The sequence below is a fragment of the Ovis canadensis genome, chromosome 3 (assembly GCF_042477335.2).
Source record: "Ovis canadensis isolate MfBH-ARS-UI-01 breed Bighorn chromosome 3, ARS-UI_OviCan_v2, whole genome shotgun sequence".
In the NCBI taxonomy this organism is placed as follows: Eukaryota; Metazoa; Chordata; class Mammalia; order Artiodactyla; family Bovidae; genus Ovis; species Ovis canadensis.
The window spans coordinates 92882206-93133937 of NC_091247.1; the positions used below are offsets into that span (position 1 = coordinate 92882206).

The following is a 251732-nucleotide window of genomic DNA, read 5'->3' on the forward strand; positions in this document are numbered from 1 at the left end:
GTTCCAAGAACCAGGTGATATTAAACAAGGAGCATCTATTCTCTCATATTTCCAGAGGCTAGAAGGACAATAATGAAAGTGCGGTCATGACCACATTCCCTCCAAAGACTTTAGGGAGAATCCTTCCTTACCCCTTCCAGCTTCTGCTGGTAGCTCCAGCAGTTTCTCAGCTTGACTCCAATCTCTGCCTCTGCCTTCACATGGCTATCTTCTCTCTGTGTCTGGGGGTCTTCATGTCCTCATATGGCACTCTCCCCTTTTTATCTTCCCATCTTCTTTTTAAAAGGACACCAATCCTATTTGATTAAAGGGCCATCCAACTCCAATATGGAGTATAGCTTCATCTGCAATGAATCTATTTCCAAATATTCCAAGGTAGCCAGGGTTACAATTTGAACACACTTCTGCAGGGTATGTTCAATATATAACAGCATAGAAAACAGATATACTATCCCTGGCCTAGCAGACTTATCACTAGGTCATAAGGCTGCCCCTCTATCGGGACTGGACAGCCTAACTGCCCCATAAAGTCAGCTCATCCAGCTCGCTGATAGGAATATTTTAATATCACCACTGACAGGTGAGTTTGCATTGTAAAAGAGTCTCTTAAAAATCAAAGATTCTTGGGAACGCATGTAAGAATTAAAGATTTTAAAATTAAAAAAAATTTAAAAAAATCAAAGATTCTTTTGACAGATAAATAAATGGCATCAGTAAAAACAGAGACAGAGCTTCAAATTCAGTGAAAGACCGTAGAGGAGATATTTGAGAATGTGTCCTTCCTGGAATCCCCCATCACACTTCCTGAATTTCCACCCTCCACTCAAAGTTTAGAGGTGAAGGTGGGCCTTCAGGGGATAGAAACCCTCATCTGCATCCAACAGGATGGACATTCCTTCTGCTTCCCACGCCTCTGTATCCCGTGTCCAGGGTATGAGCTTCGGCTGAGAGGTTAGAGAAAGCAGATGGCAACAACAGTCCCAGAAGGCTGGACTTCGTCCTGCGCTGCGGGGCTGCCTGCACCCAATGCCCACCCCCTCCAGTCACCACAATGACCCGACAAGGCCCACAGTGACACAGAGCGCAGGTTCATGGGTTTCCTTCTCGCTGTGGAAGAGCAAGAACGATGGTTTTACCCTTTCAGGATGACACAATCTTTGGGGCTGGGTCATGATGTCTTCTCTTTTTTTCATTGAGACCGCAGGCTCTGAGGACAAGAACAGGCTGTCAGGTCATGCCGGCCCTGTGGTGTTTATTTTAAAAGCCATGAGAATAAATCTGATTCATGTCCTTCATGATTCAGTCTTCCCCTTAATTGTGAAGGAGGAGGTTTGTCTTGAGACCTCCACTTCCCCCTCTTCTCCCCTTAGTCGTCAGGAGTTACACGGCCTTTGTGTTGAGTGACATCATCCTCCACCTCCCCACCACCATCCCCTGGGGAGGCTTCACACTGTTCAGAGCAAAGCAGTGAGAGTCCGCGGAAGGACAAAGCCTTTTATGTGAAGAAGGCCATTTGGGCGTGGGGGGGAGGACTTCCAGCCAGCCACTAACTCTGAACCACTGACTGCCCTGAGCTGATGTGGACAGTGGGCTTTCATGTTAGGAGCCACAACTGCCAACTGCAGGAGATCTGGCAGGGGAGGCCCAGGGGCTGGCAAGCGTGATGGTGAGTCCAGGGCCTCAGGGGGACTAGCCAAAACGACCATACCCAGGGAAAACATCAGGTTCTTCCTCCAAAACAAACTTCAAAGACAGCAAGCGATAAGACAGAAACACTGGGTAATGACATGCCTGTGCTTCTTTTCATCTAGGCATCTGGAATCTCTTGAAAGCATTAATTACGCCTTCCGCTCTTTGCACGGAGGAGGACCCGTGTGGTCGTCACCATGGCAGGACATCTCAGCTCTCTGGGAAAGAGCACTGGACCAGAGCCAGGCGATGGGGTGCCAGCTTCAGCTCTTGCCTATACAGCGGTTCTTGGGCAAATGCCCTAACCAGAGTCTTGGTTTTCTTATGTTACAATTTGGAGAAACAATAATAATGAAATTGTAGACCTTGTGAAGTACTTGCTGGTGTCAGATATTGAGGACTACATCTGCTTTATCTCAGGAAGCCAGCATGATACCTCAGGGGGCAGGTACAAAAGGGGGTCCATTTTGTAGATGAGAAAACTAAGTCCTGGAGCAAATGATTGACTGCTGATAAGCAGAGATGCTAGTTACAAAGCTATGGTTTTTCCAGTAGTCACGTATAGATGTGAGAGTTGGACTATAAAGAAAACTGAGCGCTGAAGAATTGATGCTTTTGAACTGGGATGTTGGAGAAGGCTCTTGAGAGTCCCTTGGACAGCAAGGAGCTTCAACCAGTCCATCCTAAAGGAAATCAGTGCTGAATATTCATTGGAAGGACTGATGCTGAAGCTGAAATTCCAATACTTTGGCCACTTGATGCGAAGAACTAACTCACTGGAAAAGACCCTGATGCTGGGAAAGGTTGAAGGCAGAAGGAGAGGGGGACGACAGAGGATGAGATGGTTGGATGGCATCACCGACTCAATGGACATGAGTTTGAGTAAACTCCGGGAGTTGGTGATGGACAGAGTGGCCTGGTGTGCTGCAGTCCATGGGGTCACGACGAGTCGGATGTGACTGAGCGACTGAACTGACTGACTGAAGTAGAGATGCTGGTGTGTGAATGCAAGTCTTCTGGCTGGAAAACCAAGGCTGATACGCTGATAAGAAAATTTAGCGAGGCATGGTATGTGGATTCTTGGGAAAGTTCCATGTTACACAAGAGTAAGAGAGAGTTTCTGAGCAGGTTCCAGCCGAGCCACCGTCTTCCTTCCACCCCGGGCTGCGGGCTCTTCTCCCTCTGGTCCAACTTCCCCGGTGCTGGTGCTTGGGCAAGATTTAGTCAGTTCTCCAGTGGCTTGTGTGGGAGAAACAGCATAGAATGTCCTAGATTAAAATGTTATTTTGTTCCTTTCAAAACCCCCACATGCTTCTGAATCCTTCAGTCTAGGAAAGCCAAACCCTTAATCAGTTCTGAGAAAGCACTCCTCAAAGATAACTCAAACATAATATTCTGTGTGTTGTTTTCGACCAGTGCCCAGGGCATGAGAAACATCTGAAGGAGGGAAAAAGAAAACTGAGGGTGGGCTGAGCCGTGTCTTTTCTCCTTTTGCTGCTGAAAAGATGATTGATCTTGTAATTAAGGGTGGTGCACATCAGGATTCCACAGCCTCAGTGGCTGTAAATAACCAGCCAGGAGAAAACTCTCCTGGGCCCGTCACACCCCCTGCATTGAGAAAGGCGGCCCCTTCAAGCGCCCGTTGTTTGAGTCTCCCCACCTCTGCCGGGGTTCCCGACACCAGGCTGGATGCAGGTGTTACCAGAGGTGGAGGATGGGGAGACCTCTGCTGCATGGCGAGGAAAGATAAGGTGAAGGGTAGGAGGCAGGCATAGGAACGCAGCATAGTTGGACCCAGGATGGTGTCCCGGAGTCCAGCTGGTGGGGCTGGCTGCGCTCTGGGGGCCATGAGGCCTGGGCAGTCCTTGAAGGACCTGAAGCAAGCGCGAGAACCTCGCTTCACAAGGGAGTGGATTCGTGTGGGGGAGGGCGCCCCCTGGAGGCCTCGGGAGGCGCAGCGAGCCCAAGAAAGCCGTTTCTTGCCCAAAGCTGAGTGACAGGTCACAACCAAGTCACTAGGGGACGGTGAGGCACACGTTATTTTTAACTTTCCTGCAAGAGAAACTGCTGCCCGTTGAATATTCTATGTAGTTAGTGAGAACTGAAGATATGAAGCAAGATTGCCTCAAAAATAATTGTCTGTGTGATCGTTATAAGAATCAAATGCAAACTTAAATAGATAAAATCAAACATTTATCGTGAGATTTTACAACCTTTTTCTTAAAAAAATATTTTTGCAGACTTTTTTCTTCATTTAAGGGATCACTTGGTGATACAGCTACAACAGTGAACACACACGCCCTATGACACGTCCAGCTGTGTTCTAGGAGCTTTCAACAGATCGACTTGCTCAATGTTTACAACAGCCCAATGTGGCAGCACCATTATGTGCCTCAGTTTACAGGTGACTGCATGAAGTAATCACATAGCTGGTAAATGGTAGAGCTGGGACTTGAATCCAAGCATTCTGGACCAGAACCCCCTCTGGGGCCCTTACCGGCATCTTGTCACGTGACACGTCCAACACAGGCCGGCGTTTAGTAGCAGCGTGAATCTGGGCAAGCTGCGTCACCCCTGTGCCTCCATTTCTTCATCTGTAGAGTGAGGGAGGGGCAGTAAATTATGTGATCTCAGTGATCACTTCCTCCCGCTGTGATATTCTACTGCTCTGAGTCAGTTTAATAAATATCTGAGCACCTGCATGGCCCACGCATGGGCCAGGCACTTTGCTAGGCCCTGAGCTACAGAGCAAAGGCAGATCGGCCTGTTCCTCCAAAAAGCTTGTGTTCCTCCGTGGGAAAACAGCCACGAAGTCTGGTCTCCCTCACTGGCAACTGGGGGCTGGGAGAGGAAAGTCTGATGGGAGAACTTTGGGAGGCAGAGTCCCTCTTGAACAATGGTGACCATAGAGCCCTTAACAGCTGGAGACCTCTGGCCAGGCTGCCCTTTTCATGAGGCCAGTAGCCCCCTACTTAAGCCCTTAGGACCTGATCCAGCCATCTCAGTGGGTGTCACCATCCAGCCAGCCCCGTCCCGTCACTATGCCTCTCAGCTCCTTTACCCTAGGGCCTCTCTTCCTTTCTACACCCAGCAAGCTCATACTCTCCCTACCTCTTCTGTGAGTGTCCCCTCACCTCCCCCGAGGTCCCTGCTTCCTGGGCAGCCCTCTCTGGAGTTGAGCTGATGCTTTGCCCGCTCCCCGCTGATGTTCCTCAAGGCCAGGAGCCTGGGTTGACCTCCTTGGGCCCGATTTCCACCTTCAGACAATTGCCCTTCCTGCCTTGTGAAGGCCTGGAAAACCGAAGTCCTCTCTTCGCGGTTCCTGCTATCCTGTCCCCCTGCTGGCGTCAGCTCTGGGCCTCCGGGTCCCCATCAGTCAGGGGCACCCCCCACTGGCTCTGCACTGCCTCACCTCCTGCTGTCAGGACATCAGTGTTAGCTGTTCCTCCAGACCTGTCGTTTTAGGGTCTCCTTGTCCACCAGCCTGAGTCAGTCCCTCCCCCCAGGCTCATGCCCAGGCTTGTCACCACCCCGGGTCCAGCCTCTGTCCTTCACATGCCCACCTCGAGCCATCCAGCTGCTTGTCCACGGGCCTCCACTGGCCCTCCTTCACTGTCACCAGGGCCATCAGTCGCTGACCCCTCTGCTTTCTTCCCTGTCCACATTCCTCTCACCTTCACTTCCCCATGCTCCAACTCTGTCCACAGCCGCTCATGTCAACACTCTCCATAACAAAGCAAACTCCCGTGACCTTCCATCTTTTCAGCTCCCTACCAGGCAGACTTTCATCATGGTTCACCCAGCTCTGCTTGTTCTGGGCCTGCAGGCAGCAGCTGAGAGTTGGCAGCAACAGCGCTCTCAGCACAGATTTCAAAGCCCACAAATTAATGTCCATCATGCTGCCACTGCCAGGCAATCCTCCAGGGTTTCTCCAGTGAGTACATTTTCCCACTTATCACTCAGTGGTGTCAGCATTCTTTGTTCTTTCCTCATCTCTCATGTTCATTTTCTCTCTTCCCTGACTCCCAGCAGATGGCCTTGCCTCCTGATTCAGAGGGAACAGCAAGTTACCAGATAGGAACTCACTCACCTTCTGCAACAACCCTGTTCACCCACCTCACCTTTCGTTCATCCCTGCCTGACCTGGGCTCTAGCTGCTGTTGCTCTTAACTTGATGAATTAACTTTATATATGTATATAGATAGATAGATAGATATAGATATATAGAAAGGATAGCATACTATAGGCTACCTCTGGGGCTTAATTTTTTCATTTAATAAACAGTGTATGATTTATCTATATTGTTGCATATATCGTAGTTCATTTGTTTTAACTAATTGTTCCCTGTGTGAAAATACCACAAGAGAATGATAAACTGGGATTTGGGTTGCTGGTACCTCCAATGGCGGAAGCCAAGGGCAATGGAGGGAAGGAGTACATAGTAAGTTATTGTCAATAGTCCTGTTCTTATCGTAGGTGTTTCTTATAATATTCATTCTATGCAAGAATTCTGGAGTGGGTTGCATGCCCTCCTCCAGGGGATCTTCCCAACCCAGGTATCAAACCCAGGTCTCCCACATTGCAGGCAGATCCTTCACTATGTGAGCCACCAGGGATGCTCGATAAATAAATATCTCTGACATGCATCTAAGATGAGACTGTGTCATGAACTAAGACATGTGATTAATAATATTGCTTAGGGACTTCCTTAGCGGCTCGGTGGTTAAGACTCTGCACTCTCAGTGCAGGGGGCATGGGTTTGGCTCCTGGCTGGAACACTAAGATCCTGCTCATGCCACAGAGCCAAGAAAAAAAATTGCATAATTATTGTTACATAATCTTGTCATAAAATATATTAATTATAATCCTTATACATTATGTGTTATATGTGATATACATTACGTTACATCTTATACATTATGTAGGTATGTGTATTATATGCTATGTATATGTGTGCATGCATGCTATTTCAGTCATGTCCATCTCTTGAGATCCCATGGACTGTAGCTTGCCAGGCTCCTTTGTCCACGGAATTCTCCAGGCAAGAATACTAGAGTGGGTAGCCATTCCCTTCTCCAGGGGATCTTCCTGACCAAGGGATTGAACCTGCTTCTCTTATGTCTCCTGCATTGGTAGGAGGGTTCTCTACCGCTAGCACCACCTGGGAAGCCCATTATGTATATACATATATATTAATAATATGTATTATATACTATATGCTGCTGCTGCTGCTGCTGCTGCTGCTAAATCACTTGTCATGTCTGACTCTGTGCAACCCCATAGACGGCAGCCCACCAGGCTCCCCCGTCCCTGGGATTCTCCAGGCAAGAACCCTGGAGTTGGTTATATACTATATACTAATAAGTAAAAAGGACATGTTAGTATATACACTATTTGCCGGGAGCCAGCATGAGGAATCCCACCCATGGCAAAGGTCATGAGGAAGGAAGCCCGACAAAATGCAAAGGCGTGATCTGGCTTCAGGGGTTCCCCCTGGGTTTTCCTGAACATCTACCCCCAAAAACCAGAGTCTGCCTGTCTTATTGTACTGTGCTTTCCACTCTTCTGCCTCTAAAAGGAATTAACTTAGGGCTCCAGTTAACAGTCTCCTGCATATAAAAAAAAAAAATGTCTCGGCTTAAACCCCTTTGATGGCTCTCTAACTTGCCTGACAGGTTCCCCCAGACTTTTACAATTTGTGAATTGCTTACAGCCCCCCAACTGCAAGAGGCACAAAGTTTAAACATCTTAAAGATTTAGAGCCTTTTAGAGTTAAGAATTAGTTTGGTGAAGAGTTTGTTGAGTTAATGTTTGCCACCAGGCTTCCATATCCTTTATCTTTTAGGCACCTGGGAGGATATTAATCAATGTAATCGGGATGCAGAAATAGGAATATAGTAGTTTTGATGTTAGCAACACTAGACTTTTGAGTTAACTTTCTCTTTCTTATAAATCACTATACTTCTTTCATTGTTATAAATTGTTGTGTCTTTGCTATATAAGAATGTAACTTTATTTAGTGCTTTCTGAGAGTGGCACCAGACTTTGGGAAAAACAACATTTTTAAGACAAATAAGTCTTCTGGTTGACAAACCCTTATCAGAAAAGGGCCGTAAAATGTTAATTGGCCTGGCCAGAAGATGATGTAAATCACCTAAGACTTGTGTATATGACTAAGTATGCAGAGAGAAAGCCTGGTCTCGATAAGAGTCAGGGCTGCTGATGCTGCATAATTTTGTATTATCCATTGATCTCTATGTAAAATCAAAAGGTACATAAGGCCTTTCCGGACAATAGAGGAGGGGCCAGTCACTGGAAAGACTGGTTTCCCCTGTGTGGTCTATTCTCCTTCTCTCCTTTTCTGGCTGAATTCCCGTCTGGGGTGTGGAGGCTCGCCATGCCTACTTACTTGCCCCGGCTTCTAAGATCCACGTGAGAGGGAGCCCAAGGCGGGGCACCCCCTGCTATTCAAGAGGACACCAGTGGCCTAACGTAGATGGTGCAAGTTCCTTGTCTTGGAACTTTATTGGTTTTCCACGTAAACCAAGTTATTCAGCCTCTTTTCTCCACTAAATTTTCCTACTACACTATTTCTTCCTAATCTCTCTTTATATTTCTAATTAAATAAATAAGTTTTCCTTGCCTACGCCATCTCCCCTTCGAATTACCCTGGATCCACCAGGCTGGACCCTGGCAACTATTATTATCTATTATTTAATAAATGGCTTACTATGTTATTTTATATATAATACATAATCTTTGATAAAATATATTATTATATATCCCTTGGGGGAAGGCATGGCAACCCACTCCAGTATTCTTGCCTGGAGAATCCCATGGACAAAGAGCCACAGTCTATAGCGTTGCAAAGAGTAAGATATGAAAGTGAAAGAGGAGAGTGAAAAAGTTGGCTTAAAGCTCAACATTCAGAAAATGAAGATCATGGCATCCGGTCCCATCACTTCATGGGAAATAGATGGGGAAACAGTGGAAACAGTGACAGACTTTATTTTTGTGGGCTCCAAAATCACTGCAGATGGTGACTGCAGCCATGAAATTTAAAGACGCTTACTCCTTGGAAGGAAAGTTATGACCAACCTAGATAGCATATTCAAAAGCAGAGACATTACTTTGCCAACTAGGGTCCGTCTAGTCAAGGCTATGGTTTTTCCTGTGGTCATGTATGGATGTGAGAGTTGGACTGTGAAGAAGGCTGAGCGCTGAAGAATTGACAGTTTTGAACTGTGGTGTTGGAGAAGACTCTTGAGAGTCCCTTGGACTGCAAGGAGATCCAACCAGTCCATTCTGAAGGAGATCAGCCCTGGGATTTCTTTGGAAGGAATGATGCTAAAGCTGAAGCTCCAGTACTTTGGCCACCTCATGCAAAGAGTTGACTCATTGGAAAAGACCCTGATGCTGGGAAGGATTGGGGGCAGGAGGAGAAGGGGACGACAGAGGATGAGATGGCTGGATGGCATCACGGACTTGATGGACATGAGTCTGAGTGAACTCTGGGAGTTGGTGATGAACAGGGAGGCCTGGCGTGCTGCGATTCATGGGGTCACAAAGAGTCAGACACGACTGAGTGACTGAACTGAACTGAACTGAAGTGACTTAGCACATTTATAATGATAAGTAATAAAATTAAGTAAAAACACCAGCACTTTTTAACCCTCACAATGCTCCAGCTGCCACTGTTCTTTTCTCTTCACTTTCATAGTCAAAGTTCTTCCCAGCGTCGTCCATCCTCCCCATCTTCATTTCCTCATCTTGAACATTCGTCCTCCTCCCATCCCATCCTGGCTTCTGCCCCATTAAATCCCTCCAGAGGTCACCAGTCACCTCCAGGTCGTTGAGTTCACTGGGCAGTCTCGGGTCTCAACTCGCTCAGCTCTGCCACTGCTGAGACGCCCTCTTTCTTGGCCTCATGCCCTGGTCTCCACGAGCCACACCATTTTGTTTCCCAGACTTCTCAGGCTGTCTTTTCCTCAGCCTCCTTTACCAGACCATCTCCTCTGCCATGGCCTGGGGTTTCCTTGAAATCCCATCCAGGGTTCTCTTCGTGCTTTCTGAATCCATCTCCTTGGCCTCATCGGTTCCCTAAGCTGGGTCACCAGTTACTAATGGCAGCTCCAGCCCAACCTCTCCTTGGAGCTCTAGATTCATCCCCCTGACTGCTCTGCTTGGATGTCAGCAACTCCAAGCTAAACTTCTGACATTCTCTAGGTCAATCCTCCTCCAGGGCTCCCCATCTCTAGATAGGTTAACGACCCTGCTGGGTCCATCCCAGTTGCCCCCCCACATCTGGTAATTGGCCCTGGAATGGGCTTGGTTCTCAGCCAGGACCATCGGAGGCTTCCCCCCAGGTTTTTCTAAATGGAACTAACGGAGAAAATTCCTGACCTCTTGGGTTGTGAAGGGCTTCTTTGGTGGCTCAGACAGTAAAGCATCTGCCCACAGTGCGGGAGACCTGGGTTCGATCCCTGGATTGGGAAGATCCCCTGGAGAAGGAAATGGCAACCCACTCCAGTACTCTTGCCTAGAAAATTCCATGGGTGGAGGAGCCTGGTGGGCTACAGTCCCTGGGTCGCAAAGAGTTGGACACGACTGAGCAAGAAGTCTGTTAAGTCTTGGGTTGTGAAAGATGCAGGGGTATGAGATAGAGAAGGTCCTAGAGAAAACCTGTCTTCAACAAAGAAAATGGTGAGTCCAGGGGAGATGGAGCCTTGGGGAACAAGCAGAAAGCCCAAAGATGAGTGGCCTGGGGCTATGAGTTGATTCCAGTCCCCCAGACCCCTACCTGCCTTTCTGCACTGCTGTCCTTGGTTTGTTGAGCGCCTACGTATCCACCTAGTGAATCCCCCTTTTGGCTCAAGCTAGTTTGGGTTAGGTGCTGGTCACTGGCTGCTAAGGGGAGTACTGAGCACTGTGGCTCTCTCCTGCCCAGTGCAGCCACTGCCCATCAGGCTCCCGCCCAGCCCTTGACCACCCTCCTCTCCACCCTAGTGCACTGTCATCTCTCACCAAGACCCCTGTACCGGCCACCTTTGGTAACCACAGTCACTCTCTCCCACTCCAGTCTGTTTACCACATAACAGCCCAGCTGGGATAAGAAGGAGCATGGTGCGCCCTTGCCACCTTGGAGGCAAGTCATAGTGGGGCCGACTTTTGTTATTTAAGGGACACTCCCTTGCCAGCGGTCCTTACAACTGCATACATGGGTGGCAGGGTGCATCTCTTGCCCTGGGAAGAGAATACAGCACACACACACAGTGATCGGCAGGTGTGGCCCACAATGTGCAGCAGTGGGGGGGAGAGCCAGGGGCTGTTGGCATCAAGACCCAGGGCACGGGGAGAGCAAAGAAGCCGACACAGACCAGTTCTCCCAGCCTCTCAAAGTGAAGAAAGCACCCTTGGGTGGTGGATTAAAGTGTCTTTGACCTAGGTCTGCTGGCCAAAAACGACTAGCAGGGTGTGTAGATACTAGCGGGAGGATGTGGCTGGCATCCCAGGGACTGGTGGGGGCTGAGGCTGGATGCTCCACAGCACCCATCTCCCCAGCCTGGGGTGGTGCCTTGGCGAACAAGCAGAAAGCCCCTGTGTGGGATGGTGGGAACTGGGCCAGTGTGGGAGTATCACTGCAGGTGATGTCAGCTGACAGAGCACAAGGGACCCATTTTCACAGCCATGTCAAGCTTCAGCAAAAGTCACAGCAGCAGAGTGGATTCACGTCTCCCCAGTGGTCTTCCTCTGGTGTGAGTGCTGGACTTCAGACCCAACCCCACCTGGTTGCTCTAGAAACTCTAGAGAGAGGCGGCTGGGGATGGCCTCAAGGGGGCAATGCTGGCCTGTCTGCTCACATGAGTATAAGTAGACAGAACAGCCAAAGGGAAGAAAATGAGAGACTTGGTCACATCTGTACCCCAAGTTTAGTTATGAATCTTGGGTGACATTTATAGACAATCCAGTGAGCTACAGCCCAGAACTAGAGGCCAGGGGGCAAACGTTGCTGTCAGTAGTGGTGCTAACAAGCCTCCTCCCGCGGAGGCTGGGATTAGAGGCCTCTGGTCTCCTCCCAGAAGGAGCCTGGGTGTTCGGGAGATGGTGAAAGGAAAAGATAAAGGTGCCTCCCTAAGTGTCACCAGGAAGGAGCCATCTGAAAATGCCACCTGTGGAAAATAAGCTATAGTCCTGGGCCGGATCACCCCTGGATGATCTGATAAAGGCTGTGTCCTGACCACACGAGCGGGAGCGCCAGATGGGCAGTGAACCAACCCCCAGGCCAGCCTGGTTTCCTGTCTGTATTTATCATGCTTCAGTAGCCACGAGATAAAGAGAGAGAAATGAAATGCTCACCATTAAGATTTCAACGCTGAGAGGCTTCAGTGTCTTACTGTATTTCAGTATCATCTACAGAAACCCAGGCGGTGTTTAGACCCCAGGGAAAGCGAACGTCCCTTGGTCCCTATAAAACCTGGCAAATCCAGCAGCCGCCTTAGAGCAGACCTTGGCAAGTGTCTGCCATCCCTGTTATAGCAGAACGCTTCCCATCAAGCCCGTGGCGAGCTTTTGCTTTGCTAATTAATGGAACCTGTTCAGCCTTCTCAGCAGCTTCTCAGAGGGTAGCACTGCTTACTCTTCCCTCCTTAGGATTTCTGCCCTTAAACCCCAACAAGCGGGCCGCTGCCCTGTGTCCCGCACTGATACTTTCTCTGGCCACGCCCTCCATGGGGGTGGAGTCAGCATGACCAAGGGGACACAGCCCCGGAAATCCAGGGCTCCGAATTTCCTGCCCCAACAGCCGCTGACCCACTTTTGGTGTCCGCACAGTTTCTTCCCAGAGCTCATCTTCCCAAGGACTTAGAGGACGGCTGGAGGGCAGCTGTTTGCCCAGAGGGTGTGTACAGAGCCTGGACGTGAGGTCTAGGTATCCCTCCATGTACACACAATGGCATGAGCTGGACCCCACATTGGGACGAAAAGACTCAGACTAGTGCTTAGAGACTGGGAGTCAGTGCCCCCCTCTCCGCCCCCTGCCAGTGTCATTTTTGTGTGTGTCCCACTGGGGACTCCAGTGAGTCTAAGAATTCTAAATTTGAACTTGGCCTTCCATCCTATTATGAATGTATATTTATAAAAGCAGGAATTTAGAATCAATTTAACTTAAAATGTTTAGCTATATAGGATGTGAGCTTCCAATATACTCTCGCCTTGTACTCGCAAATGTCCAGAGCAGTTACGGTAGTCAGGGAGACCCCTTGTTGGCTCTGCAGAGATTGTAGGAGGCAAAGACCACTTCTAGAAGGGAGGGGCTTCTGCTTCATTCTCTGGATTTAGGGTCTTCTGAATGGATAAAACAATGGAAACTGAGAACATCAAGTTTATTTAGCATGATCCCAGAGGTATGTGAGTATGATGTGTGTGTGTGTGTGTGTGTGTGTGTGTGTGTGTGGTTGCTTTATGTGTGAAGGGTTATGTGGGGTTGAGTGTATTTCTGTGTTTGTGAGTGTGTCTCCATGCATTCGTTTGAAGAATAGTAGAAAGTGTCCTTTAGAAGTCTGAGGTAGTGAAAATTTTATGGTGTCCCTCACTGTATGATTCAAAATCACAAATCACCCCAAATTAGTCCCCCCAAACTTTCTCACTTTACAGATGAAGAAACTGTACTTGGAGATGATGAGTGACTTGCCCAAGGCACAGAGCTCATGAGCCCAGAGCCAGGATTCAGTCCAAGCAGTGTGGTTCCAGAGCTCTGGGGTCCTGCTCACTATTGTGTGTGGCCTCCTGGCCAGGAGAACAGGTTCTGATGAGTTGGACCAACGTGCAGACTGCCCAAAAGGTGTGGACTCTGGAAACCAGGCAGTGAGTACTAGATATTAGATAAGTGTTAAGGGCTGCTCAGAAATCACTATCTTAGGTCTTTGATGAGTAAGGAGGCTCACTGCTCATCCCTGATCCCTTTGCTGTTGACTAAAGGGTACTAAAGCCCGTGACAGCACTGCTGGAGGCTGCCTGGCAAAACACGGAACAGTGCTGCTTGGAGCTGTTTCTTCATGGGAAGCCGAGAAAGGAAATGTCGCCAACTAGTGGACATCTTTGGTAGTGGGCGTAGGCGACCCAGCAGACTGCAGGTGTGGGGCAGGAGGAAAGGCAAGAAAGCATCCTTGTTTTAGTAAATGGCCATTTTCAACTGTCTTAAAAATTCCTGTTTCATATATTTTATTCATTTCTTTTGGGTTTTTTTAAGAAAGATAATTGTCTCTGTTACTCCATCTTAGCTGGATTCCTAATGATTCACTTTCTATTGTTATTTTTCTATTTAATAATTGGGAAGCTTATATGGCCTTTTAATGAAAACTATTTCTAAAATTTTATAAATCATCTCTAAGTTCATAAACTTAAATGTAATTGAACCAGTTATTTCCATAACGGTCTTAAAAATGAAATAACCTATTAGATCCCTTTCGTCAATAATGATTAATTTAGCATATTGTACTTCTCTGCTGTTCCAAGTGTGTGTTTGTGTGTGTGTGTGTATTCCAATAACTACTTTTTTAAACAATTGCTTCCAGTTTGTTAAAATGACAATGAAATATTAGACTTAGGTATAAATTTATTTAATTGCTCACGACCATTTTTTAATCCCATGTCCTTCTATTCTTGAGTTGTTTACTTGTACTGATTTCCCAATCAACTGGACATATGATTGGCTAATTTTTTCTAATGCTGGACTGGGGATCCTCACCTATCTGAACACTATGCCCTCCTCATTCATCGATGATATTCAACCTTTGTTGACTGCCCATGCCTCGTTTTAGAATATGGCATTGTTTTTTATCATCAAATTTTATTTTTCTTGATTTAAAGTGCTTCCTTTTCATGACTGGCTGGTCTTTTCTAATAAGTGGATATTAATAAAGATTTTCTTAACCTCTTCCTGCTTTTTGTAGTAATCCAGCTTCACTGAGGAGTACGTCTTCCCATTTCTCAGACTGGTTCCTGCATTTGAACTGCTAAATCACTACCACACTGTTATTCTCCCTGTTTATTCCTGGAAGAGTGAGATCTTTATCTGATTAAAGACAGTCCCATCAGAGGTGCGTGGCTCTCTGTCCAAAGATCCAAAGGAAGAGAAAAGGAAAGATTTTTGCATCTAAAGGTTACATTTTGTCAGATTAGTGGTCTAGTTATCTGTGTGGCACAGTGGACCATGCAATAACCTGACTGAAAACTCCCTTTTTCATACTCATTAGGGCGGCCGGCACTAGCTGGGGTCCCAGCACTCTGACCCTTGTCAGGATCCTGGTGCGAGGCATCTCTTCTTCCCCTTGTTACTGAGACCTTGCAAACAGGGTTCCAGCCGTGTGAACCCTGGACCTGGCTCTCTGCCTTGAGGCCAGATCCCCCGTCCCCCATCCCCTGCCCCCAGCCACATCTCCTCCTCCTGTGTCCTGGGCATCCCTCACTGCTGTTATCTGGCTTCCACTGTGGGTTTCTTCCCTCTCCTCAGCAGGCCGGCTCACCTTTCACACATGGTTGGTTAACCTTAAATCTTCCTTCTTGCACTTTATTTCTTGTTCAGTCGCCAAGTCGTGTCTCTTTCCAGTCGCATGGACTGCAGCATGACAGGTTCCTCTGTCTTCCACTACCTCCCAGAGTCCACTGAAATTCATGTCGACTGAGTTGGTGATGCCATCCAACCATCTCATCCTCTGCCGCCCCCTTCTCCTTTTGCCCTCTATCTTTCCCAGCATCAGGGTCTTTTCCAGCGAGCTGGCTTTTAGCATCAAGTGGCCAGAGTCTTGGAACTTCTGCATCAGTCCTTCCAGTGAATATTCAGGGTTGATATCCTTTAGGATTGACTGGTTCGATCTCCTTGCAGTCCAAGGGACTCTCAAGAGTCTTCTGTAGTACCACAATTTGAAAGCATCAATTCTTTGACCTTCAGCCTTCTTTATGGTCCGACTCTCACATCCATACATGACTACTGGAAAAACTATAGCTTTGACTGTATGGGTCTTTGTTGGCAAAGTGATGTCTCTGCTTTTTGATATGCTGTTTAGGTTTGTTACAGCTTTCCTTCAAAGGAGCAAGTGTGTTTTCATTTCATGGTTGAAGTCACCATCCGCAGTGATTTTGGAGCCCAGGGAAATAAAATCTGTCACTGCTTTCACTTTTTCCCTATTTGCCATGAAGTGATGGGACCGGATGCTGGATCTTAATTTTTTGAATGTTGAGTTTTAAGTCAGCATTTTCACTCTCCTTTTTCACCCTCATAATTAGTTCCTCTTTGTTTTCTACCATTAGAGTGGCATCATCTGCATATCTGAGGTTGAGGTTGTTGATATTTGAAGAAAATCCTCAGCGTTTCTAGCTGGTGGAGGGCACTCGGCCCCCATGCTTGGATGCCTTTAGTCACCACAGTGGAAATTTAGGAGGAGGAGGAGGCGCTCATGGCTTTGGGCCAGGGGAGAGCCTCAGCTCCTGAGGGAAGCCCATGGGGACTTTGGGGACACCTGGATATGAAAATAAGCTGCATTGTGGAAACAGTGGGCCTGGGAGTGGTGATCAAGTCTGTCTCCGTGGAGGTCTCTTTGCTCAGGACACTGGGTAGTGGGCAGGGGGGAAGAACTTGGTTACCTAGAAGAACTTGGTTTGCATTTGAGCTTTACATATTTACCTATGGCCCAAGACAATTTCCTTATTTCTGAGGCTGTTTCCTCATCTGTGTAATGGGTAATATTAATAGGATCGTGCTCTTAGTTTATGGGGATTAAATGAGGTGCTATAAGTTGCTTAAACAGAGCCTGACTGATGTGTGTGGATCTTGAACAAACACCGGGCCCCTTATTTGAGTAAAGATGAGCTGGGAGGGGCAAAGCAGTTCTTCCCTCCTCTTCTTCCTCCCCTAGTATCTCTGTTCCCCTTTCACCCTTCAAGGTAACATCTTAGCTTCCTCCCACCCCCACTGTCCTCTGATTCCGGAACCTCTTTGTGTTCCAGCCTGTGGATTTGTTCCCTGCTTCCCTGTGGGGCCCACCCACAGGTTTGTTTCTGCAACTCCCTCCCATTCAATCCATCTGAATGGACTGTCCTCCACGGAGACGTTCACAAATCCATACGGCCTTTCCCTTCTCAGAAGACTGTAGCATTTTATCACCTCCCTCCCTAGTCAGGACTCAGTGATTCATACATCCAGCTTTCCACGCAAGAGGTCTCTGGGATAAAAGTTCCCATGTAGGGAGCACCCCTCTGGCTTCTGGAGCCCCACAGAGCCAGAAAAACTGGGTAGCCGACAGAGAGGGGTCACACACTGGGAAGCCAAGCATGGTAGATTTACTAGGGTAATATCTGCAGGTGAGAAAACAGCACATACATACAGAAATCCATGGGCAAAGATATCACCCGGCACCACAAACACCAAAGCAGCGGGGGCTCAGCAAGTGGCTTTGGAAAGTTCTCTTGAAAATCCAAGGGCAGCTTTGGTGCTCAGAGATTCAAACAGAAAACTGTACAAAACCAACCCATAAATATATATATATTATATTATATATGTGTGTATATATATATAAAATTGCAAAATAAAAGCCCAAGAAACTAGTCAATCTGCACACCAGTGGCTCAAAAAGTGTTAGCGTAAAGGCAAAACCCTTTGTGGGGAAGATGCACAATCCGGGGGCTGGCATTTCAGTAGCAGAAAGAGTATTTACATGGAACCCCTATTTGAAACCTCACAATACTAGGCAAAGCTAAACACAGACCAGGTATGTACAAGGGGAAGACGATTGTCAGACACAGACGTATCACCAAAACCATCCACAGCTTTAGAGAACACTGCGCTCCACCAGGCCCCCTGCGCCCTGCCAGGCCAGCCAGGCTCAGGACTAGTTCTGCACCCCTTCTCCCCCCACCAGGAGAGGGCTGGGACTCAGCTGTGTAGTGTAGTTTACAGAAGTTTAAAGGTGGAGCAGCCTGTGGAGATCAATCACCCACAAAGTAGGACTGATAGGCATGGGGTAGAGTTGAAATGAAGGGGTTGGGGTCCCCAAAATATATTCCCATTTTATGAATGCGTTGATGTATGTAATGCAGCCCCTGTCCTTGGTCCACTTATCATCCTCCTTCTGGTTCACTCTCAAAGAGAAGATCTGGCCTTTGCATGTCTCAGAATTATACAAGATTCTGGGGAAAAGAGGTTAGGGCTTTTCTTGCTATTCTCCTACCAACCCCCTGAAGGCCTCAAAACATTTTCTTCACATTGCTAAGAGAGAGGGGGTGTACCCATCACTGCTGCTTGGGAACAGTGGGTGAGAAATGTCGGGGGCTGACTATCTGGAGGCAGCCACTGGTGCTTCCCCATGCCCGCTGCGCCCAAGTCCCTCCTCATGGCAGTAACAGTGAGCACTCCTCCTCTGTCTTCAGGCCCCAATGTCTCATAGTGATGACTCAACTTTGGGGGCAATCTTGAAGGCAAAGGTCACCAAATATCAGTTTGGCAAAACTTCATACCACCTAAGTACAAACCAACACAAACCACAACTTCTACACTTCTAAGAAAACCCTAACCGAAGATTCTTTCTCATTTCTGAAAGGAGAAGCCTGTCTACACGAAAATAATGCAAGGTGCTTTCTCAGGTCGAGAGGACACCCTGCCTGAAACCCTCACGCCGAGTCCTGTGTAAGGTGGCCTCTCACTGTGGGAGGCTGAAGGGGGATCGGTGCGCACGGGTAACAGGCCGCTACCCGTGCACTCAGTTCTGGTAAAAAGGAGGTGACGCCCATGCTTAGGGCGTCTGGAGCCCGTCACTCTACTGTGTGCTGTACACATTTTTTCATATTTCGGCGCCAGTGGGCCTGCCCACAGATAAACAACCAACAAGCACATTTCGTCAGTCAGTTCAGGCCCCTGACACTCTAAAGCGCCCCTCTCAGAACGGATGTGGAGCTGTGGTGACATAACGTCCCTTCAGGTTTTGAACGGTGAGGATCCGTGTCCTTTCTGAGGAGGTGGAGAGCACAGATTCGTCCCCTCCTTCATTCCTTCTCGGACTCTTTGAATGTTATCATCTTAGGCTTGAGCTCATGTGGTAGAGAAGACGTAAAAGGACCTGCTTCCTCTGCGTTCAGAGAGATAACTGCCAAGTACAGCCACCTCGAGGGTTGCCACTGACCCATGCGAGTATCCTGGGGAAAGGCAGTAACTTTTTTCATTTGTTCAACAGACAAAAACTGCATACTCCTGCCTGGAGCTACAGCATAAAATTTATACTCATGCAAAAGATGGCACAGAGGCCGAGGGTAGGCTATGTGTCTATCTGACCCTCTGCCTACCTCCGTGGAAAAATCCACCCTTCCTTTCCATCTTCTAGGCTTTCAGAAGTAAACTGTGCTGTTGGGTGAATGGTTCTCTCCAACCCACAGCAACCGGAGAAGTGGCCTCATGGCACTTCTCCCCGTGTTGACGGTAGAAGCCCTCTGTGATGACAGCCCCGAGCAACATGCGTGAGTGTCTTGCCCCATCCAGGAGTGACTGGCACACCCACTGGGCAGGGGGCAGAGACTGAGCTCCATGGACAATCAGTGGTATAAGGGTGATGCTCCCCAGGGGGATTCTTACTGGACCAGGTTTCTTATCCAGCTCCCTCCCACCAAGTCCTTTAAAAAAAATTCATCTGTCTACAGAAGAAGAACCCCATCTTCTTTACAGGAGTGTTGAGGGAGGTTACTTTTATCTGTATAACCTGGCCAAAGTCGGACAGTGACTTGGGTCATGTCTGGAGGCTCTTATGGAGCACAGATCTGAGCTGGTCTCTCGGCAGCACTTTTGCAAAGTTTTGGGAAAGTTTGTGCACGCTGTCACACATCACTGCTGGGTACCAGCCTGTGCACAGAGAGCCACTGGTGCCAAGCTTGCTTCTCTATAAGCATCTCTCCCTCTGCCTCCTCACTCCCACACCTGCCCGTCTTCCCAAGGAAACAGGCTCAGAAACTGCTCCACTTCCCAGTTCAGCATCCAGACCACAGCTTGTTTGTCTACACTTTCTCATCCTTTTCCATGGTCTATCTACACTTTCCTGGAAACTATCCTATGGCCTAACAATTCTGAGCTTCCCATATGTACATTTTCTCCAGATAGATAACTGGTCAAAGTGTTCAGCCAAACTTATTCAGAGCCAAAGAACATGTCCCTTCTCCTCACCCTAAGAGCCTGTGGTCTTGTTTGGACCCCACGCCTGCTTCTGTAGCACTCAGAGCACGGCCTCTGAGTCCCACCAGGCATTTCCTACACATGCAAGGGGAGGACTGGGGGACTCAACGGCTCTCCTAGCAACTCTAGCTCGAGACAAAACAGAACCCCAAACTGCAGTGAGCATTAGCTCTTTGACGATCCCTTCTCCTCACTGTAGAGCTCTCATCAGATGCCTTCTCCAGACAATTCCATGGGAATGAATTCTGCACTGCAGGCTCACTGTTTGCTATAAAGGTAGAGGCAGTGTAAGGCAGCTCACCACACCTGTTTTGGTGCTGCTGTTTCAGAAAGGCCTCCTCATGGAGCCGCCCATTCCTCCAGCACTGTCCCCTCCCCTGCACTCCGTTCTCCACTCAGCTACCAAAGCAATTTTTCTAAAATGCAGCCTGCTCTTGATCTACCATGACCACAGCCCTCAGTGGCTCCAGATGCCGTACATGAGGAAGTCTAGCTCCGCCACACCTTCTACCAGTTTCTTTACAATCCACCCTGCCCACCCACAAAGTGAAGCCCACCACCCACCTCACACTGCCTGTCCCAGCAACACTGAATCACTCCATGGATGCACCTGGCGCTCCAAACTTCCAGGCCTTTACACACAAACACTTAAGTGATCACCAATGTCCTGCTTATCCTCTTGTCCTCCTGGAAAGTTTCTCTTTGTTCTGAAAACCTAACTCAAGCATCACTCCTTGCAGGAAGGTTTCTCTGGCCTGGAAGACAGTAAGTAAATTGATGCCTCCTTATGCCACCTCTACATCCTTGCCTATTCCGTAACACGCCTCCTAGACTTGGAGACCTCCTCTGGGTAGGGACAGTCCTCAGGCCTGGCCCATGACCCAAGCTCATGCATGGTTTTTGAACACATGAAGAAAGAACAGATGGATGGGTATGAGGTGGCCCCATGGCATAAACTCCTGCAAGGCACGTTCATCTAAATGAGGCCTCCCTGTTGTAAAGAGAATAGAGAGAATTTGTTGAAAGCAAAGAGTCAGTCAAGATTATTTCTGAGCTAGTCACTCAAACACAGAAAGCTGCACCAGTGGCTGTTTCCATCCTACCTTGCTCTTAACACCACCTGCCACTGACTATTCTAGTCGCAACGATTGTTTTCTTTTAACGTCAGCAGAGTGCCCACCACTGAGTGGATCCTTAACAAATATCAGGATGAATGGATGGCTGTGAAATAGTTTTCTTTAAAAGGCATCAAAGGATTGGCTTTGAAGGCATTTCCCACATCACAGACTTTACTGACCTGGGTCATCCATCACAAGACTTGACTCAGAAGCAAAACAGAGAGAGGAGTCTGGGCAGCAGTTAGGAATCTGCTCTAGGGACACCCGTATAGGGCTTTCTTTAGTAATGTGTCAGTTTCATTTCTTCACCCCATCCTTACCAACTATGGATGGTACTCCTGGCCGCAACCAGAAGGCTCTGGCCTCTCCTTTGTCAGAAGTCCACACTGGCCCAGTCACAGCCCACAATCACCAGGAACTCACTTTGCACTGATGGGGGAAAAGGTGGGTGGTCTCCCACCTTCACTTATGCAGTGGACAACCAGTTGCAGAAACAAAACAGTCCTGGACCAAAATAACCACTCTTGGGAATTAAAGTTTTCTGATCATCACAGCTGCTAAGTGCAAAGGTTCTGACTCTGACAGACCTGGATTCAATCCAGGCTCTGGATCTTTCTAGCCAAGTCACTGGAACAAGTCAATTATTTTTGGGGGGGGCTCAGTTTTCATACCCATAAAATGGGAATAATCTGACCCACATCACAGTACTGTCTCAAGAGTTAAAGGATATAGTGTATGTGAAGCCTACATGGTGTGTGTGTATGTGTGTGAGTGTGTGTGTGTGTAGGAAGTGCTCAAAAGCAGAAAACTATGATTAAGAACTTTCAAAAATACTTTGACGATATTCAGGACAGAAAGGGAAAATATTCTTTGAAGACACTGTGCTTAAAAGAGAATGGATTGTCTAGTTTTTAGGAGCCAACAATGCTCATAGATCAGTGTCCCACAGAAAGGTATGAAAAGATAGTGATGGCATTTAAAAAACAGCTGTGGCTCTTACAGGCCCTAGGATGGATGGACAGAGAGTAACAAGGCCAGGGACACCCAAGCCTTTCTCTGAAAGCTGATCCAAGAGGATTAATTCTGAAGAGCTCACCTCATTCTCCTCTGCTGGACCCATAACCCAGAGGAGCCAAGGTCAAGGGGCCAAGGGTAAGATGCCAGTTCCAGGCTATGAGCCAGGGTTTCTAGGTTTGAGGGAAAGTCAGGGGACCCCTAATGTTGGACAGGAGGCAAACCAGACAAGTAGCGTTGCTCAAGTGTCAGGAATGCTGGAAAGGCGTCATATATCCACACTGTCCCGATCCTCCTGGTACAACCCAAAGCTAACAGAGGATCAAAATTTCCGCAAATTTCAGCCCTGAGCATGAGATGAGTTTTTTTCTAAGCTAAATTTGGTTTTAGTTTTCAAGCGCCTGAGATGCACAATTCGAATGTGTTAAGTCCCTGGCTTCTTATATTGATCAAACCATCCCCTGCTTTGGGGTTGACCTGGCTGCCCTCATGCCTGCCCACTCTTACAACTGTTCCGGCCATCATTCCAGAGGTTCCATGAAGAAAGCTCAAGGTTAGTGGTTGGGGAAGCACAAGCTAAGCCATCAGCCCTTGGGAACAGGGATTAACTTCTGGTGGAGGGGACAGGTCCATTTGTCTGGGTACTGTGAGCAGCAGGGCCATTACCCTACAGGAAAGAGAAGAGAGATTTCTAAATATAGTGATAGCTCCATCGGCAAGAGACTGGGTTCCCGCAAGGACAAGGACCTTGCTCAGGGAAGCCTCAGCCTGTCTGAATGGGGCCTGGTTGGTGGGAGCTGGCGGCCGGCTTTGGCCCCTTGCCCTGGGCTCAGATCAGGGGCAGCATCCTTGTGAGCGTGGCCCACAACTAGGCAGTGTTGTGTCTGGAAGGAGCACAGGACCGCGAGCCAGGAGACGTGAATTCTAGTGCGAGCTCTGCCTTGAACTAGCTGAGTGACCTTGGGAAAGTCACCTCATTTCTGTGGGGCAGAGGGACAATGAGGGGCTGGGGGGACAATCTCTAAGCTTCCCATCGGAGTGTGACCCAGGGCCTATTCGACCCCTCCTCGGCCCCACGCTTCCAGGGTCAGAGACGGGAGAAGGCGGGGCAGGGGTAGGGGAGACACAAACGGGAGCCGCAGGGGACTGCGAATCAGGACTCCACTTTCTCCTTCTTTTTGCTCTTCTTCAGGAAGGATGGGGTGCGGAATTTCTTCTTCTTCTTCGAGGGAGACTTGGAAGGCGAGCCCTCTGGGGACATGGGGCCGCTGGTGACAGACTCGGTTTTGTCCTTGGAGGTGTCGACATCCGTGTCAGCACTGGTGGTCATCTGGCTGAGGCCTTTGCTGAGGGTGTCCTCCACCGTCTGCCCGTCCTCTCTCCCGTTGACCACCACTCCTTCTGGCTGCGTCACGTCCGGCTCTGTGGTGTCTTTGCTTGTTTCCGTCAGCTTAGCCTCTTCTAGAAAAAGATCCAAACACATGACCCATTAGATTTCATTCAGACCAGAGCTTCTGTCTGGGGCTACAGAACCATTTCCAGGCAATTCTATATGGGAAATCTAGAGCCGTGGGAGTGGCAGGCCCGCGTTGTCAAGGGAGGGCTCTCTCCCAGACAGTAGAGAACAGGCCTTTGGCGGGCTAGGGGCTCTGGGCTCTTGTCTACAAATGTAAATGGGTCATGATGTCCAAATGTGGCAGCAACCCAGCAAGGGCCCGGGTGGGAGCTTTCCTTGGTATGGACAGAATGAGGAAAAGACACGGGCAACAGAGAGGCTGGACAGCTCAGGGCAGGTGTCTAAGAACTGTCCCTGGTTCAGTTTCACCAATAAAAATATGAAAATGACATGCTTTCATACCCATTTCATTTCCCACACCAGTGAGGAACTTTAAAAAATGGGCAGTATCTTCCCAGTAGGCAGAGCAGGGGCAGGCAGAGCGAGGCTGGGGTTCCCTGAGTGGCCCAGACCCTACAGACTGCCACCCGTTCAAGGCCAGAAACAGAACCCTCCAACCGCCCCTCCTCCTCCTTCCCACTCTCACCCCACCCTCCTTCCCACTCAAGTTCTGAAACGCATGGACGGGGAGGGAGGAAGGAAAACTATAACTGTGGACTTGGAAAAGTAGAAGGGAATGTGAGGATCATCTCGCTCCTCCCCATTTTACCGATGGGAAAATTGAGTGAAACAGTAAAAGGGGACAGACTTCAGCCTCCTGCTGTCCCAGCTTAGTGCTCTTTACACTGTGTGAGACTGAGACGTGTGAGTGTTATCTGTGTGTGAGAGTGCATGTGTGTGAGTGCACACCTGTGTATGTGTGCACGCGCGCACATGTGTGATGGTGACTGGATGTTGATGTGCATGTGCGTGCGTGTGCGTGCATGTACACTTCTGTAAGTGTGCGAGTGTGTGTGAGAGTGCGCGTGTGGATGTGCATTATGCATGTGTGCACATGTGTCAGTACGTGAGTACATGAGTACTTGGTGTGCATAAGTGTGCATGCATGAGTATACACGTGTGTGAATGTGTATGTATGAGTGAACATGTGTGTCTGTGTCAGGGTGCACATGCATGTGTGTGAGTGCACACCTGTATGTATGAGTGTGTACACGAGTGCACATCTGTGACTGTGACTGGGTGTTAGTATGCATGTGTGTGTCTGCACTTCTGTGAGTGTGCAAGTGTGTGCATTATGCATGTGTGTGCACATGTGTCTATATGTAAGTGCACACGAGTGATTGTATATGTGCGAAAGTGCATGTGTGTGCATGTGTGTGAGTATGCACATATAAGTGAGCATGTGTATCTAAGTGTGTGAGTCTGCACATGGTATGCACATGTGATTGCACATGAGTGTGCGTGTGATTGCACACACGTGTGAGTGTGCGTGTGTTGAACACACACGTGTACATGTTCATGTGTATGAGTGTGTGTGTGTGAATGTGCACGTGAGTATGCATGCGTGTAAGTGGGAGGGATAGTTAGGGAAGGTGGGGCTGGTCATTTACAGAGTGGGACAAAACAGACATCTTGGGAAAGGGCTAGGGTTCTTAACAGGGTAAAGACTGAACAAAATATCTGGTTACATGGAAGAGGGCGTTAAATTTGGGAACAGTTAGAATGGGCTAGTTTAACCCTCTGGGCAAACCAAGGTCTTCTCCAATGACTCCTGAGGACTGTCCTCTCTTAGTACTGAGGGCCTTGGCTCTGGCTCCCATCTTCCTACTGTCTGGCCCGCATCCTGCCATCATCCACCTACCAAAGCCCTTGACTCCTATGGCCCTTGCGGTCTGCTCTCCCACTATGCATGCCCATGGTCATCACTGGCCATTCTCTTAAACACAGGAAAGCGGTCCAGACACAACCTTCCCCCGAACGCTCTCCTCTCCTCATCTGCTTTTGGCCTCATCAACCCTCTGTCCCTGGACCCCTCTCTGCCATCACAGCCTGTTTCCCTCTGCCTGGACCGCCCTTCTCTATCTTCTCCATGTCCCCAACCTTCACCCACGCAATGAATCAGCTTGAGTCTTACCCTCCCCTTGAACTCTTTCCTGATCCCATCCTTGCTTCCAGGTAGAAGGTGTCACTCCTTTTGGCCCCTACTATACAAATTCCCATCACAGCAATATAAAACAATCACTTCTTTTAAATGTCTATCCCCTCCCTCAAAACTGAAATAAATTAGATAAGACTGTGTTTAATTATTTATGTAACTAGCTCATACGAGGTACTCAAAAAGTGACTGTGGAACCCATGAATGGTTGAATGCATCAGCAAACAAATGAACATGTGAACAGTTTTTTCCAACCAAGCCAACACCGCACATTGTCATCTTTCTTACTTGTCACAGCCTGAGCCAACCATGTAAACAAAGAGCAGCCTGTGTGCTGGCCTTTACCTTCTGAACCTCCTCCCCTGTCCCCACTCTCAATCTCCCGGACTTTCTTTGTTCCTTTCATGGCCCCTCACTTAGATGACCGATGAGGTCATATTTCTCAAGTCTCCCCCTCTCCGAGGACTTTGTTACCTGTTTTCTAGCTCCATGAACACAACTGCGGATTAGAGGGCTCCCCCTCTCTGTCCATGTGCCTCTTCCTGTCCTGGTGGTAACAGGCATCCTTACTCCAACAGCACCATTCACCCATGCCCACCCCAGCAGCCTCATCCACAGCCACAGCTTCTGCCATGTCTTGCTTTAGAGGCATACACCCAGGTTCTTCTTCCCCATCCAGAAAATGAGACCATGCTGAGTATACTGTCAGCATCTCTCACGCTGGCAGTATACAGAGCTTTCTCATGATGAATTGTTCGGGGAGCAGCAGAAACACAAAGTGGGGCTGGGAGGCAATAGGCCTTGGAGAAGTCAGGTTCCAAATTAAGGTCATCACTCCCTTAACTGGAAGAAACCAAAAACATGGAAGGGTGTGGCTGGCCAAGAGAAGGGGAAGCAGGACAGGGCTCTAGAAATACTTATTGGGCCCCAGTAAGAAAAGCATCAAGGACCAGCTCTGAGAGTCCAGATCCCTCCTCTGCTAAAAGCCCAAAACAAGTAAGATCAGAATTTGATGGGTCTTCAGCTATTTGAAGACCAGGCTGGGAAGAGGCCCAGCAACTAGAAGCAGTTGGAAACTCACCTTCTCACATCCCCTAAGGAAAAACACTGGCTTTCTCTCCTAGATGGGGCACTTGGAGCTCTGGGAGTAGGAGTCAGATGTGGGAGTGGGTGGAATGAAAGAGAGGCTAGAAAATGGGGGTGTCTATCCAAGGATGATGGTCAGGAAGCAGAAAGAAGAGGAAAGGGAGTAGGGAGAGTGCCCTTTCTCTTTCAGAGAAAGACTGGGCTTGGCAGTCAGGGACAATATCTACACCCTCATGGGTTGGAAAGAGCTGAAAGGCTTGCAGAGGCTGGAGGAGGAAGAGAGGTGCTTTGGGAGGGAGATGCCAAGCTTGTTTGGGTACTTACCTCTCAGAGTGTATTTCTCACTTTCCCTCAGCATCCAAACACTTGTCTCTCAGTCCTCCAGTGTCCCCTCCCAGAAATGCCCACTCCCTGGAAAGCTTACTCTACTCTTGTCTGCCAGTCCAAGCATATATCTCCCCATGGTCTGGTTCAAGCCTCTCTCGACATTTGACAATGATCTTGCCCTTTTCTAAACCTACTACCAATATATTAATTTTACACTTGAGTGTGGCCCCCTCCCACACTGAGTATGGGATGGCCCTGTGACTTGGAGGAAGCAACAGAATGCAGAGGAAGCGCCACTAGAGGAAATGCCATTAAAGGAAGTGCTTTCTAACCAGCCTTAGGCTAAAGAATTAAGAAAGCCTAGCAGCTTCTGCTAGCTTCTGTTTGGGGAGCCCTGAGGCACCATGTATAAAGTCCAACAACCTTGATGGGAACATAGATGGAGAAGCCACATGAAGAGTACCTACAATCATGTGGAGAGAGACAGAGACAGACAGACAAAGAGGCCCAGCCATTCCACTGTCCCAGCTGAGTCCAGCCTTCCAGCCACTCCTACCAAGGCACCTGACATGTGAGTGCATTATCTTGGAAATCCTAGTTCAGTCAGGCACCCAGATGACTGCAGCTCCAGCTGACATCAGTGGAGCATAAGAACCATCCCGCTGAGCCTAGTCAACCCACAGAAGAACTAATTTCCATAAACCGGTTCTCATTAAGTGCTATGATTTAATAATTATCTACTGCTACATAACAAACCACCCCAAAACTTAGTGACTTAAAACAGCAAGCAGTATAGTATCTCTCACAACCCTGGGGACACAGTACACAGTGAGAGCTCATTTATGAAAACACAGCACTGGATCCTTTTATATTTAGGAGCTCCTTTTATCCTGATAACGATGCTGTGAATTAGGAAAGGCAAGGATTCATGTTAGTTCCCTATTCTTTAGTGTTTTTTAAGCAACTTATTTGAGATGGCTAAATTAGTCAGTGACAGGGCTGATCTTCTAATGTCAAACGCAGGGCTATTTCTTTGCGGGAATAGCCAGCGCTCCTGGGGGGATGGAGTTTTCAGGGGCAGGGACAGTCAGGAGCTGGTCAAAGAGAAGGTGATGAGAGAGATGGCAGAGGTGAAGGAGGAGGACTTGAAAGCCTCTTTCAGAGAGGCTGGGTGGTAGGAGACAGAGGAAGAGTGATGGTGAGGTGATTTAGCACAAGAGGATTTGAGAATATGGTGACAGATGGAGAAAAAGCCATTCTTGACCCATAGGTGAGCTACATGTGAAAGTGCAGATGCTACTTGGAGTGTTAGCCCTGAGGAGCTGGGCAAGACATCGGGTAACATGGCCAAGCCACCCAGCTCCACCTCACATCAGTCACCCTAGACAGCTCCAACTGGGCCTCAGCACATGAGGTCGGCTCCAAAGAGGTCCACATTCCCCAACTCTGTCTATTTCAGGAAGTCTCTTTTCTAACAACTCAACTGGGGTGTGCCTCTCCATGGAGCACGGATTTGGGTCAGAGAAAAGCAGGAATTCAGCCAGTGGGAAAGCAGTGATCCCACCCCTTACATCCTCCTCCTCCTGCTCCCTGTCCCACTGGACAGCAGAAAGTGCTCTAAGGGGCTCCCAAGAGCTGAAATGGAAGCCTCTTCTCAGTGGTATCACCTTCCTGCAGTTGGCTGCAGGGATGCTGCAGACAGCAGTCAGGCTGGGTGCTCTCTGCATCCAGATCTGGCAGTTGTGCCCCAAAGTCATTCAGGCTGTGGCCTCCAGCCCTAGAAGACACCATGGGCTCCTTAGATGGGCCCATGCATTAGGAATGGGCTGCAGATGTGCTCCTGAGGCGACAGGAACTGCCAGAGGGGAGCACCGAGCAGCTGGTCCCACCGTGCATTCACTGTGGGGGCTTGCTGCTTCTGGGAGGTGTGCCCTGCATGAATACAAGAGTGTGCATGAGTGCATCTCTCTTAGAGGAAGCCTAGGCCATGCACAGCACATGTGGAATTGGTCATGGCATTTACAGTCAGGAAACCTCCCAAAGGCAAGGCTGTAAACTGCAAATTAAAAATTGAGGAGAAATCTATTTCCTTTGAAATACTCCTCCCTCCCCACATTGCGAGTGTTGGAGTAAGTTAGTAAACAGCATCTCTGTACTTCTGACAGAGACAGGTATTCAGAATCAGAGGAAACTCCTTTGATGAAGGCACAAATGGGAAGAGGAAGGAAAACACTGGTGCAGACAGGCCGACAACACTGTGATGAGACAGATGGACACAGTCACGGGACACCCACCCAGGCTCTGGCCCCAAGCAGATGGGTTTCCTCTGGCAGTGCTAGGCCTGCGGTCAAGGCAGCAACTCACTTACAGAAGGAGCTCAGGATTGTGGTATGCAAGCAGCATCCACATGTCTGGCCATTCTACCCAGGAAGGGGAAGGGTCCATCAGGCCACCCAGCTGGTACCATCTGCATGGGGTCCAGCCCTCCCTAGTGAGGGCCCCGGGGAACCCAGGAAAGGAGCATTCATTCCCCACAGTGATTCCAGAAGCTCATTAAAGCCACTTTCATGATCTGGGAGGTGTGGATGATATTATGCAGTTCAGTTCAGTCGCTCAGTCATGTCTGACTCTTTGAGACCCCATGAATTGCAGCACGCCAGGCCTCCCTGTCTATTGCTAACTCCCGGAGTTCATCCAAACTCATGTCCATTGAGTCAGTGATGTCATCCAACCATCTCATCCTCTGTCGTCCCCTTCTCCTCCTGCCCTCAATCTTTTCCAGCATCAGGGTCTTTTCAAATGAGTCAGCTCTTTGCATCAGGTGGCCAAAGTATAGGAGTTTCAGCTTCAGCATCAGTCCTTCCAATGAAAATTCAGGACTGATTTCCTTTAGAATGGACTGGTTGGGTCTCCTTGCAGTCCAAGGGACCCTCAAGAGTCTTCTCCAACACCACAGTTCAAAAGCATCAATTCTGCACTCAGCTTTCTTTATAGTCCAACTCTCACATCCATACATAACCACAGGAAAAACCATAGCCTTGACTAGACGGAACTTTGTTGACAAAGTAATGTCTCTGCTTTTCCATATGCTGTCTAGGCTGGTCATAACTTTCCTTCCAAGGAGTAAGTGTCTTTTAATTTCATGGCTGCAATCATCATCTGCAGTGATTTTGGAGCCCAGAAAAATAAAGTCTGACACTGTTTCCACTGTTTCCCCATCTATTTGCCATGAAGTGATGGGACCGGATGCCATGATCTTAGTTTCTGAATGTTGAGCTTTAAGTCAACTTTTTCACTCTCCTCTTTCACTTTCATCAAGAGGCTCTTTAGTTCTTCTTCACTTTCTGCCATAAGGGTGGTGTCATCTGCATATCTGAATATCTGAGGTTATTGATATTTCTCCCAGCATTCTTGATTCCAGCCTGTTCTTCCTCCAGCCCAGCATTTCTCATGATGTACTCTGCATATAAGGTAAATAAGCAGGGTGACAATATGCAGCCTTGACGTACTCCTTTTCGTATTTGGAACCAGTCTGTTGTTCCATGTCCAGTTCTAACTGTTGCTTCCTGACCTGCATACAGATTTCTCAAGAGGCAGGTCAAGTGGTCTGGTATTCCCATCTCTTTCAGAATTGTCCACAGTTTATTGGGATCCACACAGTCAAAGGCTTTGGCATAGTCAATCAAACAGAAATAGATGTTTTTCTGGAACTCTCTTGCTTTTTCAATGATCCAGCGGATGTTGGAATTTGATTTCTGGTTCCTCTGCCTTTTCTAAATCCGGCTTGAACATCTGGAAGTTCACAGTTCACATATTGCTGAAGCCTGGCTTGGAGAATTTTGAGCATTACTTTACTAGCGTGTGAGATGAGTGCAGTTGTGCAGTAGTTTGAACATTCTTTGGCACGGTCTTTCTTTAGGATTGGAATGAAAACTGACCTTTTCCAGTCCTGTGGCCACTGCTGAGTTTTCCACATTTGCTGGCATATTGAGTGCAGCACTTTCACAGCATCATCTTTCAGGATTTGAAATAGCTCAACTGCAACTCCATCACCTCCACTAGCTTTGTTTGTAGTGATGCTTCCTAAGGCCCATTTGACTTCACATTCCAGGATGTCTGGCTCTAGGTGAGTGATCACACCATCGTGATTATCCGGGTTGTGAGGATCTTTTTTGTACAGTTTTTCTGTGTATTCTTGCCACCTCTTCTTAATATCTTCTGCTTCTGTTAGGTCCCTACCATTTCTGTCCTTTATTGAGCCCATCTTTACGTGAAATGTTTCCTTGGTATCTCTAATTTTCTTGAAGAGATCTCCAGTCTTTCCCATTCTATTGTTTTCTTCTATTTCTTTGCATTGATCACTGAGGAAGGCTTTCTTATCTCTCCTTGATATTCTTTGGAACTCTGCCTTCAAATGGGTATATCTTTCCTTTTCTCCTTTGGGTTTTTAGGGTTAGGGTTAGGATGATATTATTATTATTATCTACCAAACCTATATTATTAATCATAACCACAATTGGATCTTATATTTAAATCATGCTTTTACTCTTTCCAAGTATGTTTTTATCTATACCTTCCCTTATATATAAAAGAACCTTCAAAAGGGAAAATAGTAATATTAGTAGCCCCATTTGAGAGTCAAGGAAACTGAGGCATGAAGACTGATCTTCTAAAATCAGCAGTTGAGTTCTTATTAGTTACCAGTTGAGTTGGGCCTAGAGCTCTGTTCTATAAACTAGCATCTAATGATGTGGTTTTCAACCTGGGCTATGTATTAGACTCACCTGGAGAGAGATCTTACTTTAGGCTGCACTCCTCCACCCCTACTCCTAGACCACTGAACTCGGAATCACTGGGGTAGGACCTTGGCAGGTGTCAGGAACTGTAATGCACAGTCAAGGTTGACAAGGACATCATGAGCCTTACCTGGGAGCTTGCTGGACATGCAGGGTCTCAGGTCCCACCCCAGACTTGCTGCATCTTAATTTTAACATTTTAATCTTCACTTTAACCAGATGCCTAGGTGATCCCTGTGCACAGTAGAGTCTAAGCACTGGGCTGCTGCATCTAGAAAGGCCCACCAGCAGTCTGGCCTGAGTTGAAGACGAGGAGGCTATTGGCCAGTCATTAACGTACTCAGCATTGCTTAGACCGGGCTATACCCGCAAGGTGTATTGTCACAGCCTGTGAATGGAACAAGCTTAAAACTGGCAACCTCTATTTCAGGATCCCTAGAAATAGCAGAGGGGAAGGAGTTTCTGGTAGGAGGGCAGCATGTGTCAAAAGGCGGGGGTGCTGCAGTGCACAACTCCATGCAGACCCCTTTCTGGGTCTGTGCCTCCTCCCTGCCAGCGAGCACTTCAGCTCAACTCACCATCCACAGATTTGGAGGGAGAGCCCACGGGGCTCTTCGGCTCGGACTTGGCTGGGCTCTGAGCTGGAGAAGCAGGTGCAGACTTCGCAGGGGAGCCAGGTTCCTCTGGGGCAGGCTCCTTCTCTCCTGAAAACACAGAAAACCAACTCAGGACAGAGGTCAGGCAGAAGAGAGATGGGCAGACAGAGTGCTTTGAGGCAATGCTTTCTTCTACTTGGTCCTCATTTCCCCTAACTGGAATTAGCTGCTTCCCCATCCCCCCCACCCCCACCCCCACCCCCACCCCCGCCCACACACTTTTTTAAATGTCTGCTACACTTTGGGCGAGGCAAATGGGAGGAGTCAGAGTCTAGGTCTGTTTCCTCTATCAAATCACAACCTTGGATGGATTATATTACCCCTGATGTGGATGCAAGACTGCAGGGGAATTCCCACCCAACGTTTGTATGCAGCTCACATACTATTTACGTAATTTACATGTTCAGTCCAAACAATCTCTAGAGACAAAAAGCACTGTATTTTTCTATCTACTTCTTTGACTGGCACGTGAGAACTCCAAGCAAGCTGGCAAGGGTTCTTCTAGTGCCTTTGTGCCCAGGAAGATGGCTGACTTTGGGTGGGGAGGGAGGACGTGGAAAAAGGTCCTTCCCTGAGGGAATAAAAGCCTTTGATACCATGCAGGGGCCTGTGGGACTCCTGGGCACAAGGCCTCTCTGTCCCTCATCACTTTGATTATAGAAAGCTACTTTCATTCAACCTCCATGATCTTCCCTGAGTTCCAATGGGGAGATTCAAGCTGTTGTTAATTATCAAAGGGACAGGAGGTGAGACAAGGGAGAAACAAACAGCAAGAGCAGCCTTGGGGCAAGGCCCATCAGAGGATGCACACAACCATATCTTTGAGCTATTTTGCAGATACTGAAATGCCCTCCAAGTGGAAGAAGGTAATGATTAATAATGACATGCTGCCCACAAGCATGCAGACCCCAGATCAGTTGGAACTGAAGGCTAACGATGCTGACTCCAACTAACCACACCACCAACCCATCCAAAGAATGTCCATGAGCTGATCACGCCCTCTTTGGACAATTAATACTAAATTTCTCACTATCTTCCCTAAGTTGGAACACATGGTTGTGACGGCATAAGCCCACCATTGCCCCCTTGGCCTGGCAAAACAGTAAAGCTATTCCTATCTACTTCACCCAAAACTCTGTCTCTGAGATTTGATTCTGCAACTGGTACAGAGAGAGGCTGAGCTTTCAGCATCATCTTGTCTGGTGGACAAAATCAAGAGCTAAGTCCAGTGTCGCAGACCCCAAGTGCATCTAGAGCAAAGAGAAGGGACAGTTCATGAGGGGAAGAGAGAGGGCTTCCTAGGTGGAGAGAAGTTTGCTGCAGAGCCTGAAGTGTAGACGATATTGAATAAGGTAGCCAAGAAGGGAAACTCTGCCAGGAAGGGACAAAGGCATGAACAAGCTCTCAAGAGTCAGCGTGGAGAGATGGGCTTGACTGAGATTCTGACATAAAGGCCTTGGCTGCTGACAGTTCTGATTTCCAGGTTTATACCAAAACCAGATAGATCCACCAACAACAGTGATCACTATAATAATGATCATATTATTATAACTAACATTTGTCTGGTGCTTACTGACCTAGGCCATATTTATATGGTGCTACTCTAAGTAAGCACCACATGGATTAACTCCTTCTTCCCAGGTGAGAGCGTCAATGGGATCATGGGAGCACCATGTAACCACTGCCAGGTAGGAGCCATGAGGGGCATTATTGGGGATAACAGTATTATGCTCCTAAGAATATTGTTTGGTGATGAGGCAGGAAGGTCAAATGGAAGACATAGGAGAGAAGAGGCACAGAGAAGCAAATGAAGATTGAAAACAAAGCAAAGAAGCCTGGATGGAGCCCTGGGGCTCTGGTGGGCAGGAAGGAGTGGGTCTGGCTGCTTGGGGGTGGGTAGCAGGGGGTAGTGATGGCCTCAGTTTCTCTGCTGCCTCCCTGGTGCCCCAAGCTCTCCCCTCCCTCCGGCAGGTCCTGAAGCACTGGCCCCCCACCAGGGTTATTTACCCTCCAGTTCTAGCTTCTTCCTCTCCACCTCCTTCTTGTACTCCTCCAGCTCCTGGTCCGTGAGTTGGCTGAAGGGGTTGGGTGCCGTCTCCTCGGATTCGTCTTTGGCATCCGCCTGGCCCTGGGACATCAGCTGGCTGTCTGTGGACTGAAAGTTAACCACAGAGCGTGTTGCCCTCTGAACGCCGTGCTCGGGGCCCAGGCCCCAGCTTCCTTTCAGACTCATGTGGCTGCCCATGGCCTTGCTAGGGACAGCGTGGCAAGTAGCTCCTTGGGAATAGCTCAGGGCCTTGGGGTGGGGTTGCTCACTCCTTCCCACGGCTATCTCACCCCAAGACCTGGATTCTCTGCAACTGCCTGGATGAATGCAGGGGCACCTCCCTCTGCCCCGGAAATAAAATCAAAGGATGCTCCCAAGGAGAAGGAAGATGCACCTTTATTGCAATCTCTCCTGTGGACACTTGCAAGCTGTCACTATGCAAATACAGTCAGCAGCCCACAGTCAGCCAGCCAAAACCCAGCAAGCAAAGCGTTGGCTCAACCAGCTTCAAGCCAGCCACTCCCCACCCACCACCCCTCCTCCCCCAGCAGCAGGACAAGCCGCACAGCACACAGCAGTAAGTCATATGCAAAAAACACACAGTGACTCCAGCATTCTCAGTCCAAACTGTTAGTTCTGTTGTGCACACAGTCATAAATTCAAGGAAGTCAAGGTCTTGAATCTTGGATCTTCAACCTGCCTGTTTTGCAGGTCCCCACAGGGACACTGGCAAAATCACTGTGTTTCAACACCTCTGGGGAGCCCCTGGCTCTGGAGAGCTCACCACTGGGCCTTGTGTGAGCTCCGGGAATCCTTTGACCCCTCTCACCCAGGACAGGGACTGATATTCAGATCCCAAAGCCCTTTATCCCTTTATCCTAACTCAGCATCCTCCTCTTGGCCTTTGAGGATACAGTGCTCTGGAGCTGAAGAGCCAAAGAAAGTGAAGCCCAAGGGAGGTGAGCCAGAGCAACTGGCCCACATCACGCACTCTCAGGCCATCCGTTTCTGGCCCATCAGGTATTCTGATGATGGACCCTGGGCTCCTACCAAAAGAAGGGCAGCACTGGGCCTATCAATTATGGGGTTCACAGGAGAGTCCAACACCAAGATCCCAAGAAGAGGGACTCCAAGGAGAGCACTCAGTATAAATGGCAGTGTTTTCAATAATTTTGCTCATTGTATTGAATTCTCACCTCCCCCCAATATTATGGGCGGGTATGTCTATCCTTGACCCTGTAGCACATTTGATGTCCCTTCTCTTGGTTGAGCTGGGGTGGGGCGGAAGGGATGGCATGACCTTCACACTTCCCTTGCCAATGGGCACCCATCTTGTGAGTTGCAGCCCCATCTGCAATCATGACATCAGTTTGCTCTGCAGAGAGGAATGGTCCCTGAATCCTCCACACACCCGGCCCCAGCCCTTACTGCTAAGGAAGATGCCACTGTGACTTTGCAATAAGCAGCAATGATTTCCAACACAAGCCAGAACTCTGACCTTTACCCCTTTTGCTAAGCACTACACACACACTGTTCTATCTCAAGCATGGAAACAACTTTGTATTTTCTAACTCCATGTGGGTTTTGCAGGCAACTCACTGGCCCTCCCCTTCCTGCAGAGCACCTGTCCTTATATTCATGTCTTCCCTCTGAGAGCACATGGGCATCCTCTCAGAGGTATGGCCTGACGATGCCATATTCAAGCACAGAGGTCAGAACAATTTGGAGCAGGCAGCTGTAGAGCCGCTGGGAGCGGCCAGCCGCTTCTCCTGCGAGCCCACCCTGCGGAGCACTGGCAGAGGGCAGACGGGAGTTCCACAGGGAAGCCATATCACTCCGTATCACTCCGGCGGGTGGGTGGATAGGGCTGCTCCCCACCCCTTCTCCCGGCCCTCCTGGCGCCCACAGCGTGCAATAAGACACTGTCCTCAGTCCTCACAGCATCCATTTTGCAGCAAGAGCACCAGCGCCCAAGAGCACAGGGAAAGGTGGGCATATGTGGGCTCAGGGGTCCTGCCGCCCAGCCCCAGGCACTGCAGACCCAGAAGGCAAACTCGTTTCCCCTGCAGGCGGGGGCAGCATCTGCTGTACCGGGCTTCGGCTCTTCTCTGCGATGACGCTCGCCAGCAGCTGGGACTGGGGCCCTGCCGACTTCACATCCTGTCGGTTTTGTTCTCGAATCTGTATGGAAAGGCGGGGGGGAACAGTGAGCTAGCAGTCCAGAAGCAAGGGTACTTAATAGGCCGCCCAGTGTGGTGTGAACATAACACAGTAACACGTCACGTCCAGGGAATGAGCAGTTGATGTGAAACACCAGATTCTCATGAACTCTAAGAAGGTCATTGTAAGAGATGAAAAGTGAAACGAGGCATGGGAGATCCTTGAGGGGGATTCTCAATTTTCAATATTCCTATAAAGTCCCCGAGGAATTGGTTTAAACTACAGATTTCTGGGGAAGGGGGACACCTCCTACATGTTAAATCTCAAACCCGTGGGAGGAGGGTTGAGGGTAAGCCAGAAACCTGCATTTCAGAGGCGCACACATTGAAACGCTGCTCCGAGAGCATGCCTGACCTATTGGAGGTGGTTCTGTTCCAACTTAGGTATTTAAAGTAACATGAAGAAAATAAGTGAGTGAGCTACAAAGCCAAGGTAGAGAAATAAATATAAAGGATTTTGCAATTTTGAAAATGAGCCAAAGGGAAACAGCATGAAATTTGTAAAAATTCAGTTTGGGGGCCTCATTGGACAATCCCAGGGACGGGGGAGCCGGGTGGGCTGCCATCTATGGGGTCGCACAGAGTTGGACACGACTGGAGCGACGCAGCAGCAGCAGCAGACACACTGTCTGAAGCTAGCACCCCAGTCTTAGGTATTTACACGTGATGGAAACAGCACAGCACTTAGCACCGTGCCTGGAATATGGCCAATAAATGATACCTTCTTTCCCGTGTGGGCTTCCCTGGTGGCTCAGACGGTAAAGAATATGCCTGCAATGCAGGAGACCTACGTTCAATCCCTGGGTCTGGAAGATCCCTTGGAGAAGGGAGTGGATTGCTATCCCACTCCAGGATTCTTACCTGGAGAATTCCATAAATAGAGGAACCTGGTGGGCTACAGTCCATGGGGTCATAAAGAATTGGACATGACTTGAGCAACTAACGCTTTCTTTTTTTCTTTCCCATAAGAGGCACCTGGGGTAAGTCGGGCACATCCTGCGGACACCCCTTCCTTATACCCTTGTGGGAGAAGAGATGGGAGGCAGTTAGCTACACCTTACCTTGTTGCGCATGTCCAGCACTTCTTGGGGGTCAGTATAGAGAGGCACAAATTGGTTTGGGTTTTCGATCCGTATGGGCATGCCACTGCTGGATTTCTCCACCTCGTCAGCCTTCATCCACTGAACACACACAAGGCCCAATGGGTAAGACAAAGGCACACAGCTCACCAGCCACCCCAATGGTCCACCCCAGGAGAGCTGGGCTGACCAGCCTGCATGGAAGGTCAGCAAGCCTAGACAAACACATTCCCTCCTGTTGGGGCACTTGGGTGTCTGCCTCGCAGAGAAGAGATGGGCAGCAGATGACCCAGCAACCAAACTAAGGCCCCTGATCAAAGGCCATAAATAACACTTCAGAGGAGGGACAGAGCTTTGGTGACCAGTTTCGACAGACAGGCGGCCACTCGCGTTTTAAGAGGACTTGTGGATAGCTTCATTTTTTTAATGAAGAGCTATTCGATTTGGCTGTCAGCTACTTACAAAGTAAGTAGTGAAAATCAAATTAAGGGTCAGAGGTATTTATGTGAGGGAGAGAGAGGGAAAGAGCATAAAATTTGTAAAAATTCAACCTCTGGGCAGGTCTCTTCAACACATCTAATGCCTAAAGCAAGTCCACAGAAGAGGGTATAATGGGAGAGGACAGTGTGATGGAAGCAAGTACCCACCTCCCTCCTGGTTTTGCATCAGATGGTCAATTCAAATGTTGGATACCCATCCCCCAAACTTCCAAGAAGCCCCTTCTGTATGTGGCAGCAAAAAGCTTTCATACGGCTGAGAGTGACCTGGTTCAGCCACCCTCTGGACCCAGAAACTCAGCACAGAGGTACAAGAAACAGGCGATCTGCTCTGTGGGCATGAGCAGCTGCTCCCAGAGGCCCAGTAGGAAGCCCTAAGGGGAGACAGGACTAGCCCAGGCCTGAGGGAGGTTTGCTCTGTTCCTCTTTTAAAGTGGTTTAGCCTGCACAGGGGGTCAGGCGCTCTCCTCTGACCCCAATCTCCCCAGCGGAGCCCCCTCTGCCCTCCTTACTGTGGTCTTGGGCCGAGGGCTGCCCATGCTCCTCTGGACCTCGTCGGCCACGTTGACCCGCAGGTAGGTGTTGGGCGTGTTGAGCCAGCGGGTCTTCTCCTTCTGCTGCTTCTGGGCATGCTGCCGCAGGGCAGGCACTGGGGTGCCGTCCTCCTCAAACACGAAGGCAGTGACCGTGGCTGGAATCTCCACCTCACTTTTGTGTTTGGTTTTCTCTTGAACGAAGGGATAGCGGTAGGTATAGCCTGTTCTGTAACCCTGAAAAGAACAAAAATAGAACCACTTAAGGTAGGGAAAACGGTCAATAACATGCCAGCTGGCCGGCCCACATACTTCACCCCCTTCCATCTAAAGGACTCAGTTTAACCCAAAGTCTCCATAATAAAATACAATCCAGGCCTTGCCACACCTCTGGAAGAAAGTGAAATTGTCAGTTGCTCAGTCATGTCTGACTCTTTGTGACCCCCATGGACTGCAGCCCACCAGGTTCCTCAGTCCGTGGGATTCTGCAGGCAAGAATACTGGAGTGGGTTGCTCTTTCTGCAGGGGAGATTCCCCACCCAGGGACTGAACCCAGGTCTCCCACATTGCAGGCAGATTCTCTACTTGCTCCCTGTCTTAGTCCCCTTCCTTTCCTCCACTCCAACAAGCCCTTTGATCAGGGGTGAGAAAGTCACCAAAATCTTGTGGACCAGACAGAGCTCCAGCTTTGGGTCTGGTCCAGTAGTTATCAACACACTGGAATCACAAAGGAGCTTTGAAAATATAGATATCCGGGCTCACCTCAGGGTTGCCATTTCACTGGACATTGGTACAATCTGGGCTACAGGACTTTAAAAAGCTTCCCAGCTGATTTGAACAGTAGCCCTCCCTTTCTCAACTCTGAAGTTTCTTGACTATTTCTCTCTTGGGACCTCTGAATTTGACTCGAGAACATCCCTATCTCCTAAGAAGGACCATATTCCTCAAAGGTGGGCTGTTACTTAGAATGAACATTCAGGAATCTTAGCAGCTGCTGGAATAATTCTTAGCACTACCAGTCATCATTTTTTAAGTTAAAGTGGCATTAAAAATTAGGTGGATTACAAAAAAATACACAGCCATGTAGAAAAATTAAGCAATATGAAAGAAAGTAAGGAAAATATGGGTTTTATGCAAAATCTCATCCTGAGAGACAACCACTAGAAATCCTTTCAGTCATCTCTCTAAGCATACATATACATATGCACATTTGTAAATATACAGAGAGAAGGCGATGGCACCCCACTCCAGTGCTCCTGCCTGGAAAATCTCATGGACAGAGGGGCCTGGTGGGCTGCAGTCCATGGGGTCACTAGGAGTCGGACACAACTGAGCGACTTCACTTTCACTTTTCACTTTCATGCATTGGAGAAGGAAATGGCAACCCACTCGAGTGTTCTTGCCTGGAGAATCCCAGGGACGGGGGAGCCTGGCGGGCTGCTGTCTATGGGGTCGCACAGAGTCGGACACGACTGAAGCGACTTGGCATGGCGTAGCATATAATTAATATATAATATATATATAATATATAAAACACTATATAAATGGGACTGCACCACATAAGCAGCCTTCTAAAAAAACCAAGATATAATTGACATGTAACATTACATTAGTTTCAGGTGTACAGCACAGTGATTCAATATTCGTATGTATTCTATGCATAACTGAATCACTTTGCTATACACCTGGAACTAACACAGCATTGTAAATCAACTATGTCATGTTTTAGTCACTAAACTGTGTCTGGTCTTTTGTGACCCCATGGACTGTAGCCCGCCAGGCTCCTCTGTCCATGGGATTTCCTAGGCAAGAATACTGGAGTGGCTACTATACTTTAGTTAAAAAGAAATTGTATGCATTGCGAAATGATCACCCTGAATCTAGTTGACATCTAGATTCAACTAGATGTCACCTTACTTAGTTACAATTTTTTTCTTGTGATGAGAACTTTTAAGATCTACTTACTCTTTTAGCAACTTTTAAATATATAACACAGTATTAATAACCACGGTCACCATGCTATACATTACACCCAGGATTACTTATTTTATATATGGAAGCTTTTAGCTTTGACCCTTTACCCGTTTCTCTCTGCCCCACACCTCGCAGCTACCAATCTGTTCTCTGCATCTAAGAGTTTGAACTTTTTAGTTTTTTTTTTTCAATTCCATATATAAATGAGATCATACAGTATTTGTCTTTTTCTGTATGACTTATTTCACTTAGCATAATTCCCTCAAGTTCCACATTGTTTCAAATGGTTAGACTTCTTTCTTTTCATGGCTGAATAATATTCTACCATATACATATGGTATACATATGGTATATATATTATATATATATATATAAGCACCACTTTTTCTTTATCCATTCTTCCATCAGTGGATACTTAGGTTGCTTCCATATCTTGGCTATTGTAAGTATTACTACATAATCAGCTTTATAAGTTGCTTCTCTAGTTCATCTATGTGTCTTAGAGATTTCTTCATGTTATTGAACATGGACACACAGCAGCCTTTAAACAACTGCATAATATGCCAGTGAATGCACATATCACAGTTTATCTAACCAACACTGGAAGAACTTTTGTTAATTTCAAAACATTATAAACAACCCTGAAATAAGCAATTTTATACATTTTTCTTTAGGCAGTTAACATAAATGCCTAGTAATGAAAATGACTGAGTCAAAGGATGCACAGTTTTTACATATTTATTTTAAAGGTTTTTATATATTTATCATGTCCATCTTCCCAAGACAATGAGCCAGTTTGCACTTCTGCCAATAGTGCTGGAGTTCCCAGTTCTCATCTCCTTTCCCCACACTGAATATTGTTGAGGTTTTTAAAAAAATCATTGGCAGTCAGATGGGTTAAAAGTAAAACCTACTTTTGTTTTGTTCTTTTTTAGGTTACTAGTAAGATTGGATATTAATTACATTTAATGGCCTCGAATATCTTCCCTTGTAAACTGTGTCCTCAGTTCCTTTTCCTATTGTGATGTTTATCTTTTCATATTATTTCTTTTATAGTAAAGATGGATCTTTTGACTGTCACAGATGTTGCAAATATTTTCCCCATACTTTGTCTTTAGTTTTGTTTATGGTGGGTGAGGTGGGTTTTAAAAATGTAAAATTTGAATTTTAATGTAATCATAACTGTCAATATTTGTCATCATGATTTCAGGCTTTCCTGCCATGCTTGACAAGGCCTTTCCCAACACAAGAGCGTCAAAAATATTAATCTATGTTTTTAAATATCTAGATGAATTTCCTTTTCATGTTTAAATTTTTGGCAAATGAGGGATCTATCTTGTGGAAAGGATAAAGCAACAAGCCACCCTAGGTTCATTTCCCACAGGGCTAGAAGTCTATCTTTCCCCACAGATTTATAAGATGGCTGTTTCTCCTGTTAAATTTTCATGTATCTGGGATCTATTTCTGGACTCTCTAAGCTGTAGCTCTGATTGGCCTGTCCCTTCTGGACTAATGCCCCTCCCTTCAATGACTAAAGCCTTATCGCACTTTACCATGTGGTGGTAATCACTATAGGATTTTCCAAGCCATTCTGAATTTCATCTGAAAGAACATTTTGCTAAGTCCTTATATCTTGCTCCACTTTTGAGGAAATTACATTGAGTTTATTGATTAACTTGGAAGCCTCTTTACCCTATTGAAGCTTTTAACCAAGAATAAATTATAGCTCTTCACTGATTTAAGGTTTTCTCTGATGTCTATTGGTAAAATTTTACAGCTGTCTTTAAAGGGCTTCTGCTTAAAACTTTATGATGTTGCTGCATTTACAAATAGGATTATTTCCTCTCATATTTTCACATACATTATTATATGTTAAAATACAAAAAAGCTACTAATTTTTACACATATTTTCACAATTGACCACTTTAAATACACTCATTTTTTAAAAATTGGAGGATAATTGCTTTACAATGCTGTGTTGGTTTTTACTATACAGCAACACGAATCTATAAACATATACTTACATCCCCTACCTCTTGAACCTCCCTCCTGGCCCCCACCCCATCCCACCACACTAGGTTGTCCCAGAGCATGGAGTTGAGCTCCCCATGTTACACGCAACTTCCCATTAGCTATCTATTTTACATGCGGTAAAGTATATGCTTCCGTGTCACTCTCTCAATTCGTCTCACTCTCCTTCCCCTACTGTGTCCATAAGTCTATTCTCTGTGTCTCTATTTCTGTCCTGCAAATAGGTACATCAGTGCCATTTTTCTAGATTCCATATATATGCATTCATATATGATATTTTCTGACTTACTAACTTTCTTTCTGACTTACTTTCCTTTATAGAACAGGCTCTAGGTTCGTTCACCTCACTAGAACTGACTCAAATTTGTTTCTTTTTATAGCTGAGTAATATTTCCTTGTATGTATGTACAGGGCTTTACAGGTGGAGCTAGTGGTAAAGAACCCGCTTGCCAATACAGGAGACATAGAGATGCGGGTTGGATCCCTGGGTCGGGAAGAGCCCTTGGAGGAGGACACGGCAACCCACTCCAGTATTCTTGCTTATTGTCTTGTTTATATCTGTTGATGGACATCTAGGCTGCTTTCATGTCCTAGCTGTTGTAAACAGTGCTGCAGTGAACACTGGGGTACATGTGTCTTTTTCAATTATGATTTTCTCAGGGTATATGCCCAGTAGTGGGATTGCTGGGTCATATAGTAGTTTTATTCCTTTTTTTTTTTTTTAAGAAATCTCTGTACTATTCTTCATAGTGGCTGTATCAATTTACATTCCCATCAACTGTGCAAGAATGTCTCCTTTTTTCCACATCCTCTCCAGCATTTATTATTTGTAGATTTTTTGATGATGGCCATTCTGACTGGTGTCAGGTGATTCCTCATTGTAGTTTTTATTTGCATTTCTCTAATAATGAGCAATTTTGAGCAATTTTTCATGTTCTACTGGCCATTCATATGTCTTCTTTAGAGAAATGTCTATTTAGGTCTTCTGCCCATTTTTTGATTGTTTTTTGTGTTTGTTTGTTTTTCTGATATTGAGCTGCATAAGCTGCTTGTATATTTTGGAGGTTAATCCTTTGTCAGTTGCTTCATTTGCAATTATTTTCTCCCATTCTAAAGGTTGCCTTTTCATCTTGTAAATGGTTTCTTTTGCTGTGCAAAAGCTTTTAATTTTAATTAGGTCTCATTTGTTTGTTTTCATTTTTTATTTCCATTACTTTAGGAGGTGGATCATAGAGGATCTTGCTGCAATTTATGTCCAAAAATGTTCTGCCTATGTTTTTTACTCTAAGAGTTTTATAGTTTCTGGTCTTAAATGGTCTTTAATCCATTTTGAGTTTATTTGTATTTATGGTGTCAGGACAAGTTCTAATTTCATTCTTTTACATGGAGCTGTCGGTTTTCCTAGCACCAATTATTGAAGAGACTATCTTTTCTCCATTGCATATTTTTGCCTCCTTAGTCAAAAATAAAGTGCCCACAGGTGCGTGGATTTATGGGCTTTCTCTCTTGTTCCATTCGTCTATATTTCTGTTTTGTGCCAGTACCATATTGTCTTGATGACTATAGCTTTGTAGTATAGTCTGAAGTCAAGAAGGTTGATTCCTCCAGCTCCATTTTTCTTTCTCAAGATTGCTTTAGCTATTTGGGGTCTTTTGTGTTTCCATACAAATTGTGAAATTTTCTGTTCCAGTTCTCTGAAAAATGCCATGGAAATTTGATAGGTATTGCACTGAATCTGTAGATAGCTTTGGATAGTATAGTCATTTTCACAATATTGAGTCTTCTAAGAACATAATATATCTCTCCATCTGTTTGTGTTATCTTTGATTTCTTTCATGAGTGTCTTATAGTTTTTGGTATACAGGTCTTTTGTCTCTTTAGGTAGGTTTATTCTTAGGTGTTTTATTCTCTCTCTCTCTCTCTTTTTTTTTGCAATGGTGAATATGATTGATTCCTTAATTTCTCTTTCTGATTTTTCATTGTTCATATGTAGGAATGCAAGGTACTTCTGTGTATTGATTTTTTACCCTGTGACTTTACTAAATTCATTGATTAGCTCTAGTAACTTTCTGATAGTATCTTATAGGGTTTTCTATGTATAGTATCATGCCATCTGCAAACAGTGAGAGTTTTACTTCTTCTTTTCCAATCTGGATTCCTTTCATTTCTCTTTCTTCTCTGATTGCCATGGCTAGGACTTCCAAAACTATGCTGAATAAAAGTGATGAGAGTGGGCATCCTTGTCTTGTTCCTGATGTTAAAGAAAATGTTTTCAGTTTTCCACCATTGAAAATAATATTTGCTGTGGGTCTGTCATATATGGCCCTTATTAAGTTGAAGCAGGTTCCTCCCAAGCCCATGTTCTGAAGAGTTTTTGTCATAAGTGGATGCTGAATTTTGTTGAAAGTTTTTTCTGTATCCATTGAGATTATCAAATGATTTTCATCTTTAAATTTATCAACGTGGTGTATCACACTGATGGATTGGTATACACTGAAGAATCCTTGCATCGCTGGGATAAAGTTGATTTGATCATGGTATAGGATCCTTTTAATGTGTTGTTGGATTCTGTTTGCTAGAATTTTGTTGAGGATTTTTGCATCTATGTAATTTTCTTTTTGTGTGTGAAGTCTGGTTTTGGTATCAGGGTGATGTGGTTTCATAGAACGAGTTTGGAAATGTTCCTTCCTCTGCCATTTCTTGGAAAAGCTTGAGAAGGCTAGACATTAGCTCTTCTCTAAATATTTGATAGAATTAACCTGTGAAGCCGTCTGGCCCTGGGCTTTTGTTTTTTGGGAGATTTTTAACACCGTTTCTACTACAGTGCTTGTAGTTTATCTGTTCATAATTTCTATTTCTTCCTGTTCAGTCCTGGAAGGTTTAACTTTTCTAAGAATTTGTCCATTTCTTCCAGGTTGTCCATTTCTTCTAGGTTGTCCATTTTATCGGCATATATTGCTCATAGTAGGTCTCTTATTATCCTTTGTATTTCTGCATTGTCTGTTGAAACCTCTCCTTTTTCATTTCTAATTTTGTTGATTTGAGTCTTTTCCCTTTTTTTTTCTTGACATGCACTCATTATTTCTAACTTTTCTCAGTTGATTCTTTTGAACCTTAGAGGTAGGTAGATGTACTAACTATAAATAAGAGTAATTTTGTTTTCTTTACAATATGTACACCTCTTATTTTTAGATCTCACTGCCTTGAATTGATTTCCAGTATTATTCTTGAACAACATTAAATAATAGTGCTGAGAACAGAATCACTGTTTAGTTTTGAAATTTAATGGAAATTCTTCTAGTGTTTCACCATGATACTGGTATTTGTTTTGACCCAAAAAAAAGGTAATTTTAATCATATTAAATAAATGACTTTCTATCCTACTTAACACCTATTATTTTTATAAATCGAGATTACATTTTTATCAAATACCTTTTGATCTCAAAGTGATCCATAGGTTTTTATCCTTTGACTCATTGATATCATGAAATATATTTAGATTTATAGCATTAAACCGTCCTTCAATACAAGGAATGAACCCTCACTTGGTTATCATGTATTATTATTCTAATATTATGCCAGATACTATTTTCATGCAGCATTTTTCATCAACTCAAAGTGAGATTTGTCTGAATGTGTTATAACTGTTATGACTTGGTTTCCTTCTTTCACTCTTCTCTGCCACAGTTTAAACAGCATAGGAATAGTCTGTTTCTTAAAGGTTGGAGGGAATTTCTGCATGAAACCATTTGGTCCTGGTGTTTTATTCAGCCACAGATTACTCGACACACAAACGTTAATAGGAGTTGTATTTTCATTGTGGATCATGCTCAGCCCTGTAATAAACTGGTGATGCTTTGAAGGAACTGGAAGCAAAAAGGAAAGGATTAATTATTGCAATGACCCAGACATAATAATGAAAGGGTCCAAATTATAGCAGTGAGGAGGAGGGGAAATAATACAGGAATGTTACAAAAATAATAGGGCTCATCTTCACTCTTCTGAGCAATCTGGGAAGTCATAGCTTCTTCTTGCAGTTAGTTCCTCACTGTACAAGCTTTCCTCTTATTCTTGAATTGTTTCCTGTTTATGTCATATGTCATCAATTAAACTGTTAGTTCCAGAAGGAAGGATGTCTTATAATGCTTTTGGACCCTATAAAGCCCACGCTAGTCACATATCAGTTAATTTTTTACATGATTGTTTGATTGATTCATCACAATAGGAATAGTGTTGTAATGCTGTTTATTGGGAATAGGGAAATCAAAGCTATTATGTTTTCTGCGTTAAAATCATGAGATTAGAAGGAAACACAGAGCTAAGTGCAAAAGAGGAGTAAACCAAGCCACAATATGAGAGAGGCTCTGTGGTCCTGCTTTTTGCTGGATTACCAGTAGCTTCCTACCCCTTCTCCAAAGGGCACCCAGCAGGTGTGGCATCCACAGCCCTTGGAAAGGGAGTGGCAAAGGCCATTGTTTGAGAAGACTTAAGTACTATTACCATGACCACAAACTCTTAGTCAAGTTGCCAGTCAAGGGGCTTTAACAACTGAATTGTGATGCTGGCAGTTCTCACATCTACTGAGTGCTTCATACTGACTGGTTCTGGGGGGCTAAGCTGCAAAGGACTGGTCTGGAAGGACAATGGCAGGAGACTCACCAGATTGTCCAGCATCCTCATGAGGGCCTCGAACTCGTGCTCCCCGAGCCGGCTCTTCCGCATGGGCCCGAAGGTGCCCCCTGCCCACTGCACAGAGCCCACCTCATGAGGCCGCTGCTTCTCCTGTTCCAGCAGGATGAGGTTCTCCACGCCCCCCGCACTGGACAGAGCAGACACCTGTGGCAACAAGCAGAAAGCCATCAGCTCACACACGTGCGTGTGTGTGTACACCCACAACCCTGTACACATTCTGTGCTCCTGTGCGTAACAGAGAATGGGGATCAGGGAAGGTTAGAAACAGAAATCTCTGGAAAACTGAGTTGTATTTGGCTTTTTCCTCCCAGAGGAAAGCTGCTCCAAACTTGTAGGGCATGTGCCCATTCCCAAGGACAAAGGTATTAGTATTTCTTTCCTAATGTCAGTTTTTAGGGAGACAAAGCAAGTGTTAGGAGAAAGCAATGGCACCCCACTCCAGTACTCTTGCCTGGAAAATCCCATGGGCGGAGGAGCCTGGTAGGCTGCAGTCCATGGGGTCGCTAAGAGTAGGGCACAACTAAGCGACTTCACTTTCACTTTTCACTTTCATGCATTGGAGAAGGAAATAGCAACCCACTCCAGTATTCTTGCCTGGAGAATCCCAGGGACAGGGGAGCCTGGTGGGCTGCCGTCTATGGGGTCGCACAGAGTGGGACACAACTGAAGCGACTTAGCAGCAGCAGCAGCAGCAGCAAATGTTAAATCTTGAGAATAAAACAGCGCAGGGAACTGAAAAGTTACCTGGCACAGTGGCCCACTTCAAGCTGTGATTATTTCCAGGGAACAAAGGAATTTGAGAAAAAGACTTCAATTCTTGTCTATAATATTTTACTTCTCCAAGAAGAGAAAAGCTGTTGATATTTGTTAAGTCTGGTGGGTGGAGAGTGGGTATTATATTATTCCCTGTATTTTTCTGTTTCTGAAATATCTCCCCTTAAAAAACAAGTCACTTGAAAGAAATAAGCTGGCTTCTAGGCCAACAAAATATCATTGTGGCCTGTTGGGATGAATTAACAGGTCTAAAGGAAGAATATCCTCCATAATGGGTTTAGTCACTCAAGGAAGCCCAGGAAAAGGAGACAGAGGAACAGCTGACAGGCACAGTCAGGCTCTGTATAGGGCTCAGAAAACTTTTACCAACAGACTTAGAGTGTTTGCTCCACTGTCAAGGCGCCATGGGGAGGCAACCATACAGGTAACCAGAAGCAATGGACTTTGGGTTTTAGCACAAGAGTTGTGTGTATAAAACAGGCAGTTTTAGAATGATCCTAAAAACATTCATGAATCCAACTAATCTTATTTTCTAATTCCATGCTCATCTGAAAGTACATTCTATTTACACCCCGTATCTGCCACCCAGATACAATTGGCTATGATGTGGTTTCCTGGCTAAGTCCAGACACAGAGAGAAATGGTGGATCCCAAGTATTGTAAGTATTGAAGCTGAAGTTTTGTACTGCACATCAAGACCCTTTCCCAGTAGCTCAGCTGGTAAAAAATCCGCCTGCAATGCAGGAGATTCTAGTTCGATTCCTGGGTCAGGAAGATCCCCTGGAGAAGGGACAGGATACCCACGCCAGTATTCTCGGGCTTCCCTGGTGACTCAGATGGTAAAGAATCCGCCTGCAATGCGGGAGACCTGGGTTTGAGTCCTGGGTTGGGAAGAGCCCTGGAGGAGGGCATGGAAACTCTCTCCAGTATTCTTGTTTGGAGAATCCCCATGGATAGAGGAGCCTGGGAGGCTACAGTCCATAGCGTTGCAAAGAGTCAGACCCAGCATCAAGACCCTAGTGTTCTGATTAATATTTGTTACTCCCTGTAAACCTGCTTGTTATGGGGGAACAGCTCTGATTATTTAAACTTTCAGTGTTCCAGTTTTTATGTCAGTTATTGTTTTACTGAAGATGAAAGAAATCGATGTAGCCTGATGAGAAACCCAGGCCGATGAAGCCCTCAGGATCTTGGACATACTCCAGAGAGTATTAGAGTCACCAGGGTAACATACAGCCCCATGAGACTTCCTGGAGGTCAGCCAGGCAACCTTTTCAGTGACCCCCAACACTCTGTGAAGAGGAAGAAGTAAGAACAAGCATTTTCCACACCCTCTTCATCCAAGGCATGTGTCCCATAGAAGCCTCCATTGCAAATATAGACACCTAGAGGCCATTTATTCCATACTCTCACAAAAAATAAGAGTTCTTATCTAATATTCCTAGAAGGTGTCAGCTCCATGCTTGAAGAGGCAGCCTAAAGTATTATTGTCCAAATGTTAGAAGGGTTACAATGAGATGATAGAGATTACATTGAGTTGAAATCTACCTTTTTATCATGTTCATTCACTGGTCCCAGTTCTGCCCTCTGCTGCCCTGTTCTCTAATTCTGAAGTCCCTCACACCCGGCACTGAGCCTGAGCATGTGGAAATACACTCTCAAAGATAGCGAATCCTAGCTGGTTGATCAATTACCACATTCATCCTGGACTCCTACCTGGTCAAGGCAGGCTTTAGCCCTGGGACCCTGAAACCTTGACTTGAAGTGCCAGCTCCCTGGGGAGAGGCCCCAGCCTGTCAGCTGACCTTTCCCACCAGCCTTTACTGCCCTGAGAGGCAGTGTTTAAGACATAGAACTTGGGTACCAGGCTACCTGTGTTTGGATCCTGGCTCTGCAGTGTAAACCTACTTGCTGTGTAACTTTAAGCAGCTATTTTACCCTCCCTATAAAATGAAAATAGTATATTGGCTTCATGAGGTTTATTTAAGGTATTCCTAAAACTCTTAGAACAGCACCTGGTGCATAAAGACTGCCACAGAAACACTTATGAAAAACAAATTCTGAGGCTTTACCATGGAACGCTGAGAAGCAGTGCCCCGGGGACTGGTCATTTGTGGAGGAGGAGAGAACTGCCCACTTCCTTGCATGAGCTGCCTCCTCCCACCTCCCTCTTCCCCTATGTGTTTCCATGGCGATGGGAAGCACATGGAGAGTTGCCTGAGCTTCTTCTCATCTGCCTGTAAGCAGAGCAGGTAGCCACCTCTCTGCAGAGGATGACCCAGTTTCCTGGAACCCCAAATGGATGGAAAGCAAAGAGAATGCTGTCCCCAGGAGAGAGGAACAGGCTCTTAGCCTTGAACCACTGAAATGACCACAGACACATCTGCTTACTTGCCAAGGTCACTGAGAGAGAAAATTAGTCCCACGATGCAAGCAGAACTCCAGTGCAGGTCATCCATCTGGAAATGTCCCTTGCAGGGGCTGCAGTCCCAACAGCTCTACAGGCTGCAGGCACCTGGTCTCTTCTGAGCCTTAATCCACCCACACCCTTCATCTATCTCTCCTGTTTTTCTTCTACTCCTTCCAGTTCATTTCTCCCTGTAGAAGCCTTCCTGCTCCACTCACTGAAAAAAGACACTGGAGCCTTTCTTGGGGTTATCTGCCCCCACTGCCTGATGTACTTTATAAAAGTCTCATCGAACCAGTCCCAGCTGAAAAGAACGCGACAGCAGGCAGGGCCAAGAGGAGCAGCAGGGGCCGTCCAGGAGAGTGGCGGGCAGCTCGGCCCTTCATCTAGCCGAAGGCCCAGCTAGATGGACTTCCTCCCTTTGGTTAAATAGCACAGGGGTGCTTTCTGGGGATCTAGAGCCTACGGAGGCGTACTCTATCCATTCATTTTTAGGGCTGGGCTATCTTTGCAAGGAGGTAAGGCTTTATCGTGAGCTATTTTCTCACAGAAGCCTCCTTCTACAGAAAAATGGGAAACTCTTCAGAGTTCAGATGTGGAGAAGAGAAAGTGGGCTTATCAAAGCTCTGCCAGGTTCTAACATCATCCAGGGGTCAGAGTTCAAGGCCAGCATCATTGGATGGGGGGAGGGGTCACCTCTTCATCACTGTCCTCTCAACTTATCCTTTAAAAACCACTGAGAAAGGTCCCACCTGTACAGCCTTCACTAGTGATGCTTTTGGGATTACTCTCATTCTTCCTGCATAGCGACCAAGAGAAGGGTGAGCCGTCTTCCTGGGACACTGCTCTGCCCAGACCTGCCAGGAGAGGGCAGACGGGACACCACGAGGGCTGCTAAGAGCTGACTCACCCTGGAGCAGCTGGCCTCCCCTGTCAACTGAGTCCTGAAAATACCATCAGCAACACCTCTCCTTGTCTGAAAGGCCATCCTCAGAAGGTCTCTACAGACCCAGTTCTATAGCTGAGGAAACAGGAAATGGAGGCTTGCAGGGGGAAAGTCCCTGACCCAAGGGCACAGAACCCAGGATGGAGCCCAGTCAGTTGTGCAAGACCCCCCTACTCACCCCTGATGGCTTGCTGCACTGGAAGGAGCACGTGCTTGGCTTAACCAAAACCACCTTGTTACTTGATAAAACTGCAGGATGTGTGTTTTCCTATTGCGTCTCCACCCACCCTCTATCTCGTCCTTTACCAGCTCGGAGGACCACACCACAGGCTCCCTGGACTTCACCCTGGAGCTTCCCTGGTGCCAGGCCTGTCATGCCAACACTCCACCTGGGCCTTCTCTCCATTTCTGTTTCTGAACTTGACCACATTCAGGGTCGTGGCAAGTTAGCCTCCGCCAAGCAAAGAAAAGCAGACCTGCCTGGGTGGTGTTTGTGAGGGGACACCCCAGGTAACACAGGAGCACGGGACAGTCCTCCCACTGTCCTACTGGTGAGCCCAGGCATCTTCCTGCCCTCAACACTGACCCCCAAGAGTTGGGTGCTGGTTGTTGGGCAAGGGTGATAAAAAATTTCAAAGCTGTAAAACTAAGTGTGAAACTTTAGAAGGATAAGGCAGAGAAACAGGGTGAGGCTCCCTTAAAGGTCTCCTTAAATCACAGCGCATGGGGCCACCACCATTACCCCTTGGCCCCAATTGGGGCCCCTCCTGGGCCCGCTGTCCAGAGGAACATGCTTACCTGTATCTCACACGCAGCCTGTAGGTGGAAGATCTTATAAAATGCCTCCTCCACAGTATCACCCAGAGCAACCACTCCATGGTTTCTTAGCACCAGGATCTGTACAGGAGCAAACAGCCAATTGACACTTTCAGCCTTCTAAACTTCAGTTAAGAGGGAGAGATTTTTCATTTTATTCAGATCAATTTCCATATCTCATCCTGGAACACCTGCCCCCTAGTTCCTCACTCACTCTCCCTATGAAAAACCCAATGCAACCCCCATGAGTTTTAATATCCACCCAAAAGAATGCTTACGGCATATACCCGAAGAAATGGAAGACGCTTTTTAAAACTGAGACTGAATAGCTTTGTGGATTTCTTTGGGCAAGGCTTGGTTTTTTTAGGCCCTGAGAGCTTAGAAGTCTGAAAAATGAATGGTATGTCAAAGTGAATAAATGTATTTGCTGTTAAATACAAGGGTCCAACTTGTCCCCTGTGACTAGGTTGACTTGTGAATCAAATCCAAGGGAGTGATCCCCGAGAGATGATCCTGCATACACAGGTGAGTCGGGTCACCTCTGGCCCCCAGGCTTTCTCCCCATGAACTCTGTGGAGCCTGGCAGCTCTAAGATCCTACAGTTCTGTGAAAGAGGCCATAGCAACCTTTTATTCTATCTCATTAGAGGAAATAGAAGCCTAAAGAAATTGAAAGTCCCCCAGCTAATTAGGGGCAGAGTTAGAACCCAGGCCATCACTGATGGTGCAGTGTTTTTGACTCAGCCAGGGGCAGGCAGATCTAAAAGGGGGAAAAACAGGAATCAATTTACACCAAGGTCCAGGTGCACCCTCCCTTCTTGGTTGGTTTCATCCTTAAGGATGCTCTGAGTAATACCCAGGTGACACCCACCTGGGGGCTGGGACACAGACCCAAGCATCAGATCCGTCCTTCCAGTACCTGGGCTGAGACCCAGTGGCCTAGTCCTCATATCTGTTCTTGCTGAAAACAGCTGGAGTTTTTTTCCTCTTAAGAGCCACAGAGATGGGAAGAGACTATGACTCTTGCTCACAAAAGATTTTACAGATAGTGAACGCCCCTTGTCTTTTTGTAGCATTTCAGGGTTGTGAACATCACCCCTCTCCTGGCTCTGCTCATGAGGTTTCAGAGGAAGGCAGGAGAGGGTAGCAGGGATTTCTGCTCCATGTTAGAGATGGGAAGACAGGGACTCTCAAATGGGAGATGACTCCAGCAGCAGCAAGGAAGGGGGCAAAGTGCCCATCAAGCCAGGCTTGGCTCTGAAACGTCCCCCTCGAAGCTCACCAGCCCTGATTATGTGCTGTTATAAAAATAGGTCTTCAGACTTAAATCAAGCAATAAAAATGAGATTCTGTTCTGTCAAGTTAGCAAAAGAATAAAAACTAAGGGAGAACACTCAAGTTTGAGGAGACTATAGAAAAATGGCATTCTCATACATACTAGCCTCGTCCGGAGGAGAGGGCAGTTTGTTACTATGCGGTAATAAGTTAAACTATGCATCCTTTAGGAAGCAAACACAAAGATGTAGCAGAAGGAATTTTCATCATGGATTGTTTATATTAAAAGAAAATTCGAGGAGAAAAATCTTCTCAGTGTCCAACCATAGAGGACTGTTCAGGTAAATGACGGCACAGCCATTCATAGTGACATATAATTTAAAATAGTGATTAGAAAGTATTTTAATAACTTACAGAGGAGTTGACTCTATATTGCTAAGGGGAAAGAAGAGTTTTACAATCCTAGTTTTGTAAATCTACGTGAATAGATATGGGAGTGTGCATCAAAATCAAAGGGTAGGGTGAAAGATTATTTCCTTTCTTCTGTTGCTCTTGTTTATCTGCAACTTATAAACATTTTCCAATGAATAGTTATCCCTTTTGTGATGTGGGTTTTTGACAACCCCTCCCAGAGCATCTTCCTAGAATAGCTGAGCCAAACCTTGCAGGTGGGTCCAAGGCACTTCTGCAGGTTGATCCGATCAGCTTCCTGCTCCATCTCGCCATTGAAGTCATAATATGCCATGTCCCCCACCAGCAGGGCATTGTGGGACACAGGCAGGAGGCCCCACTTCATGGCTGACACCTTCGGTGAGATGAGGAATGGTTAGCTCACCCCCACCCTCCCCACCCCCTGCCCCTCTGTCCCAGTGGCCCTCTCCTCAGATGGCCCAGTCAAGCTCTGTCTGGGGACAGGCAGTGGTGAAGCAGGGTCCAGGGTCCAGGGGGTGGGTTGGTAGAGACCCTCAGCCTTGGCTGCAGAAACAGCCACGACTCTTCACTGACAGGGAGGCCCATTGAGAAGCTCCCATTTTTCTAGCAATGGGGCAATGCAAGTGCTAGGAGAGACGATTAAAACCCAGGCTGTAACCACCATGTGCCAACCCTTGGTCTTTGTTAAAAGCAAGGAACATGGAGAGATTGGAGAGCCTCTCACTTTCCTTCAGTCATCTTGCCCCTCACATCAGCCCCAGCTCTGCAGAAATGCACACTTGGCACAAATACATCACATAGCCTTAGTCTAACTTTTGGAAGGTCTGAGTGCTTGTAAACCAGTGTGATTTTGCAGAGAAAAATCACAAGTCAGTGGCAGGTCTGCTCTGCCCCTGTAGGTGCACGGCCAGGGGATTGGTAAGTTGGGGTCTGGGTGTCTGCTGTGTTTCCAGGTACACTGCAGCACCTCAGGTAGACAGAGAAAGGTCCAGAGACCCTCAGGGGACAGCCTGCTCCTTGATGGCCTTCCCTCTGTTCTCTCCCAGTTCTCTTTGCTCCTGCCCCAGCTCTCAGCCCCCCACCCCAACCCCAGACATTGTGAAAAGTGGACACAGATCTCACCATCTGATCTCATAACAAGACCTGTCCATGCCAGAGTCTGGGCTAGGGAGCAGGTGCCAGCCTGACCTAAGCAGAGGCTCAGAAGGTGCCATCACCCAGACAAGTAGGGCCGGTTTGCGTATGCAGCAGTTGGGGGACACAGAGGGGCCGACAGTACACACCTTCACCTTATCTCCCCTCACTGAGACTTCCACAGTCGGAAAAATGGAGAGGAGTTTCCCACATCGGGTGTCCCTCCTCACCTTGGCCTGAGTTCTAGGGAATCTTTCCCGAACTGCATTAAATGGTGAGTTTGCTCCTAGCTTGAAGGGAGACTGTCAGAGAGACAGGTGCCATGGGGCTGCTGCCATGGGGGCTGAAATGCTGGCTGAAGAGGGGACACTCACCGCCGCTGTGGCCGGAGTGTGCAGGTGGATGATGCAACGCACGTCGGGTCTGGCAGCGTAGATGGCCGAGTGCAGGCAGAAGCCCGAGGTGTCCACGGGGAAGCAGCTACTGCCCTTCTCCACCACCTCTCCCAGGATGTTTACCTTGATCTGGGCCGGGGTGGGGGTGAGGAGGAAGACAGACTTCTGACCACCAGAAGGCAGAGGCCCCTCACTCCCCTCCCTGCAGGTGGGCCAGGCATATGCCCACCCACCAACGTCCACTCTCTACCACACCACGGGCAATGGAGGTGCTTGGTGGTGGCGTGGGGGGAAGAGTTCCTGCCTGCAAGGTAAGCACACAGGCTACTGGGAAACAAAGGCAAGTTTAATTCAGCACAAAAAATGCGAGAGTTTTGCAAACTTTACTGTGCATGAGGATCACCTGGAGATCCTATCAAAATGCAGACTCAAATTTGGTAGGCCAAGAACTCAGCCTGGGAGTCTGCATTTCCAAAAAGAATCCAGTGATACCCCTGCTGTTGGTCCATGGACCACAGTTTGAGTATCAAGGTGCAGGGAGAGAGTCATTCACAGAATTCTCTAGAAGCAGATAGGATGAGTCTTTAATCCCAGTGGAAATAGGAGAGCAGAGAAGCCTTCCCAGAGGAAGCAGCATCTAACTGAGCCTTTTTCTTTTTTTCCAGCTTATTATTTTGAAAAAATTTAATCACACGCAAAGGCAAAGAGGATAATATAATGAACATCCATTTACCAGTCACCCAAAAGCTAGGTCTTAAAAGACAAATGAGAGAGCAGTCCCTGGTCTCATAATCTGCTTTTGACTCCAAGGGGTTGTGGGTGTTACAGTGAAAACACATGCATGCCCATGCATGTGTGCGCACACACACACACACACACACACACACACATAACTTCTGGTGGCTGTTGCTGGCCCGGCACACAGCTAAGCCACAGCACTTCCTGCTTAACATAAACAATCTCACAGAACATCATCATCAGAGAAGACCACTTTTGACTGTGACACAGAAGACAGAAGCCACTCCTTAATCATGTCTAAGGAAAGGCAAAAACAAGTTTGTACAAATGCAAACATGACCAACACAAAGGATCATAAGAGACTACTACAAGCAGCTGTTAACATATGCCAATAAAATGGACAACCTTGGAGATGGACAAATTCATTGAGATGAACAACCTTCTAAGACTGTACCAGGAAGAAACAGGAAATATGAACAGGTCAATCACATGATTGACCTATGATTAAAAGCTTCCAGCAAACAAAAGTCCAAGAACAGGTGGCTTCAGGTGTGAATTGTATCAAACAGTTAGAGAAGAGTTAATACCTATCTTTCTGAAACTCTTCCAAAATAACTGCAGAGGAACAAACACTCCCAAATTCATTCCATGAGGCCACCAATATCATGATACCAAAACCAGAAAAATATCTCACACAAAAAAGAAAATCGCAGATTAATATCACTGATGAATATGAATATAGATGGAAGAATCCTCAACAAAATACTAGCAAACTGAATCCAATAACACATTAAAAGGACTATACAGAGGATGAGAGGGTTGGAGGTATCACCAGTGAAATGGACATGAATTTGGGCAAACTGGGAGATAGTGAGGGACAGGCAAGTCTGGTGTGCTGTAGTCCAGGGGGTTGCAAAGAGTTGGATATGACTTGGTGATGAACAACAACACACCATGATCAAGTGGGATTTATCCCAGGAATACAAGGATGGTTCAATATATGCAAATTAATCAGTACGATACACATCAACAAAGTGAAGAATGAAAACCATAAGATCATCTCAGTAGATGACTGACACTTCCTCCCAGTTAACAGGAGACATTCATCCTACCTGCACCAATAGCAGCTTTGGTCTCATTCTGTGCCCCCCCCCCACCCACCCCAGAACTGCCCCTGGCCAGACACTGCTAGTGGCTCAGTCGTGTCTGACTCTTTGTGACGCCATAAACTGTAGCCTGCCAGGCTTCTCCGTCCATGGGATTCTCCAGGCAAGAATACTGGAATGGATTGACAGTCCCTTCTCCACAGGATCTTCCCAACCCAGGGATCGAACCATAGGTTCCTGCACTGCAGGCAGATTCTTTACCGCTTGAGCTATAGGGAAGTCCCCATCACCTCCTTCTTAGGTTCCAAATCACTCAACACAACCCTAATCCTGAAACACCCTTAGGCTGAAAACACCTCCTGCTCCACGAGCCGTCTCCCAGAAGCTGGTAGGTAGTTAATTTAGCCTAACTTATTGACTAGAAGTGTTTGCTGGACATTAGCAGGCTAGATTTTTCCTTTCTAAAAATCATGTCAGCTTTGGCTCTTAAAATTCCAGCACAGGGACACGCCCCTGAATGCAGCACACAGGGCAGTTCCACAACACACCTACCACACCCAGCCCAGAGGCCCAGGCAGACAAGTGGTACCAAAGCAAGGAACACGCTTCTGACAACACCAGTTCCAGCAGAAGCACAAGATGGTCAACAGCCCTCTCTTACTAAATCCTATTTTAAGTGAATTTTACAGGATGAACATTACTTTCAAGTGGCCTGACCCATGAACATGGCAGCCACCCTGCCATCTCAGGAACTTAAACCTGCAAGGGTCTGATGCAGACCCTGGTTTCCATTCAGCTCAGCTCCCCAGCCTCCTCGGCTGGGTGGCCCACTCAGACTTCCCTCTCTGGGAAGAGCTCTCTCTGCCCTCGTGTGTTCCTTATCTCAGCCGTGGATATGTGACCTGTTGTCACGCCAGAATCTCTACAGCATAACAGGACAGTTACTGTCGCACGCAGTGTGCCTTTGTCCCGTGAGAAGACAGTCTCCCCTCTTGAGGAGAGCTCCAGGGCCATAGGGTGTGTGGGTACTGCCATTGCGCAAATTTGAAAACTCAGCCCAGAAAGAGGACCCAGAAGCTCTCTCTCATAGCACTAGAAGAACCTTGCATTCTTTGGGACAAAGCACTGGCTGTTGTTCTAATGTACCCCTGAGCCAGGAAGGCTTCCTGACTCCCAGCCTTTGAAGTCCAATCCTGGGCTCAGAGGCCTCTAGGCTCATCTTTCCTTCCCTTTCCCTCCTAGTGTTTTTGCTGCCTTCACTTCCCATTTGGTCTCTTGGTCACATCATGCTCTCTGCACAGTTTGTTTTGGTGTCCATGTGACTTCTCTCTCCCACCAGATTGCAAACTGCTTGAAGGACAAGATGGCAGTGGCTAGTGTGGAGCAACAGAGAAGGCAATGGCACCCTACTCCAGTACTCTTACCTGGAAAATCCCATGGACGGAGGAGCCTGGTAGGCTACAGTCCATGGGGTCGCTAAGAGTTGGACACGACTGAGCGACTTCACTTTCACTTTTCACTTTCATGCATTGGAGAAGGAAATGGCAACCTACTCCAGTGTTCCTGCCTTGAGAATCCCAGGGACAGGGGAGCCTGGTGGGCTGCCGTCTATGGGGTCGCACAGAGTCAGACATGACTGAAGCGACGTAGCAGCAGCAGTAGCAGCAGCGTGGAGCAAAGATGGTACTGTCATTTCAACAAGAAATTGGTAGTGAGATGTCACACTGTACTTACCAGGCTGGATGCTGTGACTTCGCTGCAAGAGACTCCCTTAGGGCTGATCAGGAAGTGGTCCTGCTCCTTGCTGACTCTCAGCTGGAGGAAAGACATATGTTCCCAGTGGTGAGAAGGGAGAGGGGCCATTTCCAATGATACTGTGCTTGAATCACCTTTACCCCTGAATCCACTGCATACAAATCCCCCCCCACCCCAAGAACACTTACTTCCTCCTGACCCATGAGAGATGAAGACTCAGCCTTTATTTGGAGCCAGGGAAATGGAGCTATAAGAGGAATCTCCGAATGGTCAAGGGTAGCCCTAGAAATAGGATGCAGAAATTCCTGGCTCCTCATCCAGAGACGTGCCCGCTAGGCAGGTTGTCTATTTCAGGTAGCCACAGTGGCTAGAAACCTTGGAAGAGCTCACGGCCAGCAGTGTCACAGCCACACCAAGGCTCAGGAAGTCTCCCTCTGGGGGAGGCCACAGGCAGAGCCCCACCCAGCCCCGGATGCTGTCCTCACCGTCACGTAGGTGTCGCTCAGCTGGGCCCAGCCGTACAGGTCCAGGAGGCGGTAGACACTACTGATCTTGCACCGCATGAGCCGCTCCCCCTTGGCCAGGTTCAAGGAGTCGGCTGTGTGGAGGTCATTGATGGGCGTCATCATGGAGAAGCCTGAAGGGGCACAGGGCAGCTTTCAGGTCAGGAACTCACGTCCACACTCTCCTGCCTTGCCCCCACCCTCTCCCAATTCTCCTGGGTGCTACATCCATACACGAGACTCCTGTGGGCAGGGAATTCAACATCCTTTGACCCTGACTTCAGAGGAGAAAACCCTCCACAGAATGGATAGTTGTGCCCAATAAAGTCCTCTGCCTCTTAAGGGAAGAAAGGCATTGCTTTGGGTCAAAACCCATGGCCAGACTCAAGGCCACAAATGCAAGGATCTCAGCTCAAGCTGACTATAAACCCTAGAGACAGACATTGAATAAATGCAAAAATAAATTTCTGAGTGGAAATATGGGTACATTTTATCAGTTAGCTTTAATGAAGAAGTAACTAAGTATTATTCTATTGTTTTAACTAACTTTTTCTCTGATTTGGAAAAGGGCAAACAGAAAGCCAAGTCAACCAGGAGGTAAATTCCTCGACTTTTTCTGACAAGTCATAAACCTCCAGAAGTCAGTGTGGCTGTGGTGGGCTGAAGGGCGGGAGGCTGAGGGTGGACTACTTCTGACTGCCTCCAGACATGCAGGCGCTTGGCTTTTTATGGCTCTTTCTGGGAATCTGGTAATATGGAAATGAACCTAGAGAGTCTGATAGTCTTCTACTCAGGGCACCCAAAGGGTCTAGTCAGTCCCATGAACCATGCTGACCACTGCCTGCATACCTCCGGAAGCCAGAAGAGGGCATCTGAGCCCCAGCCCTCCAATTAATCAGTGTCTAGGAAACAATAAGAGAATCAATAGGAAAGGGTTCTGGCTTAAAATGATGTCTGGCTGGGAGCCTCCTGATGCTGCCTTCCTCAGCATCCCTCTAAAAACTTTAATGGATGAAAATGCTCTTCGGAAGCTTCCACCATCACTGCAAACCTCACGGCCACACCACATGATGTAAGTCCTGTATCAGGTCTGCCATTAGTTGAAATGATAAGGTCTGTGATATGAAGGTGGACTGGGAGCACAAAGCAAGCAGAGCAAGCCTCAAACACCCCATGTCAGGAAGATGCCCCCAAAAGGCTTGTGCCCACCAGCGGTGGTATGCCTCTAGGGCATGGGTCCAGTATAGGAAGTTGACAGGGATACAAGTGGTCCAAAGACCTGGCTGAACTGGCAAGAAAAACAGCAACAAAATCTCAAAATTAAGGATTTCTATTCCAAGCTGACTAGTCAAGGCTCCTTGCCTCCTTTCTAGTTCCCCAGACAAGTATTTGCCCCTGGCAGCAAGAAGGGAAGCACATCAAAAGCATAAGGCCCCCAAGCAAAGCCGGAGATAGGGAGAGGCTGTTGTTGGGAAAGGTCTTTGAACCTTCTTTTAGAAATAACTGTGGAGTCCCCAGAGACGATCAGGAGGCCAGAAGAGGTCTGAAAACACTCACTATCATATCCTCTGTGTCCTGTATCCCCTAAGAGTCCCCCTCCCCAACCCTATGGAGCTTCCCGTAAGGACTACCCACTCACAGGCCCAGAAGAGGCCAGAGGGCTCCACAGGAGTCCCCGGTCCTCTGTCCTCAGAGGCTTCTTGCAAAGGATGCTTATTCTGATCAGCCTCACCAAGTGAAGGTCTAACTGGGCCATTATTTCAAAGTACCTAAGAAAACACAGAGATGAAAATCCACCAAACCTCCCAGAAAGATACCAACATGCTCTACAACAGGAAAAAAAAAAAAAAACTCCAGGAAACACAATCCTAAGGCGAATGGAGCTAGACAAAGAACAACCTCTCTGGGCTTTGACTCATGGCACCTGGAATTTTCCTTCTCCACATTCCCTGACTCAGTTACCCTGGCATGCACCAACCAGATTTCCAGGCATCCAACTGTTTTCCTGGCAGATGCTGATCAGTAAAGCAATGGAAAGCCCTATTTCTCTTTCAAGAGGAAGAGTGTAAGATCAGAGACATGAAAATGATGAGCAAGAATTTGATAGACATGGGACAAAGACAAGAAGCCCTGGCATCTAAGCATATTAGTAGATCACTCACCTAGAGCCACACATCCTGGAATAAGAAGTCAAGGGGGCCGTAGAAAGAATCACTACGAACAAAGCTAGTGGAGGTGATGGAATTCCAGTGGAGCTATTTCAAATCCTGAAAGATGATGCTGTGAAAGTGCTGCACTCAATGTGCCAGCAAATGTGGAAAACTCAGCACTGGCCCCAGGACTGGAAAAGGTCAGTTTTCATTCCAATCCCAAAGAAAGGCAATGCCAAAGAATGCTCCAACTACTGCACAATTTTGCTTATCTCACACACTAGTAAAGTAATGCTCAAAATTCTCCAAGCCAGACTTTAGCAATACATGAACCATGAACTTCCAGATGTCCAAGCTGGTTTTAGAAAAGGCAGAGGAACCAGAGATCAAATTGCCAACATCCGCTGGATCATGGGAAAAGCAAGAGAGTTCCAGAAAAACATCTATTTCTGCTTGATTGACTATGCCAAAGCCTTTGACTGTGTGGATCACAATAAACTGTGGAAAATTCTGAAAGAGATGGGAATACCAGACCATCTGACCTGCCTCTTGAGAAATCTGTATGCAGGTCAGGAAGCAACAGTTAGAACTGGACATGGAACAACAGACTGGTTCCAAATAGGAAAAAGAGTACGTCAAGGCTGTATATTGTCACCCTGCTTATTTAACTTCTATGCAGAGTACCTCATGAGACATGCTGGGCTGGAAGAAGCACAAGCTAGAATCAAGATTGCCAGGAGAAATATCAATAACCTCAGATATGTAGATGACACCACTCTTATGGCAGAAAGTGAAGAGGAACTAAAAAGCCTCTTGATGAAAGTGAAAGAGGAGAGTGAAAAAGTTGGCTTAAAGCTCAACATTCAGAAAACAAATATCATGGCATCCGGTCCCATCACTTCATGGGAAATAGATGGAGAAACAATGGAAACAGTGTCAGACTTTATTTTTGGGGTCTCCAGAATCACTGCAGATGGTGATTGCAGCCATGAATTTAAAAGACGCTTACTCCTTGGAAGGAAAGTTATGACCAACCTAGATAGCATATTAAAAAGCAGAGACATTACTTTGCCAATTAAGGTCCGTCTAATCAAGGCGATGGTTTTTCCTGTGGTCATGTATGGATGTGAGAGTTGGACTGTGAAGAAAGATGAGCACCGAAGAATTGATGCTTTTGAACTGTGGTGTTGGAGAAGACTCTCGAGAGTCCCTTGGACTGCAAGGAGATCCAACCAGTCCATTCTAGAGGTGATCAGTCCTGGGTGTTCTTTGGAAGGACTGATGCTAAAGCTGAAACTCCAATACTTTGGCCACCTCATGCAAAGAGTTGACTCATTGGAAAAGACTCGGATGCAGAAGGAGAAGGGGACGACAGAGGATGAGATGGCTGGATGGCATCACTGACTTGATGGACGTGAGTTTGAGTGAACTCCGGGAGCTGGTGATGGACAGGGAGGCCTGGCGTGCTGCGATTCATGGGGTCGCAAAGAGTCGGACACGACTGAGTGACTGAACTGAACTGTACTGATATAATAGAAGAAAAAAATTTGAGTTCAAGACGTGAGTGTGTGTGTGTGTGTGTGTGTGTGTGTGTATAAAGTATAAGGACTTACTGCATTCCATTAAAAGAAAATAACCCACAATTTGATGCTTTCTGACAATATTTCTGAAATGTGAGGGTAAGGAGGAAATTCCACAAGCATCTAGGAGAAAACAAAAGGTTACCAACAAAGGAACCAATAATAGACTGTTTTAGATTTCTCTGTTATAACAACAGATGCCAAAAGACAATACTATAGGAGATTTATAAAAACAAACATTAAAATAAAGTGACACAAAGCAGGTAAAAATAAAGAGACCATCAAAAGTAGCCCAGCCAACTATAAACAAAAAATAAACAGAGGTCATAATATGACCAAAATAGAAGCCAAGGAAAATAATGCTCTTTTGAACAAAAAGAGCCATTTTGTAGGTCATTTTATAAGGAATAAAAGCATAATCCATAATGGAGCTATAGCTATAAAAACATTTATGCTTTGAAAAGCATTTTATCAAGATATACAAAGCAAAAGCTGTCATAAATACAGAGAAATTAACAGAAATCAAATACAGTGGGAGACAACACAACATTAATTTTTTATGAAATAAAAAATGATAAATGAATACATTTGACAAATGAAATACTATGCCCCAGGGATAGAGTCTATATCCATGTATCATTTAAATATGATATTATTAGGCCACAAAAAAAATCTCAATAAATCCCCAACACAGACAATAAGTAGGCTGCATTTTCTAAACATAATGCAATAAAACTAGACATTATCAATAAACCTTTAAAAGAATACAAATTCTACCACTAACAAATGAGAAAGCACACTCCCAGAGGGTACTTATTTTATTTCAGAATAAAAATGAAGCCAAAACAGCAACTGCAAGCTACCTAGAAATTAACAATAAAGAAAATTCTGCATGTCAAAATTTATGGAACAAGATCAAATTTATACTCAGAGAAAAAACTTCATAGCCTTACATGTCTTTATTATTGTATTAAATATGAAAATAGATCAAATCCATTTTATTCTATTATAGAAAAATATAAAGACTAAAATACACCAAAGAAAAGTTATGGAAAAGAATTGATGAGTATAAAAACAAAATCAATGAATCAGAATACAAGGAAATTAGGAGAATCAATATGTAAATCCAAGAACTGGCTTATGTGAGAAGATCTATGAATAAACCAGTCTCTGGATTTGCCGGTAAGGAGGAAGCAGGAACACACAGCATCAGGAGTGAGAATGGGATGTCATATCCACAGCAGAAAGTTTAAATGATAAAAATAATATTGTAAATCACACTAGTAATTTTTAAAGCCATGTGAAATGAATTATTTTATATAAATATGACCAAAATTTACTCAAGAAGCAGCAAAACAAAATTTTAAAGAACTTTAGATGAAACAGAAAAAAAGATGTTATCCAAGTATTTCAGATCTGGACAGCTTCAAAAGTGAATAATAAGTCTTCAAAGAGCAGAGACTTCCTACCTAATTTTTTTGCTCTGTTAGGTCAAAGAAGTGGAGAAGGAAGTGGCAACCCACTTCAGTATTCTTGCCTGGAGAATCCCATGGACAGGGGAGCCTGGCGGGCTACAGTCCACAGGGTCACAAACAGTTGGACACGACTGAGTGACTGAGCGGCAGCAGGGCAAAGAAGTGGGTGGGGCTCCCCCTGATTCATCTCAGGAGATGATAGCCTTAATGTCAGTGCTAAACAAAGGCTTCCCGAAAGTTAGCTGCTTTTCATCACGTGCAACTATGGATGTAAAAATTAATAAAATTCCAGCAAATCAAAGCCAGAAGAGTATTTTTCAAAGACTGCATCAAAATCACAAATGATTTATTTCAGGAATGAAAAGAGTTCAACATTCAGAAATCTGTTAATACAATTCACCCACATCAAGGAAAGAAACATCAATAAATACCAAAAATGCATTTTATAAAATTCAACATCCATTTCTGAGAAAAACCCATATTGTACTAGAATACAAAGATATTTCCTCAACATGATAAAGAATAATTATCTCAAACTCTTGTGGTAAAAGAATAACCATTAAAGTCAGAAACAAAACAAAGATGATTCCTCTCTGATCTATTATTAAACATTGTTCTTCGAGTTCTAATGGATGCAGTGAGAAAACTGGAAAAATAAACCAAAGGGTAAAATCTTGAAGAATGCAAAATGACTATGTGATTTCTTTCTATATACAAAACCCAAAAGAATTCATTGAGAAGATATAGAATTTAGGAGCTCAATAGGGGTTAGTATATATGTGTGTGTGTGTGTGTGTATATATATATATATATATATAACTCCAATGATGTATAATATATATATAACTCCAATGACAGATATATATATGTATATAATATATATAAACATAATATACATAAATACACACACATTTATATATGTATAACTCCAGTGATTTCCCTAGGTGACAGCTATAACCAGAAAAAGATCTGAATGGAGAATCACTCAAAATGACAAATTACATAAAATTTTCAGAATAAATTTAACAAGAAATTAGTAAGTGCCAATGTATGTCAAAAACCACCACAATATTATAATTATCCTCCAATTAAAATAATTAATTTTTTAAAGAAATTAGCAAGCACTACATAAAATTGCGAAAGGAGTATATCAAGGCTGTATATTGTCACCCTGCTTATTTAACTTATATACAGAGTACATCATGAGAAATGCTGGACTAGATGAAGCACAAGTGGGAATCAAGATTGCCAGGAGAAATATCAATAACCTCAGATATGCAGATGACACCACCTTTATGGCAGAAAGTGAAAAAGAACTAAAGAACCTCTTGATGAAAGTGAAAGAGAGTGAAAAAGTTGGCTTAAAGCTCAACATTCAGAAAACTAAGATCATGGCATCCAGTCTCATCACTTCATGGCAAATAGATAGGGAAACAATGGAAATAGTGAGAGACTTTATTTTGGGGGGCTCCAAAATCACCGCAGATGGTGATTGCAGCCATGAAATTAAAAGACGCTTGCTCCTTGGAGGAAAAGCTATGATCAACCTAGACAGCATATTAAAAAGCAGAGACATTACTTTGCCAACAAAGGTCCATCTAGTCAAAGCTATGGTTTTTCCAGTGGTCATGTATGGATGTGAGAGTTGGACTATAAAGAAAGCTGAGCGCTGAAGAATTGATGCTTTTGAACTGTGGTGTTGGAGAAGACTCTTGAGGGTCCCTTGGACTGCAAGGAGATCCAACCAGTCCATCCGAAAGGAAATCAGTCCTGAATATTCATTGGAAGGACTGATGCTGAAGCTGAAGCTCCACTCCTTTGGCCACCTAATGTGAAGAACTGACTCATTTGAAAAGATCCTGATGCTAGGAAAGATTAAAGGCGGGAGGAGAAGGGGACGACAGAGAATGAGATGGCTGGATGGCATCACCCGCTCAATGGACATGAGTTTGAGAGTTGGTGATGGACAGGGAAGCCTAGTGTGCTTCAATCCATGGGGTCGCAAAGAGTTGGACACAACTGAACGACTGAACTGGACTGAATATAAAAATAGCTACTATCTTTTCTGACAGACATTAAAGAATTAAATAATCGAAGACATATCATTTCCAAAAAGATTTAAAATTCATTCATGCAGGTGTTTTGTAAGCACCTGTTACATGCCAGCTACTTTTCTAACTTCAGGATACTACTCTAACAGTGAACAAAACATACAAATATCCTTTCCCCAATGGAGCTTACATTCTAATATAAAACTGAACATTTATAAAGTCTCCACCAAATTAATCTATTCATTTAATGCAACCTCATTCAAAATCCCAGAAGGAACTTTTTTGAGGTGAATAAAGAGATTGACAAAATACTTCTAAAGTTATTTTAAAGAATCAACTTGTATGATGGCTGAGAAAAATTGCAAATGAATAATTAAAAGTATTTTATTGGATGATAAAACCTAAGGAAGGTGTTTCTAGCATACAATCAAAAGCAGACAACACAAAAGAAAACAGAAACAGATTCAGCTCCATGGAAATTATTCTACGACACAAAAATATCATGAAAAAATTAAAAAGCAAAGGAGACACTGGGGAAAATCTGCAGTGTATTTGATAGGGAGTAGAGAACTAGCCTTACGTTATAAAGATTTTTAAACCTGTAAAAAAGAATATGCATGCTCAGTTGTGTCTGACTCTTTGCCACCCCACAAACTATAGTCCATGAGGCTCCTCCGCCCACAGGATAGTCCAGGCCAGAATACTGGAGTGGGTTGCCATTTCCTCCTCCAGGGGATCTTCCCAACCCAGGGATCGAACCCCCATCTGCTATGTCTCCTGTATTGCAGGCAGATGCTTTACTGCTGAGTCACCAGAAAAGCCCAAGAAAAGAATGTGCAAGTGAAAACCTGGCAAAGGGTATGACAGGCAATTTACTATTGACCTGCAGCCTGTTACCATTATGATAGGTGATAAATGGTACTTTGTGTTTTAGTGTGCTTTTATTTGATTACTAATAAGATTGAATATTTTCATATACATATTGGGCATATTGGGTTTTCTCTTTGTCATGCCCAATATGTATATGAAAATATTCAATCTCATTAGTAATCAAATAAAAGCACTCTAAAACACAAAGTACCATTTATCTCCTATCATATCATCAGGATGAAACATGGTAACAGACTACAGATCAGGGTGGAGGAAATGGGCACCCCTGCATTTCTGGTAGCAATGTAAATTCATTCCATCTTTCTCCAGGGTAATTCGGCATTATGCATGACAATCTTTAAAAGATGCATATAATTCAATCTAACAATTCTACTTCTAGCAATTTATCTTAAGAAAATAGTCATGGATTTAATCGCAGATTTATTGACAAGGATGTTTCTTGAATTGTCATTCATAACAGCAAAAAGTTGGGAATGACTTAAAAGTCCAAAAATGGGAAACTGATTAAAATAAACTATGGCATATTCAACCATGCATAGAATAGCATACATCTACCAAAATGTATGTTATATAACCATATTTCTTCTGTGAAGAATTAGTCAAGATACGGTAAGGATATAAATTTGTGTGTATAATGTGATTGCATTTTTTGCATAGTCTCCGTGTATTAAGAAAAAAAGGCTGGAAGGACACACACCAAAACATTGATAATAAGAATGTCTTGGTTGTAAGGACACAGTTCAGTGATTTTTAATTCCCTTTCTTGATTATTTTCCTAATTTTCAACCATAATCCTGTATTTATTTTATTGAGGAAAGTATTTTCCAATGTTTGTTTCTTAAAGATTGTGGGCAGAGCTTCAGAGCCAAGGAAGATGGGTTTGTACCTAGCCTTGGCTGCTCTTGGCCCTTGTCTATGGAGTCACGTTGACCTGTCCAGTGGAGCATGGAGACACCAGCTCCAAAGGCCTCCTGGTGTCCCCTTCCAACTCCATCTCCAAAGGAGTGACTCCAGGGGACTGAGGAAAGAGCCGCCTGAGAGCTGGATGCTAGGAGGATTTTCTCAGGTTCTGTACCCAAAGCTAGAGTGGCGGGGAGCCAAATTCTCACTCTCCAGTGTCCACTCCCGGGCCTCAGGGAGAGGCCACGTAAGGGGTCTTGGGTTGCAAAGCTCTTCCCTTTACGCTAATCCCCTTATGAGGGGTAAAGGTGGTGGGGTCATACCTAGGCTGCCCTGCCTCTCTGCAATGACACTACCCCCTCCCCCAGCAGAACCACCCCCGCCCTCCTAGTTCTGGGCATCAGGGATCATTCTCCACGGGCCTTTACGTCACAGCAGCATTAGAAGCAGAGCCAGGTACTTCTTTCCCTGCTGCCCAGATCCCCCAGTTCTGCTAAGGCAGCTGTACCACTCACTCCGTAGCCTGGCAACCGAGCTGCTTATTACTGTGCCTTCCCCCCACCCCACCCCCCACTTCCTCCACCTCTGCTCCTGGCAGCTCCCCAGTTCCCCACGTACTCATGGAAGATGTTGGGAAGACTGCGTGGGAGGTGCTGGCCATGAAGTCCGCGATCTGCCGCAGGGCCCAGATGTTGGAGGAGTTGTTTCCCTTCTTCATCTGCTCCTGGATAAGGCCTTCCAGCTCCTCCCTGAAAGACTGAAGCAAGCCCCCGAGGCTTCCTCACAGTGCGTCTCAAGTAGGAGGGATACTGATGGCCCCTCTTCCAAGTGCCCAACCGTGGCCCCTGGGTCAGCTAGATCAGAGCCACATATCTGAGACCTCAGGAGCCTCCCCAAACTGCTGCGTGGGAAGCAATAAGGAGATGCTGGGAATGGATCCTATTCCCTTTGCCCTGGGGGAAAACTCCAGGCAATATATTCTCTAGAATCCAGGTCCTTCTGATGTCTAGTGATAGCCTAGACCCCTCCCCCCCATCAGACATAACAGGACTTCACTTTAGTAATTAAAAGACATTTTAAAAAACAGAATTGAATGAAAAAGTATTCCATCTTTCCTGTCATTAGTCAGGCTGATGGCTCTTCTGGGCCTCAGTTTCCTTATGAGGGGTGGGGATGGTGGGTCCTATACAGAAGGAGTTGATGACCTCAGAGGTCATTTCTGATATCCTGCTACTCTAAGCCTGGCTTTTCAGACCATCAGTCCATAGATAGGGCATGGCAGCCCATCAGGTGACACTCAGGAGGAAATAGGGAGCCACTTAGGTGTTGAGGAATCTACAAAAATGGACAGAAGCAGCATGACTGCCTCTTGGCCCCGTCTCCTGCCTGAGAATAGTCCCATCCTTCAGGTTCCCAAACTTGGGTTAGTACTAACTCTGCCTCCGCTCCTACCACACAACAGCCAACCGTTCTGGTCTCACGCAGAGATTCTGTCATCCCGATGCATTCTCCTCCAGACCCCCAGCTCACTGTCACCTGTCACCAAGACCTGGGGCCCGTCCTCCTTAGCGTTTACTGTGTGCTCTCAGTTGGGTCACACACGGCCCACTGCACGCCCTGGCTCTCCAATACCTTGGCAGGGACTGGGGCAGAGCCCATCCTGGCCAGTACCTGGAGATGCCACTCCTCCCTGGGCTTACCAACACTTAGGATCGCCCAGCTCTACTCCCTGAGAGACCTATTGCCTCTGTTCCCACCGCTCTTCCCCCCGCTGGGAGGGCCTGCATCATGGTCCTGCTTCATTGGTCCAGGAGACCCACCCTCCATCTTTCCCAACACACCACCTGGGGCACTGTGTCTACGCCAGGCAGGTGCCAACTGACCTCAAGACTCTGGCCAGGGCTCGGTGACCCGGACTTGCCCCTCTGCTCTCTATTGCCCGCCTCCTGGGGCTTTCAGGCCCACTTCACTCCTGCCTTGGTATGTCAAAGCCTTATTTGCCAGGACAGAGTTCTCGGCGGTGTGCAGAAAAAGGAGCCCCAGACCTCCCACGTGGCACCTCTCGCTGGCCCCTGGTTTACCCGAATTGTTAAGAGTTTTTGATGAAGAGGGAGAGGAAGACTGGAAAGTGAGGCTCAGAAGGGGCACGAGGAACTGAAGTAGGGCTCCTGCTTCTCAGATCCACCTTCCCCAACCAGGGAATCAAACACAAGCCATAAGCTGCACATAAGCCAGGTTTTGCCATCCGCCAGCGACTAGGGAGATACTCAAATACCCACGCAGCCAGAGCATCTTGCTCAGAGCTGAAAACTGCTCCGTCTCTGAGCAAGCGGAAGAGAAGCAATTTCTCTTTCGGGTTCAGCGGGTGCGTCAGCGTCCTCTGCACCCCTTCCCCGCCCTCCTCTGGCCTCCTTCCTCCTCCCCTGCCCGCGGGGGTCAGACCCCCACTCACCGGGCTCTGCAGGATCATGGTGACGCGCTTCTTCTGCTCCATCAGGTTGAAGTCCTGCCGCAGGTCGGCCGCGCGGCTGCGAAGGCGCAGGTACTCGGGGTCGTCCTCAGAGAAGCGGTCGAAGTACTGCTGCCCCTGCGCGGGCGGCGGGGAGGCGGCCTCGGGGACGGTCTCTTCACTCATCGTCCTAGTGGGTTTGCAGTCCACTCCTGGACCCCTGCCGAGAAGAAAGGAGGGTGCTCCCAGTCGGGGTGCACGCTTCCTAGGCCGGAGGGCTTGCATTGGGGGTGGGGAGTGGGATGAGGCTATTCCCAGGAGAGTGTGAGCCCGGAGGCGGGTTGGCAGGCAGGGCGCCGCGGCTGCCGGCCTGTAGGGGGCGCTGGTGCATCGTCCGACTAGGTGAAGGTCTGTCACTGGCTCTGGCTCCCAGCCCTTCCCTGCCTGACCCGCTAGGCTCCGGGGCCCCGCACTCAGGTTCAAGTAGACTGGTCCCCCAGGGCGAGCGCGACCTGCAAAGCTTTGGGGGCATTTTGTGATGCTTATCCACACAGTGTAAAGCTATTCACTTGATCTAAAATGTAAACCCTCTAAGAAGCCTCCTAAAAAATATGCGGTGGGAAATCCACGAAACTGAAAAAAGAACGGGGAACTTCTAACAGACTAAGCGGTGCTTTTTTTCCCCCTACAACTTTGACTTTACTCCCGCCTCAGGAAAAGAATTATTGGTGAATCTGTTTCTGCAAAATGTGTCTCACTGGAGAATCATTTCTTATCATGAATTTAAAAGAGGTGTGCAGTTTTTATTAGTGGAAAATGAGTTTCTCTAAACCCCAGTAAATGCATATTGAGAAATAGTGAAACAATGAACACTGATTGAAGGGCACCATATGCCGGGCTGCCCAGAGGCCTGCGTATCTAGACCTGGAGTGAGAACTAGGGCCGTCCTTGGAAGGTTGGGCTGGGGACGAGTCACTTATTTTTTCCACTCAAGCAGGCTTTTAAAAATGCCTGAATGATGAGGGAATGAATGTCCTTATGGCCATACTGGAGTCCTGCTGAAGAAGCAGGCTGCTACTCAGCCTTGGCTTCCCAGCTGTGGGACTGTGGCCACCAGTCTCGCTCTGTGTCAGCCCTGCTAGGCCCTCAAGCCTGAGTTATCATGCTCCTTCAACATCCAGAGGGTGTGGGGGCTTACAGAGCTTCAGCCTTCTCCCAAAAGAAGGAGCCCTTTCTCAGCAAAAGAAGGCAAGTGCCTTGACTGAATAATAACTAGTTTTTGAAGGCAAATAGGAAGATACCAACAAAAGAGCTTTACCTGCGCTCAAGGTACCTGGCTTTCATCCTTAATCTGCCCCTCCCCAACTTTGCCTCTGGGGGCTCCCTTCCAGAAGGAGGTGGAGCTGCCATTGTTCTCTCAAAGCAGCTCCTGGCCTCCCCAGACCTGATCTGCTCTGCCCTCTAGGCTCATCCTGTTAGCCCACGCCTTAGCCTTCTATCAGTCAGCAGCTCATTATGGAGCAGGCCTTGTTGACAACCAGATAGCATATGCTTGTTGTCTATGAGATGTCTGCGACTTCTTCTTCCATCTTCTGTCAGCACTTTACCCTCTACCTTACAGTTCTTCCAAGTAGGGTAGGCAGGGGCATACTAGGCAAGAGAAGTAAGTGGGAGCCCATCCCATCAGCCCAGAACACTCGGGTGATTGACTGATATTATTGTTGTTTGCATTCTTGTTCTTTGGGGAAGGCAAATAGCAAGTCCAAGGGAAGACACACGGACAAGGTCCTTCAAGGGTCAGCTGAAGCTCCGAACCCTTGGGGTTCTCAAGCTTGGGTGAACATTGGAATCTCCTGGAGAACTTTGAAAAATACCAATATCAGAGATTTTAATATTATTAATCTTGGGTGTGACCTGGATATCAGGATTTTTTTAAAGTTCTCTGGGTGATTCTAATGGGCAGCCATGGTTGAAATGCCACAGATAAATGTTTGTGGTTATGGCGTATAAGAGAAGGCATTCATTCCAGGGCTTCCCTGGTGGCTCAGCTTGCAAAGAATCCATCTGCAATGTGGGAGACCTGAGTTCGATCCCTGGGTTAGGAAGACTCCCTGGAGAAGGGAACAATCACCCACTCCAGTATTCTGGCCTGGAGAATTCCATGGACTATATAGTCCTTGGGTTGCAGAGTCAGACACAACTGAGAGACTTTCAAAAAAAATTCGTTCCAGGAGCTTACCATTTCTAGCAAGCATGCCAAGATGGCACAAAGCCTATAACGCTAGTCTTATGCACCACTTCCCATGGTTGTCCAGGCCCCTTCCTGCCACTCTAACTACCATCTACCACCATACTCTTGACCTGGGCAGCAAGAATGGTCCAAATGCCACCACAACCCACTTTTGCAAGTCTACAAAGCCATGACCCCTGGTCTTAATTCTGTCACTAATTAGCTCCTTGTGAAAGCCCTCAACAGATCTCCCCCAGTTAGCACCATCCTTACCAGCCATGTCGATGAGATGGAGGCGGGAGGAACGAGCGGCCTGGGAGTGGCAGCCCAAAGCAAACATTCTCTAAAGAGACATTTTGAAACATATTTGGCAGGTTGCGAGAATGTTTGAGGTTGTACTTAGTGACATTTAAAGCCAGATTCTTCATCTCAGTAAAGAGTGATGGAGTCTGTCGGGGATGTTTCGGGCTGAATTAGCTCCAGACTAGAAGCCTGCAGGGAGAAGGCAATGGGAACCCACGCCAGTACTCTTGCCTGGAAAATCCCATGGACAGAGGAGCCTGGTAGGCTGCAGTCCATGGGGTCGCTAAGAGTCGGGCACGACTGAGCGACTTCACTTTCATGCATTGGAGAAGGAAATGGCAACCCACTCCAGTGTTCTTGCCTGGAGAATCCCAGGGACAGAGCAGCCTAGTGGGCTGCCGTCTATGGGGTCGCACAGAGTCGGACACGACTGAAGCGACTTAGCAGCAGCAGCAGCAGCAGAAGCCTGCAGTGCTGCCCCAGTTCTGACATTCCCTTGTTCATGGACTCAGGTAAGTACTTTCCCTCTTTGGATCTCATTTTGTCCATCCTTAAATGGGGGAACGAACAGAATGGACCTTGGGGCCCCATCCAGCTCTGACACTTTATGGAGAGAAACAGACTCATGTAGAAAAAGGCAGGACGGAGGATCCAGGTTTCCTGGAGCAAGACCTTCTACCCACATCCCCCCAGTGCCTCTTCCTCAAGCCAAATGCCAAAAGAGAAACATGTGCAAAGAACACACATGACCTACTGATGACTGCCTTGTGGTTTCAAGTCAATCCCATGCACGTGGGTTGAATTAAGAATACTTCACCCGCTTCATGCTCCCAGCGAGCCTCAACTCTGGAACTTGGGGAATAACAAGAGAGCACAAGGTCAAACATCTGATGCGTGGGAATGCATCAGAGCCATGCAGACTTGGGGTCACCACCCAGATTCTCCTGGGCAAACATTGCAGCAGACCAAAGTTCTTCCAGAGGCATTGCCCCCACACACACACACTTAACCATTTTCATTCTCTTTGGCACCTTCACAGCCCCAAATCTTTGATGTTATTTTTAAAATAGCAACAGACAGTTCCTCAATGGATACACTGGATGTGGGCATGGAGATCCTTGTGTTCCTTGTAACACCAAGTCACAGCTGAACTGTCAGCTTCTCTGGGACTGGTACCACCTGGTACTGAACCTTCCTGGCCTAAATCCTTTTCATCCAGCAGGAAAAGGCTGGTCCCCTCCCTTCCTTTTGGAGTATCTGGATTTTCCGGGAGTTGATCTGTGAAGTCTCTGAAGTAGCTCTCTCCCACAATGCATGAGGAATGAAGACATTCGGGGCCCGATGGACAGGAGCCCCTAGGCCAGCCTTCACTTGTTGGAGCCCAGTCCCATAGGGCTGCTCCAGTCGGCAGGGGAGAAAATGGAACCCTGACTCCCTTACCTTGACAGCAGGAGCCAGAGGCATCCTTCTGTGCTCCTTCCTTCCCTTCCCAAAATGTTGGGAGGGGATCAAAGCTGTGCGCAGCAGAACTTAGGGTTAAAAGCAGGACTCTGGAACCAGACCATGAGTTCAGATCTCAGCTATGCCCTTTTTTAGCTGTGTGATCTTGGGCAAGTTACCTAACCTCTCTGTGCCTCAGTTCCCCATCTATTAAACAGAGATTGCAACTATTTAACTCCTCCTTAGGTTGTCGTGCGGACTGAGTGAGTTAATGTATGTGAAGAAGTTCAAACAGTGCCTGGTGCAGAGCAAGTGCTATTAGCGCTCATTATGTGTCATTTAAGGGCTAGAGTCATCATAGCATGAGGAACGTGAGTAATGAGAGGCTTATGATTCAATTGTAAACAGGTGCATGCCAAATAACTGTAATTATATGTTTTAGTCCCCAAACTAATTCAATCTCAAGCCACATTAACAAAAAGAAGAACCAGAAAAAGACTGATGAGAATGCTTTTTACTCTGACCAGATAGTGGGAACGTGTCAACCTGGAGAGCACAATAAAAGGATGTAAGCAGGGTGCTGAAGATCACAGAAGGCTGGCGCTTACAAGGCCAGGAGTGGCATCGTAAAGAGTATGTGGGACCTCTGGCTCCAGTTCCTGGCACATGGGATCTCTAAAATGTCCAAAAGGCATTAGGAGTGTTTTGTTCGTCATAATGAGCCCCTTTCACCAAGCCTGAGCTTTTATGCAAATGAGGTGACATGGTGGGCACTTAGATATTTCAAGGGAGGGACTGGCCACTGAGAAAGACTGTGCATATAATTAAGGGATTGGAACTCAGCCCCATCCCAACCACAGAGGGAGGAGAGGAGAGGCGCTGGAGATTGCTTTCAATGAAGTGGCAAATGACTAAATCAATTTTTGCACAGCAATAATGCACAACCCCATTAAAGAACCCTAGACAGCAAGGTCTGGGGGAGCTTCCTGGCTGGTGAGCACATTTCTGGGCTGGGTGGTAACAGATCCCACAAGAAGCAGGCATGGAAGCTCTTCACCATGCCCTCATCCCCCAGACTCTGTGCTCTTTCTTTTAGCTATTCTTGAGTTAGATCCTCTATAATAAAAACTGCAGGTGCAGTTGCAAGCCCTTTCAGTGACTTCGGTGAACTATTCTAGGGAATCATAGAAACCGAGAGGGAGCTTGTGAGAACCCTCAAATTGATAGTCAAGTCGGTCAGAAGTGCAGGTGGTCAGAGGACCACCTCTGAAATGGGCGGAGTCTTGTCCATGACCTTGCTTTTTCTTATGTGCCCTTTTAACTCAGGGTAGTGTCAGAATTGAGTAGAACTGTAGGACATCCAGTTGGTGTCAGAGAACTGGTGATGAAACAAGCAATTTTGATTTGTGATTTATTTTCATTTCCAGGACAGCTCTATGAGACAGATATAGTCCCTGCTTTACAGATAAAAAGACTGAATCAGAAAGGTTAAGTAACTTGCTAAAGATCACACAGTGGAGTCGGAATTTCAACCAGGCCTGTCTCTGACCCCAGATTCTGCATTCCTCCTCTCCAAATATCTGCTGGACTGCCCTGTGGAAGAGGGATTAAGCTGATTCCTGAGAACCTCAGGGGGCCAGAACCAGGAAACCAAGTGGTTATTGCAGGCAGGCAGATTCTAGCTAAGGGTGCGAGGGTGAAATTTCCAACAGCAGGAGCTTCTCAGTATGGAGAAGACGGGACAGGCTGCCTTGTTAGGTGGTGAGCTCTCTCGTTGGAGCCAGGGTAACCACAGGATGTTGTAGAGAGGCCTCTGCCCTGTTGGGGTGGGACCAGTGACCTCCGAGGTGCTTCTGATGCCATGATGGCTCTTTTTTTGTTGTTGAAGAATCATCGATGATTGTTGTGCCAATCTGCACTGTACAGCAAAGTGACTCAGTTTTAGACATATTTGCACGACTTTCTCAATACTCTTTTCCATTATGGCTTATCCCAGGAGATTGGATATAGTTCTCTATGCTATAGCGTAGGACCTTCTCGTTTACCGAGTCTATATATAATAGCTTGCACCTCCCAACCCCAAATTCCCAGTCCATCCTTCTCCCCCAACCCTCTCTTCCTTGGCAACCACAAGTCTGATCTCTACGCCTGTGAGTCTGTTTCTGTTTTGTAGATAGGTTCATATGTGCCATATTTTAGATTCCACATATAAGTGATATCATATGGTATTTGCCTTTTTCTGACTTCTTCACTCAGTATGATAATCTCTAGTTGCACATGGTTGCTCTTGAGTTGGCGGGATCAGGGGAGTTCATGGCAATGACCCGAGTGTCTGGAAGCTCATCCTGGTGAGATGGACCCAACCAAAAACTGTGTCTCACCCCTCCCCCTCCCCATCACCACCGACTGATTACCAGGAAGCCGGAGCAGCCTTGCCCCAGGCTGCCTCTTCTCAGCACTCAGCCTGCACACTCCACTCCACTGCCCGGCTCGATGACCACATCTATAGGATCTCAAACATCCGGGTAGAAACTGGAAAAGACAAACACGACAGATTTCAGGGTGTTTTCTGTGCCACCACAACGCTTTGCCCTGTTTTTCCAGCACCATTAGGTGCTGGTTTATTTTAAGAAATGTTGGGGAACTCTTGAAAATGAACTGAAGTTGAATTTTTACTTTAAAAGCAAATTCTGTCTACACGAAGGTAAAGAAAGGTTTATTATCTTCACAATTGGGATCAAAATTCCTTTCAAAGAGAGTTGTTGGAAAAATCCCTTTGCTGAATGTTGGCCAAGGGACCCCAGGCTTTCCCAGGGGCTTAGCTGGTAAAGAATCTGCCTGCCAGTGTAGAAGATGCCAGAGATGCAGATTCTATCCCTGGGTTGGGAGGATCCCCTGGAGAAGTAAATGGCAACCCCCTTCAGTATCCCTGCCTGGGAAATCCCATGGATAGAGGAGCCTGGGAGGCTACAGCCCATGGGGACACAAAGAGTCAGACACAATACCTGCTACTGCCAAGGGGCCGCAGGGGAGAGTGGCTGCTCTGCATGGTGGAGGGAGTTGAAGGTGGAACTCCAAGCAAGCCCAGAAGTGCACACACAGCTGGGCTGGAAGGGACTGACCCCTTCCTGACAACCCACTCCCCCAAATACTTCACTAACAGCTGCTAAACCCACACGTGCTGTGTGACTGATTTTTGGACACAGCCCGAAGAGGCAGAAGAGGTCTGAAGAATATCACACCCTGGGAAAGTGGGAGGGTTTTGAAGTTGCACAGACTATGAACTGGTGGATGTAAGCCAACGTCACCTAGAGTTCAAGGGGAAGAAAGGCCCCAGCTAATATCTAAGTAACAGGTCATAAAGTACTACTGAAGGAGGAATGTAAAGTAGTTAATGTCTTATAAACAATGGCAAGTGACTGATCCAAAAATCCTAGTTACAAATCCAAAAGTCCTGAAGATCAAGGTCATCAAAGTGTTAATCATCAATATACTTTTTTTTTTTAAGTGATAGTTATGTGTTTTTTTTTAACTTGGGTGTCTGTTGTTTGGACCCAGAGATGGTTACCTCACCCAGAGTTGGCGTCATCCCCACCCCCAGATCCACTTCCACCTATGGGTCTGAGAACCTGTGCTGTCCTGCCAGTCCTGTCTCATCAGCCAGGAAAGGTGCATTTGGAAAGACTACTTTCACCAAAGAGCGGGCAAGGAGAATTCATCTTAGGCGGTCGATGTGCCCAAGGGAGTCCGGGATACTGAGTGACCCCTGAGGCACCACTGCCCTCTCAGTCTGTCTGGGAACCCCGGGCTCAGCATTCCAGTGCTGAGAAGCCCCCTGATGGGTCCAGTCCTGATGCTCACCCCTATAGTTAGGGTCTTGACATTTGTTTTCAAAGGCTCTTCTCTATGCTCTGTATGTCCAGCTGCCAGCTGCAGGTCTCCTAACCATGGGTCTTATTTTTAGCTAGAAAACAGGGTCACTGCCAGAACTTAACGCCACTTCCATGCATTGCCTAACATTATGGGAGCCCTGCCTACTGGGGTTTGCTGATATGCCTCTGGATGTGCTGCTTCCTGTGGCGGCCACTGACCTGCCTTACAGACCAATCCGGCAGCCAGCTTGTCTTACGTGAAATGCTAGCTTCCTCCCCTTCACCAGCAGCCCCTGGCACAGAGATGAGGTTGCCCATCCCTGCTAAGGCTTGGATTTTCAGTCTGAGCTATTACTTGTGTCCACAGAGAGAATTAATGTCCCCCAAAGGGACCTGCTCCACTCATGTAAGAAGAGAGACATCTGTCCCACAGATAAGTATACACTGAACACTGACTAGTACCCATCCTATCTCCATGAGTGGTGATATTCCACTATTAGAGCTCCATTCCTTAAGGTATAGTATTAATCCTTGATTACAATGAAAATAGCCCTGAGAGATATTATAGACAAATGCATTATTTTAAACTCTCCTGTGTTACCAAACCTGTCAGATCTCTGATTGCAGAGTCAGGCTGGGCGGGGCCAGGACAGGTACCCAATCAGCAAGTCTCAATGAGGGAAAAGAAAGAGGAAGAGGTCTGATGCCAGGGCCACTCAGGAGAGCCCAACTCCGGGGGCAGGGCTGGGCCTCAGGGGACCTTGGTCTCGGAGACAGAATGCTCTGAGCTGTGCCCGCTGTCACAGCTCAGAGAGAGGGTCACGATCCACTCCAGTCAGCCTTTGCCTTCCCCAACATGTGCTTCAAAGGCCAAGCTCACCCAGGCCCCATGGGAAGAGCTAAGCAAGGAGTGCCCCATGTAGTGAGAAGGCCTGACACCTCCTGGGAGGCCGCCCCCGCTCAACCCCCCACGCCCACCCCAGGGTCACCTGCTTCCTACTCTCAGGGTATAGCCAAGCCAGCTGGGAGGCAGAACAAGTTAGGACACTGGATTTCAGCCCTAGCTGGCTGCTCGCTAGACTGTGGCCTCTATCCTCCCCACCCCAGACGTCCCACAGCCACCTTGAAAATGACCTGTCTAAATGGACCGTCACTCTAGCCAGCCCTGCACCAGAGCCTCCCTCCTTCAGCCAGCATCCCATCCCTGCCCCCCAGCCAGCCGGCCACCCACCAAGGGCCCCAGAAGGCAGCCTTGACTTCTCCCTCTTCATGCTCTGTGTCCCTACTGTCACCATAGTCTCTGGTTTTATGTCCTAAATATGTTCCCACCCAGAGCACCACACCTTGAATCAAGCCAGTGTCATCCCCATTGTGTTCAGCAATTCAGTTCAGTTCAGTCACTCAGTCATGTCTGATTCTTTGTGACCCCGTGGACTGCAGCACGCCAGGTTTCCCTGTCCATCACTCCCAGAACTTACTCAAACTCATGTCCATTGAGTCAGTGATGCCATCCAGCCATCTCATCCTCTGTCGTCCCCTTCTCCTCCCGCCCTTCAATCTTTCCCAGCTTCAGTGTCTTTTTAAATGAGTCAGTTCTTTGCATCAGATGGCCAAAGTATTGGAGTTTCAGCTTCAGCATCAGTCCTTCCAGTGAATATTCAGGACTGACTGCCTTTAGGATGGACTGGTTGGATCTCCTTGCAGTCCAAGGGACTCTCAAGAGTCTTCTCCAACACCACAGTTCAAAAGCATCAATGCTTCGGCACTCAGCTTTCTTTATAGTCCAACTCTCACATCGATACATGACTACTGGAAAAACCATAGCTTTAACCAAATGGACCTTTGTTGGCAAAATAATATCTCTGCTTTTCAATATGCTATCTAGGTTGGTCATAGGTTTTCTTCCAAGGAGCAAGTGTCTTTTAATTTCATGGCTGCAGTCACCATCTGCAGTGATTTTGGAGCCCCCAAAAATAAAGTCTCTTACTGTTTCCCTTGTTTCCCCATCTATTTGCTGTGAAGTGATGGGACCTGATCTTAGTTCTCTGAATGTTGAGTTTTAAGCCAACTTTTTCACTCTCCTCTTTCACTTTCATTAAGAGGCTCTTTAGTTCTTCTTCACTTTCTGCCAGAAGGGTGGTGTCATCTGCAGATCTGAGGCTATTGATATTTCTCCTGGCAATCTTGATTCCAGCTTGTGCTTCATCCAGACTGACATTTCTCATGATGTACTCTGCATATAAATTAAATAAGCAGGGAGACAATATGCAGCCTTTTCATACTCCTTTCCTGATTTGGAACCAGTCTGTTGTTCCATGTCCACTTCTAACTGTTCCTTCTTAACCTGCATACAGATTTCTCAGGAGGCAGATAAGGTGGTCTGCTATTCCCACCTCTTTCAGAATTTTCCACAGTTTATTGTGATCCACACAGTCAAAGGCTTTGGCATAGTCAATAATGCAGAAGTAGATGTTTTTCTGGAACTCTCTTGCTTTTTCGATGATCCAACAGATGTTGGCAATTGGATCCCTGGTTCCTCTACTGTTTCTAAATCCAGCTTGAACATCTGGAAGTTCTCAGTTCACATACTGTTGAAGCCTGGCTTGGAGGATTTTGAGCATTACTTTGAGCATCATAGCATGAGAGATGAGTGCAATTGTGTGGAAGTTTGAACATTCTTTGGCATTGCCTTTCTTTAGGATTGGAATGAAAACTGACCTTTTCCAGTCCTGTGGCCACTGCTGAGTTTTCCAAATTTGCTGGCATATTGCGTGCAGCACTTTCACAGCATCATCTTTCAGGATTTGAAATAGCTCAACTGCAATGCCATCACCTTCACTAGCTTTGTTTGTAGTGATGCTTTCTAAGGCCCACTTGACTTCACATTCCAGGATGTCTGGCTCTAGGTGAGTGATCACACCATCATGATTATATGGGTCATGAAGATCTTTTTTGTACAGTTCTTCTGTGTGTTCCTGCCACCTCTTCTTAGTATCTTCTGCTTCTGTTAGGTCCATACCATTTCTGTCCTTTATCGAGCCCATCTTCGTATGAAACGTTCCCTTGGTATCTCTAATTTTCTTGAAGAGATCTCTAGTCTTTCCCATTCTGTTCTTTTCCTCTATTTCTTTGCATTGATCGCTGAAGAAGGCTTTCTTATCTCTTCTTGCTATTCTTTGGAACTCTGCATTCAGATGCTTATATCTTTCCTTTATTCCTTTGCTTTTCCCTTCTCTTCTTTTCACAGCCATTTGTAAGTCCTCCTCAGACAGCCATTTTGATTTTTTGCATTTCTTTTCCATGGGGATGGTCTTAATCCCTGTCTCCTGTACAATGTCACGAACCTCCGTCCATAGTTCATCAGGCACTCTACTGTCAGATCTAGTCCCTTAAATCTATTTCTCACTTGCACTGTATAATCATAAGGGATTTGATTTAGGTCATACCTGAATGGTCTAGTGGTTTTCCCTACTTTCTTCAATTTGAGTCTGAATTTGGCAATAAGGAGTTCATGATCTGAGCCACAGTCAGCTCCTGGTCTTGTTTTTGCTGACTGTATAGAGCTTTTCCATCTTTGGCTGCAAAGAATATAATCAATCTGATTTCGGTATTGACCATCTGGTGATGTCCATGTGTAGGGTCCTCTCTTGTGTTGTTGGAAGAGGGTGTTTGCTATGACCAGTGCGTTTTCTTGGCAAAACTCTATTAGTCTTTGTCCTGCTTCATTCCGCATTCCAAGGACAAATTTGCCTGTTACTCCAGGTGTTTTTTGATTTCCTACTTTTGCATTCCAGTCCCCTATAATGAAAAGGACATCTTTTTTGGGTGTTAGTTCTAAAAGGACTTGTAGGTCTTCATCGAATTCAACTTCAGCTTCTTCAGCATTACTGGTTGGGGCATAGGCTTGGATTACTGTGATATTGAATGGTTTGCCTTCGAAACCAACAGAGACCATTCTGTTTTTTGAGATTGCATCCAAGTACTGCATTTCGGACTCTTTTGTTGACCATGATGGCTACTCCATTCACAAACCTCCGACCATAGTTCTTCAGGCACTCTGCCTATCAGATCTAATCACTTGAATCTATCTCTCACTTCCACTGTATAATCATAAGGGATTTGATTTAGGTCATACCTGAATGGTCTAGTGGTTTTCCCTATTTTTTTCAATTTATGTCTGAACTTGGCAATAAGGAGTTCATGATCTGAGTCACAGTCGGCTCCTGGTTGTTTTTGCTGACTGGATAGAGCTTCTCTATCTTTGGCTGCAAAGGATTGCATTTATGATCTTGGCCTAGTCTTTCCTTTCTCATACACCCCATCCAATCAGTAGCAAGAGTCGCTGTTCTAAAAGTGCAAATCTGACCCACTGCCCTGCATCCCCCTCCCCACCCCCAGCCCATCCACGGCTCCCCTCCATCAGGTTAGCATTCTTGCACCTCTTTTTTTTTTTTTTTTTCTAATTTCTGCTCCTCTGGAGAAGGAAATGGCAACCCACTCCAGTGTTCTTGCCTGGAGAATCCCAGGGACGGGGGAGCCTGTTAGGCTGCTGTCTATGGGGTCGCACAGAGTCGGACATGACTGAAGCGACTTAGCAGCAGCAGTAGCAGCAGCCAAAATTTAGTCAAATTTAGGTTGTATTACAAAAGTGACAGCTCTCCTTTTTATATTTATCAAACAAAAAATTTAATTCAGAATTTGCTTTTTCAACCCAAATGCATTCTCCATGTTGGAAATTGAAACCCACCCATTTCCCACCAGGAGACCGAGGATCATGCCTGTCTATCTCTGGCCACTCCCTTCTTTGAAGACTGCACCCTGCAGAATGAGGTCCCTTTTAGCTTGTTCACAAAGCCCCTGGGCCTCCCAGTGCCTGCCCCCTCCCTCCCAGCCTATCACTCACGCTCCGCGCTTCTTCCCAGGACCCGGAAGGCACTCAGCCGGTCCCCACCTTTGTCCTTGCTGGTCTTCTTCGCCCTTTTCTTTCAGCTCAGGTTGTCCGCTCCTCCCGGAAGCCTTCCCTCCACACCCCTGTCCCTTATACTCCCATCACCATTATGCTCCTCTTTCATCCCACTTACAGTCTGACAGCAACAGTCTATTACCACAAGCTCCTAGCAGGCAGGGCCTGTGTCTTTGACATGTCTCTATTCTTTGTGTTGCTGTAGGGCTGGTGTCAGGTAGATGCTTAATAAATATTAGTTGAACTGAAACTCCACTAGCAGTGAATTAGGAGTTAAAATGGCTCAGCAATGCAACACAGCCCAAGCCCTGGGGTCCCAGAGGTGAGTAAGGGCCCAGGGGAGCTCGGAACAGTGTGGGGAGACCTACGCCTGAGCAGCCCATTTCAGAGCATGGTGCTGAGTGATAATGGGGCGTGTGTGGCAGGCACCCTAGCACCTAAATCGTCTCCTCTAAAATAACACATTCTCTCGTTATGTAATCCAAACGGCTGGACCTCTCTGACAGCCGTTCTTGCCTATTTTGAGACAGAATTCCAGCAGTTGATTGCAGCTCTAACAAAGCCAACTCCACCATATAACACAGATTGTGGGGAGACAGAGAAGGGAGTAGATACCCTCGGCTCAGCCTCAGCCCCTTGTCTCCCCCCACCTCTTCCCTTCAGGAGCTCTACCCCTGCCCCACCCCCACCCCAGGACCCCCTCAGTTCCCCTCTCAGGGGAGCCCTGGAGCTCCCTCTGGGCATCTTCAGTTTGCACCCTCACACTCTTGGCGCCTACTCAGCAAAGACTCTACTGGGATTCGCCCTCCTTGGAGAGTAGCCAGGGATCATAGTCCTGAAAGCCGCTCCCTGTCACAGGTCATTTTTGTCTCTGTCCCACTGAAGACCAGGTAAATCTAACCACTGGAGCGTGAAATCACATTTCTGTGGGTCATTCCTTGTAGCTATAAAAGGAACAGAAGGTCTAGAAGAGAAGGCTCAAGCTGTCTGACTTTCTGTTCATATCTGTTTAAGCCATGTGCGCACACAGGGAGGCGGGTGCCTGTCTCCTTCCACTTCAAGTGGGAGGTGTCCAGACAGGAGCAGACAGTCAGTATCACCCGCACCCAGAGCCCACAGCAGAAAGAAACGACAAGTGGTCCTTTCCCATCTGCTTCAACGTCTGCCACGGGCATGGCTGCCCCCTGGGTGGGGGTGCCTCTAAAGCCCCAGGCTCCCAGCCCCATGAGTCAGCTCCAGACCAGGACAGCAGGGCATTTGCTTCAAGCCTGAGACTTGAAGTCAGAGCCCAAACTCACCGATTCCTGAATGAAGCTTCCAGAAGCGAGGGAGGAGCTGGCCAAGGCTTTGCTGCTGTTACTTCGCAGAGTAAATGGAGACAGTTGAGTGAGAGATGGGACCACACCCTGCCTGGTCTGTTCAGATAAAGAGAAAGCTCATGCCCCTGGGTGATGGGATTATGGCTGAGGCTTATCATCAGCTTCTTCACCTACTTCTAAATTTTCCACAGTTCACAGGGATTAACCATTTGGATGAAAAGAGTATCAAAGAAGAAAGGAGGAAGTGTCTCCATCTGTCCATCTCCAGAAACCCCTTTGGCTGCAGGAATCCTTTAACCCCCTGACTGCTGCAGCCTCAGAAGGAAGACATTATTTGATCCAAAAAATTGGAGCTGTTAAACCCAGATAGGTATTGGGGCTGTGCCCGGCCCTTCTCATCAGTGCCATGGCGAAGGGCCCCTCATCCTGCTTTTCAGGTGAGGAAACTGAGGCTCAGGAAATGGAGTGACTTGATCAGAGTCACAGAGCTACTGGGGATCATGGCGTTCCTGAGACATGCACATGGAGAGCATTTCAACACTGTGGGGGGGCGGGTGGCGGTGAGGGCAGTGCTCCAACACAAGCTAGTGAACTGTGGGGTTCCAGGGAGGCCCCAGTCTCAAGGCTCCAGAGTGAGCTTTAACCCACTTGCCAGATACCTCTGCCACCAGCACAAAACCATGTGGGCTTCATGCCTTCAGCGAAGGGAAAGAAAGGGGGTTCAGGAAACCCCAGTGATGCAGAGACCGTCCTGAACTAGCAGGATGGCTGTGCTCAGCCTGCAAATACGCAGTTCCTTCCTTCGGTGAGGAGGTGCCAAACTTGCATATTATGTGGATAAAAGCCTAACTGAACTGACACGTCCTCTGATTCACTGTTTCACACCTCAGGTTGTCCTGGAATCCAGTCACAGGGAACTTTTAAGTCGTCATGTTTTCTACCTTTTGCCTTCAGGCCAGACTGTACCTAAACAGCAACAGAGCTGTATTTTGAAAGGTTTCACCCTGGTCAAGTTTGAACATAAAACGGTTGGTTCTGCTTTGGGACCTAATCTGAGAGTATTTATCCTTCATGTGGCAAGACTACCCTTAGCCCCAACTCCACCTCCAGCCAAGAAGTCCAGGGAACAGATATTGGATGCTGTGTCCTTCTATGTCTAATAAGCTATTTTCTCGGCCACAGAGGTAGAAATAAATACTCCTTTAGCATATTAAGGTCAAGATTGTTATGCTGGGCTTCAAAAATTGGTTTTGTTGGTTTTATTTTATTTTTTTCACTTAGTGAGCACAAGAGGAAATAATAAGAACACCTTGCATTTAGGACTAAAGGGGGATCTGACACCATCCCTCCCCTCTCCAGACTGAGGGAACTATAGAAATTCACAGATTCAAGGGGACATGGGACTTGCTGGTTTGGGGAGGGAGAGGAGAGTCAATAGGCCCAGAAAGAGGGGATGGTGTGAACTGGAAGGAACATGCCAAATTGTGACAGGGTCCAAAGGCTCATGTGGGGAACCTACTGCCCCTGGAACATGCAACAGAGACAGCCCAAAGCCTGAGCAGTCAGGCTCACAGCATCACAGTGTGTCAGAAACAAGGCAGAAAAAAATAGCCGGCACGTTGTTTGACTTTCCACTCCTCTCTATGATCCTCCCTATGATCCTGTATGATATGGATTTTTATCACAACTAAGGAAAAAGCTGTTTAAACTTCTGTACGTATTTGTATGTGTGTCTGCATATCCATGTGTCAGGAACAATGCCATGTACTCACCAAACTCACTTCCTTTTCCTGGGACCCACCTTCCCTACCTGCCTTCCCTCTGAATAGGGCCAATGAGATGTCAGCCAATGAGATTAAGCAGAAGTGACTTGCGTCACCTGTTGCCCAGACAGTTAAGAGCAGAACTGCCCTCTCCACACTCTCTCTCCTTCCTTGCTGCCCTGCTGGAGGCAGAGGATCTGGTGGGAAGCTCTGGGACCCTTGAGGGTGATGCAGCCACCAGACGGAAGGCGATGGGGTGTCACTGAAGGCAGCCCACTGAGCACTGGTCAGGGAGGCTGAGGTGGTGGTTACGGTAGCAGGTAGCCCACCCTGAAAAACACATTCACACGTTTTCTTCAGCACAAGGTTGACTGTCTTCTGCTAGCTGTGTGGTTGTTTCTTCCATTTCACTTATTTGAGTGTCTCCTTTAAGATCAGCAGTTACCCATACGTTGAATTTTTGCTCTTTAATTTTTTTCTCATATTTTTTTCTCTCACTAGTTTCCTTACTGCTATTTTCCTGGCATTCTGAATGTTTGTCATTATTATCATCATCTCCAATTTCACTAATTTTAATTCAGCAACATAGTGTGAAGTCTAATTCCCACATTGAACATTTTACCTTTTGCACACTGTTCTTACTGTATCTCCATTTCACCTCTGACCTTTTCATCTTAGTCTATCTTCCCCTATGACTGCCCCCTCCTGTTTCTTGGAAGCCATGCCTTGTTGAACTATTTTAAGGCTACTAAGGTTGAGAAGATCTCCTGGAGAAGGGAATGGCTACCCACTCCAGTATTCTTACGTGGAGAATTCCATGGGCAGAGAAGTCTGGCAGGCTTCCATCCATGGGATTGCAGAGTTGGACGTGCCTGAGCAACTAATACATACATGCATTCAAGGCTACTAAATAGTTTTCTGTCACTTTTCTTCTGGTTCCTACAGCAGATTATTATGAGATAAGTACTTCTTTTGAGGCTTCCAGATCATTTATCTTCTCTGCAGTGTCTTTTCTCAAAACACATTTAATTATTTTTCTTTTCCTTTATTCTCAAATAAGGTGAAATCAAGTCTCCTAAGATCCAACTTACAGCGGAACGAGCTTTTAGCAAAAGGTTATCAGGAAGCCAGATTTCTGGAAATCAACTATGGTGCACACATAATTAACAGTGACTTATATTACCTTCAGGCAACTTCTGCCCTAAGCTGGCCATAAAAGCTACCTCAATAATCAGTCCACTTAAGATCAGAGATGTGCAAGGAGGACTATCAAGAAAACCAGCTCAATCTCACATCCAGGTTATAAAATGGGTGTTCTTTTTATAGACAATTTAATGAAATTCAATCAAGCTCATTTCTAGGCAGATGATTCTAGTCTCTTAACATCAGACTCAAAGAAACAAGTGAACCCGCACTTCTTAAAACAGGACCCTCCACTTAATAACTTCCTGAGAGTTTGTAAAACTCTTGATAAGATTTAGGAAGGAGGAAATGAAAGGTAAACTTCAGGACAACAATTTGAGGGCTATCAGATTCTGGCAACTCAAGTCAGCCTACTTACAGGATGTCTCCTGCTTAAAGAAATGACATGAGAGGCTAGTCACACAGCAAGCCCAAGGAAGACTTTTGATACAGGCCTCAGAAGTGAAGGCAGAGAGACAGAAGTGCAGGTATCGATTTCATACCAAGAGGTAAACATAAACACTGGTATCACTGCATTTCTCCAGATCTAGGATACCATTGTTAATTAACACATCATTATTTTAAATATTACCAAGAAAACCATTCTAGTTATAATTTTGCCATCATTAATCGGAGCACATATCCCAATATGAGGTGTTGAAATGCGGGGAGAAAATGTGTGCATTAGAACTGATGAAGTATGAGAACCCATCTTAGAAGTCAGTGTCACCAGCTTTGAGACTGCCCTTCACATGGGGGTGATAGGTTGTCCACCAAATCGGGAAGCCAAGGGATGAGGCAAGAGAAACAGGCCATGGGGCTTTGGGAGAGCCCCTTCACACTTTGAATCACGGCTTATCAGCAGATAAGGTTGTCCTATCTGTCCTGCTTCTGGCAGGTACACTACTGTACCAGGATCTATGGAGCAAGGCAGATTGACGTGCCCGGCTCCCAATCAGTGCACACCCGTGATCTGCTGAGGAGCATCTTCCTCCTCTGTGAAACAGGACCATATTATCATAAGGCAGGACCAGACTAGGATGAGAAGGCCAAATATAAAGACATCAAGATGAGACAGAATGGAAATAGATCCACCTGAATTTCTGACTCACTGAGCCAGGGAAAACCTCCATGGCTGGAAGTGCTCTCCAGAGGAACTAGCGCACAGCACGTGCTCACCCAGCCCCCGTACCCTCACTCCAAGAACCCTCCCAGATCGGCCCTGGGGTCTGCCTGGCCTCTTTCCCAGTGTTGGGAGTAGAGAGGTTTAAGGTAAGCAGAGAGAAAATGAAGAACTATTAAGGGGTGTGGGGATAGGGTGAGATGGTAACTTAACTCAAAAGGAGTTCGTGCTGGGCTGTGCTAAGTTGCTTCAGTCGTGTCCGACTCTGCAACCCCATGGACTACAGCCCTCTAGGCTTCTCTGTCCATGGGGATTCTCCAGGCAAGAATACTGGAGTGGGCTGCCATCTCCTCCTCCAGGGGATCTTTCTGACCCAGGGATCGAATCTACATCTCCTGCCTTGGCAGGTGGGTTCTTTACCACTAGTGCCACCTAAAGCCATCTTAATACATTAAGAGCTCAGGAAACGGGCTCCACCATGCAGCATTGTGGCTAAAGATCCAGGCTCTGGAGAGCATTGAGGGACCAAAATCGAATTCAAGTTCTGCATCCCTCCAGCTGTTACTAGTTTCTCTCAACCTCAGTTTCTTCATCTGTAAGATGCAGAGAAGAGTATATGAGACAATGTATGTAAGCATAGGCTTTACACAGGGCCTGGTAGATAATAAGTGCGCACTCAATAAATGTTACATGCTTGCTAGTCAGTGAGTCCTCCTATGGTCCATGACAGTGTAACAACTGCATCTTTAAATCACAATCTGGGTTCCATCTTCTAGCAAGTGTACATCTGGGCTGACTGCCCCATCAGATGTTCTCAAGGGAACGCCAAAGAATCTGTGAAACTGAGCTTAATAAAATTAGGCAGGTTATGTCTGATGCTGATTTCTATACTAAAGAAACAAGTGGATTGGGGGCTGGAACATTTCTAAATGGTGGACTCCACTTTTCCCTCTGAGCTGCTCATCTGGAGCTTCCACTATTGGTTTGTGGAAGCGTGTCCAGCTGTTTGTGACCCCATGGACTGCAGCACACCAGGCTTCCCTGTCTTTCACTATCTCCCAGAGTTTGCTCAAACACATGTCCATTGAGTTGGTGATGCCATCCAACCATCTCATCCTCTGTGGCCCCCTTCTCCTCCTCCTTTAATCTTCCCCAGCATCAGGGTCTTTTCCAATGTGTCAGCTCTTCACATCAGGTGACCAAACTATTGCAGCTTCAGCTTCAGCATCAGTCCTTCCAGTGAATGTTCAGGGCTCGTTTCCTTTAGGATTGACTGGTTTGATATATTTAAGTGACTGCTATGCTCAGGCACTGCACTCAGCACTGCCCTGCCATAAGCCTGCCATTCCAGAGCCCATACTGTGCTGAGGGTTGAGGGACAGAGCAGCCAAGAGGCCTTGGGCATCATGTGCCTCATCTCTAAGTGGTGGCCATAGCAGCACTTATCTCACGAGAAACAGCTCACCTGCATTCTGGGGGCCTTTTCACAAGGTATTCGGAGCGTGGCTCAGCTGCCAGCATCCTAGTGAAACCATGCACCTGTCCAGGCACACATGCCTCTGTGTACCCAGCCCCCCACAGACATACTCCATGCACATGGGCCTTCTGGAGCTCAAGTCGGGCTGTGTGCTGCCTGGGATGCTCCCCTGAGCACACCCAGAGGCAGCCTAGTGACATCTCCCTTGTGGTTCTCCCCCCTGGGCTCTTGGACTTTGCTTCTGGGTCTTCTGGACTTGGAGCTCCATCTCAGAGTTGCAGGGCTCAATTCTGTCTCCTCTAGAGATCTGAGCATCCATCCTTGGCAGGTCCATGGAGAGAGTCCCCGCCAGTCCCTGCCCCGAGCAATGTCCCTGGTCATGGCTATGCAGTGCTCCTTTGACACGGATGGGATGCACTGTTTCAGCCACTCACTGAACAGTAAATTGTGCTCCCTACCTCCAGGCACCATCAACTGGGGGTCCCCCAACCTCCAGGCACTGCTGGGTGGGAGCAGGAAAGTTCACACTGTATCTTGGCCTTCTTTGTGTTCTGCCTCCCTGAAAAGTGGGACCTGGTACCATCTCTCTCTGCCACCTCTTGAACCTTCCATAATTTCAGAAGCACTGAGTAATGCTTCTGAATGGTGAAGTATATTGTGACGAGCACAGATTCTGGGACAGACTGCTGGGTTTGTAGCACAACTTCAACTCTACTAGCTGTGAGAGCTTAGGTGGGCTCCTGAACTACTCTTCGCCTCAGTTTCCTCATCCATAAAATAGGGGTGGTAATTACAGTTGCAGCCCTGAGGGGTTGTTGCAGTCAAATGGATTCATCCATGTGAAACATGTAGGGCGAGGTCTGTCATAGGAAAGGAATCAATAATGCTGGTACTGTTTGGTAGTGTTCAGCAGTATAGGTAAATCAGAACACCAGGCTGGACCAGCTGCAGAGGGGGAGCTATGGCAAGGGGCTGGAAGCTTGCTGCCAGGGACTGTTCTAAGGGGGTCTGTCATGGGTTGAAGAGTGGCCCCTCCCCTCAAAAAATATGTCCATGCCCCAACACCCAGAACCTGCAAATAAGACCTTATTTGGAAGATGGATACTTACTGATGTACTTAAATTGAGAATCTTAAGATGAAATCATCCTGAGTTATCCTGGTGGGCCCTGAGCCCCATCACAACTGTCTTCACAAGCCACATGGAGACAGGAAGCAGAGATCAGAGTGAGGCAGCCAGGAGGCAAGGAATGCCCAAAGCCACCAGAAGCTGAAAAAGGACTGAGAAGATTCTTCTTTAGAGCTCTGGGGGGAGTGCAGCGCAGCCCCACTGACACCTTGAGCTCAGATTTCTGACCTCCCCCAGCTGTTTCAGGCTTCCCCCACCCTAATGTGCATACACATTGCCCGAGGGTCTTGCTAACCTGCAGATTCTGATTCAGTCAGTAGGTCTCGAGTGAAGCCTCCAGACTGTGTATTTCTCAGGAGCTCTCAGGTGAGGCTGATGCTACCCCACTTTGAGTAGCAAGGGTATAAGAGTGTACTGTCATCAACAGCACCATGTTGGCAAGGGGGACCCCCAGAACAAAAGTTTGGAATTTATAGATGCAATCAGTCACCATGCAGGACCATTGTGGGAGTGGAGGAGCCTAACTTCCAGCTGCAGGATAAAGAGTGGATGCAAGTCACTGAACTCTGGTGGGATGTCTCCCTGGGCTCAGTCGATGCTTCTAAATTGAACAACAGCTCACCGGGCCAATGCTAATGGCCTCTGACTGTTCCAGTCCATCACTCTCTGATAGCGTCAACCAAGAAGTGGTCTCATTCTTTTGGATGAAAAAGAAGAAGAAAGGTTTCCTTAGCCCTGTCATACAAAGAGCCCAAAACAATTTCTGGGAGAATGGAACTATGATGACAGACTCCCAGTTTTTTAATTTCAGTGAGCTTGATGGAGACTTCTGCTTCAGTACTTTTGCCCTAATGTTTTTATAGAGTGAAAAACACTTGGTCCAAAAAAGATGAGAATGTGCCTGGAACCTAGTCTGAGCTCTTATGTGACTGGGTAACTAGAAGTTCAGTTTGATAGAGACAGAGAGGAGAGGCCATTGCATGGGTGCCCAGGATAAGGGTGGGCATGCAGGAGCTTTACCCCATTACAAAAGCCTAGTTTAAAAATGAAAACAAAAAAAATGCTGGCCCACCAAGTCCAGTGTAGGAATGGGCAAAAGACACAGATGTTCTTTGGCCAGAAATCTCAACATATTCATCTCCCCACTTAGCTCTCTTTTCAGCGCTCACTCCTTCCATCCAGCCCACACCCATGGTTACATGTCTAAAATGCTTCACAAGAACCATCATGTCTCCCTGTCCACAGCCAGATAGTCCCCAGGCTTTATGTCTCATACCAACAGTGATGGATCAGTGACGCTGCTTGTAGAGCTTGAATTCCCTTCTGCCTTCACTCGGAAAGAACATGAGGACTGGTCTCTGATGTGTGCCGTAGGCTGGGGACAGGAGTGTGATGCTATGCCATTTCTTTCTGGACAGCAGCATGAGGTCATCTTGGCTTTCAAGCTCCTCAGTCTGGCACCAAGGCATCATCTCCCTGCTCCCCCTGCATGAAAGGCCCAGCCCAGCCTGACAGACAGGCCTGTCCTCCCGCCCCGACCCTGCACACGTGCCGCTGCCTCTGCAGCCTGACTCAGGCCGGCCTCTCCTCTTCCCCTAGCCAAGGTCTTTCTATCCTCGCCCTCTTCTCAGCTCCAGGACCTCTCATTTGTCACCAAACACTAACATCTTTTCCAGCTATTGCTCATCTCTGAATATGAGTTAGGACAAAAATGACTAATGCGTGAGTGTCCGCAGCTCTTCCCTCCCCACGGGCCTCCCCTCCCTGAGCATCAGAGCCTGCCTCCTTGGTTCTCTGGGCTTCGTAAAGCAAGAGAGACAGGAAGAGAGGTGGGGAGAGAATGAGAGATAAGCCCTTGAACATCATCAGTGAGTTTGAAGGCCTCATGTTGGGCGAGGAGAGTGTGTGAGGCCTGAGGGCAGCAGGCAAAAAAGCACAAATCAGTGGGAAAAGTTGCCGTGCTCCACATGCTCCCGGCCTCACAGTCTGGAGTTTTTACAAAGGGTTTCGGGTTACTTAGTCCCCTCTTGAGCCACAGCCGCACTCTCGCCTCGGTTCAGACCTCCTGGGACATGATTATATGGGTGTCCTCTTCCCGCCTGCCCCCGTCTGCCAAGGCCTGAGGTGGATCCTAGAGAGCAGAGCTGGGGGCCCCAAAAGCACACACAGATCCCTCACTTTATAGGCAAAGGTCTGGGGGCCTGTCGACACCTTAGACTCCACTGAGGCGGACACCTCTGAGTGGACAGAGCTGACATCACTTCCCTTCTATGGGGAGAGAACACCTCACGTGAGGGGATGTCCAGTCAGTCCAGTCTGATGGGTCCTGACTGAAGTCACTCCATGAAAAAGGTGCCTTGTATAAAAACCAGTTAAACACTCCAGAAAAGCCTGCCATGGACACTGCCCTGTGTGAGTTATTTTATAACTGGAAGCACACTTTTGCACAGACAGCGACCATCACTGGTCACGGGTGAGGCCCTTTGACCCCCTTCCCTTTGGGTTCAGCTCTCTACCCACAGGTATGAACCCTTTTCTGTCTCCTCTTTCTCATCCTTTACCCTCTTGGACCTACTCCTGCTGCTGCTGCTGCTAAGTCACTTCAGTCGTGTCCGACTCTGTGCGACCACATAGACAGCAGCCCACCAGGCTCCCCCATCCCTGGGATTCTCCAGGCAAGAACACTATCCCTGCTGCTGCTGCTGCTGCTGCTGCTAAGTCGCTTTAGTCATGTCCGACTACCTCTCCTACTCACATCCAAAACACCTTCCCTGAGGTCTTGCCTTGTCTTCGTTAGGGACCAAACGATGGGCTCTAGGACCTGAGTCATGTTTACCAAAAAGAGACAGGACATGCACTCATCCTACCCGGCCAATCATGTAATGCCAGCTACTCCTGTAACTGAGACAAAAAACTGCCTGTATATAAGCCGCCATACTCCTTTGTTCGGGGCTCTTGTCGGATTCCACTGTGCTGGAAGAGACTTGGGCCCTAGCGCGCTAGAAATAAACTCCCTTCTTGCCTTTGCATTACTGTGGTGGACTTGCTCTCTCAGTCGGTTCGGAGATACGGGCTTGGTGCATAACAGTCTTCTCTCCATTAAGGCAAATCCAGTGCAGAACAGGGCAGGTTCACCCTGGGGACATTTGTTTCTGATGATGGGATGGGGAGTCTCAATAAAGACCAGTGTGACCTTCACATAAAAAGTCATATTCATAACGCAAGTCATTTATGTCTAATGTTTTATTTATTGTGTCCCCAACATATCTTGAAGGGTAGAGTTACAGAAAAAATAAAGTTGGCTACTTCCAAGTGAGTTCCCCTTGCAGTATCTAGAACGTATCACCCTAATAAAAATTTTTATAATTGAATTTTTAAAAAAAAAAGACTAGTGTGACCTTATTGGCCTGATTTTCCCATCGGCACACCCTTGAAGACACGTGGAACTTTTCACTCTCATTGAATGCCAGTTACAGGGATACTCCTAGCCTGACCATTCCACAGCCTTCTCAGCTGACCCTGGCGGCTTCGTGCTGGGTTGGGGACAATTGGAGACACCTACCCAAGATCAGTAGGGGTGTTGGGGGAGGGTGAAGGGGGATGGAGGGAGTAGGGCTGCCAAAGCATTTCTTTCCTGGCTCTCTGCATCAAGTAGTGTTCCCTCCGTGGCCCCAGCTCTTGCTTCCAGAGTGGCCCTGGCCCCTGGGCTGGGGTGACATCACCTGCTCACCTTCTCCCTCCAGCCTCCAGGAAGAAGAGTTGTCCTGCTGGGGCTAACCTTGGGGCTACTTCCCCTTCACTCTCTCCCCTTTGCCCTGTCTGTTTCACCTTCTCCATTACTTGTATAAATGACCTGCATTGAATTCCCTTTGTTGAGATACTTGAAGAATTTCCTGCTTTCCTTGTTAGACTCCAACTGATGGACAGCCCAACCCTACTCTCCTACTTCATTAAACTAATGAGAAAACTGAGGCCAAGAGGGTGAGATGTGTCCAAAGAAAGACACACTAATACTTAGTTGTCAGTGACTGGACTGGGTTCCAGGCTCTATCCTCCTCATCTCTGCAGAATATGGCAGGAGGTGCTTGCTTTTTACTTTCAAGCCCAAAGAATCACAAGTCACTGGGGTCAAGTGTGAAATATGAAACTTCTAAGGAACAACCACAGTTGTAATTCATTCACATTCTAAACATCTTCTGGAAATTAGAACAATTTAAACCTTCACTCTGGGAGATGGAGGCACGTCAATTAGAATAGCCCAGGAGGGTGTCCCGGGTGGTGCTAGTAGAAAAGCATCTGCCTGCCAATGCAGAAGATGCAAGAAACGTGAGTCCAATCCCTGGATCAGGAAGATCTCCTGGAATAGGAAATGGCAACACACTCCAGTATTATTGCCTGGAAAATTCCTTGGGCAGAGGAGCCAGGTGGGCTACAGTCCATGGGGCCACAAAGAGTCAGACACAGCTGAGCACACACACACACAGGCCAGGTCACAGCCAGGTCACCTGCTTCCTGTGCCTCAGCTTCCATGTCCAAGGAATCAAAAGTAACACAGAATGACCATTTCCAGAAGCATTTAAATATCTCTCTTAATAGATACAGCAAAATTCACCTTAGATTTTTGGACCACGTGGTTTCTCAACTCTGTAAGTAGGTTTAACTTAATAGTTTTTTAAATATGCCCATATATTTTAAATACACAGAGCTTCTGCTAATTAACACTTCATAATTTCTCCAGAGTCCCACAGGCAATTGTCACCATTCTTAACCGGCGAAAGATAGTGTCAAGAAAATGAACCCTATTTCCTTTCCAAATTGCAGCCCTGGAATACTCCATGTGCAGCATCTCATCTCTTCTACCTTGTGTGAATGGAGTGGGAAAAAATGAGCGTGATCCCCTGGGGATGGATGATGGGGACATGTGAGCCAGGCATCACCTAAGGTGTTTTGAACACTGATGTACTTCAAAAGGGTCAACGGGCCAGTGTTAGTTACTCATGTTAAATCAATTCAGTAATGTTCGACTCTTTGCAACCCTATGGACTGGAGCCTGCCAGGCTCCTCTGCCCATGGAAATGTCAGGCAAGAATATTGGAGTGGGTTGCCATGCCCTCCTCCAGGGGATATTCCCAAGCTAGGGATCAAACCCAGGTCTCCTGCCTTGGTAGGCAGGTTCTTTACCACTAGTGCCACCTAGGAAGCCCTGTTAGTTACACTGCTGCTGCTGCTGCTGCTGCTAAGTCACTTCAGTCTTGTCCAACTCTGTGCGACCCCACAGATGGCAGCCCACCAGGCTCCCCTGTCCCTGGGATTCTCCAGGCAAGAACACTCAAGTGGGTTGCCATTTCCTTCTCCAGTGCATGTAAGTAAAAAGTGAAAGTGAAGTCGCTCAGTCGTGTCCGACTCTTAGCGACCCCATGGACTGCAGCCTACCAGGCTCCTCCATCCATGGGATTTTCCAGGCAAGAGTGCTGGAGTGGGGTGCCATTGCCTTCAGACGCACCTAAATTAAACAGTGACCATGGGGACTTCCCTGGTCATCCAGTGGTTAGGACTCCATGCTTCCACTGCGAGGGGCACAGATTTGATCCTGGTCAGGGAACTAAGATCCCACATGCCTCGTGGTATGGCAAAAAAAAAAAAAAAGCAGTGACCTAAGAAGAAATAAGCATGGACACAGACACATTTAGGTAGATGCACACGCAGTGCTTGTATGAAAGAGCCAGTCATAGAACAAAATGAGTCCTGTCTGTGTGTGGGGCCAACTAAGCCACAGGTTTAGAGTGCGGGGAGGGGCACTCTGCCCCCAAATCTCACTAGGCTGCCTCAATATCCTCACCCCACTCCTCCGTGCCTGAAGCCCATTATTTAGAGGTTTATTTGCCTAATATGTCTCCTCCCGTTAAAAGTCAGCTTTCCTGGGAAAGCCAGTCAGTTGTTTGTTAATTCTGCCTTCATCACTGTGGCCTAAGGAGATGGCTTTCTGCCTGGAGTTTGCAGACATCCGAGGCTCAAGGAACCCAAGGAGAACACAGTGCACTTAGGGAGATACGGGCTGCCTTAACTTATTGCGACAGGGATCCTGGGCACCTGTGAGTGGAGAAAAGGGGCAACCTACAGTTTTCTGGGGCACCTAAAAGGGAGGAAGGAGGGCACTTGTGCTTACCCAGGGCTCTTCCCAGGACAGGCTCCCACCCACCATGCCTACCACAGCCTCAGGATGCTGTGGCTTTGAGGGGAAAGGAAAAGATATGAGCAAAAGTTTGAAACTGAAGCAGGGGATAAAAATAACAGAAAAGACTGCGTGTGATAGAAGAAAAGCTCATGTGGAAATGTCTTTCTTGAAAAATCTAAAAATAAAGAACTAGAACAGGCTTCCACCTGTCACGAGGCTGGGAGTTCTCAGATAGAAGGATGCCCTCTGATTCTGCTCCTCGTTGAAGGGGTTCCATAGTACAATAGTGAGCACTCTGGACTCTGATTTTTCTCCTCACTGTATCCCAGCACCCAGGACAGTGTCTGATAGATGTGAGCGGCCCTTTAGGAACTGGTTATGTGGTTATGTGGAGGTGGGATAGACAGCTCCTCCAGGCCCTCCAGTCCTGGATCTGAAGGCCCACCAACCATCCGTGGCTGCACCATCTCTTGCTAGAGTTACAGATGGGCCTCTGGGGAAGAGGAAGCTCCCCCACAGACCCCTACAGAGATGTATGCTGAGCTTTCTGATGTCCCCCTAGGTTGCTGCATTCATTAGGCAGCATCTGCTAAATGGCCAGCCCACCTGTCATGTCCAGCAGCCCAGGCATCTTCCTGCTGACACCTACAACGGGAGGCAGATGCTGCGTCAGCCAACCTTCCATTTCCCTGAACCAGACCTGTGGTTCAACAGGCAGCAGGCTCTGCACCCACACAGACTGAAGGGAAATTCTTGGGGATAGTTTCCACACTTCATCTTCAAGGCACCACAGGCATTATAACACTGTTGATATTCTGTTGGACCCAGTGCCCCAAAGTGGTGTTACAGCTATATTTTCAACCTTCCCTTCCCTTCACTGGGTTCGGAGGGTTAAGTGGCACAGGTAACAGGTGAGGACGTGGCCACGATTCTGGAGGAAGGTAGAACAAAGCTAATGTTTTGTAAACAAGCCACGAAGCAGTACAGAAATATATAGTACGAAGCCTATGGGTCTTTACAATTTGCAAAACTCTATTGTCAGTCAATCAAAAACGGCACTGGACTCTAGCCAGGGACACTCCTACCTAAGGCTCGTCTATAAAAATCCAGGATCCCCAAAGAAGAATCTTGTTCAATGCGAGGCTCACAGTAAGTTCTCAATTAATTTTTGTGCAATTTAGAAACTTCTGAATGCAATGTATATCTGGCTCCATCGCAATCACATATGTATGAAACCGAAAGCTTGCCTGATCACTGGGCATACATCTGACATGTACAACACGCTGAGGACCCAGGGCGCTAGTGGACATTCCAGGGGCTGGGGAAGGAGCAATGGACAGACTCGAGAGACCAGAGCTCTGGTCCTGGAACTAACTTACTCTGTGATGGACAACAAGCCATGGAAACTCTCTGGGCTTCTATTTCCCCAGCAGTAAAACAGAGCTCAGAGTTCCTACCAGTTTGAGGGGCTCTTTTGAGTCTGTGATTTGAACACAAGCATGTGATTTGCTTGGTCCGTATGGGGGAAGGGCTGAGGCAGGAAACACAGCCCCTAGTCTCACCTCCTCCACAGCCATCCTTAGATGGCCCGCAGGGATGTGGGAGGGGGCCGGAGAGGAGGATCTTGTGCCATCTAGAGTCAGAGCGGACATGGTCCCAGGGGCCAGGGAGCCTCCAAACAAAGAACTCAGCCTCAGAAGAGCCCACAGGTTGCGCTGCACGGGGGAGGCAGTGTCTTTCCTCTCAGAAAGACAAGGAAACAAAGGAATTTGAGAAGGGCTTTAGAAAGACACAGCTCATCCCCTGGAGTCCTGGGGGAGGGGGACAGGCAGGAGCTAAATCTGAGACACAGAACTGCGAAACTCACGAGGAAAGAGTCCCTCATAGAAAGGCACCAGTTTCCGGCCTCCATCTGTCTGTTCATACATTCAGCTGAATCCACCTTCCCCTGTTAATTAATTCCATCTTGTCACAGTCACTCTTGGCCCATAAGTCCCCACTCACAATTTCCCATCTATATTACCAAGCATTCAAGAACTCCATTCTCTGACATAGACACACACACACAAATAAGACATATTTGAACAAATTAGCGGCTTTTATAAACTCAGGGTCTGAGGGCCATCTTTATTAAATCTGCCATCAGCTATTTTGCAAAATCTTTTCTCTAAGTTTTCTTTAGCAGCAGATGTCGCTTCTTGCAGGAGATGTGAAATCACTGCTGGCAGGCTTCTCCCCTGCAATCCATAGCCTGCTTTTTAAAGAGGCTTTAATAATGCATAGGCAGGGAGGGGCGGTGCATGAATTAAACACCAAGCCTCTATCAAGACAGGACGTGCTGCTTGAAATCAGGCCTGGTGGGGAAAACAAATGGACCCACTTTTAGCCTGAGTCCTCTGGTTTGCATCAAGAATGAGGGTTTAGATCCCAAAGCCTTTATGAGGACGCCATTTGACAAGTGTAGGTTTGAGCCAACATCAGCTTGTCAGGAGCTGATTTTCATTCCCTCCCAGCAGCCTGGCCACACAAAGCATCGCTAGCTGGAGAAACAAGAAATGCTTTTCATTTAGCCTTCAAGAGTGCTAGGGGTGAGTCCATGTTCAACTGACATCCTAAAATGTTATCAAAAAGGTATTGCAAGTCTGGTAGAATAAGGATCAGAGGCAATGCAGTGGAAAGGAAAGGAAGATTCTGTATCTGGAGTCCAAGGTGCAGATTACATAACTGGTATTACTGTGCCACCTAGGAAGTTTTTAATATTGTTAATAATACAGGAAGACTTGGCAAGTTCTCAGAAATGGGCTGCTACACTTATAAAGAAAGGATCGCCTTTCTTGTCCGCAAGAACCTGCGCTTTTCACACACACACAGAGCCCACCCTCAGGAACAGATGAGCAGACTTCATCCCTGTTGTCAAGGAAACCAGTCTGTTCTGAGCTCTAGATTTAGAAAGTCTGGGTCTGGTCTCAGCAGTGCCTTCTGCCTACTTCTTCTGGTGGGCCTGCCATCTCTTCCCCACTCAGGACACCCTTTCACAAAATCACTAGCGTTGGACGGTAGAGTTGGGGCTCCATCAACTGTCCAAACCAGTCAACTGGTGATGTACAGGCCACATGAACAAATACGTGGGAAAAAATGAGTTTATCCACATGGAAAGGGAGCGGACAATTGACAAGGGCCTGGGACAAGTGCCAAGTGATTGACCATGCTACCGGAATAGCTTCACGAAGCAGGATCAGTCATCCAAAGCCAGCCCAGTACTTCTCCCTCTGAGACATCTACCCCCACGTTTCTGCAAACAGAAGGGTCACCCCACTGGTGTCCACCAAGGTTCAAACTTAGTGCTCTACCCGAAGCAGGGTGGGGGCCTAGGGAAGCCATCTGGGGTAAGGGGACTGGGTAAAATACTCCTGGGTGTATGGGGGCATTTGGAGAGTCAGGGGCAGGACAAGGGTCTGGTAGGAGGGTGGAGAATCTCAATACTGCTGCCACCATGGGAGGGGCTGCTGAGATGCAACGGAAACAGGGAAGGACAGGAGAGAATTGATGGCCAGCAAGATAGGGAAGAGACCTGCCAGCAACTTTAGGGATGTTCTCTGTGAGAACCAAGCATGGGTGATAAAGGGCCCTGAGGTCACATCCGAAGAAGGCAATGGCACCCCACTCCAGTACTCTTGCCTGGAAAATCCCATGGGTGGAGGAGCCTGGTAGGCTGCAGTCCATGGGGTCACTAAGAGTCAGGCACGACTGAGTGACTTCACTTTCACTTTTCACTTTCATGCATTGGAGAAGGAAATGGCAACCCACTCGAGTGTTCTTGCCTGGAGAATCTCAGGGACAGGGGGAGCCTGGTGGCCTGCCATCTATGGGGTCGCACAGAGTCGGATGCAACTGAAGTGACTTGGCAGCAGTAGCAGAGGTCACATCTGTTAGGGACAATCTTGTCCCCGAAACAACCCATTGGCTTGATCTTCTGAACTCTCTGAGCCAGTGCTGTGTCAGTACCCCCTTTCAGCAGTGAGCACCTCAGAAGACCTAAATAGATATTTCCCCAAAGAAGATATACAGATGGCCACTTGGCATATGAAAAGATGCTCATCATAGCTTATTATTAGAGAAATGCAAGTCAAAACTACAATGAGGTATTACCTCACACCAGTCAGAATGGCCATCATTAAAAAGTCTACAAATAACAAATGCTGGAGAGAGTATAGAGAAAAGATTTTCCTCCTACACTGTCATGGGAATGTAAACTGGTGCAGAAACCATGGAAAAGAGTACGGAGATTCCTCAAAAAACTAAAAATAGAGCTACCATGTTATCCAGCAATCCCACTCCTAGGCATGCGTGTTAAGCTGCTTCAGTCATGTCTGACTCTTGGCAACCCTATGCACTGGAGCCCGCAAGGCTCTATCCACGGGATTCCCAGGCAAGAATACCAGACTGGATTGCCATACCTTCCTCCAAGGATCTTCGCGACCCAGGGATCAAACCTGCAGCTCCTGCACTGCAAGCAGATTCTTTACCGCTGAGCCACTGGGAAAGCCCAGACTCCTAGGCATATATCCAGGCAAAACTATAATTCAAAAAGACACATGCAGAGCCAGCTCCTGGCCGGTGTCTCAGTGCTCCTCGCAGTAATGAGCTTCCTCAGAAGTTTCCCGCCGCCTGGGTCGGCTGAGGGCCTACGACAGCAGCAACCAGACACAGAGGCTGTGCTGAACGGGAAGGGCCTCGGCACCGGCACCCTTTACATCGCTGAAAGCCACCTGTCTTGGTTAGATGGCTCTGGATTAGGATTCTCTCTGGAATACCCCACCATTAGTTTGCATGCAGTATCCAGGGACCTAAACGCCTATCCTCGAGAGCATCTGTATGTTATGGTGAATGCCAAATTTGGAGAAGAATCAAAAGAATCGGTTGCTGATGAAGAGGAGGAAGATAGTGATGATGACGTTGAACCTATTGCTGAGTTTAGATTTGTGCCTAGTGATAAATCAGCATTGGAGGCAATGTTCACTGCAATGTGTGAATGCCAGGCTTTGCATCCAGATCCTGAGGATGAAGATTCAGATGATTACGATGGAGACGAATATGATGTGGAAGCCCATGAACAAGGGCAGGGGGACATCCCTACATTTTATACCTACGAAGAAGGATTATCCCATTTAACAGCAGAAGGCCAAGCCACACTGGAGAGATTGGAAGGAATGCTTTCTCAGTCTGTGAGCAGCCAGTATAACATGGCTGGAGTCCGGACAGAAGATTCAATAAGAGATTATGAAGATGGGATGGAGGTAGATACTACGCCAACAGTTGCTGGACAGTTTGAGGATGCAGATGTTGATCACTGAAAATGATGGATGCGGCTTTAGGATTCTGCTCATAACTGTAGGAGAGAACTTGGTGCCTCTTCCACTCTGGAGTGGGTGTTGATGAAAGTCTTTTTCTTTCTCCAAAACTTAGCTGAACCAGTTCTTTCTTGAGACAGAGTATACTGAGACAAGAAGCTGTCACCAGCACAAGAAACTATGACCTTTATTAACAAAGGTGGATTAACTTAACCAGAAGGGTATTTGTAGTTTATGATTTACCCCGAACTGTTGTGTCTAGGTGTACTCTCTGAGTAGGCCTATGATTCCCACCTTCTCTATATGCATCCTCAAAACCTAGCAGGATTAAGTCGTGGAAATGCACTGGTGTTTGAAGGTGTAGGTAGACTGCGTGGGAAAGAGAGGCTGAATCTAAGCTATACTCCTTAGGGCCAACAGATACCCTTAACTCCTTAAAAAAGAAAAACAGAGGTCTCAGAGAAATCCTAATCTCTGCACTTTCCATAGGGACAAAGATCTTTTTACTAACTGGGGACCCAGGTCAGTTAACTCTAGGGAGCCTCTTCAGAAACAGCTCAGCCACACGTACTACCACTAACACAAGTGCTCCTGCCTAGCCTTTGCTCCTTTCACCAAGTTTCATCAGTCTGTTCTGTTATAACTGCTTAGCTTGTATCCTTTCATTGCCAGCCTCTCAGGTCAGTTTCTGTTAAAGAACAAGCGGAATTGGGATGAAGTTCTCAAAGTATTTCAGATAATTGTTTTGTCTTTGTGATAGCTTAACAAATAAATTTAGGTTTTCTATTAAAAAAAAAAAGACACATGCAGCCCAATGTTCATGCAGCACTAGTTACAATAACCAGGACATGGAAGCAAGTTAAATGTTCATTGACAGATGAATGGATTACACACACACACACACACACACACACACACACACGCACAGAGTGGAATATTACTCAACCATAAAAGAATGAAGTAATGTCACTTGCAACTACATGGATGGACCTAGAGATGATCATACTAAGTGAAGTAAGTTAGAGACAGAAAGACAGCTACCGTATATATCACTTATACATGTAATCTAAAATGTGCCACAGATGAACCCATCTATGAAACAGAAGCAGACTCACAGACACAGGGAAAAGACTTGATGGGGGAGGTTGGATTGGGAGTTTGGAATTAGCAGATGCAAACTATTATGCATAGGATGGACAACAACAAGATCCTATTATATAGCAAAGGGAACTACATTCAACATCCCATAAAGCATAAGGGAAAAGAATATGAAAAAGAATATACATATATATATATATATATTTCTGAATCAATTTGCCAGAAACTAACATAACATTAGCAATCAACTATACTTCAGTTTTTTAAAAAAGGAAGTGAACAGTCTCTACCTTGAACTGTACCTTCTGGATACATGGTTTATCTGTCCTTTCATACCAAAATCCCTGAGGTGAGGGGTCCATTTCTGACACATCTCTCCATCCTCCACAGCCCTGGAAGGACAGTTTGCACAAACTAGGACTGATGAGGGTCTGCTGAATTTTCGTGAATGAATGAACTCTTACTCCAGATCCTGTGACATTACCTACACAAAGTGTTCACAATTCTGTGGGGACTATAGTAAATAATTGTTTGATTTCTATCTTGAGAGTTCAGAGTATTAGTTGGGTTTTCTTTTCTAGCGGTGCTTTATCTGGCTGTCCCAATGATTGTGATTGCTTTATAGTTATGAATAATGATGATGACGGTACAGACTCTTATCAGCATGGGGTAGCTACAGTAAGACCCCTGCCCTGCCTTCATCCCCCAGTCTTCATCACAGAAGCCAGAAGAACAGGACAGTGGCAGAACTAACAAAGCCAGCCCTTGCACGGTGGCTTACAAAAGCAGCTAATTTATTCAAACGTGTCTGGCTGGGCCGTCACACCTTCCCCCTCAGGCAGGTGCAAGATGGCAAGGAAAGAAGCCATGGACACAGAACTACAGAGTCTTCCTCAGCTGCCAGGGGAGCAGAAAGATTGAGGACAGTCAGATGGTGACGATTTTTGTCCCCTTACCCAAGAAAGACTACATCAGGAGGAAGGAGCATCAGGAGGCACAAGGCGTCAAGGAGAGTGTCCCAGGGCAGGAGCTGGAGTGAAGGCGGGCCAGCTGGGCAGACTCCCGGGCACTTGTCATCAGCCAGCATTGCAATACCACTGCTGTCATGTATGCAGAGATACAGTGCCAGTTTTAACCAGATCTTCATAGAAACATTACCAGTTAACTCAGGCTTCCGCACGTGACTCCTCACATTATGGTGAAATGCAAACTGATTCTGCTCCCCTGGAGCAGACAGAAGACTTATGACAGCTCCTCAGCTGTGCTGACCAACAATTTTTAAGTATTTTTCTAAAATGCCCCTCCAGGTCTCATGGCAGAAGCATGACAGTCCCCTGAAGTCTGTCACCGCATTCAGCTGACATTTCTAAATTAACGAAGATGTGATGCAGTGCTCTGTACAGAGATAAGTTATTTAGCTTATTATATAACTTCAAGACATTTTCATATGCCTTCGAGAAGCTGTCCAGTTCAGAAAATCTTAGTGTTTTCTTTATTTTGGACATGAAGAGAATTTCATTCTCTTCACTCCACCTTTTAAAACAATTCAATGAATACTTAAATGATATAGGCTTGGAAGGAGGCAGAATCATTTCTCCACCCAGGATGCTCATAAAGGTACAACTCAGGAGACAGACCACCCTAGTTGTAAACAGGCTACTCTAGACTTGGTACTTTTGTGAAACGTTGAATTCATCCAAGTTCCCCTGTTCTGACTCCATCTCCCTAATAGTTCTTCTGATTGTGATTCAGCTTCTCAAATCCATATGAGGCCAAAAGAGAGCAAGTTCTGGTAAACATACCGCAGATTGCCTCTGATTTTCACTACCACTTTCTAGCGTGAATATTATTATCCCCATTTTACAGAAAAGCAAACTGAGGTCCAGAGAGTTTAAGTCACTTGCCCAGGAACACAGCTAATTAGTGGCAGAACTGAACACTGGACCTGCATTCATGATTCCAGAGTCCAGGGTAGTACAAGGCCTCCGGTTGTTTCTACAGCTTGTTAACTTATTTATTTTTTTAATTAAATTTTCTTCATGACACTTATTCATAAATGAAAACAAAGATCCAGTAAGGGAAGATTAGGATTTTTTAAAATGATTACTAATAATTTAAGAAATTCCAATTTACGATGGTATCTGGCTAGTGATCTATAACTCACCCTCCCCCAACTTTTCGCTAAAAACCAATGGCACATGCAAAATCAGACCATAACTTATAAGAGCTCCAAAAATGATGACTGACAATTAGACTAGAGGCAAAACAGTGGATAAACATTTACTTGCCATAAGACTTACGCGCCTGAAGGAGAGATACAAATCGTGACTGATACAGGCACTCGTCTTTGTCACTTCAAGGACAGAAAACATATTAGCTGGAAGGTGAGGCCTTATTCCTCCCCAACTAAACGCCTTCCCCTCAAGGTCTATACCCTCCAGAAAACTTAGCAAACTTCCCACTATGATGTGGAAGCTGCTCCTTGAGTGGCCAGAGCCGTTTCACACGCATATCACCCTATCACATATAGCCTCTCTCATGCTGTATCTGTACTAAGTTTGCAGTGCCCGTCACGCAGTGTGGTCAGGATAGACATGGAATTCCCATGCTATGTTATAGCCAAAGGTTTGAAGACACAAGTATAAAGTGTTTATGGCAAGATAGGTGTGAGAAAGTCAAACAAACTCTACCTCTAGGCTAGTCAGAAAAAGATATGTATTTGATGAAGTCGTGCCACATGACTAAAAGTATTAATAATTAGCTGAATAAATATGTACCAGGGAAAAGTAAATGTATCAAAAACAATAAAATTCAAGGTAAAAAGAACTCTAGATGATTGCTTTATATTTGAAAGGAGTAATGCCCACAGAGAAAATATCATATTGAACTATTATGCATCACATAACATAGTATTGGACTGTAGATATAAAGCAAAAACTATTGGGAATTTGTGAGAAAATAATGGGATCCCAGTAATAATGGATGGCGTTAATATATTTCTCAATCATGACAAGTTAAAGAGGCTAAAAAAATGGGTGAGGAAGGAAAGAACCCAAATAGGTTGGTTAATCAAATGTAAAAGAATCCCTCACTATCCACATTCTTACAATACAAACTCAGGAACCCAACAGATTTAGGTGGCAAAATGTATATTGTATATTAACATTATAAAAAACCAATTTCACTGCAAGCAGCTAGAGTAGGGTAAAATGCCAGTTAAAACAAACATTTCAACCAAACTTTTCTTTATGAGAGAGGCATCATTTATTCAGCAAGATAGTGAAGAGGATGGGTTGTTTTGTTTTATTTTTTGGCTTTTTAGTCCAGGAAATTTTTTGATGGGATCCTTAAAATGTGAAAAGTGAGCTCCTGTCTCCCTTGCTGTGAAAAAATAAGAAATATATATAGTAGTCAGCACCCCCAGTTCCTGACACAGACCTCCTAAAACCCTGTAATTTCCTAAGCGATGGTGGTAGGAGAAACATCTTACACAGGGTTCCTAAATCCCTTGGAATTTCCTAGGTTATGGGAGCATCTTTTGTCCTAATGAGATGACTGCTGGTAGGCTCCTGTATGGGGGCTGAATGCCAGAAAGACCAAACTGCAATTAGAATCCTGGAACTTTCAACCCCACTCTTTATCCTCTGAGGTGGGGAGAGGAGCTGCAGGTCAAGTGAATGATCAGTCGATCATGCCTATGTTAGGAAACCTCCACAAACACCCCTAAAGTACAGGATTGGGAGAGCATGAAAGTATCCATGTGCTGGGAGGGTGGTGTATCCCAACTCCGCAGACAGAAACTCTGCTCTTGAGACCTTTCCAGACCTCGCTAAGCACCTCTTCATCTGGGTGTTCATTTTACCCTTCATTATATAATAAACTGAAGGACTAAGGAAGGGATTCCTCACATTCCACAAGCTAGTCTAACAAACTGTTGAGCCCAAGAAGGGGGCTGTGGGAACCACTGATTTACAGCCTGACAATCATAGATGCAAAGACCAGGACTTGCGATTGGTGTCTGAAGTGGGGCCAACCCTGTGGGACTGAGCGCTTAACGTGTAGAATCTGATGCTTACTTCAGATAAACAGAGCCAGAACTGAATTGAATTACAAGGCAGCCAGCAAGTGTTAGAGCGCTGGTCAGCTAGGGAAGGAAAAAGTCGGGCATTTAGTGTCAGAATGTTGTGAGTAAAGGAAACAAGTGTTTGTCATTTATTTATCAATCCTTACCAGCAATGTGGTGGAAAAAGATGGTGAAACAAGGGATAAGCTACCCTGCAGAGGAAGTAAGCAGTGTGTTAATAGCAAACGCAGAAGGATGGGAGACGCAGGGACAGGCAGGGGCACTGGGACAGAACACGGCAAAGAACAGAGGCCTAGAGAAGGAAGTGGATGGCGACAAATTCCCTGTGGCGGAGAATGACAAATAAATTTTGACAATCGTTGATGTCTGACGTTGAACGTAAAACTTGTTTCCAGCCCTGTACTATAAATGCCTTCTGTCTACCTCATCCTGTGATTAAAAGTCTGACGTGTAGAAAAGCCTTGTGTTTAGTGGTGCTTTGGGACAATGAAGGGAGACAGGACAGTGTTTAGTGAGGGCAAATTACTAACAAAGAGGGCAGCTCCTCTGGGAGGCGGGCTCTCAAGTGTGATGTTCCCAGTATCCGTCTCCTCTCTACCTATCGGTATGGGAGAGGATGATAATTTCCACTCTCTTCCAGTTTGGCTTTGCTACGTCTTTTTGTGGTTAATAAAATATGGACAGGAGTTCATCTAGAAATAAATATTTTAGAACTCTTCTTCCTGCTGCAGCCACCAGCCATTTCCAGATGGCGACAACTCCATCAGCTTAAGTCTCTGAGTGAGGAAGACATGGGACAGGTCCCCCGCACCAAAATTCAATGGACATGTACCAGGAGCAAGAGAGAGATGTCAGTCAATCCAGCCAGTGGAGGATGGGGCAGGGGGAGGGGATGGATGGAGGGGTAATATGAGGAAGGGAAGAATATGTGCTGTTACTCAACAATGGCCCATTTTAGAAAGTGGCTGCTTATTTGCAGTGGATGTTAGTATTTAATCTGGCAGCTTCTAGGGAGAGTCATAGTTCTAACAAGCCCCAGGGATAACTAGTGGTCTACAAGAAGCACAATTTTCATCATGGAAAGCAATCTAGTTCTAGCTTCCCCAGGAGGGAAGGAACAGATCCGTTTTCTGACTGGTTCATAGCACATCACCTGGCTCAGGACAGTTGCTTCACACTAGGACTGGCGTACAAAGGGCCACTATTTATTGGAGAGGTGGGAAGGAGCCATGACCCACCAGGGGATCAACCTGCCCCCAAGATACGACATAAAAGGGGTGTGCCACACCTTTGCGGGAGAGTGGGAGGGGCAGCTGGTAGCTCAGCCGGTAAAGAATCTGCCTGCAATGCAGGAGACCTGGATTCAATCCCTGGGTCAGGAAGACCGCCTGGAGAAGGGAATGGCAGCCCACTCCAGTATTCTCGTCTGGAGAATTCCACAGACAGAGGAGCCTGGCGGGCTACAGTCCACGGGGTCGCAAAGAACCGGACACGACTGAACGACTAACACTTTCAGCTTTCAGCAACACCTTTCTGGGTCATGACAGTCAAGGCCCTACCTCTCCTTCCAGGGCTGGGTGAAGCCCCTCCTCCAACCCGAACCCTTACTTAATGGGACTGAGTTCTGATGTATACTACAGGCTTTGAGTGACAAAGACGAGTCGCTTCATCATGCTCATCGACTGTCACAAATGCACCATGCTGACTGGGCATGCAGATTAGGGGATGCTATGCATGTGCAGGCATGCTCAGCTGCTCAGTCGTGTCCAGCTCTTTGCAGCCCCATAAACTATAGCCCTCCAGGCTCCTCTGTCCATGGGATTTCCCAGGCAAGAATACTGGAGTGAGTTGCCATTTCATTCACCAGGGGATCTTCCTGACCCAGGGATTGAACCCAAGTTTCTTGAATTGACAGGTAGGTTCTTTACAACTAAGCCACAGGGAAGCCCATGGATCTTATTATACATGTGTTAAAATGAGAAATCTGCTATAAAATTACTAGTACTGCTCTCAGATAGCAGTTCACCTGAGAATCCAGAACTGTGTACTTAAGGAATTAGTTAAGTAGGTCAAAATTGTTACCTCAAGGACTTCCCTGGTGGTCCAGAGGTTAAGAATCCACTTGTCAACGCAGGGGATACAGGTTTGATCCCTAATCTAGGAGGATCCCACATGCTCAGGTACAACTAAGCTTGTGCTCCACAGCTCCTGAGCCCATGTGCTACAACTACTAAAGCCTGTTTGCCTAGGTGCTGTGTCCCACAGCAAGAGAAGCCGCCACCACGAGAAGGCCTGGCTCCACAACGAGAGAAAGTCCACACGCAGCAGTGAAGCTCCAGTACAGCCAAAAATAAAAATTAATCAATTTTTTAAAAAACAACTGTGAGCCATAAAAGGAAAAAAAAAAAAAAAAAGAATCCACACTTCTACTGCAGTGGAGCACAGGTTCAATCCCTGGTCGGGGAACTAAGATCCCATGTGCCATATTGCACAGACCAAAACAAAAAAAAAAAATTATCACCTCAAACTCACATGTTATAAACAGTTAGTTTCCAAAGTCTACTAGTCAGGTCAAAATTGGTTAGTCAAAATGATCCTTGAAGGTCTTGATGGCCGTGAAGAATAGAGCAAGGTTTAATATGTATTGCCTGACACAGTAACATGTACGCGCAATTGTATAATATGTACATTGTACGTACGACTCATAAACAGGTGTGGGAAAAGTAGAATCTGGTTGTATTTTTACCCTGTCTCTCTGGCAGTCAGATTACCACGAGATACACGTGAGCATGAGGCATCTCTGCTCTACAGAAATGTTCAGTTTCACTGACAGTGGTATTTTGGTACTCTTTATGCTGCCGCTTGGTACATTACAATCTTTGAGGTAATCACCAACTCAATGGACGTGAGTTTCAGCAAGCTCCGGGAGTTGGTGATGGACAGGGAAACCTGGCATGCTGCAGTCCACGGGGTCACAAAGAGTCGCATACAACTGAGCGACTGAACTGAGGTAATTTATAAGAGAGGATGACCTCTTCAAAACTGAACATTGATACAAGAAGAGGAGGAAGGGTTTTTTCTTCTCAGTAAGTGTGTAAAATTGCAAATAAGTCTGTAAAATTCAGAAAGATTTGCAAGGTTTATTTTTTTAAGAACGTGGTTTAAAAAACACAGAAGTAAGGCCTCCTGGAAGCCGTGACTGTAGCTTATTTAAAGTCATCTCTATGTACAGAAAAGACTAGCACAAGTTATTAGAAAGGTTGCTTTGCCTTTCAAATAAAGGTTTTAATGTGCCAAGAAAATGAAGACATTGTCTTTAAATACTCCCTTCTCAGAATTACTCATAATACCTTGGGGAGTGAACTCCAGAATATTGGTTTTTCATAACGAATTTTAAGGCAAAGCACTTGTTTAAATGTTTTAAATGAAGCAAGAAAGTATTCTAAGTTTATTTTTTTGATAAGAAACTTAGCTAGATTCCCCTGAAACATAACAGGACTATCCAAGGTTACAGATCTTGTTGGTATTTTTAATAAATTGAATGAGCTTCATTTGGCAATTTAGAGTCACAATATAACATGCTTACAAGTCATTCAGCATTGAAACGGAAAGCATGTGGACTAAACCTTCCAAACAAAACGCATTTGACTACTTTAAGACTCTGAGTAAGTATCTGCAGAAGTAAAAGCTAAAGAAAAATTTAATAGCATTGTCAAACATTTCATAATATTAAAAGCACACTGACAAAAATTTTCTACCCAACACTGAAGATTTAAATTGGCTGAGTTGCTCATTCAACTATCCCCACACAAATTGAAAACTCTTGCAGAAAAGGGACAAACGCTATTGTTCGATGCTGGGTAATTCAACTGAGGAAATAACATTCAGCAAACACTATGTAAAAGGTAGATGCGAGAATAAATCCAGGCAACATCCTGGCAAGCATGGAAGGTGGAAGTTGGTGCAGGAAACAGGCACTGACTAGTAGCCACAGAAACAATTGAACCTATACGTGTACCAGTGGCCTTGGAGGAGAGACACTGGGCTGGGAATCCCTATCATTAGATAATTTGGCCTCCTAGTAAAGCAGGTCAGAGACAGCTCAGTTTCTGAAGACATCTGTGCTGACAGTGTAGGGAAGAATAAGAATCAATAATGAAACAGGGAGGAGAAAGTATTCCAGGCGAGGGTGTTAGCATGTGCAAAGGACCTATGGTGGACCAGAGCACGGCCATTGCTGTTGATTAGTCACTAAGTCATGTTTGACTTTTTACAACCCCATGGACTGCAGCACGCCAGGCTTCCCTGTCCTTCACTATCTCCTGGAGCTTGCTCCAACTCGTGTCCATTAAGTCAGTGATGCCATCTAACTATCTCATCCTCTGTCACCCCCTTCTCCTCCTGCCCTCAATCTTTCCCAGCATCAGAGTCTTTCCCAATGAGTCATCTCTTCACATCAGATGGCCAAAGTATTGGCGCTTCAGCATCAGTCCTTCCAATGAATATTCAGGGTTGATTTCCTTTAGGATTGACTGATTTGATCTCATTGCTATCCAAGGGACTCTCAAGAGTCTTCTCCAGCACCACAGTTTGAAAGCATCAACTCTTCGGTGCTCAGCTTTCTTTATGGTCCAACTCTCACATCCACATATGACTACTGGAAAAACCATAGCTTTGACTATAGGGACCTTTGTCGTCAAAGTGGTATCTCTGCTTTTTAATACACTGTCTAGGTTTGTCATAGCTATTCTTCCCAGGAGCAAGCGTTTTTTAATTTTGTGGCTGGAGTAACAGTTCACCTTGATTTTGGAGCCCAAGAAAATGAAATCTGACAGTGTTTCCACATTTTCCCCATCTATTTGTCATGAAGTGATAGGACTAGGTGCAATGATATTTGTTTTTTCAATGTTGAGTTTTAAGCCAGCTTGTTTACTCTTTTCTTTCACCTTCATCAAGAGGCTCTTTAGTTCCTCTTCACTTTCTACCATTAGAGTGGTATCATATGCATATCTGACGTTGTTGATATTTCTCCCAGCAATCTTGATTCCAGCTTATGCTTCATCCAGGCCAGCATTTTGCATGATGCACTTTGTATATACGTCAAATAAGCAGGGTGACAATACACAGCCTTGAAGTACTATGAGGAATCAAAGGAACATTAATGTGGTCAAAGCAGAGTGGAGGAACCTGGAGAGGCCAGAGGGGACGACGTGGGGGCAGCCACATGCTGCTGAGTCACATTCCTCCATTCAGTCACTTACATTCATTTATTCATCAGTAAAGAGGCTCTTTAGTTCTTCTTCACTTTCTGCCATAAGGGTGGTGTCATCTGCATATCTGAGGTTGCTGATATTTCTCCCAGCAATCTTGATTTCTGCCTGTGTTTCATCCAGCCTGGCATTTTACATGATGTATTCTGCATATAAATTAAATAAGCCTTGATGTACTTCTTTCTTAATTTATAACCAGTCCATTGTTCCATGTCCAGTTCTAACTGTTGCTTCTTGACCTGCATACAGGTTTCTCAGGAGGCAGGTAAGGTGGTCTGGTATTCCCATCTCTTGAAGAATTTTCCAGTTTGTTGTGATCCACACAGTCAAAGGCTTTAGCATAGTCAACAAAGCAGAGGTAGATGTTTTTCTGGAATTCTCTTGCTTTTTATGATCCAGTGGATGTTGGCAATTTGATCTCAGGTTCCGTGGCCGTTCCTAAATCCAGCTTGACCAACTGGAAGTTCTTGGTGAAAAAGCTGGCTTAAAACTCAACATTCAAAAAACTAAAATCACGGCAGCTGGTCCCATCACTTCATGGCAAATAAATGGGGAAACAATGGAAACAGTGACAGACTTTATTTTCTTGGGCTCTAAAATCACTGCAGATGGTGACTACAGCCATGAAATTAAAAGACACTTGCTCCTTGGAAGAAAAGCTATGACCAACCTAGACAGCATGTTAAAAAACAGAGACATTACTTTGCCAACAAAGGTCCACATAGTCAAAGCTATGGTTTTTCCAGTAGCTATGTACGGATGTGAGAGTTGGACCACAAAGAAGGCTGAGCATCAGAGAATCGATGCTTTTGAAATGTGGTGTTGGAGAAGACTCTTGAGAATTCCTTGGACTGCAAGATAAAACCAGGCAATTCTAAAGGAGATTGACCCTGAATATTCATTGGAAGGACTGATGCTGAAGCTGAAGCGCCAATACTTTGGCCACCTGATGCAAAGAACTGACTCATTTGAAAAAACCCCAATGCTGGGAAAGATTGAAGGCGGGAGGAGAAGGGGATAGAGGATGAGATGGTTGGATGTCATCACCAACCCAATGGACATGAGTTTGAGCAAGCTCCAGAAGATGGTGATAGACAGGGAATCCTGGAGTGCTGCAGCCCACGGGGTTGCAAAGAGTTGGACATGACTGAGAGGCTCAATAACAACAACATTCATCAGTCAATATTACTGAGAGCCTTCTAGGTGTCAGACAGTGTTCTAGGTGCTAGAGGAGGACATGTACTAGAGGATAAGGCACTAGGGGAGAAGTCCTAGAGGACAAGCAAAAATCCTCCTTTCAAGGAGTTTACATCCTAGATAGATAATAAGTAACTACCTACTTAGGACTCAGAGAGGGGTAGGGGAAGGATGGGTTGGGAGTTTGGGATTATTGTATACAAAATGGCAAACTATTGTATATAGAATAGGTAAATAACAAGTTCTATTGTATAGCACAGAGAACGATTATATTCAATATCCTATAATAAACCATAATGGAAAAGAATATGAAAAATGTATATGTATATATTATAACTGAAGCACAGAAATAGTATAACTGTATAACTATACAGCAGCAATTATCACAACATTGTAAATAATTATACCTCAGTAAAATAAATTTTTAAAAAATCAAGAGTGCCAAGAGCTAAAAGAGGGCAATCACTGAATTGTACACCTAAAAAGGATTAAGACAGGATGCTATCTATATTTTATCACAATAAAAATTTTGAAAAAAATAGAAAATAGGCTCTAAACAAACAAACAAAAGAGAGGTTGATGTTTTCACTGTTTGGAAACTAACATGGTAATAATTGTTTCAAGTAAGAAACATCACTGAAGCTAAATCTATAGGGCAAAAAGATGATGACAAACAGAATGTTTACACCGTCTCAGAGCACTTCCCCACGAGGTAATTAATAATTACAAGGAGTGGATAGGAACGCTACAGTAGAGGAGACTGGCAGAAAACACTGCAGTGTGAACCAGCTGGGAGGAGGCGAGGATCACACAGCACCTGGACCTGCCAAGAATGCACAGCCTGAAGCTAGTCATGAGAACACAGCTGACAGATGCAGACGGAAGAACATGCAGCCAAAGAGCTGGCCTGGATCCTTAAAAAAAGTCAAGGTTACAACAGATAAATGAAGACTGTGGAACTATTCCAGGCTGAAGAAGCCCACAGAGCCGTGGTCCTGCAGGGAATACTGCACCAGGGGAAAAATGGTTTCATTTTGCATAAGAGAATATTAGTGGAACAATGACAGAATTTTAATAGAATTTGTAGATTCAATAATAGGATTATACCAATGTTCATGTTCTGGTTTTAATAATTGCATTTGGTTATATAACAGAATGTCTTTGTTTTTAAGAAACACACATGGAAGTATTTAGAGATAGATGAATTATGTTTGCAGTTTACTCTCAAATAGTTTAAAAAATTATGTGTGTGTATAGATATAAATATATATCTGTATGTTAAATATGTAAATACATATATATTGAGAGATAGATGCCCTCTGAAGAGGCAATACTTGGATTGAGGTTTAAATGACAAGAAGGAACTAGCCAAGAAAAACCCTGTGAAAGGGCAGTTCAGGCAGAGGGCACAGCTAGTGCAAGGGCCCTGAGGCAGGAAGGCACTTGCTGAGTGTAAGGGGCAGAAAGAAGTCTGGTGTGGCTGATGCTAAGTGGGCAAGGGAGCAAGTGCTATGAGATGGGAGCAGACAGGAGTTTCACATAACAGGAAGCACTAATGTGCTTTAAACAAGAGGATAGCAAGGCCCAATTTGCATATTGAGAGCTCACATTGGATTTAATGTGAAACACAGCAGGGGGTGGGGCACAAGTGGGTGAGGAACGCCAGTTGGAAACTGGGGCAGAGGTCCACACGGGGGTGATGGGGATGATGGGGGCAATGGAGAAAGTGAACTGAAAGTCGCTCAGTCGTGTCTGATTCTCCAGGCCAGAATACTCGAGTGGGTAGCCTTTCCTTTCTCCAGGGGATCTTCCTAACCCAGGGATCAAACCCAGGTCTCCTGCATTGCAGGTGGATTCTTTACCAGCTGAGCCACCAGGGAGGCCCAGGGAAAAAATGTCAGAAAGGGAAGCAATGGAGAAAAGTACATGCCCTTGGCATTGTTTAGGAGGCTAACAAATTAAACAGGACCTGGTGGTGATCTGGATGTAGGCTCTGGTTCTCGTCTTTCAAACTGTGGATCTGGAAGGAACTGAACCAAGATTTCAAGCAAATTGGAAAGCACCCCTATGCCATCCTTGCTATAGGTTTGCTTTGTCTTTATTATTCCCACACCCCTTTTCCAGACAGGGCCACCAAGCACAGACCAGAGACAGGACAGCTTTTTGCTGCTATGGAAGGAGCCCTCAGTATGAAAATTTTACTTAGATGCCAGAGTGTTGGTCTCTCCAGAGGCCCCATCTCCGAGGTTAGCATGGCATTTCTAACATCCCAGCACAAAAGCAGGGAAATGCCATGTGCTAGAGATCAGATCCCCCTCCACAGCCAGACCACCACCTCCAAACACTTCTGTCCAGGGAGAGCGGCTATCTGCGCCCACTAGGAGATCGCCTGCCCCTCCCTCTCGAGAAAGAGAGCAGATGCTTTTTGATAATATCCAATTACTCCAAGGGAGGTCATCATTTTATGATTAATCAGTTGCATACACTCAGGGACATATGTCTGGTGGGTATCCAAGGACAACAAAAAACCCTGCAGACAGGAGATAAAATAAGCCCAACCCTGTAGCTGATAGCTGGAGAGAGAGATTAACCAGGTACATTATACAAATATCTCTCCATGTAGACTATGGACAAAGCAAGAACTATTTTAACCTAAGTTCTGTATCAAACAAATCTATTTTTAAAACTTACAGGCTTTGGAAATGGTGGGGGAGAGTTGTAAATAATAAATATCCCCTTGACAGAACTCAAATAATAATGAGCTGGGGAGCCTACACCTGTGATTGTCACTTATAAAATAGCATCCAATTAATTAAAAAATAGCTTCTGTGCTTAAAAGGACTCTTTCAAGAAGAAATCCAATCAAGCAGGAGTATTCTACTTGTGTTTTGAGGCCCAGTTCAAATGTCAACCCCTTGTGAAGTTTCCTCTGATGTCTCAAGCAGAATGAACAGGCCTCTCCTCCAAGACGTTCCAGCATCATCAGTGGGGAGTGGAATTATTTAATCACGGTAAGTCTCTCTGATGATGCTCTTCAGTACCTAGCATACTGTTCAGCCTCCTTCCCATTCCAGAGCCTTAAAGATGATGCAAAATGAAAAGAATTAGTAGTAACAGAGCTGGGAGCTGCTAACACCTACATGGGGCCAGACACTAAATCCACGCAAGCATTCCGTTAATCCTCTTAACATCCTGAATGATGTAGGTGCCACCAAAATGAGGAAACTGAGCAAGAAAAGCGAAGATGTGTCCAGGTTCATGCTGCTAGTAAGTAGGGACAAGTAGGATTCTAACTCAGCCGTTCTTACTCTGTCACCTCCCAGACTGAGATGGGAAGTCGCTGGCCTGAGAGTCAAAATACCTGGGGCCAGGTCTTTGTTTGGTAGTTTACCAGCTGTGTGGCCGGAGGATACCCACTTAGCCCTGCTGGCCTCTGGAATGTCCCTGCAATCCAAGTGCCAGGTCCCATCTGCACCTACCAGCGGCACAACTGCCCCCCACCCCAGCAGGGCTTCCCACAGCGAGCACAGCCTGAGGCTTCTGGTTTAGCATTGGAGCCAAATGTTTTTGATGAGGCAAATGTTTTTGGATCAATTTACTTGGGCATCACTGAGTAATGACTTTCCTCATAGCTTTTAAAGACTAAATGAGACACTGGTCTAAGTGCTAAGAGGCAGCAAAGCTATAGCCAGTGGTCTCTGCACCCCAGGAATGAAGAATTCAGCAGTAGATGTAAACAAGGAAGCCAAGCCTCAAAATGGCAATGTGGAAGTCTATGCCATGTACTCTCCTTTCACGCTCCTCTTCTCCTGTCATAACTCAGTGTTCTCCCAAGATGCCTCATGTTCTCTCATCATGCCTCGAGTTTTCCCATCATGCCTTGTGTTCTCCCATCTTACCTTATGTTCTCCCATCAGGCCATGTGCTTTCCTGTCATGCCATGTCACTCAAGCAAAAGAAACTCATCCTATCTTCTGCTACATTACTCCTCTTTTTATACCTTCTACACACATTTCATGTTCCAAGGGCAGAATCTCCTTATGGGTTGGTGGCTTTGAGCCACTTACAGTTTCAGATTGACCCTTCTAAAACATTACTCAATGATAAACAAATGATTTCCTTTGTACTAAAGGGGATTACAATTTGAAATTCAATTTTTCTTTGTACAGTAAATCAACTGAAAAACTGGGACAAGGGTATTTGCTCCTTTCAGCCACTGCCTTTGTATCATGCTGGCTATGAAGCCACTGTGACCTGTGCTTTCTTAGAAATCCACAATGGCATAAAATTTTTATGAGTTAAAAAAATTGTGACATGCTTTTGCTGATAGGAAAAACAGGTGTTTGACATCCCAGATTGGTTACTTTCCCTCAGCATGGATAGAGCTTGTAATCATAGCAGAAAATGGGGAATTGCATAATCTCTGACTGTTTTCCCCCCAGGCCACTAGGCCCTCACTTGTGAAGAACATTCCTCCTCCTCATCCATCTGCAGAGGTAAGATTAGAAATGTCACAAATTCAAGCAGAGATCAAAAGGAAACCTCTTTTGGAATCTGTTGTTTATGTCTTTATCTTTGACATTACTGTTTGCTGTACTCATCAGGCTATGTTAGGTTATGCTGCAGTAACTCGCCTCCTTCCCTGCCTCTGCGCTCTGCCTGACCACACCAAGCAGAGGAGGAGGTTCCATCTCCTACAGGAGACTCCTCATTGCAGATTCGACCTGGAAAAGAAGGCATGCTCCCCTGATGATTAGAATGTGCGGCCACAAGGGGAACTCTCCCACTGATAAGGTTTCTTGAACCACAAGGCAGCATCTATTGTCTCTGAGAAGACAGAAGTCTCCGTCTGTTCACTGATTTAAATGTTGGCCAGAAGAATTGGCGATGCTTCTATAGTGTGTTCAGAGTATATTACTTGAAACATGACAGCCATATATTTAAGGGATTTGGGCTTATTAGAAACGGAAGTTCCAAAATCTATTAGAGCACACGGAAGAAAATGCAATTACCTTAGGAGTACAAATATACATCAAGCCATTTAATAATTTAAAAATGCAGCTTGGCGCCATACAATTACAAGTGCTCTTAAACTGCCTGAGTTGTCCTAAGTGAAAATGTTTGGCAGGATTAAACATGGAGGCTCATGCTACTGCTACTGCTGCTGCTGCTGCTGCTGCTGCTGCTGCTGCTGCTATGTCACTTCAGTCGTGTCCGACTCTGCAACCCCATAGACGGCAGCCCACCAAGCTCCCCCATCCCTGGGATTCTCCAGGCAAGAACACTGGAGTGGGTTGCCATTGCCTTCTTCAGGAGGCTCATTCTAAAAACCTGAAATTCCACAGAAAGCATTTTCTTGTGAAAGACAGTAGGGACAAATTTTTAACAAGGGTGAACTCCTGGTCACTAATACCATGGGGAACTGTGTGTGTGGCAGTCATTGCCAGCTGTCCATGCAACGTTTACCCGTTCTTTCTTCGTAATAGAACTTCAGTGTTATCCAAGATACAATGTGCACATGTGCTGAGTCAACTTCAGTCCTGTCTGATTCCTTATGACCCTATGGACTGTAGCCCACCAGGCTCCTCTGTCCATGGGATCTTCCAGGCAGGAATACTGGAGTGGTTTGCCACGCCCTTCTCCAAGGGACCTTCCTGACCCAGGGATCAAACCTGCATCTCCTGAGGCTTCTGTATTGCAGGTGGATTCTTTACTGCTGAGCCACCGGGGAAGACCCCAAGGTACAATGTGCCCTCCAAACCTGCATTTCTCAGCTTTCCCTGAAGCTAGAGGCAATTATTTGATACAGTCCTAGTCAATAATGTGTAAGCAGAAATATGCTGGGAATTTCTGGGCAAGTATAATTTCCTGAGAGAAATGCTATCCCTTTCCCCTCACCACTTCCTCCTCCTTCTCTCTGTCTAGAAGGCAGTTGAGATATTGGAAATGGAGTAGCTGGTTTGTAAACTTTCAAGAAAAAGAATACCACCATGACAGAGGAGAGAGACAGAAGGAGGCTGGCACATTGGTGCCATCACGAGCCACTGAGCCACCCTGGGCTGCCGAACTCTGACCTTTCTCAGTGAGGGATATAAACCCCTATTGGACTAAGCTACTGCAGTTGGTGTCCTGTTCCATGAAGATGGAGGCAATACTCCATCAACATAGTGTATTAAAACAAAGAACTTCCTGTCCAATCAAATTTGGGATTGGAAGGGTAAACCCATGTCCTTGTTACAGAAAATTTCCCAACAATGTGTATCCTAGATGTGTGATGCTTTGAGAGGAGGATAAAATATAGGGTCCTCCAAACTCTCTTGACCATGGAAACTTTTGTTCCATGTAACATTCCCTGAGAATAGTACTCTACCAGGTATATTTTGGGAAAGAGTGATCAAGGACCTTCTTCCCCCAACTTCTCACCCCCTCCCTCCCTCCTGGACTAAGGAAACAACATGTCTTTGTGGGGCATCCAAGTATAAATTCTTAGCAAAAATTAAGATATAAGATCATTTAACTTTGCATGCTGGGTTTAATAGTGAGCATCTCCCCAAAATTCTATGACTGTGACCTTATTTAGACATAGGGCCTTTGCAGAAAGTTAGCACAAAGTCATAATGGATTAAACTCAGTCCACTAAATCCTGTGGTGGGATTGCTGAGAAGGAAAAGATTTGGACATGCACAGGCATAAAGGACACACAACACAGAGGAGAAGGCTATGATGATGGCGGCAGAGCTGGGATAGATGTAGCTGCACCTCAAGGAGCACCCAGGATTGTGGGCCCCCAGCAGGAGACGGGAAGAGGCAAGCAAGGCTCCTTCCATTCGAGGCTTCAGGGGGAGCAGCTGCCACCTTGAGTGCAGACATCACCCCCCAGAACTACAAGAGAATAAATCTCTGTTGTTTTAAGGCATCCAGTTCGTAGTACTTTGTCAAAGCAGGAAACTAATCTACTTTGCAATATTATAACAAAGTTTAAATTGTCATAATTTTCCCCTGTATCTGCCCCCAGGGCTGAAAATTAAGGATCAAGATGGCAGCCTGGCCATCTAGAGAGCTGGCCTCAGCCCCGCCCATTTCCTCTACCATATTTTAAAGATTCTTGAAATGGATTTATATTCTTCTTGTCTCTTTTCCTTGAAATCAACTAGCCTCTTGATAACTCTGCCACTTAAAAAAAAAAAAAAAAAAGGGAGAAGTTGACATTTAGAAAAAAATGCCCTAAAGAGCAGCTTGTCAGGAACCTGGATTTGCAGTAATTACAGCTATGCCCTGGGTGAGTATCTTGGCTTCTCTCAACTCCAAATGCCTGAACCAGTGACTTGGGGCGGTGGGGGGCTGGGGGGTGGGGGCATGAGGCTGGGACAGTGGACTGGTAGACCTCTATGGCCCTTCCACCTTGATAGGCTGGAATTCCAGCCTCAATGTTTCATGTATGTGACATCTGACACATGTTACTTGAAAACATAAAAGACAGCTGAGTTCATTTATATATAAGAATCTTAATTCCTAGGGTATTTCTTTTAACTGAACCAGAGAAAGGAATGCGATCATATGTTTGGGGTAATGTTTGCCTTGGCATACGATTCTTTAGAGAAAGGTGTAATAGGAATGGCTAGGTACTGAATGTGTGTCTTCCTTTCTTACCCTTAAAAGAAACTCATACTTGAAAAAGAATTACTCAAAACATTACAAAATATGTTGTTATTTTGAAAACAAGTTTACTAAAGATTTCCTTTAAGATAAACAACAGGGCAAAATTGTAATTTAACCTGCTCTTTTCCACCCGAAACAACCCAAGATCCTCAGACTGTCTTCACCTGAACTGCCTTCCATCTACCTGACTATGTATGTTGGCGTTTCCTGAACCCCAGCCGCTTTTCATCATACTTTGAAAGTGTGATAACCAACACAAAGAATGATACTCTCTAAATTGAACAAGGCACAGGAAACCTAGGAAAAGTATACACCTTGGAACTTGAAGGTCATTTTCTCAATGTATCCCACAGGCTACAGAAAATTCAGTGACGTCATGAGAAATGAAATAACACAAGGACACATAAGACACAGTGTCTGCATAAGGTGCATCATGATATTGTAATTATCAGACAAAAATACTTCAAAACGTTTTAAATGGAAATAGACCTTGTCAGAAATGGTCTGAGGAAGCCAAAGAGACTATAAATTCTGTAACATACACACCCTTTGGACATTTGCCTGTGCACATTTGCAATAAGATTTGTGCTTTACCAAGGACACAGACACCTCAAAATAAGACCCTCTCTCCTAAGTACCTAAATATATCAATAGCACTGCTGGCTATCATATTGACAACAAAGGAGAAAAATGAACTAAAATAATGAATTAGGTTTTTTAAAGTAATAAATGGCAGGTCTATGTAGGGTTACCTAGTTCTAAGTTTTTCTCATCCAAAAACATGCAATTTATAATCTCATTAACCATGTAGGGTGGTCATAATTAGAATGGTGGTGGTGGTTTAGTCGCTAAGTAGTATTCGATTCTTGTGACCCCATGGACTGTAGCCAGCCAGGCTCCTTTGTCCATGGGATTCTCCAGGCAAGAATACTGGAGTGGGTTGCCATTCCCTTCTCCAGGGGATCTTTCTGACCCAGGAATCGAACCCAGGTCTCCTGCATTGTAGGCTTTAAATGTATGGCATTGTCTTAGTTCACTTGGGCTGCTTAGACTGGGTGGCTTAGAAACAGCAGAAGTTTATTCCTCACAGTTCTGGAAACCGGGAAGTTCAAGATCGCAGCACCAGCAGATTCGGTGTCTGGTGAAGGCCCATTTCCTGGTTCACAGACAGCTGTCTTCTCTCGGTGTCCTCATACGAAAGAAGAGGCAAGGGAGCTCTCTGAAGTCTCTCTGAGGTCCCTGATAACAGCACTAATCCCCGTGCACAAGGGCTCTGCCCATCTGACTTAATCGCCTCCTAAAGGTGCCCCCCACCCCAACACCACCACATAAGGGATGAGGCTCCCTGGGTGTCATCAGTGGTAAAGAATCCGCCTGCCAAAGGAAGAGACACAAGAGATGCAGGTTCAATCCCTAGATGGGACGATCCCCTGGAGCAGGAAATGCAATCCACTCCTATATTCTTGCGTGGAAATCCCATGGATGGAGGAGCTTGGTGAGCCACAGATCATGGGGTTGCAAAGAGTCAGACCCAACTGAGAGCACCTGTACACACATGTGCATATGAACACTGGGGTGACAGAAACATTCCTTCTGTAGCAGTTATTAACAAAGTCCAACATGTAGAATATACTCAGTAAATGCCAGCTACCACTAACATTAGGGAGCCAAGTGTAAAGGTCTGACGTTTTAGAGGACTGAGCCAATGGCATCTTCTGATGGATTGGATAAGCAAGTGAAGGAAAGATAGAAACCAAGGACAATTCCAAGATTTTTGGCATGAGCAACTGGGAGGATGATATAATGCAGAGAAAAATGGGTTTGAGGAAAGAACTCAAGAACTCTAACAGGGTCATGTGAGGTTTGGTCTGAGATGCCTCTAGGACATCACGTGGAAATGTCAAGGAGGCAGTGGGATTACAAGTCTGAACCCTCACCACTCAATACCGCTCAAAAGACCAGCAGTGCCAGCATCACTCGGGAGCTTGTTGAAAATGCAGAATCTTAGGGCTTCCCTGGTAGCTCAGCTGGTAAAGAATCTGCCTGCAATGCAGGAGACCCTGGTTCAGTTCCTAGGTTGGGAAGATCCCCTGGAGAAGGGAACAGCTACCATTCCAGTATTCTTGCCTGGAGAATTTCATGGACAGGAGAGCCTGGTGGGTTACAGTCCAGGGGTCACAAAGAGTTGGACATGACCAAGTGACTTTCACTTTCACTTTTTTCACTAGGCCCCAGACTAATAAAATCAGAATCTGCATTTTAACAAACTCCCCAGGTGATCAGTATGCACATTAAAGTTTGAGACCCACTAAGCTAGACTCAGGGGAGAGAGAGACTTCGGAGTCAACAGCATGTAAATGGAGCCTGAAGCTAAGACCTGGATGAACTCTCCTGTGGAGAGTTTATGAGAAGACTAGGCGGCCCAGGGTAAAGCTATGGGGCTCTTCACATTTAGAGGTCTGATAGAGGGGTGAGGGGAACCACACAGAGGAAGAGAAGGAACAGTCAGCGAGACTAAAGGAAAACCAGGGGAGAACGGGTTCCTGAAGGCCAGAAAATAGAATGTTTCAAGAAGTGGTCAGCTGTGTTGAATGCTGCTGATGAGTCAGGTAAGATATGAACAGGGTAGAGGTGGTTAGGGGCTTCCCTGGTGGTTCAGACAGTAAAGTCTCCTGCCTGCAATGCCGGAGACTCAGGTTGGATCCCTAGGTTGGGAAGATCCCCTGGAGAAGGGAATGGCTACCCACTCCAGTATTCTTGCCTAGAGAGGTATTTAGATACTGCAACATGGAGGTCATCAATGACCTTGACAAGAGCCGTCTCAGTGGTAAAGAGAGGGCAGGAAGCTGAGTTCAGAGAGTGCAGAAGAGGAAGCCAGACAGGGAGCAAAAGCAACTCTTGCAGATTTGCTGAGAACACAGAGAAAAGGGGTAGTGGCTGAGATGCGTAGGTAGGAGATACTGGAACATGCCTGAACGCCAAGGGGAATGTTGTAATTGAGAGAGGGAGAGAGACAGAGAGGAAAGTTGTTGATTCAGAAAAGGGAAAGACCAATTGCTAGGGAGGTATTTTGAGGTGAGAGGGAAGGGGCGCAGAACATGGAAGCCTCTGATAGAAGCAGGGCCACTCAGCTTGTTTCTCCATGAAGTCAGAGGCACCGAGCAAGGTGGATGGGGTGGGGAGGGAAGGCGGTTTAAAGAAAGAAGGAGTGAATTAGTCATTTTGGAGAGTGAGAAAGTAAGCGACTCGGGACTGCCAGGTAGTCAGGGTACTTTTTTGAGACACTTGGCTAAGCATTTAAAAAAAAACCTCACGCTTTCCCATAAAATGCTTCATTCCTCCAGAAAACTTCCTGCCCTAATGCATGAGCCATCAGTTACGAGAAGGTGCATCTTCTCCATCCATTCTCATTATTCCCATGAACATTTTATTACGCTAAAGGTCACCGTCAGCAGAGCAAGGCTAGACAGGAATCATCACAGAGCTGCAGCAAGACAGTGATACAAAAGGACAGGTGCCTCCTGCCCCCTCAGTGAGATTTATGGCTGGGGGTGACACAGGAATCAATGACATGAACACACAAGATGCCGCAAAAGAGAAAGCTTTTCCTCCTCATCTCACAATTCACAAGAAGAGCTAGGAGATCCCTCACGAGACGAGGACATTGGTAAACAACACCAGCTACTGTTAATTGCCTTTAATTGAGTTTTGAACAAGCCCCAAGTCAATAATGCCTCCGTGGTTACCGCCCTTCCTGCTTGGAAACCAATCTCATTGAACACTGGATAATTCTTTGCAGCACCCTGTAATTCAGCTTCACATACCTCCCTTTCTGTGATCCCCAAATCCCAAATCTAAAACCTGCCTCTCCCCTGACCACACAGCTCTCACAGCACACACCTCACACACGCACTGCCTGTGCACAGAGTAGACAGCCCCCTCGTGCCTGACAGCCATCTCCATCTATTTACATGGCTTCAAACACCCCACTGCCTTGGGAGAAAACACCCTCCTGCCAGACTTCCCATGGCCCCTCCCTTTGGCTATCCTCCACCACTCTCCCAGTCACTCCCCTGGTTCACCGATCCCCCGGTTCACCGACCACTTCAGCTCCTTCCTCCTGAGTGTCTTCCCCTCCAATGCTATCCTTACTCATTGCTGACGATTTCCGCTCCATTCTCTTGAGATCTCTTTAGATCTTGCTGTCACCAGCAAGAACTCCACCTCCAACATCTGGAGTTCACACCTTACTCCCTGACTACCCTCTTCCTGTCCAACTACTCAGATACCCCTCCACTGGGAATTCAGTGTCTCCAAGACCTCCCACTCACTTTCTCTCTATCTACCTACTCCCAAACTCCACCCTTCACATTCCTCCTTATCTTGCTTAAATGAACTACTCCAGCTGGGTGACCACTTGCAAAATGCCTCTGTCCCTCTGTCCTCCACTATTCTCTCGTCACAGAGCCTGCCCTTTGGTCAAACCCTACATGACCTTGCTTCCAGTGTGCATCTGGGCAGTTGACTCTTGCACACAACCACGCCGACATGACTCATTTCAAACTTCCCTCCACATCTTTGAAATGATCTCTTAACTTTGCCAGGCAACCTGCCCTTCCCCTGCATAGACTCTTCAAGGGAATCATTTCCCACCTTTTCATCTCTCCTCAATTCTCCCCCACGCCCACCTCACCCCCACTCTCAGCCAATGGTGTCATCTCAAATAGCATAATGAAGTGCTTGCAGTCAGCCAGCATTTCCTCATTCTCCAACCCAGTCCCACTAACCCCGTGAGTCAGCTCAATACCTCCTCCCCAGAGAGGCCTTCCCTGGCCACTCTGGCTAAAGCAGCCTCCTCTGGTCACTCTCTCTCTGGTTACCTGAATTTATCTTGTGCATAACAATATCAGTGCCTGGCACCATTCATTTGATTTGTTAGCAGGTTTAGTATCTTTCTCACCTTCCTAGAGGATGATCTTCTAGTTTGCCCCAGCATTCCCAACACCTGGAACAGTAGCTTTGCAGTGAGGGTGTTCAGTAAACCCTTCTTGACTGACTGATATTCATAGTTAAACCACACAAACCTACCTACAACTGTGATAAATTACTCATTGTTGCTAGTTTACCTCAATCATAGTTTTAAAAAAAAGTATATCACTGTAAGATGCCCATAACATAAAATTTACTATCTTAACTGACAGATCTTAAGAGTAAATTTCAGTTATATTAAATACATTTATAATGTTGTGCAGCCATCACCACCATATACTCCATAAATCTCATCTTGTAAAACTGGAACTCTGCAGCCACTAAACAATAACCATCCATTTCCGCTACCCCAGCCCCCGGTCACCACTGTTCTACATTCTGTCTCTGTCTGACTGCTCTCAGCACTTCATATAAATGGGATCATAGAGTATCTGTCTTTCTGAGACTGACACGTCCTCAAGGTTCATCCATGTTGTAGCATAGGTCAGAATTTCTTTCTAAGACAGAACATTATTCCACTGTATGTATATAGCACATTTTCGTTGTCCCTTCATCCATAGATAGACACATGGGTTGCTTCCATATATTAGTTAATGTGACTAATGTTGCTATAAACATGAGTGTGTTAGTATCTTTTCAAGTCCTTATGTCAATAAAATTTAAATATCCATTTCCTTGAATACCTTTTATTTAACTCTCCCCCCTTCCCCCAGTTAACAGTAGGGCTGCCATCTGGGCTAAAAGTCTCTATTTTAAAGAGGTATTTATTTAGTGACTAAAAGTATAAAGACAAGAACTTGAAGTAAGCACATTTTTTTAATGGAATCAATATGATGGCTTATTATAGCTGTCTTCCTCCCTTCCTCTCTCCCTCTCTAGGGAGCAGCCCCTCATGGTACAGACCACATCATCCTCCAGAAGAGTTCCAGAAGCGGCCTGTGGTGGAAGGAAGGATCAGGTGCCCCAGCTGACGTCACTCCCTGGCATCACCTTTCTCTTAGCAACTCTCCCCCGATGCCCCATTCACTTCCCCTGTTATGTTTCTGCTTCCCCTTTGAGACTAAGGTAACACCTTTCCCTGCTTACCTTTGAATGGAAGAGCACTGCTGACATTTAAAAGACAAGAAGAAACAAAACAGAGCTACTGTGGCATCTAAGCAAATGAAAAGGTGTTTAGCAGCACTGATCATCAGGGAGATGCAAATTAAACACACAATGAGATACTACCCCACACCTATCGTGATAGATAACAGTTTTTTTAAAAACTGACAATACCAGGTGCAGAGCAACTAGAACTCTCAAACGTTGCTGGTGGGGATACAAAACGGTACTGTCATGTTGTAAACCACTTGGCAATTTTTTTTATAAAGTTAAGCATACACTTACCATACTGTAATCCCACTCCTAGGTATTTAACCAAGAGAGTTGAAATTTCATGTTTCTACAAAGACCAATAGGCCAATATATACAGTGGCTTTATTCACAAACATCAAAAACTAGAAATATCCAAATGTCCTTTAATGGGTGAATGGTTAAACAAATTGTGGTACAGCCATCCAAACAAATATTACTCAGCAATCAAAAGAATGGACTACGAACACAACAGTACCGATTTTGAGAAGGTCTCTCTTCCTGCTCTGTAACCCCCATGGTACACCATCACGCAGTTTAGTCCTGTGTCTACTGCTGCACGTGGGAGGTGGTATAGGGCAGGCATGTGGGCAAGGGAGCAGGGTGGGCTCTGCCTTCCAGGATGTCAGTTATTTTGATTCTGCCAATCAGAGGGCCCAGGTGGCTATGGATCAGGAGGTCTTTTGTGCCCTTTTCAAAGAGGGGCTGAAATGGATGCTTGCCTGGCTCCTAGGTGGCACCTTGAAAGGAATCTAGAAATACCAGGCAAAGCACTGGATCATATTCAGGTTCTTTCAAGGCTGGAAGGCTGTACTGTAGAATTGGAAACCAGTTCTTTAAAAATGGCTTGCTCTGTTGCTGTTTGTGTTGCTGTTATTATTTCCTATTGTGTCTCCCAGTAATATACAGATGGTCACATTTTACTTTACTTACTTGTGCTTTTTTTAAAAAAGGCAAGCTTGCTAAGATATTATGTATGTTATATATAATATATGTATAGTAAAATTCACTTCCTTAGATGTATACTTCTATGAATTTTGATAAATGCATATAGTCATGTAGCTACCACCACAGTCAAAACATAAAAACATTCCCTCATGCCCTTTGAAGTGAATCTTCTCCTCTCATCTATAACCCCAGACAGCCATGCAGCTGTTTTTGGTTTTGCCTTTTCCAGAATATCATATAAATGAGATCATACACAAAGCTAGGTACAGATCGGATTGTGGACTTGCTCTGCGAATCAAAGCCCCGCTTTCCTGGCCCAGCTCCTCATTTCCCAATGGACTTGACCTTTCTTGTGGCTGCAGTCACCCATCCATAAAATCTTGATGAGCCCAATTCACAGTAATAAAAACAAGGCTCCCTTGCATAACTAAAGCTGTAGATCTGCTTTATAACATTGTCAGCTTAATTAAGGATTGCCTTCTGCATGTCCCAGTGGCAGAATTTATGGATTTTTGTCCCACTATTGTAAGTCAACTAATAGATTTGTCATCTAACAGTGTTCTCTAGCTATTTCCATTTTGCGTTTGAAGTTGACTAATGTTTAACATCGTGATTAAGATGAAAGTTTCCAATTTTAATAAAAGAGCAAGCAGTACAAAACAGTAGACGTTCTTTAATTATGGAAAATGTTAAAAATATACAAAGTTAGAGAGCACACCATAATGAACCCTAAGTACCTATCACCTAGCTTCAGAGTAGATCGTGGTTTGCCCAGGAGAGACCTGGATATGCCTCTTGTTCCCTTGTAATTATTAATAACACCTCCTTTAGCTCTAAAAAGTGCCAGTTTCGGTGATCAGTTACACTCAACCTCAACAGCCGTCAACTCATGGGCTACTTTAGCTCACCTCCAACCCCACCATCCACCAGGAAAAGAAAGATTCTGCTGAGACAAACCCTAGACATTGCATTACTTCCCTCGTAAACATGATAGGCTTTGAAAATGAGATTTTAATTCTTTAAGTCACAGCCTTAACTTAATATAGCTTCACTCCAGAATTAAATAAAACAAATAGTGGCTTCAAAGCTGGTGACAGTTTTACAGCCTGTAACTTTAGCAGAGTTAAGATAGATGAAGGAAGATTCCCAAAACCGTTTTCAGTCTTGATGTTCATTGCTAAGGCTGAAAAATGAAGCAACCATTTCCAAATTAAATGAACACATAGAGACAACTGGAATTTCTTATCCTTATAACTCTAGCTTTACTTTCCGAACAAAGAACTGTTGGCACCCCCAAGTCCTTCCTTCTCAACCAGGTAAAAAAAAAAAGGCCAGCAGCCCCTCCCCTGTGAGACTATAACCCATTACTTTCACTGAAAGAAGTTCACTTACTTTCTCTGCGACTTCTTTCCTTTCTGGGTCTATATCAAATGTACTGTCAACTCTGACAAATGGTCTTCCGTAGCACTTGGGCAACAACTGTGATACAGGTTCCTAGAAGAACTTTTCATCTTCTCTTCATTTTTACCCCAATCTCTTTTAGACTATTAGCCAAGCTCTTCTTTCTAATTTGCCCCCATTTCCACTTTTCTGGAGTGGCTAAAGAGAAACAACTGCACTCATAAGAATTGTGTATAAACTAAATCCTAATCATCTTTGAATAGAAGAATGCATCAATGTTTCTGGACTGTTCTAGACAGCAGAAAACATTGGAATTGAGTTGATAAGTACTGTACAGATTTGAAAACATTTTTATAACAAGGAAAAGCAAATCTCCCCAGGGTTTGAATTTAAATCACGGCCATGCCACTAGTTTACTATGCATGACTTGATTGAAAATTAATGTCCTTGGCTTCTAATTCAAGATGGCAAGCCTAATCCCACCATGTTTCTCTCTCTTCTTGGACTCCTTAAATTGATCATAAGGGAATAAAAATACATAAACCCCACAATGACAAAGTAAAAGCGTATCATTAACAGAGAAGAGATTTCAACAGTTTTCTGGAGGACAAAAAGCAGATGGAGAACTGGTGACTAACGGCTGAAAGCGGAAGAAGCCTAGATTTCAGGGACAGGATATTGGAGCCAAGGAGGCAGTTGATCTGTCTGGCAGAGCCCTAACAGTGTTCTGGATTCTGAGATGGCAGGTGTTATGGAGGGGGGGAATTAAAAAAGAGACTAAACTCAAGGGCAGAAATGCAGTGTCTATATGGAAGAGCAGACCCTGCCCATCCTCTCTCCCACCCCCAACACACAGTGGTTCACAGCCAGGCACCCAGCTATAGTTACCTCTGTATGTCAAAACAGTATACACATACTTCTGTTTCTGAGTTTATCAACTTGACCTCTGAGTTAGTCTTCTTAGCAAACGGTCTGCACTGCAGGAGGGGAACTAGAGCAGCTCTGATGGTACTGGTGCTCTCAGGGTAACAGAATCCATTTGAACTTCCCCCTGGAAGCATTTTCCACCTAGTGGTCCAAGGGTTGAGATATTGGAGCCCGTGAGAAAGAGATGAAATCCTAGCATGTTACTTATCATGCAGTGAGCAATATCAATCCAGTTAGATAACGAATACTTTAACAGTTTTCATCTTTTAGAATTACCTTATAGACAAATCATAAAGACCAGCTATGATGATGGAACAGTCAGTCAGTTCAGTGGCTCAATCTTTGCAGCCCCATGGACTGCAGCACACCAGACCTCCCCGTCCACCACCGTCTTCCAGAGCTTGCTCAAACTCATGTCCATGGAGTTGGTGATGCCATCCAATCATCTCATCCTCTGTCATTCCCTTCTCCTCCTGCCTTCAATCTTTCCCAGCATCAGGGTCTTTTCAAATGAGTTAGTTCTTCACATCAGGTGGCCAAAGTATTGGCACTTCAGCTTCAGCATCAGTCCTTCCAATGAATATTCAGGACTGATTTCCTTTAGGATTGACTGGTTTGATCTCCTGGCAGTCCAAGGGACTCTCAAGAGTCTTCTCCAACACCATAGTTCAAAAGCACCACTTCTTCGGCACTCAGCTTTCTTTATGGTCAAACTCTCACATCCATACATGACTACTAGAAAAATCATAGCTTTGACTAGACAGACCTTTGCTGGCAAAGTAATGTCTCTGCTTTTTAATATGCTGTCTAGGTTGGTCAGGGCTTCCCTGATAGCTCAGTTGGTAAAAAAAAATCCGCCTGCAATGCAGGAGACCCTGTTTGATTCCTGGGTCAAGAAGATCCGCTGGAGAAAGGATAGGCTAACCACTCCAGTATTTTGGGGCTTCCCTTGTGGCTTAGTTGGTAAAGAATCCACATGCATGCAGGAGACCTGGGTTCAATTCCTGGGTTGGGAAGTTCCCCTGGAAAAGGGAAAGGCTACCCACTCCAATATTCTGGCCTGGAGAATTCCATGGACTGTATAGTCCATGGGGTCACAAAAGAATTGGACATGACTGAGTGACTTAAACTTTCACTTTCACTAAGTTGTTCATAGTTTTTCTTCCAAGGAGCAAGCATCTTTAATTTCATGGCTGCAGTCACCATTTGCAGTGATTTTGGAGCCCAAGAAAATAAAGTCTGTCAGTGTTTCCATTGTTTCCCCATCTATTTGCCATGAAGTGATGGGACTGGAATGAATAATTCTTGATTTTGATAATGCAAGTAAATGCATGACTAGAGGGAAGGAAGAAGTGGGCAAAGAGAGATAGTTGTGATACCCTTATCTCACAGAGTAGAGAGTCAAGTGACCCAACCAACAGTCCATGGAATGAGAAACCTGGTTTTAATAAATGCATTGTCTGGTGTGACAGGTATGATGAGAAGAAAGCTAGAGAGGAGATGTAGGTGTGGCCTAAACTACATCCTTGACTTTCAAGGCAGAAATTCACTACACGATGATCAAAGCTGATAAATTCAGAAACAGCAGTATATGCATATTATTTTGAGATACAGAAGTAACTATAACAGAACAGAAAGCACAGCTAAAATTGGTTTGCCCGTGGATAAAGGATTTAGGGAAGGGCAGGGATTGTTGCTCTCTGTTAGAAGCCCTTCAGTTCTATTTGATTTTTTAACTGTACATATGCATTGCCTTAGAAACAATAAAAATTGAGGGACAGGTGACAGGGAAAATAATGGTATGTTTTATGAAATACAAGAAAGGAAGTTTCACACAATATAATATGCAGTCAGAACAAGCATGGAATGGGTTAAGCTGGATGCTGCATAACTATGGTAACAGATGTAGCTAATTTAGGGCACAAATGAGGGTGTCGGAAAGATCTAAGAGAAGCGAAGTACAAGGAGAATAAATTCTAAATAAAGGAATGCTGAGATAACCAGGATAGATGCTCTGCCACCTGGCACAAGTAAAGAGGGAAAGAACTGAAGCTGCCCCTATTTTTCTGATGTCTTTCCCCATAGATGTTTAAAAGTAAAAGCCAACAGATTTTTATATGGGTGCCATGCAGGTAAAGAAAGCAAACATAATGGTATTATACTCGATAAAATAATATAGGAGAAAATCATGTCTGTTAAATAAAATTCTGTCTTCATAAAGTCCCCATGCATTTCAAAGTTTAATAACTTCATCTGTTCTTTGAGAAAAACAATTTATAAATGACATTTAAATGCACAAGGATTGGCTTTCCCTTCAATAAAATGATTCACAATTGAGCATATGCAGTTAACTACACCTTTCAAGATTCCAAAGAAAAATAAAAATAGGAACAAATTTGCATCACTTTTGGTTACCAGGAAGACTGCCATCCACGCAACAGAATCTGTGAGGAACTGACATCTTTGTAACACTGATTCTTCCAAACCAGGAACATGGCATTTGATTTCTGGAGTAAATATTAGTAGTTCGTATACTGTTTGAAAACTGTCCATTTCATCAAGATTTTCACATATGTTAGGATACAATAATGCATAGTGTTTTTATGATTTCAAATCTCTTTTTCCTTCCATATATCCTTTCTAGTATTGTTAATTATTTTCTTTTAATTAGGCTTGCTAGAGGTTGTCTATTTGGTTGGCTTTTTAAAAGAGCCAACCTGCCAGATAAAAAGTAGGAGGAGGGCACATAAGGAAGGAAGAGCCTGTGGGGGATGGGTGGAGAAGGGGAATGTCCAGAAAGGTGGTCCAGCCTGCATCTCCAAAGAAGGAGAAGTAAAGCAGTCCAGATAGGTAAGGAGTTTGGGGTTCATCCTAAAGGAGTGACAAGATTGGATTTTTGCTTTGGAAAGATGGAGGGAGGGAGGTCAGGCTCTACGTGGGGAAGAGAAGAGGGAAGCTCTGGAGAAAGCCGGATTTCTAGCCAACAGTATGGCTGACCGAAACAGAAGCCCAGGCAAATTAGACCAGCAGGATGGAGGGCAGCCACATCAACTTAGGGACCAAAGTCTAGCTGGGCCTCATGGAAGTTATAGAATTGCAATCACCTCAAGACAAATGGCTCCTTCTATAAACTGGTGAGGGGTGTCGGAGATGACCTGTGATTTCTCCTCACCCTGACACCCTCCCCTCTTTGACCTAATATGGCTACCAGCCCTGAGGTTCCAGGTCCTCACAGGTCCATGCCTGGTCCGACCAGCTCTCCGTGTGGGAGGATGCAGCGGAGGGGGTCAAATGGCCCTTAGTGCTTCTACTCACAGAAACCCAAAGAATGTGCTACTTAGCTTGATACGTTTTTTCCAGACACTTCCAGGCTGGGTCCAGGGAAAACTATTCCAAATAGGACAGTGCTTAGTCATTCAGTCAGGTCCGACTCTCTGCAGCCCCATGGACTGTAACTTTCCAGGTTCCTCTGTCCATGGGATTCCCCAGGCAAGAATACTGGAGTGGGTTGCCATTTCCTTCCCCAGGGGATCAGCACTGAAATTTTTTTTCCAGCAACCACATCCTAAATTCTCTGGCCTCCAGGTCCCACCTGGGTTGTTTGAGAGTTGAGGCCCTGGGGCAATCAACTAAGTTAGGGATATTTACTGCTGGACCAAGTGGCATTTATCTATGTATTTATGTATCTTACTTTTTAGCTGCAAGTGTGCAGTTGATGCAAACCAACCTGGTTTGAAGCTTTACTGGGGGCTCCGTTGGCACGTGTCAAGACTGGATGCCCTGTCACTCAAGGTAGAAGGTGCTGATAGCATTCCTAGAGCCTTCTGATTTATACCCCACTCTCTCCCTAACAACACCATAACCCCTCCAGGCCTGGCGCATTGAGCCTGGGGACTATTCTAAGAGGTAACTGGGAGAACATGCCTGCCTCTTCCCAGGAGGATGCCTTATTGAATCATGGGATGGATACTGCTGATTGGCACCATCTGCACCGTCTCTTCTGTAGAGTCCTTAAAGAATCTGGGCCTATGGTCTGTTCTCTCCCTGTTCTCTAAAACTAAAATAGACCTGTCTTCCTTTGCCTGGCACTAGCCCAGTGTTTGCACTGAAAGTGCTCCATCCCAGGAGTCCTAGGCAATCAGGATTCTACGTAACACACCATCAAATATAACTCTGTGTGTGTCTCTGTATAAATGCATGTCTTTGATATGTGCATATCAATAGGAAAGCTATCAAAAATATGATTATAGTGGGAGACTAACATATTTCTTATAATCTTTGACAGATCATGGGTATGAAGAAAATTTTAAAATAGATTTGAATATAACCAGTAAACTTGTTTTAATCCAAACAAACATTGTACTCCACAGAGAATAGACTTTCTTTTCACCTCACTCAATAATATTGACAAACCTTTCATTTGTAGTTTATCCTAGAAGATAGACCAAGAAGAATTTTTGTTGGAAGCTTACCATTCCATAGATGCTCTTTGAGTTCAGAGGATTTTGATGCTGTTGTTAAAGACAGAGGCAAGCTTTGGTATTACTGCCTTAAAATTCTTTCAAGCTAAAACTATGTCAGTCCCTAGGTATATGGAGTCAAATTTGGGGCCACAATCTCTCTTCTAGAAACTCAAAATTCTATTCCAAGAATTTTGGGTCTGTCCTTGAACCCAATTCAAAATGCTTGAATTTTATAGAAATCCTTTTTGAAAAAAAATCTTATGAACCAAAGGTTGACCTAAATCACTTTATTAAAATATAACTTAAATATGTACATTCAAAAAGACCAGTTCTAAATACTTAAACTTTATAACTTTTATATAAATAGAATGTAAAAATGAACGTGGAAATAAATAACAACTATCCAATTTTAAAATGTCAAATTAATAAAATTTATTTACTGCAACAGATAATATTGTTTTAATGAAACTAAAATACCATTTGGGTTTAACAATAGAGAGATGCAGCTTCAGGTCTAGTTACTACATGTTCGCACTCAGTTGCTTCAGTCGTGTCTGGCTCTTTGTGACCCTATGGACTGTAGCCCACCAGGCTCCCCTCTCCATGGAATTCTCCAGGCAAGACTACTAGAGTAGGTTGCCGTGCCCTGCTCCAGGGGATCTTCCCAACCCAGGGATCAAACCCACGTCTCTTATGTCTCCAGCATTTGCAGGCGGGTTCTTTGCAATTAATCTTAACCATTGGAACACCAGGGAAGTCCTACTACAGGTTGCTGCTGCTGCTGCTGCTAAGTCACTTCAGTCGTGTCCGACTCTGTGTGACCCCATAGACGGCAGCCCACCAGGCTCCCCCGTCCCTGGGATTCTCCAGGCAAGAACACTGGAGTGGGTAGCCATTTCCTTCTCCAATGCATGAAAGTGAAAAGTGAAAGTGAAGTCACTCAGCTGTGTCGTTACCACTACCTAAATATTTACTTCAATGTACTAATGCAGACAATACATAAACGATGCAAAACAATATTAATAACCTCAAAAGTGTGTTTCCTACTTGAAGATAATCAGGCATCATAATTTTAAATTCTGGTATCAAAAAAGAATGGATAGGACTTCAGGGGCCACCTGCCAATGCAGAGGACACAGGTTGCCTGTACATGTCTTGGGGCAACTGAGCCCACAGCCACTGAACCCACACTCTGGAGCCCCTGAGCTGCAATAAGAGAAGCCACTGCAATGAGAAGCCCGCACACCCCAGCACACCCCGCTCACTGCACCGACAGAAAGCCCAGGTGCAGCAATGAACACCCAGAGCAGCCCTTTATAATAAGTAATAAATATTTTTTAAAGGATGGATTTATATGTTTATATATAACTGAATCACTTTGCTGTCTACCTGAAACTAACACGACATTGTAAATCAACTATATTCTAATATAAGATAAAAATTAAATTTAAAAAATTCTGACACCAACCCATCCTGGCACACTTACATAAATGAAGTGCCACTTCATTAATAAAAACAGTATGAATGCTAACATTCATTGAGCATTGTTTTTCACATGTAATACCTCCAGTCCTCACAATCTGACTGTGAAATCAGTACTGCATATTTATCCACATATTATCATAGGCACAGAGAGGTTGAGTACCTTGTCCAAAGTCTCACAGCTAAGAAGTGGGAAAATGGATCTGAAGTCAGGCTGTCTGGCTCCCCTTGACCATTACACCAAATTGCTGGTCTCATTGCTTTGGACATAAGGTACTTATTGCGAAATTCCTAAATCTGCATTAAATCAAGATCTAATCCAATTATTCTAAAACCAGCAACAGCAACTTTTTCCTTGCATTTTTACTGCAACACCTGCTGCTAATAAATTGCTGCAACTTGGTCCATGCCAAGGCGGAACTGGCAGGAGAGCTTCACTCCTGGCCAGTATAGCAGTGGTCACCAGGAGCTCTTCTTTTCAATCTAGCAAATCTACGCCCTGTGTGGACTCACACACACACACATGCACACACACCCATCTTAAACTCCCCTCCGTCTCATCTGTGCTGTGGCCCAGCCACCAGGCCTGCCCCTGGCCCACCTGGGAAGACACAGAGGCAAACAAAGGCCCCAGCATTGTTTTGGGGGTTGCCATGAAGATTATCTAGAACACAGTTTTAATATTTATTATGTAAGATCATCACTGAAATAAAGCCACTACCTTTTAGAGAATACACAAGTCCCTCAAAATACAATATTGTCAGAACCCCAGGGGTTCAAGAGATCTGTGGGGGTGATATCAGGATCCCCCACACTAAGGGACACTCTAAAAATGGCAAAGTGAAACCCATCTGACAAGGACATTATTTCAAACACTGCTTCATACCTGAAAAATGTGCTCTTCATACCTAAAAAATTCTGCTCTTAGAATCAAGAATGGTTATGCATCTCTGCAGAAGTTTTTATTCTGTGTCTTTGTGTTTGCACATGTGACATTTTGTATTTCATGCTTTTCGTGCACAGCTCTTCTCACATCTTGTAACCAGATATTCGCTTGAGAGATGTCTTCATGAAGTATTGTCAGGGCAGAGACCACGTTTGTCTGCTTCATTCCTTTTTTCCCAGTGCCTCACAGAGCCTGTGCATAGTAGGTCCTGAGTGAATATTTGTTGAGTGAATGAGTCCATGAATAAACAAAGCCCATGAACCATGGGCTTGTCAACTTCGCTTTTTGTATGAGTTGCTAGAAAGTTCAGAGTTGGATTTGTTTGCCCCTCACATGTTTGCCTGGTGGCTCAGATGGTAAAGAATCTGCCTGCAATGCAGGAGACCCAGGTTCAATCCCTGGGTCAGGAAGATCCCCTGGAGAAGGGAATAGCTACCTACTCTAGTATTCTTGCCTGGAGAATTCCACAGACAGAGGAGGCTGGGGGGCGACAGTCCATGGGGTCACAATGAGAAACAACTGAGCAAGTAACACTTTTCCCTTTTCACTTTCAAATGTTTGTATTTTCACATTAGCCTCATTCTTAACACAATTTTATATCTCTACCTTTAGTTTCCTTTTTCTTTCCCATCTACTTCTAAGTCTGTCTTGCTGTATTTTATGAATCTCTGTAAACTGTCTTAAATTCCAAGTAGAACAAGGTAGGTGATAAATATATTTATCAGAGTCATTTTCATAAGTATTCAAAATCTTAACCCTAAACCCTCTGCCAACAAACACATTAGATCATCTGCAAACTTTTAAGAAAAGCTGAGTTTTACTAATTCCAGCACCATGTTGATATTTAAAGTAAATTCAACTCAAGCTTAGAAAACACATACAATGTATCATTTCAGGCAGTTTTGTATATTTTGTATGTGACAAGCACATTTCTAATCAGGTGAGATAACTGGGTGGACAAGAAAGAATATAGAGCTCGCTACAGAAATAGTATGGATTGTGGATCAAAGGGTGATATATTCGTAGTGGTTCTCCAAAATGTATTGACATCATACTAATAATGAAAAGCTTTCTTTTATTGTACCCTTTTAGGATGGGGAGATGGGAAGTGAAAGTAAATTGGGGTGTCTGGGCAAGATGTTGGTCCACAGGCAGAATGAACGTAGAACATTATAAAGTAGAAATATTAAATGGCTTAAACCCCTTTTTAAAATCTCCAACATATATTCTTCCTATGTCGATGGGAGGGGTGACTTGCAAGTCTGAAACTTCACAGCTATTTTCCCTGGTCCTATTCATTTATAATTTAAAGCGCTTTCACTTCAAGTGTTACCAACTATTTTCGCCTTAAAATGAAACATCATTTTCAAATGCCATTTATGAAGATGTCCCTCATTGCACAAGTTCAATGTCTCCTGTATCTCCTCTAGATCCACACCCTAGATGTGAAAGGAGGGTGTCCACCTTTCCCATCATTTGTTTCTGCCAGGATGCCAGAAATCCCTCATTCCAGGTTAATCAGAAAGCACAAAACGTCCCTTTAGGAAACTGACTTGATTTCTAGTATTTATAAGGCTCATTTGAGTCCGTTGAATCTTAGCCAACAAACTGCAAGAGGAGGGAAGAGTGGGCGTGAAGAAACAGATGGGTAATAATCATGTGTCAAAGATAAATGACAATTTTCAGACGAATTTGATAGGGTGTGGGCTTGGGGCTTTTTTTTTTTTTCCCCTCCTTCTTTTCCTGTCTCTCTCTCTCAGTCCTCTCCGTCTCTCTCCCCATCCTACCCTGTTTTTGTTCTTTTTTTTTTTTTTTTTTTTTGGTCTGGGGGTGGAGATTAGAGAAGAAAAGAAAGGGGGAGAAAAGGCAAGACAATAGGCTAGACCCGAGCGCCTGATCAGCATCCTAAAGCAATCTGCCCCTCCCTTCCTCCCCAACACCAGGTAGGCTGGCAGTGGTCGCGATTTCAAAACAAGCAGACGCTAGCCCCCGCCTCCGGGTGGAGCGTGGCCCCCTACTGGGTGCAGGAAGGGAGAGGAGGCGCGGGAGGAGATGGGGAGGAAGACAAACTGTGATAGATGGTCTGGCTGGCCCGATCTCCTCGGGGACAGTGGCCTTTTTTCCCTCCAAAGTGGTGAGGTCGCATAAAAATTCAAACCCACTGGGGTCGGCGCACGTTCCAGCGCCCCTGCTCCCAATGCAGGCAGCTGCCGACGCCGCACCTGCCGACCCCTCAGCTACCGCGGCTCCAAAACGATGGCGAGGCCGGGGGAGCGCGCCCAGCCCGGCTGAACGCGCCGGGCGGTTCCGCGGAGGGCGGCGGCCCAAAGCAGCGAGAAGGGAGGGGCGGCCCCATGAGGCGAGGCTTGCAGCCCGCCAGCCCGGCGGGACTGAGAAGAAAGCCCCACCTGGCAGGCACTGCGCTCGCGGCGCGTGGGTCCGGTGGTCCCCAAGCAGAGGCCAGCGGTGGGCAGCCCGCTTCCCAAAGAACCTCCGATGTTACATCAGCAACAGAAACCTTTAGGCATAAAGCACAGCCACGGGGAAGGGCTGCCTCGGAGACGCACTCACTGACAGACGCTCACCGATCTAGACCAACCTGCTCCTGCTCGGTGGAAGGATGCTGTAAGGGTCACAAATTTGATTAAAATAAGCAAAACCAAGCCCAGCCCGCGGCGTCCACTCCCAAGACGGGCTTACCTCCTGCAAGGCATCTTCTCCATCTCTGGTCCTCGGCTGCGGGTGGTTGGGGGCTTGTTTTGTTGGCTGGCTTTCTTTGGGAGAGCTGCTTGATAAATGCACCCAGCTAATCTGCAGAGCAGTGTTTTCTACCCATCCTGCAGCCGCGCACTGGCCAGAGCTGCCTGGAATTCCACCAGCAGCGCAGCTTCTCCGCGTCAGTGGTAATCACAGACAACAGAGGCTGCCACTCCTTGACAAAAGGCTTTCGTTCGCGCTCGTCGCTTACAGCTCTGCTGTCAGAATCAAATGCATTTCCCGCACGAGGCTGAGAGGAAATGAGAGCTCTCCCGGCCGAGTGCGCTGACAAAAGGACGCTCGGCGGTGCCCACAGCGCCCCCTCTAGCGGGCCGCTGCCCGGCCGCCCGAGGGCCGCGGTGCTGCAGTGCCCCCGCCCGCTCGCCTGCGCTGCCGCAGTCCCGCCTCCCAGGCCCTCTGCCCACGGCCACTCCTGCACCACGAGCTGCCCGGAACAGCCGAGCCAATGTGAAGATGCTGTTCCTAGGAAGGAAATCTAAACATGAGCTCCGATGGAGGTTGCATCCCCTTGGGATTAAAAAGAAATACAGTCTTGTAATTTTTTTTTTTTTTTGTCTAAGGACCTTTTGCTTTAGAAGATTAATTATATTCGTGATTTTAATAGCAAATGATTGATTGTTTGAATTCAAAGCCAAAATTACCCTATCGTAATGCTGACTCCATTTCCCACAAGGGCACTGTGTTTGTTCTTACCAGACCCTCTCCGATTATGGGCGCACCTCTCTCCAATTCTCACTGCTTCTTCCTCTCACTCCCCTCTCCAGTCTCCCACCCTAGGGGGAACAGGTGTTTGGTGAATGGGCAGCTGGATGGAGAACAAGAATACTTGGTTACAGTCTGCCATTGACTAACTAGCTGTGTGACCTTGATGAAGGCACTGAAGCTTTCTGGACCTTTCTGGGTCTTACTCTGTAAGATGATAGTGTATAGCTAAGACACCTCCCACTGCTACTATCTGACAGTGTTTCTCAATGCGGAGCCTTCAGAGAGTAGAGATGTCAAGACCTAGCTTGGAACTTAGACCCACATGCTACTGCTAAGTCACTTCAGTCTTGTCCGGCTCTGTGCGACCCCATAGATGGCAGCCCACTAGGCTCCCCCTTCCCTGGGATTCTCCAAGCAAGAATACTGGGGTGGGTTGCCATTTCCTTCTCCAATGCATGAAAGTGAAAGTGAAGTTGCTCAGTAGTGCCAAACTCTTAGCGACCCCATGAACTGCAGCCTACCAGGCTCCTCCGTCCATGGGATTTTCCAGGCAAGAGTACTGGAGTGGGTTGCCATAATCTCCATCAATTCCCCAAAACTCCCATAAATCACCATTCACACTAGGTATTTGTAAAAATGTGATGACAGGCCAAGTACAGCTTCCAGAAAAGCCTCTGCTCACTGCCAACCAGATGAAGGCCCATTGGTTCCCTCAAGATTCTGGAGTACCACAGCCCCATAAAAATTACCATACCCTAATACTGTGTTGCTGCAGAGTCAGCATCTCTGGATTTGGGCCCAAGAACACAGAGGTGTGAGCTCACCTCCTGCAAGGCATCGTCTCCATCTCTGGTCCTCTACTGCTGATTGTTGGGGGTTTGTTTTGTTGGTTGGGTTTTCTTTGGGGGATCTGCTTAATAAATGCACCCAGCTAATCTGCAGAGCAATGTTTTCTCCCCATCCTGTGTGTTTGTGTGTGTGTGTGTGTGTGTGTGTGTGTGTGTGTGTGTAGGCTGCACCATGTGGCATGGATCTTCATTCCCCAACCAGAGATGAAACTCATGCCCCCTGCACTGGGAAAGTAAAAGTGAAAGTCACTCAGTCATCTCCAACTCTTTGCGACCCCATAGGCTATACAGTCCATGGAATTCTCCAGGCCAGAATATTGGAGTGGATAGCCTTTCCCTTCTTCAGGAGATCTTCCTAACCCAGGGATTGAACTCAGGTCTCCTACATTGCAGGCAGATTCTTTACCAGCTGAGCTGCCAGGGAAGCCCATGGGAGCATGGAGTCTATTCCTAGTGATTCTTTGAACATTAACATATAAGAAATGTCACTCTATGTGAGCTGCTACTGACATAGACAGGCAAGGAGAAAATGCCCACATAACAACCCAAAGACACCTGGCAGGCACTGCATTTCAGATAACAGAGAAATTTTGTCTTTCTGCTCAGCTCATCCAGCCCCTCCAGCCCCTGGTCTCTACTTCTTCTTCCCCATTCAGAGCTTCTCATCTATTCCCACTTCATCTTCAGAGTCACTGAGTCACAAGCCCTCTTCCTATTCCATTCTCCCATCAAAACCTGCTAGAATTACAAGCAGCTCAGCCACCAGGACCTGAGGTCTTTCTGGCCAGATCCAGGAAACAATATGTTTATTGAGACACTTCAGGCAACTGTGCACTATTGGTGCCGAGCAATAATATCTGGGAAGTTGAAAATGCCTTCTCCGGAGCCCTGGAATCACAGGTACGGTAGGCCCTTTTCTGAAATAGAGCCCAAAAAGGGAATAGAGAATTTTTGTTTAGTCCAGAAGTAGCAGGTTTCATAAATTCCCTTGATCAACGCCATCACTCAAAAATTTCTCTTCCTGGTGTGTTAGTAAGCTTTCTCAAACTAATAATAGCGAACTCTTTTTGGCTCTTGCCATTGTTCTGAGAGCTTTACATGCATTTTTTACTCGTTTAATCCTCACATGAATCCAGCAAGAGTGGAAATAGTGCTACCCTCTTTAGTAGAGGAAGAAATTGAAGCCCAGAAAGGTTAGGTAACTCTCTCAAGGTTGCACAGCTAGTGGATGGCCAAGGCAGGATGCAAACTCAGCAACATGGCTCTAGAGCTGAGCCCTAACTTCTATCTTGCACATGCACACTCAGAGGGGGCAAAAAATTGACTTTAAAAAGCAGAACTAGTATAAGATACTGATAAAGTCCACAAGTGCAGGCGGCAGCGGCGGGCAAGCGCCACCGAGAGCTACCCCACGTCTGAAGTCAGGGACAGCGGCCTAGAGTGCGAGGTTGCGACAGTGCAGGAACAGCTGGGAGGAGCCACCCCGCGTCCGAGGTCAGGGCGGCGGCCGGGAAGAGACACCCCACGTCCGAGGTCAGGGGTGGCCAGGAGAAGCCACCTCATGCCCGAGGCCAGGGGAGGTGACCCTGAGGAGCCACCCATGCCCGAGGCCAGGGCCGGGGGCCGGGAGGAGCAACCCGAGGAGCGGTGGCTGAGCAGTCACAGGAGGGCCTAGAGGAGCTATACCACGTTGAAGGTCAGGAACCGCGGTGGTATGGAGCTACCCTTCATCCAAGGTAAGGAGCAGCAGCTGTGCTTTGCTGGAGCAGCCGTGAAGAGATACCCCACGCCCAAGGTAAGAGAAAGCCAAGTAAGATGGTAGGTGTTGCAAGAGGGCATCAGAGGGCAAACACACTGAAACCATACTCACAGAAAACTAGTCAGTCTAATCGCACTAGGATCACAGCCTTGTCTAACTCAGTGAAACCAAGCCATGCTTGTGGGGCAACCCAAGGCGAGTGGGTCATGGCGGAGAGATCTGACAGAATGTGGTCCACTGGAGAAGGGAATGGCAAGCCACTTCAGGATTCTTGCCTTGAGAACCCCAAGAACAGTATGAAAAGGCAAAATGATAGGATACTGAAAGAGGAACTCCCCAGGTCATTAGGTGCCCAATATGCTACTGGAGATCAATGGAGAAATAACTCCAGAAAGAATGCAGGGATGGAGCCAAAGCAAAAACAATACCCAGGTGTGGATGTGACTGGTGATAGAAGCAAGGCCCAATGCTGTAAAGAGCAATATTGCATAGGAACCTGGAATGTCAGGTCCATGAATCAAGGCAAATTGGAAGTGGTCAAACAAGAGATGGCAAGGATGAACGTAGACGTTCTAGGAATCAGCGAACTAAAATGGACTGGAATGGGTGAATTTAACTCAGATGACCATTATATCTACTACTGCGGGCAGGAATCCCTCAGAAGAAATGGAGCAGCCATCACGGTCAACAAAAGAGTCCGAAATGCAGTACTTGGATGCAATCTCAAAAACGACAGAATGATCTCTGTTCGTCTCCAAGGCAAACCATTCAATATCACAGTAATCCAAGTCTATGCCCCAACCAGTAACGCTGAAGAAGCTGAAGTTGAATAGTTTTATGAAGACCTACAAGACCTTTTAGAACTAACACCCAAAAAAGATGTCCTTTGCATTACAGGGGACTGGAATGGAAAAGTAGGAAGTCAAGACACACCTGGAGTAACAGGCAAATTTGGCCTTGGAATGAGGAATGAAGTAGGGCAAAGACTAATAGAATTTTGCCAAGAAAATGCACTGGTCATAGCAAACACCCTCTTCCAACAACACAAGAGAGGACTCTACACATGGACATCACCAGATGGTCAACACCAAAATCATATTGATTATATTCTTTGCAGCCAAAGATGGAGAAGCTCTATACAGTCAACAAAAACAAGACTGGGAGCTGACTGTGGCTCAGATCACAAACTCCTTATTACCAAATTCAGACTCAAATTGAAGAAAATAGGGAAAACCTCTAGACCATTCAGGTATGACCGAAATCAAATCCCTTATGATTATACAGTGGAAGTGAGAAATAGATTTAAGGGACTAGATCTGATAGATAGAGTGCCTGATGAACTATGGAATGAGGTTCATGACACTGTACAGGAGACAGGGATCAAGACCATCCCCTTGGAAAAGAAATGCAAAAAAGCAAAATGGCTGTCTGGGGAGGCCTTACAAATAGCTGTGAAAAGAAGAGAGGTGAAAAGCAAGGGAGAAAAGGAAAGATAAAAGCATCTGAATGCAGAGTTCCAAAGAATAGCAAGAAGAGATAAGAAAGCCTTCTTCAGCGATCAATGCAAAGAAATAGAGGGAAACAACAGAATGGGAAAGACTAGAGATCTCTTTAAGAAAATTAGAGATACCATGGGAAAATTTCATGCAAAGATGGGCTCGATAAAGGACAGAAATGGTATGGACCTAACAGAAGCAGAAGATATTAAGAAGGGGTGGCAAGAATACACAGAAAAACTGTACAAAAAAGATCTTGATGACCCAGATAATCGTGATGGTGTGGTCACTCATCTAGAGCCAGACATCTTGGAATGTGAAGTCAAGTGGGCCTTAGAAAGCATCACTGTGAACAAAGCTAGTGGAGGTGATGGAATTCCAGTTGAACTATTTCAAATCCTGAAAGATGATGCTGTAAAAGTGCTGCTCTCAATATGCCAGCAAATTTGGAAAACTCAGCAGTGGCCCCCGGACTGGAAAAGTCAGTTTTCATTCCAATTCCAAAGAAAGGCAATGCAAAAGAATGCTCAAACTACCTCACAATTGCACTCATCTCACATGCTAGTAAAGTAATGCTCAAAATTCTCCAAGCCAGGCTTCAGCAATACGTGAACCGTGAACTCCCTGATGTTCAAGCTCGTTTTAGAAAAGGCAGAGGAACCAGAGATCAAAATGCTAACACCCGCTGGATCATGGAAAAAGCAAGAGAGTTCCAGAAAAACATCTATTTCTGCTTTATTGACTATGCCAAATGCCTTTGACTGTGTGGATCACAATCAACTGTGGAAAATTCTGAAAGAGATGGGAATACCAGACCACCTAACCTGCCTCTTGAGAAACCTGTATGCAGGTCAGGAAGCAGCAGTTAGAACTGGACATGGAACAACAGACTGGTTCCAAATAGGAAAAGGAGTACGTCAAGGCTGTATATTGTCACCTGCTTATTTACCTTATATGCAGAGTACATCATGAGAAACGCTGGACTGGAAGAAGTACAAGCTGGAATCAAGATTGCCAGGAGAAATATCAATAACCTCAGATATGCAGATGACACCACCCTTATGGCAGAAAGTGAAGAGGAGCTAAAAAGCCTCTTGATGAAAGCGAAAGATGAGAGTGAAAAAGTTGGCTTAAAGCTCAACATTCAGAAAACTAAGATCATGGCATCCGGTCCCATCACTTCATGGGAAATAGATGGGGAAACAGTGGAAACAGTGTCAGACTTAATTTTGGGGGGCTCCAAAATCACTGCAGATGGTGACTGCAGCCATGAAATTAAAAGATGCTTACTCTTTAGAAGGAAAGTTATGACCAACCTAGACAGTATATTCAAAAGCAGAGACATTACTTTGCCAATTAAGGTCCATCTAGTCAAGGCTATGGTTTTTCCTGTGGTCATGTATGGATGTGAGAGTTGGACTGTGAAGAAAGCTGAGCACCGAAGAATTGATGCTTTTGAACTGTGGTGTTGGAGAAGACTCTTGAGAATCCCTTGGACTGCAAGGAGATCCAACCAGTCCATTCTGAAGGAAATCAATCCTTAATTCTTTGGAAGGAATGATGCTAAAGCTGAAACTCCAGTACTTTGGCCACCTCATGCGAAGAGTTGACTCACTGGAGAAGACTCTGATGCTGGGAGGGATTGGGAGCAGGGGAAGAAGGGGACAACAGAGGATGAAATGGCTGGATGGCATCACGGACTCGATGGACGTGAGTCTGAGTGAACTCTGGGAGATGGTGATGGACAGGGAGGCCTGACGTACTGCGATTCATGGGGTTCAAAGAGTCGGACACGACTGAGCGACTGAACTGAAAGTCCACAAAGCTGATTCACTCTCCTTCCACCCACCAAAAAAAAAAAGATTCTGCTTTGATTCTGCTCTTCTAGCCATCATAGAATCTAAAAAACAAAACAAAAAAAACCCTCCACTTTCTCCCAGATGGCATCTGAATATGATGAGTGCTAGTTCAGATGTCAGACTTCAAACAAGACTTCATTGTATTAATTTCCTTACAAATAGCCTATATGGGAATTTTAGTTGAAGTTCCAGAAGTTCTCACTCAATTCCAAATTCACTTTGAAATCCAACAAAGGGAACCAGAACTACTTGGCTCCATCAGGTATCATCAGAATTCCAAGTTCTCACTTGCAGAAAGCTCAAGATGCCTGGCTTTTAACAAGGAAGAGAAAAGTATAGGAGACTCCATGACAGACCCAGAAAATTACATTTGGATAGCCTCCAGTAGCCTGATAAAATTAGACTTTCTAACTGATATGCAATATAATTATTTCTAATCTTCTAGTCTCTTGATGAAAATGTTTCTAACCAGCAGTAACTTGTAAAGAGAGTGGATGGCAGTGTAACAGACACCTGCTGTGTCTAACAGACCTACATGGCAAAGAACCAAGGGTGATATCTGGCAAAAAAAAAAAAAAGCTAGAAACTGAGGCCATCAGCCCAAACATCCTGGAGGAAATTAATTCTGTTGATAATCCCATCAACTTGAAAACAGGCCTTCCCCAGCCAAGCCTTCAGCTGAGACCCCAGCCCAGATTGACACCTTTATTTCTGGCTGAGAGAAACCTTGAAGCAGAGGGCCCAGCTAAGTCATGCCCAAGCACAACTTCTGACCTACAGAAGCTGTTATAATAAATGTGTTATTTTAAGCTGCAAAGTTTAGGGTACTGTGTTGCTCAGCAATAGATAACTAATCTAGGACTTTAGCACTCTCTTTAGCACTTTAGGCATTCTATCAATTGCCTTCTCCAGAGCATGCTGGGGGTGCTGGAGGAATGGACACCCCCAGAGAATCAGCTCTCAACCAGTGACCATCAGGAGTTAGTAGATGAAGAGGCTGACTCCCTGCTCCATAAGTGTGGGGAGGACCCCTCTGAGGCACGCTGTGCACCGTCTCCCAGCATGACTGAGCCCCTGACTCAGTCATGCCCATAGCATCACCGCTCAGCGTGCAGCCTTTATAGTCTGGCTTTTCTTCTCTATATAATTTTCCCACTCCTCGACTGGTGTTTCCTGGAGTTGCCTCCCAAATAAACTATAAATTATGGCCTACTTTTAGAGAAATTGAATTTAAGATAGAAGAGAGCAGGGAAGATGGTGCTTTTAAAGCAAGATCAACGGTAAATTCTAAGTCTAGATCTCTTGAAGACAACACTCTCCCAACAAGAGTAAGTTCAGCCAACCCTGTTGCTGAAGCCAGCTGTATAAAGAGAATGAATCTGGGGGTGCAGGGCATGGGATGCCAATCTTGGTCCCATGGACTGTGTGACTTCAGGTAAGACTCTGACCTTAGGGCCAAGCTATAAACTGATGGTAAGAGCACTTGCCCTCTTGTATGGGCTGACTTGTGCCCCCAAATTCCTGTGTTAAAATGCTAAGCCTTCAGTTCAGTTCAGTCGCTCAGTCGTGTCCGACTCTTTGCAACCCCATGAATCGCAGCACGCCAGGCCTCCCTGTCCATCACCATCTCCCGGAGTTCACTCAGACTCACGTCCATCGAGTCCGTGATGCCATCCAGCCATCTCATCCTCAGTCGTCCCCTTCTCCTCCTGCCCCTAATCCCTCCCAGCATCAGAGTCTTCTCCAGTGAGTCAACTCTTCGCATGAGGTGGCCAAAGTACTGGAGCTTCAGCTTTAGCATCATTCCTTCCAAAGAAATCCCAGGGTTGATCTCCTTGCAGTCCAAGGGATTCTCAAGAGTCTTCTCCAACACCACAGTTCAAAAGCATCAATTCTTCGGCTGATTTGTGCCCCCAAATTCCTGTATTAAAATGCTAAGCCTTAGTACCTCAGAATGTGACTGTTTTGGGTGTTAGGGTCTTCAAAGAGACAATGAGATAAACTAATGATTTAATTAAGATCTAAAACTAGGTTGTATGAAAGTGAAAGTCACTCAGTTGTGTCTGAATTTTTGCGACCCCATGGACTATACAGTCCATGAAATTCTCCAGGCTAGAATACTGGAGTGGGTAGCTTTTGCCTTCTCCAGGGCATCTTCCCAGTCCAGGGATCAAACCCAGGTCTCCTGCCTTGCAGACAGATTCTTTACCAGCTGAGCCACAGGAGTGAGTCTTAATCCAATAGGGTGCTGCGTTTTTAAGAAGAGGAAATGTGCATAAAGACTAACATGGGGAGAAAACAGTCGTCTACAGCCAAGGAGAGAGGCATCAAGAAAACAACTGCTGGCACCTCCATCTCTTGATCTCAGATGAATTTCTGTGGTTCAAGCCCCCCAGTCTGTAGTACTTTGTCACAGCAGCCCCAGAAACAAGTCTTCAACCACCCAGGGTTGTCATGGAGACCAAATGGGACGAGTTAAAGTACTTACTGGCTTCCCTTATAGCTCAGTTGGTAACAATTTTCCCTGCAGTGCAGGAGACCTGGGTTCGATTCCTGGGTTGGCAACCTCTGCCTCTATGCACCAGTGTCAAATCAAATCTTGGAGACAGAGTTTTGCTTGAAGCAGAAACTAATAGCTTTATTGTTTTGCCAGGCAAAGGGTGACACGGTCAGCTCCTGCTCCTCCAAAATAATGTGTCCCAAACCAGGAGGATTTAGTGAGGAGTTTTACAGCAATAGTTCAAAGGTAGGGCTGCTGACAAGATTAAGTTGTGTGCAGGGCCTGCTCCTCTCTAATTTCAGGTAATCTTGATGAATTTCTCTAGTTCCTTCAGTCTGGCCTCAGGTGGTCTTCTCTGGTATGAAGAATGCTGTGGTGTTCAGTTGCTAAGTCATGCCCAACTCTTTGTGACTCCATGGACTGCAGCACACCAGGCTTTCTTGTCTGTCACTCTCTCCTGGAGTTTGCTCAAACTCGTGTCCATTGAGTAGGTGATGCCACCCAACCATCTGATCCTCTGTCATTCCCTTCTCCTCATGCCTTCAGTCTTTCCCAGCATCAGGGTCTTCTCCAGTGAGTTGGCTCTTCACATCAGGTGGCCAAATTATTGGAGCTTTCGCATCAGTCCTTCCATAGAATATTCAGGATTGATTTTCTTTAGGATTGACGGGTTTGACCTCCTTGCTAGCCAAGGGACCCTCAAGAGTCTTCTCCAGCACTGTAATCGAAAGCATCAATTCTTCGGTACTCAGCCTTCTTTGTGGTCCAACTCTCACATCTGTACATGTGTGCAATACATGTGTGCTAAGTCTTTTCAGTTGTGTCTCTTTGTGACACTATGGACTGTAGCCTGCCAGGCTCCTTTATCCATGGGGTTCTCCAGGCGAGAATACTGGAGTGGGTTGCCATGCCCTTCTCCAGGGGATCTTCCCAACCCACGGATTGAACCCATGTCTCTTGTGTCTCCTGCATCAGCAGGCGGGTGTTTTTACTAGTGCCACCTGGGAGGCCCATCCATACATGACTATTGGAAAAATCATAGCTTTGACTAGACAGACCTTTGCTGGCAAAATGATGTCTCTGCTTTTTAACACACTGTCTAGATTTATCATATCTTTTCTTCCAAGGAGCAAGCATCTTTTAATTTTGTGGCTGCAGTAACCATCCACAATGACTTTGGAGCACAAGAAACTAAAATCTGTCACTTTTTCCCCATCTATTTGCCATGAAGTGATGCCATGATCTTCGTATTTTGCATGTTGAGTTTTAGGCAAGCTTTTTCACTCTCCTCTTTCACCCTCATCACTAGGCTCTTTAGTTTTTCTTTGTTGTCTGCCATTAGAGTGGTATCTGCATATCTGAGGTTGTTGATATTTCTCTTGGCAATCTTAATTCCAGCTTGTGATTCTTCCAGTCCGGCACTTTGTATGATGTACTCTGCACATAAGTTAAATAAGCAAGATGACAATAGACAACCTTGACGTACTCCTTTCCCAATGTGGAGCCAGTCCATTGTTCCATGTCTGGTTCTAGCTGTTGCTTCTTGACCTGCATACAGGTTTCTCAGGAGGCAGGTCAGGTGGTCTGGTATTCCCATCTCATGAAGAATTTTCCACAGTTTGTTGTGATCGACACAGTCAAAGACTTTTGAGTAGTCAATGAAGCAGATATTTTTCTGGAATTCCCTTGCTTTTTTGATGATCCAGCAGATGTTGGCAGTTTGATCTCTGGATCCTCTGCCTTTTCTAAATCCAGCTTATATACCTGGAAGTTCTTGGTTCATACACTATGGAAGCCTAGCTTGAAGGATTTTGAGTATGGCCTTCCTAGCATGTGAAATGAACACAGAGGTGCAATAGTTTGAAAATTCTTTGGCATTGCCTTTCTTTGGGATTGGAATGAAGAATGCTAACATCTTCCATTTGCTGGGTTTTAGTTCTATAAAGAGCTTAAAGATACTGCTATGTGTATCCCTTGAGGTGGAACCAGGACCCTGCCCCAAGGCTGCAGTATAGTTTCTTGACTGCTCCTCCTCTGTCCCTGCATCCCCTCCCTTCCCTGGTTACCAGCTGTTTGAATATGCCCTAGGAAGTCAGGGAAGGTCCAGGAGGCTGGAGTCTGTTCCTCACGAGAAACAGGGGACACAGAAAGGCTACCATGCCCAGGTGGTCCACAGGGTCCCGCTCAGTTTCATTATTACAGATTAAAACAAGGCCACCAGCAACCATAACCCCATCCACAGGAGGGGAAAACCACACAGAGGGAAGTGGAACCATATATGATTGGTGTGGAGAGGCCCCAGACTCCAGAGGAAAGGCAATTCTTACTATAAAGTGCAAGCAACTTGGCTAAATTTTATTCTATTGTTTGTCAGAGATAGAACTTGCAAATAATGACCTTGGATACTTAGCAGAGGAGACTTTTAGGCAAAGCATTGAAGGTGCAACCTGGGTCCTCCTTACTGCTTATAGTAAACGCACAAGGTGAGAGATGAATTAAAGGAAGAATTGTTAAAAAGGAATCAGACTTTAGAAACTTAGAAAATCCTCAGCCTCTCTGTATTGTGAAAAGTGAGAAAGGTTGCTCTGAAGAGAGCCCTAAGGGTGTAGGTGAACGACTGTTTGATTAAGAGCTCATGGATGCAACTCATAGATTTAACCATCTCAGCAGAGGCCAAGAAAAGAAATGGGATTATGTAGCAGACATTAGTTGAGGCCCCCCATTATGTTAGCCCTTGAAAGTGAAAGTCGCTCAGTCGTGTCCGACTCTTTGCAACCCCATGGACTATATAGTCCATGGAATTCTCCAGGCCAGAATACTGGAGTGGGTAGCCTTTCCCTTCTCCAGGGGATCTTCCCAACCCAGGGATCGAACCCAGGTCTCCCTCATTGCCAGCAGATTCTTTTCTAAAATTTTCAAGACTGCTGAGCCACTAGGGAAGCCTTTATCCAACCCTTATTCTCTCCACTCATTCAACCTACAGATGTTTGTTCTCCCTTTCTTTCTTGCTTAATTGCACTCTGGAAATGATTGCCATCTAGCTACAGCTGATGTTTACTCCTCTAAGACAACATTCCCTAACACTTCTTTCCTCTGGGAGTGTTCTTCACTCCAGAAAGCATGTCATGGAATGATGACCAAAATTCATACATTGAAGCCCTACTCTTCACTGTGACTGTACTCAGAGACAGGGCTTTTAGATCATTAAGGTTAAATGAGGTTGTAAGGGTGGGGCCTTCATTGCAAAGAAACTATCCTCCAATTAAAAATAAATTTTGTAAAAAAGGGTGGGGCCTTAATCTGATTGGATTGTTATTCTTATAAGAGGAAAAGAGACCAGAGCCTGAGTGCTCGCTCACCTTGCGAGGACACAGAGAGAAAGCAACTGTCAGCAAGCCAGGGAAAGCAAACTAAACCCTTTAGGCTTTGATCTTGGTCTTCCCAGCTTCCAGAAGTGTGAGAAATAAATTTCCGCTAAGCCACCCAGTCTGTGGTCTGTGTTATGGCAGCCTACGTGGACTATCCATTTTTTTGTGCTTCAGTTTCTCCATCTGTAAAGCAGGGGTCATTGTGCCTCTCCTGCAGAATCATGATGAGAACAAGTTACCACAAGACAAGTTGGAGAAGAGGCCCATTTATTAAGTGCTAGGTCTCCGTGAGCAGTCGCTATGAAGTCTGCCTCTGTGCTCCAGGCGCTTGTGTGTCTAAACCTACACAGAGGGGCCACATGGCCTTAGCTGGGGGAATGGAATTGAGAAAGGAGAGTCAAGTAGCTTTGTGATTGTCAAGGACATTTAAAGGGTAATTGTCACTCTTTGAATTATGACAATTTAAGAAAAAAGGAGACTCTAAAACTTTTACAACTGCATTTATTTGTCTGTAGAAGGTAGCCCTGGGCCAGCCTTTTCACTTTTCATACTTGAGGGAACCTGAAACAGAAGAGAGCTCATTGTAAAGGGCCAAAAGATAGAAACAGTTCAAAACAAACAAGAAGTTAAGAATTAATTAGTAATCAAAGATGTTTAAAGATACCATTTTTTGCTCATTAAAACTCTTATCATTTTAATCAATCTCATTGTTGGCAAGGATATTACGGACTCGGCACTTTTGTAAGCTGGTGGTATTATAAACTGGCACTATGCAGTAAGTCATAGATTATACCTACCTGTGACTCAGTTCTATGGGGAATCTATCCTTGGGAATGCATGTAAGAATTAAAGATTTTAAAATTTAAAAAATAAAAACTAAAAAAAAAAAAAAAAAGAACTAAATACATCAGGTTGAGAACAAAAAACTGAAAACAAAAGTCCAAAACAATTAGAAAATTATCCCATGGATAATTTAATGGACCATTAAAACTTGTTATAAAGACTATATGGTAACCTCTAACATGTCATGATAGAATAATGAAAAATATATACAATGTTATACACCTTATGATAATTTATTAATTTATAGGAAAAATTTTGCAAGCATAGTATCAATAGTATATTTCTGTGGCTTTTTTAAGATCGTAAGATAACCTTGGTCTTCTCAATTTTCTGAAGTCTCAACTTATATCCATGAGTTAAAAAAATAAAGACACCCAAATTGTGATCAGACAGTTCAGAAACTGTAATCAAATTCTTTAATTTAGCTTTAAAAAAGCATTTACTTCCTAGCCCACTTATTTACAATTAAAGGGTGATCTTTGTTAGAATGAAAGGCCATTAAAAGGTTTAAGACTATTTCCCACATCTTCCAACCCCAACCCTTTGTCCACTCACTGGATGTAGGGTGACTTAACTTTGTTTCTTAGCTTCATGACATGTAAAATGGACATAGTTGTTTGTACCTTACAGGGTGGTTATGAAAATTAAATAGATTATTAGGTATAAACTGCCAGGAATAGTGCCTGGCACAAAATTAAGTATCAATTTTTTCTGATCTTAAGCAAGTCTTTCCATGATACATATCATCAACTTTCTTTTTTAGAGTTCAAATTTAGCTTTAGAAGTTTTATTTTTAAAACTTTTAACTTTTTACACAACCAGAATGTTCTAAAGCTAGAAGACAAGTTCATGGATTACTGTGTCCACCTAGAGGGTTACAGGATAGTTTCATTTTATCAGCCTACAGTTCAGTGTATTATAGATCATTGTCTTAGTTTAAGTTAGCTGGAAAATTCCAGGAATGTAACATTTAAGTATTGGAATACAAAAACTTGAAGTTTATTGATGCTTAGTGTCACAGTTCACTTAAAAATGCTGGGCTCATCTAAGTTAAGGAGTTGGAAGGTACAAGAGGGTGGTCTGAGGAATAAAACCCAGCCTGCTGTCCAGCAACTTTAATAAGGCAGGTCCTCCTGCTGGTGGTTGTGCAGCCCTATAGTCTGACACATTATCTGATGTACTTTTCTTCCCCAACTGAGTCAAGGCTGGGTGGTGGGGTGACGGGGAGGGGAGAAGCAGATAGGCACCAGACCAGAAGTCCTCATTCACTGAGCTTCTTCAAGTTCAGTTCCAAGCTTCACAATAATCTGAAGAGCAAGGCTCTTGTTGGGAAGAGGCCAACTTTGCTCAAAGGGACAGCTCTGGTGGGCAGAGCCCAGATGGCTGCTCACCCAGTAGTCACAGAGCAGAGAGGAGGCAAGATGTGATATGGGAAGACTTCCTACAACTAAAAATGGAGATGAAATTAAAACAGGAGGAAGCAGCTATTCGGGGGGATGGGTCAGCATCTGGAAGCCACCTGATCCCCAGGAAGGGCCCCTGTACTACGCCATCCTGGGCTTTGACCCAGGGACGGGGGACGGTTCCAGAGGCAAAGTAGAGTCTGAAGAAAGCAAGGATCTGTATCCACGTCTCAGGATACAGCATCTCAGAGGAGTAGGTGAGCACTGGCTGAGGGGCATCTTCAGGACCATAGACCTGAGGGCAGCCACATAGCCCATCTGGGAGTAGGAAGCCAGGAGGATGTAAAGAGGCCTGGGTACTAGACGGCGTCGCTTAGAGCAAAGAAGCCACGGGGGGCCATGGACACCCACAGCCAATGTCAGCCCAACCACACCCAAGACCAGGGCCAGAGGATTAGATGGGTCAGAGGTGGAGAACACACAGGAGTGCTCCCACTGCAACCTCCATGCTGTACACGCTCCTCCCTGTACCGGAGGAGGACAGGGAGGAGGGAGAAGGCTTAAGAGGCACAGGAGTCCCCAGAGGGAACATTCCGAAAACGGAACCGATTCAGTGTTTACTCAAAGAAGATAGACCTTCATAGAGCAAGATAGAGAGTTTTCCCACCACTTGAGTGATAAGGGTCTTAATGGGTTCTCAAGAACAAGTGGAGAACAGTGTAGGAAGTAAAATGGCCTTTTTGCCCATCTAAACTGTACTCTAACTGCTTATACTACTTCAGTTAGTAAAAGTCCAGCCAGGACCCCAAGATCAGAATCCAGTCTTGTTCAGAAGATAGCCTCGCTGTCTCATGTCTGAAGGAGAACCATACAGATGATTCTTCCAGTAAACGAAGCTCTTTAGAGTAAGCTGCCACTAAGCCCCATGTCTCCTCCCTTGGGGACCTGGCCCAAGCAGCATGATGCTTGGGGGACTCTGTCCCACGGTTCCTCTCACCTCAGAGCACCCCAGTGAGCCAGGCATCCAGGCCTGTCTTCTACACAAGAGCTGCCGCAAGGACAATTCCTGGAGCGAAAACTCATCCCAAAAGGAAGAGAATGAGCCAAAGAGGACTGAAGAGTTCCGAAAAATGATTGTGTGGCGTTTCTAATCCCTTTACCCTCCTGCTGGCAGATCTGCCAGGAATACCAGGTCTCTGGAGTCCGTTTTATCCCTGATGTGCTCTGCAGAGCCCAGGGTTAGAACAGGGGCAAGGTGGCGGCTGGGAGGATCCACTGACCTCCCTCAGGGGCTGGCTCACGTGGCCTGAGCATTTGGTGGTTTTCTGCTGATCCACAGCTGACCCAGGGAGGTCCCACAGCAGGTCAGAGATGCTCTGCCTCTCAGGACCCTCTCAGCAAAGGGTCTTTGAGAGACCCTTCCATCCAATTCTTGTCACTGTCTCCCACATTCATGTGGGACCAATGAGATGGACCTTTCATAGAACTCATATAAATGAGATTTCCCTGGCAGTCCAGTGGCTAAGATTCCACACTCCCAGTGCAGGGGGCCGGGTTCAATCCCTCATCAGGGAACTAGATCCCATAGGCCGCAATTAAGTAGTTCATATGTCACAGTTAACAAAAGATCCCACGCGCCGCAACTAAGACCCAGCGCAGCCAAAAAAAAGTAGAAAAAATTCATATAAATAATCCCTTAAGAAGTTCATAAGAATAGATAAGAAATTACCTTAATTAATTTAACCACCATGCCCACGATATGTCAGAGAAACATAAATTACTGGCTTTCTCAGAAGATGCTAAGCTCACTGACAGACTCAGAGGCATGTAACAGCTAGAGATCTCCTCAAACACACCAGGCTTCATGTCCACGTGCTCACCTGCACACACACACAGACAAAACCCGCTTCCACGACTGCTTTAATCTTTTATCCCCATGGGAAAATCCGAGTTCCAACAAAAGACATCTCCCTCTCTTATTTTCATAAAGAAATGAGACTATGTCTTCCCTGTGATATTTTCTTCTTACCTGATCAGATTGGGCCTTAAAAGTCTTCCCTGGAAATCAGAATTGAAAGAGACACATGTACCCCAGTGTTCACTGCAGCACTGTTTACAATAATAGCTAGGACGTGGAATCAACCTAGATGTCCATCTGCAGATGAATGGATAAGGAAGTTGTGATACATATACACAATGGAATATTACTCAGCTATAAGAAAGAATGTGTTTGAGTCAGCTCTAATGAGGTGGATGAAACTGGAGCCTATTATACAGAGTGAAGTAAGTCAGAAAGAAACACACCAAAAATACAGCATATTAATGCATATATATAGAGAGAGAATTTAGAAAGACGGTACTGACGATCCTACATGCAGGGCAGCAAGGGAGACACAGACATAAAGAACAGACTTTTGGACTCTGTGGGAGAAGGCTAGGGTGGGATGATTTGAGAGAAGAGCATTGAAACATGTATATTGCCATATGGGAAATAGATGCCCAGTGCAAGTTCAATGCATGAAGCAGGGCACTCAAAGCTGGTGCTCTGGGACAACCCAGAGGGATGGGGTGGGGAGGGAGGTGGGAGGTGGCTCAGGATGGGGGGGACTCATGTGCACCGTGGCTGATTCATGTCAATGTATGGCAAAAACCACAATGTTGTAGTTATCCTCCAATTAAATTTTTTTAAATTATTTTAAAAGAGCCTTCCTTGGAAATAAGACACTGTGTAGCACAGGGAACTCAACGTAATGCACTGTGGTGACCTGAAAGGGAAGGAAGTCCGAAAGGGGATATATGGATATGTATGGCTGAGTCTATACAGTAAAATCTAACACAAAATTGTAAAGCAACTATACTCCAATAAAAAGTAATTTAAAAATAAGAGTCTTCTCAGGTTCTGGTTGGATCTCTTCCTCAGTAGCGGCAGCCTGGGGACGACTCGAACAGAGGTGGCATGACTCCAAAGTTAGATGGATGCTCTCCTACATGCCCCATCTCACCTCACCAAAGTTCCAGAGAGAATGACTAGCATTCATATCACTTCAGTTGCGTCTGACTCTTTGCAACTCTATGGACCACAGCACACCAGGCCCCTCTGTACAAGGGATTCTCCAGGCAAGAACGCTGGAGTGGGTTGCCATGCCTTCCTCCAGGGTTTCTTCCCGTCCCAGGGATCAAACCCATGTCTCTTCTATTTCCTGCATTGGCAGGCAGGTTCTTTACTACTACCAACCTCTAAACCTCCGAAGTTGAGAACACAATATCATCCCAGAGCTAAATGCAACCACTTGTGCCGCTTTCCTTATGAGCTCAGTACCCCTGATCTGCAAAAATTAAATGCCTACATGGAGATGCAGTAAGAAGGGGTGGGGACTGACAAACCAAAGAGCACCCACCCCCTCAAAAGGGAAGCTCAACTTTTTAAAATATTCTGCTGACTAAGCTCATCTGCATATGCCCACTAGGACACCAGTGAACACTGGGGAAGATAAATGTGCCTCCCAAGGAAAAGCCTAGACCCTCCTCCCCACTATCCCCACTGCTGTGGTGCTGTGTGGACCTTTGCTATCACATGTCACCACTATCTGGGGAAAACATGAGATAGAAATAGAACAATAGACACTTCAGTGCCTTCCCAGGATGCTAATAAATTCATCCCAAGTCGCCAGACCACTTGATTTCAGAGCTTAAATTGCTATTAGAAGAAATGTCCCCAGGGGTTAATTTCACACACAGATTACCACAACCTGCAGCGGGGGGTGGATTGAGGAAATCTACCACCCACCAGGCTTCTTTCTCTCAGAAACTCTTTCCAAGGACTGCTCCTAGGAGAGACCAAAATTGAGACGTGCAGGATGGCGGCACATCCAGATCCCATAACGGACACTTATGTTCACACAGGTATCCCTTTCCAGAGCCCCTGGGACCCCAGCACAACTGGTATCTCACTTCCGCACTGAGGGTGGACTTTGTCCAGGGACACAGTCTCTACAGGATTACAGGAAACTCTGAGCAACATTCAGAGCTTTGCCTGATGTGAAATTCCTAAGGCACAACCATCAGTGACAAACAGAAGAAATAAACAGTGGTGGGTTAGTGAACATCATGCCACCCAGTCTAATTCCCAAACAGTAAAATGCTATACCTTGAAAGCCCAGTTTAAACAAGCCTCCCCTGGACCTTGACATTCATCCCTCTCCCTCCCAAGGCCAGATGCTGTGGCTTCACGTGGCCACGTCCCCTCATCCACACACACAAGCACTTGCTGATTCAGTACCAAGTGAAGCTGCTCTGGCCCGAGCAGCTCACCTCCTCCCTCCCTGCCACCAGGAGATTCTTGTGTGCTTCACCAGGGCTCTGGCCTCAACAATGTTGTTCATCTGGCACAGCTTCTTCCGACCCCAGCCCCAAGTCTCCCCAGGTGCCAATCTCTGCCAGCACCAGATTCCACTCCTCAGAGATCTGCTCCAAGAGTGGAAAAATGGGTGGTGCTTCTGCAGACTGAAGTTGGAGGAGACCTGCCTCCCAGTTCCTGAGCCCCACGTGGACATTTCAGTCCAGTGAGCCACACTGGCTGTCCACAAGTCTCCAGTTAGGGTATCTGACCGGATCCTGAAACCCTATGTATTAGCAGTTGCCCTTTCAGGTAAAGCAGAATACTCCCTGATGAGGATTCTTTGGGAAATCAAGGCCAACCTGAGCTTTGTTTCCTTGGCCCTTTTATCTCTATCCCTCGTGGAGAGGGTTCCTGTGGATGGGGCAGCCTGTCACAGGTGTTGTTATGGACTGAACCGTGGCCCCCAAAACGTATGTGGAAGTCCCAGCCCCCAGTACCTGGGACTATATTTGGACTTAGGACCTTTAAAGAGGTGATTAAGTTAAAAAGAGGCCATTAGGGTGGGCCCTAATCCAATCTGACTGTTGTCCTTATAAGAGGAGGAAATTTGGACACATAGACACCAGGGGCAAGCCCACACTGAGGCAAGGCCATCTGAAGCCAAGGAGAGAGGCCAGAAGAAAACAAGCTTGCCAACACCTCAACTGTAAGACTTCCAGCCTCCAGAACTGTAAAAAACAAATGTGTGCTCTTTAAGTCACTTGGTCTGTGTGCTTTGCAGCTCTAGCAAACCAACTTCAGGTGCTAAAACCCAAGGAGAGGAGCCACAGAGGGAGGAGATGACATCGAGATGGGAGGAGGTGGGAGGCGAGCTACCCACTGGATGTCCTTGATAAAAGGTTGATTCCAAGGCTGCGGCTGGAAAAGTACAAGATGTTTGAGCTTGGACCATCTTTTGTCAGAAGGGAAGTGATCAAAGGATGATGGTGATGGCATTTCCCTGGCGGTCCAGAGTTAAGAATCCGCCTTGCAATCAGGGCACATAGGCCTGCTCTGTACCAGGCCCAAGAGGACTAGCAGGAAGGACCAGCCAGTCAGGTATCTCACCATGAGAATGACTTGGTGATGCCTACCTGACAAGGACCAGTGAAGATTAAATGCAAGCAAGAGTCTTGCCTTAACACCTAACACGTGAAAACCACATTTGTGGAAGTGTTACTGTTATTCACTTAGGCAGTCGGGTTCAAGCTTCAGTTCACTCTTTCCTTTGTTCTTAGTCATTCCCTATCAGCTCATGTAGTAGCAAGAGGAATTCTGTCTCTTAAAAGTTGACGGGAGAGGGGAAGTTTTAAATCTCAAGTGGCCAAAACTGGAATATCTAAACTGAGCATGCGCACAAGTAGAATCCTTAGAAAACAGTCATCAGATCAGAAATGAGGCCAATCAGCAGAAAGTCTGTCAGACCTCAAACCAGGGCGAAGCACGGGTGCCAGCCACAGAGTCGCGACGCCTGGGGCCCGCTGTTGACTGCTCACCAGTCAATACTGAGGGCTCACGGCGAGGCCAGCCAACTCCATAAAGGCCAAGCGAACGCTGACATGCTAGGTACTATGCTAGACACTCCACTGACATGATGTCATTTGAACCTCACAGGTACCTTACCTAGGTACAATTATCATTCCCAGTCTACAGATGGGGAAATTGAGGGTTGGAAAACATCAGCAACTCACTCAAGGTCACACCAACAAGTGGTAAAACCAGGGTTTGAACCTCAGCATTCTGTCTCCAGAGCCACCACTCAACTGCTCTCCTAAACCAGCTCCCACAACCAACCATCACTTATTACTCCGTAGCCCCCACTGTTCCTTATACCACACTAAGCAACTTGCTTAGTTCCAGATTTCTGCAAGCCTTTCTTGTTTCAGTAGCAATAATGGAACAAAGGGTCTTATCTATGTAACACTGAGACACAACAAGAGCAAAACCTCCACTTCCTAGACTTGGAGAAAAACAGGCTGCTCCTTCCAACAGTTTATTTAGTTTGGCAAAGTAATAAGCAATAATATTTCAATAAACTCCTTTGTTATTATAGAAAACTTGTTGCTCTGACTTTGCAACAAGGTCAGTTTAAAAACAAATGTGCCCCTGAGTGTACACATGTGTACATGGGATCACCATGCTGCTTTATGAAGGGCAAGCTACTTATTTTTCTGGAGACCTCAGAATCCAGAAAACCTTTTGACATATTAATCAGGGTCATACAAAATTAAGCTTAGGTCTGTACAGGGTGATTCTGGAGGAGCTGCCTTCACCTTGAACTACTTTCCAATGAACTTGGAACATAATAATAGATCTTTCAAACTAGCAAACTCACCTGCCCACCTAGGTGTTTTCACACAGTGATCTTGCTTCAATCATGTTTTAACATGGAAAATACCTCATGCCCAAGGGATGTCTTATGGATATCAACGTAACTATTCAAGAACAAACACTTTACCAGACTCCTCCTTGGGAGAGAATTCCCATCGTAGACACTGCCCTCTGGTGACAAGTATGTGCCAACTCACCACTGCCACCATCTGCCCAGGACCCTTCCTTCTCATTCTTCAAGCCCATAGCACAGCCGGCACGTTGTATAATTCTCGATAGCTCTCTAGCTGAGGATGTATGTGGCTCAGAAGTATTGCTGCTATAGCTCTGATGATCGGGGTCTCGTTTCTAGAAACCATATTTAGTTGTCAAAACAGTATAATAGGACAGATTTTGACTATTTAAGCCAATATATTTCAAAGTTTTAACCTATGAAATTTTATTTAAGTGATGAGAGCAATGCTTAAGTTATTATGGAAAGAAAAATCATTGCTCAGCAGACTGGTTTCTATTCTACTATAACCTTAAAATGTTGTGTGACTGGAAACTACATTAAAAAGATTGTAGCATGGAACAGATTCTGTATTTTATGTAGCACCAAGCAAAGCACTTATATTAGGCGATTCACAGGCAAGGAAAAACTAACGCAGCCGTCTGCATCTGTGCAAATATTGCAACCACTCTACAACCCAGCCATCCAGTTTGTCCATCAGGACAATCCATCCCCCCTACCAGTGCAGAATGTATCCTCCCAGTCGTCACATAAGTAGGACTAGCGGACAAGAGGAAGAATCTAAAATGTACCACTAAGCATTTGTCTATTATTTCTCTTCTCCTCTGCTATCTGTCCTCTTCAGTCCCTAAACAGGATCGCATTGCTAATTAGAAAAGACCTTCATTGATCCAACAATTGTCATTGTTCTTCTATCCCTTTCGAGCCTCTTTCCAGTCTCAGACTTTCAGATTGAATGGACTTGAAGCTTGCCACTTCCCTCTGTTAGGGTTTCAGATATTTACCAATAACATACCATCAACTCACCAAAGGCCGGCCTCCAGCCCACTCCTATCCTTCACGTGCTGTGCCTGGTTATCTTCCTGGCCCCACCTATAGCTTCTTGCACAATTTCCCACACTTGGATCCCCAAGATTCCCCCTCCCTAATTGTAGGGTCCCATCTTGCTTCTCCATCTGCCCCTCTCTGATAGCCCCTCCTTCTCCTGTTCCTTAGGGCTCATTTCTAAGGCCTTTCCTCTCTTCATATCTTAGCTCCTCTGATGACAAATACCTTTTCAAGCCTTCCAAATTTGCCTCTCCATGGAATGAGCTCATGAATCCAGCTGACACCTTCCACTGATGAAGACCCCTGAGCTATGTGTCCCAGTAATAGTGGTGACATTACAGGGCTTCACAGTTTACAAAGCAGGGTCACCTATGTAGTCCCACTGAATGGTCACAAAATCCCATGAGACTGGCATCAAAGGAGATCAATGAGCTCTCCCACAGGGCTGATCCCCAGGGAGGGCCTCTCCCAAGGGACACCCTCTTCCTTTCTGCACTTCCTGTCTGATGTGTGTTCTGCTGAAGAACAGCACTGCCACAGAGTGGCTTTAGGGACCCTCCTCTCATGTCCCTGCTATCAGAGTCCCGTCAAAGGCTAAGCAAATCAGAGCTGCAGGCTCTGGACAGTGACAGGAAGGATACAGATGGTCAGAACTTGACTCCAAAGCTCACACAGACCTAGATTCAGACTCCAGTCCTGACAGTGCTCAGCTGTGGGACCTTTACCTGTATTTGGTTTCTTCCTTGGTAAAAGCAGCATCCATGCTAGGTCAGAGGGTTGTATAAACTCACTAGCACAGACGCAGAAGTTGGCCTGCACCTAGAAAGAGCTCAATAAACGGCGAGTGTCATTGTTCTAACTTCTTAAAACCTTTACCTCAGAGTCTTTGGCTTCTTCCAAAATATCACTGAGAACTTGTATGTATTCAGTTGCACCTCTGAGGATATCAACTTTGCTAGGCTTCCTGTTTTGGGGAAGAAATGGCACCAGTGCCTTCAGTTTGGCCAAACCATGGTTGAGATTTTTTATCTGGAAAGGAAGAAGGCACAGTGACACACAGGAAGCTAATCTGTAAGGCATCTCCCCAGACTACAGAAGGTGGTGGTGAGGGTTCGTTTTCACAGCTCTCTTGTCTGAGCCATGAGGCCGAGCAGGCTCACGCCCAAGCACTGCCGCTCCACTGCGGCGCAGTCCCTGGCAAGGGGAGTGGGAGCGGCATGAGCCTCGCACTAGGGCTGGGTGGACTGGAAAGGGTGTCGAGGTCCATGCAGGCCTCTTCCTCTGAGAGCATCCCCGCTGCAAAGCAGAGGCAGTCTGGGTAGTGGCTAAATGCTCTGAGTGTCTTAAGAATTAAAGCACTTAAAGATTAAAATCCAACTCTACCATTTGGCTTTACAAAAGTGTGTAGGACACTTCATATTACCGAGCCTTGGTTTATTTGCAGAGTGGAAAATCCTCACCTTATAGTGGTATAGCTGCTTATTAAGGAACATAATTACACATCAAATATTTCCCCCGGCACATAGAAAGCCCTCAGTAAGTTGCATTGACGATAATGAGTAAAATGTACAAACACTTGTCTATTTAAGTACTGTGCTAAACCATTCTTCAACCTCATTCCAAACTGAGTTGATGATATAGTCCAGTATTAGAGTCCAGAGAGTCTGCATATTGGTGAGACTTGAAAGGTACAATGAAGTACTTTTCTTAATCTTCAGGGTCTAATTCCTTGGCTCTGGAGGCCTGGAATGCTCATTATCACACCACCCACTCCGCCGCCGTTGGGGAAACAGGCCCTTGAAGAACTGGCTCTACACAGGAAATTACTCACTTATATTGAGAGCTCCCTCCTACTCCACATCAAATTGGACAATGAACACAGGCCATTCACAGCAGAATATGATAACCGATGAACTTATGAAATATCAAACTTTAATCATCAAAGAACTGCAGACTAAAATAGAAATTATGGGTAGGAGGAAGGCTCAAGAGGGAGGGGATATATGTATATTCTGTAACCCCATGGACACCAGGCTCCTCCATCCGTGGGATTTTCTAGGCAAGAGTCCTGGAGTGGGTTGCCATTTCCTTTTCCAGGGAATCTTCCCGACCCAGGGATCAAACCCAGGTCTCCTGCATTGTAGACAGATGCTTTACTGTCTGGGCCACCAGGGAAGTCCATGTATACTTACAGCTGATTCATACCGATTTATAGCAGAAACCAACGCAAACATTGTAAAGCAATTATCTTCCATTTAAAAATACAAAAAATAAAGCAGAAATTGGATACCATTTTTTGTGTACCAAGTTGGCAACATTTTTGTTTTATCATACCCAGCATTAGGATGGAAAAAGGGAACCGTCCGATAACCTCTAAAAGGGGATACACATTAATTAATAAACTTTTCCAGAAAGCAACTGGGCAACCTGTATCAAAAGTCACAAGACTACTTATGTCCCAGAAATTCTACGTCTAATGTTTTGTTGGAAAGCAATTATCAGACATGGACATAGATCTTTGTACCAGTAAAAAGCTGCAAAAAAGCATATATGCCCAACACTAGGAGGCTGGATAAGCAGTCTATTTATACGTTGGACTATAAAGTCAAAAGCTGTTCTGCTTAGGGATATAAGGAAATGTTTTTTATAATGTTAAGTGAAAAAAAGCACAAAAATATATACTCAGTTTAGTCACTCAGTCATGTCCAACTCTTTGCCACCCCATGAATCACAGCATGCCAGGCCTCCCTGTCCATCACCAACTCCAAGAGTTCACTCAAACTCATGTCCACTGAGTCGGTGATGCCATCCAGCCATCTCATCCTCTGTCGTCCCCTTCTCCTCCTGCCCCCAATCCCTCCCAGCATCAGGGTCTTTTCCAATGAGTCAACTCTTCACATGAGGTGGCCAAAGTATTGAGTTTCAGCTTCAGCATCAGTCCTTCCAATGAGCATCCAGGACTGATCTCCTTTAGGATGGACTGGTTGGATCTCCTTGCAGTCCAAGGGACTCTCAAGAGTCTTCTCCAACACCACAGTTCAAAAGCATCAAGTCTTTGGTGCTCAGCTTTCTTCACAGTCCAACTCTCACATACATACATGACCACAGAAAAAACCATAGCCTTGACTAGATGGACCTTTGTTGGCAAAGTAATGTCTCTGCTTTTGAATATACTGTCCAGCTTGGTCATAACTTTTCTTCCAAGGAGCAAGCGTCTTTTAATTTCATGGCTGCAATCACCGTCTGCAGTGATTTTGGAGCCCCAAAAATAAAGTCTGCCACTGTTTCCCCATCTATTTCCCATGAAGTGATGGGACCAGATGCCATGATCTTCATTTTCTGAATGTTGAGCTTTAAGCCAACTTTTTCACTCTCCTCTTTCATTTTCATCAATAGGCTTTTTAGTTCCTCTTCACTTTCTGCCATAAGGGTGGTGTCATCTGCATATCTGAGGCTATTGATATTTCTCCTGGCAATCTTGATACTAAGTGATCACAATTTTATAAAATTATATATATATATATATATTTCCCAGGTGACAATAGTGGTAAAGAATCTGCCTCCCAATGCAGGAGATGTCAGAGACCCAGGTCTGATACATTGGTCAGGAAGATCCCCTGGAAAAGGGCATGCAACCCACTCCAATATTCTTGCCTGGAGAATTCCATGGACACAGGAGCCTGACAGGCTACAGTACATGGGGTCACAAAGGGTTGGACACGACTGAAGCGACTTAGCACACACATACATATGCACAAATATAAGTAGGAAAAAGACCAGGAAGATATAACAAGAATAACAGTTCATGGTAGTTATGGTTGCACTGTATTTCCATTCCCTGTTTAGTCATTTCCCTATCTTCCAGGTGTACTAATTTCATCTTTATAGAGAAGAATGAGGTCATTAGTTTTAAAATAGTGAATAACACCAGGCCTGATTCTCTGCAGAAAGCAATTCCTTCCTGGTGGGGAAAGCTCAACTTAAAATGCCAAATACAGGAACAGAACCTTATTCGAGAACCACACCAACACATCAGATCACAGGGTTGTCATAAAGGGCTCCCAACTTTTCCTGAAGTCGTCTGCACTCACTGGGTTCTTTTTCCTCACACCTGAGCCCAAACAGAGCTCCGAGTTGATTGACTGGAGCCACGTTACTAAAGGGTCCAGGAGTGTGCATGAACACCCCCAGCAGGGCATCGAAGAGCATCCTCCTCGAGTTCCAGGTCAGAATGTGCGCCTCCCTCTTCCACTGCTCAGCCTTCCGGCTCTCGGATCCTCTCTGCAGCCGGGCAACCCAAAGACGGCAAAAGAGACCGAATTTGACAACCTTGGGGTCTGAGTTTAGTTAGAAATACTGAGAGGGAAATGCCAGTAGGTGGCGCTCCGACTCCGCCCGCCGGACCATCCGGGTGGGTGATTTGCTGCGCACCCGCCAGATGGGAAACAGCCGCTGGAAACAGCCGCTTTCAGTCTCCTGCCTGGGAGTTGAGCGGGAGTCTGGGTGCACACCGAGACGTTGTTTAAATTCTTCGTTGAAAGTAAGGAAAAGAGTAACTTCCATTAGGTCGCCTGTCCCACGCCCCATCTGGGTAAAGGGTAAAGGGGGCCCCAAGCACCTCTGAGCGCAGGAGGTCGGGAGAGGGAAGCGCCCTGCCGCCTCCGAGGGTTTAAAGCACCTGCCAGCGGGAGGCGTTTCTGAAGCGGTCGGGGTTCCCCTCGGCCTCGCAGAGCGGCTTCCTGCTCGGCTCCAGGTGGGTCGCAGGTGAGGCGCCCCGCGCGGGTGGAGGGCAGCCGGGCGGCCCTCGGAGGTCCCAGCCGCTCCGGGCCCCCAAGGGGGAGTGGGCTTCCCGGGCCCCCTCGGTGTCTGAAGTGGGTGGCGGGTCTGGGGGGAGCCTGGAGGAAGGCGGCCGGGTTCCGGCGCGGGGACCCAGCGGGGCCGGCCTGAACTCACCCGCTCGCGCTCTTTGGCGTTGGCCACGCGCCGCCGCTCCAGCACCAACTGCACGTCCTGGGTGGACGACGGCAGCCGCTTGAGCCGGCAGATGGTGGCCTGCTGGGGCAGCGGCCCGAACTGCTCCCGCAGCACGTCGTCCAGCAGCTCGGCCGGCGGGACCCTCAGGAGCTCGGGCGCGGCGTCCATGGCTGAGCGCGGGGGCGGCGGGCAGCTGGGCCTTCCCCGGGGGCGCCTGGGCCCCTCGGGGGCGGGGCCCCGGGCTCCTGCCGACATCCCCCTGCGCACCTGCCTGCCCCGGGGAAGCGGCTCCGGGACCCTCAATTTAACAAACTCCTCACGTGATTCCCCTGACGCCTGGACTGCAGCGCTGGCCCGCAAATCTGGGGCATATCGGAGTCACCTGGGAAGTTTTTAAAAACACCTGCTGGGGTGCCAGTCCCTCACATTCTGATTTAACCAATCTGAGTTGGGACCTGAGCTACTGGATACATGTATGCGTGCATGCGAGTCGCTTCTGTCGTCTCTGACTCTGCGACACTATGGCCTGTAGCCCACCAGGCTTCTCTGTCCCTGGGATTCTACAGGCAAGAATACTGGCGTGGGTTGTCATGCCCTCCTCCAGGGAATCTTTCCAACCCAGGGATCGAGCTCTAAGTCTCCTGCACTGGCAGATGGGTTCTTTATACCACCAGCACCATCTGGAAAGCCATATATGTATACATGTGTAGGCAAATTAACATGAAGACATATACGTTTACCAGGAAAAAAATTTGGTGGAGGCACAGACAACTTTTTTAAAAATTCATTTTGAAATATATGAGTTGCAAGAGCAGTAACACAAGGCTCTGTATCTCCTTCACCTAGATCTCCACTTGTTGACTATTTTCACATTTGCTGCATCGCGCCGCTTCTCTCTATGAATTGTCCCGTTTTCATTATTCTTTTTCTAAAGCATTTTCTTTGCCTTGTCCTGTCGTCATGGCCTTGACAGTTTCAGAGAGTAGAAGACTCAGTCTGTAGGATGCCCCTCAACTGTGCTCTGTCCAACGTGTCCTCATGTCCAGGCCCAGGTCCTGACCTTATGGCAGGGGTTCCGCAGAGAAGATGCTGGACTTCCTCAGGGCTTCATATGAGGAGGCATGAGGTGTGACCTGTCCTGACACTGGTCACGTTAACTTTGGTCACCCAGTCAACATGCTGGCTGCCAGGCTTCTTCACGTTAATTGACATTTTTTCCCTTTTAGTTGATAAATATTTTGTGAGGAGATACCCTTTGCATTCAATACTGACTCCTGCCTGAATTAACCACCACGCTGATAATTGCCAAATGATTACCATCCTGTGGAGAACAGCTCTCCCTTCTCCCCAGTTTTTGATTCATTTTGTGTTATGTCAGCAGGAGCTCATGAATTTCCATTTTATTCAGTAAGATGTAATTCATTCGTATTATTATTTATTGGAATGTTCATATTGCCCCAGATTTGGCCTGCGGGAGCCCCTTCAAGCTGGCTCCTCTGTCCTTTTAGCGTGACTCCACCATTCTTTCAGCACTTGCTTACTGGTGCCAAAAAGACAACACATTCCAGACTCATCTCAAATTTTCCATGCCCTGCCCGGAAATTGGTCAATTCTCCTTTTAGCGGAAAATGGGGTTTAGAAATCAAGTTTGGATGTTCGTTCCTTTGGGGATGTCATTGCTTTTAGGCTCTTTTTGGAGACAAGGTATAGGTGTAAGCATGCACACAAGCAAACACAAGTATACATAAACATACAGCTGCGTCTGTCTCTGTATGCATATGGTTAGATAGCTTTTGAAAGTATGAGTTCACACTAATACCTCTAATTCCAATCCAACAGGTTTCTCTCTAGTTTTCCCCTTTCCTTATTTGTAATTCCCTTCTCCACCAGTGAGAAACTTGACTCTGGTTACTTATTTGCTCAATTCCCACATATAACTAATTTCCTAGTCACATCAACCACCTCCTCAGCCCCGTCTCCATGGCAACTGCCTTCAAGGGCAGGGCAAGGAGGGAAAGAAGAGAACACACAAAACGCTTAACCACAGTTCCCTGAGCAGTGGGCCTGGGAACCGAGAGTTTGATCTGTGCATCCCATCTTCTATATTGCTTGTGTTTCCATACTAGCATGAAATTACTTTTGTAATTTTTAAAATATATTTTTTGAAGAAGGAAAATAATCTTGTGTGTTCTAGGTTCATTTGGTATTGTCTGCTGGGAGACAGAAGGCAGCAAGAGCCAGATGTGTGGGAATGAAGCTTAAAATGGAGTTGGTTTACCTACTTATCTTTTCTTAGCATCAAAAAGATATTATTGACATTATTCTATTTTACTGCCAAACCCTTAGGCAGGCAAGCTGGTATGACTAGGAGCCCAGTGTAAGAAACCCAGACTTTATTCCTCAGGTCTGCTTCCCTCCATCAACACCAACTATAATTTTCTACCCCTTGGCTGTTTGATTCCTCAGCGGAGCCATCTGTTCTGAAGGAGAGCACTCACAAACTAGTTTGAGCTGAGAGGCTGACACCTTTCCGTCACCCAATAATGTAACAGCCAAACGAACAAGAAAGTTTACTTCTCCTGCCTCTCACTGTGAAAGGTGGAGGCAAGCAGGGCATCTCCGCTCCTCGTGGTCACTCAAGGACTTAGGTTCCTTCCAGATCGCTGCTCCTCCATCATTGCTTTTTAGTGTCATTTCCCAAAATGAAGCTGTCCCGTTTGAGGCTTCTGCCATCACTGGTGTCCAGCAGGGGTCAACCTCACAGTAGCAAAGTCCTCAGGCCATGCACCCAGCCAAGGTTCAGAAAGCTCTTCTAATGGCAGAATCTCTTCGGGGTATTCCAAGTAGATGCCAAGGGGCTTAATTCAGGGACTTGGGTGCTTACACAATGCTCCTGGAGAAGCAGGAGGAACTCTGAGTTCAAGGACACACCACCAAAGCCACAGCCAGGCAGTGGGAAGCCCCCACCCCTGAAGCTGCCACTCAACCCTCCAAAGGCAGGGGAGGGGCCCGGGACACTTGCCAAGAAACCCCAAGTCCCCTTACCCTGGCTTTTCCATGGGCACAGATCGAAGGAGGGGCGCTCTGCCTCAATTCCCTGCCGCCAGTCTCACACACCTGTTTCTAGCTAAATCATCTTAACTGGGGACCAGAACTATGAGTAGAAGAGGTTCTGGGAAATGGAGCTTGGGATCTCCCTGACTCTGCAATGCAGAAAGGCACCTGGGGAAGGGAGCAAGGAAGGTCCACATTACCTTCCACCTCCAGACACAGAGAAATTGCCCCAACAAGGTCACCTCATCAATCTTTGCCTGTCTATTACCCTAGGACCCAGCTGATGGGAACACCCATCCTGGGTGATTGAAGCCCGCACCACACCAACTAGATCACAGCTCCAACACAGTTCCTCTTAATCTCCTTAGCTCAGCCAAGACATGAGATAGCAGTGGGCAACAGCTTTAGTAAGGGAAAGCAAAGAATGATATTTTAAAAAGGATCAAAGACTATATACAGTCATGTTGCTCAGCAGGTTAAGAATCCACCTGCAATGCAGGGGACCCTGGTTTGATTCCTGAGTCACTCAGATCCCCTGGAGAAGGGATAAACTACCCACTCCAGCATTCTTGCGCTTCCCTGGTGGCTCAGAGGATAAAGAATCTGCCTGCAAAGTGGGAGACCTGGGTTCAATCCCTGGGTTGGGAAGATCCTCCAGAGGAGGGCATGGCAAGATTCTATACCTGGAGAAGGCCCATGGACAGAGGAGCCTGGCAGGCTACAGTCCATGGGATCACAAAGAGTGGGACATGACTCAGCGACTTCACTATGCCTAGAATTGCTATCCAAATCAATTTGGCAATTTCATATAATTATTCACTTTCACATAAATGTGTATTAATATTATTACATGTTATTCATTACATAGTATGTATTATTTTATCTCACCATATTTCTGGGAATTAAACTTTACACCCATGTTCAGAATTCAATTGAAGAAAGTAGGGAAAACCACTAGACCATTAAGGTGTGACCTAAATCAAATCCCTTACAATTATACAGTGGAAGTGATAAATAGAGTCAAGGGATTAGATCTGGTAGAGTTCTATGTCTATTAGAACTTTATTAGACAGAGTTCTATTGTCACGGAGGTTCATGACGTTATACAGGAGGAAGTGATCAAGACCATTCCCAAGAAAAAGAAATGCAAAAAGGCAAAATGGTTGTCTGAAGAGGCCTTATAAATAGCTGTGAAAGGACGAGAAATGAAAGGCAAAGGAGGAAAGGAAAGATATACCCATTTGAATGCAGAATTCCAAAGAATAGCAAGGAGAGATAAGAAAGCCTTCCTCAGTGATCAATGTAAAGAAATAGAGGAAAACAATAGAATGGGAAAGACTAGAGATCCCTTCAAGAAAATTAGAGATAACAAGAGAACATTTCATGTAAAAATGGGCACAACAAAGGACAGAAATGGTATGGACCTAACAGAAGCAGAAGATATTAAGAAGAGGTGGCAAGAATACACAGAAGAACACAAAATAGATCTTCGTGACACAGATATCACGATGGTGTGATTACTCACCTCGAGCCAGACATCCTGGAATGTGAAGTCAAGTGGGCCTTAGAAAGCATTGCTACGAACAAAGTTAGTGGAGGTGATGGAATTGCAGTTGAGCTATTTCAAATCCTGAAAGATGATGCTGTGAAAGTGCTGCACTCAATATGTCAGCAAATGTGGAAAACTCAGCAGTGGCCACAGGACTCGAAAAGGTCAGTTTTCATTCCAATCCCAGAGAAAGGCAATGCCAAAGAATGCTCAGAGTACTACACTATTGCACTCATCTCACACGCTAGTAAAGTAATGCTCAAAAATTCTCCAAGCCAGGCTTCAGCAATACGTGAACCATGAACTTCCAGATGTTCAAACTGGATTTAGAAAAGGACGAGGAACCAGAGATCAAATTGTCGACATCCACTGGATCATAGAAAAAGCAAGAGAGTTCCAGAAAAACATATGCTTCTGCTTTATGAACTATGCCAATGCCTTTGACTGTGTGGATCAAACAAACTGAGGAAAATTCTGAAAGAGATGGGAATACCAGACCACCTGACCTGCCTCCTGAGAAATCTGTATGCAGGTCAGAAAGCAACAGTTAGAACTGGACATGGAACAACAGACTGGTTCCAAATAGGAAAAGGAGTACATCAAGGCTATATGTTGTCACCCTGCTTATTTAACTTATATGCCAAATACATCATGAGCAATGCTGAATTGGATGAAACACAAGCTAGAATCAAGATTGCTGGGAGAAATATCAGTAACCTCAGATATGCAAATGACACCACCCTTATGGCAGAAAATGAAGAACTAAAGAGCCTCTTGATTTAAGTGAAAGAAGAGAGTGAAAAAGTTGGCTTAAAGCTCAGTATTCAGAAAACAAAGATCATGGCATCTGGTCCCATCACTTCATGGCAAATAGATGGAGAAGCAATGGAAACAGTGATGGACTTTATTTTCTGGGCTCCAAAATCACTGCAGATGGTGATTGCAGCCATGAAATTAAAAGACGCTTGCTCCTTGGAAGACCGGTTACGACCAACCTAGATAGCATATTAAAAAGCAGAGACATTACTTTGCCAACCAAGGTCTGTCTAATCAAAGCTATGCTTTTTCCAGCGGTCATGTATGCATGTGAGAGTTGGACTATAAAGAAAACTGAGCACTGAAGAATTGATGCTTTTGAACTGTGGTGTTGAAGACTCTTGAGAGTCCCTTGGACTGCAAGGAGATCCAACCAGTCCATCCTGAAGGAAATCAGTCCTGAATATTCATTGGAAGGACTGATGCTGAAGCTGAAACTCCAATACTTTGGCCATCTGATGCAAAGAACTGACTCATTTGAATACCCTGTTGCTGGGAAAGATTGAAGGCGGGAGGAGAAGGGGAAAATAGCGGATGAGATGGTTGGATGGCATCACCGACTCAGTGGACATGAGTTTGAGTAAACTCCAGGAGTTGGTGATGGACAGGGAGGCCTGGTGTGCTGCAGTCCATGGGGTCGCAAAGAGCTGGACCCAGCTGAGTGACTGAACTGAACTGAACTGAACTTATAAATGGGAAAATTAATGCCAGAGAAGCTGAGTAACTAGCCACGGTCATACTAGCTGGTCAGTGGCAGGTATGAGCCTGCAACTCAGGTTTGCTGTCTACGTGGCTGTCCTTTTTCCTCAAGGTCTTGGCCACCTCCATCCCAAGTTCTCTGGTCCAGCCCAGTGCCTCCGATTAACCTGGTCCACCAGCACCCAGATCTTGCTCCTCTCTTGAAGTCCTGCTCCCGGTACCCCACAGCTCACCTTCACACCCTGGGCATGAGCTGAGGTTAATATCTTGGCCACATCCTCAGCAGAGGTAACAGTGGGTCAGAAGTGCTTCTCCATCAACAGCAGCGAAGAGGAACAGGCCCACAGGCTCTATCCCCAGGAAGCTGCTTCGCGGTCATTTCCCCACAGGGACTCTCAATGCATGCCTTTCTCATTTGTGCTTCCCTGCTTCAGCCACAGCCAGGAGGCTGGAGCTCTGACTTGATGCAGAAAGATGCCTGGCACCCTCGCTAATGGGGTAGACAGAAGCTGAGGGCCTGTGGGGCCACATGGAGGAGCTGAGACTTAAGCAGGGCCTGAGGGTTCGTTATGGTCAGAGGAGAAGAGCTTCTGCAGCACAGAGGTTTCTAGGATTTTTGAGGAAGTCATCCAAACTCTAGGCCTCACCTCACCATCTATAAAGCAGAGATTTTAATAGACGCTTCGCAGAGTTGTAGTGAGGAGTCCATCAGGTCATGGGTATAAAAATTACAGCTAAGGCTTATACAGTGGGATCTAGGTCCCATGCACTATTCTAAGTTTCTCATATGCAGTAACTTTCTAAATTCACACAACAGCCTTAAGAGGGAGGGACTCTATTCACCAGAGAAGAAATTGAGACACAAAATCAGGTAACCAGCTTTTCCAGCTAGAAAGGGGCAAAGCTGCATGCATGCTAAGTCGCTTCAGTTGTGTCCAGCTCTTTGCGACCCAATGGACTGTAGCTTGCCAGGCTCCTCTGTCCATGGGCTTCACCAGGCAAGAATACTAGAGTGGGTTGCCATGCCCTCTTCCAGGGAATCTTCCTGAACCAGGCATTGAACCCGCATCTTTTATGTCTCCTGCATTGTCAGGCGAGTTCTTTACCACTAGCGCCACCTGGGAAGCCCCAGAGCCTGGATCTGTAACCACAAACCTCTCCTGCCTCAGGTGACCCCCACCCTCATTGAAAGTAATTACAAGAACAGCAGTGATGATTCACGAACCCGAGTGAATGAACTTCTGGAAACTCGGCTGTTATACAGACAAATCCTCAGTGACAGAGGCAGAGCGATGTTCTGAGTAGTGCAGAAGCTGAGAGCAGAGCTGGTTGAAGGGTCCTGAGGTCCAGAGACCCTGCAGCAGAGATGCCATGAGAAGCTGGGTGGGCCACCTCGACAAGGGCATAGATTGCTGGTCTGGCATCTATAGAGCTGGGAGTGGGAAGTGCTTGTCAGCTCTAAGAAGGGTAAGATTGCAACACAAGATGGGCTCTGGGAGGTACAAGAGGAAGTGGGGTGCAGGCTTGAGGGAGCGTAAGCGGAGCTGAGAGGCACAGTCGTGCTGGGAATACTCTGCTATGTGGGGCTTATTCTGCAGGAGGAAGTCTAATTAGGCCCAGGTGGCAGCCCCTTGTTCTGTCCTAAATCACCACCACCACCACCCCCCCGAAAAGCAGCCCAGAGTTCCTCACTCTTCTGTGACTCTCGTAAGGCCCGGGGCTTTCATTGACAGTGCCTGGGATTGTTTGTCTGGGAGCTGTGGAGGTTGCTATTAATAGTAGCAGAACCAGGTGGAGCCATTTATACCTGATCCTTGTGAGTGAAAGCAGTACAAAGGGCAAGGGTCTCCCCAGGACGCATGGTGTAGGCATACAGGGGTGTCGGAGCAAGGCCCAGGCCCGAATCTGGGCATGTGGGGCAAGTATTCTAAGAATTCTGGAGCATGGAGGGCTGAGACGTCAGCTGGTAGGGGACACGGAGTTTCCAACTGTAATGAGTAGAGATACATTCTCCTATAAACTAGTGACCTCCATTACCCTCAAAAGGTGGTAACATCTTCCTTCAGGATGCATTCTATCTCCTGACTGAGAAATTATTCTAGAAAACCAGGCCTCAAAGTTCATTTCATCACAACCGAGAAGTCTAGGCCTTCTATTCCCCTGCCAGAGTCTGGCTCTCCCCTAAATGACAATATGTAGACCTCAGCCTCCTCAGGTTGGGCCCTCATGCAGAGAAGGACTGGAAACCATGGCTCTGGGAGACGAGGCTGTGGGCACACCCCGGGTGGCTGCAAATGTTGGCCCCAGCCCGCTGTTGCCATCTACGCAATCCGAGTGGCAGCTGCACAGGGTTCCCGCAGCGGAGGCGGAGTGGGACAGGCACGCTGGGGTGACAAGCTGACCACTTCCCCCAGGTCGTCTGCAGATTCACTCTGCCTCCCCGGATGGCTCCACTCAGTCTAGAGAGAACTTAATTCCTCTGCCTTTCTCTTTCTTGGGGAAATTCCAGCCTTCAGAACCTCCTCTAGAGGAGAGAAAGGGCTAGCCTGGACATGAGAATTGACCCTGGAGAGGGAGCCGGAGAGAGCCCTTCACGTTTACCTGTTCCTGTTCTGTTAGCTCTAGAAAACAGACCATGGGTGGGCTGGATGATCAGCTGCTTGCCACTCCAGAAGGTCCCCAAATCCAGGTTTCAGGCATCGCAGGACTCCTTCCTCTGGCTCTGAGAAGGGAGCAGACGTCCTAACCACCACTCCTCCCTTCCCTACTAGAATGACGGCTCTAAAAGGACCAGAATTTTTATCTGTTTGGTTCCCTGTTGAATCCCCAAAACCTAAAAATGTGCTTGGTAGAGGCACTATGAATAACATAAGCACAATAAATAACCCTTGATTGAATGAATATTAATAAAAAGTAAAATTCTTCAAGTAGATTTAATGGTTATGAATCTTTAGACATTAAAGTAACATTGAAATTCATGAATCAAAAGTTATTAGAAATCTAAGAAAAAATAGTAATCATAGAGAAATGTTAAACATAAGAGATTTAAAATCCTCTTAGAAAAAGTGATAGGTTGAGTAGACAAAACATAAAAGAGAATATAGAATATCTGAATAATAAAAATTGCAAGCCTAAGCTAATAAATGTGTCTATGGAACATTTATATCATGTGAGCATACACTAGGTCACGAAGAAAGTCTCAGTGAATTCCAAGAAAGGGGGACATATTTAATACTGGCTTCTACTTTACTTTGTGTAACCTAGGAAAACCCTAAAACAAATAATAGAAATACATGCAAAGAAAACAATAAGCCCATCTCTCTCTATATATACACACACACACACACACGTATATATATTGCCATTACTACGAAATACCTAGGAATCAACTAACAGAAAATCAAATCTAGCAATATAATAAAATAATACCATAACCAAATCGGTTTCTATTCAAAATCTGCAAAAATAATTGACAATTAGGAAATTATTAATGTAATTTATTATGCTAACAGTAAAAGGATAAGATTTTTATTAATATTTTGGTGTATTCTGAAAACCCATTTGACAAAAGCCTGTATCCATTCTTAATTTAGATTATCTCTGGTTATTTGGAATTAAAGGAAATTTCTTTCACTTTATGAAAGGTAATTACCAGAAATCAATGACAAGCAACTTAGTGTAAAACTGGAAATAGTCACATTAACGTCAGGAACAAGGCAAGCATGCCAGCTGTCACTACTACTGTATAGCATTATTCTGGAGGTTTTACCAATACAATAACAAAAGAAAAAGAAATATGGTATAAATTCCAGAAAAGTACAATTACAATTACCATCACTTGCAAGTAATGTTGTTTATCCATAAAACCCAATGCAACTTACTAGGGGAAAAAATAAGAACCAGAGTTCTTATCTATGTAGTCAGTAACATATTTTATATATGATAAATATGCAAAACTAATAGCTTTCCTTAATACCATAATATCTTATTAGAGAATAGGAGTTTCCAGTTGAAAGGGGTAGATTCAACGCACACATTCATGTCTATCTGCTCTGAAAATCTACTGTAATGACAGTAAAGAAATAAAAATAGGAAAAACCCGCAGTGACAAAGAGAATGAAAGAAAAATCAACAGCAGGCGAGAAATTTCAACAAAACTTGGAAGCTGATAATAGGTGGATGAGAGATAATTGACGTGTGTGTGTGTGTGTGTGTGTGTATTAATCACTCAGCCGTGTCTCTCTTCGTGACCCCATGAACTGTAGCCCGCCAGGCTCCTGTGTCCGTGGGATTCCCCAGGCAAGAAAACTGGAGTGGGTAGCCATTCCGTTCTCAAGGGGATCTTTGATCCTTGTTGCTTGTGGGAGGGGCTTGGTGATTGGTGGATTTCATCAATTTTTAAAAAGTGAATTTAGTATTTGAGAAAGTCGGGATTTATTTTATTGACATATAGTTGATTTACAATGTTGTATTCAATTTGTTGTGAAAAGCTGATTTTTCAAACAAGTGAAAAAGAGGGGCTATGATTTAATGATATTTGAGACAAAGTAGATGCCAACCTCATATTGCAGGTCTCCCATATTGCAGGCAGCTTCTTTACCATCTGAGCTACTGAGAAAATGGAACTCTAACTGGCAGAAGTGGGGAAAGTGAATAAACATCAGGACAACCCTGGTAACTTCACAACCTGAAAGTACTGAGTACCTCTAAATGCAGGGGTGCAGGGCAGACTGAAAAATGGGAGAACCAGTTAAACTTTTCTCTTTTTCATTGAATGTTTATTTGTATTGAAGTTTAGTTGATTTATAATGTCATGTTGGCTTCAGGTGTACAGCAAAGTTATACGTGTGTGTGTACGTGTGTGTGTGTGTACGTGTGTGTGTATTCTTTTTCAGACTCTTTTCTCATATAGATTATTACAGAACGTTGAGTAGAGTTCCCTGTGTTATACAGTAAATCCTTGTTGCTTATCTATTTCATATATGTGTGTGTGCTCTTTGTGACTTTGTGGGCTGTAGCCCACCAGGCTCCTATGTCCACGGAATTTTCCAGGCAAGAATACCGGAGTCGGTTGCCATTTCCTATTCCAAGGGATCTTCCTGACCCAAGCATCAAACACATGTTTCTTGAGTCTCCTGCACTGGCCAGCAGATTCTTCACCGCTGTACCACCTGTCGTTGTTCAGTCGCTCAGTCATGTCCGACTCTTTGCGACCCCATGGGCTGCAGCACGCCAGGCTTCCCTGTCTTTCACCATCTCCCAGAGCTCACTCAAACTCATGTTCATTGAGTCAGTGATGCCATCCAACCATCTTATCCTCTGTCATCCCCTTCTCCTCCTGCCTTCAATCTTTCCAAGCCTCAGGGTCTTTTCAAATGACTCGGCTCTTTCACATCAGGTGGCCAAAGTATTGCACCACCTGGGAAGCCCATATATATATATAGTAGATAAATATATATACTACTATATATTATATATAGTAGAAATATACATTAATCCCAAATTCCTAATCTATCGCTACCCCATACCTTTCCCCATTGGTAACCGTAAGTTTGTTTTCTATGTCTGTGAGTCTGTTTCTGCATTGTAAATAACTTCATTTGTATCATTTCTTTTTAGATTACACATATAACTGATATCATGTGACATTTCTCTTTGACTTACTTCACTAAGTATTCTCTAAGTCCATCCATGTTGCTGCAAATGGCAATATTTCATCCCTTTTTATGGCTGAGTAACTTGATGAAAGTAAAAGAGGAGAGTGAAAAAGTTGGCTTAAAGCTCAACATTCAGAAAACGAAGATCATGGCATCCGGTCCCATCACTTCATGGGAAATAGATGGGGAAACAGTGGCAGACTTTATTTTGGGGGGCTCCAAAATCACTGCAGATGGTGATTGCAGCCATGAAATTAAAAGACGCTTACTCCTTGAAAGAAAAATTATGAGCAACCTAGATAGTATATTCAAAAGCAGAGACATTACTTTGCCGACTAAGGTCCATCTAGTCAAGGCTATGGTTTTTCCAGTAGTCACGTATGGATGTGAGAGTTGGACTGTGAAGAAGGCTGAGTGCCGAAGAATTGATGCTTTTGAACTGTGGTATTGGAGAAGACTCTTGAGAGTCCCTTGGACTGCAAGGAGATCCAACCAGTCCATTCTGAAGATCAACCCTGGGATTTCTTTGGAAGGAATGATGCTAAAGCTGAAGCTCCAGTACTTTGGCCACCTCATGCGAAGAGTTGACTCATTGGAAAAGACTCTGATGCTGGGAGGGATTGGGGGCAGGAAAAGAAGGGGACGACAGAGGATGAGATGGCTGGATGGCATCACTGACTCGATGGACGTGAGTCCGGGAGTTGGTGATGGACAGGGAGGCCTGGCGTGCTGCGATTCATGGGGTCACAAAGATTCAGACACGACTGAGTGACTGAACTGAACTGAACTGAATATCCCATTATATATATATATATATATATATATATATATATATACCACATCATCTTAAGTCAATCTTCTGTTTAGCAATTACAGGTTTCTTGATTGCATTCCCATGAGCTCTTTTTTTCCTTAATGAGAGCTGCATTGCTTTAATTATTGTAGTTTTATAATACATTTTGTTATCCAGTAGGGCAAGTGCCCCCTTTAAATTTTTTCAAAATTTTTTAGATCTGTTTGTGGGAGGCGCTTGGTGATTGGTGGATTTCATCAATTTTTAAAAATTGAATTTAGTATTTGAGAAAGTCGTTTTTTTTTTTTACTGACATATAGCTGATTTACAATGTTGTATTTAATTTCTGTTGTAAAAAGTTAACTTTTCAAACAAGTGAAAAAGAGGGGCTATGATTTAGTGATATTTGAGATAAAGTAGATGCCAACCTCATGATATTCTCAAAAATAAATTCCAGGTGGCTCAGTAATATAAATATAAAATTATGAAAGTATGAAAAGAAATGTAGCAAAATGTATTTCAATCCTTCAATAGAGGAGGAGGGTCCAAGATTAATTTAAAAAAAAAAAAAAAACTTGGGAGCCACAAAAGAAAAAGGCCAAAGGAAAAGCCAAAAGGAAAAAAGTGAACACAGATAGGTTAAAGTCCAGTTCAGCCAAAGATATCATAAAAGATAGAACAGATTTCCAATTCTGGGCATGATGTAGTCACTGGACTAGCCATTCTGCTGTAAGCAGCCAGGAAACTGGACAAAACACATGAACACTATTGTTCCCAGACACTGGATAACAGGCAGAGCAAAACTGGCATCTGATTGACTGAGCCCGAGACCCTCCTGTGTTGCTTCCTAGAAGATATTTCCAGACCCCTGGGCAGAGGGGGAGGGTCCACACAGGGTGTGGCAGTCGCACTAGGCTGAGGAAAGAAAGATGTAAGTTTGGGGAGACTGAGCAGACATTCTAGATTTGGGAGCAGAGTATAAAGTCAGGCAGAGAAAGAATTCTATGAAGTGTCCTGGCAGGCCCCAGGAAAGCCCTGGGTTGGGCCTGGGACTAGAGGTGGAGTGACCCCCTGGGAATAGAAGGGGTGTGTCTGGGGCTCTTTGGGGCCTGTGTGCAGGAAGGAGAGAAACTCAGTGGGGCTCAGGTCACCCAGGAGCTTACCCACAAAGAAGAGAGCCACAAGACAGGAGACCATGAACATACCCAAAAAGGCCAGAGTATAAAGTAATGCAGAGTAATACAGAGAAAGAACTCTAGAAACGTGTCTTGGGTTCCCTGGCCATGTCAAGGATAGGACCCCAGTATCTGAGGCAAAATATTTGCTCTAGAAATTCTCATTCTAAGTTGAGCTTGGCAGAAAGCTGAGTCCCTGGAAGGGTGAATGGGGGCAAGAAAAGTCAGAGAAACATCCCTGAGAAATAACAGTCTGAAGACAAGTAAAGTTAGCCACCTGGGAGAAACAAGTTTGCGGAGTGACTTTAAAGGGCTTGGAAAATTCCAGCAAAGGAAGTGCCGGGAACACCTGGGCAGCTGTGACTTCTGGGAGCATGTGCTGCTGACCAGTCATTGTAGTTCGTGGTAAACCTCTGCTGTTTGTAACACACCAACTGAAAGGGCCTAGCTATATCGCTTCTTGGCTAAGATCAAGTGATGGCTCAGACGGAGAGCATCTGTCTACAATGTGGGAGACCTGGGTTCGACTCCTGGGTTCGACCTAGGTCGGGAAGTTCTCTGGTAAAGGAAACGGCAACCCACTCCAGTACTCTTGCCTAGAAAATCCCATGGACGGAGGAGCCTGGTGTCCGTGGGGTCGTGAAGAGTTGGACACGACTGAGCGACCTCCCTTTTTTTTTTTATAAAGCCCTTAAACAAAGACGTCCTTATCTCAGAACAGAAAGGACCCTGAGGGAAGGAGAAACAAAGCAGGGAGAAGTGAGCCTGGTGGCTGTCGCAGAGACAAGTCCAAACTTTGGTTCATCGGAGTATTTACTGAGGAGCTGCCATCTGACAGGCCTGCACTGGTTGCTGAGGGGACATAGAAACACAAATCTCTTTTTCTTCCTTGAGAAGCTGCTGGTCATGCTAGGTCATGTGATGTGAACATGTTCGAAAGATTTATTTCAAAAGGACAAGTCAGGAAAAGCAAAGGCTGAATGGAAGGCCCCAGAGAACCAGTTGATTGAGCAGCTCCCAAGGCGTCGTGGAGAAGGGTCTCAGTCCTGCCTGCCCCTGGGCTACAGCTGGCTCACAGGCTTCTTGCAGATCCCGGGGGAGAGAGTGGAGCAGGATATGTCATTCCACTTCCGCTGCATTTGGACACAGTCTTCTGACCGCTCAATACCGTGTTGCCAGTTGTCCGGCTGATTCTCAGCCCAAAACCTGGCAACAAGAGGGCTTCAGTCTGATTGATGAAGGAAGTGTCCCTTCCTCCTGCTTGTGGCATGAGGAGCTGAAGGGTCCCTAAACCCCTGGTGGCCCCAGGTGCTCTGAGGGCGGCTTTGCTGAGGTTGTCCTCCATTACTGAGAATGGAGGGATGGGAAGCATGTCTAAAGTTACGAGTCCCCCCACCAGAATTCATATTTAGTGCCTTCAGATGGGGGCAAGGCCCCTCGGGCCCAGGCCTATGTGGTAGGGTATAGGATAGGCAAAGAAAAAAAAAATCCAAAACAGCAAGACCCAGTCACAGGGTGCCTGCCAGCCCCAGGACCTATCTTATTCTGACGCCCCTGTGAAGGGGTCCAGGCAAGGATCACAGCTATGCTGGTGTACACACACATCATACACACACCACACACATCACCCACACAGTCAAATATACACGCACCTTATACACACGTCACACATACACGTGGATCCACGGCATACACGTGGATCACACACAATGCTAACACTTCTTGGATGGGGATACACATGCAGGACAGAGTCTCTAGGCAGCCCTGTCCCAGACAGCGCCTGAGACAGCACCAGACAGAGGCAGGACTCACGCACGGCTCCCAGCACGATTGAATGCTGTGCCATCTGTCCAGCGCCAGTGGTCCTCCGTACCGCGGTCAGTGAGGCCAATCCAGTAGTAAACAGAACCCGTGAACTGTGTCAGAAATGCCTGTGGAGAAAAGGCAGTATCATGGCAGTGAGCTCGTGTGAGGAGCTTGTTCACCAGGCCACGTGGAAGAAGAATCCATGCCGCGCTCTCCCCAGTCCCAGCAGCATGAAGCCCACTCTCCAGGAGCTGCACCCCCACCCCCCGCCATGGGTTCCCTGGTTTTCCAGAGCTAGGGCAGCAGACAGGTCACTTTGGGGAAGTTCAGCTTCTTCCACGTTTACCTGATGAGGAGTGTGGCTTTCCTGGGACAAAGACAGACCTGGCCATGGTTTTTTAAGACACGCTTTACAAAATAGCATGTCATTTGACAGACGGAAAAGAACAGTCTCAGGAAAACCTCAAGGGATGGGTATGTCTGTAAGTTAAACTTGGCCAAACGTACAGTGGGTACTTGTCAATACCTTCAGTAAATTTTGGTAAGAACATCTGGCATACGGGCCACTCTGGTGCCCTGTTGCCTTTGTTGGTTTTGTTCAGTCACTAAGTTGTGTCCCACTCTTTGCAGCCCCGTGGACTGCTGCACACCAGCCTCCTTGTCCTTCACTATCTCCCAGAGTTTGCACAGATTCATGTCCGTTGAGTCAGTGATGCCATGCTCAGCCTCCTGCCACGTCTTCTTGGCAGAAGAAAAGTAATACAAGTTCCCACTGTAGAACTTCCCGCCTTGCAGGAACAGCAGGAGAAGCTGATCTGGAGCAAAGGTGGGGAAGGAGAGAGAACTGGGAGCTGGCTGCAGATCCTGCTCCCTCCAAGGACTGACCACTGAGGTCAGTGGTCAAGCCCCTGCAATGCTTGATGCCCTCAGCTAAGGGGACCTCTGAGGTCCCCTTAACCTTTGCCTTCTATCTTCCCGGCATCAGGGTCTTTTCCAATGAGTTGGCTCTTTGCATCGGGTGGCCAAAGTGTTGGAGCTTCAGCTTCCACAATAGTCCTTCCAATGAATGTTCAGGGTTGATTTCCTTCAGGATTGACTGGTTTGATCTCCTTGCAGTCTGAAGGTCTCTCAAGAGTCTTCTCCAACACCACAGTTTGAAAGCATCAATTCTTCAGTGCTTAGCTGTCTTTATGGCCTCAAACTCATACATTTGTCTGGCCTTCCCAAGAAGCCTGGATTGTCTGCTCATGAGCCTTACATAGCCATGAGATGAACTGACATTGAAATCAAAATTGACAGCTAGAGAAGAAGCCTGAGAGGAAGATGAGGGAATGGGGAGGGAAGGAGGCACCCAGCACCTTGAGGGCAGTTACCTGGTACCCCTCCCTCTGCCCTTCCTTTCTGCTGACCCCTCTGGGGTCTCCCTCGTTCACTGAGGACGTTGGGTTTGCTGTAAGTGCTTATACCTCCAGTACAAGATGTTCATCAGAATTCAATAAATATTTGCTCCCTGATTGACAGAGGAGATGTGAAGGACTGCCATGCCCACTCCAAGAGGGGAAGGCCAAAGCGCAAAGCCCCTGACCCCACATCAGTCCCAGAAGCAGCACCCCAAGCCCACAGCTCTGACCTGCTCCTCCTCCGAGGTCACCGAGGCCAGGTGGGCTCCATGGGACACACAGAACTGCTCAGCCTCCTGCCACGTCTTCTTGGCAGAAGAAAAGTAATACAAGTTCCCACTGTAGAACTTCCCGCCTTGCAGGAACAGCAGGAGAAGCTGATCTGGAGCAAAGGTGGGGAAGGAGAGAGAACTGGGAGCTGGCTGCAGATCCTGCTCCCTCCAAGGACTGACCACTGAGGTCAGTGGTCAAGCCCCTGCAATGCTTGATGCCCTCAGCTACAGGGCCACAGTCTGGGAGGCTGCAGCCCCAGCCCATGACCCGACAGAGCAGAGGAGCAGCTCAGGACATCTGGCTCCATCACTCCAGGGGTGTTCAGACAGCTCTGCTACCCGGCCATATTCTTTCAAGGCTCTTGCTTCCCAGCTATACTACTCACTTTCCCAACTCGTTGCTACCCCCTGCTTGTCCCCTGCATCTTGGTCCCCTTCATTTCCCTGGGAGCATTCACAGCCGTCCTGTATCTTCACTCATTCCCTTGACTTCATCTCCATCTACCTCAGCTGTCCACACCAAGAACCACAGTTGGGACCTTGTCATCCCCTGGTCTGCCTGACCTCACAATTTCAGACCCTAATGGCTCAAGCTATGAGCACAAGCCCTGATTCCCTAAGCTATTTCATCCCTCTCTGTCCTGACACTGTTAACAGCCTCCTAATCACAGCTCCTTGAAATGGTGCCAAAACAGACTCATTCATTCGTGTATTCCTTTATTCAATATACCTTAACTTCTATGAATCAGGAACCTTTACACAAAGATTAATTAGACATGAATCATGCCCTCAAGGGAATTACTGTCCAGCAAATGAGACAGACATAAAAATGGTATTGAAGATGCATTGATTGGAAACCATGGCATGTTAGAGGCACTAAAGAGGGTGTGGTCTCCTTTAGCTGGGCTGGAAACAGGGCTCGGGAAGGACCCTAGGTGAGGATTCACTTGAGCTGAGTCTTCAAAGACCGAGGAAGAGTTTGCCAGATGGGCAAGGAGAGAATTCCAGGCGGGGGAGAGAGTCATTGCAAAAGCACAAAGGTGTGAAACAGCACGGTGCAGCCTGACCTGTTCAAGGGCTTTACGGCCCACGCGCAGGCTTCCCAGCTGGCACTAGTGGCGAAGCACTGGTCTGCCAGTGCAGGAGACGTAGAAGACGCGAGTTCGATCCCTGGGTAGGGAAGATCCCCTAAAGGAGGGCATGGCAATCCACTCATGGACAGAGGAGCCTGAAGGGTGACAGTCCACAGGGTCACAAAGAGCTGAACACCAGTGAAGCAACTGAGCATGCATGCACACAGAGTCAGAGCACAGAGGATAGGAGATGGACTTGGACAGGTTCACCCATGCGAGATCATACATCCTGTGTGAAGGAGTTTGGGTTTTTTCATGGGAACAGTGGGAAACCCTGGAGGCTTTGAAGAAAGATCGTAATTTGCTCAGATTTGCCTCGAGATGGTGCAATTGCTGAACAGGAAGAAGGCAGTCTTAATGGGACCAGAGACACCAGTTACAACGCAATTACAAATGTTTGAATGATAGATGGTGAGTGTGTAAACCAGGGTTTTTCAAAGTGTGGTCCTAGGTCCACCAGCATTAGTACCCGGGGCTTGGTAGAAATGCCAGTTCTCAGACGCACCCCTGCTGCTGCTGCTGCTGCTAAGTCACTTCAGTCGTGTCTGACTCTGTGCGACCCCATAGATGGCAGCCCACCAGGTTCCGCTGTCCCTGGGATTCTCCAGGCAAGAACACTGGACTGGGTTGCCATTTCCTTCTCCAATGCACGAAAGTGAAAAGTGAAAGTGAAGTCACTCAGTTGTGTCTAACTCTCAGCGACCCCATGGACTGCAGCCTACCAGGCTCCTCTGTCCATGGGATTTTCCAGGCAAGAGTACAGGAGTGGGGTGCCATTGCCTTCTCCACAGACTCACCCCAGCCTAGCTGAATTCATAATTGTTTTTTGACCATTTAACACACTCTCCAGGTAATTCTGATACACTCCAAAGTCTGAGAAACAGCAGTCCAAACCAAGAATTGGGAGACTGCAGACTGCCAGCAGCTTCTTTTCACAAATGAAGTTTGTTTTTTTTTTATTTTAAAGTTATTTATTTTTTAATTGAAGGATAGTTACTTTACAGAATTCGTATACCTATGGAACACAGCCATGCCCTTCAGTTGACAGATGGTCTTCGGTTGCTTAATCATTACAACAGCAGAGATGTTGCAACAGAGACTGTTTAGCCAGAAGCTCAAAACATCAACTGTTTGGTCCTTTAAGAAAAAAAAATTAAACTAATGGTTCTTAGCCCTGACTGACCATTAGAACCACCTAGGGAATTTTTAAAAGAAAATTCTGATGCTAGGCTGCATCCCAGAACAAGCGCCTGCCCTCCCAAAGAAAAGTTAGAGTTCTGGAGGTGGGTTCCAGGCTTCAGTTTTATAAAAACTCACTGGGTGATTCCGGTGTGTCTCCAAGGTGGAGAAACATTCATCCCTACCAAAGCAGGAGCAAGGCAGAGGGAGCGGGGAGGACAGTAGGGGGCATGGGAGATGTGTCAAGAAGGGAAGGCTTCCAGGCTTCCAACAGACAGACGGGGACAGAGCGAAACAGCAGAGTGGGCCCCCAGTTCTGTCTCCGAAGCCCCTCATTTGTCAGCCGCATATTCCAGCAGTTGCTCCAAACGGCCCCCACCCTCACAGCTCTCTCCCTCTTCTGTCACCTTTGACCAGGGACCGCTTACTCTACAAAGACATCACTAAATATCTGCTCCCTCGCTGTCTTGTACCCGCATCTGCACACCGGGGTGAACGTCTCCTTCCACACCTCGTCTGCTCCCAGCCTCAGAGGTTCATGCGCCGCGCCAGCCCTTCAAGGCCAGTCCCTCCGCTGTGCTTTCCATTCTCTCCTCTCTCTCCCAGGTTCCAACCTTGTCTCCCCGACCCCTCCCCTACTCTCTTCTCTCTCCTTCAATCTTCTCCCTGTTTGCGGGTGCCTTTGTCTCGCCCTCAGATCAAACCTAGCCTAATCTAGAACAGCCCTCTCAAGGAATTTCACCAAAATATTAGCAGTGGGTTATTTTTTCAAGAGACTTTTTACAGGAACACAAGTTGTCATATTCTCATCTTTCTCTTTTTCAATATTTACCGCATCTACAATTAATATGTAGGTTTTCAGATATAAGTATGGGTGGCACAGCTGGTTTTTTAACCCCTGCTTCTACCTTCCCATATCCCTCACCTCAGCCTCATCTTCTGTTCTCAGCCAAGGCCCTTGAAGGACTGGGGCACCTTCATCTCTCACTCACTTCCCACTGACTGTGGTCTGGCCTTCAGGCCATATACAACTCTCCACTGAAACTTTATTCCAATGACCTGCTAGCTGCCCAGAGTTAGTGGGTGCTTATTGGTTTCTTTACCTGGGGCCCTTAGACATTTGCCAGAACCAGCCACTCTGTTCACAAGATGCTCTCCTTCCTTGACTTCCCCGGCTGCACACTTCCTAATTCTCCTCCTGCCTCTGAAACTGCCTTCTCCAGTCTCCTTCAAAAACACTTCTCTCCCTACTTGCCACCTAAAAGTTGACTTCTTGTTTCCACCCTCAGCTTCCTTCTCACGAAGCATCTCATCTCATGTAAACTCCTGCATCCCCACTGCCACAACCAGAACCAGCGTACCCAGGGCTCCCGCATCTCTGTCTGCAGCAGGACCGCTCTCCTACCCCCCCGCCGACAGCCCACGGGTGATGGCTGCGTGAACACCCTCATGGCATCTCAGATCCAACATGCTCAAACCTCACAGCTTGTCTTCTCCTTTTATTCCCTGTCTCAGTCTATAGACCCATCCAGTCAGCCTCCTTGAAATTCTCCGACAAATACTCATTTCCAAAAGGATGAAACCCAAACTCAGAACCATTCCGCGTCTAGCTGGTGTCTCTGCAGAGCTGCCTCCCTTTCTCACACAGTGTTTTTTCAACTGCCAGCATCAACCCACTGGTGGATTTTGTTGACGTTATTGCGGGGAGAGGGAGTTTGGAGACTAGACAATAAAATATGAGTGCATTCACGTGGTAAAAGCTTTGCTTTTTGAAATGTGTGTGTATGTGAGAGAGACATAATTATAACTAGGGATGGTCGGAGGGCATCATTGACTCAATGGATATGAGTCTGAGCAAACTCTGGGAGATGGTGAAGGACAGGGAAGCCTGGCGTGCTGCAGTCCATGGGGTAGTAAAGAATCAGATATGACCGAGCAACTGAACAACAAGCAACATGATATAAAATGAATTTTATGCTGCGATTCCCTGTTTGAAAGCCACTGCTCTGACCCTTACCTGCTGTCTTTTCAGCCTGTGTCTCCCCAGTTGCCCTCTTGGCCGTGGTCCGGTCAGACAGAACTGCCAGAAGTTTCTCGAACCTCATGGTTCACATCTCCATGCCTGTGACCTGCTGTTCCCTTATCCTATCTGCTTGGAAAACACCTACTCATCTTTCAGCCCCCAGTTCAAAGGCCAGACTCCCACTGAAGCATCTTTGATCTTTTATCCTCCAGAAAATTGCCTCCCTCCTTGGAAGCTCCTTGTCTGCACCAGAGGACATCAGCCCTGAGAAGACCCCTCTTGTCCTCTCTTTTGTTCCTCCCCACACCCCAGTTTCTAGACCTACTCCCAACATTGCCCCACTCAGGTCTTTTGTGCAAGGCTGCTCCACCCACCTATAAGCTTCAAGGGCAGGCATCACATTTTGTTAATCTTTATGATCCTGACACATCCTAGGGCCTCAGGAAATTTTTGTCAGATGTATACAGGAATGCTGTACTTTGTTAAATGCTTCTATGTGTTAAGTCCTTTGATCCTCACTGGGGAGCAAGTATTATTTTCCCCACTTTACAGGTGAGAAAAAGGAAGCTCAGAGAAGGTGAACAACTTGAGAAAAATCACAGCATCTGGGCTAGTCAGAAGTTGGAAATAAGGCTGTCTGGCCCTGCTAGCACACTCTGTCCCTATTATACACCAGACCGCGTTTGTTTCCCAGATGTAGGTTTTGTCACTCTGGTCAGAGAATAAGCAGGGACTACATCACCTTTGGTTGGATCCAGCCCCTCTCCAGCACCCACACTCCTTCCCCGGGGATACATGTTGAAATCAGCAAAAGGCCGAAGGGACAGGAGACTCTGCCCTCCCCAGCCTCCTCCCTGCACTTACTTTGGGTCCTCTGGAGCTGCTCCTGTGAAGCCAAGGCTGTGCGGAAGGACTCCAAGCTTCTCTGCTGCTCCTGGATTGTTGTCGTCAGTGTTTTGGTGTTCCCCAAATCCTTTTTCAATGTCCGGATCTCAGTTCTGGCCTCCTGCAGACGTCTCTCTAACATTTGGGTCTGGGACTGTAAGGCTGTGGCGTCCTTCATTCCTTGTTTTAAGGTCTGTATCTCTTGGCTGGCATTTCTCAAAAGACCATTTAACACCTGAATCTTGGAACTTAAGGCAATGGCACTTTCCAGCTCTGTTTTTAATACTCTCATCTCAGCATCTGTCTGCTCCAGGTGACTGCTTGCTGTTTGGGTCTGGGCGGTAACATTTTCCAAATCTCTTTTTAACAAGTGAATCTCACCTCCAGCCCTTTCCAAATGACTTCTTAACACCTGGATCTGAGCACTGGCGTTGTCTAAACTGCCTCTTATAAAGGTCTGGGTCTGAGAATTTAAAGCATTTGCATTTTGCAGACTTCCCTTTAACCTCTGCATCTCAGCAGTGGTGTTTTCCAAACTACTCCTTAAAACCTGATGGTGGGCCCTTAAATCACTGACAGTATCCAGATTACCTCTTAAAACATGGATCTGGGCATTAACATTCTTTAAACTACTGTTTGCCGATCGGACCTCAGCGTTTGCCGTTTCTAACCCGGCCTTCAACACCTGGATCTCCATGTTGGCATTTTCTAAGCCTCTGTTTAACACAAGGAGCTCGATGCTAGTGTTTTCCAAACTGCTTTTAAAGAAACTCTGGATCTGGGAATTTGAACCATTTGCCTCTTCTAGATCTCCCTGTAGCTTCTGAATCTTAGAAGTAGTCTCCTCCAAGGAACTCTTTAACAGCTGGGTCTGGAAACTCAAGGTACTGGCATCCTTCAGGAGGCCTTTTAGCATCTGGATGTCAGCACTGGCACTTTCCAGATCACCGCTGAGCATCTGGATCTGAGAACTGACATTGTCTACTCTGCACGTCAATAGCTGGATCCCCACGCTCCAGGTGCTGGCATTCTCCATGTGTCCTTTAAACAGCTGGACAGCCTCTTGGAACTCCGCCACCCTGACCGAGTGGTAGGGATCTGGAGGGAGGAAATGGAGAAAGCAGCCGAAGAGGCCCATCATGTAGGGAAGCATTCTTAAAATCTCCAAGGTAAATGTCTGCAGCACAACCCTGAGCTCTCCTCAAGCAGCCTATAACCACCCGGGCCCTGGGGCTGGACCACCTGAGAATGTAAAGCCAAAAACAAAATAAAGGTCTATTTAGTGAGCCAAGAAGCAGAAGGATTGAAATACTTGCCTACTGGATTATTCTGCCATTGTAATTGAACTTGAAAATAACTGATTAAATCACTGAGAGCTGTCAATGTTTAATTCAACTGAAGTTTCATCATTAGATATTAATAGGTCATTATGGAAAGACAACAGGTATGAATCAAACCCGTGTTTAGTCCGATGCTATATTTGTACACCAAGCATGAAGCCTCTGATTCACAATTGTGACTTCCTCCTGGTGGTGCAGAGGTTAAAGTGTCTGCCTGCAATGTGGGAGACCTGGGTTCGATCCCTGGGTTGGGAAGATTCCCTGGAGAAGGAAATGGCAACCCACTCCAGTATTCTTGCCTGGAGAATCCCATGGACGGAGGAGATTGGTGGGGTAGTCCACGGGTCGCAGAGTCGGACACAACTGAGCGACTTCACTTCAAAAACTATGTAGGCCACAAACATAGACATTTTCTGATCACAGATCCACGGGGGGAAGAAAACAGAAACGAAATGAAACAGGTACCCATGGAGGAAGTATTCTGCTCAGTGTACAGGGTCTGTGGAAGTCCTCCGATGAGACAGAACCCTGAACTGCAATGGCGCCTCCCGTGCTACATAGCGCAAGGGTCCCTATAGAACCATTTGAGGATATGGGAGACCCGAGTGGGAGGCTTTGGTCGTTGCGTCATTCAAGGAAACTGCAGCATCCCACCAAACCCCCTGCAGCTGCACCCTCTGTGCACCCAGGAGCTAGAATATGAGCTCAGACTTTCACGGCGTGAGGCGCCCATTCCAGCCTCCTTTCAGAAACAGGGAGAAGGACCCGAATAAGCAGAGACCCTTTCTGGAGGATTCCTGCCCTACTTCTAAAGCCCTGCCTAAGTGGTATGTCAGACCTGAGCTGCTGTGCTGAGGTAAGACCAGGAGGGCCGTAAATCAATGGGACCGAAGAGAGAATGTACAGAAATATGGACAATTAGTTTCCAACAAAGATGCAAAGGAGAAAGGATAACTTTTTCGACTGAGGGTCCTGGAACAACTGTACAGCCATTTGCAAAAAGAAAAAATGAACTTCAGTCCATATCTTGCATCATTATTCAAAACATTAACTCAAAATTAATCATAGACCTAAATGGAAAACCCCAAAACTATAAAATGTCCAGAAGCAAATTTGAGGGCATGTCTTTGTGACCTTGGTATAGGCAAAGATTTCTTAGATGCCAGATCAAAAGGACAATCCATAAAAGAGATAAGATGGATAAATCAGACTTTACCAAAACTTAAATCTTGTTAAGAGAATGAAAAGAGAAGCCATAGACTGAAAAAAAAAAAAAAGTAAATCACATGACTGATAAAGGTCAAAAAAAGAGTACATACTCTAGATCCTTTAATATAAAACTCTAGAAAAAGTCAAGCCGTCTATATCCGAGCAAGCAGATCAGTGGTTGCCTGGGAACAAGGAAGGGAGGAGAGAGGCAGGATGGCCAAGGGCAGGAGTGTTGAACTTGGGGGCAGAAGGTCGAGTATGTCCTTTATCTTGATTATGATGTTTCATGCATCTATATATTTGTCAAAACTTAGGTTGTACGCTTTAAATACATATACTTTATTATGTGTCAATTGTACCTCAAAAAAAAAAAGCCATTTAAAAGAAAGATACTGGCTTTCTCTGAGGAGAATAGAAACCATTTAGGGGCCTGAGGACATTGAGGAGGAAGAAATGTGTCCTGGGGTCTGAGCATCCAAGGTCGTGTCTCCCTCCCCTCCCCCACTGCAGCTACTTACAGTCGGGTTCCTTGAGAAACTGCTCAGTATGGTTGTCTCCCAGAAACTCTTGGAAGTAAGCAGATGTCTTCAGTGCAGGTCTTGGGTGCTGTAGAACTGAGATACCCCATTCCCACATCAGCACAATCCCCAGGCTGCCCCACCCTCAGTCAGGGTTCCAGAAGGAGGTGGAGGAGATGGCACCACAACCCCCTCAGAGTTCCCCACACAGGCCTCATCTCTTGGGAATCTCCCCTTGGACAAAAACCTTGGTTGGGTCCCAGGAAAGCCCTGGTTTGGGCCTGGGACTGGAAGTGGAGTGACCCCCGCTGGGAGTAGAAGGGGGTGTCTAGGGCTCTTTGGGGCCTGTGTGCAGGAAGGAGAGAAAATCAGTGGGGCTCAGGTCACCCAGGAGCTTACCCACAATGAAGAGAGCCACAAGACAGGAGACCAAAAACACACCCAAAGAGGCCAGGGTGGCTTGCAAACGCCTGGGCATCCTGGGGGCTGCAGGAACCACTGCCACAGGGTCCAGTCCTACAGGGGAGAAGCCAGGATCCGGGAGGAGACTGCCGTGTGGGCTGGACAGTTGCAGCCCCTCGGCCTTACTCTCCTGTCCTGTCCTATAGGACTGAGAAGGCTTGTCCCGCTCACCCTGGAGAAAGGCAATGAGCGCCTGGGAACGTGCACCAGGGCTCGTGGAAGCTGTGGTAGCAACAGAAGGCTCAGAAAAGACCACCAGCCCAAGCCTGGAGGGCGCGCACAGGGCACAGACCTGGCACAATGGAAGACAGCAAAGGTACTGTGTGAATGAAAGCAGAAAGGAGGGAGGGAATGGGGGAGGGAGGCACACAGCAGGAACCCCGACCTCAGCGGCTCAGGGCCAGCTTTGCTGCGAGAATCCTGACCGGAGCGACACTCAAAGCCCTTGGGGGCTGCTGCTGCCACAAGCTGGCTTGGATGTCCTAAGAAGGGCTGTGCCTGAGACTCTGCGGGCTGAGTATACAGAGAACGGAGAGACCACAGCTCGGAGTCCCTGAGGCCTCATGGGGCCAGCCCAGCGTGCAGCAATGGGGTTTCAAACCAGGTCCCCCTGAATTCATTGTTCACTCTCCTTCTCGTGCTAGGTTGCCAGCCCCCAGGGAAAAGGGTCAGGGGAGATTTCATGCGAAGCCTCGATGTGGGCCGTAGGCACTCTGTCCTCGCCTGACCCACCTGCAGCCCCACCTGTTTATTCTGGAAGCCGACCCAGTGCTGAGCCTGCCAGGCAAGGGCTGAGGAAGATGGTGGGGGGCCAGGGCCCAGCAGGCTGGACCCTCCGCGTTGAAGACAGGCAGAGGCCCCAGTTTCCTCACCTTGGGAGGACAGGCAGACACTCTGGTTGTCTGTGCAGAAGTGGACCGAGTCAGCTCTCGTCTCTGCTTCCTTCATCCTCCAGAGCAGCTCCCTGCCACGCTGTGAACCAGCAGTGGGGAAGTGGAGCTGCGATATGGGTTTATATGCTCCCGAGTCAGTCCTTACAAACTCTGCCTTCCCCCGCTGCTGACTCTGCAGAAGTGCCCCATCTGAGCCCTTCCCCTCAAGGCTCCCAAGTGCCAGTTGCCCCCCCCCCCATCCTCCTTCTTCCCTCAGCCCCAGCCTCCCCACCCCTGCGCTCCATGGTAGCCTCAAACACTAGCCTCGGCCCCAAAGTCACAGACACCTTTCACCAGCCACTTAGAAGGGAGTTAGGGATTCCTTCTCAACTTTGCATAGAAAAACATCCTCGTGACCCATGGCTGAGTCTTAATTCCAGCCTCAGACTCTCTTAAGTAACGGGAGGCCAGTAAGGAGGAGGCTGGCTCAGCGCAGCAGGTGTTTGCAAGTCACAGAAAGGACTGAGATGACTCTGCCCACTCAGGACCTCACAGCGGGCATGATGGGAAAGGGATTATAGCAGGAAAAAAACCACTTATTTGGTCTCTGTCCCAGTCCCTAGAACAGAGCTCCTAAAAGCCTTGGAGTTTTCTGAGTGACAAATGTGTCTTTTGTTATCCAAAACTAACCCTTTTAAACCACATTTGCATTCATGCTGATGAGGGGACTCCGACCACTAGATAGCTTCTAGATGGAGACAGTCTTAGAAAGACTTAATCCCTCACCTCTCTCATTGGGTTATAAGAGTTCATAAACAACAGGGGAGCTTCAAGAAGTTTCCTGGCTGGTGAACAAACCCACCTACCCAAAAGGGTATTGCACCCCTACTCCATGGGGACAGAGAACCCCCCATGCTCCGGGTCCCCCCCGGCACCTTGCCCTCTGTTCCTCTTCATCTGGCTCTTTGTTTTTATCCTCCACCATAACCTGTGGTGGTAAGTACAGAGTTTTCATGAGTTCTGTGAGTCATTCTAGTGAATTATCAAGCTGGGAAGGGTCATGGAGTCCCCCAGATTTGCAGTCTGCTGGGCAGAAGTATGGTTGCTTGGAGACCCTGCTTGCATGAGGTATCTGAAGCTGGAGCTGTCTCGTGGGACTGAGCCTCTAACTCACTCCATGGTTGAATGTCAGAATTGAATTGAATTGTAGACACTCAGCTGATGTCAGAGAACTGGTTGGTCTCAGAAAACACCCAGAGAAGGCAATGGCACACCACTCCAGTACTCTTGCCTAGAAAATCCCATGGACTGAGGAGCCTGGTAGGCTGCAGTCCATGGGGTCGCGAAGAGTCAGACACGACTGAGCGACTTCACTTTCACTTTTCACTTTCATGCATTGGAGAAGGAAATGGCAACTCACTCCAGTGTTCGTGCCTGGAGAATCCCAGGGATGGAGGAGCCTGGTGGGCTGCCATCTATGGGGTCGCACAGAGTCGAACACGACTTAGCAGCGACTTAGCAGCAGCAGAAGAAAACACCACACATCTGATGTCAGAAGTTATGTCAGAAAATACCAAATAGGACCCAGCTTGATCCAAGATCTCACCCCTAGGTGATTGGATTTGTGCTCCACTGAGCTGATCAGGTTCAGGACTGACTCCACCAAAACTGCAATGTAAGCCAAAGTGCCGCTTGCGATGAGACCTGCAACTCCCAGGAGAAACAAACACTGAGTCGGGGGCTCCTGTGCTTGTGGGCCAAGACCTAGGAGTGAGGTGTGCCAGGGGCGCTGTGCAGCCCCAAGTCCCCACCCTCGTGGGGTGACCGACTGGGCAGAATCAATAGCCACCCTGGCTGGTCAAGGCAGTCCTCCTGAAGTCAGCTCTGAGGACAACGGTAGATGCTCGCTGCTCTCTCCCCCGTCACTTCAGAGGGTTATTGTCTTACTGAAATGGATCACATTTTCTTTAACACATAAAAATCTAATTATGTGTTTGTCCCCTGTCTCACCAGTGGGCCATTTACGAGATGCCAGTTACCTTGTAAATGGATTGTTCCATCCAAATTGTGTTGCTTTTTCCCATTTTCACCTTCAGCCCTTACATCCTATTCCCACAGCATTTTCCCTAATGCTGGAGTCCGCCTCCCACAGGGCCCCAAGCACCACCCAAGAAGCCCACTGCCCAGCTTCCATGGTAGAGAAGCCAGGCCGAATGTGCCTCCTCCTGTGGCCAGGCCGGGAGAGCAACTTGGGTCCCGCCTGTGTCATGGATGGCCAGTGCCAACACAGCCGCAGCCACAGGCAGCCAGGGGCACAGCTCGTCTGCAGGGTGAGGAGAGGAGGGCTTGCCTATGCCCAGCTCATGATGCCACAGTAATGTGGGGGTGGGTGTGTGTGTGTGATATGTGTGTTGTGTGAAATATATGTGTGTGTGTATATTTGTGTGTCTATGGATGTGAGTATGTGTCCATACCTATGTGTGTTTATGTGCAAATGGACTTCCCAAGTGACTTCATGGGAAAGAATCCACCTGCCAATGCAGGAGCCACAGGAGACCTAGGTTCCACCCCTGGGTCAGGAAGATCCCCTGGAGGAGCCACGGGAACCCACTCCAGCAGTCTTGCCAAGATAATCCCATGGACCGAGGAGCCTGGCAGCATACTCATGGGGTCACAAATAGTCAGACATGACTGAAGTGACTGAGCACGTGTGTGTATTGCGTGTGAATATATGTATGTGACGTGTATGTGTGTGTGTGTTTATATGTGTGCAGTGTGTGCATATGTATGTATGTATATGCCTGTGTGTTTTTGGTGGTGTATGTGTGAGTGAAGAATGCAGATCCACCATCCACCAGCCTGCTAACTTCTGACAGTTGAAAGCTGAGGAGGGAGGAGAAGACACAGGAAAATGTAAAGTCAGCCAACAGCTCTGCCTGAGACCCCAGGAGTGTCCATGTGGGAGGGGGGCTGCTAGAGGTCCCCTCAAGAGGCTTATCAGACGTCCAAGGGTGGCAGCAGAAAAGAGAGGGCCTGCCTTGGTTTCTGTTTCCCCACATACAGGAAGGGCCCACATCAGCTAACTCAGGACCTGTTTCCTGGGACTGAGAAGCTGACAGAGCTTCCAAAGCAGAACTTTAGAGAACCCTTGCTCAGCTGTAAGGATGGAGACTGGGGTGGGAAGGGTCATAGGCCTCCAGGCCTGGTCAGCAGGACTCCTCCTCTCACCCCCTCCCCTGTGCCCAAGCCCTTCCCACTCCAGGCTCCCAGCTTTCATTTCTCCTACAAGAGCATCATCTGCCAGCAGGAAGAAGCACCAAGAAGTTACTACATCCTTGCTGAGCATTTCTCTTTCTGGCCAGAAATAGTCAAATGGATATCTGATACCTCAACACCAGAGCCAGTCATCAGTGAGGACCTCTCACACTGGTTTTCCCTGTCTCTGCCAAGTGGTACAGGGCTGTCTTCCTAGAGATGCAGATCCTTAGCTTCAGACACCCGAGAAGCTTTCGATCCTCCATATCAACCCCTGACAGCACATGGTGATCAGCTGGGAGTGGCGGGACCCTCCCAAGTGTCAGGAGGGCTGGCTGCAGCTAAGGTGGCACCAGGAACCTCAGCAGCCAGGCTCTTGGGCCTTCACTGTGCTGCTCGACCCTCTGTGTCTCGCCTACCCTCACCTCTGCACCATTCTCTTTTCTCTACAAGATATATTCCTTGTGTGCTCCGCCTCTCTGCCTCACAGCTTCTGTGAATTCTGAGTTTCTGCAGGTGCCCCATGGTGACCCCGCCAGCCTTTCTCTAACTCAGGGCTTTCCAGCTTGACTTCTCTCTGTTAACTGCTTCAATCCCCAGGTGTTTCCAGGTTCAAATTCTTTCCTAGAAAAGTGGTCAGATAGTCCCACACCTCCCTTCACATCAGAACCAACTAGAGATTCCTCGCCAGCCTTGTTCTGCTGCTGCTGCTGCTGCTAAGTAGCTTCAGTCGTGTCCGACTCTGTGTGACCCCATAGACGGCAGCCCATCAGGCTCCGCCATCTCTGGGATTCTCCAGGCAAGAACACTGGAGTGGGTTGCCATTTCCTTCTCCAGTGCCTGAAAATGAAAAGTGAAAGTGAAGTTGCTCAGTCGTGTCTGACTCTTCGCAACCCCATGGACTGCAGCCTACCAGGCTCCTCCGTCCATGGGATTTCCCAGGCAAGAGTACTGGAGTGGGTTGTCATTGCCTTCTCCAGCCTTGTTCTGATTGCTTCTTATTTACCCCAGCAGTGAGTGTCTCAGTCAACTCAGGCTGCTATAACAAAAACATCAGGAACTAAGAAATTCCTTTCTCCCAGTTTTGGAGGCTGGGAAATCCAAGGTCAGGATGCTGTGGACTCAGTTCCTGGGGAGGGCTCTTTTCTGTTTTGTAGAGAGCCTCCTGTTGTAAACACAGAAAGCAGAGAGGGGCAAGCTCTCAGCCTCTTTTTATAAGGGCACTAATCACATCGTAAGGACTTCACTCTGGTAACTTAATTACCTCCAAAAGGCTCCATCTCCTAATATTATCCCATTGGGATTAGGATTTTAACATAAGAGCTGTGAGGAGGTGGGTTCAATCAGCCCATAGCAGTGAGGGAGGCATTTCTTGTCCCTGATAGTACAAGATGGCCAAATGCATGGCATCTTACACTGGACAGATAAGACTCACAGCATCTTATTAGTCACACATAGTCATAGTCTGGAGAAGGACACCAGATACCATGCCAGGCCACATGGGGGTTATCCCCAAAACCAGAGGGAACCAGCAAGGGCTGTGGGAGACAGGCTTTGCAGCAACAAGAGGATAAGGTACCCCTGGTTCCTGTAAGAGGATCTGACTGACTTGTTTGAATAGTTTCTGTACTGGCAGGTTGCTGCTGCTGCTGCTGCTAAGTCACTTCAGTCGTGTCCGACTCTGTGCGACCCCATAGACGGCAGCCCACCAGGCTCCCCTTTCCCTGGGATTCTCCAGGCAACAGCACTAGAGTGGGTTGCCATTTCCTTCTCCAATGCATGAAAGTGAAAAGTGAAGGTGAAGTCGCTCAGTCGTGTCTGACTCTTAGCGACCCCATGGACTGCAGCCCACCAGGCTCCTCAGTCCATGGGATTTTCCAGGCAAGAGTCCTGGAGCGGGGTGCCATTAGAAGAACCCAATAGGTTGAAAACTGGGTGGAGGTCAGCTGGTCCAGTCAAGGGGAACGGGCCAGGTCAGGGAACACATCTGGTGAGCGTGGGGGAACCCATAGTTAGGCTTTGGGGGCTCTGTAAGACCCAAAAAATGTCATGGCAATAAGTGAAGTTTTAGGTCTAAAAATGCAAGCCTTTGAATCCGCTGCCCTAGTGACAAGCGCCTACCTTGGGGAGGAAACTGGAGTGTGGGGCGGGGTCACATGCTGCTCAGCACAGCAGCGCAGGAACTTACTGGTCATCCAGCAGTTGAGAATCTGCCTGCCAACGCAGGGGACACAGGTCCGATCCCTGGTCTGGGAAGGTTCCACACGCTGCAGAGCAACTAAGCCCATGCTCGGCAAATACTGAAGCTGTGGGCTTCCCTGGTAGCTCAGCTGGTAAAGAATCCGCCTGCAGTGCAGGAGACCCCAGTTCAATTCCTGGGTTGGGAAGATCCCCTGGAGAAGGGATAGACTACCCACTCCAGTATTCTTGGGTTTCCCTGGTGGCTCAGACGGTAAAGAATGTGACTGCAATGCAGAAGACCTGGGTTCGATCCCTGGTTTGGGAAGATGCCCTGGAGGAGGGCATGGCAACCCACTCTAGTGTTCTTGCCTGGAGAATCCCCGTGGACAGAGGAGCCTGGCAGGTTACACAGTCCATGGGGTCATACAGTGTATGACTAAGCACAGCACAGTGCACCTAGAACCCATGCTCCGCAAAAAGAGAAGCCACTGAATGAGAAGCCCAGTCACCACAGCTAGAGAGTAGGCCCCGCTCAACTAGAGAAAGCCTGTGTGCAGCAACAAAGACCCAGCACTGCCAAAAGCAAATAAATAAATAAAACATGTATATTACCATTTGTAAAATAGACGACCAGCGCAGGTTCGATGCATGTAGCAAGGCACTCAAAACCAGCGCTCTGGGACAACCGAGAGGGAGAGGGTGGGGAGAGATGTGGGAGGGGCGTTCAGGATGGGGGACACATGTGCCCCCATGGCTGATTCATGTCGATGGATGGCAAAAACCACCGCAATATTGGTAAGTAATTATCCTCCAATTAAAATTAATCAGTTTTAAAATGGAATAAAACCACATCAAAAAATGAATAAAATGTAATCATCCAGGAAATTTTTTTTTTAAATTTTTAATTAAAAAGAACAGACAAAACACGGCAGCCCAGACATGGTGACTAACAGGTCAGGCGTGACAGTACAATGGAAAGCAGAGCCAGGTTTGGAAACACAATGAGATAGTTCCCTAGAGGCAGCTCTGAGCCTACCACTTGTATTTATTTCATTTCTCCATCAGCTCGTGCTATGCGCAGGTAGTTGACACTGGGAAGAAATAAGATTCTCCCATAATTTGCTACTTCAAATTATGAAGAGTAAGAACAGCCAAGTATTTCTTAGAGAAGATGCAGATGCCTTCCGTGCCCACACAGCCCATCCTGAGCGCTCGGCAGTCTGTACTTCCCTGAGGTGCCCCCACTCACCCTCAGACTTCAGATACCCCTGGAGCTTTGGGCAAATGCTCTTGTATGAACCCCATCACTGACTGTTCATTCCTCATCATCACCTATTTTTAAAAAGCCCATTTGCCCTGTATTCCTTCAAGCTTCCTCCTAATATCCCTCCAGTTCAACCTCTTCACAACCAGAACATCACTCTGCTGGTCACAGTTGTTGAAGAAAAACATCCTCCCCCCAGGATCCTAAAGAGGGCACCTAACGAGGACCCCAAGGAGGGGAGGGCCGCTCTGCTGAGCCTGCCGTGCGTTCACAGAGCACCTCTTTCTGCTTCCTCTCTGCTCCGCTCTGTCTGGTGCAGCCTGGATTCCTGCTTCAGCCCCTGGATGGCATATTTGGACCTGATGGCTGTGATCAGGGCCTCTGTGAAGAATGGGAGACCTGACGCATTTCCCCATCCAGTGCAAACCCAGAGAACAGAAGCTGGTCTGCAAATGTCTAAGAAGAAGGACCAGCCAGAAGGTGGTGACACGCCAGACACTGCAGTCCTATTCGGATGTATTTCAGCAAAAATGAAAAATAAGTACTGCTCATGTTTTACGGCATTTCCAGGGCTGGGACTCTGACTGTTATTTGAACCCCTAACTGTTTCCTGAGGACACCCCAGAACTTCATATCCAGTGGAGCAAATGTTCCCTCCACCCCACACATCCACCTGTACCCCCAGGAAGAAAATGAGAGTGGCCTATTCCCAGGCAGCATTTTATTCTAATGAAGCTGGGGTGCCCTCTCTACTGAAGGCCGCTTCCCCTGACCCCTGGGAAGAGAGGAGATGCAGAAGAAAGAGGAGGCCCAGGGAACAAGGCGGAGGAGCTACACAGACAGACTGGGACCTGGGGAGGAGCACCCAGCAAGTGATGGGTCGGGAGAAGCACTTGGATACTGGTCTAGGTCTGCAGAGACACATTTCCATCAAGCCTCTGACCTGAACCAGTCAAGCCTGTCCCAGGGAGGAAGGGGCTCAGGTCTCAGAGGATAAGGATGAAGGGGACCACGGGTAGATGGCATGAACAGGGCCTACCAAGAGCAGAGCTCTTCCACTGAGAACCCTTAGGAAAGCAACTGGGAATTCTGGGGTATCAATTGGAAATGAGTTGATCTCGGTCTCCAGAGAATCTCGGGGGGTCGTACACAAATTTCACACAGTAAAGCTGAGGCTTCTCCAAAGGGACGGACCCCTCCAAGGTGCTGCCCCAGATGGTGTATCCTGGTCCATCTCACTGGGGCAGTGCAAACTTCTCATTCTCTCCACCCTCACCTCTGCATTTCAACCCAAGATATCCTTTCCACTTCATCTGCCTTTGAAGCTGAAGTGGAAAGGATATCTACTGCAGGGCCAGAGAATTCCCAGCCAAGGTAGATGGACTCTGGGATGCCTTCAGGACAATTTTAAAGCATGAAAAATTAAGGTTCAAAATCACCTTGGAGGACAAAGGAGAGAGGAGCATTTCCTTGAATTCAATGAGCGCTGGAGCTTAAAGTGCTAGCACAGGGGCCAGTCTGGTCACGGTTCTGATGGTTTATAGGATCGCTTACAGATAAAAGGAAATGTATTGTCACAGGAGGCATCATTCCATGACCGCAGTGAGGACGTCTTTAGGTTGACGCAGTGTTCATTGTTCCCATAGTTGTTGGGCTCGCCTGGAATCCAGAACCTACCGAGGGGAAAAACAAAGCAAAATGCATTTCCAGTGAATGAATGGAGACTTCAACCCCAGTTTCAGTCTGGGGTGGTAGGGTTGCAAATTTTTCCTTGCCTGAGAGGAAGGGGACCAGTTATCCATCAACCTCTGAGCCTGCAATCTCCCCCCAACTTAGGGCCACACAGCCCGCCCACTCTCAAGGCCCTATAGGAACCCACAGTGCAAAGACCTCGATTTAGAATGAGGTCCCTGCCAAGGCTGAGTGGATGGCCATGCTGCTAAACCCCAGAGGGCATGGAGTAGCGGTGGATTTGTCCCCAGCTCCCCAGCCAATCAGTGGCAGAGATCAGTTAAATCTCTGGTCAATGCTCCTGCTGATCAAGGACAGGAAGGACGGCAAACCCTGCAGCCAATGGGACTCTCCCCCAATTCTTCGTGCCCGGACCCAGCCCAAGGAAGTCAGCCTGGGACAGAGGCTTCTCAGGACTTACTTCTCACTCTGGACCTTGTTGAACGGAGTGCCATCCACCCAGTGCCAGTCCCCCTCACTTCCTGCTTTGGTCAGGCCGATCCAGTAGGGAAGTCCGCCTGCTGTCCTGTAGAGGAACTCCTACAGGAAGACAGTAGGCGGAGATGAGGCGTCGGAGCATCTGTCTCTCTGGGCATCTCCACCCATCCCCAGCCACAGCCCCTGAACCCACAGACGCAGGGTTGGGGCTCCATCCTGACTCTGGCTCTGCCCGCTCTGCTGGCCTGCTTAAGATGAAAGCAGCGTGTTTAATACTCTGTCTCACTAGGAAGAGGACTTCTTGGGCTAGATGGTGTCATTAATGCTATTCACAAATATTTTTATTTTTCTGGGCACATGGAAAGGCTGCACTATCCTGCCCTCTTTAAAGCTATAAATACTGCGTCATTTGTTTGGCCAATGAAATGTGTTGTTTCCAGGCTTTAAGACCCAGCATACAATGTACCATGTTCCCCTTTCTTACCTCAGCAATTGTGGAAACGTATGTTGATATGAAATCTCCTCTGGCCTAAGCCCTTAAGTAGCCACAATGAGCAAAACCCCTTGCTGGCCCTTGTTGGACATGTAGTGTGTAAGTGAGAAGTAATTGTGAAGAATTACTGATATTTGGGAATATTTGTCACTGAAGCATCATATTGCCCATCCTGCCTGATACAGCTACCAATATACCCCCTTCCTAGTGCCCACGGGACAGCACTCACCTGTTCACGCTCTGAGGTCACTGAGGTCAGGTGGGAGTCCCTCGATATACACATCTGCTGGGCACTGTACCAGGTCTTCGAGATTTGAGAAAAGTAATAGAAGTGCCCCCTGAAGTACTTCCAGCCTTGAGAAACCACCTGGAGAATGTCATCTGGGAACAAGGGTGAAATGTGAACGCTGGTGTTCCTGCTTTCCCTGGTGCTGGCTGGGTGGGAGTATTTGAGCAGGATCCCAGAAATAGAGTGAATGGGGCTGGGCTCTGGGGTCCTTTGGTCCTTGTGTAGGAGCTTGGGGACACTCCCTGAGATCCTGAAAGTCTGAGATTGGTAGAGTCTCTGGGCTCAGAGAAGGGAGAGCGAGAGAGGATGAATCAAGAATCCGTCTCTCCATTGACCATCACAAGTGTCTGAGCCCCTGAGCTCTAGGCAGGAACTGCTGGAAAATGGTGAGGTTTGGACCCAGAGAGAGAGACTCCGTAATGTCTTCGTATTCTGTGGCTTGGTGTGGGAGCCCCAGCTGGTCTCTGGTCCCTTCTCTCCTGAACAGCCCCCAAGTCCTCCCCAACTCCAGTGCTGAGCTCTCTCTTCTTAACTTTCCAGCCATCCCCATGCTTTCCTCCACACACACCAGCCCAATGGCATCATGCCTGAGGTTAATAAGGTCCCACGGGCCACTGGCCAACTTGCAACGCTCTTTTCTGAGTCACTTACTTTGCTGTTGAAGCAATTTTCTGATACTCTCCAAACCGCTCTGGAGTTCCCGGACCTTTGCATTTAAAGCACTGGCTTTATCCAAATCTTGTTTTAGCCCTGGGATTTGGGCATTTAACTCATCGACTGCTTCCCAACTACTTGTTAGCACCTGCAGCTGCGCACTGGCTTCCTTCAAGCCTGTTTCCAACTTCCGGATCTGAGAGCTTACGCGGCCCAAGCTGGCATTCATCATCCGGACCTGAAAGCCCACTGCCACCAGGGCACCTCTGTTCCTCTTGACCTCAGAACTCAGGGAGCTGATGTTGTCCACACGACCTTTCAGCAACTGGGCGTTGGTCTTGACATCTGATATTGTGCCCATAAACCAGGGATCTGAATTTGAGAAAGTCAAGAGGTCAGCTGCAGGGACCCTCAGGGACTGGAGTGGGGTGTTGCCAGGGTGATGAAAGGAAGGGGAGGGAAGGTATGGGATCAAGCTTCCCAAGGACCCAGCCCAAGGAGCAGTTGCCTACCCTCTATTCAGTCATAATGTATTCATTCAACAAACATGGAATGCACACCTTCCATGTGCCAGGGACTCTGATAGACGCAGATCATGCAAAGATTGGTAAATCATGGGATCTCGGTTTGAGGCTCATAGGTAAGCAGAAGAGGGGATTAGAATCCAGTCCTATATTTCCTTTGCATGTTCAGGGCACATTTGGTAAAGAGATGCCTTCAGTCACCCCCTTGTCATCCTTCCCAGGTCACGCTGGGCCCATCACTTGACTCCCAGCCCTCTCTTTCCAGAGACCCCCACAGTGCCCATCAGCTAGGGAAGCACCGTCCCCCCCATGACTGCCCATAGGTCCCTCATGGCCACCGGAGGGGCCAGCCATGCAGACTTCTTGTCTGGAAGTGATTTCCTCTCCAGAGAAAACAAGAAGGGAGAATTATGAAACCACTTCTCCCCTTCCCTGTCCTACCCGCTGTCACTGTCTGCTCAGGCTACAGGCTCAGGCCACAGAAGAAACCAAAAGTATACCAGTGGGCTCAAAGCAGGAGAGATTCTACTCCGACCCTCTAAATCCAAGTCCAAATGTGTCCTGGGGCCTTGAAGGGAGAAGACAGAAGTTCCCTCTGTCTGCTATCTGGAGACCTAATGAGAGAAAGAAGCTTCTGCTAGCAGCAGAGGCCAAGCAGGCTTGGCGAAGCAGGAAGAAGAGGAAAGATAAGCCACACATCCAGTGAAGAAGTAGGGCACCTCCCTTCGCATGATCTTTGTGGGAGCGGGAGAGTGAAGAGAGCATGGAAGGGCCCTGTGGGGTGGAGGGAGGTGCTCCTTAACCCTAACCTGGCCTAGTCAGTTGGGGACGAAGCTACAATCATTATGCTCACTGTTGGGGGTTCCCCACAAGGCTCTGAATCAAAGGGACACAGAGCTCGGAGACGAAGGAGAAAAGTGACCCAGGAGGAAGATGGGATGAACACTCCCTGGGAAGAAAGAGCACACCCTTGAGCACAGGCATGCTGACCCCAGTCAGGAACACCTCCCCGGAACCGGAAAGGAAGGAGAAGAAGCGGCTGGTCTTACTGCGGACTCTCTGACTGCACATGGAAAGATGGGGAAACAAGACACATGAAAAAGCCAGAGGAGGGAGAGCCCACCAGAGAGGGGAAGGACCCCTGGCCTTCGGGAAAGACCGAGCCCAGATCAAAGCTGGGGACTTACAGAGAATGGCCTGCAGCAGGACAGAGGTGACCGTGACCAGCGTCAGGAAGACGACCACAGCGCGGACCGTGAGGAGTCTCCCCAGAACCTGGGACGGACATGTCTTGGGAGGAGGGTCTGCAAGAAGCAGAGGAGAGCGTTTGGTGAGGGAGCAGCCAACTGCAAGCTCAGCCACAGATCCCTGAGCAGGCTCTGAGCAGAGGCTGACGCTTGCCTGGGGGCCAGAGGGAGACGTTCTGCTTGTCCACCCTGAAGTGCGCGTCAGGGACCTCGCTGTCGGCAGCCTTCATCCCGCACAGGTGCTCCCAGCCAGCTGTCTCCCCAAAGACTTTTTATCTAGACAAAAAGGGAAGTGACCCCCGGAGTTCACTGTGTCATCCCAAAGTTCCCCATTCCTGGCTTAGGTACCTTGCCTGTCCTAGGCTGCAGCTCGGTCCGCTCCTCAGAAGTCTGACTTTTCAAGAAGAGGCCATCATTTTCTCTGGGTATCTGTTACATGGACACTTTAACCATCTTGTCCTCAGGCTAAGCTTTCCCTCTTATAAGACAGCCCTCATCCATCATCCAGCCAGCCATCCTTTCACCTCACAAATACATGTTGAGTGCCTTCGGTATAGCCGGCACTGTACCGGGACTGAGACGCAAAGCTGAATAACCCATGGCCCTTACACTCAAACAGTTCACCTGTCTTCATCCTGTGTCATTTTCCTCCTTCCTCTCTGAGTTCTGTTTCCCTTTGATTCTGTCTAGTAGGAAAAAAGGTGAAAGTGTCAGTTACTCAGTCATGTCCTACTCTTTGGGACCCCACGAACTGTAGGCCGCCAGGCTCCTCTATCCATGGAATTCTCCAGGCAAGAACACCTGAGTGGATTGCCATTCCCTTCTCCAGGGATCTTCCTGATGCAGAGATCAAACCCGGGTCTCCTGCACTGCAGGCAGATTATTTACTGCCTCTGCCACCAGAGAAGCCAGAAAAGAAAGACCTGAGCTAATGAATGACAATACTTCCCATGTGGTTCAGTGGTAAAGAATCTGCCGGCAACGGAAGAGACACCAGAGATGCGGGTCGATCACTGGGTCAGGGAGATCCCCAGGAGGAGGGCGTGGCAGCTCACTCCAACATCCTTGCCTGGAGAATCCCATGGACAGAGGAGCCTGGCGGGCTGTGGTCCACAGGGTCACAAAGAGTCGGACACAAATGAACATGCACGCACACAGCGGGTGATGAGCTTAATGATAGCAGAATGTGCACAAATCAAAGGAAGCACAGAGACTGGAGTAATGGTAAGAAGTTCCAAGGAGAGAGATTAGCGTATCCGGAAGTATGGTGTGCCTGGTGAGTTGTAAGTGGTTTGGCACTGCTAGAGTGTAAAGTATATGGCTAGAGTGGGGAGGGCATGGGCTAAGGGGGCACTTGGGGTCAGATCATAAAGGCCCTTTTGGGTCATGTTAAAGAGCTTTAACTCTGGCTTATGGGTGATGTGGAGCCAGTGAAGGACTTTAGGCAGTAGAGAGACAAGGACAGGAACATTAAAGGAAGATCACTCTGACTATGGTTTGAAGCAGAGACCAGGGTGTGGGGGGTCCGGAAGCAGGGAGACCAGTAAGGAGACCACTGCAATAAAATGTTCAACTCTCTGTTGTCAAGGCATCTTAGGTGACATGTGCCAAGTTGCTTCAGTCATGTCCAACTCTGTGCAACCCTATGCACTACAGCCTGCCAGGCTCCTTTGTCCATGGGATTCTCCAGGCAAGCATACTGGAGTGGGTTGCTATGTCCTCCTCCAGGGGATCTTCTTGATCTAGAGATTGAACTGGCCTCTCCTAAATCTCCTGCATTGGCGGGCAGGTTCTTTGCCACTAGCGCCACCTGGGAAGCCAGTATCCCTTTATAAATTGGGACTTGAGATTCAAATGTACACGTAAGAGTTGGGTTCTCCTCCCTGCTTCCTGCACTCGTGAGGGTCTCAGACAAAGTGGGGAGGATCGGCAACATCAGACCAGGAGCTGTTCTTTCATTCATGGGAGATGCTCAGGGCAGACAGCAGCTGATTTGGTGTCCGTCTCTGAGGGACTAAGTTTTCTTCTGGGAAATTTCTCATACTTTGAAGAGGTCTGCCAAATCTGAGAAAGAAAGAAAGAAAGTGAAGTCGCTCAGTCGTGTCCGACTCTTTGCGACCCATGGACTGTAGCCCACCAAGCTCCTCTGTCCATGGGATTCTCCAGGCAAGAATACTGGAGTGGATTGCTATTTCCTCCTCCAGGGGATCTTCCCAGCCCAGGGACTGACCCCAGGTCTCCCACATTGCAGGCAGATGCTTTAACCTCTGAGCCACCAGGGAAGCCCTGGTACTAAACATATTCTAAACAAATACTTCCTGGAAGATAGAAAAGAGAGGAGGGCAGAGAGGAAGGGAAAGAGAAGAGGAAGGAAGTTCAGATAATGGGATGGATGGATAGAAAATGGATGTATGAAAGGATGGGCGGATGGGTAGATGGATGGGTGGAAGATGGATGGATGCATGAAAGAGAGATGAATGGAATAGGTGATGGCTAACCATGACTCAACTCTGAAATTCCAGCCTGTGGACTGGAATCTGTCTCTTGGAAGCCACTGCCTGTTTCTACAGCCTCCAACTGTAAAAGCATGAATCAAGAGTGATTTTAAATCTTATCCAAATATGCCTAACAACTCCAGCCACAGGACTAGAAAGCTGACCTGGCCCCGCTGACTCTGAGCCAGTGGAGTTGGAGAACAGGTTGGTGTCAGGGACCAAGGTTGGAGGCTAAACGATCAGGACCAAGGGAATAACTCTACTTGCAGGGGCTTCTGATGCCTTTGATATTTGAGAGGATCCCACCTCCCTGTCTGACCAGTTCACTGCACTTATAGGCCCCTTGCAGCTCCCTGTGCATGCTGAGTAGGCCTCAAACAGGAGCTGTTTCTCTGACCAGTTGAGGGAACCACAGAGGACTCCACACCATGCTTTCCAAGTGCTGGGAAGGAAGCTGAGTCACAGGATAGTGTCCCTTTCATTCTGTTTCATTTCCTCCCTCTCCAAGTAGCATCCAGGCCTGCCCTACTGTCTGCTCTAAGCTTTGACGTTAGCTAACTCCCTGCCAGTCTCTGGACAGTGATAACCATGCCCAACTCTCTTAAAGTTGCTCATCTAGTTGAAGAGCCTTGGTTCTACCAGGGCTCAGCAGGAGTGAGAATGTTCTGTTTCTGGGCTCTCCCGCTTGTTCCCCAGTCTAATCCCAGAGTCACCTCAGCCTTTCTTCTCCTGGTTCCTGGCCCCACATCCTCACCCCAGGGCCTGGAGATGGAAAGGAATCCAGGTTACTCAAGACCCTGGTAGAAAGCGCCCTGGGGGTCCTGGTCTCCTTCCTAGGCACTTGAGAGAGAGCAGCTGCCACAGAACACTTGAGAATGTCTGACCCTTTCCCTCTCTGTTGAAAAGTTGATTTTCCTCCAACTCCTGCTGGTACGTAGCATGAGCGATCGATGGAATGCCCACGTGCCCTCCCAGTGGCCCCAGGAAAGGGTCTGGAAGCCTCGCCAAGATGTGACAGGGCTCAGTGCAGAGGAGGGGACTGGGATCGGGGGCATCTACTCAAGCGATGGAAATGGAAGCTGCAGGTAGATGTTTTGCTGATTGCTGGACAAAAGGCTGATCCAGCATGAGGAAGCTGGGCAAGAAGCAACCACAATTCTGTGGGCCCTCTGGGGTTTCAGAGACAATTTCTGTAAAAGCTTTGGCCATGAGGAGTTTCATTTCCCATTTTGCAGGGAAGATGTGGATCACGAGCTACCTTCCTCTAACCATGCTTATCCACAGGTATTTCCTGAAGTCTCCCTGGGTGCCCTAAGTCTCTCTTGACAGCCCAGAGGAGAAAAGAGGAAGAGAAAAGACGAAGCAGAAGGCAGGTGTCCCAGCCTCAATTTCCAGTCAGGAAGGAGGGCTGTTCTCCTGGACACTCAGGAGATCCCTGCTCTTCCAAACAGAGGAGGAGCTTTGGGTCAGGTCTAGAGCGACCAAAAATCTCTACAGTGATGAGAGGCAGGAGGTCGGTGCTCACTTCCTGTTTCCCCAGTGCCATGCTCCCAGGGTTCTAAGACCTCTGGATAAAAATGGAGGAAGGACACAGTCTGATCACTTTCTCCTTCTCTGGTTGGGACTCTCCTTGTGCATGGAGGTGCACTGTGGGCGTAATCAATGGGAGTGGAAAAGAGACTCGGGCCATTTGACATGTCCCAGCAGTGCTGACAGTCATCTCCAAGGCGTGGTGATCCGAGTCCTTCCATCCAAGGCACAGAATGGAAAAAAAAACCAGGGAGAGGGGATGGGGGAATAGGAGAGGGGTGGAGGGGAGGGGAGAACAAAATGAGAAGGCAGATGGTTACAACAGCTGAGCAGACTGCTCCACAGGCTTCGCAGGGGACTCCTGCATGTCATGTGATGAGGGATTTGACCAGCAGATCCCAGATGCCAAAGGATGTCCTGCCATCCTCTGGACATGTGCCCTGGGAACAGGGGATGGGACAGAGAAACCAAGAAGAAAGAAATGGAAGGGGGGGCCCTCATCCATCCTGTCCCCTAGAATGCCTGCTCTGCACCAGCTACAAGGAGAGAGCCGGCCAAGGACCCTGTCCTCAGAAGCAGTGCTTCTATTGGGAAAACACAGCATCCATCATCCCAGGGAGAAGGGAAGAGTCTCTCAAGACTGAAAGTCGCTGCAGACATGGCACAGGGCCTCCCCAGCTCCCCCTGACCCTGGGAATGAGCTCCTCTCTTTTAGCACATCAGGTGACAGCACTGTTTCTCTGGCACAGTGGCCATGGCTAGACCTCAGTAAGCGGGCAGTTCCCTCTGGCACCATCATAAACAGTGTGGAATGGGTATGGGCGAGCAGCCTGGCTGCTGGGAAGGATGACTGTGTTCCAGGCAGAGAAGCCTGCTCTCAACTACCCCAAAGAGCCCTTGCCTGTGACTTTAGTGAGAAGGGCAAATTCATGGCAGGAAAGCTATAAAGGGCCCTTGGGGAAAAGTATGCAAATCTTATTTTTGTATCTTTTAATTCTTTTTTAATGGTACTCATTATAGAAAAGCAACCAGGTGAGCAAGAAGGAAAAAAATTATCTGCCATACAGGAAATAAAAATGGCTATACACACAGCTCATTCTTCATATCTACATGTATGTATATATTCATTTACATCAATGTCCATGTTGTTATTGCTGTTTTTTAGTCACTAAGTTGTTTCCAACTCTTTTACAACCCCACGGACTGTAGCCCGCCAAGCTCCTCTGTCCATGGGATTCTCCAGGCAAGAATACTGGAGTGGGTTGCCCTTTCCTCTTCCAGGGGATCTTCCTGACCTGGGGATCTTCCTGACCTAGGGATCGAACCTGAGTCTCATGTCTCTAGCATTGGCAGGCGGGTTCTTTACCACTAGCACCACCTAAGAAACCCTATTCTATATCCATAGTGATATCCAACTGTAACTGTGTATATATTTATATAATATTTATATATTTATATAGTATAGTATATATAGACAGCTCCTATGTCTTTTCCCCAGCATTCTTCCCATCTCCATTTCTGATACGAAGAGTTAGCTCCCCCTCCTTTGGGAAACTATGCCTCCTTCTCAGCCCCCACAGTGCTTGGCTCAGAGCCGGCATCCACTGGCAGGTTGAGCTTTTATCTCAGTTCATTACTCTGACATGGAGTCTTCTGTCTCCCGCTTCCACTTCTAAGGCCTCCTACACTGGGCCCACTCAGATGATCCAGGATGGTCTCCTTGTCTTAAAGCCAGCTTATTTTTTGTTATGTTTATCTGGGGCATGCAGCGCGCTTGCAGGATCTTAGTTCCCCAACCAGAGACTGAGCCCACACCCTCGGCAGTGAAAACGCCAAGTCCTAATCACCAGACCGCCAGGGGATTCCCAACGCCAGCTCATTAGCAGCCTTAACTTCACTTTACCATGTGACTTAATATACTTCCTGTTTCTGGGATTGGGATGCGGGCATTATTGTACTTACCAAGCTTCCTCTCTCTATTAAGTTAGGGTGGCCTTAATAGAACCATTCAGAAAGTTTGGTATTTATCCCTGAATTTTAAGAGATAGAGCCTGGTACTTGACATGTGGATGAAAGGTCTAAGGCTTTCAGTGGGTGATAATAAATAAATAGTAGGTAAATAAACTGTGGCACTTCTAAACAATGAAATATTATTCAGCACTAAAAAGAAATGAGCTATCATGTTACTGGAAGGAAAACAGATACATAGATCAATGAAACAGAAACGAGAGACCAGAATACACATATATGGACAATTAATTTATACAGAGAATCAAGGAGCATACAAAAGAAAGAATGTGTGCTTAGTCGCTCAGTTGTGTCCAGCTCTTTGAGACCCCATGGACTGTAGGGGATTCTCCAGGCAAGAATACTGGAGTGGGCTGCCATGCCCTCCTCCAGGGAATCTTCCCGACCCAAGGATCGAACCCAGGTCTCCCACATTACAGGAGGGTTCTTTACCATCTAAGCCACCAGGGAAACCCAAGAATACTGAAGTGGGTAGTCTATCCTTTCTCCAGGGGATAGTCCCTTCAATAAATGATGCTGAGAAAACTGGACAGCCTCATGCAAAAGCAAAAGAAAGAAACTAGACCACTATTTCACACTATAGGTAAAAATCAACTGAAAATAGATTAAAAGACTTAACTGTAAGCCATAAAATTCCTAGAAGAAAACATAAGCAGTACACAATTTGACTTCAGTCTTAGCAATATCTTTCCAGAAATGTTTCCTCAGTCAAGGGAAGCAAAAGCAAAAATAAACAAGTGGAACTTCACCAAACTAAAAAACTTCTGCACAGCAAAGGAAATCATCGCAAGATGAAAAGATAGACAACCAAACGGGAGGAGATATCTGTACATGATATATCTGATAAGGGGTTAATATCCAAAATATATAAAGAACTTATACAACCCAAGGAAAGTGAAAGGAAAGTGAAGTCGCTCAGTCGTGTCCGACTCTGCTACCCCATGGACTGTAGTCCACCAGGCTCCTCCGTCCATGGGATTTTCCAGGCAAGAGTACTGGAGTGGGTTGCCATTTCCTACAACCCAAAAACAATAACAAAAATCAACTTGGTTAAAAAAAAAAATGGGTAGAGGAGCTGAACAGACATTTTCCCAAACAAGACATACAAATGGACAACAAGTACATGAAAAGATGTTCAGCATCACTATTTGTTAGGGAAATGCAAATCAAAACTACAGTGAGGTATCACTCCATACCTGTTAGAACGGCTTTTTCAAAAAAAGCAAGAAATAACAAGTGTTGGTGAGGATGTGGAGAAAAGGGAATAGCCATATGCTATTGGAAGGAATGTAAATTAGAGCAGTCATTACAGAAAACCATGTAGCGATTCCTCCAAAAACCAAGAATAGAATATCATGTGGCCCAGCTTTTCCACTACTGTGTATTTATCCAAAGAATTCAAAATCACTCATTCAAAAAGATATATGAGGACCTCCCTGGTGGTCTAGGGGTTAAGAATCCACCTGTCAATGCAGGGGCCACAGGTTTATCCCTGGCCCAGGAAGATCCCACGTGCCCCAAGGCGACTGAGCCTGCACACCTAGAGCCTGCGCTCTAGGAAAGCCACACAAGGAGAAGCCTGCGTCCACGACAAACAGTAGCCCCCAGTCTCTGCAACTGACAGAGTCCACACGCAGCGACCAAGACCCAGCACAGCCAAAAAAGAACAGATAAAAATAAAATCATTTTACCTGTGTTCATGGTAGCATCATTTACAATAACCAAATTATGGCAGCAACCTAACTGCCATCAATGGATAAAGAAACCTCATGTGGTATAAATACATACACAAGGGCATACTACTCAGCCATATGAAAGATGAAATCTTGCCATCTCCAACAATATAGGTTACACTAAGTGAAATAAGTGAGATGGTGAAAGAGAAATGCAATGTGATGTCACTCATAAGTGAGTGAAAAAAAATAAACAAAAACAAAAAATAAATGAATAGACCAAACCAAAGGAAAACAAGCACACAGATACAGAGAATAGAATAGTGATTACCAGAGAGGAAGGGCCAGGAGGGAGGCTGGAATGGGTAAAGGGGGTCAACTGTACGGTGATGGATGGAAACTAAATTCTGAGTATTCTCCTTCCCATAAAAAAAATCTATATTATTCTTAATGGATCCCTAGGATTCTAACTATAATGATTTATGTAACCAGTTCCTTGTTAGTAAACAATCAGGATGCTTTCCATTGCTCAGCACTATGAACAGCCTTACAGAGAATATTCTTCAGTAATGTCTCTGTGCTGTATCCATCATTTTTCCTTGGGATAAATTCTTGCAAGCATAGTTGCTGGACCAAAACATATATCTTTTAACAAATAAGATTTATGATAAGTTTTGACAAATAATGCTCTAAAAAGATTCATATATAATATTAATAGAACAGTTCATTTCCCCTGGACCCTCATCAACAGCGAGAAGGAGTAATTCCTTTTTTTGGACCGATAAAATAGTTAATTTTTATACTGCATTTTCCTGATCATCAGTGAGACTACTGAAGACTTCATGTGTTTTCTCCGACATGTTTTGTCTTTTGTGGATGGAGTTTATTATTATTATCATCGTCATGATTTGCAAGCATGCTTGAAATATTGAGGCTATTAAACCATTGTCATATGCTAAAAACTGAGCTACGATGGAGAGCCACCAGTTATGGCTGTGAACAGAGAAAGGACAAGAGGTGAAAGTGGACGTAGCCTCAGCCTATGTGGAGAAAGAAGGAACACGTAGAAGGGAATCCACAGAACCTAAACTTTCCCCTCACCACACGGACAAGGCATTAGCACTAGTAAACGAACACCAGTCAGCACTAGCTAACTGGCCAGCAAAGAGGAACTGAAAACCTGTTACAATAACAACAGCATAACTGTGGCACAGACTTCATAGTTCATTCATCCATCTTTCACGCTGACCTTTCGCCTCCATGAATAATGCATAAATAACTTGTACGATAATCATTTAGTACTCGACCTCATGGATCCTGCTTGGCCATTGGAGTGAAGGTGCCAGTACCCAGAGTAAGTAAAATCCAGTAAATGTCCAGTTCTGTCTTAATGGGTCTTTTTTGCGCTGCATGAACTACTCAAACCTGTGCCCAAACCCACAAAAAAGAACAAGACCTCCAAAACACCAAAACTCCATGGTAATCTCTCTAATACCACAAAGGGACGTTTGTCCTCCACAAACTAAAATCATTAAGCCAAGAAATTATAAAATCCCAATTTATGGCCACATTCTCACTAATTGTAACACAGTTCACTTTATACACCAAGTTGGTTCCCTCCAACTTGCTTTTTCAACCTTAACGACAGGCTTCTTTTCCCAAACATTTCCATTCCAAAGGGCACTTTTCAGAAAGTAAATGAGATAACTGCTCTCAGCAGCAATTTTATACTTTTAGTTTCCTTTCCTGTCTTACTGAGGTTACCAACTTCTTTTTCCCTCATTAAGCTGTCCAGCTGGCCCTTCAGCTGGGTCAGTCTCACCCAAAGAAACTAACACTTTCATTTGCTTCTGGCTGCTCCCTAGAGATGTCCCTGAAACTGCTGCTTTGACCTAGAATGCTTAGAACGGGTGTCTTTCATCATATTTCTAATGGGAACATCCCCAGGGAAGTGGCTAACCTTGCCTGTCACTCATCCATTCAGGCATCCATTTACCCAACCAGTGAAATGTATTGAGTGCCCCCCGTATGCCAAGCTCTGTGATGGATGCTGCGAACTCAACCTTGAACAGAACAGCTATGGTTCCTGCCCCCTAGGGGAGTAAAATTCTCTCAGGATAATTCTTGGTATCTTGCAATTAAGAAAAACAAATTACATCCCTGATTAAGCCTGAAGCACTGACAAAAGAAAAACATAGCCTGAAATGGTGTAAAACACGGCATTTTCCAAACTGCTTGCATTTAAAACATAGTACAAAGAGACAGGCCCATGCTTGCATTTCCTACAAATAAATCCACTTCTCACTGTGTATCTGACTGTAAACCACAGGAGAACTGCATGCTCACACTGCCCTCGCCCAGAGCTCCCTTCCCTAGGAGCTACGGAGGGAAAGAGAGCTGTGCATCTGAGACCTAGGGCAGTGGTCTCCACTCTCAGAGCGTGTTTGTAAAGATGCCAGCACCCCACCCCAGAGATCCTGACTTGACTGGTTTGGGTTGGGACTCAGGCATCAGTATCTTTGTTAACTCAAAGTGAGTCCCACATGCAGCCAAGGCTTGCAAACCATCAATCCAGTGTAAAATCATGAGCCCTGGGATGAAACCCTGGCTCTGCCACTCCCTAGTTGGGTGGGTGATCTGGGGACCCCCTCCATCATCTGTGCCAGTTCAAATCAAGTAAGATAATGCTGTGTGGAAACATCTTGCTTAGTGCCGTGCAACAAGAGCTGCCCACTCTGAAACACTGTACATTGCCACTTATATCCAGGATCTAAAAAACATACAAACTAGTGAATGTAACAAAAAAGAACCAGACTCACAGATACAGAGAACAAGCTAGTGGTTACCAGTGGGGAGCAGGAAAGGGGAGGGGCAATGCAGGGGTAGGGGATTAGAGGGGCAAATTGCTGGGCATAAGATAATCTACGGGATATGCTGCACAACATGGGGGATTTAGATAATAGTTTATAACTATAGATGGAGTATAACTTTGAAGTATTTTGAATAACTAAATTATACACCTGCAACTCATATAATAGTATACAGCAACTATACTTCAATAAAAAACATAATAAATAAGAAAATATACTTTAAAAAGAAAAAAAAAAAGACTTGCCCAGTTTGGATGATTATTGAATGAAGATGACTGGCAGCGTTTGTCCAGAATTAAGGGTCTTGACTGAAGCGACTTAGCAGCAGCAGCAGCAAGGGTCTTGAACCAGAGATGGAAAAAGAAGAGAGCCACCTTGTGGCCAAAAGAACCAACCTCAAGCCTCAGTAACAACTGCTCTAGAGAAGGACGCACCGCTCGACAGTCACATAGGTAGAAAAGAAAACACGTGCCCAGAGAATCAAAAACACACCCAGAACCTCTCACCAGAGCCGATCAGATACCACCACTGCATGACTGAGACCGTAATACGTGGTTTCAGAGATACGGAAGAGTCTTCAAGGAACATCCTGGGAGTCTTCTCTCAGTCAGCCTCCCTGATGCTGCCCCATTTCCCACATCTTCACGTTGAATCTAAAAGCAAGGGGTTGTGAAAGTGAAAGTCGCTCAGTTGCGTCCAACTCTTTGCAACCGCGTGGACTATACAGTCCATGGGATTCTCCAGGCCAGGATACTAGAGTGGGTAGCCTTTCCCTTCTCCAGGGTATCTTCCCAACCCAGGGATTGAACCCAGGTCTCCCGCATTGCAGGTGGACTCTTTACCAGCTGAGCCACAAACATCCCAATAAATTGCTGTGCTGTGAAAGTGGCTCAGTCGTGTCCACTCTGTGTGACCCCATGGACTATAGCCTGCCAGGCTCTTCTGTCCATGGAATTCTCCAGGCCAGAATACTGGAGTGGGTACCCATTCCCTTCTCCAGGGGACCCAGGAATAGAACTGGGGACTCCTGCACTGCCGGTGGATTCTTTACCAACTGAGCTACCAGGGAAGTCTCCCTCCCAATAAATTCTTTTTCTGCTCAAATTATGTAAACATGGGCTTATGTTTCCCATCAAGAACCCTGAGTGTCATACCCATCAAAATAGCTCCTTCCTTCCTAAGATGGATCCAGTTTTCCCAAAGCGTTGCATAGAACACTAGTCCAGAAATAAGTTTTGCCCAAAAAGGGTTCCAAAATTAAGTAAGTTTGGTAAATATTCCATGCTCTGTGGCGTTCTTAGAGGTTCATGGTAACTGATCCTATTAAAGATTCTGAGACACCCTGTGTTAAGAAAAGCTGTTTAACATTGTTCATACTGGAATTTCCATCACCATTTTTCTTTTACACGTACTTGATGGATGACACTTCTCGCTCTGAGAAACACTGCCTTGAAGCTATGAAAGGAAGATTCTGAAAGAGACTCCAGTTCCCTCAGATTTCCAAGCTCTAGTTTGCTCTGAGGTCTTGTCACCTCCCCAGTTTAATTACAGAAAGATTCATTAGCCCCTTCACAAGTGTCCATGCTAAGCAGAGAATATCAGCACCATTCTGTTGACTAATCTGTACCTTCACCATTAATTTCAGACGCTTCCTGTGTTTGACATTAATAAAGTGTCTTATTCTGGGGTCTGTTGAGGGTCTCTCTAGTCTATTTCATTCACCTAAGAATTCTTTCAATACACCAAACTAATCATTTCTTTACACAATATTTTAAAATATGGCAGGCTCCCTTTATTAACATTTTTATTAATTAAACTTTTCTTCGCCATTCTTAATTTGTTCTTTCAAATTACCTTCTGGCAGGTTACAGAAACAAAGTCTTATTGAGAGTTTAAACAAAGCTGAATTTTAGTAAATTCAGTAATTTTAGTAATGCTATAAAATAACAGGAAGGTTTGGTATCCTTAAAAATACTCTTCATACTGAGATGTACATGAAGTTTCTCTATTCTCTTTATATCTGTCAGTAAACATTTTTCAGTTTTAATGGAAGTCCCAACTTTTTTTAAGAGAAGAAAGAATCATTATTTGCATGACATCATTTTTTCTACCTATGAAGTCTGAAAGAAGCATCTGGAATAGTTATCTAAATTGAAAAGAGAGTTTAAAAATCGTATGGACAAAAATAGTCTACATGAATAACTTTCCTGTACACCAAAAATAACCCATTGAAAATATGGATATGCAGTAGAATCGAGAGCATTCAATATATATTTAGGAACAGAATTAACAGAGCTGGGTAATGGGTTTGGTATAGACTGTGGCAGGATTAATGAAAATTTTCAGAATGCTGCATGGCCTGCTTTTGCCCTACCAACACTCTCCAGGAGAATCATGTTGGACTGTATAATCTCATTGCAGTTTTAGAGTCCAAACTGTTGCCTCCAGATAACACTTTTCAAAGGTCTCGGCATTCCTACTTTCAGCACTGCTGGTGTGACCTTAGGCTACTTCCGTTCATTGGTTTTTTTCATTTTGGTTGGGTGACAGTGGGTTTGGTTAACTATTTGGCTCCTAGAAAACCATAAGTTTCTTTGTGACTATCTCTCACTGCTTTCTGGTTGTTAGATGAATTAGGAGGACAAGATCATTTATTGGAACTAAGAAAGATCATCTGCTTGGAACTGAATACAGAAAACTTAAAGGCAGTTGAGTATTTACAATAGCGTAGAGGAGAATGGGAGCTGGACTATAAAAGATGCTGAGCACTGCAGAGTTGATGCTTTCTCACTGTGGTGCTGGAGCAGACTCTTGAGGGTCCCTTGGACAGCAAGGAGATCAAACCAGTCAATCCTAAAGGAAATCAACCCCAAATACTCATTGGAAAGACTGATGCTGAAGCTAAAGCTTCAATACTTTGGCCACCTGACACAAAGAGCCACCTCATTGGAGAAAAACCCTGATGCTGGGAAAGATTGATGGCAAAAGGAAAAGAGGGTGGCAGAGGATGAGATGGGCTAGACAGCATTACCAGCTCAGTGGACATGAGTTTGAGCAAACTCTGGGAGTTAGTGAAGGACAGGAAAGCCTGGCGTGCTGCAGTCCATGGGGTGGCAAAGATTTGGACACAACTTAGTGACTGAACAAGAGAGGAGGATGAAAGAGGAAATTCGTCAAAGACAAGGAAATGGAACAGGAAGCTCTGAGACCACATACTCACAGCAGTCTATGGTCCAAAGTGATTCTGTCAATTCCACATGCTCTCAGATCCTTTGAATAAGGAACTTACACATGGAGGTAGGCAACGAAATGCCAAAGGCCCTTCTCTGGACTAACCTAAATCCTTGCAAGTATGCACTCAGAAAAATATATATATGTATCAGTGTAAATATTGTTTTCAGGGCATCAAACTATTGAGTGACAACCAATTAGAACAGTGGACTTTTAAGGGTTAAAGGGTAGGGCTTCCCTGGATGCTCAGTGGTAGAGAATCCGCTTGCCATTGCAGGAAACACGGTTTGATCCCTGGCCCAGGAGGATCCCGCACACCTCAGAGCAACTAAGCCAGTACAGCACAACTGAGCCTGAGTTCTAGAGCTCACGTGCAGCAACCGCTGGAGCCCGCATGCCCTAGAGCCCGCAAGAGAAAGCCCCGCAATGAGAAGCCCGCACACCACGACGGAAGGGCAGGCTCCGCCACCACAACGAGAGAAAAGGCCTGCATAGCAACAAGACCCAGCATGGCCAAAAATAAAGAAAGAAATAAAAATAAAATTATTTTTTTAAAAAAGAGTTAAAGGTTACACTTCACAGTACATAACAATCTCTGAAGTCCAGCATCGTAAAAGATTCCTTTGTTACATGGAAACAGCATTTTGCACTTTCAACAAGTCTTCTCACTGGCAGGAGGATAAATCCAATGCTCTCTGTGAATATTCTCAATACATCTGTTTATCAGGACTCACTTTAACTAGGTCTGCTTTCCTGTAGTTTTGTAGGAGGGAATATTATTGTCTCCTTAAATTTCCAAGATCTTTATTTTATGAGCACCATGCTCAAAGTTAAATGTATTGTCAAGGTTAAGTTCATTAGCCCAGGAGAAGTGGAAAGTCCTAAGAAACTTCAATACTGAGGGGGAGAGAGTCAAAGAGAATTTCAAATGAAGAGAATATACAATGGTGTGCTCCTAGATGTTGGACAACTGATCCTCTGGTTATAGAGGAGAAACTCTCTTATATAATATTTGCCAGTTACTTTTGTAGATTGTTGTTGGACTGCAAGGAGATCAAACCAGTCAATCCTAAGGGATATGAACCCTGAATATTCATTGGAAGGACTTGCTGAAGCTAAAGCTCCAACACTTTGGCCACCTGATGTGACGAGTCGACTCATTGGAAAAGACCCTGATGCTGGGAAAGATTGAAGACAAAAGGAGAAGGGGGTGGCAGAGGAGGAGATGGTTAGATAGCATCATCGACTCGATGGACATGAGTTTGAGCAAACCCTAGGAGATAGTGGAGGGCAGAGAGATTGGCGGGCTACAGTCCATGGGGTTGCAAAGAGTCAAATGTGTCAGTTAGTAAGTCTAAACTTAATGACTGAAAAATAACAACAAACACCGCTACCTTAACCAATTTCATGTTACCATCATGATGTCACTGGCTGCAGAATTGCAAAGATATGCACACAGTAGGCTCTTGAGAGCCAGTAAGGTCCAGTGCCAGCACATCACTAAGAGACAGGTAGTGTTTTCTTACTACGGCCCCAGTCTATCCAATTATGTGGTCTTCTCTAACCTCGCTTTCCAGGAAGGAAAAGAGGGGATTCAGATGTAGGTTTGACAGTACATCGGGGTACTGTCCAGTGTCGTCAGGGAGACACAGAGTGGGGAAAAGGTGCAAGGACTCAGTATAAAATAAAGGAAACAAGTCCCCACTCCTCTTGGAGATTCTCTATTCTTAGAATTTATTTGTCCATTTATACCAATTTCCACCAACGATGTGCTATTGCTTGTTCTAAGCTCTCTCTGTAAATTCCAGGCAGAAACGTTTCTCTTCCCCGGCTGCACCTCGCCCTACCCTGACCACAACTGCCTGATGTGGGCTCTCCTCCCTTTCCTTGGTGTGACGTCTGGTCGGCTTCTCCAGAGACAGTGAGCTGACAGGGAAATCCCCTGGTTCTTGGGTGCCGGCTCCAGGAAATCCCCTGGTTCCAGGGACAAGAACCAAGAGGGCCACAAAGGCCCCATGTTTGGTCACCAGAGAGATTGGTGAGGGAACAGCTACACACTACAAGAGACAAAAACCCTTTCTGTGCGTGTGGCAACTGCAGGGGCCTGGGGACATTTCTGGGGTGTATGGGAAGGAATGAGATGCATAATGGGATTCTAAAACATAAATCTGACCAAGTCCGTTGCTTCAGAGGGATTCTCCCTTGATGCCCATTACCCTTAAAAGAAAATAGAAAATCTTTGTCATCTTGAACAGAACCGTTCAAGACCTGACTCTTGTCTGTCTCTGCACTCCCATTCCCACCATTCCTTCGCCCAGCCCTCTTTATGTTTTGAAACATGTCAAACCTGTTTCTTCCTTTCGGACTTGAATTGTATAGATCGCTACGTTTGCATAATATGCATATGTGTGTGTGTGTGTTCAGTCGTGTCCAACTCTGCGACCCCCTGGGCTGTGACTCGCCAGGCACTTCTGTCTATGGGATTCTCCAGGCAGGAATACTGAAGTGGGCTGTCATTTCCTTCTCCAAGGGATCTTCCCAACCCAGGGATCGAACCCTCATCTCTTGCATTTCCTGCACTGGCAGGCAGATTCTTTGCCACTGCGCCACCTGCGAAAGCCATGTAAGTATGTATATGTACATAGTTTCTCTTGCTGGACCATCTGAAAGTAAATTTCAGCCTTGTACTATTATTTAATACTTAACACTTATCTCCTAAAAACAAATACAATCTCTCTATAAGCATAATACCCACACCCAAGGAACATAGCATGGCTGCAGTATCTAAGCTGTACAGGAATGTCTAAAGTAAAAGTCCCTCGCACAGGGGAGTTTCCTGACCCTTGGATCCAGTTAGGGGTGGTTCATTGTGTTTGGCTGTTGTGTCTCTGTAGTTTCCTGTAACATACGATACCCTCACCACCCCCACCATCACTCACACACCTCTTTTGATCGTTCATGCCATTAACACTGTAGAAAGTTCAGGCCACTTGCTTATAGAACACCACCAATTCTGGATGTGTCAGTCTGTTTCCTCATGATTAGATTCAAGTTATGGCTTTTTTTTTTTTTTTTTTTTTTAAATACGGTCAGTGCAACTTGACAGCCCTTCATGGGGAGGATGTTGAAAGGTGACTGAACCAGGAACCCAGGACGTGTGCATCAGCTGTGGCCTAGCCTGGCCTGAAGGTGTTCCCTGCAGGGCTCCACGACCCTGAAGCTGCTCCTAAACCCTCCCAGCTGGAACTAAAGAATTTTCTGGGCCAACCAGTGCTCCGGAGCTCCTGGGGCCAAGTGTTTATTGTCTTCTGACAGTGATGCCTGAGCCCTGGGGCAAACACATCTTGATGGAGGACACAGAGAGCAAGAAACAGCTCTATACAGAAGCCCATGTCCTGGGGACCCCTCGCCAAGGCCGAGAAGATGCCCCGTTATTAGGTGGAGAGATTATTTCTTGCCAGTGTCGGCCCTGGGTGTATGGTTACGTTCTCCGTTGTGAGACCACGAACCACGTGTGTCACATGCCTGAGACACCAGCCACACCCAGCCGGTGTGCGGAGGATGATGCCTTCAGCGTGACCTCCGAGGGGCTGGGCTCCAGTCCACCGAGGTGGCCCAGAATCTTCTAATGGTGTCTTTAGCCATCCAGGAGTTTGGCGAGGCCTCATTCAAGACCAAAGTGGTTGAATGAAGTCTTCTACTGCTGGTCAAGACAGAGTAACAGAGCCCATGTTTACTCTCCTCCCTCTCCTGAGGACAAGGGGTAGGGGCTGGGCAGAGAATATTCAGGAAACACCAGTCTTTAAAACACTGCACAGCAGGCAATGAAGGATGTGATCTGTAAGGTGAAGGAAACAAGTGAACTGAGCCGAAGATTGCCCCAATTTTCTGTCTTGAGAGTTTCCAGAGAGCAGGGAGGAAGAACAGGCAGAGCCAGGCAGACTCCCTGGGTTGAGGAAACAGAGGTGAGAGTTCAGCGAGACTGAGGCCACCAGAGTTCACAGGACAGAGCACCCAAGAGGAGAGGGCTGCACAGACACAGAGCTCCTAAGGCCCGCAGACCAACGACCCCCTGCAGCACCCAGCAGAGCGCTAATCACGCATTCGTAAGGGAAGCCCATGAGGCTAGGGAGAGACCACGAGACAGGATTAGAAGGAAAAGTGGGTGGTGCTCACACAAAACCCGTAACAGTGTCTGTTTCCACCAGCCAGACTGAAAAACTCATAATTCATGGGGCCCTGGGGAGAGTTCTCAGGAAGTTGTGGTCTGAGCTGTAGTGGATACCCAGCCTGAGACTGGACACGTCTCTGGACCTGCCTCACAAAGCACGACAGATAAATCTGAAAGGACCTGTTACCCAATAACTTTACTGCACCCCCAGAATAAAGCAAAGAAGACTCACAAGTATGTAAAAATATCCAGTGTCCACAAAGGAAAAATACATAATGTCCAGAATCTAATCAAAGACTACTAGGCGTGCAGTGAGGCAGAAAAACCAAACCCATAATGAGAATAATCAACCCACTAAAATCAACCCAGAATTGATATAGCCCTTATAATTAGCAGAGGAAGATATTGAAACAGACATGTAACTGTATTCCATATGTTTAAAAAATGAAGAAGGAACTCCATGGTGTCTAGTGGTTAGGATTCCATGCTTCCGCTGCAGGGGGCTTGGGTTTAATTCCTGACTGGTGAACTAAGATCCCGTAAGCCACAAGGCTTGGCCCAAAAAAAAAAAAAGAAGAAGAAGTAAAGACCCAAATCAAACTTCTAGAGATGAAAACTCTAATGTCAAAGATTTAAACAAGCAAACAAACACACACGCGCGTGCACACACACACAAAATGAGACGGGATTAACAAAGATTGGACATTGCAGAAGAAAAGATTAGCAAACCGGAAGGCATACCAACAGAATCCCAAATGACGTAGAGAGAAAAAAGAATTTCAAGAGCATTGGTCGATATTAGACTTTAAGCAGCCAACTGGATTTCCTGAGGAGAGTGGAAACACAAAGACATTTTTGAAGAAAAATAGCTGAGACCTTTCCAGACTTAAAACCATAACCCACGGGGCTAAGCTCAACAAACCCCAAGCATAAGAAACATGAAGAAAGCTATACCCAAGGCACATCAGAGTCAAACTGCTCAAATTAGCATGATCAACATTGTCAAGGGTTTTAAATATATCTTAGCCAAGGTGAAGATCCTTCCAAGATGCCTGTCAGGACCGCAGAGGAAGCCCTGGGGAGAAGTGAAAGAGATGACAGCATCCATGGAGACATGCCAGCCAGGTCACCACCAGGCAGTGGTGGCAGGCAGTATTCTGGCTGGCCAGCTGGGCCCCTGGTGTGGCCAACGCTTTTACCAATACTTACTGTGTGACATGAGCCCCACCCACCATGCCCAGCTTTGTGCCCTAGGTGTACTTTGTCATGAAAATCATCTTTCGGTCTTATGTACTGTTTAGGACATGTCCAACTTGCACTGAGAGCCTACCACACATTATTACATGGCCTAACCCATCCAAGGGCTTCCCTGTGGCTCAGCTAGTAAAGAATCCGCCTGCAGTGCGGGAGACCTGGGTTTGATCCCTGGGTTGGGAAGAACCCCTGAAGAAGGGAAAGGTTACCCACTCCGGTATTCTGGCCTGGAGAATTCCATGGGCAGTATAGTCCATGGGGTCGCAAAGAGTTGGACATGGCTGAGCAACTTTCACTTTCACTTTCATCCATCCAAAACAGCCTGTCAAAGCTGGACCCACTTAGGTCCCCTTGAACAAGTAAGGAAACTGAAGCAGGGTCCCAGTGGTCTGCCCAGGATACAGGTTAATATGTGACAGAGCAAAGGTTCAAACCCAGCCTGAGTCTGAAATCAATTATTTTCCTGGCAAAGACAGTAGGTGAAGCATGATAAGGCTTCAACTCTAAGTTCTATAAGCTCTGGAAGCCATTCAAACAAATGTTAAACGAATAAGCAGCTCTGATGTTAGACAAGTTTTGTTCAGATCTTGGCTCCAATTTCCCAGCTTTGTGACATCAGAGCAAGTCATCTCAGCCAGGTGGGATTAATAATCAATAGTACCTGTCTCCTGGACTTTAAAGCTTCAGTGTGGAGACTGTAAAAATGACTAGCAGTGTCTATCACAAAGGACACTCAATAAATGTGTTAAAACTTAAAATAAGTGAATAAACGAAGCTAGTGTAGGCTCCCTGCTACCCACCATGGCTTTCCTCGTGTGGGAGAATTTCAGCCCTTCCCAGTTCTCTGCTTTCCCAGAAATTGAGGCTACTTGAGTCCTATCTTTCCTGTGAGGCCACAAAAGGGAAGCTGACCATGGCAAAGGAGAGGGTCGGGAAGGGGTGCAGACACCATTGACAGCTCGCTTCTGTCTCTCACACACTGCCACCCCAGAAGAGGCAGTTTGGGAGGATGACTGACGTCCCAAGAGCAGTGAACGAGGGGAAGACAGCGGACAGTGCGAACCAATGAACGTCCCTGTCCTTCATGCGCTGCTGATGCCATCCGGGGCCAGGGCCATCACAGACCAGCTGTCTCATGGAACGGAGGATCTCCTGACTTTAGAGGTCCCAGTGAAGGAGGTGGAGGGCAGGCCTCTGTTCTGGGGTCCCAAGTACCTCAAAGGCCTCCCCTGATCCCTGTCACCCCTCACTGCCAGCAGCTCAGTGACGGTGGGCAACTCAGAAAGGAAGAGTCCAAACGGCAGTCCCCATTCATTTTTATATTTACTTATTTATTCGGCTTCGTCGAGTCTTAGTCGCAGCACATTGGACCTTGCTGCATCGTGAGGGATCTTTCATCACGGTCCACGGACCGGCTAGTTGTAGTGTGCAGTCTCAGTAGCTGCAGCTCTCAGGCTTAGTCGCTCCTTAGCATGTGGGATCCTAGTCCCCCAACCAGGGATCGAACCCAAGTCCCCTGCATTGCAAGGCAGATTCTTAACTCCTGGACCACCAGGGAAGCCCCAAGGGGTTCCCACTCTTGAGCAAGGGGAGTAGGTTAGTATGAGTCCTCCAAGAGGTAGATGTCAAAACAAAATGAAACAAGCAATAGATTTATTAGGGGAAATGCCTGTGGGGGGAAGTCTGGAGGAGCTGGAAGACGCTGAGGAGCCATAAGACCCCAGTAAAGTAGAGAAGAGGGGAGGTTGGGTGAAATTATCCCAGGATGCTGGTCATCCAAGAGTGTTTGGCAAAGCCAATGGGCAATCCTGGAGCCAGTAACCCATCAAAGGAGACTCACATCTCCCAGGCATCTCCTTGGTATCCTGTCTTAGTATCCCCAGTGCACTCTGCCTTTGACTGGGAGCCACGGTGGGAAGCACAGCCTCAACACTAAGGAGGTGATGGATTCAGAGTGCAGCAGCTGAGGACCTCCACCAATCACCCTCCTGGAGTTGGAGATCTGACAGGCACATTTTCATGATCGCCATGGGCCAGGTGTAGCAGAGTGGAGGTTAAGGAGGAAAAGGGGTAAAATGGGTCTTGCAGAAACCTTCAAGGGCGTGAAATTTCTCTGCAGGTTGCTGTGAGCTGCTCACCAAGCTGGTGACTCGAATCTTTCTGCCAGATTAGGATACCTCCTCCTTTTCCTTGAAGGCCTCATTTGTTTCAGATTCATGCTGCATGCAACAAAATGAGAAAAAGAAAGAGGAAAGAAGATGATCGTTCCAGAAAGGACCTATGGGTCATCTCACCCAGCTCTCTGCCTGCAGGCCAGAAAGATGCTATGCCCGGGGCAGGCAGACCCAGGTGTATGGAGTCTGTATTCCCCAGGAGGCCACAAGCACTTGACCAGGAAGCCCAGTCAGACGGTTGCCACCCACCCTCAACTAGGATCTATACCCTGGATGGGGAGAAGAGCCTCAAGAAAACCTACAAAAGATCTTTTCCTCTGAATTCACGCCAGCTGCTGCTAGATCCTTCTTGAGGTCAGCAGCACCCTCCCCTCATGATCTTCCCCCTTCTCAGCACTCCTTCCTTCCTCTTCCTCTGCATCCCCAGCTGGACCCAGCACTAGGGCAACAGCTGCTAAGATGCTTAACCAAAGACCCAGATCTTCCCCAGTGGGCTCCCCCAGAGCTGCAGGGGAGCAGACAAGTACCCAGCAGAGAAGGGCTGAGAGAGAAGAGCTGTGTCCCAAAGGGAGAGACATGCCTTGGGAGCACTTTCAGGAAGGAGCAGGGAGACCTGACCAGACTCCCCCTCCTGAGTGTGGCCCCTTCCTGGTCTGCTGTACCCTGTACTGGGCTGCTCTGAGGAGTACCCCGCCCTAGTTCCCATTCCAAGATTAGAAAGACCAACAGGATCATTTGCCTGGGGCTCTGCTCTCTCTGAAGGGCTGAGTGGGGTGTCCACAGGACTAGGAGGTAAGGTACTCACTAGGATATCCAGCAGCCATTGCCAGGTGGACATGCTCCACCGGGCAGGCCCCGCCCCCATCCCCTGCATCCCTAGTCAGCCACACGTGGGTGACGCACAAGTGAAATGGTGCATTTCACTGAGCAGAACATCACCAGATCTCCAACCCACTTCCCGAGCACCTAGTTCTTCTTCCAGTGAAATAAGATGGAGCAAAGGCTCCAGGTGACGCTGTCTTCTGGAGCATGCTGGCAGAACAGTCACCTTAGGAGGCAGTGGGGGCAGAGAACCAAGAGGGAGAGAGAAGATACTTGACTACAGCTCACCTGGGTTCTTTCTGTTCTGCTTCTCTTCACTTACAAAACCCCCTGCAAACTGGTGCCAGGCCAGAAGACCACCCTGGATTCCTTGTCATTAGCAAGTCTCCATGTCAATCACCCTTGGAGAAGACCTAAATTCATTTTTTAAACCTAAATCAGACCATGGCACTCCCCTGATTAAAATTCTCCCATAATTTTCCATCCGTTATAGGGTAAAATCTACAAAAAATAGACTCAAGAACCCCAAAAGCCCTGTGGCTGTGGGCCGCCCCTCAGTGGACCCTGAACTCAGTGCTGTGTAAGTGCTGCCCTGGCTGATGAACACTTTAATCAAAACCACCAATAAATGCTTACTTTATGCGCCTCCTGCTCCAGTCTGAAAGGCAAGGAACAGGCAATGCATTTAGAATGAGGTACAGCAGATGACTCATTGGAAAAGTCCCTGAGGATGGGAATGATTGAGGGCAAAAGGAGAAGAGGGTATCAGAGGATGAGATGGCTGGACGGCATCACCAATGCAATGAACATTAACTTGGAGAAACTCTGGGAGATGGTGAGGGACAGGGAGGCCTGGCGAGCTGCAGTCCACGGGGTCACAAAGAGTCGGCCATGACTGGGTGACCGGAGAACACAACAGAGGTTGGTGCAGACGTCAAGGACACTGGACAGTGCTGGAGCTGCAGGCTTGGTTTCCTCAAGCTGCGCGTCCTTGGACAAGTTACCTAACCCCTCAGTGCTCTAATTCCCTTCTATATAATGGGAGCTAAGATATCATCAACCTCACAGGGTTATTGTGAGGGTTAATACACATTTTGAGAATGTCTGGCACTTGGTAAGCAAGTATCGGGTATTATTAAGTAAATTGAGACACACATACTTGACTTCTCAGGCTGTATTTGATTGCATCCAGCCCTAGACTTCTCCCCAAGCTGTGATCCACTCCTCTGCCCACACAACGACATACTCCATCTCCATCACTTTTTTTTTTTTTGGTCATATTCTGGAAAGAAAAACTTTAGCTCCAATTTTGCAGAGCACAGACATCCACAAGGGGATCTTTCCCCTCCCTAATGCACACTCGGGCTCACATATTGGTCCACCCATCTCTTGTGTTTCTTTCAAACATTTGGTCATTAAACAAAAATCACATCTCTCTAAAGTTCGCTTCTCATTAGTCAACAGAAAGAGCATGGAATCAGGCTCTGGAGGGCCCTGCCACTGATACTCCCTTTGTGTTATTACAATTACACCCAGGCTCACTCCTCCAGTGACCCACAGATGGCACTGTTACCTTTGGCTGGGCGCAGCAGGATTGTCTGCCATTTAGAGTAATATCTTTACTTAAGTGTGAATCTGGTCCTCCTTGCAATTCTGTGGGGCTGAGTGATAGATATGATGAAATCCTGGCTTTCCAGGGATTCCAGACCCCCTCAATAAATGTGGCCGGTAATTCTATTAATCCCAAACCTCCCCTCCCTTCCTAGGAGCGTAAATGGATTAAGACACCAGTAAAAGGATAGGGTTGCCAGATTCTTTGAACAGAGAAACAAATGCTGGCTTCATGGGAGACAAATAGCTGTTGGCCTTATTCCCAAGGAGCAGACACAGAAGATCAGTCTTGGTTTTTGGGACCTAGCCAGAATGGAGGTGGCCTCTTTCCCGCCAACTGTTGAAAGCACCAAGCCCTGGGAAGTTCAGTCCTAAGAATCTAGAACCTCTAGAAACAAAGCACCAGGGCACCCTGTTGTGAGGATGTCCCCCAGAATGGGAGTCAGGTGGCAATGGGACTGCACAGATTCTTGCTCCACCAAAGCTGTCCTTGCCAAGGTCACAGTGAAAAACTGATCCATTTGTTTTTGTTATGGTCTGAATGTTGATGTCCCCCAAATGTAAATGTTGAAATCCTAAGCCCCACTGTTATGTTCTTAACACGTAAGCCCTTTGGGAGGCAATTGGGTCATGGGGGTGGGGCCCCCATGAATGGAATTAGTGCCCTTATTAGAAGAAACAGGCAAGGTGATTCCGCTCTCCACCATGTGAGGGCACAAGGAAACAACAGCTGTCTGTCAACAGGAAGAGGGCCTCTGCAGAACCTAACCATGCTGGCATGCTGGTCTCAGCCTCCCAGACTTCAAATAAATGTCTACTGACTAAGCTGCCCAGCCTGTGGTTTTCTGTTACAGTAACCTGAACAAAGGCAGCCTTTCGGCGTTCCTCCTTGCCCCCGCCCTGCCCCCACCCCCTTTAAACTCCCTGTGCCCTTGGACTTTGTGGCGCCAAGTACTCCTGGTTTTCTCCTGTTTCCCTGGCTGCTCCTGCTCAGAAACCTTCATGACTCTCTCTCCTTCACCTTTTCCCTCATGTGGGTCTTCCTTGTAGGTCTAATCTTGATGCTCTTCCCTGCTCTCCACACAAATCATCCCTGAGTAAACTCCCTCTCTCCTCCCCTCACTCCCTGACTCTATCTAAATCTGAATCAGTTAGCCAGACCCATGAATCCAGCCACTGTGGTTCCCTTCACTTACTTATCACACAGACTCTCTGAAGGCAGTAAAACCTGAATCAAACCTCAGCATCTGTCTACCGTGGTTCCTGTCCCTGCCCCAGCCACCAAGTCTGCCCTTGCCCTTACATCCCACATGTCACCTAATCCAGAAACCTGAGCACCACCCTTGACTCCTCTATTAGTTTTCTAGGGCTGCTAGAATTAAGTACCATTAACTGGATGCCTTAAAACAACAGAATCTTTTTCTCTCACAGTTCTGGAGGCAGAAATATGTAATCAAAATGTTGACAGGGCCCCTCCCTCCAAAGGCTCTGAGGGCAAGATCCGTCCTTACCTATTCCAGCTTCTTGTGGCTCCACGTGCTCCCCAGCTCGTGGCAACATCACTTCAACCTCTGCTGTCTCTCTACTCATGGCCTTCTTCCCTGTGTCTCTCTGTGTTGTTTTCTCTTACAGCCAATCTTTCTCACTGGATTTAAGGCCACCCTAAATTCAGGGTGATTTGTGTTGATCCTTGACTTAACTACATCTGCAAAGATCTTATTTCCAAAGAAGGTCACATTCTGAGGTTGAGAGTGGTCATGAATTTGGAAGGGACATTATTCGACTCACTAATATTCCTCCACTCCTCCATTCCTCCCACATTCTAACTTAATTCTACCTGCTTCACACAATGGACCCACTCACATCTATTCATCCACAAGGTCAGGCCGCCGCTTCCTGCATCATAGCATCTGGTCCAGGTCTCCAGGCCTTCAGCCCTGCTTTCTATCCACTCCCTATAAAGCAGCCAGAACAGGTCAAGTCCTGCTCCTTACCTCACAGCTTTCAACACACACACACACACACACACACACACACACACACAGCTTGGGCCCCAGGTCTCTGTAGATGCCGTTCCCTCTGCCTGAAATGCCTCTTAGTCCCTGCAAACCTCACTGCCCCACTTCGCCACCTCACTGAATCATCCAAGTCTCAGGTTAGACACAGATGCCTCTGCTTAGATATTTCTAATCCTCATCAGGGCAGATTCCCCTTGGGGCTCTCCCATCTCCCTGGCCACCTACACCACGGCCCTGGTTGCACTGTACCACCTGCAACTCCCTCAGTCACTAATCACGTTCACCATGTGGCTCTGCACGGGGCTCAGAGCTGGGTGTAGCAACACAGTAACAAATAAGACACTGTGCGTGCCCAGTGTAAGCATGGACTGTCTTCAGCATTTTACCTGCTTTAACACATTAGCTAGGATTATTCACATTATCCTCTAGTCAAATATTTATGGAAATAATTAATTAGTTTAATTAGTTAGCTAATGTAAAATGGAGTCACTGAGGTCCAGAGAAGTTGCTAATTTTTCCCAAGTTCACCAAGGGAGGTTAGTACTTTGACTTAAGCTTCAGTGGCATGTGGGCACAGTAGCTGCCGTTCCCAGGCTCTGAGAGCAGACTCAGTACTCGGGGCACGTAGGCACAGTAGCTGTGGTTCACAGGTTCTGAGTGCAGGCTCAGTACTCAGGGCACGTGGGCACAGAGGCTGTGGTTCACAGGCTCTGAGTGCAGGTTCAGTACTCGGGGCACGTGGGCACAGAGGCTGCGGTTCACAGGCTCTGAGTGCAGACTCAGTACTCGGGGCACGTGAGCACAGAGGCTGTGGTTCACAGGCTCTGAGTGCAGGTTCAGTACTCGGGGCACGTGGGCACAGAGGCTGTGGTTCACAGGCTCTGAGTGCAGGTTCAGTACTTGGGGCACGTGGGCACAGAGGCTGTGGTTCACAGGCTCTGAGTGCAGGCTCAGTACTCGGGGCACGTGAGCACAGAGGCTGTGGTTCACAGGCTCTGAGTGCAGGTTCAGGACTCGGGGCACGTGGGCACAGAGGCTGTGGTTCACAGGCTCTGAGTGCAGGTTCAGGACTCGGGGCACGTGGGCACAGTGGCTGTGGTTCACAGGCTCTGAGTGCAGGCTCAGTACTCGGGGCATGTGGGCACAGAGGCTGTGGTTCACAGGCTCTGAGTGCAGGCTCAGTACTCGGGGCACATGGGCACAGTAGCCGCAGCTCACAGGCTCTGAGTGCAGGCTCAGTAGTCGTGGCACGTGGGCACAGAGGCTGTGGTTCACAGGCTCTGAGTGCAGGTTCAGTACTCAGGGCACGTGAGCACAGAGGCTGTGGTTCACAGGCTCAGTAGTCGTGGCACGTGGGCACAGAGGCTGTGGTTCACAGGCTCTGAGTGCAGGTTCAGGACTCAGGGCACGTGGGCACAGAGGCTGTGGTTCACAGGCTCTGAGTGCAGGTTCAGTACTCAGGGCACGTGAGCACAGAGGCTGTGGTTCACAGGCTCAGTAGTCGTGGCACGTGGGCACAGAGGCTGTGGTTCACAGGCTCTGAGAGCAGACTCAGTACTCGGGGCACGTGGGCACAGAGGCTATGGTTCACAGGCTCTGAGTGCAGGTTCAGTACTCCGGGCACGTGGGCACAGAGGCTGCAGTTCACAGGCTCTGAGTGCAGGCTCAGTAGTCATGGCACATGGACTTAGCTGCTTCAAGACATATGGAATCTTCCTGGACCAGGTTCAAATCTGTGTCTCCTGCATCGGCAGGCAGATTCTTTACCACTGAGCCACCAGGAAACCCTAAGCATTTTAAATTATTGTTTGTCCATCTATTCTAATTTTTCAAAAGACGTATTGTCTAATTTGTTCTTTTCTTCTGATTTAGTTGTTCTCCTCAGGTGTCTAGTAATTTTGACCTATGAACTCATCTTGCCCACATAATGCCAACTACTCCATCTGATAGTGAGTGTGGAAGAAGAACTGAAGCTCAGACCCTCGTTTCGGTCAGTCCTGTGAGCACAAAAAGGAGGCAGGTGGGCCCTGAGTTCTGAGCACCAGAACCACAGGTAATCACATCTGTTTTCTATCACCCCACCAGGAAACTTCTCAAGTCAAGGTTTGGACCTCTGACCCATGGAGAAGCAGCACTGGGCAAAAGCGGTCTCCCCTGAGGCCTGGCAGTGTGAAGGAGGAGAAAAAAAGTGAAAATTAGTCTCTCAGCTGTGTCCGATTCCCTGCAATTCCATGGACGGTAGCCCGCCAGGCTCCTCTGTCCATGGAATTCTGCAGGCAAGAGTACTGGAGTGGGTTGCCATTCCCTTCTCCAGGGGATCTTCCCAACCCAGGGATTGAACTTGGGTCTCCTGCACTGCAGGGAGACTCTTTACCATCTGAGCTGAAATAGAGGATAAATGCAGCGGACCAGTCAGTTGCCAATGGTTTTCCCCATTACGCCAGCAAGGCCTGTGTTCTGCCCTAACAGTACCCCACCATGGACACCTGCCAAGATTTATGGGCTGTTTTCACAGACCGAGGGAACAAACAGTGGTGTCCCAAAGCAATGTGGTGGGGGCAGAGCAAATGGAAATTAAAATAATAGTCTGCCAAAGTTAAACTGACACCTCCACTCCCTTGCAGGTTTTTAATGCCAGGGTTTGAAGGAGTAGCTCCAGGTTCACTTCAAAAATCATATAGCCCTGTCTTTGGCTTCAGCAGGAATGTTCCAGTGTTCCTTACATTCAAGGCAGCTTTTCGTGTACTAATACTGAACCATCTTCAAAATTTAAGTGAACAAGCAGGATACAAAACAGCTCAGTATGATGTTGTTTGTGTAAAGAGTGGATGCGTAGGTATATGTACATTTACCTGTTTATGTACCAGACACTCCTGGAAGGTTACACAAGAAAGTAATACTACTGAATGCCTCTGAGGAGGGTGTCTGAATGACTAAAGACTGGGGTAGAGCGTTTAAGCTGTTAAACTTTTTTTGTAATTTTTTATTTTAAAATATGACTTTTTCAAATTAATAAATATCTCAAGCACACACACAGTGTCTTACCTTTAAGTTCCAGGGATTGCCCAGCTTGCAACTAATGTCTCGATGAGTACAACACCATGTCCTTCATTCAGCCTTCTCTGAACACAACATGATTGTCTTTCTCCTGTGAATTCTCAGCTCCCTTTGGGGATAACTGTCTTAAAGGTCCTGGACACTTTCTACTACCTGTTAATTACCAGCATATCTGTCATAGCCCTGCTCAGTCAGTCATTTGGCCCTGAGGAATATAGCATTCCATTTGATGCTAAAATGGGTCCTGTATGTAAAACATCACAAATTTCCAGTGGCATCCTCCAGGCTCAGTTTAGATGATTCCCACTCACACAAGCCACACATCTGGCCATACCAATGTCCCCTGGTAGCCATTGTCCTGGTCAGTGACAGACCAGTGACCTGAGGACTGCCAGGCTTCCATGTTCTGATATACCAAAGAATTAATAGTCATGGGCCACTTCCTCCAATTCTGCGCATACAACAAGATTGAGCTACAGAAACCGATAGTCGGAGGTGGCCAGATTGAGGGATAACAGCAGCAGCCTCTGACTCCCCTCTGTGACTGTTCTTCTGGACAACAGCCCTCGCCCAGGAAGAGTCCTTCCCACAGGACAGAAGACGGGTCTGGGAAAGCCTGTCCTCCTGATCCTTAAGGGGACCCACCTTCCCCTGACATATTCCTGTGGTCATGTTTTATCTGTTCAGTTGAAGGTAATCAATCTCTTAAGCTGGCAAACACAGTAGAGAACTGTCACCCCATGGTCTTGAAGGACTAACTGCCCACCCTGTGCCAAGATGTAAGACCGGAAGCTCTGGAAAGAAGCAGTCGCTGCTGCTGGGAACAGAGCAGACCCAGATGTCAGAACTGCTCCCCGCCATCTCTCTTTCCCCAGCCCTTCTGCATAGGGAAGGCCCACCAGGTGGGCTCCAATAGACGCTGCGGAGCTTTCTCTGGTGCAACCTCTTGGCGACCCCGACCCTCCTAGCACCAGGCTTGTACTTTACATCCAGAATTATTCTCCTATATGTCACTCAGCCTCACCTACTCCGACGTCTACCTCCCCTCCTAGACACTCAGAATGGCTTCTAATCACTGAGAGGAGGAGGGCGGTGACGTCAGGCCGCGGGGCGGCCGGGGGTGGGGGCTGCCATTGTTCACTATGTCGCAGTGGGTGTTTCCATCATCCTTGGACCCTCAATACCCAGAACGAATATCTGACGCTCCTTGCGGGGCCACAGTCCTCTGGGCTCCGGGTCCTCAGGGGCCCCGGTCCCGCCCCAAGCCTACCCCTCGGAAGGGACTGAAGCTGGGAGAGTGGACCCCGGCCCTGGGCACAGTCAAGTAAACCACATACAGGCGACCAGCTGCTCGTGCCTGGCCCCTGTCCGAGCTATCCACCCCCGCGACTCCCCGACCCCCACCCGCCACGGCTGCCGCGGACCCTGGGCGAGGGGTTGTGGTGGGGAACCGAGCAGCAGGCGCCCACCACCTGGAGCGCAGGCGCAGGGAACCAGGCGCTGGGAAAGCGCCGTCGTGGCTGTAAGTCCGCGGCCAGCAGGGGGCGACACGAGGCCGCGTCCCTGGGGTGGCAACGGACGTGCGGCTTCCGGCTGCAAGATCCGCTGCCACCCGACTGAGGCGGCGGGAGAAAGAGAAAGGGGGCTCCGCCTCACAGTAAAATGACGGTAAAGACAGAGACAGGGCGGTAGTGTGCATGCTTGGCGCACGTCCTCATCACACATGGACCGGAGTAGTTAGTTACAAGCTTGCACCGCTGTCACTGACGTATGGCATAGGGTCCTGCGGTGCAGAGATGAAGGAGACAGCCCTGAGACAGAGAATTTCAGTTTCACTGTTCACCGTGTGACTTTGGGCAAGTTATCGAGCCTGTCTGAGCCTTGGCTTCCCCCGTGTATTAAATCAGGGCGGTAGGGTCCATCTCATTTGGTCATTATGGAGCTCACAAGCCTATGATGAGTGCTTAATAAATGTTAGGCCTTATCAGCACTTTTTTATTGCATCGTAACTGCCTGTCTGTGTTTCTGTCTCCTCCTCCACCCCTCACTAGACCCATCACAGCGGCTCCCACTGAGAGCTCTCCTGGGTAGATGACACGAGCCAGCCATCTTGGTACCTGGCCCAGCACCAGCCCCTGTAAAAATAACCGCTCGGTAAGCTAGTCAGAAGCCAAGCGGCTGAGTTGGGATGAGCTTATGGGGGTTCCACCTAGGGCCCTACAGAGGCCTGCCCAGACCTCAGTTCAAATCAGACAGACAGACCCTAACACTCCAGCCCCACAGAGCTTTGCTCTCCAGGCAGCCTAGCCTCCCTGCTGTGTGAAAGGATGGACGGTCTCTTCCCCCAGCCCCCAGTGGTCCGTCTAGCCCACACTGGCTGTTTGGTCCACCTGAGAGGGCTCTGCCTGCACCTGAGTCTCCATACACTTCCGTCTCTGGCTCCACCTAACGCTACCTGTGCTGTCTGTCACAGGCTGTGGATTCCAAAAAGATGAAGAGGAAGCATGCATCATCTCTTTCTAATTTCTAACTCAAGTGCCAGAAGTTGGTATATATAATCAGTCCTCCTCAACTCTGCCAAAGAAAGTAAGATGAAAGCTCCTAACCCAGTTGCCTCCTTCTGCAGCCTGTGAACATTCTCCTCCCCTCGTCATTGCCCCATGGGGTGGGATCGCCCCAGAGAGCCTGGGCTGCCCTCCCTTAGGGACTGCTGGGAAGGGACACACTCTTCAGGAAGAGATGGCTGGGGAGAGAAGTCCTGGGACCCTCCCCTGGACAATTTCATGTGTCTGGCCTGAGGCCATGGAGCCCTGGGCACTGGCTCTCTTGGCTTAGCGGCAGGTGTCCCTCGAACCCGTGCAGCACCTCTGTGAAAATGGTTTCCAGTCCCCATTTACTTTCTGGGCCAGGTGACCTTGTCCAGTGGACAAACTACCCCACTGCGTGGCAGAAAACTGCATCCTGCCAATCCCCACGGAGAGGAGAAATTGAGATTGTGAATATGCCTGTGATCAGGCAGATGTCTACTTTCTACCTTCACACCCCGGAGCCTTGAAGGGAAGAGGGAAATAGGGAAGACAGTCGCTCTTCCTGTGAAAATATAACATTTGTCACTTCCACCTGTGGGCCCACAATTCCCCATGGCTCTCGCCAGAGACTTTGACTCTGGACCTGATGGAGTCTACTGGGCAGTTTCAGGAAGCTTGTCAGGGGACCTCCTCCCCCACTGCCTGGCATACCCTGGCCAAGATGGTTGACTATGGCTCTTTGCTCAGGTCTGTTTCCTGGGGACAGTTCTCACCACCTAACTCTTCAGTGTCCCTTTACATTTCTAAAACCAGGAGCACTTCTCAGTGATACCTTCTTTCTTCCCAAACTCTTGTGTCTGAGTCCCAAGTTTCTACTACAGACTTGAAGATGCTGCTGTGTGTGTGTGTTAGTTGCCCAGTCATGTCTGACTCTTTGAGACCCCATGGCCTGTAGCCCAGCAGGCTCCTCTGTCCATGAGGATTCTCCGGACAAGAATACTGGAGTGGGTTGCCATGCCCTTCTCCAGGGGATCTTTCCAACCCAGGGGTCAAACCCAGGCCTCCTGCATTGCAGGTTGATTCTTTACTGTCTGAGCCACAAGGAAACCTTTACTAAATACGCTGTCTTCAAAAATGCGTTCTAAATTAAAGACAACATTTCTAGAAAGTCATCTAAAGAAATTCTGCCACAGTGCAGAGATGTGTATTCAAGGATGGATATGGAAGCATTTATTTGTGGAAACTCCTGAAAGAGCCCAGATGCCCATTAATAAGGAAATGGCTTACCGCTTTATAGGTCACCCAAGCTGGAGACCTTCATGCAGCTGATAAAAAGATTCTCAAGATATTTTAAGTGAAGGAGGAAAGCTGGAGAATAATATGAAGAGTCAGATCTATTTTGGTCTTAAGGGAAAAGAGAACCAACAGAGCTAAATGCTTACAGACAGACCTAGGAAAGTCAAAAGGCCAACAAGCACTTGGAGACATGCTCAAGATTACTGATAATCAGAGATATGAACATCAAAACAAACAAAATATCCCCTTATGTGTCATAGACCGGCAGCTAGAGACTCAGACATGCCAGGTTAGAGGCGGAAGGGATATGTGGGTACAGAAACCTGTGTGCCCTCCTCATTCGTGTGGACTGGAGCAGCCATCCAGACAGCAAACTGCCAGTATTTAGGCAAGTTAAGACGTTCTCATATCTTGTGACCCAGAAATTTCACTCATTGGTATCCAAGGGTATTTCCCATTGATGCTTAAGGAACGCTGCACAAGGATGTTCACCGTGGCATTATTTGAGGTGGCAGGGGAGCTGGAGCCACCTGCTGTCTTTCCCTGGAGGGGCAGATGACTAAACCACGAGGGTCACACACCACGGAGTGTTACGCAGCAGTCTGAAGCAACAGATTAAGTGTGCACAGAGCAACAGAGATGGGTCTCTAAAACCATAATGCTGTGCTTCCTTCCTGAAAATTCTGCTCAAAAGCCATTAGATGGGGCCCAGAAAGACAAATGTCCACAGGCAGAGTGTGGGCTACAGCGATCCAGAGTGGGAGATGGGATCCGAGTAGGGAGACCCAGTGGTTCAGTCCTGAGTATCTGAGCCCCCAGCGGATAAGAAGGGCCCCTGCATTTGGACCAGGGGTGGGGAGAGGCAAGGTGGCAACAGGAAGCTGGTTACACACCAGGGAAGTGATCAAAGAAACAGAATGAGGGCACTGGGAGTCAGGTTTGTCACTTCAGAGAGGGGAGCTACAAATAAGGAAAAGAAGAAAACCAGAGAGAGCCCCACGCTGTGGGGCTGAAATTGGAGCTATTGATGGGAACGTACAGGTATCAATAAATGTAAGTGTAAAAGTGTTACAGGTACACTCACATATCCCCTGGTTCTGTCCACTGAGAGTCTTGTAGCTACAACCCCCCAGTAGCAATGGCCATGACTAGAACCCCGATCTCAGCTTCTAAATGACATTTGCGCTAAAAGAATCAGAACTCCTTGGGGAAATGGCTGATTCAAGAGCTAGAGCACGGAGAACTACAAAGTGAAAATGAAGCATTTTATGCTAGAAAGTAAGGAAGTGCTCAGATAAGGACATGTTAAAAAGAAACAGGAATTTTTGGACAAGAGTGCCAAGACAATTCAATGGAGAAAAAATAGTCTTTTCCAAAAACAGTGCTGGAGTAACTGGATATCCACAAGCAAAATAATGAAGTTGGATTCTTCCCTCACACCACATACAAAAATTGACTCAAAATGAAAGAGATTTAAATATGAGATAAAATTATAGGCCTAAATCTTCATGACTTTTGATTTAGCAATGATTTCTTAGCTACATTACCAAAAGTATATGCAGCAAAAGAAAAAAAATGGATAAATTGGACTTGGGCAAAAGTAAACACCTTTGTGCTTCAAAGAACACTATCAGAAAAGTGAAAAGACAGCTCACTGAACCAGAAAAAATATCTGATAATGGGCTTACATCCAGACTATACAAACAACATTTACAATTCAAAGATAAATAACCCAATTTAAAAATGGGCAAAGGATCTGAATAGACATTTTCCCAAAGATATGTGAATGGCCAATAAGCACATGAAAAGATAGTCAGCATCATTAGTCTTCAGAGAAATGAAAATCAAAACTTCAATGAGACACCATAAACACTGACTATATGGCTATAGACAAAAAGACAGGTAATTATAAGTGTTGGCCAGGATGTGAGAAACTGGGACCCTCAAACTGGTGGGAATGCAAAATGGTGCAGCCACTTTGGAAAATAGGGTGGCACTTGCTCAGAAAGTTAAAACAGAGTCAACTGTTTGATAGAGCAGTTCCACCCTAGATATATACCCAAGGGAAATTAAAACATACACTCACACAAAATCTTTTTTTTTAATTGAAATACAGTTGATTTACAATGTTGTGTTAGTTTTTGGTGTGCAGGAAAGTCATATATGCTCTTTTTCAGATTCTTTCCCATTATAGTTTATTACAAGATACTGAATAGACAAAAACTTTTATTAAAATATTCATAACAGCAGTACTCATAATAGCCAAAAAGTAGAAGCAACCCAAATGTCCATCAATTGATGTATGAGTAAACAAATTGTGGTATGTCCATCCAATGAAATATCTCTCAGCACTAAAAGTGAATGAAGTTTGTACCCAATATCTTGTATTAACCTATAATGGAGTACAATCTGAAAAAAAAAGAAAAAGAATCAATATGCTGTATATTTGAAACTAACATAATATTTTAAATCAACTATACTTCAAAATAAAATAAAAGCTATGGGACTCCCACTTGGGAGAGGCTTCCTAAAATTAAAATAGTGCTTCATGCTACAATGTATATAAACTTTGAAAGCACTATGCTAAATGAAAGAGCCAGTCACAAAAGACTGCATATTGTACAATTCCATTTATATGAAATTTCCAGGACAGGCAAAGCTTATAGAGATAGAAAGTAATTAATATGCAGTTGCCTGGGGCCTTGGGACATGAGAAGATTAGTAGTAGATAGCTAAAGGGTATGAGGTTTCTTTAGGGAGTGATGAAAATGTTCTAGCCCTGATTGTAGGGATGATTGCACAACTCTGCGACTATACTAAAAATCACTGAATTGTATAGTTTAAGTAGGTGACTTGTATGGTATACGAATTATATCTTAATAAACTGTTTTTAAAAAAGAAGAGGCCAGCTTGAAAGGACTCCCACTGATTGCATTTGGGACACTTTGCAAGGTAAGTAAATAATGAAGCAAATAATGATAGTAACAAGTTATAATTCATTTAATACAATAAAACGCCATTGAATTTTTTCATTAATAAAGAATAGAGAATTTTATATGAGCAAAGTATATATGTAGTTCTCAAAGTTCCTCCATGAAAAATATGTATTAATTACAATGGAAAAAAATTTTACAGGGAGAAACATAGCAGATACTACCTTGTTTGATCAAAGCAATGGGATTAATCAATATTACACTCCACTTACTTAAGATACAGTGAGAAGACTTCAGCATCACTTCAGTGATATTCTTGCCAACGACACATAATCTGAATTGAATCATGAGGAAACCACACTGTCAGACATTCTACAACATGATAACTGGCCGTGAAGGTCAAGACAAGACCGTCTGTTACAGATTCAAAGAGGCTCAAGACACAGCGGCAGTTCAGGGCAACAAACAAACTCGACTGCATTCTTTTGCTATAGAGACACCTTCAGGCTGATTGATAAACTTAATCGATCTCATCAGTTGATGGCAATAATGTTAATTTTATGATTTTGATGATAGTATTGTGATTATTGGGGAGAATGCCCTTGTTTATTGGAAATACAAAACAAAGCGTATGTCAGAAATTTATTCTCAAATTGGTCCTGGATGCAGTAAGATCTTTACACTTGACAACTTCTGTGTAAGTTTCAGACTGTTTAAAATAAAACAAGAAACCAAAATGTGTATAAAATAACTGGTCTGCATTCTTCAAAAATATCTATGTTACAAAAGGCAAAGAAAAGTTGATGAATTGTTCCCAACTAAAGGACACTAGCAGAATTTGAAACCAAAGTGTAATGAGTGACACTGGATTAGATCCTGGAGCAGAAAACAATCATAACATAAGGAACATTAGTGGGACAACTGGCAAATTTTGAAAAAGACCTGAAGATTATACAGTAGCATTGTATCAGTGTTAAATTTCCTGATTTTGATCATCATACTGAGGTTATGTAGGTGAAGGTCTCCTTTCTTAGGAAACACTGCAGTGTTTAGGAATAAAGAGGCATAGTGTCTGTCACATTCTCAGATGCTTCAGCAATATTTTTATAAGTACATAGGAAAAGAGAATAATAAAGCAAACGCAGCTAAGAAATGAGTATGCTGAAGCTCTTTGTACTATTCTTGCAACTTTTCCATACATTTGAAATTATTTGAAAATAAAGTTTTAGAAAATAATGTAAAAACTCCACACTTCTGAGGAATGGAGTGGGATAGGCAAGTATGAAGAAGGGAAACATCAGAAAAAAAGCCACATTGTTTCTTGTTTTATCTTTATATTCTGGCATTGTTTGATTTGTTTTATGATACAAAAGACATTCATGTATTATTTATGTAAGTTTCTAAGCAGAGAAAAATGGTGAACAGCTATTAAAAATGAGATAGAGCTACGATCCACTGACATGTAAGAATGCCATGGCCTATTGATAATTTTTTTAAGGGCAGTTTGTAGAGTAGCAGGGATAATATGAATCATTGTCACAAAAAACTTACAGTTTGCATATGCAACGCTGTAACTAGCAGCCATACTACTTCTGAGGCAGGATTAAGGAGAGGAATTTGCATACACTTCAATCTGTTTATTTTACAATAATTTTGTGTTAACATGATTTTTAATTAACCATATAATACATGTAATATTCTTATTATGGAAAAAGTCAAGTAATACATTTATTGCTTTTAAGATACATATTACTGGGCCCAAAAGAAGGAATTGTTTCTTAAAGGATAATTGGCATTTTAAAATAAGGAAATGTGAACTCCTTTCAAAACAGGCAATATCTAAATATAATGGTTATGTAAGTATGCCTCTCTTAATACAGCAACCCTTTAAAATAATGCAAATGCCCAGCGATAAGGGTTTCCGATTCCGTTGGAGGGGTAGTGAGTTGCACCTTGCCGGACTCTCCCACGCACGCTCGACACTCCCAGCAAAACTCTGTCCTTCCCTCAATTTCTACTTGGCAAGCCCTATCTGAGACTATCGGCCCTCACCTCCGCTGTGAGGCCTTATCTGGCTTTTTCCAGGAAGGGAAGGAACCGCGGTCTTCTCCCCAGCCCAGCGCTCCCATTCCTCACAGGGGCAGAAGATCTAAGGCCTGACCTCCCGCCCCTCGCCTAGCCCATAATGACCCGAAAATAAATGCCGGTACAGATTGCTTTGGAAAGTGATTCGGCAATATTTTAAGAGCAATGAAAATGTCCCTATCCTGTTGACCCCGTAAGGATCCTGAAAAAAGAATCCTCCCGGAAACAGGAAGCCATATATTTGGTCGTTCTGGTTTGAGCATTATTTTAATGCTACAAAACTAGGCACGCTGAAACAGCTAGCAATTGAATGACTGTTTTACCCAGTAACATAAGATAATATTACTCGGCTATTGAAAAGCATATTATATGGACTATAGCATCTGACAAATAATGTAGGAGGCACCAGAAGTAACAAAGGCTGAACACAAAATTACACATTCATTCACCATGACGAAAATGTAAATTAAGCGTGCACTTTCTCCCCTTTCTGTAAGGAACGAGGGTGATGATTTTAGGTGTGAGCATTGGGATATTTTTCCCCTTCTTTCAATTTATTATCGTTGCTCTAACCCTTTGAACAGGGTGCAGAGGTTGGAAGCCGTACTGAGAAGACTCTCAGCATTGTTTATACGATTTCAAACCAGAGAGATTAGCAGCTGGAGGGACGTATTTTGCATCTCGACGGTCGAGTAGGGGCCAGGGGGCGGGAGATGAGGTTCCCGGGGTCTTTCGGAACAAAGCCAGAGGCGTCGAGGGCACCTGGACCGAGAAGAGGGAAAGGGACCCCTCGCCCGCTGCCCACCGACCCCGCACGGGCGACCGCAGCTCGCCTGGGCGGATCTGAATGCCGGCTGGCTGAGTGAGAGGGACTTCTCCGGGGATCGACCCCTTTAGACCGGCTTCCCCAGCCTGCACGGCCCCACCTGGACCAGCAGATCTGCCGACCCGATCTGAAGACTCAGGAGAAAGCAGGGAGACGCGCACCACTGCCGGCCGAGGGCCGGCCGCGCTTTGTTCGGGCGGCCTCCGGGCTTCCGGCCCCGCCCCTTCCCCGCTCCGCGACCCCGGCTCCTGCTCCCGGGCTCCGGGGATCCAGTTTTCGCCTCTTCTCTCCTTTCCCACCGGTTCAGTCCCCGCTCTGCTCTTCCCCTTTCTGCCTCCTTCACTCTTGCCCCGCGCCCCTCATCACCACGACCCCCCGACCCGCCTCCACCACGACCACCACGACCTTCACCACCACCGTTACCCCAAGGACTGGCCAACTTTGCCCCAAGAAGCGGGCTGTTCAGGAGGGTTCCCCGCGGAAAAGCAGCGGGGCCCAGTCCAGAGAGGCTGGCTGCTTTCGTGGAGATCAAGCCGGACGCCTGAGCATCCAGGCTCCCGCGCTCCCGACCGAGGCTGCCTCGCCCTTGGGGGAGGGCCGGAGAAAGGCCGAGGCTGGGGAAGGGAAAGCAGGACCCTGGGGAAGGAGTGACCGTGGGTGGGGACACTGGAGATGGCTACCGGGCGGGGTCACCTCCACCAAGTGACTCTGGGCGCCATCCGTGGTCTGTTTATCTACCAACGCCAGAATTCCAGAGTGGAGCACCCCCTCCGCACCTTGCAATATTCCACGTTTATTTCCCATCAGTATCAAGGAGCTCTTTCAGGAGAGCAAGCAGTATATGAGCACATTCGCATCCTCCTTTTAAAAAAATCACTTCAAGTTAGAGGCTCACAGGACACACACCCTCGCCACACTCACTTCTTTCGGGGCAGCGCTGTCCCTCCAGCTCTCCCTTAATACATTTCAGGCTTTACAGAAGTGTGGGCTGTACGTGGTGTCTATCTCTGCACACTTGGCATGACACTCCGCAATTGTCCCGCAGCAGAGGCAACGGAAATCCGCGCGGAAGGAGAGAGCCCAGCAAAAATTTCTTAGCACAGTTCCGCACAGTTTGTCTAACTGTTGGCGTAAGAGATTTTCTTCCCTTGCTAGAAAGGGCGGGGGGGGGGGGAGGAGAAAGGTTTTGTTTTTTTTTTAATTAAGGCAAAGGACTTCCCCCGTGGCTCAGTTGTAAAGACTCTGCCTGCCAATGCATAGGACACCGGTTGGATCCCTGATCCCGGAAGATCCCACATGCCGTGGAGCAACTAAGTCCGTGTGCCACAACTTCTGAGCCAGTGCGCTAGAGCCCTGGAGCCGCAATCGCAACTACCGAGCCCACGCCCCACAACACGTGAAGTTTGCGTTCCCTGAAGCCCGTGCTCCCGAAACAGAAGTCACCGCGACCAGAAGCCGAAGCGCCACAGCTAGAGTAGCCCCCACTCCCTGCAACTAGAGAAAAGCCCGGGCAGCAAGGAAGACCCAGCACAGCCAAAAATAAATACATATTTTTTGAAAAAATTAAGGGAAATAAATGGGATTAAAATTTAAAAGAACAGATCTAAGAGAAAAGTAGGCTAGTCCTGGTCCGCAGACACGTGCGCGCATAGAGAGCTCAGATGCATTTATTTGCTCTGTGTTCACTGACATTGTCTCTGGCGGGTGTCTGGGTTCACGCCCCGCCTTCACCTCTCCGCCGGCCCATTCCCCGAGGCCCGGCCGCACACTCGGGGTTGGGCGTGGGGCAGGGGGGTGATAGTCCAGCGGCCGCCCTAGGACGAGGCCAGTCCGCGGAAGGCTGTCCAGCCTCTCCGCGCTGCGACCTCAGCTTCCCGGTCTAGTCGGCCCTCGTGCGCAGTTCCCGCCCGCTGCGGTTCCCGCACCCGGCCCGGAGCGCGCCTCTGCCGAGGACCTTGACCGCCCACGGACCTCGTCGCCTCGCTTAGCTCTCTCTGACCTGCTTTTGAACCCGCTAATCCTGTCCTGAACTCTCGCCCAGCGGCGATCCCTCGCCCCGGCCCCGACGCGCTAATTCCCGCTGACCCAGCCGCCCAGCCGCCACTCTCTGCTAGCCCGGCTTTGAAGCGCGCCGAGGGCTGCGAGCCTCGGGTCGTCTGGGGCGGTGATGCGCGGGCCACCACCGCCCCGCATCGCTGGCGCCCACGCTTGCGCGCCCTCCGAACGCCACGGCCCGGTGCGGCGAGCCTGTTTTTTCCTTCTCTTGACTTCCCTTGTCTCCTCTTAGATTAATTCGTTTTTTTTTAAGAAATCTATCAGACCCACGAAGGTCAAAATCTCAGGTAACACCCCATACTGGCGATGCTGTGGGGAAGCCGGCACTTTCACATGAAGATGCCAAGCAGTGAGGACACGGAAAGCGAAAGGCGGACCGGGCTGCCAGGAGTAAGCGCCAAGGCACGGGCGAAAGCGGAAAAGACAGGACCTAGAACAGAGGACAGAGTGTCAGTGACTTCATTCCTATTTTAAGGGGAAGTTAGGAAGGGTTGATATTTGTCCGATACACTTGGGGCTTCGAACGGTAGGGTCTGGAAGACACCTGCTTGTCACTTTATAATCTTTTGTGCTGTTTTGAATGTTTTCCCCTCAGATTCATGTTTCCCTTTTTGGAAAAAAAAATAAACCTAATTGTTTAAAGAGTTAATGAAATTAGTGCACATCGTATGTGCTTACAAACACAAGCCCACAGGCACATCAAGGTGTGGGTCTGCAGGTTTGGGGGGTTTTGTATGTTTGCTTGTTTGTTTTGCTTTGCCAGCCAGCTGAACCTGACAGGGGGCAATGTGTTCCCTTTTTGGCCCTTCGTTCATTGTATTTGGGCTGCTGAGGCTGCGCTAAGGAGTCTCTCTAAGGAGAGTTATTTTCAGAGACGGTTCTCGAGCCAGGAAAACAAATCTGTGCTCAGTCGCCCGCTGGCATACCCATCTCTGGGACCCACCAGGTGGACTGGCCCTGCAAGATCAAACTCCAAGGTCCCCTGCCTTGAGTTCGGGGACTTGGCTCTGTTTGCTTCACAACTGTCCCCCAATACCTTGCACCATACCAGCATATAGTAGTAGCTCAGTAAATAGTTGTTGAATGAAAGATACTCCAAAGAGTGTGACCACAGCTCCTGGGAAACTGTTCTTAGTAAGTATAAATTCCTGACATCTGGGAGTAGGGGAACAGGCTCCCTAAGGGACAATCACAGGATCACGAGAGGATTCTAGCGAGTACTCAGGACACTGCCAGCATTCCCCCCAGAGCTCCAAAAGTCCAACACCCACTGCCAGGCAGTTCCTTGCCCTTCCCTTCAGATGTCCTGGCCCTGAATCAGGTGATGGAGAATTCTAGCCTCACCCTCCCTCTCTGCCCAGTAAAGAATCTGCCTGCAATGCTGGAGACATGGGTTCAATCCCTGGGTCGGGAAGATCCCCTGGAGAAGGAAATGGCAACCCATTCCAGTATTCTTGCCTGGAGAATTCCACACACAGAGGAGCCTGGCAGGCTACAGTGCATTGAGCCACAAAAGAGTCAGACTGGACTTGGCGACTAAAGAACAAAACAGTTCCTGGCCCTGGGTGATCCTGTCTTTCACAGCATTCTTGACTGGACCCAACCTGACCCACAGAGCAAGGAAGCCCTGGGCTCGCAAGGTAGGGGAGACTCCAGAACCAGGGTCAGCACTGAATGGGGTGCCAGCAAGGCTTTGCTTCCTTGCTTCCCTACCAAGCTCAGTCTGGAACCCCGCCTGCTGGTAATACTGATCACAAATGACTACTTTGGGGCGCGACTTGACCCAAGATGCTCAGCTTTCCCTGTGCTGGGAACTGGGAACTGGCAGTTGATGACCTTGAATGGGCACTGTGGTAGAGGGCACAATCAAGACAAAAAGGAGCTGCATCAACATGGTAAGTCACTGCCAACCAGCCAGCCACACGAGGCACAGACTCGGGGAGGGAAGAGAGTAGCTGCCCTTGATGAAAGCAGGGAAACAAAATGCTTTTAAACCTATTCTAACAACGACAATTAAGAAGTTGTTTTTCTGGGTATGTTCTAATTGCGGCATCCCACAAATTGGAAAGACGTCAAAAGATATAAAAGGGAGTGTGCTGGCTGCCAGCACACTCTCTAAGGCACACCTCATTGGAAATGCCTGGGGAAGAGTGAAGGGCCTGAATCCTGCCCACCATGAAGCCCCTGCCTCTGGGCAGGACTCTGAACCTTCAGCTTATGCTACTGTTCCTCACATCCCTAATTCGTTCTTCCCTGGGAAAGGCCACCAGGAGGCTGGTGATCTGGAGAATCTGGCTTGGGAGCTAAGACATGGCACAACTGGAACGTGAATACGTGAAGCTCAATAGCGTGGGCACCAGGACCCCCAGCGCTCTCAGCCTTAATTTCTCAAATGATACAAGCATCCATATTGTTTCCTCCAGTACCCACAGAGTGCCAGATCCTGGATAAAGTGTTCACGTGAACTAGCTGACTCCTCATAGCAGCTGCAGGAGGTTAGTACTAATATTATCTCCATCTAAGAGATGAGAACACTGAAGCATAGCAAGGTGAAACAACCCATTAGGAACTAGTTCTCAGTAGAGCCAGGATTCCAGCCCTGCCTAGCAGAGAGCCAGGCTCTGAATCTTTACTTCAGAGTC

The 251732-nt window shown here is 46.6% G+C and overlaps 5 protein-coding genes across 9 annotated transcripts; 1 reads left to right on the forward strand and 4 right to left on the reverse strand.

The window, feature by feature from the left end:
* Positions 1 to 21115: 21115 nt before the first annotated feature.
* ADD2 (adducin 2) lies at positions 21116 to 142199 on the reverse strand. Of its 2 annotated transcripts, none has more exons than XM_069580492.1 (16): positions 141914 to 142199; positions 77681 to 77798; positions 71297 to 71513; positions 69463 to 69601; positions 59780 to 59931; positions 59274 to 59354; positions 55675 to 55824; positions 54396 to 54539; positions 52443 to 52541; positions 47485 to 47661; positions 38800 to 39057; positions 37773 to 37892; positions 36584 to 36673; positions 34453 to 34600; positions 32368 to 32493; positions 21116 to 23490 (listed from the first exon to the last, which is right to left on the reverse strand). In XM_069580492.1, the coding sequence occupies exons 3-16, from the start codon at positions 71477 to 71479 to the stop codon at positions 23183 to 23185; spliced, it is 2175 nt and encodes a 724-aa protein (XP_069436593.1). In that variant the 5' UTR covers positions 71480 to 71513; positions 77681 to 77798; positions 141914 to 142199; the 3' UTR covers positions 21116 to 23182. The 2 variants fall into 2 exon arrangements, with proteins under 2 accessions (XP_069436593.1, XP_069436592.1); XM_069580491.1 differs by lacking the exon at positions 141914 to 142199 and adding an exon at positions 85400 to 85475.
* LOC138438141 (methylosome subunit pICln) lies at positions 102908 to 103930 on the forward strand. Its single transcript, XM_069586342.2, has one exon. The coding sequence runs from the start codon at positions 102908 to 102910 to the stop codon at positions 103619 to 103621; it is 714 nt and encodes a 237-aa protein (XP_069442443.1). The 3' UTR covers positions 103622 to 103930.
* An 18938-nt stretch (positions 142200 to 161137) lies between the features above and the next one.
* On the reverse strand, positions 161138 to 169787 carry FIGLA (folliculogenesis specific bHLH transcription factor). The gene is made up of 4 exons (XM_070292323.1): positions 169495 to 169787; positions 165418 to 165570; positions 163671 to 163829; positions 161138 to 161236 (listed from the first exon to the last, which is right to left on the reverse strand). The coding sequence occupies exons 1-4, from the start codon at positions 169768 to 169770 to the stop codon at positions 161138 to 161140; spliced, it is 687 nt and encodes a 228-aa protein (XP_070148424.1). The 5' UTR covers positions 169771 to 169787.
* Positions 169788 to 184053: 14266 nt separating this feature from the next.
* Positions 184054 to 196563, reverse strand: CLEC4F (C-type lectin domain family 4 member F). Of its 3 annotated transcripts, none has more exons than XM_069580493.1 (7): positions 196358 to 196563; positions 195423 to 195539; positions 195024 to 195119; positions 191936 to 193054; positions 186695 to 186846; positions 185071 to 185189; positions 184054 to 184464 (listed from the first exon to the last, which is right to left on the reverse strand). In XM_069580493.1, exons 1-7 carry the CDS (start codon positions 196431 to 196433, stop codon positions 184320 to 184322), a joined length of 1824 nt encoding a protein of 607 aa, XP_069436594.1. In that variant the 5' UTR covers positions 196434 to 196563; the 3' UTR covers positions 184054 to 184319. The 3 variants fall into 3 exon arrangements, with proteins under 3 accessions (XP_069436594.1, XP_069436595.1, XP_069436596.1); XM_069580494.1 differs by having other exon boundaries at positions 185075 to 185189; positions 196358 to 196559; XM_069580495.1 differs by lacking the exon at positions 195423 to 195539 and having other exon boundaries at positions 196358 to 196489.
* A 6115-nt stretch (positions 196564 to 202678) lies between these two features.
* On the reverse strand, positions 202679 to 219683 carry CD207 (CD207 molecule). Of its 2 annotated transcripts, none has more exons than XM_069580498.1 (6): positions 219536 to 219683; positions 208374 to 208490; positions 206660 to 207034; positions 205949 to 206100; positions 205210 to 205328; positions 202679 to 204730 (listed from the first exon to the last, which is right to left on the reverse strand). In XM_069580498.1, the coding sequence occupies exons 1-6, from the start codon at positions 219615 to 219617 to the stop codon at positions 204580 to 204582; spliced, it is 996 nt and encodes a 331-aa protein (XP_069436599.1). In that variant the 5' UTR covers positions 219618 to 219683; the 3' UTR covers positions 202679 to 204579. The 2 variants fall into 2 exon arrangements, with proteins under 2 accessions (XP_069436599.1, XP_069436598.1); XM_069580497.1 differs by lacking the exon at positions 219536 to 219683 and adding an exon at positions 208588 to 208675.
* Between the last annotated feature and the right edge of the window lie 32049 nt (positions 219684 to 251732).

Bases quoted from the DNA above. Each gene is read 5' to 3' on its own strand.
- ADD2 (XM_069580492.1), bottom strand. From the start codon at position 71,479: ATGAGTGAAGAGACCGTCCCCGAGGCCGCCTCCCCGCCGCCCGCGCAG. The intron at 55,825-59,273 runs GTAAGTACAGTG...ACCCCGGCCCAG, and splicing joins AAGTCACAGCATCCAGCCTG to ATCAAGGTAAACATCCTGGG. The intron at 32,494-34,452 runs GTAAATAACCCT...CTGTGTTTTCAG, and splicing joins GAAGAAGCTAGAACTGGAGG to GAGAGAAGGAGCCTGCCCCA.
- LOC138438141 (XM_069586342.2), top strand. From the start codon at position 102,908: ATGAGCTTCCTCAGAAGTTTCCCGCCGCCTGGGTCGGCTGAGGGCCTA.
- FIGLA (XM_070292323.1), bottom strand. From the start codon at position 169,770: ATGTCGGCAGGAGCCCGGGGCCCCGCCCCCGAGGGGCCCAGGCGCCCC. The intron at 165,571-169,494 runs GTGAGTTCAGGC...CTTCCTTTCCAG, and splicing joins ACGCCAAAGAGCGCGAGCGG to ATAAAAAATCTCAACCATGG. The intron at 161,237-163,670 runs GCACATACTTGT...CTCTTGGAGCAG, and splicing joins ATGGTGGCAGTGGTGAGTTG to ATCTCTGAGGAGTGGAATCT.
- CLEC4F (XM_069580493.1), bottom strand. From the start codon at position 196,433: ATGAAGGAAGCAGAGACGAGAGCTGACTCGGTCCACTTCTGCACAGAC. The intron at 195,540-196,357 runs GTGAGGAAACTG...TCTCCCCTGTAG, and splicing joins TGTCTGCCTGTCCTCCCAAG to GACTGGACCCTGTGGCAGTG. The intron at 184,465-185,070 runs GTGAGTCCTGCC...TCTTGTTGCCAG, and splicing joins AATCGTGCTGGGAGCCGTGC to GTTTTGGGCTGAGAATCAGC.
- CD207 (XM_069580498.1), bottom strand. From the start codon at position 219,617: ATGTTCCTTGAAGACTCTTCCGTATCTCTGAAACCACGTATTACGGTC. The intron at 207,035-208,373 runs GTAAGTCCCCAG...TCTCAAATTCAG, and splicing joins CCTGCTGCAGGCCATTCTCT to ATCCCTGGTTTATGGGCACA. The intron at 206,101-206,659 runs GTAAGTGACTCA...CCTTGTTCCCAG, and splicing joins AAAATTGCTTCAACAGCAAA to ATGACATTCTCCAGGTGGTT.